Source organism: Eubalaena glacialis, chromosome 16, assembly GCF_028564815.1.
Source record: "Eubalaena glacialis isolate mEubGla1 chromosome 16, mEubGla1.1.hap2.+ XY, whole genome shotgun sequence".
Classification (NCBI taxonomy): Eukaryota; Metazoa; Chordata; class Mammalia; order Artiodactyla; family Balaenidae; genus Eubalaena; species Eubalaena glacialis.
Genome location: NC_083731.1, coordinates 69,652,188 through 69,936,958, shown reverse-complemented (window position 1 = coordinate 69,936,958; position 284,771 = coordinate 69,652,188). Strand labels below are relative to the sequence as shown.

Genomic DNA, 284,771 nt, shown 5'->3' with positions numbered 1-284,771 from the left:
CTCTATTAGGTAAACTATCAAAAGGATAATCAAACATTACCAGATACATTTCTAGAAATTGCTTCTCCTAACAGCACCACAGAAGTGTTTGGTAACTTGCCCTTTAATGACTGCATCATGCCTGCGCTCCTCTGAGCAGTAAGTGGTATTGATGTAACTGTGTCAGGATTGAGGAATAAAGTCAGGTTTTTGGCTACTGACAGCAGTAGAGTCTTAGGACATCTCTGTAAAACGCAGGTGACCCACCTGTTGGCACCCATCAGATAAATCGATGCTTTCAGATCAATCTATATTATTTACTAAAACTGTTCAGCTTTGGATTCACAATCATTGATTGAGTGTACACCATCTGTGAAGAAATTTCCTAGGTACTAAGGATATAAAAATAATGAAAACAAGATCTTTGCCTTTAAAGAAAAGGACCTAATTTGAATGGCACTTATCAAAAATAGTAATTAACAGACATTTGGAGAATCAGTTCAATTTATTTCCTTCTCACCTGGCTCAGAAACAAGTTTATTTCAACTCCAAGGGTAGTTTTCTCAGTAAGTTTCCTGACTGGTTGCCAACGATTACCAACCAAACAAAGGAGGGGGAAAATACCACTTGAGGTCAAAATCTGCAATTAATTTAGGAATATGAGCTTCAACCTGGACCCCAACTATGACTACCATAGTTTTGAGCAAAATTTTATTCCACTTTCCTGAAAACAAACTCATCTATTACTCACTGACGCTGGACATCCCACCCCCCAAAAAGCAGTAATATAATATTTCATAGAAAAGTTTGTTAAGGAGACAGAGATTAACAGCAGTTAATTCACCTTGATATTATTACTCTAGGCTAAATTGCACATTCTTATTGGAACGGATGTTAGATATGTGATTACAATACTGAAGCATTTCTATTGAATGAGAAATAGTTTTTGCTGTACGCCATTAGAAAAAACTATATATTTGAAAACTAAAGAATGTGGGAGATTCTGTTGCGTAATTTGGAAATGCATTAGGTCTGTCTTAATTATGTCCTTTTAGGTACATTGAAAGGGGTTTTTTTCAAAGCTAGAATTTATAATAAGCTGCTAGTATCTAGGCTGCATTTGAACTATTTTCATGATTATACCATACTAACTGATACAAATGTTAAAAAGTCTCTACTCTAATGTATGTTGCCTTAGTTTATAACTCTGCCCATCTCATTATATATTAGAGAAAAGACTACAGATTCTACACCCATATACTCAATCTTGATGAGAATGAACATAAATACTGCCTGATAAGTCTTTTGACTACATATATATTACAAATGTGTTATGTTTTTTCTCTCCGTAATTATCTATTCAAGTGTATATAGACAAACATGTATCTGTATTCTTGTACAGACATGTTCCCATGCACTTTATTCAGTATTTATATATTTATATGGAGGAAAAGCAAGTCATTAATGAAAACACAGTATATACACGTGTGCATGTTTGTATCATGTCAGTTTAAATGTGAATTTCATGTTCTAATGTTTCTATGACCTTCCATTGCTGTCAAAGCAGATTAAAATGTAACAGAAATGTCAGCTCTTTAAATAAACTGGATGTTGACCTAATTTTGTGGGAAGACTTTTAACACAATTCTATGAGGGTGGTGAAAACAGTGCCCCTTTTACATAGTTGATTGATCCTAAATAAAATGGTACCTTTGGGCCCTTTGTTTAGTCTGGGGACGTTCTGATTACTAAGGCTTTTGTTTTTTCTCTTTTTTTTTCTTTTCTTCTTCGGCCACGCCATGCAGATTGCAGGATCTTAGTTCCCCAGTCAGGGATTGAACCCGAGCCCTCGGCCGTGAAAGCACGGAGTCCGAATCACGGGACCACCAGGGAAGTCCCACTAAGGCTTTTTAACACACCGTCACTCCAGTGAAAGAGTCCTTGAATTATTTATGGATCTGTGATCAAAGGACTCACTCCTAGTCAATATTGTCAGAGTGACCAACCTTATTCTACTTTAAGTTGAATGGTAGATTCTTCTAAGTTTAAAGAATAGAATTAAGTGCCATAATTAGGGAAAACTTTCAGTTTCAAGCATACTTAATCTACTTGGGCACAGCGCCATCTCATGGTCATTTTTTAAAATGCTACCATAGGCAAATTGAACTAAGTTTCTGTACTGCTTTTGCACAAGGTGCTTCTTCCATTTGTGCATCAATGAAACATATTAAAGTGTTAAATTATTCTGTGCCATACGTAACAAATACAGCGAAGATTTTTATGTCATGATTTTAGTCAAGGCTATTCTAAAAGATTTCAAGAAAGAATGAATAATTGTAAATAAAGTATACTCAAAAATAAATGCAACTTTTTGAGTCTATAGCTGTGTCCGCTAAAGAAAGTTGCCCGAAAACCTCCCATGTCATCAGGCTGGGAACTCCAGGTACCATCCAGGTGTTTTGAGAGTACAAAGCCTGTGCTTCTGGAGCTTGGTCATAAAGCTAGGACCCACCTGGTTGAGTTAGATTTATATAGTAATGATCCCGTTTCTAGTTATCTGTAGCAGACAAATGTTCCATGTTTGATCACTATGTCTGGTTCCACCTGTGGGTACACGTGTACAGGTGTACCTGAAGACATTCACAGATACATTTATACACACACACACACACACACATACTTTTGCAGGAGCTAGTTTCAAGAATTAAAGTAAACCAAGGAGACGCTATATCATTGAATAAACAGGAAAGTTGCTCTGATTCATCATTTCACCTCTAAATGTAGGGAAAGGGAAATAGGGACAGTATGTATCTTTTCCAGGTGTTTACAGCTCTATGTATTGAGTACCTATCATGTGCCAGGCATTAAGTTGGTTGCTTTGCTTACTTTACCTGATGGAATCCTCACAAGTCTACAAGGTAGGTATTATTTTTCACTCTTTTTCACAGATGGAGAGACTGAGATTCAGAGCAGTTAGTAACATGCCTGAGGTCACACAGCTGGCAAGAAAAGTGGCAAGTGCAAGCCTGACTCTGAAGCATAAACTCTTTCCCCTGCTCAGTTCGGTACAGGAGAAAGAGCACTGGGCTCAGGACCAACAGATGCAAGTTCCCATCTTAGCTTCCCTGTACACTGGTTCCATGAACTTGGACAAGTCATTGAATAACCCTGTGCCTCAATTTCACTGTCTCTAAAATGGAACTACTAGTACCGGTACTGGCTAACTAACAATGTTGCTTACGTGAGATCATGGCTATGGCTGTGCTTGATAACCTGTAAAACACTGTATAAATGTTGTAAATGTGTTGTTATTAAAAAGAAAAAAAAAGCCTCTATACATTATTAGCCATCAGAGCAAATTCTAAACAAAACTGTGGGATAAGCAACATTATTATTCAACAGCTTCTATCCTTTCTCTGAATGCTTCTCATTTTTTACAACTATATGCTTCTGCTTTGTTCTCACCATAATGTAGAGTTCCCTTAAGTTCCCTTGAATAAGTAATTCAAGCTGGTAATCCATTGTCTCTCACTGAGATCCCTTTAGCTGTTCACCACGAAGATAAACCAAAAGGCAGGAACAAAAGGCAAAAATTTTAGGCACCAGAGACACAAGTGAGAAAGAAATTGGGGGGCAAGAAACATCCTGCTGGTATTGCTCAAATGACTTGCAAAAAAACAGGTGCCTTCAGACACTTCATAATTTATATAAAGTTTTGTAACTTAACATTGAATTTTAATCCACAATAATAACGATGATTTTGAAAGAAATATTTGTGACTTTAAAGATTTCATTCTAAACTGAGGACGATAATAATATTACTAAGCTTTCTTTCAATGGATATTTGCCCCAGTAAATATGCAGTAAGACAAAACTTCTTTGTTAATTTTTGATGATCTTTGCAGGCAGTTTGCAAAAACAAATAGCTTCCTTATTTTCCCTTAATAGTATTCATGTCAATCTTAGCTCTGTTCTTCCTTTTTGATGTTTAACACCAGTATGTACACCTGAGCCAACACATTATGGGAAGTTTTCACGTCCAGTTGGAGCCTCAGGATTTGATGCGATCCCGTTGGAGCAGAAGCCTGAGGCAGGAAACCTAGGTCTGCTGTTGCTGTCTGACACTGGACAAGTCAAAACCTGTTTTCCCTCAAGAGTATTATGAAGGACTTAGAGTCAATGATCGTTTCAGGGTCTAAGTCTACGCTTCTTTGAGTGCTAGGGAGTCCAGTCAAGACAGCTTTGATGAACCTTGCACATGAAGACAGCTTCATGTGCAAGGAATATTCTGGAACCCACAATTCTCACATTTTCTTAAATTCTTTAGACGAATTGCAAATAAACGACAGCTTTAATTTTATATGGGAATCTTATGAGAAAAATCAAGTTATTAGTGATTTAAGGAGTTTCTAAGATATGAGACCAAGAGTCAGATATCAACAGGTGGGATTCCTGCTGTGGCGTTTTTCTCAAGGTCAGCCTTCCTTTTGTAGTTTCTAGCTGCTCCAAGATATCGGGTTACTCTTTTTAACAGCCTCTAGGCTTGTTGTAGAACAAATGTTCCCACTATCTGAGTCCTTGAGCAGTTAAACTTTAAAAGCCCAAATAGATTTAGAATGCACACTGCAGAGAAAATCTCTTTTTCAAAAGCTAAATTTTTGTTGAAAGTGAGCCAAGGTTATTTAAGTTTTTATTTATAATTAAGATTATGAGTTCTTACAGGGGTGTTTATTCTGGCTTCTAGAGAACAGTACAATTTGTACTTCCTATCCTACATTTATTTCAAATGTTGAAAGGTAATAATATGTTATTATTCAGATGATCTTGTTTTAGTCGGGCTGACCCCAAGTGCAGAGCTGAGACAAGAACTTGAGCGCAGATTATTTTATGTTGGAAGTGATCCCAGGAAGCAGACAGAAGTAAAGAAGATGTAAAATTCTAATTAAGGGTGTGGTATCAAGGGTACTGCAGACAGTTAGGACCCAATTCCACCAGCAGTAGGAGATGACTTGGAACTCTGCACCATGGGTACAACTAAAATCAAAGGTGAGCCAACAGCACCTGGTCAAGATCTTGCATGAATGTTTTATCCAGTTGGTAATTAATCATGGTCTCAAAAATCATTATGTTTCCTTAATAGAAAGTGGTATTATTATGGTTAGTAACAACTTTTAAATAAACATATGTTTGTATCACACAATCACATCTAAACTTACTCACATTAAACACTTAAACACAATCACATCTAAACTTATTTCTCTGACCAGCATACATGTTTCATACAGAATCAAACTCAGAAGCATGCTGCAGATAATTCTTTTCAGCTCTGCTGAGATGGTTATGGTCAGCCAATATCATTCCTACCAGAGCTGTAGAAGACCTAAAAAAAGCACTGTATAGCCTGAATATGTAAATGATAAATTCTTTGTATGAGTTCTATTTATTTAGCCCCATTTTTTGTATGAGTTCTATTGATTTATCCTAAGTGATCGATCTAAACTATTGAAACGGAATGAATAAAAAGAAACGTAGTCAGTATATTTAAGAGCTAGAGGAGCTTAAACACCATTTAGTCCAGGCTCTTCATTAGTGGAAGTGGTGATGAAGAGCCAGGAAATTTAAAGAAATTATCCAAGGTCACCTGGCCTAGTAGCATCCAAGTCAGCTATGGGATTCAGACCTCCCTCATGGTACCCAATCTCTACTTTTCTCCTTTTACATGAAAAATGGGTCTAAGAAGGGCCCATTGGTTTATGGACCATATGGCTTATTTGGTCATATCACCAAATATATATTTAAATCAGGTTGAGAGACCAGGATTGCAAATTCACTTATTCTCTCAACAGGTTTATTAGCAAGGGTCTACTATATGCATGTTATACCTAAGACATTATTAAGTGTGGGAAGTCTGGGGATGTGGGAAGTCTTTTTTTAAAGAATAGAAATAAGATGTTTCATGAGGAATTATCGTGTCTTCTTTATAAAATTCATGTTGATTTTGCTGAACTCACTACATTTGTCAAAAATTAGCCTAATTAATATGTTGGTAACTTGACACACCTACCCAACGATGCCTCTTGAGAAACTGCATCTGATAGAGGTCCCCTGAGGCAATGCCACCACCTTTGGCAAAAGTGTTAAGAACATAGCATTTGGAAATTAGTTTTAAAGGGAAAAAAAATTAAAATTGGATAAAATGTCCACTATCACCGTCTCCAGGCTCCACTACTAAAGTTCTGCATTCTAAGACCCAGGGTTCACAATGGGGTATATAAAAAAGAATATCCAAAAGACGGGAATTAAGTCAACATAGAAAAGTAAATCAAGAAGAATTTTTTAAATAGAAGAAAAAAAGAAATTAAAAAACAATGATAAAAAAATCAAAACTAATTTGCTCAGCATGTACACATTTAATAATATGCCTCTCTGACCTCCGAAAATGGGATATATCTACACGTATTTAATTTCTAAAAATGATGTGGTTTTTTTCTGAATTAGCAGGAAAATAGGAAGTAGTTATTCATGAGTGATTTTGAGTATGACAAATTTAGGAAAACTAAACATTTTTAAGACTGAAGAGAAAGAAGAGTGATTTGCATGAAAATGTCACGTGACAGTCAGCCTTTTAATATAATCACCAGAGAACTCGACTATGATTAATTCATCCCTGCACTTGTCTGCAGTAGAAAGTGGAAGCTATGACCACATTTGTTCCTCTACCCGTTCACCAGATGGATCGGACCAAGTCCAGTAACCCATTAGGACCACTCAAAAGGAGTAAGTCTTGTCAACCTTAGAATTCTAATCACAACCATGATGCAAATATCAAGTTATCTCAATTTATATTAAGCATAATAAATAAATATTGAAGCTATGGGTGCATTTATCTAATGTTCTTTAAGAAATTTGTTTTAATGACTTTGAAAGACAAATTATTTTCCCCTTGGAGAAGAATATTTTTAATTTAAATTTAGTAACAGCTTATGGTGCTCATGGCTTTGAGCAATCCTACTTGGTTCTAAGAATTCAGATGAAGTACAACTACCCACTTATAGGTAAATGATAATGTGTACATAAAGCATAAATTAGCAATGTTTTGACCTTTTTTTTGGAAACAATTAAATTAAACCCAGAACCATCAGCCTACCTTCATGACTATAGGAGAGAAACGTAGAAGGAATGTAAAAAGAAGATACGGATGTAAATATTTATATACATTCCAACAACCATATGTAATCACAGTAACATCTATTTATGTCTCATTGTAACCAATGAGGAAACTGAGTCTCAGAGGGAAACTTGCCCAATTTCACCAAACTAAGGGGTAGAATCAGAACTCAAGAGCAGATCTGTATGACTGTTAAGTTTTTACTGTTTCTTGTTTCTACTACGCCAAAGATCAGGAAACATTTTCAGTAAAGAGCCAAACAGTATATATTTCAGGTTTTGTGGGCCATATGATCTATCACAACCATTCAACTCTGCTGTTGTAGGGTGAAAGCAGTCACAGACAATAAGCAAATGAGAGGATGCAACTGTCTTCCAGTAAGACAGTATTTACAGAAACAGGCCAGACAAATCCCACGGGCCATAGTTAGCCAATCTCTGGACTACGCTAACAATTACAACTAATACAACACTATAACACATACAACTACTACCTTCACAGCTATGTATTTGAGCCCTTACTGGATGCCAAGTATTGTGTTAGGTCCTTTTATATATCATTTTATTTAATTCTCACAAAGCAATACTACATGCTTAATACTACTATCATCTCCATTTTGTATATAAGGACAGTAGAGATTAAGTGATGTGCCCAAGCTCACACGTAGTAAGTTTTAGAGCCGGGTTTTGAATCAACATTCATATTCTCTGTTCCTTGCCCTATTTCTTGCCTAATTCAGAAATGCAAGAGCACACCACCACCAGGCCTGCGTTATGTCTGAGTCTGCTTTGCCTCAGTTAAACTGAAGAATGAAGTTCAACAGAACTCTAACCTTGTGAAGGTACAGTTTCTCCCAAAGTCCCTAACTTACAACACAGGTTAAATTAGACTTTGCTGAATAAGCATAATTTCAACCCATATATATAGTTCACCGTCAACATGATTAATTCTCTCTATAAAGGATCGTTCCTGATCTTATAAGATACAGTCATGATAGATTGATTGCTGTCTTCTCTCTTGATTTACCTTCTTGCCTGGAGAATATAACTAACATTAAGTTCCTCTTAAATGAAGGGAAAAATGAGTAAACTCTATGCCCTTCAACCAGTAGAATTATGTTCAAAAGTAAATTTCTGATATATCCTTTCTATTTCTTGCACTAACAAATAAAAGAATAAATGTGGGCTGAGGGTACAAAGTACCATTTAAAATGAGTGTTAGACCTGCTGATTTGTTGAAAAATCTCCATCAAGTTCCTCCATCAATAAATGGAGTTTATTGTCAGGATATACACAGGAATGAGCAAGCAGGAATTACTGATGTCAAAGAGGCCCCACAGAAGCCCAGAAAGAAAAACACAATCAGCTCTGTACCAAACCTAAGGCTGCCTGAGGTTACACAGGCCCAAGTTCCCCACTTCTCCATGGGATTCAGCTACTCTCTCCCAGCCCGTTCCTCTCGGTGCCCCTCTCTCCTCCTGCTCCTACCCATTGGCTTCCTTCATTTTCTCCTTACTTTTCACATCCTCACTCATGGTCCACCATGACCTCATTCATCTTCTACACCTGCCACTCATTACTTGATCTTTTCTATACTCCCCTGTTCAGATTTCTAAGAGAGGGTAATCAGGTTGGTCCAGGTTCTCTCGGTTTGGGCAGAGATTTTGTTCTGAGCCCCTCTTATAGTCTTCTCACCAGATTATGGCCAGTTGCTGCAATCCAACCAGCTGTGGTGAGCGGGGCAGAATGTTCCCCCTGCTGGATCCCTGGACAGAAAGAGTTTTCACACAAGGGGCTAAGAAGGGTCAGCACTGTGTCTAGTCAACACCTTCTCAAAAAAAGAGAGAATCTATTGACTCACTCTTCTGGTAAGTGTTGCTGTCTCTTTCAAATAGCACTCCCATTTCTTACTTTACATTATTTTCCTTCCAGTACAACTATTTCCAGTTTCCTATCTGTTACCTAATCTATAAAACAGAAGATTCACACTTTAAAGAATGTCACCAAAAAGTGAGCCAGCCAGTTTTCTTTTACGGCGCAATCTGCAAAAGAGTCATTGCTTTAAAATACAGAAGGTTAAATATGAAATCTGGGAAATACAATGGACAGGAAATAAACCAAACTCAGGTGACGCTTTTCCAACACTTGCCCTGGGAATCGTGATTTGATGACCTCAACAAGCAATCACAGTGTACTGTGATTAAAATAGCCAAGTTACAATCTAAAGAAAATTAGACAAATCAGGAGGAAAAATCTGCCAAGCCTGAGAGAGAAGAAAATCATTTAGTATTTGAATTAGAAACATTTATGTCATGGGGCCGACACAGGCCTCCAACCACTTGATCCCCCAATGTTATGAAGATATACCTAGAAGAAGAAAGGCACAGAATGATACATGTACCTGCAGCTCTCAGGAAGATGCTCAATTTACACCTGTAAGTAGAAAAGAGCACGGATTTAATTATCTACAAACCAAAACTCTAAGAAGAAATGAGAGAATTAACTATAGGACATAAGTAAAAATAATCTAATAAAATACTTCCCCCTGCAGTGCAGCAAGAATTGTTTGAGTTGTTCCATACTCCTTAGGTTCACAAAAACAAGAAGTTACATAACAGAGCTTGCGAACTTTATCTTAGTGAATTTTGCAATGAGTTAAAGTTCATGGTAAGGCCATTAAGGGAAGGTTGTATTTTAAATCTCATACTAAAAGATTTAGGAACATGCTTGAAATTTCATGGGCTTTCAAGAGTTACATAGACATTACTTCAAATTCTGCCTCTGCAGGACATTCCTGGTGGTCCAGTGGTTAAGAATCTGCTTTCCAATGCAGGGGACGCAGGTTCGATCCCTAGTCAGGGAACTAAGATCCCACGTGCTGCGGGGCAACTAAGCCTGAACACCACAACTACTGAACCCGTGTGCCACAATTACAGAGCCCACAGGCTCTGGAGTGCCACAGCTAGAGAGAAGCCCATGTGCTACAACAAAGAGCCCACACGCAGCAACAAAAGATCCCGTATGCCACAACTAAGACCCAACACAGCCAAAAATAAATAAATAAATATTTTTAAAAAAAGAACAAATTCTGCCTCTGCTATTTACTAGAAATATTAAAATGAAAAAATTACTTAAACTTTTTGAGCCTCATCTGTTAAACAGAGACAATAATATCTTCTGGAGCTGTGAGAATTAGAGGTAGATCCTTGAACAGGATTTGGCCAATTATAGAACACGTGACAACTATTAACATTATTAGCTAAACAGCAAAGAGGTAACTGCTTGTTAGGAGGACCTGCGTGACTATATCCCACAGAAAGGGGGACAAAAATGTAGGCAAAGGAACGTCCAGAGTTAAAAACCATAGGCAGGACTTCCCTGGTGGCGCAGTGGTTAAGAATCTGCCCGCCCATGCAGGGGACACAGGTTCGAGCCCTGGTCCGGGAAGATCCCACATGCCGCAGAGCAACTAAGCCCGCGCACCACAGCTGCTGAGCCTGCGCTCTAGAGCCTGCGAGCCACAACTACTGAGGCCGCGTGCCACAACTACTGAAGCCCGTGCACCTAGAGCCTGTGCTCCACAACAAGAGAAGCCACTGCAATGAGAAGCCCACGCACCGCAACGAAGAGCAGCCCCCGCTCGCTGCAACTAGAGAAAGCCCGCGCACAGCAACGAAGACCCAACGCAGCCAAAAATAAATAAATTAAATAAATTAAAAAAAAAAAAAAACATAGGCAAAATTTACATGTGAGGTCTGGCAGCCTGTCAAACTAATCTATCCCCATCTTGGTTTTCCCTTGGTGTTCATATAATAGGAAAAAAACAACAATCTACTATTGTTTGGGACTCTTTTACCAATATGGACTTAAAAAGGAGGCATCTCCTTTCCTTACCTGCACCTTTCTCTAAAGGTCTGAGGTTTCTTCCCAGAGGGGGCTGGTCCACAGGCCTGTTTCAGGCACACTGAGGGTGTGTCACATCATATGCAGAGAGGCTGGGAACGAACGCTTAAAACTGCATTTGGGAGTAATGGCTTATGCCAAGGTTTTCCTGAAACTCAGAAAGTAAAGGGGTGAGTACTTCTACAAGTGCGAAAGATCTGCCAGTTAGTAAGGCCTCTGTTAGGCGCCTTGCCAAGAGCACTCCAAGCCTGATGCTGGCATAGAGGGAGTGAGCTTCCCAGCCTCCCTCCACTGCACAGCCGTAGACACGAGCGTCGCAAAGTTTCTGGACTAGGACCTGGATTCTTCTAAAGTAGGGGGATTGTTGCTTCCTGGCATCAGTGACAAAACTGGACTTTCACCAACTTCTGACAGGGGAAATCAGGCCCAGATTTATTTTTCTTTAGAAAAATAGGTGATATTTTTCTCTCAAATGTTATTGTATAGAGACGTAATAAGAAGGAAGAATGAGGGAAAGTTACATTTCCTTTTCAGATCTGCCTTTTGATGATAGACTATCAGTCCTGCCTGCCCATGCAGAAGGCGGCCTCATTCTGTTCTAAGTAAGCCGTCCCTGGGCAGAACAATCCTGTTCTAACGGGAAATTCTTACACCATGGCTGACACTTTCTTAGCATCGGCTGTCCAGCAATCTCATCATTCTAGAACAGGGCTATGAATAGAAATGACTAAAAAGAACTAAAAAGAACTTCTGAGTAGCCATAGACCAACTCTGCCCTTTATTCCATAGAAAATGCCCTCAAACCCTGAAGCAGAGTCACTCGATCGAGATAATGAGCAAAATTCTCTCACCCAGAACTTTTATAAACTTGAAGTCCCAGGCACCTCGAGATTGTTGTGAGGAGCAGGGGATAATCAAAGTCCACTGGCCCCTTGTTACAAAATAGGTAAGAAATAAGAGATGGGGAGATAGAGAGGAAGTCGGATCTAAAGAACAGTTGATGAATTGGGAGATTGGGATTGACATGTATACACTAATATGTATAAAATGGATAACTAATAAGAACCTGCTGTATAAAAAAATAAATAACATAAAATTCAAAAATTCAAAGAAAAATAAAAAATAATAATAATAATAAAGAACAGTTGAGGTATGGGACTGCCACTGAAAAAAGTAGGCAGAAAAACTACAAATTGGTGCCAGTGGAAAGCCCTCTGTGGAAGGTGGAGTTGATGATGGTTACAACCGAACAGCCCAGTTTTATCGAAAACAATGGTAGCAGAGGTGAAGAAGCACAAAATGTGGAAATTGTTTGCTAATATAAGGGATGAATCGGAGATGGGAGAACTGTAGCATCAAGCCCTCCGGAAACCATTACACAACAGGCTCACAACCTTTTAACCTCAATTCCAAAATCCTTTATCCTCAATTCCAAAGCCCAAAAGTTCTGGACACTAAAAAATAATTCTTAATAACTGATTTGGTAACAATACCTGACCTGATCTAAAGTCTTTTGTGGCAAAATCTGCCCTGAGCTATGAAACTATGCATAATTTTTAGTTACCCACTTGGTGTAACAGTTATTCATATGTTTCACTGCAGAAATATTAAAGTATATGATTCCTGGGAGCTGTTCTAGACACTGTTGGAGACATGTTTTCTGGAATTATAGGGTTTAGATTACCTTTCTAAAACCAAAACAATCTGAGTTTACAAATACATAGCATCAGAGAGAAGAGGAGATCAACAAGACTTTGCCGTGAACATGATGGAGAGGAAGAAATTTTGTTTCTGGTTTGGGTTTAAGACAATAAAGATTATCACTATCCAGAATGAGGAAGAAGGAGCCCCCCAAATTAAGGAACCTTCCCCTGGAGTTTAGGAATTTTCCAATTCAAATTATTCATTTTTTAAAAACAGTGTTTAAATGCATCATTTTACATATCTAGAAAACCATGTGTCTGGAATATCTCAAACCTCTTCAAAAGCAGATAAGTGAGAAGGAAAACAATGCCTTATATCACTGTAGTGCTTTAGAACTTACGGAGCACTTTCCTATAATTATTGCACTGAGTCCTCTGAACCGCAAGGCATTTTTGTATGCATGTGCTCACATTTAGCTAAATCTTAATTTCAAAAAAAGCATTCAGTTTATTTTTATATATGTTATGTTTCAAAAATTATATTCAATACCAGAAAAGCCTCTCTGTTCAGAGAAAGGCTTGATATTCTGGAAAAAGAATCTACAGAGCCACACTCATTCTAATTAGTTGTCCTCTCACATCAATATGAAAAATGTGGAAATCTATACTGAATTTATCAAATAATACTGCACTATGGGACTGCTGTAAAAAAAGGGGGGGCAGCCTGTACCTCTCTCCCTTCAAGCATTCTAACATTATGGTTTGACCACTATTTTCTTTTCAATCAGTAAACTTTTCTCCCTTCTAAACAAATGCACCACGATCTATAATCATGTATCTGTTAACCTCAATTGTATTTACATCTCAATCTCCTGAGTCAATAACAAATATAATTGTTCCATTCTTGATTGAATTTTTCTTTCTAATGCTATATTTATCAGATGGTTCGATGGCACTTTGCAGTGCCCTTGCTAACTGTAGATGCAAACTATTTCTCTTGATTAACCTGCATATCTGTAAAGCTCATGTTAAAATGGCATACATGTTGTGTAAATGAAGAGAAATGTGTCCTTGGTAAAAGTTGTCAGTCTTACCCATAACTTTTAAAAACCCTATGCGAGTAACATAAAGCTATACTGCTGTTGTAAAAGATTCAAATATACAGCTGCACACAGCAAAATGGGAAGGTTCCTTTTACAGCTGTTGAGGCTCTCCTACTTCACGCCATTGACAATAGTTTTGTGTAAGTCTCCACGCCCTCCACACCTGTTCCTATGCTCCAGGAGTAGTTCAAAGGGAGAATTCAATTGTTTTTCCTTTTATATTTACATTTAGAGAGAGAGAGAGAGAGAAGAATACATTTAATATCTTCTCCATCAGGAAATACCATTAGCTCAATCTGCAAAATATATCCATCACCCCACACTGCTACCACCTTTGTCCAAACCATCATCTGTCACCTGGATGACTGCAATAATCTGCTTCCTGGTCTCCTGGCTTCTGTTCTTACCCCACCCTAAACATCTGTTCACACACAACAGTGAGAGGGATCCCTCTGGAAACAGTCTTCTGCTCTCAAGCGTCCAATGGCTCCCCACCTCATGCAGAGTAAAAGGCCCAGTCCTTTGGGGCCTAGAAATTCCTGTACAACCTGCCCCAGCCCTGTCTCTCTGAGCTCATGTCCTGTAACTCTCCTGGCTCTGTCCAGCCACACTGGCTTCCCTGCTGGCCTGGGTCCGAATCCACTTAGGGTCTGAATCCACTTAGGGTCTCCATAATAACGCATCTCCGCCAACACCTTGATGTTAGCCCTGGGGGACTCATTGCAGATGTCTGACTGCCAGAACAGGAAAATAATAAATTTGTGTTGTTTAAGCCACTAAATTTATGGTAATTTGTTACATAAGTAATAAGAAACTAATACATAATCTGCCCTTCATTTCATAGTAGTCACAAAAAGCACTCCTTCTACACACAAGTGGTAAAAGTGCTTCCAGGTGCAAGGCTGAGATGAGGAGGAGAGTCTCTACACACAAACCAGCATTCTTCTCAACAGTCCATTGTTAACTTATGCATAAGAAAAGACATGTTTCTCGGTACTTATTTACTCTCTTGCTAACCTAACATGCAGAAGAACAATTTATTCAAAAAGGTTAAAGAGTCAAGGGAATAAAAGACCTGGCAATTGACAAAAATTCATAGCCCAAAGTAAATCTATTTCCTTCTTCAGTAATTGGTAGCATTCATTCCCTGAATCAATCATTTATTTTCTTTGGAGAGAATAAAAAGCTGGGATACAAAGATTGGTTATTTAAAAGCAAAGATGAAAGAGAGGGGATGTATGTTCATTTTCTTCTAAAATAGAAAAGCAAGTGGAAAGCTAAGTGGCAGATAATTTTAGCAGCACAAGGCCATCTTTAGTCATAGCCCTTGATTCAACTATGAATGAACAGAACTTTTAAATAAATGATATATTTGTTTTACAGCTAAGTACAGAATATAAATGTTTTCATTTTGCTTTAAAATTCATTTTATAGTTAATAGATTCATGTGTTTCAAAATCAAATGAATATAATTAGGAATCTCACTGCTTCCTGTTCCCTCATATCCACTCCCTATAATTTATTTATAGTTAGCACACTTTAGTAGATTTGTGTATTCTCCCAGTATTTCTTTACACAAATACAAATACGTATTTGTATTTTTTCACTTTTATATACAAAAGTTAGCATACTACATACACTGATCTATGCTTGCTTTTTCTTTGAACTAGAGCTCATTCTACATTTGTACAAAAAGAACTTTCTCATTCTTATATAAGGCTGCATAGTATCCCATTTTGTGATGTACCATGGTTTATTTAACCAGTCCTTTACTGATAGAGATTTAGGTTGTTTCCCTTGTTTTGATATTATAAACAATACTGTAATTAATAACTTTGGATGTATAGTATTTCATACATTTGCAGTCATATCATGGGGTTTATAATGTATGTAGATATAATATCAATGATAACAAGAGCTAAAAGGATGAAGAGTGGGGAAATGGAACTATACTGTTACAAAATTCTTATATTTTTTCATAAAGTGGCATAATATTAAATCAAGATAGGCCATGATAAATTAAGAATGCATATTGTGATTCCTAGAAAAGCCACTTGAAAAATATAAAGAGGTAAAACTAAAGGGCCAGTAGAGGAATACTGACCAAATACTGAAAATGGAATACTGAAAAATAGTTAACAAACCTGAAAGAAATCTAGAAAGAAGAATTAGAGAAATTAAAAAAACAGGACAAATAGAAAATAGATAGCTAAAGACCAAAATCTAATCACATCAATACTTACATTAAATAGAAATAGACTAAACCTTCCAATTAAAGGACAAAGACACTTCATAATGACAAAGAAGGTATAATAATAACATCAGGAAGGTATAATAATAAGAAATGCTTACATGCTTAATACCAGAGTTTCAAAATACATGAAGCAAAAACTGACAGAACTAAAGGAAAAAATAGATAAATCCACAATCACGGTTGTACATTTAAACATTCTTTTCTGAATAATTAATAGGACACTTTTAAGACTAGACAAAAATTAGAAAAGATATGTAATATCTGAACAACATTATCAACTAACTTGGCTGCATGAATATGTATAAACCGTACAATCAACAACCCCATGATACATATTATTTTCAAGGGCAGATGGAATATTCATGAAGATAGACATTATGCTGGGTCACAAAAATGTCTCAGTAAATTTCAAAAGATTGCAGTCTTTCACAGTATGTTCTCTGACTGCAAGGGAATTAAACTGAAAATCAATGACAATAGATAGAGAAGATGAGAAGGAGAATTACAAGTACGGAAAGGGGGGAAGACTAGACCTATGATGTCGGATAGGTATTGGGGATCTCAGTATGAACCCATTAATTTTAATATGTATAGAGAAAAATATAGAAATAAGTATAGGAATATATACATACAGGAAAGTGTGTGTGAGTGTGTGTGTGTGTGTCCATCCTAGTCTGGTCTCCTGAAAGGACCCAGAAGCTATTACATACTGGAAGCAACAAGCACATTTAGCTCCCAGATCTTAATTTATAGATACAGGCCTCCTTGGAGAAAAGTCTAATTCTAGCTCTGGGACAGGGATAAGCCTACAACATCTTGTTACTCCAGAAAGTAAGGAATTGCTTAAAGAATGATGGGAACATATCAAAAAGACATGGGAGCTGCTTGCAAAATCTGGCACAATTCAAGCATTAAAATAAATAATCTTAGTTGTGGATTACATAATCCACTGAAAAATAAAAATTAATGAGTACAATATGATAAAAAATAGTGAATGAATGAATAGACAAACAAATAAGGGAGAAGGGAAAGCTTTTCTTTACAGTAGAATGCCAGCTAATAAATAGAGAAGAAATAACAGAGTTAGAAAAGCATCAGCGAGTACTAAAACTAGTGACTAAAAGCTTAATAAGAGGAAAGTTACTCTGGTGGATGCTGTGATGTGCCTCTTAGATCCTACTTCAGGTGTGAAGGACTTTTTACCCCAGCTGCTGGAGGTCTGTGAGCAGGCCCGACTCTAGCTGTCAATAAGCGCTTTTTGGAAACTGCTCCAACCAAAGAGACCCATCTCACCCAAGGTCATACCTTTTATTTTGGGCACCTGACAATCAATATCTAATCAATGCAATTGTATAAAAGCCCAGCCCTCTCATCAACTCAGGACAGCACTTAACAGTCATCCCATCTTCAGAATATCCTGTAGGATCCACTGAGGCCCATTTGAGACTGCACTGCAGTTTGACTTCTCTCTGCCCAGTCCTGTATCCTTCCCTTCCTTTCCACAAGTATTATCCCAAGAGCATTCTCTGTTAAAACTTTTGCAGGCTAGTGTCCATCTCAGAATCTGCTCCCTGGGGAACTCAATCTTTGCCATTTACATAGTCACAAGGCATACATTATTTCTTAATTACAAAGGTAAAATGATTAACTTTATAATCGAGAAACTTGGAGAACACCAACTTAATGACATGATCAACATTAATCACCGATATTGGAATAAACAAATACTATGTGCCTCTGTGCCTTCTGGTATGATGCTCTCAGGATACAACATTATTTCAGAGAGAGTTCTGCTGAAAATAAGAAGAAAAAAAGCCTGAGTATAATCATGAGATATCATCAAAAAATCCAAATTACAGGATATTCTAAGACTAAAGTAACTGGCCTGTATTCTTCAAAAATATCAGGATCAGAAAACACAAACCTGAGGAACAGCTCTAGATTAAAGGATACTAAAGAGATGTGGCAGCTAAATGCATGATACTGGACTGAGAGGGGTAGATACACACTCACACACACACACTCACATACGTACATGCATACACACTTTGAATAATCAAAGGGAAAATTGACAAAATTTAGATGTGAACTGTGGATCAGATCATAGAGCTATTATCAGTGTTAATTTCTTGATTTCAATAATGGTACTAGGTTATTTCAGAATTTAAGTACCAAGTGTCCTTGATAAAGCAAAAGGAGTAAATGATACACAGGAGTTTCTTATATTAATTTTGCAATTTTTCTGTAACTTTTAAATTATATCATAAAAAAATATTACCCAAAAATGAATATCCCAAGTTGCTAAAATTCTTTTAAAATCTCTTCTGCCGCTTTTGCAATGCACCTCCTTGAGACTGGTTTCCCCGCCATGGTGCCATTAAAACAAAACGTAAAAATAGTTTAGACATCCACTATCCCCTGTGTGTAACATGGTTATCAATTCATCCTAGATTAATAAGGTAACACACAAGAAGCAAACTCACTTGCCACATTGAAACTTTTAGTATTGATATGCATTATGTTCATTCAAAGTATGCATATAAGCATTTTATATATGGAAATCACTATTTGATTCAACTTTTAATTTACTTACGATTGTGGAATAAAAAAAAGTTATTAGTGATTCTCTCTATTATCCACCTATAGCAACATATTCAAGTAAGAACATTTTTCATGATTATTTTCTTTTGGGCTCTTTGTTGTTCTGATTATATTTACTGAAATGTAATTTACATCGTTGAATATAATAATTAAAAATTGGACCATGCATTTTGGCCTTTGTGGGTTTTTTGGTCTCATTTTACTAGAAAGTCATTTTTATTATATTGGTCCATGACACTGGAAGTTATATATGCATAGTTAACCACAGACAGTTTCAGAGGTACTGGTTGGTTAAAGGGCTGATTAATGCATAAACAGCCTCTCGGGGGTATTTCCTTTCTGAAAGGACCTGATCTCATTCACTAAAAGGACAAAGTATCCAATGAATTGGTCAGGATTTTTATTTGTTTATTTGCTTGATTTGAACAAGTATCCCCACTATAACTGAATTATGCTGTCAGTAGTGTCCATTTTAAAGAGCGGTGCTAAAAGAGCCCAAATGTGTGGGTTTCATATTTTCTTTTTTTAATTAATTAATTAATTTTATTTATTTATTTTTGGCTGTGTTGGGTCTTCGTTGCTGCACGTGGGCTTTCTCTAGTTGTAGCGAGTGGGAGCTACTCTTCCTTGCAGTGTGCAGGTTTCTCATTGCGGTGGCATCTCTTTGTTGCGGAGCACAGGCTTAGGCGCATGGGCTTCAGTAGTTGTGTCACATGGGCTCGGTAGTTGTGGCACACGGGCTTAGTTGCTCCACAGCATGTGGGATCTTCCTGGACCAGGGTTCAAACCCATGTCCCCTTGCATTGGCAGGCGGGTTCTTAACGACTGTGCCACCAGGGAAGTCCCGGGTTTCATCTTTGAAAGGATCAGCTACCCTTGCTCACAGAGATATCGTTCAAGACCACAAAATGTATGCACACCTCTAAGCCATATGCAGTTATTATCAGGGGACTGTATACTTAGCTCAGTATTTGGGGGCCTGAGGAATGGGAAGTGGGGTACTGTTCAGAGGTTAAAATCATAGACTATTTAAATCTGCATGGAAATTTATTTTTAATTTTGTTTAACTAGAAAAGGTTTTTTCTTGCAAGTTCTCATTAAAAGCCTTAAAACTCTTAAATCTAGTGGTACTGTGCTAGGCCTTTGCCCTAGCAAGCTAAACCCAGTGGAGACTGGGTATTGTCTAAGGACACTCTGGGTATTATCCTATTTCATGCGGATGTGCATCTGTGATTGATGTTCTCTTGACTAGGCTGTTTTACAACCCTATAGAGGTAGAAGTTAAATTATAAAAAACTTATAGCAATGCAAAGAATTCCAGTTAATAGCAACGCAAATGATTTCTGTTCATAGTAATTAATATGAATTGATTTTATCTAGCAGAAAACATAAATCTCTGTAACTCAAGCTCCTATTTGAACAGTTTTAACATCTTACTGGTCCCTCATTTAATGAGTTGAATAAAATCTCTGATTCATGTGCAGTTTTTATTTGTATAGGAATCATGCACATAACCTTCTTAAAATTACATGGGAAGTGCTATAAGGTAACAAGTGTTTCCTCTAAGGAAACCAAGGATAGCAGCATGGTTGAAAGAAGAGGGAGGGGTGACACCTTTAACAGTAACAAAAAAAAATTTCCATGCAGAGAAGTTAGGCTTATTGAAAAGGCTGAAACAGCCTAAGCATGTGTTGATCAAAGCCCCCAGATGAGGATGTAAGTCCAGAAAAATAAAAAGTGAGAAATATTTGTGAAATTCTGTGAAAAAAAAATGCATCATGACTTGGCAATTGGTGGGGGCGGTATTGATAGAATAAAAAGCAGTCAAATGTAAAATTGCTTGGAGTTCCTTGTTTGAGAAATGTGTGATACTATGGTATTGAAAACTAAGATAGAGATCTCAAATGATTAAGGGAACATAAAGAGTTAAGGACTTTATTAACAGAAAAAGATTATGATTGGGTCTAATTCAATGGGAACATGACCAACCCTAAACTAGATCAATATTTCCTAAACTGTGTTCCAGACGACACAAATCTATCAGAATGCTCTGTGACAAAAACGGTACCATACCTCTCAATGGGAGATTCATAATGCACACTAGCACCTTAAATTTTCAGGGAAGCCTCCCTTGTTTAGCCTACCATTCTCATATTTAATCATAGAAACATGAATCTAAATAAAATCCTATGCAATTAGAGTTTCTTAATGTCACTTTGAGAAATGTGGGACCAGATTTATAAAGAAAGTCTGTTTATTAATCAAGTTTTATCAAGTGATGATAAAATTTAAAGTGAGATATAAATTCTTATGTGAGCTCTGACTTCACCTAAGTGTATTCCTGAAACATCCTAGCCTATAATTTTATATAACTAGTTTGTGAAAATACCAGAAATCCATCAGTTTTGCAGGAATAGTCTTGTATACCAGGCAATCCAAATGTAATAATAATATTATCACTGTTTTCCTTACCATTTATAATAAGTTCAAAATGGTCCTGGCATTTTTCTAGTTCTTTCATTTTGAATCAGGTTTCAATCTATAAAAATCTCTCTTATTCACACATCTTATTCTCTTATTACTCTTATTCTCCACTCACTTATTTTACTCACAGTTTTAAAAACTCCTCTCTTCTTCCTTTGTTGATCCCAATAAAAACATTTTTAGAACTGGCTCATTCCCCCGTTTCCTACTCACAACATAATGTTTCTAGAGTGTTTTATAACATTGCTGACTTCCATATTCTATGGTTTAATTTAGTTGGAGGTAGGCTGGAAAAAATCAGAATTTAAAAGAATCAGGAGATACTGGCTATGTCTTCTCAAATTCAGCTGAGCTAGTCTGGGTTGAAAGCAATGGTCATTTACAAACACTTACCAGGTTTCATTCTGTGGGATTGATTTTGCCTTTCTTGTAGATCTTGGTCTGCTCCAAGCTAACACATACTAATAGAAAGATAAAATTCCAAACACAATAATGTTTCAAAAATATATATTTCAGGATGTCAACCTAGGATTGCTAGATCTATCACCGTTATAAATGCAAAATGTTAAAATGTGCAAAACTTTCTTCTACAGATAGTTTTGTGTTATAAAAGAATCCATTAGATGTTTTATTAAATATAGTTTATGAAAACAAAATTAGATTAAACCTAAAATAAAGCTTTTTATTAATCCCAAATTCCTATATTCTTTTGCCAGGCACAGAAAGGTGAATAGCAAAATAACTCACACTCTAACTTTTTAAAATTATATTTTTATTGGAGTATAGTCACTTTACAATGCTGTGTTAGTTTCTACTGTACAGCAAAACGAATCAGCCATACATATATATATATCTCTTCCCTTCTGGACTTCCTTCTCAGTCAGGTCACCACAGTGCATTAAGTAGAGTTCTCTGTGCTCAACAGTATGTTCTCATTTGTTATCTATTTTATACACAGTATCAGTAGTGTATATGTGTCAATCCCAATCTCCCAATTCCTCCCACCCCCCCTTTCCCCCTTGGTACCCATACATTTGCTTTCTACATCTGTGTCTCTATTTCTGCTTTGCAAATAAGATCATCTATACCATTTTTCTAGATTTCACATATATGCGCTAATATACAATAATTGTTTTTCTCTTTCTGACATACTTCACTCTGTATGACAGTCTCTTAAGTCCATCCACGTCTCTACAAATGACCCAATTTCAATGCAATCCCTATCAAATTACCAATGGCATTTTTCACAGAACTAGAACAAAACATTTTACAATTTACATGGAGACACAAAAGAGCCTGAATAGCCAAAGCAATCTTGAGAAAGAAAAACGGAGCTGGAGGAATCAGGCTCCCTGACTTCAGACCATACTACAAAGCTACAGTAATCAAGACAGTATGGTACTGGCACAAAAACAGAAATACAGATCAATGGAACAGGATAGAAAGCCCAGAGATAAATCCACGCACATATGGTCACCTAAATCTATGACAAAGGAGGCAAGAATATACGATGGAGAAAAGACAGCCTCTTCAATAAGTGGTGCTGGGAAAACTGGACAGCTACATGTAAAAGAATGAAATTAGAACACTCCCTAACACCATACACAAAAATAAACTCAAAATGGGTTAAAGACCTGAATGTAAGGCCAGACACTATAAAACTCTTAGAGGAAAACATAGGCAGAACACTCTTTGACATAAATCGCAGCAAGACCTTTTTTGACCCACTTCCTGGAGTAATGAAAATAAAAACAAAAATAAACAAATGGGACCTAATGAAACTTAAAAGCTTTTGCACAGCAAAGGAAACCATAAACAAGATGAAAAGACAACCTGCAGAATGGGAGAAAATATTTGCAAATGAAGCAACTGACAAAGGATTAATCTCCAAAATATACAAGCAGCACATGAAGCTCAATATCAAAAAAACAAATAACCCAATCAAAAATGGGCAGAAGACCTAAATAGGCATTTCACAATCTAATTTTTAAAGTGCTTCAAAGTTGTTCTAATACAAAAACTAATACATATTTAGCCCAACCTCCAAATCATCTGTACTACTAATTAAAGATATAATTTTTACCAATTGATTTATAATTTGAACTTCCCTCTCCATCTTCTAAAAATTATTGAAGGTAGATTAATTGTAGTCAGAGCCAAAGATTCCCAAAAGAGAGAGAGAAATAAGAAATAAAGGAAAAGAAAAGAAAATCTGTATTTATAAAAATCTTGATTAAAGTAAACAGTGCTATAGTAATTGGGTAAAAATTAGTTATGAACATCCTAAAAAACAGGACAAAGAAGGAAATACAATACATAGCTCTTACTGATGGACAGAAGTATAGTAGTTTATTGGGGAAAGCAAATTTTATTAAGACCTCTAGTGCTAAGAGAAATACTTATAGGAGACTTTGTAAGAGGGCATTGAACTGCTTTATAAATATTATATAAAGCCATTTCAAATGTTACATGTTTTCATTTCAGCTATCTGTATAAGAAAATAATGCCAAAGCATCATTCTGAAAATGCAGCTATAGTGGGGGCAGGGAGATAATGACAATGGTGTAGTCTAGGTATTAGGTTTTCTAATTTTTTTAACACATGGTATGCAGCAAAGAGACACTCTATTCATTAAAACATCCCAATCATAAAGAATTACAACTAGACAGTTATTCTATGTGATTTCTGAATTCACACTGGGAATTTGTAGTGAAATGTGCTTTGGGTTATACATTACAAAATGCAAAATATCCCACTGTTGAAGAACATTGCCTAATGGGGGAATTCCTTGGTGGTCCAGTGGTTAGGACTCCGTGCTTCCACTGCCAGGGACAAGGGATCGATCCCACAGCCGAGCAATGTGGCCTAATGAAAGGAGTATAAAGAGAATGGAAGATGTTGATGGGAATGTAAAATGGTATAAACGTTCTGTTATTTTGGCACTACATATCAAGAGGCTTAAAAAGGAGAATAAATTTCGACTTTGAGATTCCACTTCTAGGACTGTGTCCTTAGAAAATAATTAAGAAAGCGAGCAAAGGTTTACTTACAAGGATATACATCATCAATTCTTTTATAGTAATGAAAAATTAGGAACAATCTAAACATGCAAATGAGAGTGGTAAAATACATTATATGGAAAACTGTTTACCCATTAAAAATTCCTTGATAGAAAAATATTTTTACCTTGGAATGTTCAAATACAGGTTGGTGTAATAAAAGGGATAAGGAAACAGTTTCTTTCATATGCTGAAGGGTGCACAAATTTGACAAAGTCTTGTAGGAGTGTTATTAGGTAGATTTATCAAAATTCTAAATGTGCATGCCCTGTTCATGGGAAATATACCCTGTAGGAATCCTTGCAGTGTGCACACAGATATGGTATGTACATGTTCATTGTTCTATTGTTGTAATGAACAAAACCATAAAGAGTCTACATGTTCATAATAGGTGTGGTGGTTTTAAAACACATCCACAAATTCTTTGACACATCAAGAGATGGGGGTCTATGTCCCCTCTCCCGAAATTTAGGAAGGCTTCTGACTACTGTGACCAATAGAATGCAAAAGTGGCCAGAAAAGGGGATGCAGCTTCTGCCTGATTCTCTCAGGACAATCACTTTTAGAGCCTTCAGCCACCATGTAAAAAGTCCAACTTCCCTCTAGTTGTCATACTGTGAGGAAGTCAGACCACATGGAGAGGCAGGAGCTCTGGACAAAAGCCAGCATCAGCCAGCAGGCATGTAAGTAAAAACGTCTACTGGTGATTTCATTCCCCAGTTACTGAGTCACCTTAGCTGTTAGTTCTCCCCAGCTGAGGCCCCAGACATCACGTATCAGAGACAAGACATCCCCACTGTGCTCTGTCTGAACTCACAGAGTGAGTGCAACAAAATGCTATATCACATGACTAAGTTTTAGAGTCATTTTTATGCAGCATTGATAACCAGAGCAATAAGGCATTGGTTGAATAAAATATGGTATATGCACAGAATGAAACACTATACAGCTGTTAAAAAGAAAAGATGGGGCATTTTAGAACAGTACATATAATACGACCCTGGTCTGTTTTTTATTTTTTATTTTTTTCCAACTTTATTGAGGTATAATTGGCAGTTATGACCAATATATGAAAGGGAGAAATAAAGATAAACAAACACTGCACATAAATCTTAGGAACTTTCTAGAAAGCAATTTGGCAGTATATTTCAAGAATAGTAAGAATCTTCAAAATAGTTGACCCAATAATCCCTTTTGTAGGAATACATTTTAAATTTCCATTTAAAAAATTCATACACAAATCTAAGTATTGTTCTTTGGAAAGGCCAACTAAAAAGAATCATCTCTGAATGAAAGAAGCAAGCTAAAAAGAGAAAGAACACAAACACTCAGCACTAACAAGGGGAAAAGTGTGATAACCACAGGTGTGGAGATTTTTATTTTTTTAAACAAAATGCTACAAAAAATATAAAATCTGGATAAAAGAGATTACCTTTTTGGAAAACATAAATTATCAAAATTTACCTTAAAAACTTAAAAAGTCTAAATATTCATGTTAGAAAGTGAAAAAGGTGTCACTACTGCTTCCAAAAATTCGTCAGCCACAAAAGTTTTGCAGGCAACTGTTTTCAAACTTTAAATGATCAGATAGAGACAGGCCGGGATCTGGGACCCACGCTGCAGTGCTGCAGGGCTTCCACCTGGACACACCTCTCTTCAAGCAACAAAATACAAAGAAACTATATGGGACTAAAAATAACTGCATGCAAGCTGCAGCTAGGGCAAATTTTGGACAAAAGATACAAAGAGACCAAAAAACCCAAGTGCCACCTTTGAAGAGTCTGGAACAAAAGCAGGGGGTTGGGAGCAAAAGCAGGGTACTGTGCATGCCCCCTGCACACAACACCACCTAAGCCGTGGGCAAAACACCTAAGCCACCCTTCCAGCCGACCCCTGGACACACCCCTGCCCTCACCCCATATAAGGAACAAGCTCGCCTCCCCAAGCGAGGGAAACCATTGTTTGTTCTCACTCTCCCCTGCTGCAGCAGGGGCCCCAATAATGCCTTGCCTTAATTTCTTATCTGGCCTCTGATCAATTTCTATTGATTAAGAAGGCCCAGAAACCTGGTCCGTAACAAAATGACCTATCAGAAAAATTAAATGAAGTTTTCTCTTAAATAGTAGGATTATTGGTGATTTAATTTTTATTAATTTCTATATTTTAAGTGTTCTTTTCAAATATATATTTGTATTAATATAATCAATACTGTATTTAATAATATAATTAAAATTTATTAGACCTTGGGATGAATCTAACTGAAATCATGAAAGTGGGAATATGTAATTTTTACTTTGTGAAGCTTTGAAATTAGTGAAAGACAGGTAAGGTGGAAGTGGTATCAATTTGGGGATGTTGAGATGTTAAGAAAGAGAGGAGAACAGCCTTTTGGCTCTCATGGTTTTCAAAGCCAGATGTTTGGGAGACTCATTTCTCAGATGCAGGTCTTAAAAGTTGGACTGCCTGAAGCAGGGGATAACCCTTCACTCCTGGGGAGAAGCTCAGGGTCTGTGAGGTCCCTTGGGATTGCGGGCTGCCATGCCAGGGGTTGGGTTTATGGCGAGACTCTGTCTCAGCCTTTCCTACCTGCTTTGATGTGTTTGCTGATGTGAAGGAGTTACTCAGCTAATTTTCACGTCTTTTTCGGAGTGAACTGTACCATAAGTAGCTGTAGACTTGGTGTGTCTCTGGGAGGAGGTGAGTTCAGGCTCTTCCTACGTCATCATGTTGAACTGCTTTTTAGAGCCTACATATAAATGAAATCATTCACTATTTGTCTTTGTCTGATTTATTTCATTTAGCATAATGCCCTCAGGTTCATTCATCTTGTAACAAATGGCAAGATTTTCTTCTTTCTTAAGGCTAAATAATAAATAATATTGTGCACATATACATAAAATCTCACATTTTTTCATCCATTCATCCATCGATGGACACTTAGGATGTTCCTATGTCTTGTCTATTGTAAATAATGTTGCAATGAATATGGGGGGGCGCATACTTATATCTTTTCAAATTATATATTACAAAATTATATATATAATATTAAAGAAGAAACAGAAATTTATTGGAGCTATATATTATAATTGTATTTATGTTGGGTAAAATAAATTTTAAATTTTACTTCTGGTTATCATCACACTGTATCAACACAAGAACGTTTCAGTAGAAGACTTCGTCTCACAGTTCTTAGGCTAGTCTGCACCCCACAGCACTCAATTTATTAAATAAATCCCCTTTAAGTTTCTCCAAATATTTCCTATCAGTTCTAAGTAACTTGCAAACTTGGGTATTCTATTTTAGTTGTGAAACTCAGTTTGAAGAAAATTCCGTTTTCAGTGATTTGTATTAAAAAACAGCGCACCACAAGGAAGAGTAGCCCCGTATCGCCGCAACTAGAGAAAGCCCATAGGCAGCAACAAAGACCCAATGCAGCCAAAAATAAATAAAATAAATTAAATTTTTTTAAATAATTAATTTTAAAAAATAGTATAAAGTAAAATGAATTTTTCATTTCAATGCTTCCTCAGAATAAAAATATTATTTTGATTAAATAAATACTATCTTCAGCCCGAATTCCAGTCGATCCACAGCTCCAAAGATTAGTTCAGTCCATAGGTCACTATGGCCAAATGGGCCTGGGCCACGGGGACAAATGCTGACAGGTAGTCTCCTGAGTGGCATCTATGTTTATAACATCGGTTCCAATAGAGGTCACTTCACCTACCACTCCTTTCAGAAGATCGGCCACGTCATTTGCAGGGCCCAGTGCAAAACGGAAATATGTGGGCCCTTTCAGAATTTATTAACGATGCGGCATAGGAAAGAAACTAGGACCTCAGAGTCCTTCCGAGGTCCTGTTCCACTGGACAGGTTGCATGCCCACAAAACCAGCCTTGTCTTTCAGAAGATGTCATTTACAATATGTCTATCTAGCTGTCGGTTAAAAAACATTTTTTTTTTTGTAATCATGTTTAATTTTCTCAACAGGCAAAGTACACTCACAATTTCGTTAAATCAAGCAACGGAAGCAAAAGGGCAAGCATTTGTTGTAAGTCAGCAACCAACAACTGTATTGCTCAATTCAACTAACATTGAGAGAAGGGAGAAAAGAGGACACTGGGGAAGCTTCTACTATGTTTCCAGCACAGGAGATTTTTAAATGGCTCCTATTTCACTCCAGCTACCAAGTAGGTGAACTGGAAAGACTGGGGAGGCGGGGGGGAGGGGATTTGAAATTATGTCCTGGTTTCTAAATAACTTCAAAAGGCTACGTGGAAACATATTCCACGAGTTAAGCGGGGCCAGAGCTCACGTTCATTCAAGGATGGGCCTTATCCTGCGCCCGCTGGTAAGAGTCTGGGCCAACGCGGCTGGCGACTCCTTGACGTAGGACTCGCGTCAGGAAAAGGAGGAGCCGCCCACAAGGCGCTGCGGGGAAGGGAGAGGAGAGGGAGGGGGCGGGGCCTGTGGGGGCGGGGCCTATGAAGGGCGGGGCTGAGGAGAAGGGTCCCGGGAGTTAGGATCCCGGAGTGGGCGGGTCTCGGGGGGCGGACCCTAGAGGGGAGGGGCCGAGACGGTGGCCCCGGCGGTCATGTTGAGGCCCCGCCTTTCCCTTGCGGCTGCTGCTCCTCTTCCCTACGCGGCCCGAGGTAAGACTAGGTCTGGATAGAGGCCCAGATGTCCTCGGCCCGTCTGGGTCTCGTGCTGCCCCGGTGACACGGCGGGGCCCGGTCGGGGCTCACGCTGAGGCCTGCGGCGAGTCGCATGGGTGCGATCGCGAAGAACGCGGCCCCGGGCCCAGAGCGCGACGAGCGGTGGCAGGAGGCCGAGGGAGGGGCGCTGAGCCGAGGACTTTGTCCCGAGGCTCGGCGCCTCTTCCCGAATCCCTTTTCCTCACTGAGCTTCCAAGAATGTGTAACCCGGGGCGCTCGGGCGTGCGCTCTCTGAGGGCATCTGCCGGTTTATCAAGTACCCCACTACGTTTGCGTAGCTGTTCCTGCGTCAGGTGGATGGGTACCTCGGTCATGGAGGAAACAGACCCCAAAGCGTTCGCAGCCTCCACGGGCGCCTGGGGATCCCGCTTCTCCGCACACGCTTGCAAGCACTTTGGAAGGCTGATCGTATTTGTAAATGCGCTGTCAGTGTGTAGGGGTCTGGAGGTTGTCTGTGACTGGGTCGTCAGGGCGATGGCATTTGCGCGGACCTTGGAGGGGGCATTCGAGGTTGCAGGAATAATAATAGCTAACATTTGTGTGCGTATCATGGCCAGCAGTGTTCGAAGTAGGTGAATTAACTCAGTCCCGGGAACAACCCTATCAAACTGATCCTATTAATATCCTTACTTTACAGATGGGGAAATGAGGCATAGAAAGATGACGTAGTTTGCCCGAAGTCAGTACCACTACCAAAGAACTACCGTGTAATAGTACGTGGTGAAGCCAGAATTTGAACCTGGAGGGTCTGGCTCCACAACCTGCTCTAAAACCATTGTACCATGGCACCCAGTAGAAACATCCGGGCTATGCTAGAATTATACATAATTGAGTTTGACTAAATTAAGATAGCAGAAAACAAGGCCAGACAAATACTGTGGGACCATTGAAGACAATTTTGAGAGCTAATTTAAGGTGCTTGGAGTTCATGGATGCTATGTTTTTCCCCAGGGTGGATTAAAAATTCATCTGTGGGCAAGCCATGTGAATTTTTATGAAGGAAAAGCGATTATGCATAGTACACAGTTAATAATGTGACCAAAGTATATATGGAGTTCTGTTCATCCTTTTTGTCAGTTCATAGTTTCAATTTGGTGAAGTTTTAATGGCATCAAGCTTTTAAAAAAATCACATAATTACTGACACTATCTTCCATTTCAGTGACTTACTGGTTTTCAACTTCTGCCCTGACAGCAGAGTGGGATTAGTTCTGGACACCTGTAGCAACATCCTGGAAGTGGGCAAGCATTTTTCATCTGCTAGTTAATGTGGGCAAGCTAACCATGTTTTAAAATTGACAATGTGCTTAACACTACTGAACTATACACTTAAAAATGGTTAAGACAGTAAAGTTTATGTTATGTGTTTTTTATCACAATATTTAAAATAAAATTAAAAATAAATTTAAATGACTAATAATTCCAAGTAGACCATGTTAGGCCTGAAGATGTGTTGTGTATAGGGATCCATTGAGCAGTAAGTTAAATGGATTAAGCCTTAGGCCTCCATGCAGGATTGATTTTAGTGAGACATACAAGAAGGAAACAAAGTAGGAAGGAAAATTTAATTTCTTGCGTATAATTAGGATGGTGGCAGTGGGAATTCAGAGACGGGGTAACTTTAAGACATTTCAAATGTAGGTTGGGCAAGACAGGCATAGATGAAAAGAGAAGCGAAAAAAGGAATAGAAACACTTGGTTTGAAGGTAGGAGCCAGAAGCTTAACTTTAGATGCATTGAGTTTTACTAGCCTGTGGCACATCCTGTGAGAAGGGTCCAGCAAGAAATTTAAATTCTGGCACCAATGCCTGAGAATGATTGAATCAAGAGAGGCAGATTTACATTGTTTCAATGCAAAAATAGAGCAGAAACTTAGGGAATGGAATCCTGTTTTTTCACTGAGGAGAGGATTTGAACAAAGAAGTGACGGTCAGCAGTTCCATAATCGGGTGATGTTGGGAAGACCTGTGTAGGTCATTGAGAGCCAGTGGGGTGGGACACATTGCAGATGGAGAAATGGATCAAAGTCCATGAGAGAATGAGAACAAAAACCCAGGTAGAGATAGATAGAAAACTTTTGAGGCTCATGGGAAGAAGGAAAGAATGGGTGAAATACAAAGAACACAGATTTCTGGAGATAAATAACACTTCAATAAGTAAAGGGAAGAAAAGTAAGATTTGACAGTTTAGCCTTTTGGGGGAATGGATGCTTTGTGAATAAAGATGACTTTAATACTTTTTACCTCATTGGCTTTCCATGTACCATGCACTGAGAGAAACTTTGTTCTCTGAAGAATATTGATGTACATTTCATTGACTTTCTAGGAAGACTGGCACTGTGAAATTTTTTTTGCCTTTGTTTTTGGTTTTTCTTGGGGGAGGGTGTTTATTATTATTCTATTCTACTCTGTAACTTCATTTCTCCCCCAAAATCTGTTCTAGAACCGAAATGAAACGTGTCAGACAAATGACACATTTGGTGTCATTTGGTGCACACTACTACGTACATTTCTATTTATTTGTTTGTTTATTTCTGTGTATCAGTAACTTCACCATCATTCATAAGCCCAGTCAGTTTTCTCACCAGTTCATCCTTTCTAGCCAGTCAGCCCAGAAGTCCTTAAGCCTTCATCTCTTCCCTTCTTTATCCTCCCTGCATTACAAGTTTGACCTACAACTCTTAGCTGATGAGTCTAGGCTTCTTTTTATCTTTCTCTACTTTTCTAGTCTCCACTCCTGTTTTCTTCACTCAGCAGTTGACTATATCTCGTACTTTCAAATTACAATCTAAAACTTTTTCTATTTATTTAAAAGAAAAAAAAAAACTTCTTATTCCAGGAAAAGTTTTTAACCAAACACAAGGCCTTGTGGCAAAATAGGTGTTAAGGTACTTAGATTATGGGCCGAGGTAAAGCAATGGAGCTGTTCCATCAGCTGGCCTTTTGACACTGCCATACCCAGAGTAGATAGTCATCTACCTCACAAGAGGAAAACGTCTCCGTTGAGAATGTGTAGTGTACTATACATGTCTGTATAACCTTTGTTGTGAAAAGTATGTCCCATTTATACACCATTTGATCTTTGTTTCAGGATCATCTACCCTTTGGTGCAGATAAAAAAGCAAGTAGCAATTGGACAGGTACATTAAAGTTTTATTTTTATGTATTACTTTGGAAGTTGAATGAAAAATCTAATAACTTGGTTTAAAATATGCTGTTTTTCACATAGAAAAATTTTAGTGAAAAATGTAGTCACCTAAGTATATCATTTCATATATCATAGTATATCATATCTAGTTCTTAGCTTATGTCTTATTTTTTATTGAGCCTAACTTTCTTAATTGACAATTGAAGATAGTTTCTAAAATGGGTAGTTAGGGGGGAAAAAAAAAACTTTAAAAGCTTTGATTTTATTTTTATTAATTCATTCTACCTATTTAAAAAACAGTATTTTAACTTTGTTTCTCTGGCCCAATGGAAAGTGTTTGATTTTGAATTTTAATGAAGAACATTCAAAGAGCAGAAGAAATAGACTAGTTACGGATTACCAAAATAGATGAATAACAAAGTATAAAAACAATGGAGGTAAAGAATAAGCTAATTTTAAAAACTTTCACATAATTGGTAGTTAGAAGTTAAAAATTTATTCCTTAATTCAACAAATAATTATTAGGTACCTCTCCCGTACTAGATATATGCTCAGTGTGCCATGTTTGGGGAAAGCAGACATAGTCCCTGCTAGATCTAAAAAAATAGGATTTCCTTTAAGAATAATTCAGGTAAATTTTATTCCTTGGTCTCATGTGTATATATTTGAAAAGTATACATCTGTCTCTGTTAATTCATTATGTAAGATAGTGTCATAAACAAGAATAGCTGAAGTTAATATTCAATAATTAATAACATTTTGTGGGCAGTTTAAAAATTGGTCTTTTAAAGGTTAAAAGCATAAACCTGTGAATAGAAGGTAATTCCACCTCTGTGTATAATTGTAATACCCTAATGCTATAAAATTAGTCAATCTTTTCTGAAAAAAAAATTTTTTATGAGTATTTAAAAACCCTCTCAGGAGGCAGGAAAGCATAGCAGGAGAGTAGGGGCTCTGATGTCAGACTTTCTGGTTCACATCCCAGGTTTCCAATGCAAAGCTCAGTATTTGGATTTATTGAGGAGATTACTTAAACGTAGGATTGAAACTAATCTTATTTAGAATTTTGCAAAGACGTTTCCAAAATAAGCTTTCTAAGATTATTGCTACATATCTTTTTAGAGTAACCTTAACAGCACAACTGATCAGCGTACAGTAGAACATTTCACTGAGAAGACCACCAGAGAGATAATACCTGTTCCTGGTATCTGAGGATTTTTTATTTAGTGTGTATGATTTAGTGATTTGTAATAAGGAGGGGAAGGGAGTCCTTCCTCGAGAGATACAAATCAGAATCAGTCTGGTTTCTCTTTGCTCAACAGGTATTTACCATAAAGATGGTGTTCCAGTTTTTTTGGTATTTATTATTAAAAATTAATAACGTGTGGTATTTTAACATTTAAGTTTAAAATTATTTATGAAAACTTTAAAGATGTGTTGGAGAGAAAAGAATTACCAAACTTCAAAATTTCCCCATGACAAACTGTACTTTTAATTCACTCAGGAGAGGCTTTTGTTTTACTTGCTGGTTTGTTTTAAAAGGAGAAATGTTGATCTGAAAATTGTATATCACTTTCTCTGAAACACTCCTAGGATGAGTAATTTGATCTCGTTCAACATGTAGGAAAGTGCCTGTGACACTGTGTTCAGTAAATGTTACCTGTCATTATTATCAAAATCATTATTGTTACACCATTTTCCTCCCATTTTAATATCAACCATAATGTCATACCATTGCCTCCTTTGTTACAGTTAACAGGTAAACTATTAACAATTTTTAATCTAAGCTAAAGTTAATAACTTATTCATATTCTGCCTCTTTCTGAAAAGAATTTGGAAAAAAGTAAAAAGGAAAGGGACTTCCCTGGCAGTCCAGTGGTTAAGACTCTGCGCATCCATTGCAAGGGGCATGGGTTTGATCCCTCGTCGGGGAACTAAGATCCCACATGCCACGCGGCACAGCCAAAAAAATAAATTAAATAAAAATAAAAAGAATTTGGGGCAGTCCACAGTCATACAGACAAAAAAGCTTGTTAATAAATTAGTACTGACATTCCAAAGTACTAAAGTTTCCTAAAGTGAGTACCAAGTGTAAGTGTATGTATCAAAATTAGTCAGTTTCATATTATTTATGAGAGGAAATTAGCATGTGAAAAAAATTCAGGGTGGCAGACAGTTGCATGTTTAGATAATTTATCCCAAAAACAGTTAGTTTTGTTTCAAATTTTTTAGGAACTGATTCTCTAGAAATTAATGAGATTAATCTTCACTAATAGGAGAAGAATGGCATTGAAACAGATTTCCAGCAACAAGTGCTTTGGGGGAATGCAGAAAGTTTTTGAACATGACAGGTAACTACTAAGAAGATACAATTTTAGATATCTCTAATTCTGCTTCCGTCTATTTGATTCTTTAAGCCCATGAAAGATAACTGTTGCATGAATTACTGTTTACCTGTAAAAAAAAACCTGTGATTTTTATCAGCTTTATCTTATCTAGCTTTGATATTGGTGATGGTAATAAACTCTTAGTGATAAAAAGCAAATTCAGGATGTGATGCATTTCAGTGCCCATGAACAAACATGTAGTTTAAGAGCTTTAGAATTCATTTTTTATAAAAGCTGATTTATTATTTCATATATCTCTTTAGAAACAATTTTTCTTTTAATAATTTTAGTGCTACATTGAGGATGTTACATTTATTCTTTTAATTCAGCCTGCTCAAAATGACGGTGTACCATGCACAGCCTAGGCTCAGTTTGGTTAATATCAATAGATCAGTATGCTAAATTGGCCTCATTCTTTCTTTAAGGGCTGTGGTATATTCCTTAAATGTTGGTGGAATCACTTATTTTGGACATTAAATCACTTATTTTATGTTTCTGTCTTGACTGATGGGGGGGCAACTGATTTTTTTTTTTTTTTTTTTGTGACTGTTAAAATTACAGTGTTGAACTGAAATGCAAAATGAAATTTGCTATCTATTTACCACCAAAGGCAGAAACTGGAAAATGCCCTGCACTATATTGGCTGTCTGGTAAGTGTTATGCATTTGAGTTTTATAAAGGAGTTTCTTTTTCTTTTTAACTAGCTTATCTTATTCTTTAATCTTTACTTATTGGTGTGCTTTCTGAACCATTTATAAAAGACTTTAGGAGCCTGTCACAGTCTACTCTTACTTTATCCTGAGAATAATTTCAGACCTACTGAATTACATTTGTTATACTTCTTTTTCAATTAGACCAAGTAATTCAGCAGAGAATATAAAGTTCTAGACTCAGTGACAAGAGCTTAGAAAAGTTATTTACTTTGTACCTACTCAAGCGTTTTCTTAGAGACTTTACCACTCAAATAGAACAGTATTAGGTAAAACCAGGACACCTGTGATATGCTAATTAGAAACCACAGCCAAGTAACTTCTTACAGTGTTCTCTGAAATATTTTAATTGGACTCACCTTCTCTGGCTACAATCTGGAACATCACAAAAGAATACTAATGCTTCTAAATCAGAGGTGAATGTTAAAGATTCTTGAATGGATTGTGAGAGAGTAATTTTGAACCTCTGTGCTAACTTTTCTTTCACAAGATGTTGGCACTTCATCTTTAGAAGCAAACTTTATAAGAGACTCATAGAAACCAAATTATGTCATAGCGTTCTATTTTTGTTTCTTTAAAATTGCTTCTTATAACTTTGATTTAAATCCTCCCTTATGTATGTTTCCTCAAGGATATGCCCCAAATACCAGTCTTTAAAAATGAGAATATTTCATTTTAAAAGGTAAAAATTAAGTGCCTACCTAGTTTTTTTTTTTAACATCTTTATTGGAGTATAATTGCTTTACAATGGTGTGTTAGTTTCTGCTGTATCACAAAGTGAGTCAGCTATATGTATACATATATCCCCATATCCCCTCCCTCTTGCGTCTCCCTCCCACCCTCCCTATCCCACCCCTCTAGGTGGTCACAAAGCACCGAGCAGATCTCCCTGTGCTATGCGGCTGCTTCCCACTAGCTATCTATTTTACATTTGGTAGTGTATATATGTCAGTGCCACTCTCTCACTTCGTCCCAGCTTACCCTTCCCCCTCCCCGTGTCCTCAAGTCCATTCTCTATGTCTGCGTCTTTATTCCTGTCCTGCCCTGGGTTCTTCAGAACCATTCTTTTTTTTTTTTTTTAGATTCCATATATATGTGTTAGCATACGGTATTTGTTTTTCTCTTTCTGACTTACTTCACTCTGTATGACAGACTCTAGGTCCATCCACCTCACTACAAATAACTCAATTTCGTTTCTTTTTATGACTGAGTAATATTCTGTTGTGTATATGTGCCACATCTTCTTTATCCATTCATCTGTTGATGGACACTTAGGTTGCTTCCATGTCCTGACTATTGTAAATAGTGCTGCAATGAACATTGTGGTACATGACTCTTTATGAATTATGGTTTTCTCTGGGTATATGCCCAGTAGTGGGATTGCTGGGTCGTATGGTAGTTCTAATTTTAGTTTTTTAAGGAACCTCCATACTGTGCTATAGTGGCTGTATCAATTTACATTCCCACTAACAGTGCAAGAGGGTTCCCTTTTCTCCACACCCTCTCCAGCATTTATTGTTTGTAGACTTTCTGATGTGCCTATCTAGTTTTAACTCAACAACTAATTTCTTTGATTGGAAAAAGCAAACCAATTTTGCTAGAAGAGCATGGTATTGCCAAAAGCAACAATAAATTACATGTTTGTTTTAGAAACATAGTATTGTGTAGCTAAAGATGCTCTTAGAAATCATGTAACCTGTAGAATAGGAAACTATTCTATAGTACCAGGGAAATTATATATTACCCAGGATCACATAAAAGAGTGAACAAGTTTTCTGATTCATGGTCCAAAGCTGTATTCATTCTTTTCTCCTGTTCTTTTTACATTTTGTTTCTGGTGAGAGCTACTGCAGTCATATCTCTTGTTAAAAGAATAACACACCATTAGGGTTGTAATAACATTTGTTTTATGCACCATATTGGCATTCTACAGTTTGAGTAATTCTAAATTCCCAAACACACCTGGTCCAAAGAATTTCAGTAATTGAAATTTTAGTGAGTGACTTTCAAAGGACAGCTATGGGAGCATTTAACCTAAGACAGTTCTTGGATTAATACTGTTACATATTTTATGAGAAGGGAAACTTTAGTGTCTTTTTCAGCATTATTTCTTAAAACAAACAAAAAACTTTTTAATAAGTGAGCTTGTTTTCCTGTGTTATAAGAAGATTAAAGCTTATAAACCGTTCACAGGTCACAGCATATCATGAGATAACAATATTTTTGATCTTTAGGTTTAACTTGCACAGAACAAAATTTTATATCAAAATCTGGTTACCATCAAGCTGCCTCGGAACATGGCCTTGTCATCATTGCTCCAGATACCAGCCCTCGTAAGTGTTCTTGTTCCAGAGGTCCTTTGTAAAAATATAAATCTTTAAGATTTAAGTTATAATATATACACAATTCATTTCATATTTTTGCTATTTATTAATCTTTCAAGCAACATCATGACTCTAAAATACCATGCTGTACATTTTCCTCACTGAATTTTACTCATAACGTCACTCTTATGAGAGGGGACAGTTTTGCTATTCCCATTTTACAGATTAAGACACTAAGACACTTTAAAACAGAGACTGAGCAACTCAGTTAATAATGTATCATATTGGCACTAGTGCCAAAATAACCTACAGTGCATAGGAAATAATTATTTTTATTCCTTGGGTAAACTGCCTTGTCACGTGGTAATTATCTTTTCTCATTTCTGTTAGTCATCAAATAGTCATACAGTTAAACAAGTATTAGTTTTAATATAAATGATTATAATGTTTACATTAGAGAAATGAGAATATCAAATATTTGAGAATTCAATCCATCAGATAGTTGAAACTTGTTTTGGGACCCTAGAAGGGTCAGGAAATGGAATTTAAATGATAGCTAAAACTATCTGGAAGTTGAATGGCTGGCCTTGGAAGTAATGCATTTCCTTTCACAATCCATATTATGTAAAAGTAAGACGTGTCACAGGAAATGTAATAAAATGTTTAATTCAGAAGAGCATCAAAAATATAAAATGCCTTGGAATAAACTTTTAAAGTATGAAGATTTATTTTTAAAAAAAAACGTAAAATTTCCTAACTGTTTTAAGTGGAAGAATGCCATGTTCCTGGATGGGTAGACTGACTATTATGAAGAGGTCATTTCCATCAAATTACGTATCACTATAATTTTATTCAAAATCCCAGTGGTTGGCTTTTTAACTGTATGCAAGGATATAAAATAAAACGTAATTAGTTAAAATAGAATATAAGAAAATCCCATTGGGGGATGGGTAAATAGGGGAAACGTGATGGAATGATTCCAAAGTACATAAGGAGACATCTTCAGTTCAAAATAGTGAATTGAGCACAAGCATTTGTTCCCCTTCCCTTCTAAGGTCACAGTGGTACAGAGAAGTAAAGAAGTGTTGGTAATGAGGAGGGTCATCAGAGAAGGAATCTTAACACATTTCTGAAAGATAAAAAGAGAGTATAAGCCCTTTGACAGGTAAAACAGAGTGAGGAAGGATATGTTCAGAATACATAGGAGGGAGCTTCATCAGTGAAGAAAGCCAGTGAATACCCCAGCCTGGAGGGCCATTCCCTCTCTTGCCTCATTGGCTAGAACTAGTCACGTGACCCCACTCAAGGGGGCAAGGAAGTATGTGCCCCAAAACGCAGAGAGCCCACGATACTTGGTGAACAGCTCTAATGCAAGTGAAATTTCAGGTTCATTTTAAAGTGTGTTATTAAACATGGGCCATTACTACAGAGTAGATGAAACCACAAGATTTTTCCTTCATAGGTGGCTGCAATATTAAAGGAGAAGATGAGACCTGGGACTTCGGCACTGGTGCTGGATTTTATGTGGATGCTACTGAAGATCCTTGGAAAACTAACTACAGAATGTACTCGTATGTAACGGAGGAGGTAATTTAATTTACAGTGTAATGATGAATTGATGACTGCCAAAAGTTTGATTTTGGACACAAAGTCCTTCCAATCCCGAGAATTTTAAACTAGGATATGGTATTGTTGAATCTATTTGGCACATATTTATTATCTTAGTAAAAATTCCTAAGTTTACAAGTACTATAGTCCTATTGTCTGCAATTTAAATGAACACTAAGTACAATTTTAAAGAGTTTAATAATTATATTGATACCTGTATACACTACCCAGGTTATACAAAGAAAATAGTATATGAAAAAGCTGTATTTTCTGGCAGCTGGTTGGTTCATCCAGATATATTTCATAGTGATTAAAATCAAAAAGGATAAGTGGTAAAGCATTGCTTCTATTAATAATATTTGTGTGCAGTTTATGCATTTTTCTATGATTTTAATTGTTAATGTGCACATCATAGAAACTCAGAAATGATAATATAAAATTTTAATCACCCATAATTCTGTCACCCCAAACAACAACTATATTTTGGTATATTCCAGACTTTTTCTAATGACTAGTTTTCATATAATAGTAAAACATTTTTATCTTGTTCTTTTTTTAGTTGTATAAAGTAAATATTTTCTAATATTCTGATCTATTTGTAACATAATTTTAATAATTGTATAGTATTCTGTCATATGCTGTGATTTACTTTTTTCTAATGGAGGCTATTTATATATTTACATATATTTTTTTACCATAATACGTATTACTGCATTGATTATCTTTGTTTATAATTTTTTACCCATAAGGACTTTTCCCTTAGAAGAGATTCCAGGAAGTGAAATTACTAGATCAAAAGTTTACAACATTTTAAAGTTTCTTTCTGCATTATCTTCTTAAAGTTGCTTTCTAAGGAAGATGTAACATATATTCTCCAGTGATATATTAATGATCATTGTCTAGCTGACTTTTTTTTTTAATCTTTACTAGTGTAAACCATTGTAAGACTGTGAATATAGAAGTATTGATTATTTTAGATGACTTTGAAAAAGTCTAAACTTATTTCTGTCATATCTCTTGTCCCACTATTAAATTCTCTCTAGCTTCCACAACTCATAAATACCAATTTTCCAGTGGATCCCAAAAGGATGTCTATTTTTGGCCACTCCATGGGAGGCCATGGAGCTCTGATTTGTGCTTTGAAGAATCCTGGAAAATACAAAGTAAGATTACCTAAGCTTCTAGTGACAAGATATTTCTCTTGAATAGTATAATATTAGGAACTTTCAAAGATTGAAGTTAAGATACTGTTGTTTCAGTATTGGGACTAAACTTTTCTAGTGTTGGGAATTTCAAGGGGTTTGTGGGGAAAGAGTATTAAATTTGACCACACAATATATGCTACAGAATCAGAAGTATAGGAATTTTATCCCAGTGGTTTCTCATTGGTCTATGAGAGGTATTATAAAGCAATTTTCATTGCTTCTATTCAAACTATAGTTTTCTAGGCTTTTTTTCCCTAAAAGTTATTATTGATTAATGTTATTGTGACAGTATGTTATCATTTACTTTTACCGGGAATATTCTTGTAAAGTTGACTTTGATTTTCCACTGTTTTAAGTGGAAAAAATGAGTAGAAACGCTGAACATAAACTTTCATTTGTGCCTTATTTAATGAAAATGTAGCTCTTTTAATAGAACACACAAAGGATGTGGTATCTTGGAGAGGCATATAATCTAAGCCCATAATATAGCAAAAGGAAAATTGTTCACAGGGATTTTCATGGCAAGTCAGAGTTTTTAAGCAAGTTGTAAATACCTGTTTATATTCAATTTAGCAAAATATAACTTGTTTTTAATTTGTTTGTTTGCTTGTTTCTGAAGTCTGTGTCAGCATTTGCTCCAATTTGCAACCCAGTGCTCTGTCCTTGGGGCAAAAAAGCCTTTAGTGGATATTTGGGAACAGATCAAAGTAAATGGGAGGTAGGTACTGGATGGCGGTCTTCATACTCATTCTTAAGTTTTCAAATTTGCTAAAAAAGCTACACACTACAGACGTTACATTCTTAACTTACTCAAGTTAAGGATCCAGAGCAAAAAATAATTAACTAAAGTGTATACATATAACAATAACAACAACAACAGAGAACAATTTTTCAATGCATTGAATTATGGCAGATATTCTGCGGCTACATTTTTTTTCTGCTAATGATTAATTTATATGTTTATTTTCTAAATTAACATTACAAAAAATACCCCATATTACTAAATTTAGACTTACCTCATATTAACTGTGTGCTTAGTTGTATGATAAGAACCACGAGGCCTGGCTTTTTATTTTGTGTAGCTGTTTCAAAGTTTAGCATCTCTCAGATTTGGATTTTAAATTCTAGACTTAAAAGCTCTTAAAAATAGATATTGTGTATGTAATATACATTTATGAGAATATTTCCAACAGTAAGATTGCTTTTTCAAGCATAGGAGCAGAGGCTTCTAAATGAAAATAAAAATGGCCCTTTTTTCCTGAGACTGATTTGCTCTTGTGCAGAAATGGGCTATTTGAAAACTCCACCAAGAGTTTGAATATTTTGCAGATGAACTCATCATCATGTGCACGTTAGCAAGTAGAAAATCGAGTGGGAAAAAAAACGTGTTTGTCTTATTGCTGTTTATTCAAAGTCATTTACACATGGACCCCTATTTTATTTAAGATTGGTCATTGAAATTCTGACAAATCGGAAGGTTAATCTTTTAGTCATTAGAGTTTTGTTTTGCTTAGGCTTAGCTTTTTATTATATTGGAAGAATGCTGAAAATTATTACTATTAGTTACTTTGGGGACAATGCATTGACAATGCTTGTGCCTCAGTGTTTTGAGTCCTAACCATGTGCAGAGTTTGTGTGGGGTTTTGAGATCTTATGTCAAGAAGGTGATGACCCTTTCCTGTCCACAGGGGCCTTATGGTCTAATAGAAGTTTTGAGTAAAAGACCAACTGATTGGGAGAAGTAGGGGAGAGGTACCCTATAAAGGAATCTGTATCATTTTTCTCCAAATGGCAGTAGATTTTACTATTTTAATTATGCAGTGTTTAGGCTATCATTTAATTTACTCTTGGAATAAGGAGGCCATGCAGAATTATGAAATCGTGGAACTTTGAACTAGTTGGACTTTATAGGTGTCCTTCCACTTTCTCCTTTTAAGATTAAAGAAAGCAAGTCTTAAAAAGCATGCTACTTTAGAAGGGGAAATCTTTTGGTTTTTGTGTGTCTTGACCAATGCATAAAAGTTCTCATTAGTGAATATACATGAATAATCAATATTTAAAGATGGATGTAAAATAGAAACTTGTAACTAGCGGCAGCTCCTCACATAATAAATTTGAGTTGTTAATATGATTCAGATTGTTAAAATCAAGTCTTCCTGAAAGTTCCTGGAGATAGTAGATATTTGGTGCCATTCAGTAGCTAGCAAAAGAGAGATTTATGTCTGGAATTAGTCAAAAAGAAGGGACAAAAAATAGACTATTTATTTGAAATAGAGAATATTTGGAAATAGAAAAAGATAATGGAGTTAGAAGAAATAGTCAATTTGTAAAAGGACTTACAAAGAAAACAAATTGGTTTTCTTGGAGTTGAGAGGTGATTAAACCTTAAAGGTTTGAAAGAAAAAAGGCTATGTACTATGAAGAATACTTGAGATATAGAATTCTTGCCCTTGGTCTAGGACTGGTTGAAAGTAGGGAAGAAGCTGTAATTGAGGATAGAATTCTGAAGGCCTTGTAAATAAAAACCAGACAAGCCAACTTAAAAGCATATTTTCAATTTAATCAGCCTTAGACCTTAAATGACTTTAAATTTCTATTCAGTTCTACTATAGGGTATTCTGCAGAATATCTTTCTGGGCACTTTCAAATTTATTTTTCATTATTTCTCCTCTTTTTATAGGCTTATGATGCTACCCATCTTGTGAAGTCCTACCCAGATACTCAGCTGGATATACTGATTGATCAAGGAAAAGATGACCAGTTCCTTTCAGATGGACAGCTACTACCTGATAACTTCATAGCTGCCTGTACAGAAAAGAAAATCCCTGTTGTTTTCAGATTACAAGAGGCAAGTACTGGGAAACCTTAGCATGTTCTAAATTAACTATTAAAAAAACAAGATTCCATAGTACTTTCTTAATTTTATTTTAGAATTTGAAAAGCTGCCTCCAGTAAGGTATTTTTTAATTATAATAAGACATTTAAAGTGAAAGCCTTCCTATTAAGGTAATGATATCTAAGACCAAATTCCATAGAAATAGGAAAGCTTTTGACAGTGAAAAGTATTTACAATTTTCTGTCCCACTGTAAAATCAGTAAATAACACGAATTTAACGCTTGAATAGTACTTAATTGTCAACATTATCGGGTATATCTTTCTTGACACATGTGGCTATTGTTGCAGTATAATAAAAGGACAAGCTTCCACCTTCATTACTCTTCACTTTAGGTACACATCTTAGCCTCAGAAGCTGTGTATTATTTGTCTCACACACACACACACACACACACACACGCACTTTATATTGTTTGAGTTAGATGCTAATCTATTTGTTGTGCTACTTGCTAGTTGTTTAAGAATAATTACTGAATTTCAATTGGTTCGCAAATTTTCCTTGACTAAAATACTTTTGACTATTCACTACTCACCTAACTCTATGCTAATACAGCTATAATTAAAGAAATTCTACCTTTATTTTTTTAAAATTATGTATTCATAAGCTTCAGAACATAATAAAAACAAAATTTTTATTTCAGGGTGAAAAGTGAACACTGAAAATTGTACATGGTTGTGATTTTTTAAAACATTTTTATTCATGTTTAAGGGTAATATGTCAGGCACATTGATCTAAAACATATACTTGTGATGATAAGTGTTCACATCTAGATCAATGTGTAATGTGGTATATTTCAGTTTACAAAAATGTTTTCACAGCATTAGCTCATTTTAGCCTTATATGACCAGATGAGAGACCATTCCTAGCCTATCCACCTGTTTGGGTTTTTTTGGGTTTTTTTCAACTTTTTTTGTTGTGGTGGTAAAATACCACAATACCACATAAAATTTACCACCTTAACTATTTTTAAGTGTACACTTCAGTGGTATTAAATACATTCATAATGTCATACAGCTATCACCACCATTCATCTCCACGATTCCTTTCATCTTGTAAAATTGAAACTCTGTTCCCATTAAATACCAACTCCCCATTTCTCCCTGCCCTCAGCCCTTGGCAACCACCATGTTACTTTCTGTCTCTCTTACTACTCTGAGGATCTCATATAAGTGGAATCATACAGTATTTGTCTTTTTGTGACTAGCTTATTTCACTTAGCATAGTCCTCTTAAGGTTCATCCGTGTATCATGTGCCAGAATTTCCTTCCTTTTTAAGGCTCTTCATTGTATGCATATACCAAATTTTGCTTATCCGTTCGTCTGTCAGTGGACCACTTAAGTTGCTTCCAAGTCTTAGCTATTATGAATAATGCTGCTATAAACATGGGTGTAGAAATATCTCTCAGGATTCTGCTTTTAGTTCTTTTGGTTATATACCCGGAAGTGGGATTGCTGGGTCATATGGTAGTTCTATTCTTAGTTGTTTGAGGGACCTCCCTACTGTTCTCCAGAGCGGCTGCACCACTTTGCCGTCCCACCAGCAGTGCACAAGCGTTCCAATTTCTGCACCTCCTCCCCAACACGTCTTTTCTCTTTTTTCTTTCTTTCTTTTCTTTTTTTCTTCCTGGATAGTAGCCATCCCGGTGGCTGTGAGGTGGTAATGTGGTTTTGATTTAAATTTCCCTAATGATTACTGATGTTGAGCATCTTTCCATGCTTACTGGCCATTTGTATATCTTTGGAGAAATATCTATTCCAGTCCTTTGCCCATTTTTCCATTGGGTTGCTTTTTGTATTGAACGCTATTTGTATTGAGTTTTATGAGTTCTTTATGTATTCTGGATGCTAATCCCTTATCAGATAAATGATTTGCAGATATTTTTCTCCCATTCTGTGGGTTACCTTTTTACTCTGTTGGTGTTGTATCTTGATGCACAAAATATTTTAATGTTCACGAAGTCCAATTTGACTATGTTTTATTTTGTTGCATGTCCCTTTGGTGTCGTATCCAAGAAACCACTGCCAAGTCCATTGTCATGAAGTGTTTGTTCTATGTTTTCTTCTAAGAGTTTTATAGTTAGTTTTATAGCTTTAGGACCTACATTTAGTCTTTAATCCAATTTGAGTTAATTTTTGTATATGGTGTTAGGTAAGGATTCAACTTCATTTTTTTGCATGTGGATTCCAGCATCATTTGTTGAAAAAACTATCCTTTCACCATTGAATGGCTTAACACTCTTGTCAAAAATCATTTGACCGTATATTCCAGGGTTTATTTATGGGCTCTCTATTCTATTCCATTGGTCTATATGTCTGTCTTTATACCAGTTACCACACTTTTTGATTACTGTAGCTTTGTAGAAAATGTTGAAATCTGGAAGCATGAGTTCTCAGGTTTTTTTCTTCTTTTTCCAAGATTGTTTTGGCTATTTGGGCTCCCTTGAGATTCCACATGAATTTTAGGATGGTTTTTTCTGTTGCTGCAAAAATTGCCTTTGGAATTTTGATAGGGATTGCATTGAATCTATAGATTGCTTTGGGTAGTCTTGACACCTTAACAGACCATGAGCATGGGATGTGTTTCCATTTATTGTGTCTTCTTTAATTTCTTTCAGCAGTGATTTATTCATTGTACAAGTAGTTCATCTTCTTGGTTAATTCCTAAGTATTGTATTCTTTCTGATGCTGTTGTAAATGAAGTTGTTTTCATAATTTTCTTTTCAGATTGTTCATTTTTAGAATATAGAAATACAACTGATTTTTGTGTTTGACTTTTTATCCTGCTACTTTTGCTGAATTATTAGCTCTAACAGTTCAGGGTTTTCTACATACAAGATCATGTTATTTATGGACAGAGATAATTTTACCTCTTCCTTTCCAATTTGGATGCCTTTATTTCTTTTTCTTGCGAATTGCTGTGGCTAGAACCAGTACTATCTTGAATAGAAGTGATAAAAGTGGGCATCCTGTCTTATTCCTGATCTTAGAGGAAAAGCTTTCAGTATTTTACCATTAAGTATGACATTTGCTATGGGTTTTCATACATGACTCCTGGCCATCTGTTTTACAGATGAGGAGACAAGCTCAGAAAAGTAACCTACTTATCTAAGGTCACACAGCTAGTTTATGGTGGAACAGGCCTGGAAGCAAGGTAGTCTGATTGCAAATACTATCCTCCTGTTATCTGTCTAACCATTCCAAAGCAAGGCAAAGCAGTACTCCTGAGGAGCCAAGGGATGGAATTAGAGCTAACATAAGGGGAAGTTGTGCATAACCTGCTACTTGTCTAACTCATGCAGCAGATCTTAGCAATTTCCCTGATGTCTTTTTAATCTCCGTGATATTTTTAACATGGAAACAATACATATATCATGTGGGAAAATAAGTCCAAAACCAATACATTATGTATACCTTGTTTGTGGGTATCCATCATATAGAAATAGATTTTTTTAGATTAATTTGAACATTTATCATCAGAATTACATGTTTTAGATCAATAATCAACCTTATGAAATTTGATTATAATAGTATGTTTAACTATATTAACTATTGCTATAAGTGATGTAACAAAGCATGTTTTTTCCAAATGACGTTAACTTCTTGGCTCTACTGGTGGTGTTGCCTCTTCTGCTTCCCTCGCGTCTATGCCAGGAAATTTCATTGTTACCACCAACAACCAAGTTTCAGCCTGCCAACAAAGACTGAAAAAACTCTAGAGTTTGTTGTAAAAACAACAGAGTTAGAACACTGATGAAATTCTTGGGGGGAGAAAATAAATCAACTTATTTCTAAAATGACTATATCCCAAGCAACTGAAAAACGTAGTTGTCTGTACTTAATGAAGAGTCAGTACAAAGCATTCAATTCTTTAAAAAAAAAAAGTGAGAAAGTATTGAAATCATCAGTCACAATTTTTAGCTCAGGCACAATTTTCAGTTCACTTTCCTTCCAGCATGGACAGGTTAAAAGTGAACTACACAGTCTGAAGCAGATTATGTTTAGGTTTGTTGTAATTGAATGAGCAACTGAATGGACATACCTGGGCACTGGCTCCAGGGAAGCAACTTTTCAGATTTTCAAGCCAACTTCTGTTGACTTCAGATGACCTCAGGTCTGAGGGCACTTGATTATAAGTACAGTTTATCTGTATTTCTTTATGAAATGGGAGCTGTGAAGGATTAAATAAGCTGAAAATAGTAGTGGGTAATATAAATAAGTGATCTAGGGAGGGAAAAAAAATTATTGCAATCATGTACATGGTTTACCCAACTTCATTCATTTTCCTCTTTTTAATGGTGTTAAATGCTCACAATCTACATTTCTATCAACTGTCAAAAAAAATTGAGGGGGAAGTGTAGTCCATAGGGATATTTATTTGGTTTTTATTATACTTCATAATTTTTCTTTTTCTATTTTCACTTCAGTGAATCTAAATTGAAAATGCACAAGGTAGCAGAATTCTGATAGCTAATATACACAGATCAAGTCTTAGTCTGAAGAGGAAAGGCCTAGTATGTCTTATTATCAGTTATTGAAGTAATATAGTGAAGAAACATTTTCAGTTTCAGACCTAATGGAAACTTCCAGAAACCAACATTGAAGCAAGGCTATAGTACCTTCTCAAGTCTCAGGCCCTTTTTGAAGATTCAGAGGTTGTTTTGGCCTCTGTGCCTGCCTGTTAGAGAAGAGTACGAACATGGCACAGAATTCTAGAAGTGCAGGGCTCTCTCACTCATCTGTATCCCCGTGCTTAGCACAATTACCTGGCACATAAACTCTCAGGAAGTGCTTATTGAATAAACAAATGAGCAGCTTTCAGCCATCTTCTTCTTTGTACTCTGAAGAGACTTCATAACTCGGGAATTCATATCTGAGCTTTGCTAATTGGGTCTGGAAAATATGTAGGAAAATACTGCCTGTTAGAATAAATGTTCATCATAGCTGCTGAAGCACTGCTTCTTTTTTTGAGAATTGAGCAAAGAATAAAAGAATGAGTTTGTTTATTTTTATACTCTAAGAGAGTTTTGCTACCAAGGATTTTTCCATTTCAAGTGTGAGGTAGAAGAGGAAAGGAAGGCCCTTTCAAGTGTCACTAAATGAACGTAGTCACACAAGCTGCTTAACATACAAACCAATTCAAAGAATTTGATGAAAGGAGCTACCCCCATTTAATAATATTGACCAGCAGAAGTTGAAACTAATCAAGAATGACAGGGTCAGCTCTAATTATATAAATGTCTTATATCTACCAGAATGGCAGTAATTCAAATGTATTCTCTTGCCTTTATGTTGACATTTTAAAAAATCTTTCTTGGTCCCTCATGATAGGCATTTTCTATTTTCTCATGAAGGTAGACCTTCAGTTAAATATCATTATGGAAGGACATTTGCTTTGTATTTTAGATGAAATACACTGTTATCTTGCAGTACACCCTGAGAGCTCAAAATTGTCACTTTGGTTTACTCTGGGACTTCTCTGATAAAATAATAATAATAATAAATAATAACAATAATAATGGTGGCTACCCACTATGTGCCTGAAATTGCAACACACTGAACATATGTGTGACTAAACATGAAAATACAGCATACTCAGTCGCGTTAGGATTTTTGTTAACAAGTGTTTCGAGGCATCGATTTCCTTTTGCATCTACACCCGTTTTCAATCAGATCTGTCTTCTCATCTGTGAAAAATGGCAGGTACTGGGTACTATATTTCACAGGTTTTGTGGCCTGAAAATCATGGGCATATGTAACCTCTTAACAACTCAAGAATTACATGGTGGAAAATGCTTTCCTTTAACTTTCTTTATGTAAGAAACTGTCCTTCAGCTCTAAATTTAACTAATTTAACTGGGACTGGTCTGATCGTTGAGAGATGTGAAACCAAATAATTCCAAGGCTCAGCCTTAATTTTGACAACATTCCTATCAGATTCACTTCCACAGTTGGGCCACTGAAAATAGAAGACAGATTGCTTTTAAGTTACTTTGATGATTTTAAACTAGAACTCTTAATTAACTGCTGTTCCCAAGATATGCACTGCATACCCCTGCCAAGTAAGAGGTAGAGAACATTTACTGATTCATCAAAACCTTAGGCACTTTACCTTGTTCCCTGAAACCCAGGTGATATTTTTATTAGGTTTTTTTGTTTCTTAAGTGCTTAGAAAAATTCCTTTTTCCTCCCATCAGAGACCATTCGCTCGATCTTAGACTTTCATCTTTCTCAGATTATTCTATTTTGTATTTTAATTGTGTTTTGGCAGGGTAAGGGCTGTCCCCAAAATTATCTGATTTTTAACACTCTGATTCTTCCCACCCTATTTTTCTTTTCTTTTTCCTTTGAGAGCTATTTATTTTGTGCTCAGAGGACACCCCGAGAAAGGATCGCCTCTCCATTTACCATTGATTACCTATCAATGATTTTATTTGACCAGATAGAAATCTGTTTCAACTCATCTACTTTGGCACATTTTCTCTCTGCTTCACGGTAGTTTTCAAAAGTTTACTGACTTTTTACCCAGTTTGATTTATTGCTGAGGGATGTCAGAGTGTAATGAATTATTCCTTTTTCCTCAGGTAAAGATACGATATGCTTTTACCGTGCAGGAGGTCGAATTCTTAACGTGATTTATGATGGCTGTGTTTAACTTCCCAGTGATAGGGCATTTGGGCATTCTTCATGTTCTTTCTCTGTATTGTTTATGTGTGCTTATTTTGTATCTTAACATTCCCTTATTGATGGTGGTGCATTGCTTTTGTGAGTTGAAACTTTTTTCAACTACTCTTTTTTCAGTGAAAATGTTGAAGTACAAGTGTAATAAGCTTTACTTTGATTATAAACCTTCCACATGTTGTGATAGTTTGATTATTTACAAGCAAATTAAGTGACATGCAAGATATATTTAATGTCCCTAATATCGATTTTTCTGAATAGTAGATAAATGTCTTATCTCTATTTTGTCTTCTAGGGTTATGATCATAGCTACTACTTCATTGCAACCTTTATTACCGATCACATCAGACATCATGCAAAATACCTGAATGCTTGAAAAACTTCGGATAAGAGAATCTCTTCGGGATGATAAAATTGTAATAAACAGACTGGCAAGGAAAAAAGATTTTAAAACATTGGATTTTGTAGTGCTAAAAATGCTTCATTCTGTAGTTGAATCACCCTCTGAATAAATATATCAAACCTTCTGATTTAAAAAGTTACTTTACCATTGTTCACATGGGAAATATTTAATACTTCACAGTTTTTTCGAGGTAATTTGGAAATCATTATTGTGTTGACCTCAGGACACAGAATATGAATATAATCCCATTGAAATCATGAAATGCTAACTCTGGAACAGAGAGTTTAAAGGTAGTTTAGCCTAAACTCCTCACCTTTCCAGACTTTAAGCCTCTGAAGGCGTGGACTGTCTTCTTCCTGTTCATTGTTACACACCTAGTGTCTAGCAACTACTTGGCTTCTAGTAGTCATTGAATTGAATAACTATTTGTTAGTTGTTGAATAAGCAAGTAGGGTCAGAAAGGTTAAATGAATTCCCCATCATTACACAGTTATTTGTGGGAGAACTAAGATTAGAAGTCATATTTCCGGAGCCCAATCAATGATATTTCTTTTCTTATCTGTTGAGTCAAATAGATTTGTGGACATTGGTTTATGGAGCTCTCTCAAGAGACAGGAATTAAATACTAGATTCAATCTGAAATTAGATAAGGAAACTTGGTTCATATGTTACTGTAGAAGCTATTTTCCTTTAGTTACATGCAGAAATTTAGCTTGATGAGCTCGCCAAGAACTTGTAAATACCAAAGTGTGTTCCTTTAAGAACTTAAATGGACACTCCCGATGACCAGGGATTGAACCTGGGACCTCAGCAGTGAAAGCACCGTGTCCTAATCACTGGACCGCCAGGGAAGTCCCCTGGTTGTTTTAAAAGAAATATATTTTTCTGTTAAAGAGCACAAAAGTTACACATTTTAAACATTCAATAAGAATGTGTATTACATGGTAATTGAGGAAGACATCAGGTTCTTAAAGTTATAAGTACTATGTAAATGTGAATTAGACAATACTAAAATTTTTTAATTAGTACTATTTAAATTATCAGTAGTCAAGGGACTTCCCTGGTGGTCCAGTGGTTAAGACTCCATGCTCCCAATACAGGGGAGCCGGGTTCCATCCCTGGTCAGGGAACTAGAGCCCACGTGCCACAACTAAAAGATCCCACACGCGGCAATGAAGATCCCGCGTGCTGCAACTAAGACCAAATAAATAATAAATATTAAACAATAAAAATAAATATCAGTAGTCAAGATTGAGCCCTACAGTGAGCTACACACAAAATGGTTCTAAGTCTAAACAGACTTGTGTTCTCTAACAAGAAACATTTTTTAATTCACAAATTTTTTGCACGTTCTTGGTAATTCCTTTGTAAAGAAAAACAGTTGTGTGATCCTATGATCTTTGTATTAGTTGAGGATTTAACCAAAGAAACAGAACTAGTAGTAGATATGTACGTTAAGAGATTTTTTACAGGGACTTGGCTTATGTGATTGTGAGGGCTGGCTAAGCCAGTCCAAAATCCACAAGACAGGCCATCAGGAAGGGAAGTTCAAAAGCAGGATGAGACTCCATGGGCAGGGCCGAAGCTGTTGTCCACAGGTGGAACTTCTTCTCTCTCAGCCTCATTCAGTCTTGCTTTAAGGCCTTCTAACAGTAAGGCCCACCAGATTATCCAGGATAATCTTCCTTATTTAAATTCAGTTGATTAGGGACTTTGATCATATCTGCAAAATCCCTTCAGAGTAACACCTAGATTAGTGTTTAATTGAATAACTGGGAACTATTACCTTGCCAAGTTGGCACATCATTATAAGAAAAGAGTTGCTTTGCCTTTTTGCAGGGTAAATGCAAAAACATTTAAATACTCAGTAAATAATTGCTAACATATAGTAAATGATAATTAATAAAGACAAAAGCCTTCAGTTACAATACAGAATTGACCATTGAGGATATATAGGGAGCCAATAAATTTTAACTTGCTTTTATGTGGCACAAATACTGACCTGGGGAGGTATGAATTCTCATATATACCTGTAAGATGTTTCCCCCACCAGAAAAAATTCTCAAAGTCTCTCACATAATAAGGAACCATCTCAATGACTTTATAATAAACAACAAATAACCTACAAATGAACTCCTAATACTAGTTTTGTTTGCTTCCAAAAGTCACCTGACAGAATCAGATATAAAAGGAGGCAAAGGAACTGACAGATTTCCTGGATCACTATAAATGTAAAACCCTCATTAAGATCCCTTTAAGAAACAATACGATACAGTAAAGCCACCATTACTAGTAGCGGCAAGCCATGAAGTGGGTGGAGGTGCTTACAATATAGGTATCTGAAAGAACTTGTATCTAGAATATATAAAGAACTCCATAAATTCATTTTTAAAAAGATAAACCAATAGAAAAATGGGCAAAAGATTCAATTAGGTACTTAACAAAATAGGACATAAGTATGATTAATAAATACATGAAAATGTGCTTAACTTCATAAGATCAGGGAAATGCAAACAAAAAATGCCACTACAAACCTACCTGAATGGCTAAAGTTAAGACAACAGAAATCCCAAGTGTTGGCCTGGCTGTATGATGACCTGCTAATGGAAGTGTAACAGGCAGGGTTTGTTGAGATCGAACATATGGCCCTTCCTAATGATTCCACCCGAGGTTTACCCAACAGAAACGTGTATGTAAAACCTACATGAGAATGTTCAGAGCAACACTGCTCCTAATAGCCCAAATCTGGAAACAACCCAAATGCCCATCTACAAAAGAATGGGTAAAATCAGAGTATTCATACAGTGGAATAGTCCACATTAATGAACACACTAAAACTAGATGCAGCAACACGGAGGACGTCTCAAACACAATCTTGAGTGGAAGAATCACATACAAAATATAAACTGTATAAATCATTTTGAACCATTTCATATAAGGATCCAAGCCAGGCAAAACTCATCCATGATGTTAGAAGTCAGGATGGGGTTACCGATAGCAGGCGGAGGGGCGGGGCCCTAGGCAGAGGTGATTAGAGAGTCGCATGCAAGGTCCTTTAGAGCACTAGTGACGTTCTCTTCACCTAGGTACTTGTTGCATGGATGTGTTCACTTTGAAAATTCATCAAGCCATATACTTAAGATTTATACACTTTTTCATAGGTGTTATACTTTAGAGAAGTTTATGTTAAAAATCTATTAAGTAGTCATGATGTGGAGATCGTAGATATACTACTGCGTGAAGAAGAAAAAAATCCTTATGTTATACCAGGATGCTTATTTAAGAGGATACAACTTCCAGTGGCCACATCATTTATAGATTCAAGTAATGTTGTATCTCACTTAGAAACCACTTAGATGTGAAGGTGATGCATGATGGCTTGTGAGTTCTGTAATTCTGAAGATGCAAGTGAAGAGTCTGGATAAAATTATTTCTTGAAAACTTACAGTGGAAAAATTCCAAGCTGATATTTTAAAAAATATTTTTAATATGTATCATAATAAGCTGTGACAAATAGACACGAATTTTGTATTGAAGTGTTCATAAACATATTTCAAATTAGCCAAACAACTTTTTTTGCATATTCTCATCAGAAAAATGCAGACTTCCTCCTGTTCAAGGTTGTCTTGTATTTGGCCACATTGGACATACACGTTGGATGATAGTCAAAGGGGGTTTACTTTTGATGGATGAGATCATTTTCACAAACAAGTTATTTGTGTATATTTTGAGTTGTAAAACATGAATTTTAAACATTAATGTTTAATAAATGTTGAAAGCCAAGAAGATGAAACAGTGCTTACACCAATCTGTGTCAATATCTTCGTGCTTCTTACTTTCTTTACAGTCTTGAGAATTTAAGTTCTGATTCAAAAACACTTTTAAAAAAAAGAATTATTATAATGATACTTTCAGAAGAAGAAAACCTGATATGTGTCTCGCTTCCGTAGGTACCTTGGGCAGCTCATTTCATCCTTATCAGGCTGATTCCTCGTCTGAAAATGGCGTAGACAAGAGCCCCTTCACCCTCTAACTCACAGGACCGTGGAGCATAGCAAGACAAGATGCCCGTATGAAATCACTCTCTTCCTACCCAGATGTCAGTGACCAGTGCTTTAGTGCCAGTGGACTTCAAAGCGAGGAGTGCTCTCTAAGGAGAGTACACAAGACCGTCCACGGGAGTGTAATTGAGCTTCTGCCTGTGTTAATTTTTATTTCATTCCCTCCTGCTAAGATGTGTATTTTTCTGCATGCTTTATAATATACATAACACTGTGGTATGTTAATACATACAATTATACAGAAATAGTTCATATGCTGGGGATACATGTGGCAAGTGTGAGACCCTCAAAGGTCCCTACCACAGCTCTGCGTGTAAAAGAAAAGAACCTGTGAGGACCAACACAGAATATCTGCTGTGCTATTAATTTGTACTTTGCCGGTTCCCAGGCTGCTTGGCTGTAGAAATGAAATATTTTCCTCCAGGAAAACACAGTTCATAAACTTCTTCACATCTTTTAGTAGCCCTGGCCAATCCAGAGAAAATGTCCTTTTGGTCTTCAAAGATAAGAAAAGGAATCTAGATCCTTGTAGTATTTGGCCTGAGTCCGGGACTCCAATCCAAGAGCACTGAATTTCCCATTTCCTTCTCGTCTCTTTGGCACCAGGTGTCAGTCTTCCGTCACTGGTGATGCTTAATGAGTGATAGTAGGGGTGAAGAAGAGAATCCTAGCACTTCCTCTTTGGGATGATAGCAGTATGTATTCAACCAGTCAAATAAATTAACATTTTCATCTTATTGGGTTTGTTGGACAAATTCAAATATGAATGGAAAATGAGGCTTGGAGGTGGGAACTGAGTGAGACAGGAGACTTTTTTTTTCTTTTTTTAATTTATCAAGATGGTATTTCAGAAAACTTTCTGAAATCTAGCTAGGGGTGTGTGTGTGTGTGTGTGTGTGTATGTAATAGGATTGTTATTCTCAGAAGACTAAAACCTAGTCCTTTTGGTTTTCTTCTAAAATCATTTCAGTAAAAACACTGCCACCCAGTGTTTTGATTAGGAGAAGCACAACAGACCACACACTAAAAAAAAGTTTTCCAGAATAAATAGCAAATAGCTCTCTTTTTTTTTTTTTTTTTTTGGTTATATATAAAGAAAACCTGACGGACCATAGAAATTTGCTGTCTTCAATGTAGAATAATGCAGCCCATGTCTTGCTGCATAGTGCAGAGAAGCTGTACACAGCTGCTGGAATGATCCTTTTGATTTTTAAATATAAATTCTAAAATAATCCTCCTAATAGTCCAGCCTTATTCAGTTGTTCTGATCTGGCTCATTGTACGAAGTCCAGGCTGAGGGATTATTGTAGGTGCTCCCTCACAGGGTAGCTGTGAGACTTACAGTACAAACCTTGAACAGGGCCAGTCAGGTCAGAACTACTCAATAAGCATTAGCTGTTGTATTTAGTTTTCTTCATCACTTGGATCTGTGACTACTCTGATTATTAAGTTTTCTATAAGAGAACAGATAGATTATTGTGGGTCTTATTATGCCCTTTTCCCAACTGAAATTATTATTTGTCTAATATGAACTTGATAAAAGAGATTTATTAGGAAACAAACATTCAACTACAGCAGAATGGATTCTTTTTTCAGGAGTGCCAAGGAGAAAGAAATCATGTGGAGGGGGAGGGGAAAGCTAACCAAAATGAAAAGCATTGGGCCTACGTCTTCAAGCCTGGGTAGCACTTTGCAAAGTCAAGAAGAGGTGAGAAGACATTCTAAGCAGCAAGCATAGCCCAGGAAACAAAGACATCAGAGACCCTGGCAGGGTTAGGGGGAGCGGAGACTGGCAGAGCTGCACCAGACGATGTTAGCCGCAAATTGTTAATAGGTTGGAAAGGCATCCATGGCACTGAAACCTGTTGAACAAGTAATAGTGAGGTACTGAAGGTGTTTCCAGTAGGGAAGAGGCATGCTAAGACTTGTGCCGTATTCACATTATTGTGGTCGAAGGGGAAGGTAGTAAAGATGAGGGAGACAGGGAGACCAGATGGACCTCATCTCAGGGAGAGCGGATGAGGGCTGGCACTAAGGCGGTAGGGATGAAGAGAGGGTGCTGGGGCTGAGAGACGTTTCTGGATCTACATGGTTTAGTGACCAACTGAAAGGGACACACCAGTGTCTAGCCTGGGAGGCTGGGGAGGTGGTGAAAACATTGAATCAGGAAATACATGAGAAAAAGAAGAGGTTTGGGGAGGTAGAGAGGGAGTTCAATTTCAAATACGTTAAGTTTGAAGAACCTCCAAGTGGATGACCTTCACAAGGACATCCAAGTGAAGACACCCAGAGCTACATCATTCTGGATCTCAGAGAGGAAGCAGGATCTAGAATTGTAAAGATATGTAGATTTATACGTCATTGCCGCTGTTGATCACCACCAGATATCTCTGGCATGGATGGAAGAGTGCCAAGCATTCCTCCTTAAAGAAAAAAAAAAAGAACAGAAAGTGGAGACTATGAAGAAAATGGGGGAAAAAAAAAAACCACTCTGAGAGAGAAAAATAGCACCAGGAGAGAACTCTTGGGTTTCAAGCAGCAAGGGCTCACCATCCCAAATTCTACAGGACGGTCAACTAGAACAAGGACTGAAAAGAGGCCACTGGATCTGGCAGTTGGGATGGGACCCATGACCTTATTATGAGTGTTTTCAATGGAGTGGTGAGGATAGAAGGGAAAATGAATGGAAAGTGAAGGCATTTGTTCATTTATTCCACAAATATTTATCAAGCACCTATTATATATCAGGCACTGTCCAGGCCTCAAGGATAGGGCAGTAAACAAAACACAGACTCCTGTACTCATGGAGGATGCACGCCAGTATTGTTCACAGACTACTCTTCAAAGAACATTCCCTAAGAGTCTGGGAAGACAAGAGACTAGACAGTTTTTTGAGCAGAAAGATGAAGTCAAGGGAAGTGTTTCTTACAGGCTGGTAAGGCTTGAGCTTGTGGCTGAATCACGATAGATGGAGAGGAGAGGTTGGAGAAGACGGGAGGGAGGAGGTAAGAGAGACAGAGACAGAGAGAGACAATCACACAAAATCCCCTGCAGTTGCGGAGTGGGTGTTTAACCTTGGAAGGGTGAGGGGTCATTTTTTTCCTCCAAGACAGGAAATGATTTGACAGTTCACATCTGATGGCCTCCATTTTCCCTGTAAATGAAGAGACAAGCTGAGAGCAGATTGAAGGAGATGGTAGACAGCAATTTGAAGAACTGAATCAGGAAGTAGGAAAAGAGCCAAAGGACACAAAGTCAACCTTAACTTCCAAGCCGAGCTGTATCCAGTTAAGCACTAAGAATATGTAGCGGTGTGTTCGCTTAACACACACCTACACATTCATGCTCAATAGAGGCTGCGCGGAGCCTTCCTCAGGCAGCAAAGGCGTCTTCTCCTCTGTCCCCAGCCCCCAGCTCTTGTGACTATAGCAGACATTTATGTGGGGATCAAATTCCAAGAGATCAAATACTTTCTTTTACTTCTCAAAGAAAAGCAATAGTTGTTAGGGAGCGTTTATTGGCCAAGTACTCAATTCTATTTACTTTGGCAGGTCTAATCACAGGGGAAAGCAGGCAGCCTACCCTTACCCACTTTTCCTCCCCAATCCTACCGCACCCTACCCCATTTGATCCTGCAGAAATACCAATGACTGCCACACTCTCTAAATCCTCAGCCACTTTTTTTCATGAGTGTTGCTGTACCAATTGACCTTCAAATCCAGCGTTTGAAAAGCACAGAGAAGAGTAGTAAGATGGACTTTCTCCAGGTAACTGCCTCCCATTCCTTTGGTCTCATCACCTGAGTCAGAAAAGGCCTCTTCGCCCTCTTCCTGAGGACGTTTGTCCCGCCTTCTCAGTGACCCTGTGCTCAATGCAATGATTCTCAGCTCCAGACCCGCCTGACAGGACAGTGTCCTCTGCCCATTAATATGTGTACTTCTTGGGCTTCCCTGGTGGCGCAGTGGTTGAGAATCTGCCTGCCAATGCAGGGGACACGGGTTCGAGCCCTGGTCTGGGAAGATCCCACATGCCGCGGAGCAACTAGGCCCGTGAGCCACAACTACTGAGCCTGCGCGTCTGGAGCCTGTGCTCCGCCACAAGAGAGGCCGCGATAGTGAGAGGCCCGCGCACCGCGATGAAGAGTGGCCCCCACTTGCCACAACTAGAGAAAGCCCTCGCACAGAAACGAAGACCCAACACAGCCAAAAATAAATATATAAAAAAATAAATAAATAAATAAAAGATTACTATTAAAAAAATATATATATGTGTACTTCTTAACACCAAGATCTTTTGGTTGAACACAGCTGTCTTAGCCCTGGGTGTATATTGACACAGATTTCCAGTACCACTGCGGGAAGGTTCTGCTTACCTATTTAGATGATTCTCCTCAAGTGCCTTTACCAAGTGGACTGATCACCCATTAGAAGGCAGCATTGAGAAGCCTGGGCTCTTGACGACAAGGGAAACCATCTCAGCCCTGGCAGCTCACCTCTGGTCTAGGACTTCTTTTACATGTAAGAAAAATAAATTTCTATCTTGGTTAGGCCACTTGAGTGTTCTGTTCTTTGCAGCCAAATTTAATCCTTTTATAAAAGGATAAGTCATTTATAAAATGACTGATCGTTTTTGTCTGACGTTAATATAGCTTTATTGGCTTTCTTTTTATTTATGTTTGGAACACAAATACAAATCAATGTGTGGTCCTTTTACTTTCAACTATTACCCTTACATTTCAATGTGTCTGTAAACATCGTACAGTTGGATTTTTAACCTGTCTTTTAGCTACCTAGTACATTAATATTTACTGTGACTGCTGATATATTTGGGCTTATTTCTACTCTTATCTAGGGCCACTCTGCTGCTTCTTCTTCCCAGTCCACTTCCTTACTGTGACTTTTGGAAGGGATTTTTTAACTTCATATTTTCTTCTTTACCGATATAAAAGCAATAAACTCTCTTTTCTTACATTAAAATGTCCACATTTGCATTTAACACAGTTGAGAATAAATATCTCTACCTTCCTCCAAAGCGGTACCAGGAACTAGAATGTTTGAACCCCCATACTGCTTTCTTGTCTTGTGTAATAACCAGCTGGTACTTTCTTTCCACTGTGCTTTACTTAGCAACCTCCTATTCCAAATTAGACACTAATATATCATTGTCCTATAGCCAGTGTGTATTTGGATATGCTTACATAGTTATATATTTATTTGTCAGCCATCCTTTTTTGAATTTTAGACCTTCTTCTCCCTGAAATACATAATTCAATGAAGGTGAGTTGATGGTAAATTCAGTTTTTTCTCTCAAAATATGAGTAGTTTTCTCTCAAAACTTTATAAGGAGTAATCTCCACTGTCTATTGGCTTCTGATTGTACTATTAAGAAGTCTGCTGTCAATCTAATTGGATTTTTCTTCTTTTTGTAGGTAATCTGTCTTCACTTTTAGGATTGCCTTTGTCTTTATCTGTAGTTTCACTGCATATATAGATTGGTTTTTACTTATCCTGCTTGAAATGCGTTGTCTTCCTCAATCTGAGCATTCAAATGCTTTATCAATTCTGGAAAGTTCTCAATCACTCTCTCTTTATATACTGCCTCTCCTATATTATATCTGTTCTCCTCTGAATACTAAGAGGATAAACTAAGAGGATAAAAAAAATGTTCAAATAGCTTCCGGCCAGTTCAGATCACTTGCCACCAAATAAGTTGCCAAAAAAGCTTCCAAGCTTCACATTTCAAAGCTTATTTTGTAACACTGGATGGTAAACCCATGCATGGTTGGGTATAATAATCCTGAGGAATTTGTGGGGTCTGGGTGGTGGATACCTTCCTTCAGTAAGGAACTCTTTTTCATCTCCCTGGTGTCCTGGAGTGTGACGAACCTGAGAAACTTTAAGTGAATATTCTCATCTTGGGGTTTCCAGACTGTATTTGTGGTAAAATTCAAATCTTAAATCTATGGTAGATGAGAGCTGTTGTGACAAAGTCACAGGAGATAATATTTCCCCATCTACTCTCAGCCAACAATGATGAGTTTTCTTGTCATCTCCCTTTGCAGACAGGCTGATTTTTCCCTATTCTTTCAATGAACATACAGCTTTTTACAGATCCTAGCTTTGTGCAGACATGCTTCTAGGTGCTTCTAGAAGAAGCCTCTAAAATATCCTGTTAATGCCTGTTAGTGCCCACAATTTCTTTCAGCAAACAGTACTGTCCTGGAAAAATGCATATGCTCTACCATTAACAAGGGGGAGAAACCACTCAATACATACTGGCCATTAAGGTGGCCCATTAGCATGTGAGTGTAGGGAGTAAAGAGAGTTTAGAGTGAAATCCTGCATACACATACCCACCCTCAACGGGACCTGATGTCTGCTAGCTGACTTCCAATGGAAGACGGAAGATTAGATAACCAGTCCCACTGGGGTCATTGCTGCCCTGTCTCTCAGGTTCACTCAGGAAGAACCAGGAAGTCCCCAGATGCAGCTGTTGGCTAGAATCCAGTCTCTGGGACAGTCCCCAGCTGTGGCCTATGCCATATGGCTGAGCTGCATGGGCGACCCTAATGCAAACATGCCCCTGCCCGGCTCCCCCAGTACTCCCGCTGCCATCCCTTCCCTTGTCCTTCACACATTCCCAGTTGCTCCAGCCAACTTACAATGCAAAGTGTCTGTGAAGCACTGGACTTCTGTAATGTGCAGGAGACCAAGAGGGCTAAGTTTTTGGAGGTGGGCACAGTTGCAGCACTTCTAGTCAGAACATCACAGGCAAGGCATAGCTCTTCCTGACTCCGTAGATATGGGTCTTAAACGTAGAGGCCATGACACTGGTCCCTGCTGTCCCTGCTCAGGCTGTGAGTCTCGAGTCTTGTGTGCTCTGTGTGGGTTGGGACGAGAAGGCAGAAACGACATGTCACTGTTTTCCCTTGAATTCCTCAAAGCAGCTGCTCTTCTACCAGAGGTGGGCGGGACGTGCGGGGAAAATGGTAACACCGACCCGGATTCATGGGAGGTATAATCAGGAAGCCACTTTACTCCCTGAGGGTCAGATTCCACAGGACACAGTTGAGAGGGAGGACCAGACCCTGGGGTTTCACAACATGTACCACAGAACCTTCAGGTTTCCTTGAAAACACTTCTGGAGCCACCACCCGAGGAACAGGTGGTGACACCTGATGTACACCTGGACTCCACTCCGCCCCCTCCATCACAGCAGCTCTGCTTTTGAGTGCTGCTTGTTCGTGGGTCCAGGGAAGATTTTAGTTTGAATAAAAATTGTCTTATCCTATATTTACATATTATGTGTATATTTCATACACACACACACACACACACACACACACACACGACTGCTACAATCTGTTTCATCAGTGACACTCTATGTATGATTTCTTTTCTGCATCTGATGGGTAAGTCAATCAGAAGATGGTTTGTACAAATTCAAAGTTTTAATGGCTGTCAAATCATAAAAGGAAGGGTATTTGCACTGTGCACATTGTGTTCACTTAGGGCGCTGTCAGCCGGCCATGCGCATCTTATTGCACGTATGAACAATGGATGAAGATCTTGAAGACGTCTTAGCCATACAGGGACTGCATTTCGAAGAAAAAAAAAGCCATTTTACAAAATATTGAAGCCATTCACATTACACAGCCAACCGCAAGAAAATACTGAAAATGAATATCAAAAGAAATATTTTAATTTTGAAAAGAAGTCTCTCAAAACAAGGATTACAGAGCTTCATGTTGCCATATATACATGTAAAAAAAAAATATTTCAGGACCCTGCATTCTCAATGCCCATAAAGGTGCAGTCATCTAAATTCCTATTTCTATAATCAACCTTTGACTGTCGCTTACACTGAATACGCTCTTTGTTCAAAGTGTTTTCTTTTTTACATCATGCTATTGGACAAAACAGGTATTTGTGCAGTACAGAAAAATATTAAAATATATTTTAAACTCGGTTAAAGTGCACAGTACATTTGATACGAAGTAACTGCTAGCTGCCAATCCAAACGACTATTTTCAGTAACCCCTCCCTCCTTGCCTAGACCGGAGGGCAGCCTTGGCGTTGGCTGATGTAAGTCTATGTTCAATTTCAATGCATACTGTCCTCCTGGTGTCTTTTCTTTTGTGTTCGCCTTTATATTTGGCTTATAACTTGTGGCTGCTGCTCTAAAAACTTACAATGGCTTTTCACAGAGGTGACGATGCAGTCAGCATTCGCAAGATTTTGAAAGACGAATTACTGGGCTGTCCGTAACTGCAGGGCGAGTGCACATGCACGTAACTGCCTAAAATAGGTTGTGTGTCTGTAAAGTCTTATGTGACTCTCTCAGACCAACACGGACGCCTTTCCTTAGCTGGGTTTTCCCTAGTCATTGCTTTCTTTGAACTTGCTCCCTCCTGGGCCACTCAGCCTCACAAACGCTACTTACTTCACCTTCTCCTGAGCCCGCCTTGTTCTTGCATGCATCTACTCCACCAATTTACTGACTCACTTCTGCGGTTTCACACCAGAGGCTGTGAATCTTGCCGTGTTTGACGGACTACTTTGAAAGCCACCAACTAAGCTGCCATAAAATAAGCACGTCTACATCTCAAAATAGTTTCCTCTTTTAAAACAGGCAGCCGCAGAAAGTGCTGGTTTCCTGATCCAGGTCCTATACGCCTTCAGTTAATTCTTGATCACTCTCCGCCGAAGCTGCCCTTAAAAAACTTTTTGGTTAAACGATAACCTTTTTCTCATCTCCACTTTCCTATACCACTTCCTTATTATCTACCTTTGGTGCTAGACTTTTAATTACCCAAGTTACAGTGCAAAATTACACTACAAGACACACGATGCCAACACTTGTTACTTCTTCGTGTTAAAACGTGAATGTTTTGTGCATAGCAAAATAAGTATGAACCCAAAAAAAAAATTGTTCACATTTTATCTTCAAGTTTAATGTCTTTTTTTTTTTTCCATCACAGCTATTTACAAACAACTTTGGGGCGCTCTCTTGATTTCTGTCAGCTCATTATATCAGGGGACAACAGGGCTGCTGGAATGTAGGAAGCTGGATGGAATGCAGAAATATAAATAAGACCAATGTTCCAGAAACCAAAGTATAAATAATGCCTCCCCAGAAAATAGTTCTTGTCACAGAAGCACCTGCTTTTTGCTTAAAATTTTTTTTTTTTGAGTCATATACACCAGAAAACATGACTATGGAGACCTAGAACTACTTGCACACCAAAGAGGATAGAAAATAACTCAATATTTATAATATTAAAATAAAATGTTTAACCACAAAAAAGCAGTAATAAAATAGTTTCCTAATTTACAATTTGCATCCAAAGGATGAATAACAACTCACTAATAAATAATATTTATATAAATATTTTGTATGTCGAAAATAGTTTTTTTAAAAGGCAATGGTCTCAAGAAACTTCTTGAAAAATTTGGTGGCAAAAAACCTGACTGCATGTTCCCCTCCCCACCCCCCCCCAAAATACACATCGCGTTTGGTTTTAATAAAACAAATGCATCTTGCTGCGAAACGGTTGTGCTTGGTGTTTTGGTAATGGCAGTGGGTGAGCATGGAAGGGACGAAGGAGGTTGTAGAAGGCATTGATGAGCTTCTTGGTCCTTCACAACCAGCTCCCTCACGGGGTTTTAGGCAAATACCTGTCAGGTCTTAATGTCAGAGTCAGTTATGAAAGGTAGAAAATCTTCTTTTGTGTCCTCCCGTCAATTCAACTAGAGTCGGGGAACTGACAAGCAGTGAGTGGGAGGTTGGAGGGGGCAGGTGCTGAGAGGAGAGTTTAGGATCTCTGACCGGAAAAGCGTCTGAGCCACGACCCAAAGGACAGGAGTTGGTCTCATGTGAATAGAGCCTTTGTTACAGTTACATCTAGCAATGCTTGAACGGTGATGCCCACTTTGACCAGGCCTTTCTCTTCAAGGATGTGATGGGGCAGACACAGTTTTTCCTAAAAGGAAGAAGAACAAAGCATTGATTTTTAGATGACTGGAATCTAATTATAAAATCTTGAGACACCACTGACAGGAGTTAAGTCGAGCTCTGAAGTATGCCTATCTAATCACTTCAGACTGTGCTCTCTCCCTAGCTTTCAACTCATTTTGCAAAGACCTTTTCTGTGTTTGCAAAGAAAACAATGATTTTCCACAAGTGAGGGTTGTTCTAGAAAGACTTCCAATCATCCTGAAATGTGCAAAAGAGCTAAACATTTTTTAAAAACCTTGACACTAAATAAGTGAGCTACATACCGTCAGTTGGAAACCACCCACCAAGAACATATTAGCTTATATTCTTATAAAGCAAAATTTCACATAGCCTCTCACACATTTTAAAGGAAATTGAATACTCATTTATACAGACCACACACCATTCTACTGACCATAAATCTTGATTTAGTTCATTTTATTTCCTGTGATCTCTGGAATGGAGGCATGCTTTCTTCACAGTTTATGAACAGTCTTGTAAATAAGTAATTTTAACCACAGCATTTAAGAGCCTCCCTTTTAAGACTCTTTTATAAAACTATCAAAGACACAAATATCCTGCTACTTTCTCATATTGTATTTTTGCTCTTGGGAAATGTCCAGCACATACTACTCAAGGAAGATAATCAAGGCGACTCACTCCCTGTGTATGGCACCCTGCACACTCAACCACCAGTTTACAAAAGAGCAAAAACAAAATAATTTTACACTTTTGTCATTTGACCCTGGTCTGATACCATACAAGGGAATCTCCTTCCAGAGTGTGTCTCCTTGGCTGGGAAACAACTCCACAGCGAACACCCCCTCTCATCTACCCAAAGATGGTGTGTTTTCCACAGTCCAATAACCATTGGTCTTAAGGACAGTTGAAATTGGGAGCTGCGTCAAGCCCCAGGCGGTGGACACAGTGTTTAACATGAAGCCAATCAGGTCTCTCTGGTCAGCACCGCTTCCTTGCAGTTCTCTTGCTGGAGCAATCAGATATTCCTGCTGCGTCAAGGCAGGACTCTCCACTAAGTACCCCAGATGCAGGCACTGTGCTCTTAAAAAGGTCATCCAAAGACACATCATGACATCTCCAAGAACCTGTCCCACAACCTCGAAATGTTGGTGGGCTCTACACTCGCAGTCTTACCATCCCCCATCCCTCCCACTTCCCTAACTTATGGTAAATTCAGAGTATCTCAAACTCTGACTCCAGGCCTTGAGAAATGGCCACTTGTCAATATAAAACAGCCGATCCTTTAAAATACTATTTTAACAATTATTTCAAGTGGCTGCTGTGTATCAAATAGGATTATCTTGTCATCAGTGGTGTGTTGAGGGGAGGCAAGTTTATGCTGCTTGCCAACTTAGCAGCCAACTGTCAGCCTGAGAAAGAATAGGAGGTTCTGCCTGAGTTGTGAACTGGGCACTAGGCCAGGATGGACGGTGCTTTCTCCCTCTGCCGCAGCCAGAGGTCAGTGTGTACCCTTTCCTGACACCTCCTGCTTACCATGGGCTTGTGAAATCACCTGAATCTCATTTCATTGGTAAGGCTGGTCCCACGGGGGCAGGGATATATTTTCCTCATTCTTATGGCTTCCACAGCACCCCAGTAGGACGTTATAAATTGGCTGCTAATTATGGTTAAGTACCTGGTACAAGGTATTATTTGGGGAAAAAAATAAGTCTTCACTTTATACCATATGCTAAAATCCATTTGAGATGAGTTGAAGAGTTAAGTGTTAAAGTCCACAACATTCCTCCCAATAAAATATAGATACGTATTTAATATTTTCTCTGGTAAATGGATGGGGATGAAAAAGTGATATAAAAATCACAAAGGAAAAGATAAAAACAATTGATCACCTGAAAGTATACAGCTTCTGTGTGTCAAAAAAAAAAAAAATTAAAGGATAAACAACAAACTGTAACAAAAATTATTTGCATCAAATTACAAAGGGTTTTATATTGACACATAAAAGCTCAACAAATCGTTGAGAAAAACACTGAGATCAACAATGAAGCACTGGGCAAGGAACGAGAATAGAAATTTTAAAGCAATAGATTTGCCCAAGGCATTCTGAACAACATATTTTGCTTCTTGACCTCAGTGTTCACCTATGTTTAGTCACAACCGTTCCTGAATTCCAGAATATTTGCACAAAGCCTAATCTCTGTGCAACATGGCTTTGAGGGGGCTATCCTGAGTCCTGCTTGAGCTGTGACATGTCTCCACTGATGAGTGGTGGCGCCAGTGGTCTGCAGAGTTGAGTTTCCATGCTCGAGGTCATGCTTGGGAAGGGCTGGGGCTCCAGAGAAACAAGGATGGGAAGATACTGAGGCCTTAGCCTCCTGCTAACAGGATGCTGGAGGTGTCACACACCGAGTTAGCTTAAGGTCATCCCCTCTCCCAGGCATTTCTCACCTTCCTGGTCTCCTCATTCCTAAACCAGGTGCAGAGTTCAAAATTCTCCCTTCCACCCTTACAGCTGGTGACAAGGAGTAAATAAAAGACATAAAAAGGTATCCCTTGCATCCTTTCTGGTTTTCTCTTTTCATTCAGACTTCCTAAGAAGCCCTGAGGTGCCCTCAGATTACATTATAGGGTTGGAGGTAGTTACAAAGACTAGCGTCAGATCATAGAAACCTTATGAAAACACGGCAGTTGTGGTTGTTCTATCACAGGACTGGGAGGGAGACTGATGGGAATCGTGACTTCAGATGCTGGTTGACAAGACAAGCAAGGGGAGCCTGCCAGAAATACGGAGGGGTTTTGAGGATGGCCAGAAGGCCATTTCCATCTCACTAGTCCTGTCACTGCCTATTCCATGGGGGAGGGGATCCCTGAAGTGAGCTACAAGTCGTGATGGGGAAGGAACTGCTGTGGATTTATAGCTTGATGGGAAATGACAGAGAAGGGTCACCTCACCTTGTATAAAATGAACCTAAAGGAGAGAGGTGAATATTTACATTGAGTTTAAATGCATTAAAATTTCATTGTTAGAGGAGATGAGTGGCTTTCATTGAGAATGTAGCAGCAGACTGCTCTAGGATACCCATGAGCTCCTTTTGTTGTGTTTCTTTTTAAAGCACAGAACAGAATCATAAAGTAGTATCCTGCATAAAAATATTCTGACCCCCCCTCTGAAGGACTCGTCCTGTCCTTTGCATTGTTTCTCCAATGGCGGAAACAAATATTCACTCTTATCCCCTCACCCACCCCTCTTCTGAGCCACAACAAGCAGGGCTGGAAAAGGCAGGTAAGCCATAAAGACTAAATTCCAACTTTGCAAGACGTCTGGGGCACCTCCTACAGGCCTGGCACCAATGCTATGGATTTGCATTGGGTTTTTTCTTTATGACAACTCTGTGAGGTAGATACAATATCTCTACTTTGCAGAGGAGAAAACTGAGATGCAGAGAGTTTAACTTTGCTTAAGTCACACAGCAGGTAAGTACTGCAACCAGGATTTGAACTTGTGTCTCATCTTACAGCTGGGGCCCCTTCCACGACATCATGCTGCTTCCCATAAGGTCCTTGACCAACCAGCGAGCAGGTCCCATCTGTGCCCAGGAGATAGGAAGAGGCCCCTGGCCCCTCGGAGTCCTCTCCAGGCCAGTCCCACCAAATTCAACGTCAGGTGGGCATCAGAGAACCCTCAACTCGGGGAAGGGCGTTAGCTCTGCCACTTAGCTCATTTGGTTTCTCTTCGTAGTGAGGGCCAGACGTCTTGTTCTGGCGGCAAATGCCTCATGGGAGCAGGCAGATCGCCATCACCACCTGGCTCTCCTTTTTCTATAGTTTCTTACACTCCCCAGCAGTCACAGGCCTCCTGCGGGGCCACCCGCTAGACAAAATGAAGTCACCCATGCAGCACTCTTCACGTTGTTCAGTCTGCTTCTAAAATGTAAAGTCCTGGCACTAACTGATTGAACCTTAAAACAAAACTGTCTGCATCATTTTAATGTAAGAGAACTTCAGTTCCTGCTTTGCCGTGTGAGGGCTCCGAGGGGCAGCTTCTTCCGATGTGAAATGCAGACCATGTCAACCTCTTCGACAGAGAGGATTTCTTATTGCTCTTCATTTGATTCTCTGCTTTCCAGCCGTGGAAGGACTTTCTAGTCCTTCTTTCTAGAACATTTATTCTCTACACACAACTACCCCTTCTCTCACCTCCCTAATCCATACACCCTTCACCTGGCTATTCCTACACATCTTTAAGGCCTCAGTGCAAACATCACGGTTCTAGGAAGGCTTCAAAGACCACCCACTCCCATCAGGGTTGGGCCCCCTGTCCACGTGTTTCATATACAGAATCTTGTACCTGACCTACCACAGGACCTTATCACATTGAATTCCTCTTTATTTGTCTACTAGATCCACTACACAGGGCCCAAAAACCTGCAGGCCAATCCAGCCCATAGCCTGTTTTTGTAAATAAAGTTTTATTGAGACACATTTACGAGTGTCTGTGGCTACTTTCACGCTATAGCAGCTGAGCTGGGTAGTCCTAACAGAGATGGTATGGCCCACAGAGCCTAAAATGTTTACTGGCACTTTACAGAAGAGGTTTGCTGACTCCTGATTTTTGAAGGTACAGGGTCACGTGTCATGGTCACCTTTTTAGCCCCAAGATGGGGTCTTGTACAAACGGTGCTCATTCAGTATTTGAGGAATGAATGAATGAACACAATCATAAACAAAATCCAGTGAAAAAGCAAGGAACTGGACCCTCATAGTCTTAAGGAGAAAAGCGTACATTCTATTATATATACCTGATAGTTTATTGAGAACTAACTTCAAAATCTGAAGCCTAATTTGAAAAACCTAATCTCCTGAAAGAAAATCACATTAAAATATTTTTCACCTCATCCCGAACCACTTTCAAGCTCCTGAAATTTTAATCTACTGTCCATGACTTTTACCCTGTAGGTGAAACACCCTTTTTCCTTATGACAGAGACCAGCATGGATTTTAGAGAGAGAACCCTAGCCACTATGCACTAAATTTAATTTCTTACTCACAAGTAACTAGTGTCAGGATATCAAGTGCCTTTACTTATCTACTCATTGATGAAACTCCTACTCAGCTGTCTTGCTTTTGAGTTCTGTAGGGCCCTTCCCACCAGCACCGTTTTATATGTCTCTCCCCAAGTACAATGAGCTACATACGAACCACAAATCCATAACGAGAAGGAACTAATAGAACTTACTTAGTGGTCACATATTTTGGAAATCCTGACACGGAGTGGCAATTTGCTACCAATTGGAAGAACTGGAGAAAGAGAACTTTCTATTTCAAATAGATCTTTCTATTTCAAAAAGAATATGTAAATAAATACTTGGTCATTTTTATCAGGCATTGTAAGTACTGAAAAAAATGGTCTTTCTTGTGAGAGGAAGATTTAGTATACACATATAAATCACCCAACTACGTCTCAGATGACAAGTGGGTTGGCCAAGTATCCCTAGTCACGTGGCAATGGCAGGCATCATGCTAGCCTATGAGTCGGTGTGTGAGTACCTTGGGGAAGAACCATAGGGAGGCTTAATAATATTCTGAACAGAAATGAGCAGTAATGGGCAAGTCAGTTCATTCCAAGCTTTGCCTAAAGGGCTAAATTAATTGTGTTCTGCTTGTTACCAGACTACTTGATGAAAAAATACTACCTAACAACAGATCCCCAGAGGAGCAACACATTAGGGTACAGATACACTAATGACATGAGAAGTGAAAGTGCATCCAAAAAATACTTTGGATGCCAGAACTGAAATATGAACACAGCCAAAGAACTATGTCAAGTCAGCACTGAAAATTAAATCTGATCTCCCAGGATTGCGCTACTCAGTTTTCATTGACAGAATTTTCTTTCAGGTGGTCACCCAGTAAGTCATCTCTCTTCTTCCCCTGTGCCCCCCACCCGCTTCAAGAAGAAAAATCCAAACAGCAGTGATCTTTGAAGGGAAACCTCAATGCGCTGCAGAGCTGGACAGAAGCGCTGAGCGCGACTCTGGATGCACACAAATTAACGTATCGATGGGCCCATAAAAACTTGGATCTATCACCCAAAATGTGTTTATTAAGCAACTTATGGCTCAGGGTGCTCGTTAGACATCATACAAAGGGATTTTATTGTGTTACAGATTGAAGAGTACAAGATAGCACCAAAGGCAATTCAGTACATCTGCGGGTTACTTATTACACAACTGACGTTAGATAACTTCCAAATACCCTGTATTTCACCAATCAACCCAAAATCAGGAGGGAAAAGCTCAGTTAACTCAAGATATTATCATGTAAAGAATGTCTCCTGTTAGAAAATCTGATCTGATTTACCAACAAAGGATCTTTATATAAATATATTCTTCTAACTATGTGAGCTTTCCACAACCTGAAGTCCCCTGGATTCATGGAAATGTTCAGAAAAATAAAATTATCTTCTTAGTAGCCATCTATAAAGACTGTTTCCATGTGAGTAAACTAGAAATTTATCTTGAGGAAGTGAACTCAATCATCCCCCCCACCAATTTAAGAAACACTATTTGGCAACCAGATGTAAATTGAAGCATAGGAGAGTCTGTCTTCACCTTGGAGCAGGGCCATCTCATATTATAAAACGACATCCCAGAACCAGGAATATCTTGTCCTAGATACGATTCTAATGTCTTTTTTCTTTAATTGCAAACTGATCACATGGCTCCGAAAGCAGATATAGTTATTAACATATAATCCTTTAAGCTTACTTAAACATAAAAGCAGGTTGCTAATGTCACTGGAAATCAAAGGTTAAATGGAAATTTCAAGTCACTGAAGAAACTACATTCTTCTAAAATAAGAGCAATCTTATTGGCTCCTGTCATAGTAACCCCAGCCCTAGGCCCAAGAATGTTCCATGACTCATGGCTTTATTTGAAAACAAATACTGTCAAATCCATCACATTCTAGACCTGAAGTTATGATGTGATGTAGCAAAAAAAAAAAAAAAGCGAAATGACCCATTACATTATTTAAAAATAGAAACCCTTTTTGGAAAATGCTTTCTAAGAGCCTCGGTCAGAGTAGACCAAACAAGGAATAAGTAGAACTACGCAGAAAGAGTGGTGTGCCGTGGATCCTTCAGGGGGCGCACTCTGACTGCGCCGGACCCTTCCTCCCCAGCGCCCTTCTGCGCAGCTCTGTCTCAGGCAGCAGGGCAGAGGGGCTCACTCAGGGTGGAAGTGGGGGGGTCACCCTCCCTGGTGCCCTTCACAGCTCCCGCTGTGGGAAGCAGGGAGGAAGCCAACTGGATGGCCAGCAAAGCAGTCATTCTCCAGATGGTATTTTTCAACTTGGTCAACGGTGGCATTATTAAAGATTGTTACAGACCAAATTGGACCCCAAATGCTGGCTTTCTGTCTTCCCTCTACAGTTAAATTGCCCAATCCTGAATTAGGAGCCGACTTAAATACTGACCCAATGGAAAGAATTTCATACGCTAAATCCCCTCTGCTCCTGTTCTGGAACCTTCTTCGGCTCTACCCAGGGCAGCAAAGCTCACTGGGAGAGAGAAGAGGCACTGCAGAGCACCGCTGCTGGCACTATGGGGTGAGGAAGCAAGAGGTGTGGATACCCTCTGTCCTCACTGTTTCTCAGCAAGTGAGAGAAACTATCTAATGGGAGCTGCTTTCTATAAAGTTTGTGCTTCTGGAAAAACTGATGTGGAAACGTTCGGCTTTGAAACTCCAGCGATTACTGAAGAGAGGACAGGGATGGAAGTTTGCAAGGCAAAGGCCCAGAGGGAGGAAGGACCCTGTCATGGAGCAGGGCGACAGAGCAGTGTGTAGGGATGCACATGCGGGCATTATGCAGACAGAACATTCCAGCGGTAAGTGATATAGATCAGCACTACAAAGAGAATATGGACAAGACAGAAGCTTATAAGGTCCCTGGAGCGGAGGGCAGAAGTTGGTTGTGGGGCTTTCTCCCCGAGTGCCAGCAGAGTGTCAACAGTCTTTCGAATGTGACGAAAATCCAACTGCAGGATGTCATACGGAGAGCAGAGGTCAGCCTATTCCGAGGGCAGCCATCAGAACAGAAAGAGACAGTGCATACAATTAAAAATACACAGAACAACGGCTGAAAAGAAGCACACATTTTTAGTTACTAGCAAATGGCAAGAGTAACCCCTTATTTCAAGCAGGTAAAACCCGTTCCACCACAGATTTTCAAATTAATTACAAAAAGCAGCATACCCAACGCAGTCTATGCAAATAGGACAAAGAAATTCCTCACCCAGAATCTCACTATCGAGGAACAGAAGGTTCTGTAATTTATACATCCTTCTGGTATTCAAACAGTTTTAATATTTAAGTGGTATCATGAGTCAGCAATGGCATAAAAATAAGAGCTTTGCACCTGGGACATTTAGGTCTTCACTTTACTAAAGGGAAAAATACAAACTTAAAAATTTAATCCCCACCTTTCCTCACCATTCATTCTCTTAGTGCATTTTTTACCCTGGTCTATGAAGACTGAATATAAAGTATTTCTCTCCGAAAGGTAATACATGCGCCTAATTTGTTTTCCTTTTAGGATTATTGATAAACTCTGGGGAATGCTAGTTTTAATCATGTCCCTACCTGTGCCCAAAAACTACACTAAATTTCACATTTTTACAACTGGACATAAACCAAAAGTTTAAAAGAGGCTTCTTAGATCTGCGGTTAGAATAAAAGTACATTCCTGTATAGAGGAATTATGTAAATTTCTTCACCACTAAACAGGTATGTGCAGGGGGAGGGGCGGGGAGAACAGGCCTCCGTGTTTTGTCTACTTGACAGTCACCATGTAAGGAGGCAGAATTCCTACTTTATCAACTAAACGCACAAATAAGATAGTCTTATGACTTGACCTCTGGATGCCTACTGCTATCAGGAAACAAATGGTTTTCTGATACCCTGAATTCCTGAACCAGAAATGACCGCAGCTTCAAATTAAAAATGATTATAATTGCTATGTCAGTATGTACCAAAGTTCTGGCTTTGTTTCCAAATTAAACAAGGATTGAAAATATCTGTGATATATTTCATAAATGCAGCTTTATGTCCAAATTAGGCAAAGCATTTAAAAAATATATATATATTATATATTTTATAATATACTTTGCAACAATATTGCCCTTTGTTTTAGCATCACTGCTAAGCAGATACAAATCACAGAGCAACTGAAAGATGATTCTATGATAGAGATTCTGTCTTGCCCGTATCTTCTGCAGTTAGCTTGATGCCCCTCTGGTAAAGAGGGATAATCAATGTAAGTGCGTTGAATAAGATTATAAACCTCCTAATCTTAATTTATGAAGGTAGAGATCCTCTTAAAAAAAGATTTTTTTAAGGATATTAATAAATCACGTTATATCTATTCAGACTGTGCATCTTTTCTCAGCGCATTTAGAGGAACCAAGCTACCATGGTTATCTTCTCAAGAATTAAAACAGCTACACATAGAATGGATTTCACTGTGACACAGATGCTGATCAGGAATTAACAGATGGGGAAACATCTAAGAGAAGTAGTTTTCTATTGCATTAAGAATTTTCTTTTGCAATGGTGTGCTTAATCAGTGAATTCTGAGCAAAACAGACATAAGACAGAAGGCATATGCACACTAAAATGTGATTGTCACCAAAGTGGTATTTCCATGTTAAAAGCAAATCATTTTATCTCCAGGATATATTTCAATACATTTCCCAGAACCCTATGGAAAATGTCTGGTCTGCTCCCCAGCAACTCCATCAAAGAACTAAGAATTAGATTGTCTGCAGTTTCCAGTGTATTTATTCAGCAGTACACTTCTCGCATGGGTAGGCAACACAGACCATTCTTCTCATTCTGGAAATAATTTCATGATGCCACAGATTCTGGGCTTTATTCAGATTAAAGTGGGTAAAGCCCAGACCCACAGTCCACAGCGGGTGGTTTAAATTAAATCACGATCTCTGAAGAAAAAACTATGGGTCTACGATTGGCTGGGAGGCAAAAATCTGAAGCATCATAATGTGTGGAGTGTGGGCTACTCTCTGATTCTACCCCCCGTCACACAGCCCATGGCCGTCAGATCAGTCCCTCAAGGATGCTATGATGGGAACCAGGGCTGAAGTTGCCAGGGGAACCTGGGAGTTTTCTGACCCTTGTGCTTTCCAAATTTCAGTCTTAATAAGAGGGACTTACAGATTATGCTTTATTTTTTTCTTATAATTAAAACAGGAAAACACTAAAAAGGAAGGAAATTTAAAGAGGCCAAATTTCACCATGTATTTACAGAGCATTAGTAATTATTGCAAGGCATTTAAAAAACACAGTTAATACACTCAGCGTCCCGAGAGGCAAGTGCAGATGCTAATTTCCGTTACAGTGAACAGAAATCACAATCTCCAGAAGTTAACCGATTCTCATACAAGTCAACACAAGAGTGTGTGACTAAGATTACTATTACAGATTAACTCAGGTTCCCCAAATACTACAGATAGAAACAAAAATGTACACAGATCTATCAAAAGGTCTAATTTACAGGCATTCTGAGTATAATACAGACTAAATTCTAAGAAATTTAGAATATATTGTTTATTTAAATTTGATTTTGAAAGGCAGTATGCTTACAAATATTGTTTATTTAAATTTAATTTTGAAAGGCAGTATGCTTACAAAGTATTTTTAATCTAAAATGTCATAGCACAAGAATGTTGATGGTCATTCTGAAAATGTAAAGCCCTAACTGACAAGGTGTAACTTGGCCGAGAGTGGAGTGAGGTAGGAAAAGGTTTCCAGAGTTTTCTCCCGATATATAAGAACTAATCACCAATTTTATGCACTTAGTAACTCTAATATCGGTAAGCTAATTCATCTAGAAATGCAATTTCAAGCTCTTTGAAGATGCTGCTTCGAGAAAGTATTTGTTCTCAACCATGTACCAATGTCAGACCATTGACCGGAAGTGGCTCTACCACCAGGAGACACACAGGGGGAAAGGATTCTTACATGAATGGTGATACACACCTACTAACCACTGGAGATGACTGGTTTTACAAGCTAGAGACTGGCTCTTCTTAATGCATTAGGGATTTAAAAATTTACATTAATAAAATAATAACTTGGTGTCAATCTGCACCTCTGATCATCCAACCTCGGAAGTAACCAATGTAAATGGAAACTTAAAATAAATCTTGTAATAAGAATCTCACCGTCCCCCAAAAGTGTTTATTAGTTATGACTTAAATTGATACTAAAGTCATTGATTTGGGGGAAAAAAGAGACATAAGGTTCAAAGAGGCGAAGGAATTCATATCTCCTATTCTCAAGATTAAAACAAACAAACAAAAAAGGTAGCTTCAATTTACAGAACGTCTTTCAATATAAAAAATTCAGATCATTTACATAAACTGTCCTAAACCCTTACAACAGGTATAAAGTAGGAAAAGTTTTGCAATTACTTTCAAAAATAATATCTCCTTATAAAGGTCAACAAAATACAAATATGAAAGGCACTGAAAAGAAGACTCAGCCATAATCCCACTTGTATCAATGCAATCATCGTTAGCATCTCAGTGTACTTTAGGATTTTATTTTTAACTCCATCTGGCTGATGCAGAGGCTGGACACCAAGGTACCTGTCCTTGTAGATATGGAAGGAAAACCTTCCACCTCCCACAGTCTAGTGAGGACCCCTGGCCTCTGTGCTATCCGGCAGGCAAGAGCCCTGTACAGCTGATGGAGTTGCTGCCCTAACCCTCCTGCCCAATTCCTCTCTGGAGACAGTAACGAACAGGAGGGGCTGGGCAGCTAGAAAACAAGGTGCATTTCTATTCCATGTCCCTTCCTCCTCTAAACAGGGCAAGTCTGTTAAATTAAGGACCTCGCTCCTTACAGAGGTTGAAGGCCAAGGCTACTTACTTAACATCGAGTAGACAGACAGAGACCAGGGGGTCTATTCTCAGACAGAGACCAGCGGTTCTCCCCTCAGAAAGGGACCAGGGCATCTTCCCTCAGACAAAGACCAAGAAGGGACCAGGGCACCTCCCCTCAGACAGGGACCAGGGCAATTCCTCTCAGAAAAAGACCAGGGTGTCTCCTCTGAGAGAGCGAGACCAGGGGATCTCCCTTTAGAAAAAGACCAGAGTGTCTTCCCCTCCAAAAAAATAAAAAAATAAAATCAAGGTGAAATACTTCCCCAGTGAGTAAAAATGTATATATATTTTCTAATACTTTTGATGCTTCACAAATGAGAGCTTTCTCTCCACCTGAGACAATACTAATAAAACCCCTAAAATAGCCCTAAATTTGGATCAAACTGGAGACCCCCAGTAGCCAATCGTGAATCCTCCACATCAAGGTCAGAGGCCAGGAATGACCAAGCTGACTCAGAAAAGGCAAAGGAAGCCTCAGTATGTCCACAAATAGCCTCATGACCCCAAGGCTTAATTGAAGTCAGATTCCTGGGTGATACAAAGAGTATATGGTGAAGAATTTGGAAGCCCGCCAAGGGTAAGCCTGTGTTCAAGATCAAGTTGACACTTGCACCAGAGGTCAGAGACAGCTGCACAGTCTGATCACCGGCATCAACACTACAAGGGGCTATGGGATGGTGCCAGCAATATCACCTGACCCCCAGATTTTCCAGGGTGCCTTGAAGCATGTGGGGTAATTTTCCTGCCTCAGAGGGGCTGATGGGGGAAAGCAATCATGGCGCTGCGGGATGGAGCTGAGCGTCCACGGACTATCAGCTCAAAGAAACCTTAAGGGTCTAGTGATTTTCAAACTATAATTAGCAACAGGACACTTTTCCCCCAAAGGAACTCTTAACTGGATAGCCGATACATGCCACAGGCAAAGGAGAAACTGCCGTGGCCGAATCAAGGGGGGTGGGAGTGATCTGCAGCCCCGGCTTGGCTTCCGAAAGAATCAAGGGCTCTGGAGAATGTGGTTTAATCCACTGCTTAAGTCCAACACCTGCAGTTTTGCAGAGCAGGGGACTGGGACACAGAGAGCCCCTGTGTGTGCCGGAAAGAAGGCAGGCGCTGGACGCGGACGGACCGGGGTTCCAACGCCAGCTCTGCCGCCTCCCAGCTGCGGGCGTGAGCTTAGGAAATTGTGTAACGTCTCTGGGCCTCATTTTCCTCAGAGCATGGTAATAAAATATTGGCTTCCGAGCCTCAACCCTGAGCATCTGAGAAGATGATGCAGCTGCAAGAAGGTCCCGGTGAGTGGTTCACGGCTCCAGGCTTTAATGGGCTTGCCTCAGGGCACATAACCAGTTAACAGCACAGGTGCGGCTAACTGACCCCAAACCCCGTGTCCCTCGCTCTGCTCACAGAGCCTCCGCACTCGCCCTCACGCCTCTCCTTCCAGGTGGCAGTCACTCAATCTGTCCCTTTAGTAGAAGAACTGGCCCCAAACAGAAAACCAAAATCAAAAACAAAAAACACCAAGGCACTGGAAATGGGCAGCAGGAAGTGACCCAGGCTGAAATAACTACCTGAAGAGATATTAACTCTGCCACCAGAAAAGGAACTTGCCGGGGCTGGGGGTGGGGGCGGCATTTCTGATTTGTTTTTCAGGATCTGCCCTTGGTATTCTCATCAGCAAACCTCTACCTCTTCCCAGAATCCCTCACAGATGATGGCAAATACGCCTACTGTCACCCTAACAGAATTTCTCCAGAAACCCAACACCGACTTCTTTCTGTGATGTCAACTCCTTTCTATAGGTGGCGTTGACTGCCAAGTCCTGTCTGTGCCCCTGGACTAAGAAAGGTATAGATCTAGCCTCATCCAAACGTCAGGAATAACAGAGGTCTAGAGTCGCCGTATCCATCTACTCTTGACGCATACTCTAACCTTCTGCAAATAAACTAGGCCACTTACACTGTGTGCAGTTCTGAATGCAGCCAATTCGAAGAAGCCACATTTATAGGGAAGCCACTCCACTGGGCACACAATAAAATGCTTCATGAACCTTGACCAACCCTGCGGCAGGTACCTGGGATTGGGTTCCTGCGGACTTCTAGAGAAAATATAATGAAAACTGTAACAACTGGCACAATTTTAAAATTGCTTCCTTCCCATCGTATTAATTTATATGTAAACATTTGACTGCTCAGCTCAGTGACCACGTTCCACCCAGATAAACCTGATAAAACTGAGTAAGCTGCCGACCCTGACTTTGGGTTGTAGTTTCAAACTGTGATTCTATTACAAAGGGCAACAAACGCGGGCTGAGAGCGCAGCTGTGACTTCTCAGTCTCTACGGGATGATTTATCATTGTCAATTAGCTATTTAGCTTAAAATAATACAGAATTCCAGATCTCCGTGACTTATCGGTATGTGTATGTAGATAAGTTATGGATGGAGAAGAAAGCAGGGCAAGCTTGCAAATTAGGAGGAATTCACTAAGCTGCCGGGAAATCAGTGAGTATTTTGTTACCCAAATATTAAGTTTGAAGCAAAAAAAGAAAATGTAACGTTAAAGGTCCTCCGCTTTTAAGTACCAGGCTTTTAAAATGTCTGACTGCAAGGGGAGAACTCCTGCAACTAGAATTGCAGTGTGCCACATATACACTCAAATCATCAACCTTCTCAAGTAGTGGAAGAAGGGGTTATTTCCACCCCTCCCCCAACTTAGTATCGCATTCCTAGATGAAAACATTTCCTCATTTCCAATAATTTATGACTCATTTATTCCAAGAGATGAAAGCACATTCCTTTGAGTATATATAGCAAGATTTGCCAGCTGCACTCCAATTGCAATTTCTGGTTTTCCACTAGAATATTCCTCTCTTCCTTTAACATATCTCATTAAAGAAGTTCAACTGCTAACCAACCAACAGACTTTTTCTAGTAGCAATGAACTTAATTTAACTCTAGTCACCAGTAAGATGCTATTGGATTATCCATCAGGATGGATATAGATGTACACACAATCACACACACACATACACAATGCAAACTTGAAAATCACCTCAAATCTTAAAAACCGTTTCAAAAATAGCCTTAGTGATATATTTCTTACTAAGCATAGTTAAGTTGGGACACTGGCAAAAAAGATGATTTACTTCTTGTAATTCAATTGTCTCTGGAATTATCAGTTGCCTATTAGTGCTAGGGGCATAATTCAGATATTATGATAAAATTTTCTCTGCATTTTGATGCTAATTTAATTTCCTTTTCCTCACTTTAAAAGGAAATCATAATTACCAATCTTTACTCACAAGAAATGGTTAAGGGCATTTCCACTTCATTTTGTGTCATCATAAGCCAAGAAAAATGATGAGTTTTAAAATATCACAGGGGATTGGTCATAACTCATCAGCGCTTTTGAGTACAGACACAAATAATTTACAATCTGAAACTTGGTGTGATAATTTTGATTCACACATGGGGAATCTTATTAACCCATGACAGAATCAAATCATTAAAAATGGTAGGCGTATGAGAATTTCACGAACATTTGAAGCCAAGAATGTATGGGCAATAGTAAAATGCACATATACAATACAGACACACAGATTAACATTGCTGAAAGACATCTGGATTGATCATAAAGACATTTAGTACCTTATATAAAGATTACACTCTATTTAAAAACAAATTTGAAAGCTTCTTTTAATCGGTACAGTTTTGACTTAAAGATACTTTAATAATTCTCTCCTTTTCCTCAAATAAGATTAGAAGCCTACCACTTAACTCTCACCTTCAAATGTCACCAAGCTGAAAAATAGGAAGGAAGGAAAGGAGGGAAGGAGGGAGGGAGGGAGGGAGGGAGAAAAAGCCTTACTCAATTCCAATAACTAACTCCTATCAATGAGTAGGACTACATGAAAATGTAATTCCTTCACATACGCAAAAACAGTATCTCATGATAGAGTTTGTAGTTACTTTATTCCTGGAACATTAGAAAAGACAGAAGAAAATTTTAAGAAATGTAGTTTCTGTCTATTTCCCTTTATCACAATGATGAAAAGCTTGTCAACTTATCCCCAAATTCTGAGTGAACTATCTTTTATCTCCCTAAGAAATCCTTTTATGTTACTGATAGTAAAGTCATTAGAAGACCCAAATCAGCTATCTGGCTGAGGCTAAGGCTGGGGCTTAGCTTGGGAGAAAGAAAAAGTAGCAAATCATTGCTGGGCTGGCTACAGGGAATTGCCAATTGGGTCTACAGTGGACTAAAGGGGAAAATGTAAACGCAAACAGTTAACAAACTATAAAGCAATATACAAACATTGTTATTATGAATGGTTGTGATTAATGATAATAATAACAATAATTATAATATTTTCAATGTTTATTATTTTGAACTACATACCCCAAACCTACAAGGAGTACAAATCAACGAATCAGTGGTCAACTACAGGCCTGCTCTGCTTAAGAGCTTTGGATAGGGAAACAACATTACCTCCAAAATTCTACCCTATGTAACCCACAGAAGGCTCACTGAAGCTTCAGCAATTTCTGTTCTTTGAGAAGAGAATCAAGCTGATTAAATTTTTTTTTAAGTTTGGAATTTCGTATTTCAAAACCTTAAAAAAATTATATTCCCCTTTTCTTCAGAATTGACCATACCATTTTAAGCCATTTTTATTTCACTGCAATAGAGTAATTTAAACTAAAATTTTATATAACTTATTCAAAATTATTCCTCAAGAAAGATTGAGATGAAAAAGGATGGACAAAGGTGTATATCTATTCAATAGGTTCAAACACATATATTAAGTAAAATCTTTACTCAAACATGGTTACTGGAACTAAGTTTGATGTTACCTCTGGTACTCCTAATTTTCGGCATGCTTCCAAAAAGTTTTCCACGTTTCTTCTGCATTTGGCCATGCTAAGTTTAGGCTATGAATGCAAATATTCAGAAATAAAGAATTATTAAGAGAAATACTTGTAATAACAGGCTAAATTTTAAACTTTCTAAATGGCAGAAGTACTACACGTTTATTGGAGAAAAATAATACATAAGCAAACAGAAGACAATAAAAAATTATCCAGAAACATTCACCTAAATAAAGAGCTGTTAATATTTTGGATTATATTCTTCTAGACACTGTGTGTATACACGAAGATATGCATATATATATATATACACACACATAGATATGTGTTTATATGTAGAATTCCTGCATACATGTATATATGTATATACATGTGTGCAAGATTTTCTGCACATGTGTGTGAATGTATATGTGTGGATACACACACATACACACACACACAGTTTTTATGAGATCATACTGTTGTGTAACCTGCTTTAGTTTACTTAAAAGTACACCATAAACACCACCTTTTCCCATCAGCAGATATATTTCTATATGAAGGGTTAAATTCACCAGGCCAATGACTCTCTTTCTCGCCGAAGCAATCGGTTTTATTAGAAAGCTGGTGATGCTGCAAGGCGAGGAGATTCAGAGGCCGGGTGGGGAGCAGCCTTCCAGGTTAGAGTGAGCAACTTGTGCAAACACGGGAGTGGACAGACTGGAGATATAAGTGGGTTCTACCGCTACGCCGTGGCTGGGCCTGGTCAATGGGAGCTCAAGATGCTCAGTGAAGAATTTCTGAGAAGTGGACATTTAGACACATTTCTAGAAAGGAAAACTACAATATAATAACATAAGCTAAAATATTTCACAGTTGTTAAAATGGATATTTATGAAGAGTTTTAATGACTTGGGGAAATACTTAGGTTTTCATAAATTTTAAAAACTACTGAATAGTATATATGAGAAGCTCACAATTCAAAAACAACTTATATGTAGGAGGAATGTTAGCAGCATAAAAGCCAAAAAGTAAACAGGGGTTGTCTTTGGGTGGTGGGATAGAACATGATATATTTTCCTCCTGCATCTCTCCATTTTCTCCAATCAAGCATTATTCCCATTATATTTTCAATTAAATTTTTTTATTTGAAAAAGATAAAAGGTGACAACCAAAGAATGTAGCATTTTTTTCGTGAAGAATTGATCAAATATACAAATGTGTATAGATACATGATTCATAGTGTCCTCATACCTTATAACACAATAACTGTATATTTAAATTGGAGGCTGAGGAATTGTACTTTCTTTCTTGTAAGTTGGGGAAAAATACTGAATGAGAATCTGGTACACAGCTGAAACAACTTAATAGTAGTTTGGACTTCAAAACTTTTTCATATTCGATTATAGGACAGAATTTACTGCCCAAACTAAGGCAGATAAAGCAGATTTGAATCAGAAGACAAATTGTTTTGTTTTGGTTTTTTTTCCTGTGTTTTCTGAGGCAAAAAAGTGGTCAGTCTTTGGAAGGGAAAGATATATTCAACTGTATAGAAAGAAACCTGACAGTTGAAATGCGATCATCAGCTAATTTTTCCTGCTGCCAAGAGAAAAGAAACTAAGAAAAATAATGCTACTACGATGCTTTCCTGGGCGGGGAGTGGGGCTTCACATGAGGCTTTCACTCCACACATTCTTCATATGGTATTTTATGAACACTGTGCCTTGAGGTTGGGGGCTCTGGCTTTTGAAAAATCTGTTCATAAACACTAATGATCACAATGGCTCGCATTCACATTTATATCACATGTAGGTCCTCATTTCATCCTCATGGGAGCAGTTCCATGACAGAGAAGAGCCAATCAAGTTAAAGAAAGGTTAAATAACTTTCCCAAAGTCGTACGGATTATATAGATGTGGAATTGGAATCCAACCCCTACATTCTTAGCCCCTTAACTCTTTTGCTTCACCTAATAGTAAATAGTATGGATAGAGGTTTTTCTCTACTTGTCTGAACCCTACGTAGGCTTCAAAGACCAGCTTATCTTTGATTCCCCCTCCCTCATCTGAATGACCATAAAAGATAACTCCATAGCTCTCTTCTGGATGGTAATATGGTCCATGATGTATATATAGGAAGAGGATGCCAGTGCCTGCTTTATCTCCCCCACATGGAGACGAGGATTTTTAGGGACTAATGGCATCTCACTCGGTCTCTTTCATCTTTCCCCAGTGTCCTTGGTATCTCCAACCTACCCCTGAGCACAGCTAGTGATCAAGGAATTGTTGAATTAATGACCAGCTGACCAACCTCTGGCCTGACAGGTTACTAACGATATTTTATACAGAATCCACATCTTTTCAGAGCTATCCTAAAATCCTCAATAATTAATAGAGGAAAGAGTTTCCATTTAGAAGAGAACTCACCAAGCAAAAGAAGTTTTCCAAAAAGACTTCTCACTGTTTAAATAATTCCTTGTGAGGAATGAATCTTTGTGTCTCTACAGTCTTAAAGTTAGCACCCCAAGCATTTCTTTAACGTGTTTTGCTTTATATTTGAAGTAAGTTCCTTTTCTGTCATTTACATACTTACTTTAAATATTTTCCCTTTTTACAGTGAAAATGTTGCTTCATTCAGAAATGCTATTCCTTTTCTGCTCTTCTAGTTGTTTGGGGCCCAACACAGAGGATTTGAGCAGGGTCCTGGAGATCCCATTGGTATCTTTAACCAGCAACACTGTCCCAAAGGAGTTTGTTTGATATAAGAGTTAGTTTCCCTTTATATGGTGTTACTTACGACTGCTGGTGAGGGGACATGGATGCTTGCGACGGATCGCGGGCGAATGTGGTTGACTAGATGGCAGAGGACGACGCCATCCATGAGGGCAGCCCCCAGGTCTTCGTGCAGGCTGACCTTGAGTCTCATCTCGATGCTCTGGGAAGGAATCAGAAGGAAGCCAATTGCTCTCAGGCAACTGAGGGTAAAATACAGTTATGGGTATTTATGAATTGAGACGAAAGTTTCATTATAGAGAAGGATAAGAACACGTGGAAAACACTGACATGATTTCAACCTTTTCGAAAGATATTAAAATAAAAATCCCTCTGTAGCAAAACAAATTCAGTTGTGTCTAAAATTTTTAATTAGTTGAATTTTTAAAAGAATGGGCTTCTTGGGACTTCCCTGGTGGTCCAGTGGGAAAGAATCCGCCTTCCAATGCAGGGGAACGCAGGTTCGATCCCTGGTCAGGGAACTAAGATCCCACATGCCGCGGGGCAACTAAGCCCACGCGCCACAACTACTGAGCTCGCGCACCTCAACTAGAGAGCCCGAGTGCCGCAAACTACAGAGCCCATGTGCTCTGGACCCCACGCCACAACTAGAGAAGAGAAAACCCACACGCCACAACTAGAGAGAAGCCCATGTGATGCAATGAAAGATCCCACATGCCACAGTGAAGATCCCATGTGCCACAACAAAGACCTGAGACAGCCAAAAAAAAAAAATGGACTTCTTAAGTTCAACATTGCCTCAGTCTTAGCAATGAAAATAGAAAAACAGAATGAGTTGAACAATAAAAGCCAAATCCATAGTGATCGTTTTGTCATGTGTAAAAATATCACATCACTATGTCGTACACCTGAAACTAAAATCATATTTTAAGTCAATTATACGTCAATAAAAAATAAATAAAATAAAATAAAATAAATAAAAATAAATAAATTAAAAAACCCAAATCCAACTGGTTCAGACAGACTGCAAGGGGCAGAAAAGGGATTAAGAGATGCTTTTCTCTGAGACCATGTTTTAGTTCAAAAATCAATTTTTCTCTCTTTTTAAAAAATTAAACACTTTGAGATAATTATAAATTCATATGGAGTTATAAGAAGTAATACAGAGAGATCTCATGTACCCTTTACCCAGTTTCCCTCTAAGGTAACAACCTTCAAAAATATATACTACAACTTCACAATCGGGACATTGGCATTGACAGAACACGTCCATCACCACAAGGGTCTCTCACAATGATGTTTTACAGCCACACCCACTTCCCTCCCACCCCCAAGTACCTCTTTGGCCCTACTCCCCTTCTCCTCTCCTTCCAGGACTCCCATGACATGAATGTGTATCACCTGTTACACTCCCACAGGTCCCTGGGGCTCTGTGCGCATTTATTTTCAGTCTGTCTTCTCTCTGCTACTCAGGTTAGGTAATCCCTATTGTTCTTTCTTCCAGTTCACTGATTCTTTCCTCTGTTACCTCCATTCTGCTGTTGAGCCCACCCCCTGGGCTTCTTCTTTTGGATAATGTATTCTGCAGTTCTAAATTTCCATTGGTCCTTCTTTATGTCTTCTATTTCTCTGCTAAGATTTTTTATTCCTTTGCAGAGGCATTCTATTTTTTTCTTCGTTTCACCTGTGTTCGTAATTGCTTGTGGAAGCATTTCTATCACGAACAGTATAAAATCTTTGTCAGATGATAACATCTCTGCCACAATAGTGTTGTCATCTGTTGATTATCTTTTCACATTCATTCTGGTTCTTGGTAGAATGAGTGATTTTTTTGGTTGAAACCTGGACATTTCTGGTATTATGAGACTCTGGATCCTATTTAAACTTTCTGTTTTAGCTGGCTTTTTTGGACACTGCTCTGGCAGGGAAAGGGAGGTTACCACCTTGTTACTGCTGTGTAAATGCAGATTCCCACTTGCTGTCAGTGACTGGGGTGGGTGTGGAAATCCAGGCTCCCCATGTGGGCTCCACTGACACCACGGGAGGGGACGGGATCATTCTTAGCTCATGGGAATGAAATTCCTGGCTCCCAACTTGGCCTTCTCTGATACCATCCCAGCAGAGGTTAAAGTCTAGCTGCCTACGCCATTTTTGCAGGCATGGGTAGGGGTGGGACCACGGGTTTTCTGTAGTGTTTAGCTGGAGTAGAGCCTTTAATGTCTAAAAATTTTCTATCTCACTAGGCTGCCCCTTTTCTGGTCCTTTGACTAAAGTAAGCAAGCTTTCATTGGGACTTTTTTTTCTTAATTTGTGCCCATTAGCATTTCCGGTTTCCAACTACTTCACCTTCAAGTCTGAGAAAGATAAGGCAAAAAAGAAATCCCACTGGACTCACCACCACTGTCATTCCTAGTCCCAAGGAGCCCAGCTAGTCTGAATTATTCTCTCCACTTTTCAGAGTGTTCCTATGCTTATTTTATATATAATCACCAGGGGTTTGAGTTGTACTTAGTGGGATGAATGGGGAAAAGTACATCAGCTCCATCTCCTCAGAAGCAGAAGTAGATAGATTAGTTTTTAAAACTTCAAATACAAATTTCTGCTTTACAGCAGAAGCTCCTTGTAAATGGATAACAGCGTAAGAAAGGATGACTTTACTGGGAGATCTGCAATAAGTGAAGCACTTGAAAATCAGTGCATGTAACAGTGTTGCATAATTCTCTTTCAGAACTGTCTTGTATAGACACCTCATTTTTTTCCAAGCATGCTTTCAGTCTCTAATTTTACATCACTAAATTAAAACATAAGCTATCAATATGACCCAGGCTTTAAGATAAAATTATATCACTCTTTGAGAGGCATAGCTCAACTTCTGATCTTATTTTTACATATCTCTGAAAGTTCACCTCCCAAGCTTACGGCACATCCAAATATCCTAGGCAAATGACAGAGGTCTGACTTGCCCTATGTGACTGTTGAGTCAACCACAGTGGCTTAAAGTGGTGGTAAGAGGGCTTCCTTGGTGGCGCAGTGGTTGAGAGTCTGCCTGCCAATGCAGGGGACACGGGTTCGAGACCTGGTCTGGGAAGATCCCACATGCCATGGAGCAACTAGGCCCGTGAGCCACAACTACTGAGCCTGCGCGTCTGGAGCCTGTGCTCCACAACAAGCGAGGCCGCGATAGTGAGAGGCCTGCGAACCGTGATGAAGAGTGGCCCCCGCTCGCCGCAACTAGAGAAAGCCCTCGCACAGAAACGAAGACCCAACACAGCCAAAAATAAATAAATAAATAAATAAATAAAAACTTAAAAAAAAAAAAAAAGTGGTGGTAAGAGGTTTCTGGGTTTTTTTTCTTTCCTCCTGACTACGTGCTAAACCGTATATAAAGTATCATCTGCAACAACAAAGATTCTGACCTACCTTAATTCAGCTTCAATTTTAATTATAGGATTCACTGCTCATTTGCAGAGCTCATTGTTATCTGAAATTGTGTATTTATTTGTTTCCTTCTTACTTACTCTGTCTTCTCAATAGACTACAGGCTTCATGAGAGCAGGGACCTTTTTGTTCTTTTCTCTATCTATCACCTAGACTATACAGCCTGCCACAGAGAGCAGTCAATCATCATTTGCTAGTGAAGGGAGAAGATGTAGTATAAAATCCACCCCCTCAAGAAGCTTCTTATATTCGTCTAGTTCATGGCTATGGTACTTCTCTTTAAATATAAAGAACTTATGTAGTAATTCATGATGTACTGCCTTTAATAACTAATACCAGTGTGTTCTTTGGTGACTGACCCTTGTCCTGTTGTTTGATCTTCCACATATTTACGTACGATCCTCCTAACTAGACACAAAGACCATGAGGGTAGAAAAATACATACACAGTTCCCACTAGGAGCTGTGCTGGGGATAGAAACACAACAAGGAATAAGACAGCCATGGTCCCTGCCGTCACCAAGCTTGAAATCTTCCCTGGCACCCAGCACAAGACTTCACTCTTGGTAGGAACTCAAACGGTTTGCCTATTATGACATTCGAAAATTCTGGCCGGTTTGGGGTACGTAGTAAGGATAACTATAAATATCTTTAAATTCATGGGATATCAGTAAGTAAATTAATAACAGTGCATTTTTTAAAGCGTACCAGAACTGAAATAATACTAGCTTTTATACATAGGTATTAAGTATTTCTACTTACATTATCTCATATATTTCTCATAAAATCCCATGAAGGTAGATGGGAACTATTGTTTTTAATACATGAAAAGACTCAAACTCAGGGATGTTAAGTGACTTGTCCAATATCAAACAGTGAGCTGGCTAGATTTGAAACTAGATATTCAGTCTGCAGTGCTTCAAAGTCTACTTTTTTTTTTTTAAAGATTTTGTTGATGTGGACCATTTTTAAAGTCTTTATTAAATTTGTTACAATATTCCTTCTGTTTTATGTTTTGGTTTTTTGGCCACGAGGCATGTGGGATCTTAGTTCCCCACCAGGGATCGAACCCACACCCTTGTATTGGAAGGTGAAGTCTTAACCACTGGACCACCAGGGAAGTCCCCAATGTCTACTTTTTAAAAATACAGAATGCTACTTCAATTCTGGAAATAATTATTCAGTTATACAATGTTTCCTGGTACCTCTCTGAGCTGTTCCACCAGTTCTTTTTCTTCTCTCAACTGTTCCATTTTCCGCCGAATTGTAAACTGTGGGTCTATAGATTCCAAATTTCTCTGTGGTCTAAGAAACACTGTAACAGAAAGGGAAAAAAGCCTTTATGGAGTGCCTAGTACAGGTTGCCGTATAGGGCTGCTCATATTTAAATCAAATAGTTTATTTATCCCAAATAATTCATTCACCACTCACAAAACAATAAATTCTGACTTCACATGAAGAGCTTGATTCGAATAGTCTAGAGAAGATTATGTATTCAATTATTCTGGGTTGTGTGGACGAACCGTCAGCTGAATCCAGGAAAGGGCTTGGTCATCCTTGGCACCATTCCAGACCCCTTCTCTCTCATTTTTCCACTGCTTTTATTCCAAGTTTTCATCTACACTCCAGGTTTCACAATCCTTTCATTAAATTTGGAGACTTCTTTTCAACTAATAAGACAGAATTGCTTTACAGGTTAAGGATTCTGTTGGCTGAGGTTTTTCACCAGCCTGGGTTAGGAACTAAGTGACGATACACACTATCCACTCAGATAGGTATCTGAGTGTGGAGGGAAAAATTCTGCCTTCTATCATGTCACTGACAGCATATCCCCAAAAGTCAGCTCTTCAGAGATGACCACAGACTCCTTTTAGAAAAGCTGGCAAGATGGGAGACAGTTTTAAGAGATCATCTCTGGAGGTTGTAACCTCCAGAAACAGCGACTCACAGTGGCAACTCTGGAAGGAGTTAAGGCTCTGGCTGCAGAGAAAATGAATGCTCTCAACCTTTGAAGGATGACATCTTTTAAAGACTAACAGAGAAGGTACAAAATATGCTATGTACGGGCAGAGTGATTATGGCAATTTTTATTAGGATACAAAGCCCAGGGCGAATTTAAACTTGAATCTTCTTCTTCCTTGAGATTCTTATCTTATGAAGACTGTCAACTTTCCATGTACACCAGAGGGGGCAAAGAACGGTTAAGAGCTGTAGTTGGTTCCCCGTGTCCCATAGATTTTCAGATTGGGGGCGGGGGGGGGTACAAATGAGGGGGGCGCTTCAGAAAATTTGGGGCAGAGAACTCCAATTTTAAAAATCAATACCACGTAGAAGGCTGCACTGACATACTGCAATTCTAGGAGTTTCAATCACCGTATCTTCAATAATGTAGAATAAGAAGATTATGTAACGTTTATTCTATTCTGCCAAACATTTGCTATGAACCACTTTAAAAGCATTTCAATTTATTTGTTTTTTAATTAAATATGGTTTACAAATATACTTTGAATGAAAACAACTGGAGTCCACCATATAATCAATTATCCCATATTCACCCAACTACGTCGTTTTAACCTCAATTTGTATCTTTGAACCAAAACACTTTAATAAGTGTCTTGCACTATACTTCTCACATCTCAGTATTTTCTTTCTAAATCAGTTCTCTGATATCTGAATCAGCACTCTGGTGCTCTATAGAGGACCAGAAAGTTGACACATCTTAAGAAATCCGTGACTTACAGAAGTTAATGGAGTGAGGGAATGATCTACTGTATATGTTAACACCTTCTGGAACCTCAGAGAGAAGTCAGCCTGGGGCCTGGGCTTCTCTGCCTCAAGCCACCTAAGGAAGTCACAAGCAGAAAGAGCCAAAGTCTTGTCACCGAGACCTACAAAAACCAAACCCCACAGGAAGCGAGACCAATTGTTTCAAAAATAAAGGCAAGGCAGGCAAAGGAAGTAGGGTAGACCAACCAGCAGGGAGAGATGAGAAGTTCACAGAGCAAAGGGAAATGAGGAAGAATTTGACAAAATAAGAAGCACGGAAGAAACTGGAAATGCATTAAATTTGCCTTTGCACCATATTGAGACCAACCAAAAAATCTACCAATTTAAACATAGTGACCAGAAGAGATATATATTAAAATGTAAAGTCTAGAAATAATCCACACCCCCAAAGAAAAAGTCAACCAAATTTACCAAAAAAGTCAAGGAATGTGGACTTAGCTGAGTAATACACACACTGGCCAGCAAGGGGAGCCCCAGAACCGTTTAAACAAATCTAATGTTTTCTTTGGAGGTTTTATTTTCCTTTGCCTTTTTTTCTGGGGGAAATCTTATCTAATACTACATGTTTAATATTTTCAGTATGTTTTTACTGGCAGATTTCATTCTGAATACGAAGCTATCAGGAAGTTAAATTAACCGTGAGCTTTTGGCTAACAGCACACTCCTCAAGTATCTATACCCTGTTAGAGCCCTGTGTAAGACACCAAGATAATTCAATGGTATCTGGGTTTTAATTTCCTGGCATTGCTTTTCATCTTAAATTCCCATACGTCTCAAAAAATACAAAATGCATGCTTGGGTATTTGCTTTATGAATGTATGCAGTCAAAAAGTGTTAAAACATATGTGAACCATTATTTTTAAAATGAATACTTCAAATGTACATAAAATTACTGGAAACCTGACTATAATACTACTAGTTTTCTAAATAGATTAATTATTGTAGAATATATTAGAATTTAAAATGAACTATTTAATCTAATAATAAATCTACAGAGCACATAAGTTTGTTATGACAGAATAATTTTAATAGGACCATTATGGTAGCTCTGATTATTTTATCCACAGTTTTTTTTTTTTTTCTTTCAAGTCATATTTAAATAATAAATGCAGTGACCAGCCTGGTCAAAACTTCAGGAAACTGATCTATGGAGGAATTATTCTGGTCTTCCTTAATTTCCTATCACTACATTTCAAGAATTCCCCTACTTAGTTCGGGGGGAATAAAAGTTTAGCTTGTGGCTGCAAGACAATATTAAGAGCCACCCTGTTAGCAACTGTCTTTCATATCAAATGTCACACTGATTGTGTAAATAAGAAGAAAAAAAAAGGGGCAAGGGAGCAGAGTGAGGGTGTGTGTCAGTGTGTGTATGTGTACACACACATATGCATGCACAAGGGGTAGGAAGAGACAAGGAAATAGGTGATTTAAGATGCAGGAAAAACTGAGTCCTGCTTAGCTGTTTAATTACTGTATATCAAATATTGATAACATTCAAAGAATGAAAAGGACGATTTGTTCATATTTGCAATTTCTTTAGCTGAAGAGACAAATTTCTAAGCAAAGACTCTGCAGGGAATGGTGAATATGCTTATGCAGAATATCAAATGCATCCTTGCAGGTACACGTCCAAGTCCACTGATTTTTCCGTTATCTCTACCTCCTCCTTCACCATCCTCCTCATCTTCATCCCTGACCTGGGAGTGGTCTGTCAGCTGTGAATGTACAACATGCTTTATCTGTGTCTCTCATGACACTCTTCACTTTCTGTCTTACAGGAGAGATCTGCTTTTCTCCATTAGGACTCTGTAAGAGTTTATGTTTGTTTCCAATTTAAACCTCTACCCCTGCCCCACAAAGCAGTTTGTTAGATGAATAAACAAACAAGTGTTTCAAAAACTCTCCCATTCAAAGATCACTTTATATGGAGAACACCTTGTCAGAGATTACCCTACCGTGATAATCAGTCATCTCAATTTTTTTTAACATGAAAAATCTCCTAGAACTTAGTCTCCAGGTCTGAATGCATTAGACTCTGAAATAAAAGTTCCACGAAGGCAGAGATCTAGTCTGTCTTTTTCAGATCTGTATCCACAGTAACGAGCATCATGCCTAACACATAGGAGGCACTCAGTAAATATTTAAGGATGTGCACAAGAAACTTTTTCTAAATGTTGTAAAAGTATCTTTCAGTTAAGCAAAGAAAGCTCGCTCCTCTAAAAATTGCCTGAAATGCTACTTATTTAATTATTAAGTGAAAGGAACTTTGCATAGAAATTATCAGTCTATATTATTAACCTTTGTTATCTAAATTTAACTCTAGATTTCTTCTCTGTGGACACATGAGGTTTTGGAATTTGGCTCTCAACTTCTCCTTGGAAATTAAAAACCTGGACTGGGTGTGATGCTGAAGACATACAAATTCAAGGGCAGCAATATGGTGGCTTTGAAAAAGTACCATGAGCTGTAGATCCAGGTTAATGTGAATCAGAAATCTGATTAGTGCATTCATTTATTCCCTCTGGTGCCCAAAAATGAATTATGTAAATCCTCTGCCCTCAAAATGCTCAAATTTGCTTTCTGTGGTCTTGGGCAGTTTACTCAACCCAGTGGTTTTCACCTACTTTAACATAACATAAAATCAGTAAAATAATAATAATAATAATAATCAGTGCGAAGACTCCACGCTACTCCAAATAAATCAGCACAGGCAGTGTGGGGCATAGGCAGCTATTGTCTATAAAATGGCCAGGTGATTCTAATATGAAGACAGGTTGAGAACCACTGAAACACCTCGCATCTCACAGCTTCAGTTTCATCATTTTTGTAATGGGGAAAATAATACCTAGAAGTGCAAGATTATGGTAAAACAATTCCAGAAAATGTCTGTAAACTGGCCCAAGATAGATATGTCCATTCATTCACTTTCCAGTGAGAGTTTAAAGATCAATTTTAAGTATAAATTAGCACCCACCAATTCACTGCAAATGAAAAAGGGAAAATAATTCAAAGGAAGACAGGAACGATTTTAATTTCAAAATGAAGGGGGAAAGGAAAGAAAGATGCAGAGTAGTAAGAGGGCACAAGAAAAGGAGCAGAAGAGAAGTTTTCAAGTTAAGAACAACTTGAAGTGAAGCTGCCCCATCCAGCTCCAGGGGTGGAAAGACATACAGACACATATCCACATCCTTCCCCATCCATTTTAGGAGGCAGAACTTTGGGGACTGTGGGAATTCAAACTCCCAAGGACCTTCTAGCCAGTTTGCCTTTTTTTATTTCTTTGAAGAATGAGTTTTAGGGAAAATAGGGAATTTGAAATGAGATATATTTGAAACAAAATATTAGGAAGCTATGTTTATTATTTTAAATGTATTTCTTTAAATAAAATTTAAATTTTACTTAAATATTGAAATTTAAATAAAAGGGTAATTTTAACATAAAGCAAGACAGTGAACAAGGTATAAAAATGCCAACTTTACCAAAAATAATTAATAAAAATATAAATGAAAGGCAAGCTACATTATGCTGGGTTGAGTTGGTAATATGATGCCATTTATTTACACAGGGTGAGATAGCTGCAGATATTGGATAATGGAGAAAATATGAGGAAACAAAACTGCTGGGGTAATCAGCTTTGAAATGCCATGAGAGGCCACTGAATAGGATCTACTGTTTCAGAGGAACCAGTAAGAACAACATAAAAGTAGGCTGTATTCCTCTTCCAACCTTAGCGCATATACTTGGGGATACATATAGTGCTTCTTCATTAATTTAAAAAATGTATTGGAAAATGTATTCAAATCAGAAGGCAATATTTAGCACAAAGAGAATGAAGATTCTCTTTGAAAGGTCAGATCTGGGAACCTACACAAATATTTGCAAAGATTTCTGTTGCCAGAAAATTAATAGATAATTAATAGAAAATCATCTCTTGCCCAGGGCATATTGTAGACAAATTACAAATAGGGGAAAATAACAACTATCCAATATCTGACATGATTAACCCAGGTAGATGAATACTGAAAACAATCCTTTTATTATTTGTGTGTGTGTGTGGTACAGCATAATAGCTACACATGAATCCCTGCAATTTTCACTCAAACAAAAACTACCAGAGAAGTACTGCCAGGTTATTTTATTTTCAGAAAGATTTTCACAACGATTATTTTTCTATGGAAATCTTAGGACTTTCAATAAAAAGAAGGCCGTCTGGCTTAGTAGCTTGCACAAAGAACCCTCAATAAACAGCTATAGATGAAGGTAGATATGGTGGAGAGGAGATGATCAGAGAGTTGGGAGCCCTGGGTGTGACCCCACCTCTCCCTCTACCTAACAGCGTGACCCAGCGTGACCCACCTTTCTCGTTTTATTTGGTTCATCTATAAAGATAGAAATCTTACTGCTACGTAAGATGTCTAGATCTTACCCAGCTTAAAAAAAAAAGTCTTTGGTTTCAGATAGCACTCCTAAGGAAATACCAAATCACACATAAATCTTTCATTCTAGGCTCATTTCCTTTAAACAACATCAGATCTATAAATAGCCATGCTTTCTGAAAAACAAAAATGCCTCTCTCCCCTTTTTATTTTTAAGTAAAGGAACAGGTTTATCAAGAAAGTTTCCATTTAGCCTTCCTCAACTTCCAGAATTTAAAATGGGATGATATAAGAAGGGACTTTGGTCTCCCTGTTGTTGTTGTTTAATCACACTTGTTTTCAGTTAAAAATTTTAGAAATCTATGAAATAATGAAATTCCTTTTGTAACTAACCTGCCAAGATATACATTATCCTTCTACATGAGGAAGTCTGGAAAAGCAATTTTTGGTTGAATTTTGACCAGAAATCACAGCAAATGTTTTAAATATATGGTTTCTATTTATTACATATAACATATTGATACTTAGATTAAAAAGAATAAGTATTATCAGAAAATACATCTTCTTATTGTGCTTGCATTGTGGTTTTACCCCACATATCACTTCTCTTCCCTATAAATCATACTCTCTATTTCATTTCACGTTACTTTTATCTTTTGGTATCTTGGAGTAATATGTTTAAAATCTGAAGTAACAGACCAGTATGGAGATTCAGATATCTGTGGTAAGTATATCTAAATAACTATATTTATTTTATTTTCATCTTTTAGGCTACTTCAGATATTTAGTGGCATGAAATCAAACGATATCCACATTAATCCTAGCTAGGTGTCCTCAATTTTTTATTTGCACATTTGGTTCTCAAGCCAAGTTACCATTCTTGAATATCATGTAGATGAAATTACACTCAAAAGGGCTGAAGGTATCAAAAGTCAAAATGTGCAAATAATTTGCAAAAAAAAAAAAGCAAGTGATTTCTCTTCATTTTTAGGAATTTCTCACTTCTAACTATTTTCGGTGCAGTCCTCTTGGATCAGCCACAGTATGCCTTGATTACTTTAAAAATTTCATATGGTAAGCATAGATGATAAAAGATGAAACTCCGAAAGCATTTAGTTCAGAAGCAGGAGCAGCAGAGATTATCCAAATGTACAAACTCCCATTTTTTATAAACAAGCAAACACACACAAAAAAAAAAAAAACAAAAAACCCCGAAGCAGAAAGGATAGAGAAGAAATTATTGTACAGTCCTTCCAAAATTCGGAATATTCAAGATAATTAAATGTAGTTTGACAAACTGCCAGAGAACAATGCACATGCACTTTTCTGGACTTTCCAGGTTTACTATTCTCTCTTATATCAGGCATGCAGGAGAATATACACTCTATCTTCAGCTGCACAGAAATGAATGTTCAGTATATTCATTCACTGGCTTATTAATGAGCACATCGAAGAATAGGTACAAAGCCACCTACCATTGTCACTGTCTCCTTCAGATGGAACACTGTAGCTAGAGTTGTCCCATGTTTGTGCCTGTGTAAGTTTGTTGAAGGAGATAGGAGGAAGAGTGAGGGCTGGGTCTGCAGGAGAGCGAGAGAGCCAGTCCGCGTACAGTTGCACAAGGACCAGGAAAAACCAAAGGGGCAGCAGCATTTCACAAATGGCATAAGGATTGTATGGAAATGAAGCGAATTTCATATTATGGAATTTAATTTCAAATGTACAATACAGGAGAATGAAAGATGGCGCATGGAATAAAAAGAATGATAAAAAACTGAGTGTTAGTACTTATCAATCATATACTTGGCATGCAGTTAATACCGTTAATCGTTAACAGTTTGTAAGCCCACGGACTTAGAGTACTAATGAATCATGTCAGCGGAAAGGAGTACCCATAGATTATGCAGATAAAAAGCAAAAGACCTACCAGATACCTTTTCCAAAGACCTAAATAACTAACAATCTTAGCAAATATGATTCACACAAAAAATTTGTTTACATAGAAAAAGCTTAATATGTATAAATATGTCTATTATTTAGAAATAAATCTATTATAGAATCAGTGTTTACCACTGGTGGATTTTTTTCCCAAGGTAATGTAAAATTTCTCTTTAAAGACATCTGTAAGTCTGCTGGCATGCTTTATTGATAACTGAATCTAGCCAACTCTGCTCAACCCTTGACACACAGGTATACCTCTCAATACTGTCTTAGATGTTGATCAGTATAGAACCTATTTCGGACACTGGTAGAGTCTCTTTAACAACAAACCTAATTAGCCAATAGATGTCAGTCAATTCAAAGCACTTCTAAATTGGTCATTTATGAAATAACATCTCTTTTTTTTTTTGTACTAACTATCCATATAGTAATTTTTGATGTTTAGGAAATAGCTATACAATTTTGATTCAATCATAAGGCAGGGCCAGTAAAATACAGGGACATGATTCTAGTAATGCATATTTGGATATATGCAGTTGTCTTTCTTGGGAGGAAAACACAGAAAAAAAAATTTCTTTTGAAGAAAACTATTAGCCTACTTTAAGAATCTAAGTTTCTATTCCCACTTGCTAATTTGAGCAATCTGTTTTTATTTTTAACACAGAAATCACATGAATTCATATACTTAACTTTAAAATAAAAATTAAATCACTTTCTAAAGTTCCAAAGCTACCCAATCAAAAATAATTTCTCTTTTTTAGTCATGTGATCTTCAATTAAGATTAGTATGTATATTATTTTCTAGAAAATGTGAAAAATACATACTGTAATATTTTAAAGTCACTAAATAAAAATTTTTAAATTCCCAATACATGATGCTAATTTCATAACGTTCCAACATGCCACTTGATGTTCCTGAAGAAAAATCAGCATTACTTACGACAACCAAACTCCACAAAGCTTTCAACAACTGGCACAATTTCCACACTGGTTAGTCAGCATTATAGAAAGGTTGGAAGCTAGGAAAGGAAATTATCTTTGTTTCCTGCTATTCAAAATAAACACTTCATTTATTTTTCACCACCACAAAGAGTCTGAAATGGTTCAACAGTGTGGGTATGAGGTTGATAAGTTGAGCTTGGACCCCATAAAAAGAACTGAGAAAGTCACGGAGACAATTTTGCAACTAAATTGCAAAGACGCACATTCAAAAGAATACTATTCTTTGGAGATTCATTCAACTTTTGATTTGCTCAATTATAAGATATTTTTAAATTGTGTAAAAGTGCCTGTAAGGGATAGGAGAAAGTCTGTAGCCCAATATGAAGTCCTCGGTGTATAGAGAACATTCCTGGCAGATCACCACTCAAGGCATGGAAGCCTCCATTCCTCCCAGCACAATCTGAGACCTTGGAAATGGAAGCCCAACCCAGATCTGGCTGCATACGCTCAGCTCCATGAATGGTGAGGTCAGCCATTTGCGTCCTATTTCATGCACAATTTGGTTCTCCATAAAACACCTCCTAACCCTTGCCACACGCAAGCATCTTCTCAAACGGCTTTGTCTTACAGCCCATTCAAAATGCCAGGAAGCCATTACACCTGGCCACATGTTACCCATCAATCAACTTTCTCCAAAAACGAAAAAACATTCCTTTATAAAAGAACCATCTTCGTTTTTTTTCTATGGGTACCCTTTTTCAAAATATACACATGTATAACTTCAACTGTTGCCAAATGCTTTATTAAAAAACCCAAGAACATCTGAGTTCTTTACTACCTTTTGCTTAAAGCGTCTGAGTCCTTTCTTAGCACTTACTGAAAAGCATTAGCAGTGAGTGTATGCAAAAGACTTAAGAATCAAAAATATTAAAACAAAGAAGCACCTAAAAGAAGGTAGACAGAGCTAGAACTTTAAGTACGTGGAGAAATCAGAAGAACCAAATTTTTCTATACATAGTCCTTCTTTTTAAAATCAGTAGTTGTTTTGCACATTGCTATAATTTACATTTGTGAATATACTAAGTTAAAATAAAGTAGGTAATATAAGCAGAAATGCTCTTTAAAATGTCTCCTGACCACTCATGTGAGTCTTGGAATGACCACCCTGTCACATGAGTAAATACACAGTCCTTACCAAGGCCCAGAGAGCAAATGAGGGGTGTCTCAGAAAAGAGTCACCAGCCTTAATTCAGCAAGGTACCAGGAACCACCGGGGCAAAGGGGTAGCTATTTTATCAACAGAATATTTCTTTCCCACTTACATGTCCCAACATCTTTTTCTCTTTGCTCTGATTCAAAAGAAGGTAAGATAATCTATTACTGATAACATGGCGTTAATAGGTGATTCACGACCACAAGGCTCGAAAATATGGCCTCCCCATGCTGTAGTGGGGTTCTGATGCCAGGACTCAAACTCACCGGAGTTGACAAGGCTGCTCACACTATAATGTATGCATTTAAAAGGCTAAAGAGAAACTCCTGAGCTGTTCACACGTGCAAGAACACTAAGGTTTCAATTTACCTGATCGAGGCTTCAGGCCAAACAGAGCTGTGCTGGCGTTGGTAGGAGAGATGGCAGGGGAGTTCTCTCTCATCTGTGGTGTTAGAAGGAAAGGACATTTTTTAAAGAACTGGAGCAGAACTAGGCATGCTTCTCTATGATCAAGGATTATAATAAAACCACGACCTCCTCGCATTTGCTGCTGTGAGGAAGTCCTGACTAAAAAATGATAATTGATGCATCTTCACATTGCTAATGCTTTAAGTGGCAGAATCGACAGAATGTTTTGGGGGAGATCCGTCCAATCGTTTATGGGCTCATTATAAAACCAGTTCATAGTTGTGTGATACTGGCAATCCCTTTCTGCTCCCGAATACATGCGTGCATTCATGTGCAGGCACGCACACACAAGCACGCACTCACATGCGCCTCACAGAGGGCACATCTGATGAAGAATTTCTAACACAATGAGATGAGAAAACAGGTAACACTGAACAGATGTCTCAGCTATAGGGAAACCACACACTGAATCATTTATGGATAACGAGACATTCTAAATGTTGCCTACATGAGCTATTTTCACTTCGTTTTCTATCAAAATGTTCCCACATTTGGTCTTCAAAATATGTCTTACAAAATGAGTCTTTAATTATGGATAGGGCCGGATCAGGCTATGAGAGCTAATAAGAGATTCCCTCAGAGATTCTGCAATACAATTAACTCATGAATCATCATGGTCTCAGATTATAGATTTCTGTACAAGATATTCCAATTCAGGCTTCACAAAATACCTCAGCTTTCAGTAATCTTCAGGAAACTTACCTCATTGGGAGAATACTCGCTCCCATTACTCTGTAATGTTAGATCATTTTGAACCTTAAGGAAGAAAAAAAATGCATGGTACGTTCCATCAGACTATAAAATTAGTGAGGCAAGAACTGAGTTTTTCTAACTTCCATCATATCCCTGGCACATAGGGTCACAATGAATAATACGCTGAATTAATTAATTAGTAGTGAAGTAGGCCATACTTACATTTTCTAAAAACATGCAACTATATTCACAGAAAAATACAACTAAAATATCACACAAACTAAGAAAAGGGATTTCCCAGAGCAAAGAGCTCAGCCCAAAGTACCTGTGAACATCAGCTTTCCTTGCTAGGTTACCAAGCAACCTGCAGGCTCCCATCTGCTAGGAGCATAAGGGTTTTTATAAATGGTCCAAGGCAGTAGTTCCCAAATACACAGAATCTCATTGGGAGCTTTTTAGTAAATATACATACCCAGACCTAGGAAAACCCTGCGCTGTCAATTCAACATCAGTTTGCTTTGTCAACCAATGGGGAAACTCGATAGTTTATTTTACCCAGATCTGCCTTCTTTATAAGGTAATCAAGAACCCCATTGAGGGAATTCCCTGGCGGTCCAGTGGTTAGGACTCCACGATTTCACTGCTGAAGGCCTGGGTTTGAACCCTGGTCGCGGAACTAAGATCCCATAAGCCGGGCGGCACAGCCCCCCCAAAAAAAAGCATTGATCCACCCTAATAAAAAATTTGGTGATAGCTAATATAAACATCTTCATATATATCACCAAACTAGTATAAATTTAAGATGTCTGTTCCTATTCCTATTGTTGAGGAGTACTATTAAAAAATATTCCCAACTGTGACAAATCCAAGGGAATAACATATTTTTAGAATAAACAGTCATTACTTTCCCTACTCAATTAAATGTCTGAACTGCTAACAAGTAACTTGCAGGTTTGATTCTCTCTGTAGGAAACTCATTCCTCTAATTTTCCCTGTTGTCCCCCCAGCATCCTTCCCTATTGGATATTATTTACGTATGAGAGTATAATTTGCAATTCTTCCTGAATGGTTGCCAGCGCTGCCCAAACTTGATGTGGACAGTCATCTAATAAGTGTGTTAAAAGTCAGATAATGTGATGTGCTGACAATTACAAACCATTTCATAATCTTGGCCTCACCTATCTAACTGGGCACCAGCCTATCCCTCAGTGTTTCTTTCTGGTTCATGCTCTGTGCTGATTCGACCATGGCCAAGCTGCCTTGCTCGGCACAGCCTCCTGGGACCGATCCAAATCCTAGCTGCCCCCCAAATCTAGGTTTATTTCCCTTTCCTTAACCTCTTATCCTTTCCCCAGTCTCCCAGAGCACCTAAAACACTCAGGATTATGGACTATCTCATATTCTTCTCTAAGTTTTCTCAATATCTAAGGCTTCTTTCCTCCACAATTTTTAAAATGCCTTAAAAGTGAGGGCAACTTCATCTTCTTCCTATCCCAGTCTTCGACACCCCAAACAAGGCTGAGTCCAGCACAAGGACTCAACAAATACTGGCTAACTGATTCAAGACTATGCTATAGATACTGCTTTCTTCCTGAATGAGATGGAAGAGAGAATATAAAAATAACCAAACCATAAAGGAGGGTCCCACTTAAGTTCCACATAATCATCAGCACTGGCCTTGCTAATCTACCACTTTCTTTTCCTCCTCCGTGTGACTTTTTTCCACCAGAGCCAGCAATTCCCCTCCCTTTTTAAAATCATGTAGACGTATGTCATGGACAGAGAATTGCCCAAAGAAGGAAGACAATGTGTAAGAATTCCTTACACTGAACGTGACTCCTCATTCAACCAAAAAGGGAAAAAAAAAATATTAACATTGTAAATCAGACATGGAATGGAGATCTTTTTTCCTAGAGGCTTGGTGTCTGCCTGATACTCCTGAAATCATGCACAAAGGAGGGCATCTATTTTACTGGAATCAAAAGTGGGTCTGCAGCAGGATTCTAACATGGTCTCAAAGTACCTCTTCGCTGACTGATTGTTAATTGCAAGGGGAAAATAGAATACTTAGACAGTGGAGAAATCAGATTCTACCTCGATTGGGTAATCAAATTAATGTCACCAATGAAGCACAGATGTACACAATGTGCCTCCAAATGTGGTACCTGAGAAGGACACCGCATCACCTGTGCAGCATCCCAAACAAGAATGCAGGGACTCAATCTAATCATGAAGAAATATGAGGGATTTTTGTCCCACAAAATAAGGGGCAGTTCATTTTACAAAAAGAGGAGCAGTATATTCTTCAAAATTTTACGGTCATAAAAAAATCAAAGAAAGGTTATGGAAATGTTCCAGAATAAAGCAAACTATAGCTACCTGACAATTATTGCCTCTAGACTGGATCCTACACTGAAGGGGAAAAAGTGCTATGAAAGACATCATTAGATCAACCTAAATGTTTGGAATATGGATAGCAGATTAGATGAAAATATTTTATCAATGTCAATTTAGGAAGTTGATAACTGAAATGGGGTTATATAGGATAAAAGCCCTATTCTTAGGAAAGGTACACCGAAATGTTTAGAGAAAAGGACTATGATGTATAAAACTTTTCCTCCAATTTTCAGAAAAAGAACTATGTGTGGGGAGGAAGAGAGAGATACTACAAATGTGTGAAAATGTTAATCACAGGTAAATTTGGGTGCTAGGTTATAATTTTTTATAACCTTTCGTAGAATCTTGTAATTTTTTAAACCTTTTATAAATTTTAAATTATTTCCAAATAAAAAGCTAAAACTAAAAGTGAGTCTGTACAGAATCAAAAGCAGCATGTCTCTAAAGAAGAGCCTGAGGAAATGGGCCCAGGGCAGCCTTCACATAAGAGGCTTCCTGATGTCCCACTACTGGGTCATTCAGTGATGCCTCCATCTGGGAGAGGGAGTGCAATGATCCTAAGGACCACACTGATGACAATCACAGAGCAGAGTAACAGTAACAGCTAAGTTAGGTGTCCTGGGTTACAAGATGGATCCCAATTTATAGGAAATAAAGGTGAAGTTAGAGAGGTAGCCCACAGGAGCTCATAGTTATAGCAAGTCTTCGAGATAGGGCCGAAACTTAACGTAATTCCAAGTCACTACACTCAACGATGAAACCACACTCTCTGGGAACATGGGTTTTTCGATTACAGTTCTTCTCCTCATTTAACACAGAGACTTAGCTAGTGAAGAGTGTGAAACTGCTTTACTATGGTTCGTGTCCAGACACCTCAGGGGACATAAATTGGTTGTACTGAAATTAGCCATCCTAAGCCTATTCAGTAAGAAGGGATAAAACGGGTCATATGTAAACAATGTTTTACTCCCATGTCGCTGACTCAAGTCTATCTCTCTATGCCTGCTTCTTCGGGACCTTCCAGGCCCATCTCTAGTTAATTATGTCAAATCTGCTTTCTTTACAGACACCCAAATTTCACCCTCTGTACCTACCTGACCTACCTTTACTCTGTCCCCAAACCCTCCCCAACCAGTTTCTCTTTGCTAGAGTCACTTAATCCTCCTAGGCATATCCCAAATCACTCATTCTTATCTCTCAAGTCTTTCCTAGTTTATGTTCATCTGTGGCTGTAACACTTGCATCAGATGGTCTTACCTCCAGTTTTTGACAGAGGAGGTTTCCATGTGGGTCTTAGTTGCCAGGGCCTGACTTAAGACCGACCGTCTGACATAAAAAATTTAGAGAACTTAATGGAAACAGCCAACTCTCATCTTTAATGGGAGGTGACTATATAATAGATAAGCAGGAAAACTAAAGAAGCCAGAAGTATAAAAAAAATTGAAAACTAGACCTTGAACAAATTTGAATATTGATCTCACTAATGAATGTTCCACCCCACGATAAATCTTGATAAAATATGGTGGCCACTCTTCTGTGGCAGAGTATTGCACCAGAGCTCTGGTGAATCCAAGAGCAGCCTTACCTCACATTCTGGAGATGTCTCCAACTGTATTTGACCACTGTAGGAATTAGAGAAAAAAAATGACACAAAGTGGAATTTAAAGCAAAAATATTTCAACGTAAAAAGGTAAAATATATTGTTATAAAAAGGTCAACATACTTTAGTGCAGAGTCTTGTAATTCTAAGTCTTCTGCTGAGTCCACAGGGTAAAAGTTTACAACACTTCTCTCTGTAATATCTGTGCTTAATCTAAAGAATAAGGGAAAAAAAGTGTTACCAAATTTATTAAACTTCTAATAAATTCTACTGCTTTTAGTCATATATTTAAAAGTTATGTCTATTGTTAAGATTTAATAATGAAAGGTTTATGGTAGAAATTTCAAACTACATGGTATTTTCCCACCATGTGCCAAATACAATATAATGTAGTTTTAATATAATTTTCCACCTGCTTTGGTATCAAAATCCAACTTATCTGAAATATACTAGTAATTTCTGATAAGGTCATAATATTCATAGGTAGCACACACTAAATTTTATTCTAGAACTTTATTAGTTTACAGAAGCAAGTAAAGTTGTTCTATACTATACATGTACTATATTATGGTATATGTACCAAGGGCATTTGTTTTAACAGGAAGATCTCTTTGATAGACCCTAATACTCTCGATTTAAAAAATAAGAATTCATAAGCAATTTGATATGCATTTTACTTCTGAAATTGTCTTACAGTTTCTGAATTTCTGTGATTTTAAGAGCTGAACTTTTTTTTTTAAGATCTATAAAATAAGGAATTTCTATAAGTCATATACAAGTTATAAAGCTATTTTAAAAAGTAGGGATAAGTTCATATTATACATGCCCATTGAAAATGGTATCAAACCAACAGTCAGAAATCCTTAAGAGACGAAACCAACACAAAAGCAAAACAGGATAGCAATATTCGACTCAATTTTTTGATGGTAAGGTTGTGTGAAAGATAAAGCTCTAAAATTTAATCCTGTAATCAGCGGCTTGACTAAAACAAAGAGATCTGGATCTAGGAAATACGAGATAAAGGAAAACCTTAATGTGTACATAAACTTTTTATTACTATTATTCAAAAGCAGCTAGAAATAAGTGACCTCTTGAAGTGCCCTCTCTTTATTAGGACAAAGACAGGACTCTTTCTTTATCCCTATTACACTGGCACAAAGACACGTTATTATCAAGTTAGGATTGTCGTATTATAATATCTATTTCAGGATGTACAACAAAGATCTGCAGCAGCCAAATTAGTGGATTATTTTAGGGAGAAAAGCAAATCCCTATAAAGTTTTACAATGTAAATAATTTTAAAATAGCAATCCATAAAGACGCAAATCAACTATCCCTTGGAAGGTTACTCAAGGCTGTTTTCTTCCACGCCCACCATGCTGACTTGCTAGACATCCTTGGCGACTCTTTGCCTCAGACCTTTCCAAGCTGGAGAGGCATCTCCAGATCCTCAGTTCATCCCACTTCTCAGGAAAGATGATGCAACTGAGGTCGAGAGCGGGGAGCCACACCTTCCGGGTCACCCCGATCTTACACTTGGTCCCAGTCCCACATTCCTGGCCGCTGCTATTTCCATCAAACAAGGCTGTTCTTTTTCACTTTGGGGCTCACATAGTAATCTCGAATTTGTAAGAAAAGTTTATTGGAAAAGTAATACAAAAATGTAGAAATATTAAAACAATATAAAGTCTGAGCCCAAGTGGGGCCTTCTCTCTGTCACATCATGTCTTCTAGGCTCTGTCCTGGACTCACATTCCCTTCCCATTGATATGCTTGCCCTTGGGAACCTCATCCCCTTATACTACTTCTGTTATGGCAGCACCTTATGAAAGTAACTTCTAAACCTAAGTCTAGAAGCCCCAGACCTAAACATCTAGCCACTGAATGGACGTTGTCACATTGTCACCTTGGATTCCGCTCAGCAGGTCCTAAACTGACCCCAACATCCTCCTCCTAAAAACCTGCTGTTCCTCTTGGTTCCCCGCCTCAGATGGAGACATGAGGGGTCAGGTCTAAAACACCTTGGACCGTTCCCTCCCATCCTCACCATCCACTTCAAACAATCACCAGAGAACTACCACAGTACCTACCACTGTGTATCTACAATATTTAAAAGTATAAAGAAAAGTAGTAATTTAGAAATACCCACAGAAAAAAAATCCATCTTAATATGTTTCTTTCTAGTTTTAATTTTTCCTAAGCTTCTTATACAATTGGGACCTAATTCTATTTATATCGTTGGGATCAAACTTTATGCATTTTTTATTCTATTTATATCATTGGGATCAAACTTTATGCATTTTTTATACTTTTTAAAGTTAACATTATATAATGAGCAATCTAAAATATAGTGGAAAGTTTAAAAAACATTTTATTGGTCACATATTCCATCTTATTAATGACCAAAATTTAAGTATCTCCAAATTGTTAGATCATTTCCTTTTTTCCAAATATTTGCTATTAAAAACACCCCTCCCCTCACAATTGCTGTTCATATCTCTTTGTCCCTTAGGATATTTTTTAGAATTAATTCAAAAGTTTTATATCTATTTTTAGACTATGGCTACAAACTACAAGGATGCCTTCTGGAGTGGTTCTGCCTGTTTACCTTTCCACCAGCAGTTCACTTATTATTTCAAATCTTCACAACACTAAAAGATAAGTACTTATAGCCCATCTTATAGATGAGAAAACTGGGGTACAGAGAAGTTATATAACTTACCCAGATTAACTGGTATTAGAGCTGGGTTTGCAACCAGTATCTGGTTGATTAAGGTATGTTCTTCTCCAGCCATGCTATTTCCCCATTCCTTATAATTTCTCTCTCTCTCTCTCTCTCTTAGGATGTGAAACTCAGCTCTTTAAGGAACATACCTTGGTTAGGTGCTTACTAATAAGCCAGGCCCTGAGCCAAACATTAGGGAGAATTAACAACATGAATAATCATATTTTAAAACCATCATTACCTCCCCCTACATATAAAATAAAGTCTCAGCTCCTCCACACAGCATTTGAAGTCACGCCTGCATCCCTCCAAAAGGTCTCCCTGGTGAGTCTCAGTCCTGGCTGCACATCAGAAGTACCGGCAGAACTTTTAAAGAATAAAAACGGCCAGACCCCCAGCGCCACAGGTAGTGTCGGGCAGAGTGTCTGTGTTCTGAAACTTCTACAAATGATACTGAAGCACAGCCGGCATGGAGATCACCTTTGCTGCCTGAGTTTTTCCAAGCTGGCTCCATTCTTTTTGACCTCTGTACCTTTGCATAAGCTTTTAATTCAATCCAGAATTTGCCTTCTCCTTGAAAGTGCCAGCTATTAAAGGCCCAGGTAAAATACTCCAACCTTCAGGAAGGTCAGCCAAGCCATCTTCCCTTCTCCATCTGGGGTCAGGCATTCACTCTAGTTATTACTCTTCCCCTTCATTTCAAGCACTTAAATCAATTACACTTATAAATCACTACTCAAAGCAAAGTCTATTACTATAGTTTAAGTTCCTAGAAGGAAGAGATGTGTCTTGTTCATCTTTATATCCCCCAAGGTGCACACTGTAGATCTTTCCATGCTCTAAGCACTCAACTAATGTCTGCAGAATTGAAATGCTTTTCAAATCAATTGCTAAAGATTTCCAGCCATACTCAACCCGAGCTAAAACTATTCTTTTAGAGCCAGACAACAGTGGTGGTGTACTCTCACTGGCACTCTGGGACTCACTCATCACCCAGTTCATAAATTCCCAGAATGTGGTGTGATTTCCACGCTCACCATATTATCAATACAAGACCACGTTATCTTCACATTTAAATTCCCAGGATCCCTGAATAGTTTACCAGGGATAAGCTTCGGATCTATTTCTCTATCAATACGGTAGTTATTACCTGACACCAGGTATATTGCTTTACTGAAAAATATTTTGTCTGTGGGAATTCCATTATCCTCAGCTAAAACACCAAAAAATATACCTATATATAAAGTGCTTATTATTGATAATGACTAATTCAATTAAAAAACTATCTTGGGGCTTCCCTGGTGGCGCAGTCGTTGAGAGTCTGCCTGCCAATGCAGGGGACATGGGTTTGAGCCCTGGTCTGGGAAGATCCCACATGCCGCGGAGCAACTAGGCCCGTGAGCCACAACTGCTGAGCCTGCGCGTCTGGAGCCTGTGCTCCGCAACAAGAGAGGCCACGATAGTGAGAGGCCCGCACAACGCGATGAAGAGTGGCCCCCACTTGCCGCAACTAGAGAAAGCCGTCGCACAGAAACGAAGACCCAACACAGCCATAAATAAATAAATAAATAAATAAATAAATAAATAAAATTTAAAAAAAAATTATCTTGTCACCCAAATCTTTAGAAATATATGATTTAGTTAACATATATTTGGCACCACCAGAAATAAATATGGTAGTACTTGATAAACCAAGTCTTTGCTTTTTGGAAACTCTCTTATATTTCTCTATTCCAGGGGTTTAAACTTCAAGCTATATAAAATACGCACTTTTACCGTATTTCTGTTGTCTAAGAATTATACAAAAATTGCCCATTGAATTCCACAAAGGGTGAATGAATTTCATGAAGGGATGGAAAGCAGGGAATTGATCTCAGTCCCTCCAGAAGTTTGACTCTTTTACTTATGGATCTCGGGAAAACAGGCAGTTAAAATGACTTTTCTTTGTTAGTGGTTAGTGGTTAAGCCCATATTGTGTGTATAAATATCTTAAAAACTGAGATAATGCACTCAATAAATTAGTGTACATTACTGACACCTGAAACCTGGGCCAAGGAAAGACACACCTACCTGTTGGGATCTTGCAGCAAATCCACTGCTTCTCTCAGCTGTTCAATCATTGCTATATTCATGTCCTGGTCTTTGGATGAACTTATTCTGCAACACGAAACCAAGCTTCAGACTGAAAATGATCACTAGAACAGGAATAGCACCTAGGTTCTTAAGAACAAACTTATACAAATCCATCTGACACTGTAAAAATGATTTTTGACAAACTCAACATTTTAGTGAAGATGTGTCAGTACCCTGTGGGGTGGGCTGCCAGAGTGTAGCAGAAAGAGTTGGTGGGTGCGGGGAGCCAGCTAGGCTGTAAAGCAGCTCACACAAAGTCTCAATGCCCGTGGGCATCGCTCATCTGTAAAATCAGGGCAATGGACCGGCTAGGTGGTTCTCACACTGTACTTTCCTGAGCCTTACGGGGATCCACAGGGGTGCTCAGCTACGGCGGGTCTGCACTACTTCCAATTCCAGTTCAACCAGCCTGGCTCAGTTTTATTGCTTTCATACAATATGGGACTTCAGTGTGGGATTCTGGTTCCCAGTCCTGGCTCTTTCAGCAGCAAAATCACCTATGGTGCTTAAAAAAATATGCCAGCTCTGATACTCCTAAGTAGATCTGTCTGGGGCTTGGACATTTTCTTAAGCTCTACAGATGATACTGATTTACAGGCAGGGTTGGGAACAATAGATATAAGCTTGAGAATGGGGTTTCCAAAGCTTTACACAGTTTAAAAACTCTTTCCCTATAAAAGCCTTTTCCCTATAATTCTATGATCAAGCTAGTCCTCCTCGGCATCACAGAAATATATCCAACAAATAGCTGGTTATACTGGACAGTGGTTTGAAAGGAACTCTGCAATATTTTTAAAGGGCAGGGGAGATTTGATCACGGTTACTGCTTTCCACTACAGAATATAAGCCAATGTCTTTCTGTAAGTGGAGAAACTTTTTAACAATGGAGTAAATTCTCACTAAGGGGAAAACCCTCATGATGTTTGATGGACGGTCCAGGCCTACATGCCAGATCATGGAAAACAAAATCCTGGGAACCAAAAACCTACCCTCTGCCATATGGTCCAAACTCAATCCCCCTGAGTGGTAAACCAGTAAAGTGGTTTACTGTCTGTTAGACGGATCACTCATGCCCTCCTGTGGAAATCTTTATATGCAATAGAATAGAAGCGATGTCCATCTGGTACGAGATCCCAGCCCTCTGTAACCCTGGGGCAAGATAATCAATCTCCCTGTGCCTCAGTTTTGTCATCGGTGAAGTGAGGGATAACAATAGGACTTGTAGGATTGTTGTAAAGAGGAAATGAGTTACTACCTGTGAAGTATTTAGGACAGTGCCTGGCATGTGGTATTTAATAATTGTTAGCTATTACAACTATTAGACTTAAGACCAAGACATTGAGGTCTATGGTTTTCTCAGATCTTGAACTTGAAGACTCTGGGGAAAGAAGTGGGAACAGGACCACGTATCACTTTAGGTCCAGTTGTTGGTTTGTTCAGAGAAAGGAAAGTAAGCTAGAATCTCTAGTCTAGAAATTCTATCTAATTTCCTGAATCACATTCTACCCACAGCCTCAAATCAGATAAAACTCAAGGCCAAGGAACAGGTATGACCTGGCACAGTATGGCCCCAATACTATGACAGTAAGCATGAGACAGAGGAAAACTTGCAACTTCTGATCAATATCGTTGAGTAAGGTATCAGCTTGCTCAAAGAAAAGTGGACCAAAATTCTATCAGGACAAGGCTGCCACTCTGCTTGAAACATGAACTTCACAGGATGGTGGCTCATCACCAGCCTTCGGTACTCACATCCCCTCGGATGGCCAGTGCGTGTCCTCTTCTATCCGTAACAGTTCTTCACAGGCCTCAGTCCTTTCCTGTGGACAGAATACATGGGTCTTCTGAGAGCCACTGGCTGTAACAGTCAACAGTCTAAACCTGCCCTCATCCATATTCACAACAGCCAAAAGGTGGAAACAACCCAAGTGTCCATGAATGGATGAATGAAGAAAATGTAGTCTTTACATACAATGGAATATCATTCAGCTTTAAAAAGGACCGAAATTCTAACACATGTTACAACATAGATGAACCCTGAGGACATTATGCTAAATGAAATAAGTGAGTCACAAGAAGAAAAATACTGTATGATTCCACTTACATGAGGTTCCTAGAATAGTCAAATTCATAAAGACAGAAAGAAGAATGGTAGTTGCCAGAGGAGAGGGGGGAGGGGATTGGGAAGCTATGGTTTAATGGGGAAAGAGTGTCAGTTTTACAAGATGAAAGAGTTTTGGAGATGGATAGTGGTGATGGTTACACAACAATGTGAATGTACTTACCATTGAAGTGTATACCTAAAAAATGGCTAAGATGGTAAGTTTTATGTTGTATGTATTTTGCCACAATTAAAAATAAAATAAAATTTTTAAAAAGAAGAAAAGAAAACCTGGCCGAGGACTACAATACCTGTTAACTTAGAAAAGAGTCAGAAATGCAAAGCTTAACTCCATTCATTATTGCCCTCTTAGCACCTCCTGATGTTGACAGGTTCCTCAGTCGGGCTTGTCAGTCATATGAGAATGTGCATTCTGATGTTGGTGAGAGGAGCAGTGTGTGTGTGTGTGTGTGTGTGTGTGTGTGTGTGTGTGTGTGTGTGTGTGTGTGCGCGCGCACCCGTGCACACGCACACTGTTAACAAAAAAGTCTCTTAACGACAGAAAAATGCCTCAAATTGCATCTAATAGTTTTCACATGTACAACGTGCAGATTTCACTGAAATGCACCCCCCTCTTAATATCCCAAAGAAGCACTGTGGTGGGAGTATTTAGAAAGGCATGTCCCACTGTTGGAACTTCCATGCGAGTCTTTCCATTTTGATCTCTGACACAGAGAAGTGCTGCTTTAACTCAGCTGACAGCTAAAACGGAAGCCATCCCTGAATGGGCAAACATTCCCCTAGCAAGGAAGGAACAACAGACAAAAGGACTGTTTTCTGTGTCAAAGTTCTGACACTTCATTAACTAACTCAGGCCCAGCCAATTCTCCAGATGTGTCACAGAAAATAAGTCTTTTTCTGAGGAGGTATCTAGCTGCATGATGTCAACCTCTGGCTTGAAAAACACTCAGACTTTTTCTATATAGATTATACTTTTAGTGCATAATAAAATCAATATATAAATTACTGTGCCTCTACCCAAATGCTAGTGAAATTCATGGGTGAAAATATACTACAAGAAACAACCAAGAAAACATGTTCTTATCTCTTCCTGTTGGGTTTCAACTATAGGAGCCATGGGTATTTCCTTCTAATTTTCAGTTTCATAATAAAAAGTAGCCAATAGTAGAAAATATACTTTTTTTCAATATGCAAAATAGAGGTATACCGGGTTTCTTTTGCTAAGTTAGATGGTGACACAGTTGATACACATTATTCATGGATTCCGTATTTATGAATTTGCCTCCTTACTAAAATCTATTTGTCACCCCAAAACCAATACTCGTGGTGCTTTTGCAGACACACGCAGAGCTTGGCGAAAAATTGGAGTTCCCAACCCCAAAATGCAATTTCCAGTTGAAGCTGAACAAGGGAGCGAGCGACCTGCTTTCTTGTTTCAGCTCTCAGACTGTAAAAAAGTGTCCTTTTCAGAGCCTATTTAGTATCCCATTTTCACACTTCTGTGCCTTTGGTTGGTGATTTTGCTGTTTAAAATGCCCCCTAGCATAGTACTGAAGTGCTGTCTTATCCTAAGCACAAGAAGGCTATGATATGTACTGTACCTTACAGAGAAAACACCTGCGTTAGGTAAGCTTCCTTCCCGCATGAGTTAACGGGGCTGCTGGCCGCAAGTTCAGTGTTAATGCACTAACAGTACATATTAAATAGGGTGTCTTGAGACAGAAATACACATAAAACCAGGTTATGTATTGACCAGTTGACAAAAATGTGTGACCAGAGGCTCGTAGGAACCTAACCCTGTATTTCCCGTGGGGGCAACAGTTCAGGATTGGATATTTCAGTGTTTGAGGAAACTCTATCGAATAGAACTGCTGTGAATAAGGATCAACCGTAGTTACAAAACCACAAGATGCTTACTCAGTGGAGAGAAAACAGGATTATATAAAACACAGAACTCTTGATCGTCGAGGACTGAGTAGTTCAGCACACTGGTTGGCAGTCAAACACATTCTCACAGACTTTAAAAGTGATGCAAGTCAAGGGTAAAATGGGCCTGAATTGCAGCGTACAACTTTTAATTGTAGATTTATGTTTTATTTTATGATTAGCGTTCTTCTCCACTCGCCAACGGAAGCCTCTTGTAGGAACTCAGGAAACATTTGCTGTAGATTTCTACACCCCATTTGCTCCCCTAGATTCTACCCACAGGACCCTTGCTGTACAGCAGCCATTCCCATGGAGCCCTGTGCATCCTGAAATCTCTAAATCTAGAAGAATTTGCTTTTTTGAAACAAGATGTTTTATTTTACTAATCACTTTAATTGCTTTCCTTCAACGCTTCCATCTTTACTTTAGACCCTCAGCTTAAGATAAATTCTTTATAAAAGAAAGACAAAAGCCCAGTTTTCCATGTTTTGCTGACGGACTTGTCTCAGAGCTGATAGACAGGCATCAAATCTGGGAGAGCCTTGTGAGAACCACTGCCTGGAGAGTCACAGGATGAAGTTTTTACTTTAGGAAAATGTCTGGCAGCGGCAGAGGCGGGATGCTGGATGCTCAGCTGGGGTAGGAGGGACTCCTGCTGTCATAAGAATAAGCAATGATAAGGCTCCACTGAAGTCATGTCAGTGGAGGTGGAGGACAGAAAGGAGGCAGTGGGTGTGAGATATTTTGAAACAAGAACTGATGGATTTATGATGGATTAAATATACAGAATAAAGAATTAGGTTTTCTACAAATGTATGTCGTATGAGAGGTTCATTATTTTTGTCTTGAGTACACCAGAGTCTCCTACAGTGTACGATTCCGCTGTTTTCCTCCCAGTTCCCTTGAAGGTGATGCCCAGAGACGTTAGTTGAGACAGAGCCCAGCCATCCTAACACCATCCTCAGGAAATAAGAACCAGCACCTAGAGACCCCGGGCCCGACTTCAACACAGTAACTCAGAGACCATCGTCTCTCACAAGCCACAAGGAACCTGAATTTTACCGAAAGGATTATCTTCGTGATCCTTGGGTGCCACGACCTGAACCAAAAGGACCGGCAGAAACATACCAAGGCACCTAATTGTGTCACAAAGTGGAACCTTAACTACCAGGTTTATAAAGGGCTAGTTTTTGTCTCGTTTTTGCCGCTCCTATGATGAAGGTTTGCCTGATAATTTAGTGACTTCATCTAACATTTCAACACCTCAGCGCCACTATACCTGTTTATGAATGTGTCCTCAGAGTGACCCTTCTAAAAAGGGAAGATGTTCATTTCCAGATTTTAAAAGTCTCCATTTTTCTTCTTTTACTATGAATATACTCCCAAGAAAAACTTATATACCTAGAATATGTTGAAAAGCATGTGAAACTTTGTTTTAGCTTTTACTGGATAGTCATGGTAATTCTGATAACTTATACAATGCACTGACTACCAGAGAGCTGAGTAATTTCTGAATACAAAAGAAAATCATCCATATACACACACAAATAGAGAGGTACGGATGAAAGGGACAAGCTCCTAATATCGGCAAATAAACATGTTGGACTTTTGAGAAGATGTTATAAAGGCCCAAGGAAGGTGGTAGCAAGCTGACATTTAAGGTGATGGATTGGTAACCTTGAACATAAATTCTAAGGCGCCAAACAGAAGTAAATAAGTTAAAAAATTATTATCCTTCACTTGCCTTAATATAGTTTATAAATTCCGAATGGAGAACGTCTGTTCCATGGGAAAATTGGTCTCTTTCTTCTCCTGAGTTCTCATTGTCACTCACAAGGGAAGGCGCTGGTTGAAATTCCTGATGAAATTCCCCTATTAGGAAAACATAAAGAAAGATAGAAAGCATGATTTCATAAACAGATGAGCAAAACATAGATGACTCTAAAATACATCACCTAGTTTTTCAATCTTCTCCCTGACCTCTTCTGGAGGTATATGAATGACCCAAGTTTTCTCTTTCCAAAAGGATGTGAGGAAAAGGTGAAAAAAGGAGGAAGAAGAGGAAGAAAAGTAAAAGAAATGGAAAACCCCAAATCAAATGAACTTAAAAGTCAAGGCCCCTATATGGCTTAGTTCCTTATGAAAGAAATGAAATTTCCTCTAATTTCTTTTAAGGAACAGAGAATAGAAAGTATAAAAGAGGGCTTTCTGTGCTCTCAGCAACACGTGACAAGTAAGTATTTCAAACTCAAAATTCAGTAGTTACCGAACAACTACTAAATGGCAGGTATAATACTAAACATTTTGGGGATTTAGAAAATTAGTGAATGGGACTTCCCTGGTGGTGCAGTGGTTAAGAATCCGCCTGCTAATGCAGGGGACATGGGTTCGAGCCCGGGTCCGGGAAGATCTCACATGCCGCGGAGCAACTAAGCCCGTGTGCCACAACTACTGAGCCCGCGTGCCACAACTACTGAAGCCTGTGTGCCTAGAGCCGTGCTCCACAACAAGAGAAGCCACCGCAATGAGAAGCCTGTGCACCGCAACGAAGAGTAGCCCCCGCTCGCCTCAACCAGAGAAAGCCCGCGCGCAGCAACGAAGACCCAATGCAGCCAAAAATAAATAAATAAATTTATTTAAAAAAAAATAAAAATTAGTGAACAACTGCAAGAAAGGGCGTGGGAAAGGACTAAAATAAGGACCCCAAAGCATAACAACAAAAGAAGTGACTATGATGAGGACCACATGGAGGGGAAAGCACAGTCAGAGCTCATCCAACACGTCTGTGTTCTAGATGGTGCAGGAGAGGTGAAAGGAGGAAAAGCAGATCTCTTCTCTCTGATCTGGACACTAGGAAAGAAACAAGTAGGGCCACATCACCTTCAAGGACTCCTAGCCAGCAAAAAATACCCACTTCTAGAACAGAGGGGAGAAAAAGTGGTGACAAATGATATAATTCGTTTATTTTTAAAAATTTGCCTAAAACACTACCTCTTACACTGCATATACTGTTACAAAGCTTATCTAAATTAATAAAGTGGCAGTCATATTTTTGCATAACGTATACAGTTATATTTGGGGACAATGTATGGTTCCAATCATCATCTCAGATAAACAAATGCTAACCTTAAAAACCTGAGCATAGGGCTTCCCTGGTGGCGCAGTGGTTGAGAATCTGCCTGCTAATGCAGGGGACACGGGTTTGAGCCCTGGTCTGGGAGGATCCCACATGCCGCGGAGCAACTGGGCCCGTGAGCCACAGCTACTGAGCCTGCGCGTCTGGAGCCTGTGCTCCGCAACAAGAGAGGCCGCGATAGTGAGAGGCCCGCGCACCACGATGAAGAGTTGCCCCCGCTTGCCACAACTAGAGAAAGCCCTTGCACAGAAACGAAGACCCAACACAGCCATAAATAAATAAATTAATTAAAAACAAAACCAAAAACCTGAGCATAGTAAGTGAAAGCAAACACTAGAGTGTGAGTTGGTTTAAACAGTTTTCCCATCACTAGGGAGAGCAAGTCAAACTATTAGGGAGATAAACTGCATATTAATCTAGTTCTATACTATCCACACGTCATCAAACAGCCTCTGCCACAAATGTAAACATTACATTTTACAATTTACTTAAAAGTCACTGAATAAACAGAAGCAGTCAAATTACTGTCATAATGTAATCGAATGAGGGCTACTCACCAAGATATGAAGTGTATTACTAGGATTTTAAAGTAGGCAAGACGTAGAGTGTTTAGTGGTCATCTGGTGATTATCAAAGAATCACAGACTTTTAGAGCTACACAAAACATTACAAATCACCTCATCTAATCATCTTATTTACAGGTGAGAGAATTAAGGTCAACTGACTTGTTCAAAGTCAAGTAGATTCCTGGGCACACATCCCATCTACATTTCCCACCCTTGCATGTAGTTAGATGTGACCCCTAGGCCTGTGAAAGGCCCAGCCCACGCTTTCTGCGTGGCTGGTAAAGTTCTGTTTCTCTAACTGGGAGCTGGACCCTTTGTTCCCATTCCTAGAGCGAACCTCCATGCTCTTTCCCCTTTAGCTTGAAACAGATGGACTTGGAAATATAAATTAATATAAATTAAAGATGGTAGAGTCACCAGATAAAAGGAACTTGGGTTCTTGAAGCACTGAGTGGAGGAGAGTTGCCTGGGAATCACTAACTCCCCTTTGGACTGACTTTGGATTGTGTTAAGTCAATGAAATTTGGGGATTTTATGTGTTACAATAGCTAGAGTTGTCCTAAATAGTATATCTACATATCAATATTTTTTTCCAATAATGGATGTAAAGAGTCTTAAATAAATCTTCAGAATGAGAAGAGCTCTACTATTACTAGCTATGTGACCACTGGCATGTTACTTAAACTGAGGCTCACCTATAGAATGGAGATGATTAGCGTTATCCATCTCAGAGTTTTGCATTTTAAATGAGATGACCTTCATAGATTAGCACAGTGCCTGGGGCATGTGAAATGCTCAATAAACATTAACTATTACTGTTGCCATGTTTCTGCATATTTTAAACACAGCATTTGAAACTTAAAAACAAGCTCTTTCTCCCCATCCTTCATTCTCAGACCTTTAACTGGACTAAGGCGATGGCAGGAGTCCTCCTTGACCTGTTCTTCTTCCATGATATTTGACATTGGCACATTGAGGCTAACGGTGTCTTCATCAGAAGGCTGAAAAGAAACAGGACACTGACTCATTCAAGGGAGAAGTGTTATCAATATAGATTAAGAGAATGCTATGTGATTTAAAAAAAAAAACATACTGTGATTCTCACAAACATACTACTGAGTGAAAGACACCAAAGGACAATGCCACTTGTATAAGTTCAAAAATGGGCAAAACTAATCCACGGTGTTTCAAGTCAGGATAGCGGCTGCTCTTAGGTTAGGGGGGTGGGCGCATGATGGGGGCTTTCTGGGTGGCTGGTAAAGTTCTGTTTCTCTAACTGGGAGCTGGTTATGAGTGTGTTCACATTGTCAAAATTCATCAAGCTAACACTCACGGACTTCTCTGTACATATGTTTTGAGCTGAAATTTTTTCAGGTACCTGATGATATTTTCGAACCTAAGAGCCATAGTCAAGGCACTGAGAAGGACTGGGTAACACCTGAGAGAACAAAGAAATAACTGGAAATACACTACCAAACCAGCCCTAAGTCTAATCAATCGCTTCAATAGTAATGGTGCTCTGAGATCTGACAACACAAATTTACCAAAACTATATTAAGGTTTCATGTGGCCAGTCACAGGGAGCAGGCAGTCAGCCTCTGGGACAACATCTCATTTATTTACAGTGCATCTTACACGCAACATCAAGCTTCAGTTTATTTCCCTGTCTAGGCTGAGGAAGCTGCTTTAAATATGTAAGAAGCTGCTTTAAATATATAATATATAGTACTTAAAAGGAACAGGGGTTCTGTGCAGTTTTCAGAATAATGCTTCGATTTAGTAATCAGAGTTAGTTCTCCCTGGGGGTCTTGTTTCCCACACTAACTGATGAAGTTTATTCAGATAATCTATGATTCTGTCACAAATGAAATATGAAGCCTCATTTATTTTCCTATGTCTCCGTTTTAGCGTCGCTATTTCATGAAAAGCTTTTCGAATCACAGGGATCAGGAACCTCCATAGAGCACGTTTCTGTGGCTTGCTTCTGAACTCCTGAGGCTATAATTTTTCACAGTACAGTGTTCGTTTACTTTTGGACACGTGCACAGATTGTTCAGAAACTGGCAGAAAACAAATGTGCATTTCATTCATTACACAGCTATTCACTGAGCCTCCCATTTTTTTGCTTGTTTATCTGAGTGACAAATGCTAAATCAATCAGAGTGACAAACGCTAAATCAACCAATGGCAACAGCCAAAGAAAGGAATGAGGTGTGATTTCTGAACCCCACAATGAGATGTAAGTAGGAAGCAAGACTGACTGACCACAGATCATAAAATATTTGCCAAATAAAGTGAAAATAGAAAGCTACATAGAATAATCCAGAACCCTTATCCTTGTAAAAAAAAAAAAAACATTTCTAGGAGGTGTTCTCAAGTAAGGAGGCCACAATGCAAGACAAAAAAAAAAAGCCAAAGGGAAAATGTATACACTTCATTCTGTTGAACATAATCCTTTCTGTCGTCCTTCCTTCCACCCTCCCCCCATCTTAAAAACTTATTAGCAAAATTCCAAGATATGCATCTAGTTAAAAGGAAGAAAATAAACCCTTGGCCTCCTTTTAGAATATTAGCATCCTACTTATACTAAGTGAGAACAAAAGGATAATGAAGTTCTTTGTGTAATGTTTTATTAATGAACTTAATTATCCTTAGAAGACAGATAAAGGATAAAGCAGAGTCTGTTTTAATTTAACAGAAAATAAGCTCGGGTGAGTAATTTCTGAAACAAAGGGCTATTTCAGGGGACTTATGAGTTTTAATAAAGTTAAGGGAGTAGAATTAAATACAACTTATAAAGCAATGTGTTGAGTATTTTCTCCCCCAGGGAATCATAGTAAACTATTCATGCAGGTTCATGAGGGTAATTTTATTTTATTGATACTGGCCTTCTTTTTCTGCCTACTACTCTTCTTCCTTTTGAAATATTCTGTATTAGAAAGATTTTAAGGTATCCTAGTGCTTTATGAAGTATTTTGTGGAAAATAAATTCGAATATCTTAGCTACATATTAAACCTCAAAGGCCTTAAGAGAACGGGGAAAAGGCAAATTTCCTGGACTTACATACAGTAAAAATGTGGATTTCTTAAGACAGGGTAATTGACCTACTAAGTACATCTTCAAAGAGTATTACAATGTTTCAAAACTCAATAACCACAAAAACTCAATAAGTTCCCTCAAAAAAGGAAGGCCTGATAATATATACATACCCTACTCCAGCTATCCCTCCTAGCTCTGCTGGTCAAGAAACCCCATTTAATGGTTTATTAGTGAAAGATTTGGGGGAACCTAATAGACTATAAATAAGATAACAAATGTTCTAACTGAGCTATATATAACCACTTTACAAAGCTCCAGTGTGGGAGGCCTCTTAGCTCACAAATAACCAAACTGTTATCCAATTATCTGAAAACAACACAATCTAAGAATTTCAGGAAAACAAATATTGATATAAAAATTATGGCTACTCAAAAATGCATTTCCTGTGGGTAAAATGCAACGTACAGTTACAGTGGGAAGCAGCCGCATAGCACAGGGAGATCAGCTCGGTGCTTTGCGACCACCTAGAGGGGTGGGATAGGGAGGGTGGGAGGGAGCTGCAAGAGGGAGGGGATATGGGGATATATGTATATGTATAGCTGATTCACTTTGTGATACAGCAGAAACTAACACACCATTGTAAAGCAATTATAGTCCAATAAAGATGTTAAAAAAAAATGCAATGTACATTTGATTCCTTAACATTTATGCAGGCATATAACAACTTTTTCCTAAGTTACTCTGTCATTTAAAAACAAACATATTTATAAAAATGCCTTCCGGGTACTTGCACACCACTTAGTCATTTCATAATATTTATTAAGCATGCAAGAATATTCCAGATAATGTGAGGGGTGTGGTAGGAGGGGAAGGAGATAGGGACTCTATTCTTGAGACATTTACAAAATATTAAAGATTCAGAAAAAGCTAACAACAGTTAATATTTACATAACAGAGGATTTCAAATAACTTTCACAAACATTATCACATGTTCTCATGCAACTGCCTTTTATCCGAAAGGAGTACAGTGAATGCAGGTACATATATCTAGAAGCACAAAAGGAAAAAAATCTGATCACGAATTTACCTCTGTGGCAGATAATCGCTTGTCTCCATTATCACTCCCAACGCCCGAGTCAGAATCCTTCTTGCTGGGTTAGATGCCATCGATATTGAATTCATTTAGAAAAAATTAAAATCACAACGTTCACAACAAGAGACATCAACTTATATTCAAATAATGACTTTACTAAACAAATTTTTATTATTACCAAAAGACAACAAATCCGCCCAGTATTGAAGGTTGTTAAGACAAGGGCCTAATGAAAATCAGATACTTGTACCGTCTAAATATGGTACAAGATAAATTCTTTGTGTTCAGAGTTTCATGGATTTATACTCTACCTGAGTGGCCCGTTCTTTGAAACAGTTAATAATTTTCTTATTTTATTGACTCTAGCGTATGAAAAAGCAAAAACTACCAATTGCTTTTACCTCTTATGTTATGAAATTTCGTAACTCTCAATAATTCTGTAAACTTTTATTCAGTGACTAAATAAATTTGATCGTATGTTTAAAACAATAAAATAATGAATACATATTTTAAGCATTATATAAAGGTACCATTAGGGTAGGCTGAGATTTTAAGTCACTACAGTATGTTTACGTTTTTTAGTAAAAAGTTCGAGAAAGATTTCTGCAATGAAGACATTTCAAAAACAACCTGCATTTCTACAAGAGTGTTTAGTGTGAGAATTTTGTTCTCTGAAAATTCAAGGCCCAGTTTACACCACAAAATGGCCAAGGACACGTTAAACGATTCTAAAACTTCCATTCTGAAAAGGAAATGGCAAAAACTATGAACAGTGCATTTTTAAAAGACAATTAAAAAAATAAAGTCTGCATTTTTTCTTAACAATGTTCTGGAAGCACATTAAAAATTAACTTAAAAAACCATGTCTCTAACACAACATTGTAAATCAACTATAACCCCAAAAAATTTTTTTAAAAAACAACAAAAAACCATGTCTCAGTTTGATGTGGTTATTTTAACTGATAGGTAAAAAATACATATATTTATATTAGAGATCTTATTTATAATATGTGCACACACACATATGTTGCACTCAGGAAGGACTGATTCTTGATTAGGAGAGGGTAGATGAAACCTGAAAGATGCCAAAATGTTATCAACAGCATCCATTTTCCCTTTTTTGTTCCAAAAGTGTTCGAGACTCTGATGTATAAATCTGCATTAGCTGAGTGAAACAAAAGGATTTTTGGAGTTAGTTACCTGGAGCGCCTTGGCCTAAGCAAACTCTAAATGGGGGCTTCTAGCCGAGGGGGTCACACTCACCTGTCTTCCACGTGCTGGTGTAAATGTGGCCTCTCCATGGTGTGGAGATAAAGGGAGTCGGTTGTCTTAATCTGGCATGCTTGGATGCTCAGATACTTAAATATGTGCACTTTGCCCTTGGTGCAAATCTATGGAGAAATTAATAATAAACATATTTTTAACGGCAAAACAAAATGTAAACACCAGACATCTCACTCTGTATATTTTAGTTTTTGCATTTTCACTTTAAGTAACACGTCAACAATGACCACCGAATTTGACCTCTCCAAAACAGGTAAGATTTTACGCAATCATTTCCTCCAAATTCTACTTCAATAGAAAACCATGTTCAAGAAATTTCTAGTTTCTCTTGCACTTATCCGCAAAATTCTAACAGAAATACATTTAAGTATAAATAGTGTAAAACGTATATAGGTCAGATAACTAACCTGGTAACGTTCCAATTCTGGAAGCATATATACTTCATTCTGTTCTCACATAGTTTAATATTTGAGCTTGAATCTTGTCTCTAAATGACTGACAATCATATTTTAAAATGGTTAAACTCTATTTTCCAGCTGACTTCAATGTAAGGAATCTATTACTCCTTTTGTAATCCATACACTCCATGAAAAAATTTCAAATGCACGTACAAAATGATAAACATAATAACTGAATAAGTGAAATAATCAAACATCATAATTCTGGGATTGCGGTGACCAGAACAGTGAGGCAAATGGTGGTAAACAGGTTTGATGTCACAGAAGACAACATACTGTAGTCAGATTCACCCGAGGTTTCATTTTTTAAGAGATTGTGACTGTTTATGATCGTATCCATATATTAATTCTGCAAAATATCAACAAACCAGTTCTGCTGAGAGTTGCTTAGGTGCTATTGATAGCCTATCCCCCCGGCAACAGCTTTGCTGTGAGACCCCTCACCTGTGCTGGAGGAGACTGCAAAGGGTTATTCTCAAGCAGTAATACTTGCAGCTGCTTCATCTCTCTAAAACAAATGGGAATCACGAGCACTTTATTGCAGGAAAAGTCAAACTTTACCAAGGGAAGATCTACTAGTTCTAAAAGAACAGAAAAAAAAAAAAAAAAGAAAGAAAGAAAAAAAAAAAACTCAGAAAGCAACAAGATTAAATGCTAAACACATTCAAAAATTTTCTGCTTATCTGGAAATACATCATTTAGCATAATTAAAACCAAGTTGTGTATTAGGAATGTAAGTTATATATATATAATACTTTACTAAAGAGGAGAAGAAAGCGTTCATTGGGGGCCCAACAATTTTTAATTTGTTGTTATTTCTGATACAAGCTGGAAACACTTGACATATACAACACCTATTGTTTAAAAAGGCTTTTTCCAGTGAAACAATCACATAAGCCACACCACACAAGATATGCTTATGTTTTAACTTCAAACTGTTTTCAAACAGCTTGCTAGCTTATGAATAATATGTTAATTACAACATATTCTTATGCATTCCATGTATGTGGGCTGGCAGAATCTCAGAACGAGTTACTAGAAATATGTTCATGATTGTTTAACTCCACTTTAAAAAAGAAATGCTATCAAATTTGGAGCTTTGCAACAGACCCTGTAATCCTGATTTGATTAGGCTTTATTGTACTGCTTTAAAAAAGTCTTCTGTAGCTCCACAAACAAGACAGAACATTATATTTAGCTTAAAATCCCCACCCAGTGGCATAGCAAACACTCAGTAATTTCAAGCATTCCAACCGACGTTGGCAGCTGCAAGAAACGAAGTCAAATATATTCCATAGAGCAAAGACACTGAGCAATGCCAGAGTAGGGTGACACGGAGCAAACCACCAAGATCTCCATGTGAGAGGCTACGGAGGGTTCATTTCAGAACGGGCCTCACCACGTTTGTTATGAAACCTGGTAAGGGAGGATACACGGTGCTTTCAAATACTCAAGGAATTCCCAAGCAGATGAAGGGCAGGGACTCTAGGAAGAAGAGGAACGGAAGGCAGTGACCTGGAGAAAGAATTCATACCATCCCTCCGCTCCCCCTGTACTGCTGGAGGGTTTTCACGTTACTCAGCTACTTACTCAGACTACTTCATGTTCCCCCAACAACGGTTCACTTAGCAACCAGTCTCTGCAAATTCAACTCGCTCTGGGTGTGGAAGGGACTTTCCTTCTTTCATACCTTAGTGAACTACTTTGTATTAAAGAAAAGAGGCATGAGATTGAAATGCAAGGACAGAGACACAGGAGCATCCGCTCAGCAGCTCCCAAACTCAGGTCCATGATAGGCAGGCGGCTGTGTAAGAGAAACTCAGGATGTGTATTTTTTTATTTTTTTTATTGAAGTATAGTTGATTTACAATGTTGTGTTAGTTTCAGGTGTACAGCAAAGTGATTCAGTTATACATATATATGTGTATATATATTCTTTTTCAGATTCTTTTCCATTATAGTTTATTATAAGATATTGAATACAGTTCCCTGCTAGGTCTTTGTTGTTTATCTATTTTATAAATAATAGTGTGTATCTGCTAGTCCCAAACTCCTAATTAATCCCTCCCCCGCTTTCCCCTTCGGTAAGCATAAATTTGTTTTCTATATCTGTGAGTCTGTTTCTGTTTTGTAAATAAGTTCATTTGTATCATTTTTTAAGATTCCACATATAAGTGATATCATATATTATTGGTCATTCTCTGTCTGACTGACTTCACTTGGCATGATAATCTCTAGGTTGCTAGATAATCATGGATAATCAACATGGATAATCATCCATGTTGCTGCAAATGGCATTATTTCATTCTTGTTTATGGCTGAGTAGTATTCCACTGTGTGTGTGTGTGTGTGTGTGTGTGTGTGTGTGTATACACATTACATCTTCTTTATCCATTCATCTATTGATGGACATTTAGGTTGCTTCCATGTCTTGGCTACTGTAAACAGTGCTGCTATGAACATTGGGGTGCATGTATCTTTTTGAATTGGAATTTTCAAATTAGAATTTTTGAATTCTTATTCAAATCGGATGTGTATTTTTTAAATCACCCCAAGTAATTCTCTGCTCAAACTCAGCTCTTCCACCAATAGTGGGATAAGTGATTTGCCTCAGGTCTCACTCGTCCTGGTTGCCTGGAAGAAGCACATGGAGAGCAGTGAGAGCTGGAAGAGAGGAGGTGAAGCCAGAGGATGGCACGGAATCAAGAAAGTCAAAGGGAAAGGGAAAGTAAGATATTTCCAGTTAACAGTTTGTTTTGAAAACAGGGCTGAGAATTAGGGGAACTGTATGTAAAAAGAGTATCTCCTTGCTATAACTTGCAGAAATATGAATCCATCTCTCCGATGGCTAACGTGACTCCCTCAGGTTAAGCTGGCAAATCAGGGGTGAAGTTTAACTGCACTCTGGCTCTTCAGCAATTTGCCACTTAAAATGAAGACTTTTAAGCAAGACTAGAGAGCTAAGTGCTTGGAAGACATAGCAGGAGGGGAAGGAAGGCGACTTACAGTTAAATAAAGTAAGAAATGGTTTTTATAATGACAATTCCTTTTAGTGCCTGTTGGGGACACAATTACCATCTTAGTTTAGGAAAGCTAGAATCTGACATTTTCACAACAAGGAAACGAAGGAGAAAATGATAACTCCAGCTCAGAAAAAGCCAAAAGAGACAGAGCAGGAAAAAAGGGGTAAGAGAAAAACTAAAAAGAACAATGAATCCCACTCCTCCTTCTCCATTGCAAAGAGGGGCAATGAATGACTACTTATCTTCTGTCCATTCTGGTGCCACAAAGAACAAAATAGAGTCTCCCCGTTGCATTAGTTGTAGTAAAACCATCACAAGATTGATGTGGGCAATTAGGCTGCAAACTTTTCCCCCCTCCTCAAATTGAAAGCATATGAGGAGGGGTACTAAAGAGGAAAAACAAGTGAGTAAATATGAAAAGTCTTTAAATTCACTGCCTGAGAGCATTATCAATGCTCTTTTGTTAACAGAGTTCTCCAGAGTAAAGCAAAAAGAAACTTGATATTCAGGAAATTATTTTTTTTTTAAAAAGATTTTCCAGTAAACTGAAGTTTTAGCTCCGAGTGTATATTAAAATACTAAGCCTGAGAAAACATAATTATGAAAAGCATAGAAATTTGTAAGTGATCTTTTTAGGAGAAGGAATGCTTTTAAGTTAAGAGAGCAAGGAGTGATGACAGAAACAAATATCTTGATTTTACAGATGCACCTTCTTCCCACATGTTTCTAAACCATTACAGGAAACTGTTAAATGATTAAATTAAATTTTTCTTTTGAAAACGAGAGTTCAATAATTTGTGATGACTTCTCAATAATTAACCTAAGAGCTTAAATTTAGATGAAAGTTTTCTTTAATGCTATGAAAGGCTATATGATTATAAATTTGCTGTTAGTAAGAGTTTTCTCTTTGTACTTGCTCAAACCAAGAAAAACAATTTCATCCATTCAGAACTGGAACCGCACAATGACAAAATGAAAAATCAATGTTTTTATACCAAGTCATCTCAAGTAATAAAGTAATAAATCTTTAGGCCAAGATAGTTTCTAATTCTTCTTTAAATACTAGCCGGCATGAGACAGGTGAAGATGGCAGATGACACTTAAAACTCCCATCTATAAAGCACATTACATTTTATAAAGTTCTTTCCCTTTCCAGAGCTCCATTTTCTTGCCTTGAATAACGACGCACTTCAAGCCAAAGATCATGAAGCAGGAACAGAATAATAAAAATCAGGCAGCTCTCAAATAGCTGCATTAGAGTCAGATTAACCAAATGCTGACTGTTCCCAAATATACGCTTTAGCTTATCAGGCATCCTAATGTGCTTAAATGAAAATGATAGAAACCAATGTGATCTTTGAGAACCAGAGTATGTTTTGGAGAAAGCATTCAGTGTCCTGCTGTTCATCAACTCATTCCTGATTAGGTCCAAATGAGGATCCCAAAATGTGAAATTCAGATCCAGCATGATCTACAAGGCTACTTATCAACGTTCTTAATGGTATAACATTTCTGAATAAATATATCTTTTGTATTTTTAATTTATTTTTGTTTTACTGAAGTACAGTTGACTGACCATTTTTTTTTTTTTTTGGCTGCGCTGCATGCGTGATCTTAGTTCCCCAACCGGGGATCGAACCCATGCCTCTTGCAGTGGAAACACGGAGTCTTAACCACTGGACTGCCAGGGAAGTCCCTGACAATTTTTTTATTGAATATCTTTTTACTTTAACTTCAATGCAACATATCAGAGGGACACACTATGGAAGCCCAGAGCTGCAGGGAAGGGTTTGCCCACGTTTGGCTCCTGGGTGGGGCTGTGTGAGGGGCTCAGTGTTCGTGCTGTTTCAGGGAACACGAGTCTCAATGCTGAGGCTCTGGAGCCATCCTTGCTCCAGGCTTCAAGAAATTCATCAAAACAACCAGTGATATCAGTTCAAGTTTCACTTCAGCAAAGTCATGCCCTCGCCTGAAGCATGGATTCGAGACACTCAGGGTTCCCAGTCAGGGCTCCCAGATCCCCAAAGCCGCAAACCCTGACTTCTGGATCTGCAGGACCAAGTGCGGCAACTAACTATTGGCTGGATGTTCCAGGACATCACACGTCCATCCATACCAAAAGCAATTCATGTTGCCTCCTGTTAGGAGCTGAATTGTGTGCCCCCCAAATTCATATGTTGGAGCCCTGACCCACAGTACCTCAGAATGTGACTGTATTTGGAGATAGGGTCTTTAAAGGGTAAATGAGTTAAAATGGGGTCATTCGTGTGGGCCCTAATCCAGTATGATGGGTGTCCTTCCAAGAAGAAGAGATTAGGACACAGACACAGAGGGAAGATGCAGGGAGAAGACGGCCATCTACAAGCCAAGGAGAGAGGGCTCAGGAGAAACCAAACTGACCAACACTTTGATCTCAGACTTCCAGCCTCCAGACTGCGGGAAAATACATTTCTGTTGTTTAAACCACTCAGTCTGTGGTACTTCGTTATGCGAGCTGAACAAACTTAATACACACACATACACACACACACAGCTTTATACAGAGGAATGATTTTGTTACTGAACCCCTGACTAAAATTACAACTTGAATATAACTTTTCTGTTATCAGCACATGAGATTCAAATTATAATTAATATTAATAGGCACACACAAACATGACTAGAGCTACCTTCTTCACAAAGGTAAACAAAAAATAATAAAAGCCTCCTGTTTGATTCATTTTTCCCTCTTTCTTTTTTTACCTTGTGGTAAAACTTTAAGGTAATTTCTTCTGACATTCAGTTCTCGTAGGGATTTCAATTGCCCTATCTGCTGAGGCAAGGCTGTGATCTCGTTGCAGCTGACGTCCTGCATTGAAAACAAAGACAGAAATAGTAAACGCCTTTTGCCGGGAGATCAAGCATTTCATGTGAAATCTCCTTACGGAATTTAAATATTAGGAAAACTACACAGGCACATTTTTATATTGGTCTTCGGGTCTGAGGTCAAGTGAGGCTTAGCACAGAGAAGAAAAAAGAAAGTGCAACATTTAAAACATCCTCTGAGAGAAAAGGGAGAAAAGAAGCATGTTAGTAGCCTTCGGTAGCTACTCTGCCAGCCTCGAGGGCTGCTCTTCTCACATGCTTCAGTCTTATTTCTCACAACAAACCAATGAGGTAAGATTACTGGCCTAATATTCACAGATCAGAAAACTGAGTCTCAGGAAAGTTCAGTCAATTGTCCAAGGCTTGCAAGTACCAGGGTTAACACTTGGAACAAATTTCCAGCCCACTGTTCCGCCACTACCTTACCTTACCAAATGCTCATATTTTACAGTGTATACCTATATATATTACTGCATTGTTTGGATGCATTATTTATTTAAAATGGAGCTCTTATCAGAAGGCTGGAAACTTTGTACCTGAACAACTTTACAAACACTTTACAAGCAAGACTGTGGGGTATGTGGACTGTGTCTTCTTTGCTTTGGAAAAGTAATACTCTATTAGTAATCATTGATCGGAACCACCTCTTGACACGTGCAAAATGGTGGCCATGACATTTTTAATCTTCTATATCATTATTACCTCCCCTAACCCCACCCTTCCTCTTGTCCCTAGTAGCTCTGCCCTGCTCTCCACCTCCCTTACCCCAGCTACTCCTTTAGTCCAGACCAGCAGTATCTCTCAGCTAGACACTACAATGATCTTCTGGTTGTTTCCAGGCATCAATCTCCTCCTCGGTTCCATCTTTCACAGAGTGAAGATTTACAGAGTGTGAATTTCACTCTATCATTCATCAGCTCAAACACCTGCAATGGCTCCTCAGGATAAAGTCCCAAACTCAAATCTGCTCAAATGTTTGCCTTCTCCTGTGAGCCTGTGAGCTCCTAGATGGAAGAGACTGTGTCTTAGTCACTCTGCCTCCTGTGCGGAGCAGAATGCCAGGTATAAGGTAAGGGATCAGGGGCTTCCCTGGTGGCGCAGTGGTTAAGAATCCGCCTGCCAATGCAGGGGACACGGGTTTGAGCCCTGGTCCGGGAAGATCCCACGTGCCGCGGAGCAACTAAGCCCGTGTGCCACAACTACTGAGCTTGCGCTCTAGAGCCCGCGTGCCACAACTACTGAACCCGCGTGCCACAACTACTGAAGCCCACATGCCTAGAGCCTGTGCGCCACAACAAGAGAAGCCACCGCAATGAGAAGCCCGCTCACCGCAACCAAGAGTAGCCCCCGCTCGCCGCAACCAGAGAAAGCCCGCGGACAGCAACAAAGACCCAATGCAGCCAAAAATAAATAAATTAAATAAAATAAATTTTAAAAAATAAATAAATAAAGTAAGGGGTCAATAAATATTGGATAAGACTTTTGAAGTCCGTTTATGTTAACGCTCCATAATGGTACAGTTTATTCTGTCTCTGGCTGGGAGCCCAAGAGGCTCCAACATACACACCAAATTTCTTGCAGGTCCTGCTTGGTGTCACAGCACCACAAATATATTTGGGCCACAAATGATCCCAATGAGATCAAGTCCTTAAACATCCCACATCACTGCTGAACCTGCAAAAACTCCCCTTCACTCATCCTTTTAGAAAGCAGCAAAGCTTTGTTTCAGAAATTGGTTTCATATTCGCTCAGATGAGAACTCACCATTGACCAATTCCTTGAAACCTCTGTGCTCCATGTAAGAGCAGGGCTGTACAGAACACAGTGGATCACTGCCCTCTAACCTCATCTCATTTACATATCCTCAGGTGACCTGCCAATCTGTCAAGGTCATGAAGGCGCTAAATGAATATCGCTTGATGAAGAGGAATAACATCGCTCCTATTAAAGGAAATGAAGCTGTGATCTGTAAAGCCTGGGTGTACGCATTGGAATCAGCCTGCCATACTGTTCCATACTCAGCTGTCTGACTTGGGGTTGGGGCAGGGGGCTGGCGTGTGACAGGTTAAGGACATTAGGTGTTCAATGGCATCACCCGCAAGCTGGCTATTGCTGCATTGCTTCTGGCCTAGAAAAGTCACACCAAATTTTATGAAAGACATCCCTAATGTTAAAAAAAAAAAACCGACAAGCGCATCTGCAGAGACATAAATGTCTAAGGAAGTAATTACATAATTAGGAGGTCCAGAGATTTGTTCAGTCACTCTTAGCCCCTCACTGAATCAGTAAATTACTCTGCCTTTCTGAATATACTTCCATATATGAGAAGTGAAAAGTAAAATGCCACCTTTTCCCAGTTACTATGGCATTTCATCAGCCGCAAAAGTCAACAACCAAACCCTTTCAATGAAAGTTTTATCTTTCTTTGCTTCCACCAAGTTACCAATAAGCAAGAGGTACCATTTTAAAATCTAAGAGTCCTCACACAAATGGTACACAGGTAAGCCCTAGAAATATATGAAATTAAATCATTTTATTGGACTCAGGACCAGGCACAGTCATGTTGGTGATGGCTGAGAGGAGGGGAGGTCATGGGAGAAGAATTAGTGAGAATTATTTTCCACCTCTAAGGAGAATTTATGTTGACACCTAAAATGTTTTATAAGTCTGTGAGTGATAGCATGAGAAAGACCCTTTTGCAGATTACGGGAATCACGTATTTTTCAATGTGAAACTGATGATTTTCAGAAGTTTTAAGGACATAATTTTTCAAAAAAACATTTCTCTTAAAAAAAGAGAGGTGGGAGAGGAAAGCTAAAAGAGAACAGATATATTTAGGCAGCATAGTCTCACCATGAAATCTCCTGAGATGAAATGCATCTTTATTCTATTTTTTTCCTGTGTACTACATTCACCTTGCACGTTGTTGATTAACCCCGGCTAGCCATGAAATTAGGGTATACTGTTTCCATAAATATAACATAGTTTTTCCAACATATATTTCTAAATGGCCTTATCAAAGAAAATAGACTCCCCTCAGCTATATTTAAACACTTATTTACCTGCAGGGAAAATGCTTTCCTAATTTATTTTTTTTTAAAGAACTTCACATAATGATAAAACAAGTTTTTCCTTCTAACTTACAAGACAGGACATCTGTAGACAATTAGAAACATAAAGTCCAATTGTCCATTCACATTTTGAAGGGTATATGGTGAAGGTCAAATTATTTTAATAGTACTCTGCACTGCTGTCAGTTACTTCCTGTCCTGCCAAAATAATGAGGGAAAAAGCAAGATAAAGACTTTTCACTCTTGTATGATCAATATAGCAGAAAACTGTGCAAACTCAATGCTCTCCCAGCTATTGAACCTTGCCAAGTTTTAAAGAGGTTATGAATTTCATCACAAAAATAAAACCCCATAGGTAATTATGTCTTAATTAGTTGGGAATGAGGAGGAGTACAGAGAGGAAAATAGTCTAGATGTTTTCAGATAACGTATTTCAGGTTAAAAAGTGTAAAAGCAACATTCCTAGAATAGCCTGGTTCTCTAGAACATGTCTGTCCACATTTAGTCTAAAAGAAATAATGGCTTTTTTTTTTGCGGGGGGGAGTTCATTTTAAAAAGATATGATTTAGGAAAATAAATTTTAAAAATAAACAACATTAATGCCCCATATTTCTGCAATAGTGAGAATTTATCAAGCTATGAGTTCCAGATCCAGTAGTTTCTTAGAACAGTCAAATGAATCCCTTCTGAACTGTCTATTAGCCCTAAGCTATGTCTTGGAAAATAATTATTCCAAACTACGGTGAAATCAAATTACCATATATTCAGCATTATAAAGTTATAAATATACAGGTAGGCCCAATTCTATCGTTTGATACAGAAATGAATCTAATCATTATGCATTATATAATCTAATTCTATTCTTTGATACAGAAATGAATCTAATCATTATGCATTATATAATCTAATTCTATTCTTTGATACAGAAATGAATCTAATCATTATGCATTATATAATCACATAAATACTCAAATTTAAGTTTTATGAACCAGCCAGTCTAATTTTGTCATTTAGATAAAAAAAACAAAATAGAGAATTTTAGCTATGACTTAAAATACACTTATTTTCCACTGGTTTAATCAAGATGCTTTTAAGCAACCAGAAGAAAAACTTTAGAAGTTAAGATTCTCATTTCATCACAACTCTTCTGGGCAATTAAGAAAGTCTCTAGAAGGGTTAAATGCATGTTGGAGATTAATACATTTTAGCTAACTGCATGCTAATTGCTACCTTACCTTCAGAATGCAAAAATGACAACGATTTAAAACATCAGCGTAGGTTCAAGGATTATTAAACTAGGAAATGTTCACTTTCAGAATATATTTTTTAAAAGACTAGACATGCTTTCTTAAGTCGTGACTTCTAATGAAAGCCAACATAACTACTGCGTCAAGATGATCTTGGATAGAGAAGGTTTCCAGCGAGACCAGGCTAAGCGGCAGAATTGCACATGGTATTCTCATGAGCTACCTTCCCCTGACTCCTAGGTTTTCAGAAACTTAGCACGGTTATACTACAGCTTAAGTCGTATTTTAAAATCTACCTCTTGGTCTTCCCTGGTGGCACAGTGGTTAAGAATCTGCCTGCCAATGCAAGGAACACGGGTTCGAGCCCTGGTCCGGGAAGATCCCACATGCTGTGGAGCAACTAAGCCCGTGTGCCACAACTCCTGAGCCTGTGCTCTAGAGCCCACGAGCCACAACTACTGAACCCGCGTGCCACAACTACTGAAGCCCGGGCGCCTAGAGACCATGTTCCACAACAAGAGAAGCCACCGCGATGAGAAGCCTGCGCACCACAACGAAGAGTAGCCCCCGCTCGCCACAGCTAGAGAAAGCCCGCGTGCAGCAACGAAGACCCAATGCAGCCAAAAAATAAATAAATAAATTTATTTTTAAAACTCTACCTCTTTATTTAATTGAAGAAAATGCAAACGTTCTAACAGGAAATACAAGCTATTAATACTGGCCTCCCATCATGTGACCATGTCCATTTTTGGAAATGTCTTTTGTATGACTCACTGTGTAACTTTAGGTAAATATCTTAACCTCTCTGTTCCTAGGTAAAAAGAAGAGGTGAGATTATAAATAATTCCAATTTCCTTCCAACATCAGGAAAATCCATCTACCATATCAAAAATAATGAAGAGATTTTGTTTGAAAGATAGATACTTAACTGACTTAGGAGTAATGTCAACTTTGATTTTTCAGCAATCAAAAACCTAAATGCCTGTAGTGAGAACTTTAAGACAAATCAGTATGTTCATTTAAACTCAAAACTTTTTCAAGCAACCTCTGCTATGGTAAATTATTACCTCTCAACACTTACTGAGAGTCTCCTTCTAGTATAAAACTCTACCTCACACCCTTCCACATAACCAGCAAGCACAAACCTTGCTCTTCATAAGAAACGCGGAGATAGAAGCAACAGAAAGGACCCTGCACAGGCCATGAGTTTCCAATTCCCTCACAGAAACCAGCGAGGTTAGGCGGCATCTCCAGAGACTAGGAATGGACCTACGATTACAGCAGACATGAATTCATGTCTCCATTAAGCCTACCTCAGAGACTGGGATGCGACACATAAAAAAAAAACGAAGAAGAGATTTTCCTCAGAAGTTCCTCAATACATCCCGTGTCTATAATCAATCCCTGAATTCCAACTCTCCACACAACCAAACATTTCACAAAAAAGAGGAAAAAAAAAAGTAGCATGTCTAGTCAGGGCCAGGAAATGCGCCTTCAAGTCAGTTATTACCTGAGTCAGGCCCAGTGAGTTTGGGGTTGTAAAAGCAGGTTTCTGAAACAGTGATATTATATTCTCTTATATGAAGTTAAGAGCCGGAAGACACAACTTTCACACACGGCATGAGTTGGGAGAGGGCAGAATTGAGAAAAACCAAACAAGAGATGGACCCCAGTGTGTCAGCATGTACAGAGAACTGGTGAGAAAACTTCTAGACCTTTGGCAAATGCCCCATAAAAGGTTCTCAAATTTATTGTGTTCTTAGTGTGCCTGTCTTCTTCAGAGCCGTCTGTTAATTATAACATGGCATTCATACAGTATTTCTTACCAAATATTTAACACACCTTATCCTTCAGGTATGATTTGACAAGTAAAAAAAACAAAAAACAAAAAACATGTTTCCAGGATGTTGACACCGTCTTTATGAGTAAAATGAGGTTTAGTCAACCCAAGAGAAGTCCGCTGACCCTCGTGCCTGGCTTGAGGTTCTTCAGTGAGGGAACTCTCAGACAGACACCGCCCATTTGTACCACACCCTACTTTTGTAACATTCTCCCTACTGTTCACGGCCTGCCCCAACTTGAATGGGAAAACCACTGCAAGTTGAAACAGGGCAACTGCACAGAAAGAAATCATGGCTCCTCTCCACGAGAGGCTTACGATCTAGATGAGGACCCAGTGAGCACAGCTGCATTGTACTCCGGAAAGGCCTTGGGCTTTCAACAGACAAACCTGGTTTTCACTCCACTCCACCACATCATAGCCCCACGCCCTTTGAGTGAGTAATTCTGAAACCCAAACTTGTCTGTGCAAGGTAGACAGGATATCCACCTTGCTGGGTTACTGTCAAGATCGAATGATAGAACACATGTCAAGTACCCAGCAGAGTGCCTGGCATACAGTAGGTGGTCAGTAAATGCCAGCGCTTTATCTCTTTCCTGGATAGAAAGAACATGCAAATACAAAGACTTACAAAGCAACACAGACACACAGCTACAGCTCTAAGGAGACAAGCGGTACAGAAGTAATTCAAAGGAGCTGAGGAGGTCAGAAAGATCTAGATCATTCTCATCAGAAACGACCCTGAGGGGCAGCTCCCTAGAGCTTAGGTTCCCCTAAGTTCTCCGGCACCCGAAACAATGTGGAAATATATCCTCGCCTCTCCTGTGGACTCAAGAAAAGGCGTCTCAGAAGTGTTTCTTAATGAAAGTCTTCATGGAAGGAGGAAAAACTGTTTGTCCATATTCTTTGCGCAATCACAATCACTAAATGGCAATGCTTTACGTTTTAAGATTCTTAGATAATTGTGATATATTCAAGAAAGTAAGATACTGTTTTCCAAATCCAACTCCTCTCAAAAATCAGAGAGGGCACCCTTCTTGCAGATGGCCACGGTGCTTTGGTTTTTGTTTTTTAAGCGAACGATGACTCTGGAACATTCACTCATACTTGGAAGAGAAGAGAGTTTACAACTCAGTTTAGGATACTCTTTGAGTCTAATGTGAAAATTTCTCAAATATTTCTACCAAAATAGTTCAACAGGGCTCAGAGCCTAATAATAAGCTGAGAGATATTATCAGCCCTACGTGACTGAAGGTACTCTGAATGCTTCTGGAGCAACCAAATGTTTTCAACAAGTCGGTTACTATGTAACTACAAAACATGAGCCTCCCACGCAATTCTAGAATTATTTCAGGCGCTCCAGGGAATTTTTTTTTCCAATTGATAGCTAAAAATCATCTGACATGGTTACCTGTAGTATCACTACTTTTTTAAGCAAAAAGATATGAAAAATAAATAAGAATGGATGGAAACTAATCTTTTTTAGTCTGTGACCTTAAGCAAGGCCAGTCACCCCTTGCGGTTAAACAATGGCAAGTTATTAAATATTCACCAACTTCACAAATAATTGCTTTTTGTGAAGATCACACTTGCCCATAGAGCAGAAAGAACACAAGCTATAGAGCTGCCCTGTCTGGTAGGGTGGCCACCAGCCACATGTGGCTATTGAGCAGGAGAAATGTGGCTAGTCCAATCTGGGCTGTGTCAGTGGAAAACCTCAAAAACTTAGTAGGAAAGAAAGACTATAAAATATCTCATTAATTTCATATTGTAGAGATGTTGAAATAATATTTTAGCTATCTAGGGTAAACTAAAATATATTACTAAAATGAATTTCACTTGCTTCTGTTTTTTTTTTAATGTGGCTACTAGTACACGTAAAATGACATTTGCAGAAGGACAAATATCATATGATATCACTTATATGTGGAATCTAAAAAAAATGGTACAAATAAATTTATTTAAAAAACAGAAACAGAGTCACAGATGTAGAAAACAAACTTATGGCTACCAGGGGGGAAAGAGGGGGAGGGATAAATTGGGAGATTGGGATTGACATATACACACTACTATATATAAAATAGATAACTAATAAGGACTTACTATATAGCACAGGGACCTCTATTCAATACTCTGTAATGACCTATTTGGGAAAAGGATCTAAAAAAGAGTGGAGATATATATATATATATGTACATTGTGAATCAACTATACTCCAAGAGGGAGGAGATTTGGGGATGTATGTACATGTATAGCTGATTCACTTTGTCCTACAGCAGAAACTAACACACCATTGTAAAGCAATTATACTCCAATAAAGATGGTAAAAAAAAAAATACATCAAAAAAAATTTCTTTTTAAAAGGTAAAAACAAAAAACAGAAACAAAAAAATAAAATGACATTTGCTGTCTGCATCATGTGCTGGGTGAGGGACAGTGCTGGGTGAGGGTGTTTCTGCTTGGGTTGTAAGTCAGCTACGCCAGGGTGACCGACCCTCTGGGCATCGCTCACCGTCTCTCTGCCTTGGGTCTCTTCTTTTGTAAGATGTTGAGAGCTTGGACTAGATGTCTTTTTTTTTTTTTTTTAAAGATTGCTTTTTTTTTTGATGCAGACCATTTTTTCTTTTGTCTTTACTGAATTTGTTACAATAGTGCTTCTGTTTCATGTTTTGGTTTTTTGGCCCCAAGGCATGTGGGATCTTAGCTCCCCGACCAGGGATCGAACCCGCACCCCCTGCATTGGAAGGCGAAGTCTTAACCACTGGACCGCCAGGGAAGTCCCGGACTAGACGTCTTTTAAAACCACTATGGCTTCAACATTCTAGGATTGAAGCGTGCAAGAGTTATTGCTGGTGGAGAAAAGACACAGGACAGGCTGATGGCAGTGCTGGAACCAGGAGGCAAAGCAGCTTCCCTAGAGCTGAGCTCCGGACGGGGGCCTAAGAAAAGCCCAGGGCATCCCTTACAGCCACCCAGCAGCTCATGTGCCCCAAGCCTAGAGACAGTGCTCTTCTACCTCTGCCGCCTGCCACCAGCAGCTGACAGGAGAATCTGAGGGAAGCCCTGCCCCGTGTGGGGCTGGCTGCAGGGCTCAGCACGTGCACCACCTATTAGCAGATGAGCTAGTCTGTAGCAGCACAGCTGATGGCCGGCACGCTGTCAGCTTAAGCCCGGGGTGCAGTGGGACAGAAACACATTACGGCTGCCAAAGGCTGACCTCACCGATGTGCCACACATCCACTCTGCAGGAGCCCGACAAGTGGAAAAAACACCAACGCTGTACTCATACGGTGTTTGCTAGACCTAACCTAAATTCTAGCAAACCCGGATTTGGGGGTTTATCACACTCCTGAAAGAAGCATTTTTTTAAAAAGCAAATGACTATCAGTTTCATCCGAAGTGTTATTTGCTATATCTTTTGTTTTCCAGAATCAGTTAAAATGGAACCTTCTGAATTAACTTGGATTGAAAGACAGAGTCGCCCCCTCACTGGCACAGCACGTGGGAGTCCTCGCAATCGGTCCCAAGCCACCTTCTTGGTCCACTGTCCACGATTTGACAGCAGCCTTCAGCAAACATTTTTTTGGGCATCTATCTTGTGCCAAGCACTCGCATAAAACAGCAAGTAACAGGCAGTTCCGGTCCTGAAGCAGCTTTCAAGGTGTAGCGGGTGTTGGCCTGGAGAACGCCAAGTGAGAAGACAAATGTGGTTCCATGAAAATTCAGTGATAACGTAGAGGGTGCTGGCCTTCGGGGCACCCAACCCTGGCTTGGAGGATCTGGGAAGTCTTTTGGAGGAAGTGAAATCTACCTTGGCTAAGAACTGACCAAGAGAAGAAGAGAAGGAATAAACAGTCCTTGTGGAAAGAGTGATGTGCTCAAAAGTCTAGAAAGTGAAAATGAACAAGGCTGGAATTCAGAGGGTGAAGGGGCCAGGGACAAGAGATGAACCTAGAGAGGCATGCAGGGGCCAGACTCAGCAGGGCCTTGAACACTCTGGGAAGGAGGTGACGATGGCCTAAATCTAAGCCGTGGCCTCAAGGATGCAGCGCCCAGCCTCACTCCACCTAGGCGCTATGGGATTATACTGCTTCACAGTCCCCAGGCATGCCGTGCACTCCCAGGCTGTCGGGCCTTTGCACAAGCTGTCCCTTCTCTCTTGAGTGCCTCCTCTGTCCCTTACATGGACTTATGTAAGGCGCCTCTCAAAGGTCTCTTCCTGTACAAACCCTTCCCAACCCCAAGACTGAATCAATCAATCAGTTCCTACACCATGCACTTACTTCTTGTAATAGAGACTTCGTGGAGAGGAGGATGTCTGCCCAAATTAATATCTGTCTTCTTTCAGAATCACCCCTCTCGGTGGCAGCCAAGCAGCCATGTCCGGGCAATGTGACCATGTGCCTTGGGCATCGCTGACCAAGTCAGGAGAGGACGCTGGAACCAGGTCTCGCCTCTCTCACTCAGAAACCAAGGCTGAGACATGCTAGTAGGTCCTGCTATGTGCTTTATCTGGGGGGACATTTAAACTTGGGATCTATGGGCTAGGCGACCTCTCCATTGTATGGAGAAGTACAGAAAGCTGAGCAAGAAAACCAGTGGCTTCCATGGTTCTTGACAACTTTCCAGTATCTTGTTCTAGTCACTCACGATCCCTGACCAGATGTCACGGTGCTAGTGATGTGAAGACCCCTGTATCCTTATGACTCATCCCAACTCTTGGTGTGAGCTAGCTGGAATAGGTTTCAGATACTGCTGTCCTGGAAAAGGCACTCTTTTTAGGGCTCTATTGCCTTTATACAGAAATTACTCACTTCTGTCCTAAAATCAAAGTGGATACATATGTGTCATGGGGGCTATCACTTTCAGAGCCAATTCCAGATGAACACATGACCATGGAGTCATAGCACTCTTTATCTGGGCCTCACAAGCCATCACCCCAGCGTTCCAGGTGGCCCTGAAAAAATTAACTGGAACTGGCACACAAGAGAAAAGTTATTGGCCATCAATGTTCTAGATTGGAGTCTACTTGAAGGAAGGTATTATGTCCTTTTCATGGTTGTAATCACAACATCCAGCTTTGTGCCTGACACAAGGGCAGTATGGAAGAATGCTTGTTGGAGGATAAATTATGACTATTATGGTTTAGACCAGTTGCTCATTCTGGCCTCTCATTCACCCAAGATATCTTAGCTCAACAGAAGTACAGAAAGAACTCATTCTTTCCCATTTTAGAAACAAGGTCAGTAATTCAATTAGCAGTGAAGGAGCTGACATCTCGGCCTCAGGTACACACAAGCCATCTCTGCCTATCTATAACTTGTTCTTCTTTCTTCTCCCTGGGGATATGGACACATTTTAAAGTTACATCAATTTGGAGCAACGTTTCCTAAAATCCTTCGAGAATCAGAGCATTCTCTTCTTTCCAAGTTAATTATATACATTCATAAAGTTTGGCCTACTAACTTATTTGCAGATTATTTTGCCAGTGTATCCATAATTTATCACAAATTTATTTATGCAGTCTGAAAAAAAAGTGATCTGAATACCATAGGATAATCTGTAAACTTCAGGAACTGTAAATCCTGCAAACTTCAGGAAGTGTAAACTACAGGAAACCTGTAAATTTCAGGAACTCTGTCACAGCAAAGCCATGATTATTCCTTTCCCCACTTAATGTCTCTATCATATACAGACCTCCCACGACATGATCCCCTCCTTGACCCACTGGAGCAAAAAGTCTTTCTGACTACCTTGATAGGCTACAATTAGTAAACAAACAAAAAGGGCATCTTAAAAATCAGTAACATACCAACTCCATTAACTGTTTGAGCTGACCTATCTCTTCAGGCAGCGATCCAAGTTTGTTGTTACTTGCAATTAAGACTTTGAGAGGCAGACCACACAGGCAGGCCGGCAGGGCGGACAGCTGATTCCGACTGTGAAGAAATACAAGAACTCTGGTAAACAGGCAGGCTACTTCATACTGTTTGTGAACATGCTTTTTTAACAAACAAGGAGAAAAGGGTGACCGAAGAAAACATTTTGCAAATATAAAAAGTCTGATAAACTTTGATAAAAACGCAAATCCCAAGTGTATAAGAAAATAAAAAATAGTTTTTAAAAAAAGAGAGGCATAGGCACTTTTGAGGGAAACAACTTTCTCCAGCACAAGGGACCCTATCAAGCCCCCTGCAGATGCTGTTGGCCAGCCCGAGAGCATATGGGCAACACAGGCTGTACCACCAATAGCAACGGGAAGCTGGTGCCAACTGTTTCCTTTCTGACAGTGTGAGCGGGAGATTCAGCGAGGACGAAAGCAACCAGCCCGGCACGGGGAAGCATCATCGCATCCATCTTAGTAGTGACGAGGAAGATCATTTTGCTGTAACTCACAAAACCACCGGGCCCATTTCCAACATTTTGATTCAGCTTCCTTTTGTTAAAGCAAGAGCTCTGTGGTTAAATTCTGCTTGGGTTATCTGTGAGAGAGCTAATTAAAAAAGAACAAGGAAAGTCGGCCTTCTGGCAAAAGTGAAGCTGGAGCCAAGAGGGGCTCAGTTTCACAGAGGAGCCGGAAAAGTGTAAGTCCAGGCCTCACCTCTGCTCTTCATCAAAAGGTCTCCACTCTACTTAATGGTCCGCATTAAGAAGTCTTTAAATTTCCCATCATCAATGCTAGTTGACTGAGAGCCGGGAAAATACGGGATAAGTGAAATCTATGTATCACCCATAAGTATATGTCGGCCATTTATTTACCTTCCCCTCCACAAGGAGCCCCTTTCCTGCTATCAAGTAAGGAGACAGATGGTTTTCAGTTTCCCTTTCTTTCTCAGCCATTCTGCTGAGGGAGCCAACCACCAGGCAGTGAAATATCTACAAATCTGTATTTGGAACTTCTGTGTGTATTCGCACACACGTGTGAGACTTCAGAAGCTGTGGTACCATGTGTGTATTTGTGGGTGTGCATATGTCTTTGTGTATGAGAGACGGGAACAGACAGATAGACTGGAAACACACCAAAATGTTATCAGTGGCCATTTTTGGGGAGTAGGTACAGTGGGTGGATTTTATTTTCTTTATTATACTTCGCTGTATTTTCCAAAATTCCTCCAAAGTGCTTTCATAATTTGGGAAGAAATATCATTATAAAAAGAAACTTCACTTGGATACTGGTTACATGGGTGCTTCTAGGTGTGAAAATTCATGAAGATGTACACTTACAATCTGTGCACTTTTCCACACGTATGTGATAGTTCAGTGGAACCTTTTACGCCCTCACCCTACCATGTGAGGGGGTGGGTATCTGATTAGGAAAGGGTGTCTCTAACCAACGGGCTGAGAAAAAGCAGGTGCTGTGCTGTCAAAATAGCCTTTCCAACCAGGGTGCCCCCCTGTGACCACCGTGACCAGGTGCCTGATGCCAGGTAACCATACGTTAGCAAGAAAATGTAGAGCCATGTCTTCTCTCCCCTGCCCAGATGTGAAAAGAAAGCTCTTTGCAAAAAGGCACAGAAGGAAAAGAGCTTTCTCTAAGGGGGTCCACCAGAGGGGGAAGGAGAGTGAGAGCCCTGAGGGTGGAGGTTGTATCCTGGTGCTGGAAGGACCAGCTGGCTCTCAGCTTCCCCCTGGCTAGGATAACAGGCTAGAATAGGGGCAATGGGCTCGCCCTGACACTCTCTCCTGATGTCTGGGGGCAGCGGAAGGGGGGACCAGGGCTACCAGGCCGTCTTTCTGTGCTCTCACACCCCTCACACTGCCCCCTCTCAGCTGCAAGAGCCCACTGGGGCTCCTCGGTCTTGAGGAAGGGGCCTTCCCAGTGCCCTGCTGGGACAGCTTTCTTCAAGCTCCAAAAAAGTTTCCTGAGACACTCCCTCTGGAAAGGAGAACTCAGTTTATTAAAAGGCGGCAAGTAAATAATTTGGAATTTGTGGTTTAAAATATTTCTTAATATACAATTTCACCTAGTGAGGACGGGTAAATTGAAACGTTAATACGGTAATTCTCTTATTCTGGAGCCATATTTGAACTTCCTTTGGAAGAGAGGATAACGAGAACAAGGATAAGTATTTTTAGAAATTTCTACGCTCCTATTTTCCACAGAATCAACAATTACAGTTGGAGATCTTTCCTGTGTTTCTCTGCTCGGAAAGTCAGATTTAAAGTATTCCCAGTCTCACTACCTCAACGCAGGCATCTAATCAGATTAGCAGGTATTGCATTGGGAGAGCATCTACATACCATTTAAGCAATGCAATGAAGTTTCTGCGCCTTCAGACACGTGAGCATTTGAAATTACATGGGATTATTCCCACTGCAGTTCTTCCAGGATGGGTAAATAATTTAAAGTAAAATTTAGGCTTGTGAAAGCATTTGCGGTTTCTTTGATGAGGATGAATGCTTTTTATGCTTAAAGCAGCTGATGGAATTGCCTATTTATTTATGCCCTACACATTCCTCTATCTATACTGTAGTTAATCACCTGTAGGCAAATCGAGATGCCAGGACTAGTCATAATACAGCATGCCACAGGCCTGGGGCACATTTCTTCTATTTCATCCATCCGTTCCCTCAGCCTGTACTTTGTATATTTTATCACAGGATGTTCCTGTATTACTGGTAATTTCCCCCATAGAAAAAGGAAATACACACACACACAAAAACCCATTAGCTCTCCAGCAAATATTTATAAAGAAGAGGAGAAACTGCACGCCCTTTAATCCTCTCCCCACTAAAGACCACATCAGCAGCCTGAGCTTTTTGAAACTACTCATCTGGCAGCAATTTTTCTCAAGCAAGTAAGTGCCTCAGGCCACAATCCACCACTCTGGCCCCCACTTGTCTCCTGCAGCCCTCTGCACTATGAACAGGCCCTTGAAGGAAGGAATGGTTAAAAATAAGACCATACAGCATCTGATCAGGTAATGGCCAACATTTATTTTCAAATCCAGCCTGGGAGTCACATCTGAAAGCAATATTTAAAAAAATAAAAAGATTTTTTAAACTCACTCATTACAAAAGAGTAAATTAACGGGGGAAAAAGGTCACTTATTCAGAAGTAGAAATTACAGATTCGGTCGTGGTGGCCTGAGCCTTCCTGCCACCACAGAGCAGGGCCTCCCCGGTGTCTCTCGTCACTCTCCCTGCTCAGGCTGGTGGAGGATGGCGTGAGGAGGAAGGAGGGGTAGGAAGGCAGTGGGCTCTTCCCAGTCTGTGATTACTGCTAACGCTTTGTCTTCCTTCTTTCTCGGCGGAATGACTTCCTACTAGCCTTACTGGTCTGTTTCCTCATTTCAGGGTGAAACAAGGCAGCTCATCATAACCTGAACAGTTCTGACGGCCTAAGTTTACAGGCTAAACTCCTCTTCAAGTATCACTACCCTCGCTTAACGAAAGTCCTAAATTAAGGAATTCACAAACCAAGTCACTTCTGCATGGTTTCACTTTTATTTATTTTTTAAGTAAATTTATTTATTTTATTTATTTATTTTTGGCTGCGTTGGGTCTCTGTTGCTGCGCGTGGGCTTTCTCTAGTTGCGGCGAGCGGGGGCTACTCTTCGTTGCAGTGCGCGGGCTTCTCATTGCGGTGGTTTCTCTTGTTGCGGAGCACGGACTCTAGGTGAGCGGGCTTCAGGAGTTGTGGCTCACGGGCTCAGCAGTTATGGCTCGCGGGCTCTAGAGCGCAGGCTCAGTAGTTGTGGTGCACAGGCTTCGTTGCTCCGCAGCACGTGGGATGTCTTCCCGGACCAGGGCTCGAACCCCTGTCCCCTGCATTGGCAGGCGGATTCTTAACCACTGCGCCACCAGGGAAGCCCTGGTTTCACTTTTAGAAAGTCTTATTTTAATGTATTTTGACTATGGCCTTCCTTATTAATATCCATGCTTTCAGACTTAATTTTGGTATTTAACATTATTTATTACTGGTTTATCAGAAAGTTATATTTTCCTTAATGTATGTGATGATAAAAACATGCTATAGTCTTACATGTGATTTTATTATCAGACACCGTATGTGTTTTTTATTCTACTGGAATAGATCCTTTTTGTAAGTGAATGGGTTCACTTAATAATGAAACATGGAACTCACTTAAAATAATTTATAGAAAGATTTCTATAACAGATTCACCTACTCAGTTGGTACAGAGATCACCAACTGTGGAATTAGAAAACCTGGGTTCAAATCTCATCTCTGCCATAATTGTCCATAGAACTTTAGGTAAGTCACTTAACCTCTCTGACTTTGTCATCCATAAAACATAGACAATAATACCTACCTAACATGATACATGAGACTATGGATGTATAAGTGCTTAGCCCAACACTAAATCCATATATTAAGGTTAAACCATTCCCAACACCACTAACGTGGCAAAGCAATGGGAGGTGACCAAAAAGAGCTTAACTAGGTTTTAGTTATTGATTTTATTTCCTAACTGCTAACATTTCAACCACTCTTAAACTATGGTTGCATGTTCAATTTGTCGAAAATATATGCCAATTAAAGATGATGATTCGGAGGCATGTTGGGGAAAACCAGGCTGGTTTCAGGCCAAAAGAAACCAAGTAACTCTTTCCAATCTGGAGAACCAGGACTAGAACAAAAAAAATCACACGAATGACCTTTTCTCTCCCATCTTCTCTAATTCCAAGATCCTACCATTACTCTGGGAAAACATGAATACCCAGGGATCATCATCTCTATTTACTACTTAGTTTCCAAAAACTAAGAGAAATAATAATGTGAAATCACAAACCTATTAAGAAAATGTCACAGTGTGCCTCTAAAGGGCACAGAGAAAGCAGGGCAGGTTTCATGGTATCGCACCCCAGGCTCACCCTGTGTAGGTCTCAGCCGAGCAAGGGAATAAACAAGCACACAGGAGTTATTGTATGTTGCTTGTTTGAATCACATTGTCTGTGCTTTTTTCACATGAACTACAGTGAAGAGCAGTTATTTTACTTGAGCCAAATAAGTTTCCTCTTGCACAGGGTACCTCACCTAATTTTGTTGTATGTTCCTTTTGCATAAGCTGTTCGCCTTTCATTAAATGCAGAGTGATTTTTTTCTGGTGTGTGTTTGCCACTTGACTGTTACTTGTCTTCATGCCCACACAACAGTGAACAATATCCATAGAGAACTATTTCCTTTTTCCTGCTTGCTTCATTCTGAAAACCCACCATGGCAAAATTTCTCACCCTCATTTCCTCAAATGACTAAATACTTCCCCTGCATGGCCAGCCCTCCCCCTTCATTCCCACCATCCTCGTATGCCTGAGACAAGGACCAACAACAACCAGAGCCTGGCTTTAAGTTGCCTGGAGATATCTTGGCCAACTTTAATTTTGTAAATATAAATTCTATAAATATAGCTTTAATAATGTGTCACATGACTTTTCTAGATAGAAATTCTATTGAAATTATGTATACGCATAAAATCTGGGAGTCCACATCTACATCTAACTTCGAAAGCAGTTCTGCTACCTACAACTTGAGGATGACAATCGTTTGAAAACTTAAATGTTGCAAAACTAGAAACACAGAGTCATCATTTCAAGTGAATCTTAAACCAGTTTTGCACACTATACCAATCCATTTCACACACTACACAATAGGGCCATTCTTTGAGAAAGTAAAAGGCAACTTTAGAAAACTAAAAGAAAAGGAAGAAGCGAGCATCTAAAGCAGCTCAGAATTCAGGCAAATTGCTGCACCAGCCATTTTGCTGTGCATACCTGCACCATATTTGGCTTCTGCAACTGAACTGGTTTCCCACAATAACAGTCCATCAGTCTTCTCTTGAGTATAAATAAACCCTTGCTTAAAATATTCTGGTTTTCTACACCCCTAGCAGTCAGCAACCACCACTACCAATGTCTATAATTAGATTTCAAAGTGCAGTTATTGATAACTTGTCCCTTTCTCAGCTATTTCCTCTCCTTTCTTCTATGAGCTCTTCAATTCTATAAGGACAAGTCTCTAAAAACTATTCCTTAAAGTCTCCTCTATAATATTTATCATTTCCTTCCTGCATTGTAAAATGGAGCTAAGTGTTCAAAATCAAGGAAGCTTTGGATTTCAAAGAGAACTCAACACCTGATACTAGCAAGAATAATAACTGGCCGAACACGTCCAGAGGCAACAATGTAGATCTGAGGTTTTAAGTGTTGAGACTGTAGAGGCCTGAGCCTTATGCAAAACATTGTTGCTGCCAAGTGGGAAAAGTACCACTAAATGTCTGGGAAAGATCTACTGGCACTGAAGAGAATCCTCCCACTTTCAGGAGCCATGTCCCAGGCAGAATGCACACCACCTTTCTGTTCCTGGGAAGGTACGCCTACCTTACCTGCTTTCTCCGCCATGCCACTCCACACCAAAGCCAGGGAAATAGATATTTTTTACTTTAACGTTTTTCCCTGCCAAAAAAGAAAGGGCTATTGATACTGACTGAAATGAGAAGAGGCTGCTCAGATCAACTTCTACCCAGGGGGACTGAGTTAACAAAAATCATTCATAATAAAATTTAAGGTGCCTGAGCATTTTTGTTTATCATTTGAAGACATGTGTCTCTCCATCCATGTCCAGGAATTTCTGAAGTGTAATGCAGGTAGGCATGCATGAGTATATTACCCTATATACATCCTCTTCTTCCCACGTATCCTTCCAAGTAAGTGAGCCTTCAGAAAGCTTCTCTCATGTAACTTGACAGCCAATAATAACTCAGTTCCACTTAACTGCTCTAAAACGTAAACAAATCAGCAGCATATCCTCTTTACTAAAAATGCTATAAAATCCATTTACTTTACTCAAATACTAGACCTCTTGCCACTATTCTTCTTAACCCATTTTGGAATCCATAAGATATAGTATGCCACAAACTTCATTCAACAATTCAACAAACATTTCTTGGGTGGTTATTATGTATAAGGCACTGCGCTAGCACTTAGACAACTATTATTTTATTTATATTCACAATAATCCTGTAACATTAAACCCCCTACTTTTCAGACACAAAAACTGATGTTATTCAGTGAATTTAAATCACTTGCTCCAAGTTGCCTAGCTAATGCTAAGATATGAAACCACGTGGGTTGGGCTTTAGATCAAAGTCTGTGGTCTTCCCTCGATACAATACAGCCTCTTCTCATTTTACTTTGGAATAAAAAGTACAGGTAAACCAGGAAAACAGTAGGAGGAGGGCTCCAAATTCCAAACGGAGGCAACTGAGACACTAGACTGACAATTCAATGACTGATTTATATAAAAAGGGATGGAGGAAAGGGTCGAAGATCATCTCTGAGATTCCAAGCTGGAGGATAGGGTGCTGGAGAAAAGCAGTAGGAGCATGGCTAGGAACAAGGTTCCAAATATGCTAATTTGGGAAAGAAAAAATGGGCTTAGTTTAGCCCATGTTGAACTTTGAGGTGTTCCATCTAAGAGGAATTGAATTTTAGTCAATTGGGAAAATAAGGACTAGTGTTAAAATGAGTCAAAGTGACAGAGAATGCACTGGATACACACACATAAGGCATGAGGTCTGAGAGTGAAGATTTAAGGACCAAAGACGGGGCTTTGGGGAATACTAGCATTAAGGTGCAGGAAGAGAAAGAACATCCAGATACAGGAATAGAGAAGAGACAGAAAGAAGTAGAAAAGTGAGCAGGAAAGCATGTGACCAAATCAAAAGAGGAAGATGCTACGGTGTCAAATGCTGAAAGGAAGCCAATTATTTCCTACACTTACTGAGTGCCACTCTGCCCAAGAACCTGTTCTAAGCGCCGAGAAAATGTGAAATGTACATGAATCCTAAAGCTTAACTCCTACCAAGATAGGCAACATCCCTCGGAGCTGCTATCCCCTACCTCCTACTTGAACGTGGATCTTATATTTTAAAAGTGCTGGAGCAGCAAATATTTCCTACTGGGTTTCTCAAATTTAAGATAAAAAATGAGTGACTCTTCAGGAATAAAGAAAGTGAGACTTCCTTTATGGGTCTTATCCTGTAAGGTGGAATGAAGGACTCCAGGCTCGTCCTAAACAACTCTTTAAACAAGTGTCTGCAGATTTGGACACCACTGTCAGATGCTCAAAGGTTGCCTCTGGCGAAGTCCCCAGGTGTTCTCTCCTGGTACTGAGGTCACAGTGGTCTCTTGCAGGGACTAATGCACCAGACGGGCCACCACTCATATCAGTTTACTTAAATTCCCTGAAGATCATCCATTTAAATGGCCAAACAAAAGTGAAAGCAGGGCACTGCCTTCAAAGCACTCTCACTATATCCTCAGTCCTCCCTGCCCACCTACGTGCAAACAGCCTCTCACAGTCTTTAGCACACAGGATCTGAAAGGAAGAGTTTCACAATCCCCACTGAACACCTCTTTATTTTTTTCTTCTACCTACAGTCCTGTTCAAATAGTTCACAGAGCTATACAGTTCTTGCACGTGGTGATATAAATTAAATTATCTGGTGTATCAGGAAAAACTGTGACTTTGAATTGGACAAAAGCCATTACTGGGGGTCTTGTCTAGCACACCCTTCCAGATTATCTCCGCTATTCATTGTCCTTGAGTTACTGTACAACTCTGTGTTTGTAGAAATGGATTGTAATGCAAATCATTTTTGTCCACAGAAATACAGATGAATCATGAAGAGTGTAGAGGAATTATAACGGACTACTGCCCTCTGGATACTGACCAGCTTTGCAACTATTTGTAAATTTACTTCAGCAAGCCCACTAATGTGTGTGTGTGTGTGTGTGTGTGTGTGTGTGTGTGTTGAATTCTCCTTTAAACAGGATATAACATTCTACTGGTTCCTTCATTAATTAATGGGTTAAATACAATCTTCGACAGATGTACATTTTATATTTGTATGAGAGTCATGATTTTACCTTTTTTAAAAAGAATTACCCTTTAACAGGTGATTAGTTTTAGCCATAGCGACTCTGGTGTTTCAACAATGACGACAATTTAATTTAAAGACCCAGCTGCTTTAGACTTTTGGTCAATGTCATTCTTTTCCTCATTATATAATACAGAGCTCTCAGAAACTAAAAAAAATCCCCTCACGCCCTCCAGAAAAAGTTCAATCTTATTAAGGAGCTGGGGAGAAGAAAAAACCTTAAACTTGAGTACTAGTGAGTGATTGATATATTTTTTGCACTTTTCAGTACTTATTTTTTCTCAAAATTAATTGCATATTTTAATTGATCATTAATAATAAACAAAATTCAGATTTATACATATTTAAAAGGTGCTAAATAAAGAATAAATCAGCCTGGATGGCAGCTGTGTGAACACACTCTATGCTGTAGTACTTCCTGGGCCTTTCTCTTTTCTACTCACATTTCATCGTGTCTTTCAACACATCCAGTCCATACAGATATCTTGGCCTCTGAACAGGGCATCACGAAGGCACATACTTTTTAACCTCATCCTTTTTTAGACATGAGGTCAGTTCCTAAATCTTTAGGTGATAAACACTCTTCTAAATCAGTGTTTACAAAATGGTGTTCTGAAAAGCTCATTCTAGGAGATGCTAATAGGTAGACCTCACAAAAAAAGGGAGGAGAGTTCTGATAGCACAATACGTGGACTTTTTTTTAAAGCAAGCATACCTATTAACATCCAACATAACACTTCTCCATAGACTATACTTTTAGGAAATGGTGTTCTACTTACACCCTAATGTATCTAATGGCATCAGTGTGGTTAGAAATATGTAACTTCTTTTCTCCTAGGGAATTTGGCAGGCAGGTTTTCTCCAGTTCTATTGCTCTCTATTCATGAAGAGAAGGACTAATCATTCAGTAGAAGGGATCAATTTTCTCATATTATTTTCCCATCCCTTTCTGTGATGGTTTGCCAGTGGCCACATGGGAGTTTCAGAAACACATTGCCTGATGTCATGAGGATAAGGTAGATAAGCTGGGATTAATAGATAATATAGTTCCACACGATCCAACTCTCAAAATGACCCAAATCTTCCGGTTATTTGGATCTCACCATTCAGAGAGATCATCTCATTCCATCTGTTCTGACAGTCCGTCTGGTCCAGAGGGGATAAAGGTATTCCAAGAGATGACAGGAGATGGAAAAAATGCCTTACAGAATGACCTGCTCACCTCACAACCACTCCCTTTGTACCCTAAGCACCCAATCCCTTGACTCTTTCTAGATAAAGCACTACAGACCATGCATTTATTCTTGACTTTATTTCTCGTCCCTGAAAAAAAAATGTTATTTGGAACTATTACACATGCTGAAACTCCTGGCTACACTATTTTACCGAGATTTCCCCTCCCTGAGTTCTCAGAGCACAAGCATTCCTTTCAGAAGTAGGATAATATTTTTAACATAATATTCTGCCATTTTCTAGCCACTACAGTGTATGTTTTATTACTTTTGAAAATGAAGTGATGCACTTAGATCTGGATTGGGAAACTCAGAAAACCAATATTGCGTCTCTTTTTCTCAAAAGCAACTCTTATAAAAAACTTTATTTGTCCAGTTACTGTAATTGTTACTAACAAGCAACAAAGAACACTAAGAGAACAAAGGGAAGCCCTGGGTTGGCCATTATACCTCCAGACTTCAGTCAAATCCTACTTCCTTAAAGCCCTAATTCCAGGGAAGAAGGTATGCAGGATGCTGACAAGATAGAAAAGGCAGAGTTCAACAAAGAAAGGATTGAAGATTAAGAAGTCAAATTCTCACAAACTTCAATTTAAGGTCGAAGGCAACAAGACTGGTTCTCATCAAGTTTTATAATAAAATAAACAACTCAAAGGAATTCAGGATTAAGCTGTTTTTAGGCAACCAACAAAATATACTACTGTAAGAGTAAGAGAGTGCATAAGATTTCACTAATGAGTCAAAATGTATAGTTCCTGTGCTACACATCTCAATCACTAAGAGTCTTTTCCATTAAGGAATCCCATGGTGCTACAATTTTTCCTGCTTTCAAAGTATTATTGTACTTTCACTCTCAATATGTTAAAGGTATATTCATGCTTGAAAAATACCCCAAATATAAAGAAATAGGAACTAATAAAGAGACTAAAAAATGTGAAAGAATGTGAGGTCTAACATATAACTAATAGGGAGTATACAAAGAAGACAGAAATGATAGAGAAATAGAGGAAGGCACAATATTAAAAAAATAAATTTTTCTAGAATTGATGAAAGACATGAATCTTCAGACTCAGGAAGCAAAATAAAGTGTATAGTCAGGTAAATCAAAATAATATATGCCTATACATATCATAGCATAAAGTACAGAAACACCAAAGACAAAGATATGGGAAGAAATCAAATGGAAAAATATAGAAGATTTTCTACAAACTTAAAATATGTAGACAAGCAAGGATTTTTCTATAGCAAAACAGAGGCCAGAAGGCATAATGTCTTTGATATACAATAGAAAAGAACTGTCAACTTAAAACTTTATACTAATACAAATGAAAATTTTGTACATATAATTGAATCTTCTAAGAATGAGGAAAGACATTTCTGAAAGAAGACTGTATTTATGTACCCTCACTGAATGAACTACTTAAGGATGCACATTATAAAGGAAGGAGAGTAAACCCTAAAATAAGTGAGATGCAAAAGCAACAGTAAGTTATACTTAGTGGATTTACTAGAACCCAGTACACAACACTTAGCATACATTCTTTTCAAGCTCATGTGTAATATTTATAAATTTAACTATGCATAGACTATAAAGCAAATATCAACCAATCTAAAGAATCAATATCAAACAAAATATTCTCCAAACACAATGCAATTAAATTAAAAATCAATTTTAAAAGATAACTATAAAAATATATTCTATCTCCAAAATATACAAACAGCTCATGCAACTCAATATCAAAAAAACAAACAACCCAGTCAAAAAATGGGCGGAAGACCTAAATAGACATTTGTCCAAAGAAGACATACAGATGGTCAACAAACACATGAAAGATGCTCAACATCACTAATTATTAGAGAAAGGCAAATCAGAACTACAATGAGATATCACCTCACACCAGTCAGAACGGCCACCATCACAAAATCTACAAACAATAAATGCTGGAGAAGGTGTGGAGAAAAGGGAACCCTCTTGCACTGTTGGTGGGAATGTAAATTGATACGGCCACTATGGAGAACAGTATGGAGGTTCCTTAAAAAACTAAAAGTAGAACTACCAGGTGACCCAGCAATCCCACTACTGGGCATATACCCAGAGAAAACCATAATTCAAAAAGACACATGCACCCCAATGTTTGTTGCAGCACTATTTACAACAGTCAGGACATGGAAACAATCTAAATGCCCATCAACAGAGGAATGGATAAAGAAGATGTGGTACATATATACAATGGAATATTACTCAGCCATAGAAAGTAATGAAATTGGGTCATTTGTAGAGACAGGGGTGGAACTAGATACTGTCATAGAGAGTGAAGTGAGTCAGAAAGAGAAAAACAAATATCGTATATTAACGCATATATGTGGAATCTGAAAAAATTGGTACAGACGATCTTATTTACAGAAATAGAGACACAGACGTAGAGAACAAACGTATGGATATCAAGGAGGAAAGGGGTGGGGTGGGATAAATTGGGAGATTGGGATTGACATATATACACTATTAATACTATGTATAAAATAGATAACTAATGAGAATCTACTGTATAGCACAGGGAACTCTACTCAGTGCTCTGTGGTGACCTAAATGGGAAGGAAATCCAAAAAAGAGGGGATATACGTATTTGCATAGCTGATTCACTTTGCTGTACAGTAGAAACTAACACAACATTGTAAAGCAACTGTACTCCAATAAAAATTTTGAAATGTATATATATTCTATAGGAAACTCATGGGTCAAAAATGAAATACTGGAAATCAGAAAAGATTTAGGAGTGATTTTTAAAAATACCGTACATCAAAACTTTTAGGCATCAGCTAAAGCACTAAGTACAGGGAAATCCATGGCCTTAAATGCTCTTATGAGAAAAGAAAAATAACTAGAAATTCCAGAAATTAGAAAAAGAATAAAGCTATAAGAAAATAGACCAAAGGAAATATGATAGATAATATCAGAAATTAATGAAAAGGAAAATATCAACAGTTAGTTGTTAAACTTAAAAGCTGATTTTTTTAAAAGAACACAATAAAAACAAACTTCTGAAAAAATGAACAAAGGAAAAAACAAAGGCACAAATGTATAGGTGTTAGAAATTTAAAAAGGGAATCGAGTATGAATATAGTAGTATGAATATTTTTAATTTCCTTATTTAAATATTTAGGTTGGCCTCCTGGAAAATTCTGTAACAACTATGTTTATGATTCTGAAACGATTCAAAGGAGCATGGAATGCATCAGAGCACAGCGTTAGGCAAGATGACAAAGGTGAAAGTGCTGAGCAAATAATAAATGCCATAGAAATAAGTTCCACTAATTCCTATTATTCTTATTTATGAAATAGTGTATCCTAGGGATAAATCACTTTCCTATTTCCTACCTAAAGGGCTGTTGGGACTTCACTGGTGGTCCAGTGGGTAAGACTCCGCGTTCCCAACGCAGGGAGCCAGGGTTCAATCCGTGGTCAGGGAACTAGATCCCACATGCATTCTGCATGCCGCAGCTAAAGATCCCGCATGCCACAGTGAAGATCCCGTGTGCCGCAACTAAGGCTCGGCGCAGACAAAATAAATAAATAAACATTTTTAAAATAAATAAATAAATAAAGTAAAGGGCTGTTGAAGGGCTCAAATATGATGGTGTAACAACGAAATCCTACTTAGCTATTAAGAAGTGATGATGATGATGATGATCGTGATGACGACAATGGTGAAAGTTATTTCAAACTTCCACACCTCCTTTCACATGTTTATGCTCTGTTTTTCTTCCTTTCCCTCTTCTCATCTACATTACTTGTTATAAGACTTGGTAAACTGTAATGCTCTTGGAGTAAATATAAGTTGATGATTGATGAAATGGCAATGTTTCAAAGGACTTTGGTCTGTCTAGTGAGAAAAATAAACGTAATTTGCAGCTTGCTCATTTGGAGCTTGCAGAAAAAATTTTGAGAATTTCCATAAACAAAAAATCTATACAACGAATTAGGAGTGAGTGTTCACCCCTATTTTCAGAAAGCAAATCTGCAGCACAGAGATCTTAAAAACTATATTAAGATCAGAAGCAGAACTGAAAACAAAACCAACACATTCTGACAGCAGTCTGGCTATCAAAGCTATAATGCCCCTTTTGTGTCTCTCTGTTCTTTTTTTCAATACAAACACTGATCTAAAGCAACGTCTGTGATCAGGTGATGTGTAGAATGGAAAAATCCCTTTTGGAAGTCTTGCCAAGCACGGGTTATACTAAAAGGAATGGAATCTGATAAGAAATACCTATTATGAACTCATTCGCATTTAATAAAGCCCTTCAACTACCAACGCCAATAACTTCACAGGCACAGTAATTTATAAGTATACTAAAATTTTTAGGGACTGTTTACTCAAGGTTCCACCTTAAAAACAAATGCCCAGTGAGCACATTAGAAAAGGCAAGGCTTAAACCACAAGTTGCTGCTCCTGCAATGGGTGACTCTGGTGACCACTTCCAACTCCAGCATTCTACGAAAAATACCTTCAAATTTTAAGATGATACTTCCACATTCCAACATGGTTCATTGTGTTTTGGTGCCTTCCTGCTGACTGTCAATTCACAAAGCACAACCTAGTCACCAGAAGCCAGTTCCAAGATATATACACTAAAATATTCTCCCTTCCCCTTGGAATGAGATAAGATCTTCACAAAAGAAAGAGGGATACAAGTTTGAACTGAGCAAAATTCCTCCCCTTTTCCAGTTTAAGAAGACATCATCCATTTTCTCCGTTTCTAGAAAGAAAAAAACACTGTCCTACAACTGAGACTTTCTTCAGAAAGGTCAGTCACAAGGAGAAGGTATATTTCCTAGGGATAAAAATCAAAATTCTTAGGAACAATGAAGATTAATTTTTTGCTCATAACAAAAAATATAAAATCTGTGTTTTCTAAGGCAATCCCAGCATGTAGGATGCTTCTCCCAAGTCCTGCAAATACAGAGCTACAGTCTGAGGATTAAAGAGTAATTCTCCAAATGAGCCCCCAAAGGAATGTGGGGATACAGGTTATACAGCCATCAGGAAGTTGGCCCCTTGTACACATTGTTTAGCAGCCAAAAGGATGCCAGGCTTCAGAAAAAGCAGCCAAAAAGGATTCCTTGTATGGCGTGATAACATTTTGCTCAAGAGACGGCCCCCTTCTCTACAGACAAGGCCTCACCATCCACTCCTAGGAGGCTGGGAGAGAAAGGGGCTTCTAATGAATAAACCAGCTCCTGGCTCTGTGCGTTCCACCCCAGGGAAGTAAAACCACTCACCGAGAGTTCTGGAAGCACTTCGATCAAATGCTGTAAAGAACTTGCATTTCCTGGCTGCTTCTGTTCCAGAACCTCTCTGAGATGAAACTTTTAAGCTAAGCTTCCCTAGTCTTAGTTGCATTCACAACACCATTACACCTGCCAAAAGCCTCTCTGCTCTGGATTCTTCTATTTTTCTAAGGTACATTTTCTTCATGAGTCTCATCAACAACAATCTCTCCAACAATTTAAAACAGATTTTACATTTTGTGAGGTTTTCCTGTGTAACCCAGGTTCAAAGCGTTTGTTCCGATATAGGAACAAGTCTTGCTTAATCACTTTTATTGTTCTTGGCCACATTTCTTGGATTAAGACACTTTCTAACAGGAAGAGACACAGTAGCACATACATTAAATCAACATAACCTTTTGTTGTGAACACCAAGATGCAAAGATTAAAAGCCCAGTTCCTCAGACGCAGGCTACATAAACACCGATAAATTAATGTTTTCCACAAACAGGACATTTCTATCACGAGAGGAAAAACTAGAAAACACTTCAGTGTTTTTAACTGTGTTTCACAGTGAAGGTTTTCTTTCCATGTGCTAAATAAACCCGTCTCTAGTCTAAGATGGGAATTGGGTTGCTGGCACCAAGCAGCCATCTGACATTTAAAGATAATGTTGCTGAGAGATCCCGTCAGCCAAGAAGCTGGTGAGGCAGTGACTCACCATCACCACCACCATCACCTCCATTGTCATCATTATCACCAACACCATCAAGTATTTATGACTGTTTACTCGGCTGGAACATGCAATGTATCCCAGAGGGTGTAATCAATTTTGACTGGTTCCCATGCATTCAAAGTCACTTCACAGGATATCTCTCTTATTTTGGAACATACAAAATCAGCAATTTCTACCTGTGATTTATTTAAAAAGAGAAAAATGTTAAAAACACAGTGAGATCATGTTTAATTTTAAGTACAGAAACATGAAATCTGTGGAACTTGAAAAGCAGCTTCTCTGCACTATTTTATCAGGCAACTCTTTTTCTCTGGCTAATAGAAATAAGAGGAAAAATCCTAAGCACTATAGAAAAGAAGGTGTTCGGGGTATTTATTGATAAAGCCTACTGAACTTGCCTATTTGTTAAAGCTGTTTCACACCATGCTATATCTGAGCCAATCTACACTGTGTGCTCAAAAGTAATTTACAGTATTTCTTTAATTTTCTGAAATTTATACAGACTTCCCCAACACATCTAAATTAGTGACAATTGATTAAATGTTTGATTTGATTAAATGCTTCTGTCTAGAAAATGTCTTTTCAAAATCTGTATGATATTGTTTATATGCGGAATCTAAAAAATAAAACAAACTAGTGAATATAATAAAAAAGAAACAGACTCACAGATATAGAAAACAAACTAGAGGTTACCAGTAGGAAAAGGGAAGTGGGGGGCAATATAGGGGTAGGAAATAAAGAGGTACAAACTATTATGGATAAAATAAATAAGCTACGAGGACATATTGTACAACACAGGGAAAATAGCCAATATTTTATAACTATAAATGGAGCACAGCCTTTAAAAATTGTGAATCACTATGTCGTACACCTGTAACTTATATAATACTGTACATCAACTATACTTCAATTAAAAAATAATCAATCACTCAATCAAATGGACTACTAAAAAAGAGAATATGAGTTTTTTTTCACTGCCATAATATCTCATTTGTAACTATCACAGAAAAAAAATTCGATTGAAGGGGACTCAGCAGCTCTCCTACAAAGCAGTCCTTTTGCAGCATCCTGAGTGCCTTGTCTCTTTTGCAATTAAATGGATTGGCAGTTTCTCCTCCAAAGGCCAAGAGTCAACAGAATTCCACCATGCCTCTTCACCATACCCAAGAAGAAATACCTTTTATTTTGTTGACTTAGTTTTCATGAGCGGTAGAAAAGACATGAAAAGGCCACAGTGCTCAACCCTGGTTGTTATGAAGGGGACGTCTGTCATGATCACACACAAGCACAACATTCTAAATTCCTCCTGGTTACCAGCTTGAGGGGGAGATGGGGTGTGGGAGTGGAGGTGGGAGTTTGAAGACAGGAAAGCTCACATAGACAACACGACTATCATGTGATGTTATTACTCAGCATATCTTAGAAGACTTACAATTTAATTAGATGGCACTGGTATTTTCTAGATATTATTATACATTTGGCGATAAACAGATATGATAAGTCACCTACCATTTCACAAGCTACAAATAAATCTTTTACGCAAATATAACATTCCACCTTAAATTATTCCCAAACTGAAAAATAACTCAATTCCAAGGGTCCAATTCCTGGAGGACATGTTTCAACTAAACCCAATAATCAAACAGGAATTAAAGCCTTATAACTGAATAAACAAGATGACCATCTCCTGGTCACTTTACAGATTGCCCTATGTTACTATTTTATATTACATGTTTACATTCATGAAGTAAATTTGATAGAAGGCATCAAAAATAATTATATATGTATAGGGACTTTCACTGGTGGCGCAGTGGATAGGACTCCACGCTCCCAATGCAGGGGGCCTGGGTTTGATCCCTGGTCAGGGAACTAGATCCCACATGCATGCTGCAACTAAGAGTTCACATGCCACAACTAAGGAGCCCATGTGCCACAACTAAGGAGCCCATGTGCTGCAACTAAGGAGCCAGTGAGCCGCAACTAAGACCTGGCGCAACCAAATAAACAAACAAGTAAATATTTTTTTAAAAACCTAGTGAATTTATTAAAAAAATAATAATAATAGTTATATACGTATATATAGTACCTGGCTTTCACAGAGATTAGAGGACATATACGTACATTTTTCATATACCCTGATACAGTACCTCTGAAAAGTAAGAGATATTTTTTCTTAATCTTCTCCATTTAGTTATCAATTCCTTTAAAGAGTTCAACACTAGAGAATATGTCTTAAAACATGGTAATATTAAAGTAGGAGATGTGAGCAAAGAAAACCAAAACAAAATAAAAATGATCTATATAAATAGGACCAAGGATAAAGAGGTATTAAACCGAATGAGAAAGCAAACCATTACAAGCAGAAAACAAACTTTAAAAAGTTGGGTGCTTAACAATCCCTTTATTTCTTTCCTTTCCTTTACTTAGAAATTCATCACAAAACTTTGTTTACAATACTCCAAACACTTCCTCTTCAACCATTGTCAGTTTCAACAAATTCTCTCTGTTCTTGAATTAAAGACTCCTGAGATTCATATTCCAATATAGTCTTTCTACCATCTGAAGACAGCAACATTATTCTACCCTCAACTAGGCTCAACATAAAAATCATCCTACCAAAACAAATTTTATAAATGCTTTTAAAGCAAAATACAAAGTTAAGAATAGATTCTCTAGTATTTGTAGAATTTTATAGTTTACATCATGCCAGAAGAAATATGTCATCTATATCCAAAAGTTTCTCAGTGTATATATATTTAAAACAACAATGCAAAGTTAAATTTATTTACTTGCTGCATGCAGGGCTGCTGGAGGTGAAAGTGTCAGGAGTAGGTAAGTGAAGTAAACACACCAACTACATAGCTCTTGGGTTATTTTCCCCTATATGGGTTGGGATTAGAAGGCAGATGTTTTAGGGAGATAATGAGCCAATATCTATAGACACCACTCTACTGGTTCCATCAGGCAACAAGGTAATCAACCTTCTGTTGCCTAAGAAACAGAATGAATGGTTCTTACACAAGAAAACTCAAATGAACTAGAAACCTGGAAAAATGAAAGTTACATATGTTGAGCCTCTAGATTATCCTAATAGTAACCTACATCTTATTTACCAAAAATAAGTAAGAGCCACTTAAAAACATGACCAAGATTTATTTTTCACTCCCAAGGAAAAAGATATGCAGTCCTAACGAAATGCAATGGAAACCCATTTTTGACTGCAAAGAAAGCTGCAGAAGACTCCTAACTCTCAGTGGTCAACCAAAACAAACAAACAACAAAAACCCTAAAAAAATAAACGACATTATTATCTATCATAAATTAATGCTATACCTGGTTTATTGGGAATCCGGCATGTTAAAGTTTGGCATATTGTTACACAGCACAAGCCTTGCTAGTCAGGTCCACTCTTTGCACATTAAGATAATGCAACTGACAAGAGTGAAGGCTGCACAAAGGCTTGAACTTTGCAACTTTGTTTTAATAGTAGAGATAGATTTGATAAAACAGCTCCCCTTCTCTCCTGACATCCCAGATGTGAGTCAAGAATTTAGGAAACAAGGAGTCAAAATCTGGCCAGAGAAGTTGACAGTCACAGCAGCAAAGTCTAAAAGTTAGACCTTAAAAGAGTTCGTTTTCTTAACTTCAGGGCTACTTAGTGCATTAATAGGTTATACTGTGTTGTGCTTAATCAGAGTCAATACAGACCACTGACCCACCCTCAGCAAACACTGACCTAATTTAATGGGCTAAAGACAGCAAACTTTATATCTTGCTGGAGTTGCTCAGTGCTCCTCCTTAACTTTCTCCAGCGGCCTAAAGTAAACAGGCTCAGTCAGCGCTGGGTAGCAAATCTAATGGCACCAATAACCCCCCAAACCTGCAAGGCCCTAATTTGTCCCAACCCCCAAACCTTTTCCACTTCCTTCATCCTTCCTCCTACAAAATCTACATCAATACCCGAAGAAAATATACCAACAAGTTTCCAAGTACCAAATAGTCACAACGTATAAATGATGCTGTATAAATTTTAAGAAACCAAAACATCTTGTCCTATTGACATTCAGAGAAGTCTAGTGCCAAAAACGAAATTAACGGCACCACAAATGTATTAGAAAAGATATTTCTTCAATAATCTTCATGTGATTTACTTCAAAGGGTGATCAGAAAAGATCAAAGAGAAAAAAAGAAAAAAAAAACTGATGGAAATGCAAGCAATTATTTTTTTTCATCGAATTTGATTATAACCTTTATAGTCAACCTACCTTAAATTTAAGTAAGTCAGCATCTGCAGATTAATGATGGCCTCTGGAATGACTCTGATACAATTATGATACAGATTAAGAATTTCCAGTGATACAAAATGGCACAATTCCATTGGAACTTCAACCAGTCTGTTTTTAGATAAATCTATGAGAAAAGGAAAAAATATCTTGTTAATAACTCTTCAACATAATCCAATACAATCTTATCAACTATCAATACTTCTTCCTTAACACATTTTAAAATAAACATTATCATCTACATTTAGATCATTTTTTGCACCATTGTTACTATGGCGTTGTGATTCCTGTTACCTAGCGTTGTAAAGCCCAATTCATATAGAAAAGCAAAAATACTGCTGAAACAGTTTTAGCCCTATTTTTTTTTAAAATAAATTTATTTATTTATTTATTTGTTGCTGCGCGTGGGTTTTCTCTAGTTGTGGCGAGCGGGGGCTACACCTCGTTGCAGTGCACAGGCTTCTCATTGTGGTGGCTTCTCTTGTTGCAGAGCACGGGCTCCAGGCGCGCGGGCTTCAGTAGTTGTGGCACGTGGGCTCAGTAGTTGTGGCTCGCCGGCTCTAGAGCGCAGGCTCAGTAGTTGTGGTGCACGGGTTTAGTTGCTCCGCGGCATGTGGGATCTTCCCGGACCAAGGCTCGAACCTGTGTCCCCTGCATTGGCAGGCGGATTCTTAACCACTGCGCCACCAGGGAAGTCCTAGCTCTTTATACTAATTTGTAAATTCAGGCCAGGTATAAGGGCAACCGAATCAACATTTACTTTTCACTCCATCTGAAAATTATGTTTCCCCTGGACAAACATGTAAAATTGAATCCTTTAATATATCTGAATACACAGTTGCCTTAATATTTCATTTATTTAATTCAATTTTGCATTCATAACATATTATCTCTCAGAACATGTCTTTTATACCTTTCCCAAACAAACACATAGTAGATACTAACATATTTCATTCACTAGAATTACTGAGCACGTACAATGTACAAGAAAGAGATAAATCAGTTGTGTCTGTGAAGGATGGATACTATGTCTGCCGCATGACCTTCAGTAAAACTGGCTCCCTTGCCAAGTGTACCAAAGACAGTAATAATGGTCTACAGAGTAATGTAAACGTATAGTACAGTTTACAGTATCACCATCTCAACAATAAAAATATGGAATTGTCCTTAACGTCCAAATCTGGGAATGGTAAACATGATTGTGAAATGCCATGAAACACTGAATATAAAAAAGAGCCACCAACTCTTGAAAACAGTAACTCAACAACAACAGAGCACCTCACCCTTATTTAGCAGGGGCTTAATCAGTATGATTTGAAGATGTTCAGTAAATAATATTTCAGATACACTTAAGGAATCACACTATGTGGGTGAGGGACTTAAATAGGTCAATATTATAATGAAATGTAAGTCAAAAAGCTACCTCGCTGACTGACCTTCCAATAGATAAACACATAAATCAACAAAAACAGGTCTAGATTGCTTCAGAGGGGGAATTCCAGGAAACTTTTAAGGGATAATTCTGATAATATTTAAACCATTTCAAACCATATGAAAGGAAGGGAAGTTTCCAAATTCTTATTTAAACAGCAAGGTATAATATTGATATCATCACCCAACAAAGAAAGTACACAAAAGGGAAACTACATATGAATCTCCTTTCTAAATACTGGTGTGAATCCTAAATTAAAAATGAGCAAACAGAATTAAGCACTTACATACAAAGATTAACATACTATGATTAAGTGGGATTTATTCTAGGAATATAAGGATTTTTAAATATTATTTCAACAATTCATCATACAAAAAGAGTGAAATATGAAAGAGTGTATGATCATCTCTCCACTTTCATCCTTGTTTTCCCTTCCCCTTCTTCTATGATTCACACTGCAGTAAACTTCTTTTAAGGTCTCTGAGAATTTCAATAGGAAAATCACATGCAAAACTATCAGCTGTCCAGGGTCTGGCCACCAGTATCGCCCTAATCCTTTAATTGAGCTATTTTGTATTTTTCCAGGAATTCTTTTTTTTGAGAGTATTATATTATCCACTATAAATAAAGTTATAAGGTGTTAATGGTGGGCACCTGTCATGCCCGAACCTACAATGCTAGCCAAATGAACAGACCTCCGTGTCCACTGAGTTAGTGAGAATTTACCTATGCAACGCGCCCCTATCATCCTGGGTTTGTGTACCAGTTTCTAAATTAAAAGGGAAGAAATTACAAAACCTACATGTAGCTTAGATTCTTTCAATGCCTATATATCAATAGAAATAGTTGCCTAGATTAAATTAAAACAAAGCTGAAAAACAGAAAGAAACAAAAGTTTTCCTTTCCTGTTTACTACCCAGATTATTGACATTTTCATCAACATTTACTAAGTACATGATTTCTGCAGAAATGAAAAACACAGAGGGCTACTTTTAAAAAGTTTATCATTTGAAAGATGAAAGGCGCAAACCCTGAATTGAGCCGTAAGGTAAGAGGTTCTAATTGTGCTTAAAAAAAAAGTACAAATAAAGAGCTAAAATCCAGATGGGTAAATGTTATCATCCCTTGAGCACTTCCATCAAGCCAGGCATTATGCCTGCAGCTTTGCATCTAGTACCTCATTTAAACCAACGCAAGGAGCACTGTCACCACCAACCTAAAGATGAGGAAACTAGGCTCAGGAAGCTTATGTGACTTGTCCAAAGTCACAGAAATAAGTAATCATACTCACACCTAAGTATGTCTAACTGCAAGGCCTGACTGAGTTCCCCACGTGAGACCACTCTGCAAGATCATGATGTGTCCCACAGCTAGATTATTAGGAAGATACGGTGATTAAATCTTCACTGCATTTTTATGTGCCCAAAATGCAATAAAAACAGAGTCAACATGTTCTGTGTAAAGATTCAGAGGATAAGAAAGTTATAAACATTAAGTTCAAAAGAGAAAGTAATGAAAACAGTATGTCACCTGATGGGCTAAATTCTGGAAGTGGCTATAGGAAACTTGGTAAGTAGAAACTCTGGCTTCAACTGCCAATTATCCTAATGTTACATAAGCACTCTGTTTCACTAAAGAGTTTAGAATGAGTTTTCAAATACGTGACTTACTTTTCCTGCTTGGGTCTGAATATCATTTAATTCTCAACTAACTTTCTTACTGGAAGAGAAAAAGAGGGTGCGAAGAAACGAGCAGGTTTGCTTTCCTATAATTTACTTAGGCTCACGCAGAAATCATCTTGGATCCTTGGGCATCCACTAACCCGCAATGGGAAAGATGCCCAGAAAGGCTGGGGAAGTCAGTCTGGATTAAGATGTTTTGACTTTGATAATCCAGAGTGGATAATCCGATTATAAACAATGGAACAAATGACATACCAGTTTGTTCAAAATTCTTCCTATCAGCTGAAAGCAAAGAACTAAAATGGGGTGTGGTCCTTCTTTTAAAACACACACACGTACACACACACACAAAGGAGGAGGAGGAAGAGATCCAGGACTTAGTTGTAATTAAAGACGTGAGCAGACCGTCAGTTCATGGTGCCCACACAGATGTGAGTGTCCCTAACTGGGACTTTGAAAGGGCAGATCCATGCCAGAGGCAGAGAGAGCTCAAGCAGGAGCCTGGCTGCCCCACTCATGACTACAGACAGACCAAGATGGGAGCAATGAAGGTTCTCCAACTCAGGAAAGACAGAAAGAATAAGAGTTCAAAGAAAACAGGCAAGTGTTAAGGAGGCAATTTGTATCTTTATTTTGAAATACAACCCAAACCAGCTTGGGCAAACGGGTCAGGAGCTGTGAAAAGCCCAGTACTTTCCGAGTGATAGATAGATAAGTAAGCTTTTAAACTAGAGATAAACAGCCATGAGGAATTTGTGTTTATTTTTGTTGTTTATTGCTCTAATTTTGTTATAAATACATGGAGGTATAAATGAACCCACTTATGAGCTATTTCCCTAAATAAAGTATTTGCCTAGCATTTCTCAATCTCGTTGGTATACTGGAATCACTTTTAAAAATCCTGAAGCCTGGGGTCCATGGTCAGAAGTACTAGGGTGTGACTTGGGCACCCCTGTATATCCAGTTGATCCCCACTAGCCCAGGGGAAACACCGGTGATCCACCCTCTCAGCTTCCTACCTAAAGCAAGACCCACCAATAGGCGGCGCTCTCCTAGGAACAGGCGATCAGGCCCAGGAAGGGTCCGGTTTAGACAACAGGCTTGGGAAAGAAAGCCTGTGCCAATCCAGAGTTAACCACTGCTCAATTAGATTCTTACTCTAAATTCCAACTCAACTGTTTTTTGGATACAATCAGAGCAACAAAAATCCGATCTGCAATAGAGTTTTCATATCATCGGTTGGCTACGATCAGAGAAAATTTGGTTTTTTCCTCACTGAATCTTCACCATAACCTAGGGAGGCAGGTGCTGTTATAACTCCCTGGTATGTGTGGACACCAAGGCCCAGAGAGGTTAGGTCACTTGCCTGAGGTCACAGAGCTAGTAAGTGGCAGAGGCAAGAACTAAACCAGTAGGTAGTTCTGAACCTCTGCTAGGTCAGCCTTGTCGGACTGCGATTACGGAAGGTCAGTTGTTCTTGTGCGTATCTCTAATTTAAAAAATAATAATCATAAGAGATCTGTTTCTGATGCCTGATCAGGAGGCATTAAATGATCCCAAAGCTCTGGACTAAAAGTAAGTGATCTTGGACCAGGTCCTCATATTTTCTCCGGGAAGAAGAGCATGTGTCATGGTGCCCGGTTGCCTACCCCCGAGCTGGACTCCGTCCTTCCTTGCTGGAAACCTGCCCGGCGGTCTAGCCTGGCCCTGGGGAGCGGGGTCCACCGCAGCTCTGGGCAAACAGCGGGGCAGCAAACCGGAACTCCAGAACCACGTCCTGCTCGTGTCTGCTTCTTAATTGAAACGTTCACATGAGAGCAGAGCAGCCAGAAATAAAACAATAAGTTTCGACCCGGCCAAAACAAGCTTTGCAAAGCCCTAAAATAAAGTAGCCAAACGAATAAAAATGAGCAGAGGAGGGTAGAAAAACAGTCAGTGGAATCTGGTATGCAGTCAGCACCCTCAGAGGCACGATGTTTTTGTATAAAAAAGGAAAGTGGTGCCTCAGGAGGGACTGGACGGGGCCTCCCACTCTCCACCGACGACATCCTGAGCTATAAGCCGCCACAGCCACCGGCAGAAGCCTAATGGACCAGCACAGCTGGCAACCTCATTTGCAACGTCTTGCCTTCTGGTCAGAAGAAAAGGCCTGATCACTGGCGGTCGAATCATGCCCAGTTCCGAAAGGACCAAATGAGACATGTTTTGAGTTGAAGGATAAACATGTTATCATGGAAGTTTAATTTTAGCCTATTAGCACCTATCATGATGTCTCAATAATTGGGTGAAATATGTGTCCTTCACATATAAAACTAAACCCCTGACCCACAGACAAGCATATGGGACCCACTGTCTTCCTAGTACTGAAGGGACACTCTGTGCCAGGCCATCTGCACTCTCTTGCTTGGTCCCTCCTGGGTCCACTGTTCAGAGATAATCCTTGGGTGGAAGGATGGTCTGGGGCCACTTGCCCTGTCTGGACAATCCATATCCCTTTTCTTCTAGGTAGGCAGGGGTCTCTCCAGAAGAATCTCAGCTACATCCTTCTACAGGGGAGCGCTCCACAATGTCCTGGGTGTCGGACTGCCCCTCCTCTTTCAGCACAGACACCCCACCCAGCCCCGTGATTCAGCCCCCATGGGCCACTCCCGGGACAACTGCACATTTGGAAATGCTCTGGAGTAAGGGAGCCTACTCCAGGCAGTGAAGCAGAGCCCATGGGCTGACTCATACTTGCCTCTGGAGATAAAACCACCAGACACTTCCAGTTTTAAACAGGCAGAACTAATCAGAGGATTCATAAAAATTTTGAGTGAGTCAACCAAGATTTCATGCCACATCTCTAAGAGATCAATAAAAGAAATCTTGTCAAACGCTAGAGATTTGTTAAACAATTCCTCCGTACGAACCATGAAGTCTTCCCTGATTACCTACTTAAAATGTCAGCACGTCCATCTTAACCCCCCTCCCTCTGTTCTACATTTTCTTTGTTGTCTTAGCCCTTGGATAACCTTCTAAAATAGCATACAATTTACTCATGTATTTTGGTTGTTAATTTTCTCTCTTCCTCTACTAGAATGAAAGTTCCATGAAGGCCGGGATCTTTACATTGTTCACCGGTAGACAGTAAAGGCTTAATAAATATTCATTGAATGAATGCGGTAGGAAAGCAGATTCTTAGGTCAGACAGCTAGAGTTCAAATCCTGATCCCACCACTTAGTGTGTAGACTTGGAAATAATTACTTAATTTCTCTATGCCGCAGTTTCTTTGCCTGTAATATGAGAATAATAATAGTACTGGCTCCGCTGAATTATTGGAAGGATTAAATGGGATGATACATATAAAGTCCTTACAGCAGTACCTGGCACAGAGGGAAGGACTCTAAGAATAGTCTCTATCATTATGTTAGCTAATGCTGGGTTCCAAATGCAGTATTTCTAGCAAGAAAAAAGGCCTGGGCTGCGAAGGAGTTTAAAATCTAGCTGACAAGCACATGAAGCACACCATATGTACAAATGCCTCATGATAATAATAAATCAGAGATGAAAGAATAGAAAAAAACAATTGTGTATTATGAGTCAAAAACCTGTAAGTTGGTTTGAAGGCTCCCTTTCCCAAGCTGAAGGAGGAAATAAGATATAGAAATTAGTCTTGGGAAATGCCAAAAAGGATATAATGACAGACTCTTGGCCTGGTGATTTTATTAGCAGCTGATACCTATTTAGCCCACAAAGTACTAAAGAGGTAATTACCTATAGGTGGCCTTTTCCTGAACAACTGCATTACTGAAATGTTGATAGCAAAAATTGATTTCTTTATTGTACTTCTCCTATCCAAAGTGTTGCCAAAAAAATGAGGAAATAATATTTTAAAAGACTACCGCAGATGGAATTGGCGGGTGGGGGGGAAGTCCTGTTCCAAAGTATTATCATTTTACTTAAAGAATCTCTGAAAGGCTCACTCAGAGGCTTTTACTCTTAAACACAATTCTAACAAACGCTATTATTGACTGTTTCAGTCCCACTGCCTTTCAGAAGCAACAAATAGATTTTTTAAAGGGAGGCAGCCATAAGAAAGTGTGCTTCTAAATAGTAACAAAGAGTGAAATATACAGACATATTAAAATCTAAGTATTTTAAATGTAATGGTCAGAGCCCTTCTAATATTATAGCGCAATGTACTAGTAGCACCAAAATAATACTCACAATGCTGAATAATCTACCAATAGTTAACATATTTGGGAACTAAACTGTCTTTATTTTTTATTTATTTATTTATTTTTGGCTGCGCTGGGTCTTTGTTGCTGCTCACAGGCTCTCTCTAGTTGCGGTGAGCTGGGGCTACTCTTCGTTGTGGTGCATGGGCTTCTCATTGCGGTGGCTTCTCTTGCTGTGGAGCATGGGCTCCAGGCACGCAGGCTCAGTTGCTCTGAGGCATGTGGGATCTTCCAGGACCAGGGCTCGAACCTGTGTCCCCTGCATTGGCAGGCAGATTCTTAACCACTGCACCACCAGGGAAGCCCTAAACTGTCTTTAAAATGTTCTGTTCAAGAGAGCAGGGCAGTGTCTATTTTTAATGTTTTTGTGTAAAATTACTCAAAACAAAAACATTTTAGGTGGTTACAGTTTCTCTGAAATGACCCATTCCCTAGTGATTCTGTTTAGATAATGAATCATTTCCCATTTGCTTAAACAAAACTTTTGCTCTGAGGCATAATAAAAACAGCCCATCAACAGTAATAATCTTTAAAATGAGAAATACTAATTTGAAAGGAAAATACTAATTTTCTCATGGAACATGGTTGCTTTAAGTAGCATTATTTGCAATAGTCAAAAGGTAGAAATAACCCAAATCTCCATCGAAGGATGAATGGATAAGCAAAATGTGGTCTATACATACAATGGAATATTATTCAGCTTTAAAAAGGGAGGAAAGTTTGCCATATGCTACCACATGTCCTTGAAGACATTATGCTAAGCGAAATAAGCCAGTCACAAAAAGACAAATACTGTATGATTCCACTTATACGAGGTTCCTAAAGTAGTCAAACTCATAGAGACAGAAAGTAGAATGATGGTTGCCAGAAGCTGGGGGAAGGCAGGATGTTAAGTTATTATTTAGTAGGTACAGAGTTTCAGTTTCGCAAGGTGAAAAGAGTTCTGTGGATGGATGACAGTGATAGAACACAACAACATGAATGCACTTAATGCCACTGAACTGGGCACTTAAACATGGTTAAGATGGTAAATTTTATGCTACATGTTATTTTATCACAATTGAAAAAAAAGAATGCTTTTTAAAATGGCCACAAAATACAAACATTATCCTGGAACTTACAATTTCCCAGAATAACAGAAATTACTAACCATGCCAGGCTGGAAGCCTGAGTGAAGGGGACAACTTTGGGGAATTACACAGGGACAGATGGCACATCTACACCATCCATGTTATTAGGCAGCTCTATGACCAAGTACCACTAAATCAGCACTTACCTTACCTAACAGTGTTCTCTAGCTCCATCCACTCATCTATATACACATATACACTCATCACACTGCCAACCATTGTTAGGTGCTTGATACAACTGCACCTCATAAATGTTGGGAAGAAGAGTGAATAGCAGTCCCTGGAACTCAACAAATGACAGTTGAGAAAAGAAATAAATTAGGGCATGGCTTCGGCTTTAACAATCTCACAGAGCAGAAAAGGAAGAGAGACACAGAGCCCAATGGTAAAATTCTAGAGAGACATGTGAGAAGAGGCACAGTCACAGACAACCGCAGGAACGGGGGTCCCCGAGGGTGCAGAGGAGCCCAAAGGAGACACAGCATGGGGCTCTGCTGAGACCCGAGGCGGGGAACAGGGAGTGTGCGGGCCAGCCCCCTGGCAGGTCAGACTAAGGGCAACTGCTCAGGTGCTGTGAGCAGGGCAGGAGCCCTTGGGTTCTCTGGGGTGCAAGAGGGAGAACAGTCTCTGGAGCTTTCCCTGTGAGGTTCTAGAGCTCAAAGAGCACTTCAGTAAAGCACAGGATAAAGTATTTAAAATGAAACAAATACCTTGTTGCTGGACTGAAGTTGAGCAGCTGATGACAATCACTCACCAGCCAGTTCAAGGATAGTCTCTGTCACATTGTAACTAGAGGAAAACTAGTTACTAGTGATCAAGGGATTTGCCAAGTGCTGCACAATGAGTAACTGGGGAACACAAAGAAAGTGAGTCCCAAGCGCTCTAAGGGCTCACACTCACATGAGTGTGTTGGAGTTAAAGGAAGAGAGTGGACTTTCTGTGAACAGAGCAGGGAGCAGGGAGGAAGACAGAGTGGCCAACCTTGAACCCCATGGCCTCAGTCTGGCTGGAGTTTACTATCATTCCAGGTTTACTACCCAGAATGAAACAAGGCACAGTTGTGAGTTGATTACATAAATATTAAAACTCTCAACCAGGGGCTTCCCTGGTGGCGCAGTGGTTAAGAATCCGCCTGCCAATGCAGGGAACACGGGTTCAAGCGCTGGTCTGGGAAGATCCCACATGCCGCGGAGCAACTAAGCCCGTGCGCCACAACTACTGAAGCCCGCGCACCTAGAGGCCATGCTCCGCAGCAAGAGAAGCCACCGTAATGAGAAGCCCGCGCACCGCAACGAAGAGTAGCCCCCGCTCGCCGCAACTAGAGAAAGCCCACGCACAGCAACAAAGACCCAACACAGCAAAAATAAATAAATAAATAAATAAATTTATTTTTTAAAAAAAGAAAAAAACGCTCAACCATAAAAGAAATGTTATTTGCTGGAAAGAAAGCCCTTTATAATAAAAATGACCTTACCATAATTTTTTCCAGGATTTTTACCTTTGTTAGCTTTTGAAATCAAATATACTGTGAAAGAGTCTACAGAACGTCAGAAAACCATAAGCATCAATTAATTAGATTCTTTTATTATATATTTTAAAAATAGCAAATAAAAACATTAGGAAAGTTAATATTACCCCCCCCAAGGTAAAGAGGATGGAATGATTTTATAGTTTTTATTATTGATTTGGTCTCTCATTAAATGGAGGCTTTTAGAGGCAAATCAAATATTATCGTTTTTTGCAATGTTGTAAATAATCTCAAGCATGAGACCATGTAAGATCTTTAATTATCAAAGATAAAATTATTGACCCTCCAAGAGACTTCCTAACTGGCATGGAAACACATTAGTACATTTTTAAAGAGTTCTAAGATAAAGAAATGAATCTTTCCTTTTATTAACTCTGAACTAAGTCACAGTTCTACTAGCCAGATAATCTATTATTCAAGTTCCCCAAATACTTGTGTTAAACATCAAGGAGAATGAGGGTAATAGCCATCACTTTGAAATAGAAATCATACAGAATTCAAAATTTATGTCATATGGTGTCAATTATATCAGTGGTTGATTAATCTCAAATGAGACAAAATTTTAAAAGCTACCCACAAGTTCTGAGCCAGTTTCAACATATTGCTGATAATGTCAAAGGAGGAATCATTGCCACAAACTTAATTTTTTTTAAAAAAACCCTTAAAGATATTTCTAGTGATATTTTTAAGTAGATATGATTCAAGAAATCTAAAGTTACTGTAATATTTAAATGTAATATTCCATAAGAAAGCCAGTCTTATACATCAGCCTGTTTGAAAATCCATAGTAATCTTCTGATACATAATAAAAATACTATTTTTACCACTAGTGACATTTTATGTGTATAAAAATGCTCAGAGCAGCCTTAAATTATTGTTTCATTTGTCTTTCCTTCTTTGAAAATAGACACATTATTTGGGGGAATTTTAAATTCAACTTTGTTATCTTTTGGATAAAACTGAAACTTGAAATTTCAAATGAAGCCTGCAGTTTTAAGAGAGGGAAAAGGACAATTTATTATGCTTTTCTGTTTGGGGAAGCTTCTTCGCAACAGAGTCACTCAACAAATACTTTTTGTGCACCCATTGGGTACCAGGAATAGTTCTGAGCAGTGGGCAAACAGCAGTGAACACTGGCAAAATCCCTGCCCTCCAGAGCTTACATTCTAGTGGGGTGTGACCTAAACAAAACTAATAGAGAAAAATAAAGTAGAATAAAGAAATAGGAAGTCTGGAGCAGGGGACTGCAAATTTGAACAGGATGACCAGGGAGAATTCACCAATAAAGTGAAAGTGAGTGAAGAGTTGAAGGAAGGAAGAAAAGAAGTCATGGGAACATCTGGGGAGATGAGCCTCTCCCCAGGATGAACAGCAAATGGAAGAGCCCTAAGGTGGGAGGAGGGGCCATACGGCAGGGACACCGGGGAACCTCGTGGGGCTCCAGCAGAGGGAACCAGTGTGATGATCTTAAGAAGGTGGAGGTGGCAGCCTTCCATAGGGACGTGGACAATTCCTCTCCAGCAACGGAGGTAAGGCAGCGAGCGGATTTGGGCACAGATGCAGATAACTGAGGGGATAGGGTGGTGGGCACACAGCGAAGTTCCCTTCTGATTGCCTGCAAGCCCAAATAGCTGAGAGGGAGGGAGGGAGGAGAAGATGTTAACGGTTTTAGGAGAGACAAAGTATGAAGTCGTCAGTAAGAGAGCAGGAAAGTGACAGCACTAGAGAAACACAGAGTGCCGGGTGACTTGAAGATTGTGGTCATGAACTGAAAGTGAGATGGCTGGGATGGCCACAGTGCATACAAATGCCCGAGAGAAGGTGCATATTTCACTGTGTTCATTTGGTCATGTCCAACCTCAGTACCTTTGCCTATCAAAAAGTTCAACATAGAGATGAAAAAAGAAGTATTGGCTTACAGTTTACAGCTCTGGTGCCAGAGTACGTATCTAACTGGAGAGAGCCAAGCAAAGTCACCACAGGTGAGCCTACTCAGCAGTAAGTCACAGATGCTGGCAAGGTGGGGGGGACTCCCAAGGCTGTGTGGCATCTTCCCTATCCCTTCCCACCACAAGTAAAACCATCTACACTCACTCAGTCATTTACTGGATGTCTTCTACAAGCTGGGCACAACATGCTAGATGTTGTATAGAGCAACATGAATTGAACACTCAATTCATAACCTCAGGTAACTCAGGGTCCAACAGGGGAGGAAGAGAAATCAAAGAAAATGTACAATGAATTAGATCTATATTTATCAGCATGGTTAAATATCATTTCTGTCTGAAAGGTTGAGAAGGGCTTCAAGGAGGCATTGACCTGTAAGCTGAGTCTCTGGACAAGTGTCTGGGAGACCACCAGAGGCAGAGCGGATAATTCACTCCAGACCAACAGGCGCAGCCCACTTGAAGAATGGAGGGACGGGGTAGCTCGCTGAGGAACTGTCACTGGCATTATGGCTGGGGTACATGGGGTTGATGTTCAGCAGGGATGCATGGTTAAAAAGAGTGGCGACAAAAATCCAGGTGAGCAATGAGAAGGGCCGAAAGTAAGGCAAAGACATTTGATAAGGAAGAATGGTCATCATCATTGTCGTCACCATCACCATCACCACCATCGTCATCAGGAGGGAATGGATAAGGGAGACATTTATGAGGCAGAATTGGCAGTGCTTAGTGCTCTGTTAAATACAGAAAGTGAAGAGAAAGAAAGAGCTGAGGGCATCTTGGGGTTTCTGGCTTGGGTAAATGCCGGGAAGCATGCTACTTGCTCAAAAAAAGAACTAGGTTTGTGGGTAATGGTGGGAGAGGAGAGTCGTGCTGAGTTTAGTTTTTGATACATTAATTTAATGTATCTGTGGAGCAACAGCGTGGTCTGTTGGCCATTGGAGTTTGGGTCTGGAGCCCATAAGAAAGGTCTTGGCTAAAATGTAGGTTTGGAAGACATCAGCATATAAATAAGGAGTGGTCATATATGACATGACCCTGGAAAAAAGTGAAAACTGACGAAAGAAAATGAGCTATCAAAGGATCTCCAGCAGCTGCTACCATAGAGCCAATGTCCTTCTCTTTCCAATCACAACTTCTTGAAACCCAAAGGCTTGGTTCCACGGCCTGAGAGCCATGATGAGTTCTGGAATTCAGACTTTCTGAACCAAAATCCAGTGTTATTTCCACTATAGCATTCTGCCCCATGTGTTATTGTACAGTTCAATGATAATGATAGTTTTATACTGACACCCTGACCAAGTGTGTGTAATATGATGACAGCATTTAATTGCTACATTATCACTCACCTGTTAGGAACCAATCATGATCCATGCTTTAGAAATGAGTATCCTTTCAGTTATACTTAGGTTCACGATCAATTCCTAAAACAACAAAAATACTGTAGGCTAAACTACCAAGGCAATTGAGAAATTTGACTGCTTCCAGAAACACTTACTTGGGCAATTTTTTTTCTTCGCACAAAAATAGGAAACAAAGTGTGGACTGTCTACAAAGTGCCTGATTTCCAATTTTTAAAGTTCACACTTAGCTAGGGCAGCACTGATAAGAAAGGCATTTTTGTGATGGTGACTGAATATAGTATATTCCATTGTAGGAACATGAATTTTAAGTCTAGAAATAGTTTCAGATGATTTCTGTATCCTTTTTACAGATCTAGCTGGAAGCTTCTTGCTGAACCAAAAAGTAATAAGATTGTTGATAATAAAACAGAAGCTGCTTCACATTATCACTTATTAGAAACTATAATAGAAATGCAGTTTATCTAAATTATTTAAGAAAATATATTTAACTGGTATATTATTTTCAAATATATGGTTTCTGGAAGATTTAAATGTAAACAAAATGCTCATTTTCTTGAGACTTCTCTTTTTCCTCTCATTTTGGTCAATTTACTTCATCTACGATTCATGCATAACAAATAATTGTTGCTCACATTTTTGTAAAGCAAGAGCTTTTTATCAAAGGTTCTGAAAAGAGCTAGTGTGCATGGAATATATTCAGGAGTCTACCCACTTACAGCCTCTTGAATTATGCTTTAAACTTGAAATCAACATAGGTTTTTATCTTTTCATTATTAATTGCTTCGCAAACAATTTGAAATCCAAATCTTAGAAAATCTTTTTTTCCTCCTGAAGTTCAAACTGCATATTAGTCCCATGCTAAAGTGGACACAAAAATGATGGATGCAAAATTATCCAGTGTCTGCAATGAGTATTCTCTGGTCTTCACACTGAGTCAGTGGGCAATAATTGCCCCACCTAAGCGTTCATACATATATATGCACCACACATACGGCACTAGTTCATCGACGGTTCCTACCAGCAAATGCGGGCCCTGCCAGTACTATTAAGTCGCCATGGCCACTAATCATTATTGAGCACTTACTGTCTCCCAGGCACATCGACTGTTTTCTATGAGCTTATCAGCTCATAAAAACTTAGTGGGGATGTTATCCCCACTGGATAACAGTTTCTCAGATGAAGAAACTGAGACAAAGAGGGGTAAAATAATTTGATCCATAACACACAGCTAAAAAGTTGTAAATGTACTTAATGCCACTGAATTGTACACCTAACAGTGGTTAAAATGGTAAACTTTGTTATGTAATATTTCATCCCCAGAATAATTTAAAATATTATTTAAAAAAGAATAAACAGCCAGAGCCAAACTTGACTCCTTCTACCAAAATAAATTCCAGGTAGATTAAAAATTTAACAGTAAAAAGAAACAATAAAAGTACTAGAAAAAAAAGTTGCAAAGCTGAGATTCAAACCCAAATAATCTAGCTTCAGAGTCCAGGCTACATGCTAATGGTCTTCCACAAATTGCTATTTTATGGGAAAAACTACCCAAAGTGCTATTTTATAGACCACCCTCATCATCATCAAATTAAGTTTCATAATAACTCAATAGCACCGCATGGCTTACTGGAAAATATGGAATGCACTGGGCAGGTCTATCTTCTGAACACATGAGGGGCAAACCCCAACACAAGGTTGGAAGCCACCTAGAAAGCCTCAACACTGTAACGAGTTGTTCATTCCAAGGGAGACTGCCAAATGCACTGGAGAACCCACTTTTGGAACCTGTAGTTTAGGGGGAAATGTTTGCTATGGAAAGGATGCAGAAAATAATCACACGCATGTTTGAAGAAACCACATGCATACAGCGGAGAACAAACAAAATTACAGTTTTCCAAAATACCTCAGAGTTGAAAGCTTGCAAAAAGCCTCAAAACTTTACTGCAGATCTAAAATAGAGTTCAGAGGGAGGAAGAAGAGGACAGATCCCAAGCTGAGGTCTCCTGGTGGCCTTCAGACAGAAAGAGTCCCAGACCTAGGGAGCAGAACTGGAAGGGAGCTAGAGAAAACCAGAGAAAAGCAGAGCTCCCCAAAGCCTGCAGTTTCATAAATGTCTTCTGTAAATGACTGCCCACCTCATTTATTTTACCATCTATCACATATTAAGTTAATTAGAACTTTCTCATGATTGTTCTAAATATCAGGTTAACTGCACTTGAAAAAGGAAGAAAAGTCAAAACGCCCCTCTCCCCATGCATTCAAAGCTTCGATGCGGAGTATAATTTCCATTTGACAAACAATGTGGTCCTTTCCCAGTCCCAATTTCTTAACGCACACAAAAGCCTGGCAGAGAACAACTGATCGAGAAACAGAAGGGACTGCTGGGTGGACCTCTCATCAAATTGTGGGACTGCTGAGATGCAGTTAAGTGAACCTTGGATTCTTGGACAATGGGTCATCTTATGATGACTGGCAAACAGGATGACACAAAATACATTTCCATAGGATTAGTCAAAATAAAAACAAGTGAGATGTGAAAAGTAAAAGACAGACATGGGCTACAGACCCAGAGAAGACAGTTTTCATCAGTACTGTCTTATTAATTGGGGAAAGATGTCTTTTTTTTTTCCTACAAAGGATCCTATCCTGGTCTCACTAGTTTGCTGTTCTGCTCACTGATTTTGCCCAGGTTTGAAACCCTCGAAAAGCTCTGCAACATGGTCCTTGGCCTTTTTTCGTTTCCTTAGCTTACCAGGAACGTGGCATTAAAGTTCTTAGGAAAGGCCTCTGCGATATCTTTACTTTCTGGTATTGGTGGATATTTAGCCCAGGCCACTGTCACATTCACAGTGAATAAGACATTCAAAATACTTTGTAAAAATTACTCTATGCGTAATCCAATGGGTATGTTCAGTGATGTTTAGTGGCGTCAGCAGCACTAGATATTGTCTGTCGCTACCCGGCATTTTCTGTCATGTGAATTAGATGGGCAAGAGGGAACTGGCTGAGCACAAAGCGGGAGTCACGCTCGTTCATACGTGTTTGCCCCACATCACTGCTTTGTACGTGCAAGTGACAGCAGCTGGACACGACGTGTAAAATGAAGCAGACACTCCGTGTAGCACCAGAGCCCACTGTGCCCGATGCCCACCGTGGTCTGAGCCTGTTGGGCCTCGCGTCTTAGGCGTGCCCTCTGTGCCATGCACTCTGCGTGAATTTCACAGAGCTTTGGGCTTTTCTCTTGCTCCCAATACTCACCAGTCTCACCTCCTTCCCTACGTCCCCTTCCATCAAGCAGCCTCACATCTTTTAATAAGTTAGTCATATTTACCAAAGTGTGTCTGTATACAGTAGGAATTTAATATGTCTTCTGAATTGTGCTTTTTATTCAGGTTTTTACTGTTTTTTGTTAGTGCTCTAGTTGCAAATTAGCATAGATTTAGAGTGGTCAGCCCGACCCTCTATTTTCTGTAAGCCGTATTCTTTCGAATGCCTGATTTTGTGGAACTTGAGGTTTTCAGGAATGTGCGTATCAAGCTTTCGCTGAGATACCTGTCATGGTAATTCGGTCCACAGAAACTGAGAAAAAGAGAAAATAATGCAGGCGCTTCAAAGATATCACATGGGTCCCAAAACTACAGATGAAAAGGAAAACCTGGAAAGAAAGAATTATATTTAGCTCTTCAAAATAAGCTATTGTTGTAAGTGACCAACAACCATGGGCCATGTCTAGCCAGGAATGGTATTGGCAGCTCCCGTGGAAAAGGAGCCTGGACGCTGCATCCTTCTTGATCTCTGCCATTTGTGTGTGTGTCTGTGTGTGTGCATGCACGCGCCGTAGTGGAAGGTGGACCAGGTTGAGAATGAGGGAGAAGGGGAGGGAAAGACCGCGGGAAAACAGTAGAACAGGCAGTGACCTAGCAATGCAATAAACACTGGACAAAGTCCCCAACTCCGCCTCTCACGTGTTACAGGGACTTGCATGGTTCATTTAATCCTCTGGGCCTCAGTTTCCCCATCTGTCAAATAAAAATCCTGTCTTATCTAAAACTCTATGATACTAAACAAAAGGAAAGAGTTAGAACTGAGCCATCCCTTCTCACTACCTTAGTTTCCAGGGAGATGGACCTGTCATCACATTTACATTTACAAACACCAGAATACACAGAAGCACGCAGATGCTGAAGACTAAAACGTTACTATCAAATTTCAAATACACACATATACTTTCAGACACGGGTCAGCTGGATTGAACTGAATCTTTCCAACTGGCCAAGAGAAACTATTATTATTTCTACTTTTCCCCTTTTTCCAAGTAGTATGCTTACAAGTAAATGACAGAAACAAAACCCAAACCTAAGCCCATCTGACTCCAAATCCAGCGTTTATTCCATTTTACCATCTGTCTATATAAAAGATGTATGGGTTATATGAAAACTCCCAACCATTCCTCAAACATTAATTTGAGAAAAACACATTAAAAAATTAAAGGAAATACTACCTGGTGTTTATCTAATTTACAATAAAACAGGAAGTCAGGATTTTAAAATCACTTTCACTTTTGTTTTTGTTCTGGGGAGTTTTCTTTCTTTTTCTTCTTCTGCGTAAACCCACTGCTAGGGGCAAATAATGAAAGAAAACAAAGAAAAGCAAGAGTGGCTATTTATTTGCTATATTAACATATGTCCTCTTTCCACCCATCTCAGCACATGAAAAGGGCTAAAACTGATCTAACAAAAATTGAGTCTAACATCATGTGGTTTACACATAATATGTCATTATCAAGGTTGCCAGGCTTAAAATGTAATTAAGTAGAAACTAACCAACAAACAAAGGAAGTCATTCTACTTCGCAACTCCTTGAATGACCCAAGGAGCCACTGTTTTAGGGTGATCTGTTCCACAGAGGTGGAAAGCTGGAACACAGAGGTCCACAGAGGATGTGAGGGGAGTTTGGAAGCAGGCAGTCCTAATGGGGACTGAGGAGACAGGGAAGAGGAGACACTTAAGCTTAAACCCCACATGCCAATAGGACATCACTGAGTATGTGGGCGGGGAGAGGGCTGGGCATCCACACAGGCAAAGCAGGCAGGTATGGTCAGAACAGGGGCAATGCTGAATATGAGGCTGACCAGATTGTTAAGCCTCTCTGTGCACATGACCCAGAGGCTGCCTGAGCTACTGAAGGTTTTTTGTTTTCGTTTTTTTAAATTTTTGGCTGCCTTGGGTCTTCGTTGCTGCACACGTGTTTTCTCTAGTTGCGGCGAGCGGGGGGCTACTCTTCATTGCGGTGTGCAGGCTTCTCATTGCGGCGGCTTCTCTTGTTGCGGAGCACGGGTTCTAGGTGCGCAGGCTTCAGTAGTTGTGGCACGCAGGCTCAGTAGTTGTGGCGCACGGGCTTAGTTGCTCTGTGGCATGTGGGATCTTCCAGGACCGGGGATCAAACCCGTGTCCCCTGCATTGTCAGGCGGATGCTCAACCACTGCGCCACCAAGGAAGTCTGCTACTGAAGGTTTTTAAGAAAGTAACAGAATGAGTTCCAGTGGGAGGAAGATCACTGATCATAACGAATCTGCCTCATACAACATTCCACTCCACAAGTAAATGCTGTTGTCACAAGGGTTAAAGTGTATCTTGAAAAAGTAATTCACACATTTGGAGTGGCTGGATTAAGTTCACAATATTGAGATTTTTCCCATCAATAATATCACTAGGTCATGCCAAAGGTCTTAGTAGTGTTTTACATTTTTTTCTTCATCTTGGCTAAAACAGATTGTGTCCCCAAGATAAGCAGCTGAATTCTAACTTTGCAAGGAATTCCCCCTACCCGCCCAGTCGTGCACCTGTTCTGGGACTTCTCAAAACAGAATCCCTTCAGGCTCCACTGATTCCCTGCAAGACTTCTCAACTCTGTGGATCTCCTGATATTCAAACCATTTTAAGAGGCATTTGTGTCCTCTTACCAAGGAAAAATGAAAATTTTCATTTCCACTGAAAATGGAGCTTTAGGGACTTCCCTGGTGGTGCAGTGGTTAAGAATCCGCCTGCCAATGCAGGAGACACAGGTTCGAGCCCTGGTTTGGGAAGATCCCACGTGCCGCAGAGCAACTAAGCCTGTGCTCCACAACTACTGAGCCTGCACTCTAGAGCCCGCGAGCCACAACTACTGAGCCCATGTGCCGCAACTACTGAAGCCCTCGCGCCTAGATCTCGTGCTCCGCAACATGAGAAGCCACTGCAATGAGAAGCCCGCGCACCGCAACAAAGAGTAGCCCCCGCTCGCCGCAACTAGAGAAAACCCGTGCGCAGCAAGGAAGACGCAACGCAGCCAAAAATAAATTAATTTTTAAAAAGCCTCTATACAATTCCTTAATGACAAGAAACAATGTCAAGCATATTAAAAAAAAAAGAAAGAAAAAAAGAAAATGGAGCTTTATCAGCTGTAACAGCCCGTGACTTGGTGAGCAGGTATGGGTTAGCAATGGGGAGAGACTGACGGACTGACTGCCAAAGGGAGGTCATTCTGAAACTCAGTTTAGTGGGTCCTGGCGGCCTCTCAAAGTGCTTTCCTTAATGAGGTATACAGCACACCCGTTCTCAAGCTTCACACCAGCCAAATCGAACACCAGAGAACAAAACCCAATGAAAGAAGCGATTACAACGGAGTGTTCTATTTTATCCACATAAACTCAGTCTGCAGAAAATGTACTGCAAGTTAAAAACAGAGTCAGGGTTGCATAAATTACTCTTTAAGTCAAGGAAAGGGGGTGGGGCAGCAGAAGGGAAAAGAATGATCAAATTGGCACAATCACTAATGGAAGATGATTAATTAAACATATCCCTGGAGGAAAAGGCTGACTTTGAACAACAAAAAAAAGTCACCCTCCAAGGATAAAGCAGATTTTTATAAAGGAAGCTAGAGATTGGACACCTTCTCTTCCTGGTACTTAAAAGCTATCACTTTATAAACATTTTTTAAGGCTCTTAATCATGTATTTGTGACTTTCCTTATCCAAAATATTTGCCTTCCCCTCATCACTATCCTTTTACTAAATACTTGCCTTCTCCCACCACTAGCACCTTTACGCCAAAGCCCCTACTCAGTCTGCACATTCTAATAAGCACAAGCATTATCTTTCACCAAGAATATGCTTATTATCATTATTAGGTCCCAGAAATTGCTCCCAAGATGAGGCAGGATTGCATTAAACACACCAGATGATAGGTCTCCAACTCACATGGAATCTGCAGCCCTTCACCAGCTGCTCTCAGCGGAAGTAGAATATAAAGCTCAGTCTGAAATCTCTCGCTCAGTTTCAATGGATGCAAATGACAGGTCGGCATCTTTTAACTACACTAAAAGCTTCCAGCCCCGCTTTCTCTGGGACACGTACCAGTGGGATCAGCTGTTATACCCTGGGTCTCTCTGCAAATGCTGTTTTCCCAAAAGTCTTCAGCTCGATGAGCAGTATGACACAACAACAAAGCTGCTTCACTGAAATTACTAATTGCAAACTTTTTACAAAAATGAAAGGGAGTGTTAAAGGATCTCGGCGGAAATGCCGGCTTTACCACAGTGTTCTTGAACATTGCTGGAAGTTTCTGCAGGACGTCTGGTTGTTCAAATTAGAAAGTAATTTTCTTAGCTTAATTCATACCACAAATTAATTTCAATAAATAAACAATCTGAGAATTTCAATTCCCCTCTCATTTTACAGGTTCTTTGGTTCTTTGACAGTTCCCCTAGGGCTTATTAAAAGATCAGCATTTCTTGAATGGTGCTACTCATGTCTTACAGGACTAAACTTTCAAGGCGGCATGAAAACAAGTGAGGAGGCTTCACTGATACTGGAAACACAATCCACTTACAAGGGTTCTGCAAGTTAATGCCTGCTGCTAGAGATGCTGTCAGGATTTGCACTGATTTTTAATGAGCTTCTGCATGCGGAACACTTGCAGATGCTTGTCTGTTGGGAAAGATGCAAATCACACCCACCCAAGCTGAAAAGGATTAAAATCTATTTCATAGCTGAGAGTGTACAACGCTAGATGATTTACGTCCTTTGGAGGGGTTCCGGTGTCATTGAGTTGACAATTAACAACTGGTTAATGCTATACTCTATTAACTAAGCAGGAAGTTGGCCAACTAGAATTCAGTCAACACAGAAGAGAATAGAACATAGAAAGGAGAGTGTGCTTATTTGGATTTCAGTTTTTTTAAAGTTCTTTATTTCACACAAGTTTCATCACAGGGCTGCTTTAAATAGCAACTTCTGTTAGCACATTCCATTTAATTCAATTTACTCAGGACTGATTTACACACAACCTTGCATAAACATTTCTGTTACCTAAGGAAGAATAATGCAATACTTGTTTCACGTTTGGAGTCTACTGTCCGGAACACAAGCATAATAACCATGTATCTTATCCATCTTTTAAATCCTTCTAGCTTCTAAGAGCACAGAGAAGGGACTAGATGAAGGTCTGCGGGATCAAGAGGTGAACGCAAACTTCTTAAATCAACACTCCCACCCACTTGAGGAGTTTTCTATTTTACTATCATAAGACAATGTAAAAAATATCAATTGTTTTAAAAAATACTATCCTTTCTGATTATAAGGTGGTTACTAACTCCCTATATTCCTTATTTTACTAGCCTGTCTATAACTTTATAATATGAAGGGTATTTACAATGTCAAATTTATTATATACTTCTGATATAAAATTTACCTTTTTCTGAGCAATTTAGCTAGAGCAATGGGAAATAAGTACTGCAGAGCTCCATCACTGCTCACTTAGACTTTGTCAAAAGCCTTACCCCAACCTCTCCCCTCACCTAATGCCACGAGAATTAACTTATGAGGATGCACATGGAAGCCTGTCACTCTCCTCATCAATAACCTTCTATTGTTTCCTACTTTGGTTTCCAGACCAAGTCTAAACTTGCTGTCTAAACTTGTCTGTATGGCATTCAAACGCCTACGCTCAGAACTGAACTCTGGAGGGTCAGCTTGGTCTCCATTCATTCAACATGCGCGGCGTTCCCACCGCATGCTAGATGCTGGGGGTAAACACAGCCCTGACCCTGAAGCCACTCAGGGCTAAGTGGGAAAGATGGATGTAAGGACAGACGCAGAGAACACACCGTGGTACCTGCAGTGCATCTCCCACAGGCTGGCAAATGCCATTCTGCAGGTGGAGAAATATCTGATTGACTGCATTTACATGATACTGGAAGATCCGTCTGGGCTGGGGAAGGGGTGTGAAAAGGCTGCTAGGTACAAGAAAACGTGCTCACACATAGCTCTACTTTAATGACCCCAAAATGTCTTGGGAGCTGAGGTGCAGAGCATGAAGAGGAGGGTCTAGGGGAAAAGGAGCGTGTGTGGGCGTGGCAGACCAAGACCCAGAGCCTGTTCTCAGAGCCCATCATGCCTACCTAAACCAGTTTGCCTTAAATGCAGTCAGAGCTCAATGAATGACACATTTCTTACAGAAGCCAAGAAAGGTAATAAGTTCCTCACAACATTACAGCATGCGATATAAAGTAATTATCATCAGCTAATGATTTACTCAACATCCCTGTAAAATGGAAAAAGAAGTAAACGCGAATTGAGTATAGTCATAACTAAAAGTTAAATTAAATGGGAGGCATGAAAATGTCCAAATCCAAAGGCAAAATTATCCCTAAATAATGAGGTAAAAAGCAGGTTCCTGTAGACTTCAGCCACACAACTCCTCAGTGCTCTAGAAAAATATGGCAGATCATACACAGATCACTTCACCACTGCACAGCTCCACACCTGATAAATTACCTAAGCAAGGTTTCTGTGATGATTACAGCACTGTCCTTTGAGGCCCACACCTGTTTCTAGTGGAGAATACTATAGACTTTCAATTTATATTTTCATTTTTTCCCTCAGGAATTTACCAAACATAAACGCATACACCACAGAACAGTGAACACAGCACATCATCATTAGTGTAAAAAGAGGAAGAAAATAATATTCTTTTGTATCTGTTGGTACGTATAAGGACCTACAAGAATCTGGTAACACTGGTTGCCTGGAAGAAGTTGAACTGGGCGGCTGGGGATAGATCTGGTAAGGACTTTGCACTCTGGACCTCTTCGTGTCTGTCAAATCTGAAAACATGGAAATGAATTACTGAGTCCAAATATTTTAACAGCCCAACACAGACACCAGAATTACATGATCTCCATTCGTAATTTAAATTGTTATTGAACCAAAAGGAAATTAACTGTACTCTTTCTCTTGAAAATAGACTTCATCCGATATTAAAAGAAGTCAAATGCAATTCTGGCGTTCTGGAAAATGTGTTGCCAGCAGTAATACCAGGACTGAGTATGTGGGTGTAGAATTTAGGAAATGTTTCAACATAAGGACCTATTTTAGCTAAAATTCTCAACACATGAAATCCACAAGGCTCACAATTTGCTACATCTTCCAAAGGAAAAACAGTAGTAAAATTCATGCCAATCCAACAGCTTCTTCATCCAAATGTTCACTTTCCTTTCTTCTGACTTCAAACACTGAGCTTTGTGTGTGATCTCTTTTTAAGAATAAAATTACCCCAAAGATGGTTTCCATACCGGAATATCTTCTCTTTCTAGAATATTACCATCTCCTTGCCTCTGTCCTTCAAACCGGGGCCCTCATTTTGAGCCTGTTTTGCTGAATAATTCATTCTTCAACGGATTCTCTGGAAATACTTGGTCACTGCTTCAAACCCAACTTCTTAAACCAAAAGAAGTCAGAAGAAAATGTTTTAAATGGATACTTAAGACATGAAGCTAAAGATCCCAAGAATCTGGGAGGATTTTTCTAAACATCTTTGTCAACTGTGAAGCACCATCCATATAACAATTATTATCTCACCTAATAACAATACATTAATAAAACCCACACAGGGAAAACATGCCATAGGGTGAGCCATAGAGGCAGTAAAGTTCTATGTGGCTACTAACAGAACTCAACTCTGTACCTCCTCATGGCCAAAACTAAAATTAAAAAAAAAAACAAAAAAACATAACTGATGAAGTAGAAAATGAACAGTTACAAGGGGGAAAACCCTACAAATTACTCAGGGTACACTAAGTTTTGTTGTTGTCTTGTTTTGTATTAAACTTAGGCTTTGAAGAAATGCCCACTGAGGCCTTCCTGAGGGGCCGCTGTAACCTAATGTCTCATGTTCTCAACATCGTCTTCGCGGGAAATGCGGAGATGCCTCTATACTTAGGATTTGGGTAAGCAACTTTTCTTTCTTCTTGTAAATTAAGGGGAAAATATCAAAGCAAAATTCAGTGCAGCCAACACAAAAGAATAATTTTCCTACACACCAGGTTCTGCTAAAATTTGAAGTAGCTATCATTTCAGTAGAGGAGCACCCATATACACAGCCTATGTAACACGCTGAGGGTGTCACTAGCAGGGTATAAAACTTCTAGAAGAGAGGGACTGTGTCTGATTTATCTCTGTGCCAACTATCTAGTCATACCTGGTACTCAGCGGACTCTCAAGAGTATTCATTGAATGAATATCATGTGATATCACTTCTATGTGGAATCTAAAAACTATGATACAAATGAACTTATTTACAAAACAGAAATAGACTCAGACATAGACAACAAACTTATGGTTACCAAAGAGGAAAGCAGGGAGCAAGAGAAGAGGGATAAATGAGGATTTGGGGATTAACATATACAAACTACCATATATAAAATAGATAAACAACAAGGACCTATTGTATAGCACAGGGAACAATATTCAATATCTTATAATAACCTATAATGAAAAAGAATCTGAAAAAGCATAGATATATGTATAACTGAATCACTTTGCTGTACACTTGAAACTAACGTAACATTGTAAATCAACTATACTTCAATTTAAAAAAATTGTTTTTTAATCTAAAAAAAATAATGAATGGATAAGTGAACGAACAAATACGAAATGAGGAAATGACATCCTATCAGGATGAAAAGGCGGCGCTGGGGCCCATCTTGGAGGAGAGCTTTTATTTTTTCTTCAGGAACTTTCTTAAAATGATCATTTTCTAAGGAGAATCTGAGTAAATAATTCTAAGACAGTAAGACCACTTAACTGCAACAGAGAGAGGGCTTGATGTCTGTCTTCTAAAGAGAAGGGTTAGGCAAGGACCAATGACATCCAAGATTATGAGACCTTCAGGGGACTTGAAGTCAAGACTGGTCCTGCAAGGACCCTGCCCTGGGCCACATAGTGGCCTCTCTCAGCCTCCCCAGCAGCACAAAGGAATGCATAGCTCAGATGACCCTCTGTGAGCTCCTGCTTCAAATGTGTGGGCTCCAACTCACAGAAACACGGTGTTGGAAGAGACCACACAGATTAGCCGACATCCTGATTTCACAAAAGAAAACAGGGACGCTCAGACAAATGAAGTGACTTGCCCCTCTGCTAGTAAGTCACTGGCCCCCAGATAAGAACCAAACTCTCCTGGCCCTGCGTCAAAAGTTGTGTCTAAATTCACCACAATCCTCTGCCTGAAAGGATGACTCCCGGACTACTCCCGTCCAAAGCATCCAAGTACAAACAACCCAAAACACATCTGCCATCAGCCAGAAGCCCGCCTGGAAAGCTCTTCACCTGACACGGACGGTCTGACCGTTTTGAACACTGGGTTATGCCACCTCTGAAAAACAAGTAGAAAAGAGATTTATTCTGGGGTATTTTTTAAAAAACCAAATGGTAGTTCACTTCTGTTTTTCAATACAGTACCACTTAAAGTTCTCTGGGAAAAATCTGGAAGTAAGTGACTCAAGAAATTACACTTACTTTCATTTTTAGAAACTCACTAAATAATAGATAAACATCAGCTGCCCACTCCCCACCAACAGGCACTTGCACCCCACCCACCCTGTTATTTTTTTACAGGTCAGGCTTACAACCAAGGATGAGGGTGAAGGATGCTGTCCCCTTAAGGGCATTGGAAAAGCTGTCTCTCAGACAGTGGTTCTGTTCTGACCTTATTTTGATAGCAAATAAATTATTTTTATGGAGCTGTAGTATAAAAAACTTAGTTTATAGGGCTCTGTTTCTGTTTTGTGCCATTTACTTTCAAGTTTTATTTGCAAGTTGGTCTTGTGACCAGGTAGACTCATCTAGGAAGAGAAAGTACTGACATCAGGGCACCATATCTTGTATTGTTCCAATTGGCTAAATAAAGCCAGTTTCCTTATCTACAAAACTGAAACTCACTCCAGGATATTTTTCTTTTTCCAATACACAATTCCTCTGCCAAGTGCATTACCGCAACTTAATTCTAAGTCTCATGTTTACATTTCCAAGAAACAATGTTTAATTACTCCAGGAGGGAAATATGAAGGAGCTACTCAAATTATTCACAAACTGTAAGGACCAGGGTCGCCTTACACGGGGTGCAAACAGAGAGGAAAGGCGGGAAAGGACCCAGGATCTGCTGTACTTCATCTGGTGGGTTCTCCTCACCAGCACTCAAAGCATAAGGCCTCCTGGGAAATTTTTCCATCAAACCCTTTATAATGATACTTCATTTCTAAGACAATCCACACAGACTACCATAGTTGGGCATGTCTGTATATGTCAGAAATACTCGAAGAAAATACAATTGAAAAATATCCAATCTTGGGGACAAAAACATTCCTGAAACTCTTGTGCTTAAAGTCCCTTTTGCTCTTGGGAAACAATAAGACAAAAGCAGGTCCCAATACATGTCCACAATGAAGGTCTGGATGAAGGAACAGAAAGACATTGAAAGCTGGATTTTAAAACAGTAAAAATTGCTAGAGTTGCATCTGATGCTACTTAGCCACGGAAGAAATGTTTTTAAGAATAAAAAGAAAAAGAACCAAATCATCAGTAGCAATAACTCAGGTTCAATGTTACGCAATGAATTCATCAATGTGGACAAGAAACCAGTTGTAGCCCTAAAAAGAACAGCACCCTCACAATTAAATGTATAAGGAGGTAGGGCCACGGAATGAGGTCAGAGTCCCAGGTGCCCAAATGTCAGACCGTGATTCTGAAATGGTTTCTTACATTATAATTCAACTCCAACAGGATTTTCTGAGTCACTGTCATCTCTTCCTGGGACAAAATGTTTTGATATTGCACTGATATCCAATAGAGGAAGTCCTTCTTACGTCATTATCTCGAATGTCATAATACCCTTCATCTGAGTTTGGCAGACAGAGTTAACACAACAATATATAGGAGACTTGAAACAAGGAGAATCCACTGATTATTCATTTTCAAAAGGAAAAACGAACAAAACTGTCAACCAGAAAACATGATTCAGGGTAAAATTATAGATGTGATCGGGAAGTAGCATCTACCACTAGAAATCAGATTTTATTAAGACTTCCTTTTTAAAATGTTTTCTTCATTGTGCATGCTTTTCCCTCTAAGAATATTTTGGTTATTTAGCCTTTAATGAATTCAACATTTCTTTTTTATTTTTTCCTTATGTGGATTTGTTTGGCAGATGTTTATGACTTTAGTTTTATGATTTTGTTCACAGATCATCTTTAAGCTCTTTTCATATTCTTTCCTCTAGTCTTTCTCTATCAGTTTCATCTCTGGAACCAGACAAAGCTTCCCAGAATTCAGTGATCAACAACCATCGCAGTATGTTACCTCAAAAGGCATAATTAATGAAGCCAGGGTCAAGAGATTAAAATACATACAACCTGATGCACCTAAAACAAAACAACCCACTAATGTTTTTGATGCTGGAAAAAAGAAATGTGTGTTTGGACCAAGCCACTTCAAAAGCCTAAGAGTGGGAGCTAGGAATTCAGAGGACATTGAGGAACATATCAGAGTTGAATGATAAATTCTGTGGTCACCTTACTTATCTTGTGTCTATTCGAATGCTTTCAGCTACAAGTTACAAAGAACCCATTTCAAAATGGCTTAAGCCAGGTCCTGCACCAGACCAATAAACCAGAATCTCGGTGGGTAGAGCCCAAGCATCTGTATTTAAAGCTCCCAGAGCGATTCTAATGAACAGCCAGAATTGAGCAATCACAGCTCTGGCCAGTCATGTTTCAGCCCTCAGGTCTTACACCACTTACCTAAAGAGCATAGAAGGTAGAGGCCTGAGCAAAGTTGGGGTTTTATTATTAAGGAAGAAATGATGGGGATGGGGGGAAGTGATGGCTGAGGGGGAAGGAGCAGAGAGTGGTAAGTAAAAATTTAGAGGTTCGTGGGGTCTTTTTTTCCAAGGACACAGAAAATCTGATAACATTTATTATGCTGATCTGAAATAATAATGTACAAATTACAGGTTCCTGCAGCTTTTCTTTGGCTTTCAATAAATTACATTATCCATCAACGTACATACATGCCTACAGACTTAACCAGAAAGCACAATTACTTAAGCTTTACATTGTATGATTTCAATAGGTCAAAATGAAAGTGGTTTCCTTATACTGTGGTTCTTCACAATTAACCAAGTGCATAAAGAGCAAACTGTATTGCCTTGGAGATGAGCAGGAAATACTGGCTTTCAATAACTTACGTGATCCACCAATGTACATATATTCTTAACCAGGAACCCTCACAGTTACTTAATCATTTCCTTCTATGATTGCAATAGGTAAAAATGAACAGAATCTTCCTTAAATTGCTGTTCTTAACTGACCAAATAAATAAACAAAATACATAGCCTCAAAGATGAGTAAGGAAATAGCTTTATTCTTCAAAACAATATTGCAGTGTTTTCTTAGAAATCATCTGCTAATCTAAGAAGCCATGCATAAGGAGTACAGAATTTTCCTTCTTTCTCTGATTTTGCTTTGAAAACACAAAACTAAACCTACTTAAAACAAGCAACTCCAGCATGCTAGCCTATACATTTTCCCCAGGAAACCCAAAGGTAAAAATAGAGTGGTTCTTGGAGTGATTTGCCCAGTCTCAGGCCAAGAATGGAGGCTTCAAAATCATCACATACAGACCAGGCCCATCTCTCCTATGAGGTGAGGGTTTCAACAAAACTGTGGGCTCTTTTTATGAATTTACACATGGAGCCCATAATGTAACAGGCCCAATACCAAAGCATTATGGCGCGTCAAGTTATTTTTTGCCTATACACATTTAAAACTATGGAATAGATAAGTAATACTATTGTATGTTGATTATATCACGATAAAAAATAAGTGAAAAACTTTTTAAAAGAAAAGCAAATTGTAAAACGATGAAGCTGTGTTTTATCAAATAAAAGACTCTTGGAATTTGTGCTGAAAAAGTAAAAAATAAAATATTTTAAAAAGTGAAAGAAAACTCTACAAGATAGAAAGAACTATTAATCATTATTCTACTCATTAATATGTTCATACCTTTATAAACATGTATATAAAATACACACATTTTTATTGAAGGTCTTCACTTTAAAAAGCAGCAAACATAAAAGTTATTTCTTAAAAGACCTATTTTATTTCATTCTCCAAAAGGCCTGGTACATACCCCGCCACCCAAGTCCACAGGAGCCCGAGGAAGGGAGGAGCTATGGCAGCTCGGCCCTAAATAGGGTTCACCAGTGTGGGTGCGTTGAGAAAGGCTGGCCCTCATTAGTCTAAATGCGTGCTGTCCAGTAAGGCCCTTGGAGGACCTACATGGGGGTTCAGAGGGTGGAGATACATCTCATTAGGTGACAGCTGCAAAGTTGGCCCTCAGAAGCAAAGCCAACAGAGGACACTGGGACCAGAATCTTATCCTAAAGCTTCCTAAAGCACGGGTGGTTAACTGCCACCAAAACGCTAAGGCTCCTGGACCCAGCACCTCTAGAGCAGGTTCTAACTTTGGTTGTAAAACACCTCCCAAGTAACATTTTAAAATTAAGAGTCATCTCTTCAATACCAATGTTAACAGGATCAGCGATTACCGGGTAAATTAGATTCCATGCCGTTTACCTAAGCCATTACCAGTCGATTTTGTGAACGTTGCAAACTTAAATACCCTGCATCGTGGTGGATGGCAGAAAGCATGCAGATAAATCCATATCTGAAAAAATACTGTGTTATTTCTGGGGAGGAAGATTTGGGTGAGTAGATTAATAAAATGTTACACGATCTTAAAGAAAAAATATAAATATAGTGACCATATTTTTTCCCAAATTAAAAAAAAAGAAAAACAGGATGATATGGTCTGAAAGAGGCAGAATAAATCAGTTACTACCCTAGGAAATTTGCCTTTGAACATAAATGAATAGGCAAAAAAATACAACAAAGTGTTAAAAACAAGTTAAATGATTAACTTCTACAGATGTCCCAAGGGAGAGATCATTTTGGACTGTCATTTCAAACTCTCTCCCAAATAAATCCGCACCAGGATTTAAAGTAAACCCTAAGAAGTGAGCATTCCACTTCCTCCTCTTTTGTTTTTGTCTGATGTTGATGGTGGAGCTAGTGAACAGTACAAAGGTCTAGCTGGCAGCCATGAAAAAAAGGAGAAAAGAGAAATGGAGATCTTGTCCAGCTGGCTCTCAGACATCCTTACAACCACAACTCATAAAATACTGCCTTTTCGGGGCTTCCCTGGTGGCGCAGTGGTTAAGAATCCACCTGCCGAGGCAGGGGACATGGGTTCAATCCCTGGTCCGGGAAGACCCCACATGCCACAGAGCAACTAACCCATGCGCCACAACTACTGAGCTTGCGCTCTAGAACCTACAAGCCACAACTACTGAGCCCGTGTGCCACAACTACTGAAGCCCGCGCGCCTAGAACCCGTGCTCCACAACAAGAGAAGCCACCGCAATGAGAAGCCCACGCACCATAACGAAGAGTAGCCCCCGCTCGCCGCAACTAGAGAAAGCCTGCGCGCAGCAACGAAGACCCAATGCAGCCAAAAATAAATAAATAAATTTATTTTAAAAAAAAAATACCGCCTTTTCTCCTTTCCTCACTTGACTTCCTTCTATAAGGACACTGGTTTAAGACTTCAAGAAGGTCCCTCTCCCAGACTGCCAAACCCTTGGGTAGATCCCCTTCCCTCCTCCCTCCTCCCTCTTCCGATTAATTCCTCCTCATCCTCGTAATCTGTTCAAACATCCACCGCCCCCTTCCCCCCGACTAGATCTGGTCCCCTCCCCTCACATGCTCTCAGAGCTCCCTAACCTCTCCTACGGTGGACTTGCCATAGTTTGTTTAAGTTTATGATGAGAGATTTTTTTTCCCAATTACTTGAACATTGTCCCTCACCCCCTAAAGATGAGCTCCGGGGGACAGGGACCACTGCTGTTGTGTTCACCGTGTAATAAGCAGAGCGCTCAGAACAGAAGCCTCCACCCAGTAGGTGTTCCCTAAGTCTTTCTGGTTGAATGAATTAATTGGCTGTTTGGTGAGTTCATCTAAGACCCCTTTTCATTCTGAAATTCTAAAACTCTCTATGAGATCTTCCTTAAATAATGCTTTCACCTTCGAATAAAGAGAAAAGATCAGCAGCCGAGTGTTTATAAAAATATACGATTTTATTCCCTCGTTACTCTTGTTGCCGGCTTTCTCAAAATGCAGTTTTTAATCTTAAAGATTATAAATGAATAGCAAGGAGGCACAAGTGGTATGAAAACTTAGGGAAAAGTGATGTCCAGGTCTTGTCGCAAAACCGTCCCCCTCTGAGGATGAAGAATGTAGATGTTCTGTTTAAGGCAACGGCCCTGGACTTCCAGCCCAGAAACAAAACGGGGAAAGGCACACAGGTCTCATGCCTTATGCTCATGCCCAAATGTGGAGCATGTGACAAAGTGGCTGGCCTCGGCAGACAAGGTAGTGCCCAATGCCCTCTCTGTGCAGAAATTAGTGACCCCTTTTAAATTATGGTGACGAGTTAAAGGTCACAGACAACTAACCTGAAGTCAGGGAGGCTCTATGGACACTAAGAAACCATAGGGAAGAGGCTGCTTCTCCCTGGTTCACTCAAGATGGTTATACAGCTTGGCTCACACAATTACATGCTATGCAGGATGAACAACTGAGGGAAAACCAAGTTCCAAAAAGAGAATGATATTGCATTCTGTCCATTTTGCTTAAAAGAGGGATGTATACAGTGTACAGTAATTTCTAGAAGAATTTAAATCACTAGAACGTAACTTAGGAAGTGAATTGTCAATTACGTGGAAAACTAACCTATCTTTAATAATCCATTATGTGGGGACTTCCCTCGTGGTGCAGTGGTTGGGAATCCGCCTGCCAATGGGTTCGATCCCTGGTCCGGGAAGATCCCACATGCCGCGGAGCAACTAAGCCCGTGCGCCACAACTACTGAGCCTGCGCTCTACAGACCGTGAGCCACAACTACTGAGCCCACGTGCCACAACTACTGAGTGTGAGCTCTAGAGCCCGCGAGCCACAACTACTGAAGCCCGCGTGCCTAGAGACCACGCTCCGCAACAAGAGAAGCCACCGCAATGAGAAACCCATGCACCGCAACGAAGAGTAGCCCCAGCTCGCCACAACTAGAGAAAGCCTGTGCGCAGCAACGAAGACCCAATGCAGCCAAAAAAACAAACAAACAAACAAAAATCCATTATGTAATTATATACAATGCTTAAGTCTTTTAACAACAGACTGACAAATGTCACTAAATTTTAATGTTACCCACTTGGAATTCAATTTTGCCCTCTTAATTGTATAGAAAGAAAAGAAGAAAAGTGGGAGGAGGGAGGAGGTATAGGGTACACTAAAAACCCTCTAATCTGTAGACTCAGGAAGAGCACTCGATTTGCTTTCCCGGAGAAGTACAGTTCATAAAAGCATGTTCATCAAATACTTATTATGAAAAGACTCCACTAAGCATATACGTCTTTTCTTCCAGAAATTACTCAACTGTGTTTTATGGTCTTTTCCTCACACTGAGTGGAAATAAAAATCAAAGTTACCCGCAATGACACAAGGCACTGTCCGTGGAAAATATGATCAGCAATGGACACAAAGGCCTAAGCTTCTTTCATTCCAAAGCAAATCACCTCTACTGATGAGAGTCCCTCCCTGTGTTTGTACTACATCTGGAAAAGACACAGGAACATGCCTATACTTTTCTTCTGCCCTGCAGTGAACTAGTGTTAATGCAAAGGATCAGGAAACAAACTTGAACTCGGACTAAGAACTAAATGTCCACTGGGCCCAACATTCTGGCATTGTTGGAAAAGCATCCGTGACCTACGACTCCCCTCCTCACAGATTCCTCACTTCTCTGATTGCCCACACGGTCAGAGTACATCTGCCGGCAACTCCCAGAAAGTAACGCATCACCTTCAATTCTGACTATAAAACTGGTACCTCGTGGGGAGGGAAGTCTCCTGACTGCCCCACAAGCAGAGAAGATGCCCTGCCTTCAGCTCTGCTTCAGAACTCATCGGTAATTATTAAGTTTCTTAGAAATGAACAGCTGCACTCGGTGCCACAGATCCTTCTCCCAGAGCCTAAGTGTCTCATTACAAAGGGAACCCCGCTTCTCCAGCAGGCCTCTGAGCCCTTCCCCACCCAACCTCTCCCCTGCACGAAGCTGCTCACCTGGTTAGCAGACGAGGAATGACAATCATTTTCCTAAAGCATCTGAGGACATTTCACAACATGCTTTAAATGGTACCAATAAAAGCGTTTAACATGCCAAGCATCATTTAAATGTTTGCATGGAGAGCAGAAATTTTAAAAAGGGAAGAGTTGGTTATTTCTGACAGAAAATGTCTAATGCTGACAACGTATTGATAAATGAAAGGTTTTGGTCTCAACTGTGCGAAGGCAAAGGCTGTGTCTTCCTTTACCCGAGCATCTCTCAGAATCCGGACAACATCTGCACACTGGGGGCATCCAGCCAGTTAGAACCAACCGAAACACACATTCTTTCTCTCATCTATTTCCTCTAAAGTAAGTGCAGGCGTGTGTGTGCGTGTGTGTGTGTGTGTGTGTTGCTGCAGAATGTGGGGTGTAGTTTGTGTGTGAGGGGGTCTTGTTTTGATCATTTGAGGACATGTAGAAATCAAAGGCTTTTTAGCCGAGCACCACGTGTGAACCCTTTCTTTTCATTCAGTCCAAGTATCTGCAGCACTCATAACCCAACAGGGATTAGGAAATTATAAATTTCTGACGCAGACTGCATTAGTTTCTTGCTGTCACTGTAACAAATTACCACAAACTTAGCATCTTAAAACAACATAAATGTATTAACTCACAGTTCTGGAAGTCAGAAGTCAGAAATGGATCTTACAGGCCCAAAATGAAGGAGCTGGCAGAGCTAGGTTCCTTCAGGAGGCTCATTCCTTGCCTTTTCCAGCTTCTAGAAGCTGCTCGTGGCCCTGCATTACCCCAACCTCTGCCTCTGTCCTGTCATCACATCTCCTCTGACTGACCCTCCTACCTCCCTTTATAAAAGACCCTTGTAATTATGGTGGGCTCACTGGGAAAATCCAAGATAACCTCTCTGCCTCGACATCCTTAACTTAATCACATCTGCAAAGTTCTTTTTGCCATGTAAGGTAATATATTCACAGGTTCTGTGATCAGGACCTGGACATCTATGGGGGGCGGGGGGGAGGGGCAGGGGGCAGGAGAACATCATTATTTGACCTACCACAATAATAAATTCCATTTCAGTGTTATTCATAAAGGTTTTGGCACTGGGGATTTTCATTCAAATAAAAATATAATTTCTGCCTACTAATGAATAAAACTAGGTTGAAGTATTTTTGATTCAATATTTTTCATTATTTGGCCTCGGTCACCCCAAACTCCCTTTCTCTGCCTCAGTTAGCCCACCCCTAAAATGCAGGATGACCCCCATTAGACCCAGAAATGCTGAGTAAGGCCTGTCTAATGCCTTATAACATTTTATATATGTAGGCCGATGAACAGGTATTACATAAAGTAGTTTCTTACATTCCAGGAGTCACTCAGCAGACAGCCTCAACTATCAAAACAAATCTGACATCCAGCAGGTAAGTAACAACAGCAAACAACAAGCCACTATACATGTCAGTCAACAAATATTTATTTATGGGCACCTACTGAGCACACAGCTCAGCACCAGACACTAAGGGGAAGACATAAGATAATAGAGGACCATGCCTAGTAGAGGAAAGAAAATGTACATGGCAAAAAACCAAGAAGTAGTAAATATCATATTAGAAGTACAAAAACAGTCAGTCTGAGCTGACAGAGGCGGTCAGAGGTGGCTCTTCAGACAATGACATCACTGTTAAGATGGCACTTGGGCTTAGTTTAAAACATTAGGTAGAATTTCACTACAGAACCTCTCCAAGGAGAAGAAAGAAAATGAATCATGGGTCCCAGGACAAGAAAATCCTCACTTAGAATCTATTCATCACTTATGCATACTGTGTTTCCAAATAAAATAACCTTGTTTCTAATTATAAAAATATCTAGTCTTTGTTTTTAAAAAATCCAAATTTACAGAAAAGCACAAAAATAAAGTAAAACTCCATCCCAAACCCCACCACTCGCAAAAAAGTACCCACCGTTCCAGACACCTCTCTATGAAAATATACACAAAATATACACACCTCCAAGAGGTTTGGGATTTCTTGGTTCACCACAGAAATAAATGTAGCTAAGTGAGACTGGGAAGTGAGACTTAGAAAGTGCTATCATAAGGTGGCAAAAAGTGAGAAGTGACAAGGAGGAAGAATACCAAAAAGTTTTAAGTTCAGATCTATGCATTAATGAGCCTGACATGCTGGAGTTTTAGCATACCTAAGGGCCAAGAGTTTTTATATACAGTAGATGCTCCCCATCCATGGAGGATGCATTCAAGACCCCCAGTGGATGCCTGAAACCACAGATAGTACCAAACCCTAAATATACTGTTTTTTCCTATACACACATACCTATGATAAGGCTTAATTTATAAATAAGGCACAGTAAGAGAATAACAACAATACTAATAAAATAAAACAATTATAACAATATACTCTAATAAAAGTTATGTAAATGTGGTCTCTCTTTCTCAAAATATCTTATTGTACTGTATGTACCCAACCTTCTTGTGATGACTAGAGATGGTAAAATGCCTACGTGATGAGATGAAGTGAGGTGAATGACGTAGGCATTGTGATGCAGAGTTAGGCTACTATTGACCTGATCTGTCGTCAGAAGCAGAGGATCACCTGCTTCAGGTGATCCTGGATCATGGAGCCATGACAACGTAGATGGTTGGGGAGCCTTGGCAGGACAAGCAGGATGGTGGGAGATTTCTTCACGCTACTCAAAATGGCATGCAATTTAAAATTTATGAATTGTTTACATCTGGAATTTTCCATTTAATATTTTTGGACCTCAGTTGACTTTAGGTAACTGAAACAAATGAAAGCAAAACCTCAGATAAGGGGGACTACTGTATTCACAGTAGCAAAGGGTATCTATGTGTTAAACCACAAACAATAACTGATGCTCACAAGACAGTGTTGATAATGATGAGGCTTAGAAAAGGTTAAAGTGCATGCTACATAGTCAATTTTGACTTCAGAAGATAAAGTATTTCAGAAAGACTTCTACCAAAAACTGTCAAAATTAGAGTTTGGACATTTAAAGGAGTATTTCAATTTTAATACTGAACTTTTTCTTCAACAGCTGGGAGAAAGCTCTGCTCTGGAGTTGGGCAACCCAGGTACCTACTCTCAAACTTTACCACTAACTTTGCTGTGTGACTCTGGGGAAGTCACTTCATGTCTCTGAGTCTCCATTTCCTATAATGAGGGAAAGTGTTGGACTAGATCAAATCTAAGATTTCTCCTAGTTCTGACATCTTATATTTATAAGTGAATTGTCACTATTAAACTTAAAATGTGAATTCCAATCACCTGCTTCAGCCATTATCACCAATGATAGCTTTGTTTTTGCCTCATAACCAGAGATGTAAGGTTTTTATAGAGTAAGGAAACTGAAAGAAAAAAGAAAACTCATAGGTCAAAACCCTTCAAATCCTTCCTTAAGGAATGTATCATATGAAGAAATACCCAACTTCCCCTATCAGGATGTTTAGAAATCACAGTCAAAAATTCCCAACAAAAATATTTACAGGCACATGATGAGGAAAAATATCCTTGTGATTATTAAAAAAAAAAAAAAAGAAAAGAAAAAAGGCTGCCCAAGGAGGGAGGAGGGGGAGAGAAAGAGGGGGCGAAGGAGGGGGAGAGGAAGAGAGGGAATGTGGAGGGAGGGGGAAGGAGGGGGGAGTTCTCTCTTCCTCGGCACATGGAGCCTCTAAACATAAAATACTCCACAATTTTTATACCTCTGCTCCTGCAGGACCCAAGTATGTTTTCCAAATGGATATGAATGGATAAAAGGCACAGGAATGCCATAAAATAAATACGTAAAGTAGCATGGAAAGAACCCATTATTGTTCAAGAGTCAGGAAGCTTTGGAGCCCAGCCCAGGAAAACACTCTGTAACCTAAGGTGTGCCCTTCTAAGTCTTGGCCTATTTATTTATAAAGGACTCAGAGAGATAATTCCAGACACGTGTGTTATTATGTCAATCCAACTTTTCTTAACGAAAAAGTGCGTTAAACTCAGAATAGTTAAGATTTGCAAAGAGTAGGTGGGGATTACTATTTCCATACACTTCTCGGTGCTGCTCTCTGCTAAGAAAGCAGAGGCCTGCAGGACTGCCTTTCCTAACTGAGGAATGAATGGGTCGATTTCTTGAGGAAATAGCACCATGATGTAATTGCCTGTTAACCTGCCATTCTTCTCATCCATGTGAGTTTTTACTCATTACCCCTCAACCAATAGCCAAAATGGCCTAGAACATTTTCTTATGCACCTTTTCCTCTCATCAAAGCATTAGGACTAAAAGAGCTTGCCTGCTGCTAATTCGATAATGGTCACGACAATGTCTGGTTCCTGAGAATAAGGGTTGAAAACTCCGTGGATAGTCTGTGATGAAATAAATGACATGAAAGTCCTTAGGCCCTAAGCTCATCTAGCTCAAAGCATTTCACAAATCCCCATCAGATCTTTCTCGTATAGCTCAGTCTTCGGGTCTTGAAAAAAAAGAGAGGAGAAGATAAATCTTGTAGGAAGTCTCAGGCTGAGGGCAGAACAGGACCAACACGACCCAAGTTCTACCTGCTCCGCTCCAGTTATAACTCATGCTTATTCAGTATCACGGGGAAGAAAAGGCAGACAACTGATAATTCAAAGAACACTATCATGAAGTAACCTTAATGTGTTCCTTCAGAATGAAGCTATCCTATCACCTCGAGCCATCCCCTACATCCTATTCTGACTACAGGAGAGGACCCAGGACCGCAGACTCAGCGAGTAAAGCTACCACACCGCAGCCATCTCTGGCAGCCACAAGAACCTGCTGCGTTTCAGAGCCCTCTCTCTCCTCCAGTCACACTCAGGGCCCTCCCCACCGCTCCCTACCCCAGTTAGGGCTGTCAGATAAAATAAGGGACTCCCAGTTAGATTTGAATTTCAGATAAACGACCAACAAATTTTTCAGTATAAGTATGTCCCAAATGTTGCATGGGACATACTTATACTAAAAACATGCTTCCTTGTTTATCTGAAATTCGAATTTAACTCTTGCATGGGACATACTTACACTAGAAACATTCATTGTTTATATGAAATTCGAATGCAATTGTTGTCCTAAACTTTTATTTGCTAAATCTGGCAACCCCTCCCCCAATTCTTTCACTACTCCTCTATGGTAATCTACAATATGAGAAGAAAAATTAGTTCCTGCCAGCGAAACAAATGGGGAGGGGGGTGGAATCAATGAGCTGGTTATAAAAAATTCAACAGTAGCAAGGTCAAATGATTTTAGACATGATCACTGTACCCGCCCCCTCCAAAATCTGAATCTCATTGAAATTAAAGGGTTTACTACCATTATTTGAAACAAACAAGGCACTGGGGTCTGCAGAACATAACCTCTTTTCAGAGTACTTTGAATATTAAATCATCTGATTAAAAAGCTGACGGTAGATTAGACAGTGTTTTTAAACGCTGAAAATTCACCAATACTTAAAAAGTTTTCTAAGACAATTGACTAAGTTGCCTATGGTAGATATAATTTTCAAATCGGTTGATGGCATTCAGTGTTAGCATTCAGCACTTCCCACTTAAATTACTCGCTTTGGTGACACATACGAACCACCTCCCCGCCCCCACAAATTCTCGTTAAACACAGAACACCTCTGCGGACCCCAGCCTTGGAAACAACCCATTTGGGTTATGTAAGGAGGGCAGCTGATAGAAAGAGAATGGGGCTGACAGAAGATTTAAGGGAGACCTGAGTCAGGGTCAGGAGGAGGAAACTGGATGGTTTCCCAGCACCTCAGATCTCTGCGGTGCGGCTTTATTCCTCCCTGAGTGGTCAGACACACCCATGTTCAAAATACAAAGCCAGGACAAAAAGAAGTCATCTGGAGATCGTCCATATCTCTGTTTGATGCATATAATAAAAAAGAAGGCGCCTCCTCCCTCCTGGATCATGGAAAGTGCAAGAGGTACAAAATTATTTAAAAGATGGAGCCAAAGATGTCTGCATAGAATGCAGACATTCTGTTATAAAAATAAAGCCATTTATTCAGCAAGATATGAGTGTATTTAAATGTATTTAAATTTACTTATTATTTTTTTAAAGTACTGAGCAATGACTATCAATAAGCAAGTGACCGTCAATAATCAACCTTCTGACCATGCAGAATTTCAGCCTGGTGTCCAAAGAAGCATGTTGGGGGATCAATAGCAATGCCCTTTGATTAAGAAATAATAATGATGCTGAGTGCTTTCTGGGTACAGCCATAGTGCTAACAGTTCTGCATAAATTTATCTCATTCAATCTTCATCACACTCCTATGAGTTAAAAAAAAAAAGTATTCTTATTCCTATTTAATCTCACAGGAAGACTAAGTTCAAGAAGTTAAGTAGCTTGTCTAAGGCTACAGACACAGTAAACTGCAGGTGAGTAATTCAGATCCTCGGGAGACCAATCCAAAACCCATGCTCTTAACCTTGAGTGGACACCCTGTCCCAGATTAAATGACACGTGTTCTGGGTGGTAATCATGACACTACCACTGACACAGTAAACAGAGGAAACACACTTCAATTTCACTGACTCTCAGTTACACACTGAAGCTAGATCATCTCCAAAGACCTCCCACGTCCAAAATACAGGCTCTATTCAATTTGAACCCAAAATTCCTCAGGGTCAGCTATACCTAGTCACATTACATCTTCCTGACACCTTTAAGGTATGGAGAGGTTAAGTGACTTCCTCAAGGCTACACAGCTAGAACAGAAAGAAACCACACACAAATTCTCATCTTTTGAATCCACATCCAGGGCGGTCACCATTAAACCACAGGTGGATCCATGAGCTCTAATTTATATGACAGTGGTGCAAACTGGTAGACACAAGACATCCAGCCTACAAACCCAACTACGACACACCAGCTATTAATTCTCAGGTTTATCAAACAGACTCTTTCCTCCCAGTAAAAAAGAAAGTACCAAAAAAAAAAAAAAAAGAAAGTACCGTAGATGAAAACTCGGACTCATAGCTGGATTCCAAGAGTTAGGAGCAGTGCTGACACCATGATGCGAGCCTAGCTTATGTCCCTAATGTCCCAGGCACTGGTGACCTTGCCGGGAGACATGCCACTCCATGGCCCAGCCACAAAAAGCACATTGGTCCTACTGGGTCTTCACAGGGTGAAAACGAACTCAACAGGGCTGGGCTTGACAGGTGCTGGGTAGTGGGCCAACTGAACATGGCTATAGAAATCCAATTAGCCTTATTAACCTAAGACTTAATTCATTAAGGGTTTTGTGATACTTCATATAGATCCAAGCCCCATCTGGATTTAAAAGGATCGGATAAGAAAATTCAGATTGCAAGAGGACACTGAATGAACCTTAGGGGACAAGTCACTTAACATTTTTTAAAGCTTCTGTTTACCTATGACCAATGAGATAGATAATTAATAATTATTCTTCTGTATTCACTATGGCATTTAAAATTTTTTATACTCTTACTTTTCCTTAATTTAAAGAGTCTTTTGCCCCAATTTGCCTCAAACATAAAACTTTCACATACAAGCAGTCTCCATCTCCCAAGCAAGTCACCCCCCCAGGTCATTCCACACTGTCTCTTGCTATATATAATTCTGTTTTCTGCAGGGAGGAAGAAAAAGCACTGGAGAAAAGAAGATGGAGAATGAAAACACTCTACCAGACCCGAGGCTGATGTATCTTCTCCACGAGGCGTCGTGCTAAGGATTATTAATAGAGAAACCAGACACAGCAACTCTGCTCAAAGCACCCATGAGGTAAACGATCGCAGGTGATCACAGCTGATCACAGGTGACTCATGCTATTCCAAGTGGCCATGAACTACGCTTTTGAGGTCCAGAGTGGGCTGACATGTGATTTCCTTCCTGCTGAGTCTTCCTCTGTGAACACTGCCCCCGCCCCCAAGTATAAAGCTCTTTCTATGGCACGTTCAATCTGCTCTGAGATTCCCACCTCCTGTGGAGCAGCTCCTGCACAGGTAAAACTGAATGTACAGCCAGAGCTGGCATGACATCTACAATCAAATTGCTTTAAAGGGCTGACAGCATCCCATGGCAACAGGCAATCAGTCACCAGCAGAAAGACTGGCTGTTGTTGTAGAATATGAATAACAAAGGTCTACGATGCCAGTGCTTGGTGTTTGTCAAACTGTACTACAAAATAAATCAATTCAGTGATTGGCATTTTGTGCAAAGATATGGAAACACATATCCTTAGAAAGACCTGTATGCACTGCAACAAATACTTTAGGTTCAGTTGTGTGTGAAACGGGTCAGGATGTAAAATGATTTTAAAAGCTTGCTGTCTTAGGCTCAGTGGAAAACTCAATTCTGAGTAATAGTAGCAAAAGGGACCCAAGAAAAGGCAAACAAAAATGAATAAAAATAAATACTTCCTTGGAAGGGCTGACCATGCAGTTCACTGTCTGGACCCTCTACTTTATTACTCTTGGCTCAATGGAATTCAACTGTCTGAGAAAACTATGCAAAACACCTGAAAGATTTCAAATGCAGGTGTTTAGAAGGCACAAAAAAAAAAAAATCACATCAAGTTTTAAAAGAAAGGAAACCACATTCCCAAACCATAAAGATATTACTAGAATAAAAATGTTTATGTTTCTACATATAAAAGCCTGGCTGAGTAGACAATGCATACTAAAAAAGCATGAAGGTGGCCCCTGGGAACACCAGAGAGATAAATGACACATGGGCAATGGCCTAGTGTGGGAAAACAGAATGGGATCATTTTTTTTTAAACCACTAACACATTTAATATTTAATATAACTAACACATTTAACATAACTAACACATTTAATGTTGGGATACATTTACCCAAATTCTCTTTTAAATATATTAAATGTTTACCTTTGAATATTTAAAGTGAATATTTTTATGTTTTTGAAATAGCTAAGGAGTTAATAAAAATTTACCCTAAATCTTTTCTAACCTCAATATGTATCTCCATGACAAATAACAGCTCAACTGACATCACGGTCACTGATTCAATCGTTTAACAGAAGTTCAGACGCAGACGTGGAGAATGGACTTGAGGACATGGGGAGTGGGAAGGGTAAGCTGGGACGAAGTGAGAGAGTGGCATGGACATATATACACTACCAAATGTAAAACAGATAGCTAGTGGGAAGCAGCCGCATAGCACAGGGAGATCAGCTCAGCTCGGTGCTTTGTGACCCCCTAGAGGGGTGGGATAGGGAGGGTGAGAGGGAGACGCAAGAGGGAGGAGATATGGGGATATATGTATATGTATAGCGGATTCACTTTGTTATAAAGCAGAAACACACCATTGTAAAGCAATTATACTCCAATAAAGATGTTAAAAAAAAAAGTTCATTGAGCATCTACTAGGCATCAGACACAATTCTAAGGTAATACAAGGTAAACTGGTTCTATCAGGTTTATTTGTAACCTACATAGGGGAAAATCTTCATGACATTGGATTTGGCAATAATTTCTTGAATATGACACCAAAAGCACAGGAAATGAAAAAAAACAGATAGATTGTACTTCACCAAAACCAAAAACTTTTCTACATCAAAGGATACTAGCAACAGAATGAAAAGGCAACCCAGGGAATGAGAGAAGATATTTTTAAATTATATATCCGATAAGGGGTTAATATCCAGAATATATATTTTAAAAAAAAAACTACAACTCAACAATAAAAACAACAAACCATCTGATTAAGAAATGGGCAAAGAACTTAGACATTTCTCCAAAGAAAATATACAAGTGGCCAAACAAACACATGAAAAGATGCTCAACATCACTGATTAGTAGGGAAGTGCCTACGAAAAAAAGAAATAACAAGTGTTGACAAGGATATGGAGAAACTGGAACCCTTGAGCACTATTGGTAGGAGTGTAAAATGGCGCAGCCACTATGGAAAACAGTATGGCAGTTCCTCAAAAAAATAGAATTATTATTCTATTATAATTATTACAGAATTATTATATGATCCAGCAATTCTATTTCTGGGTATATATCCAAGTATATACCCAGAGATAGAATTATTATATGATCCAGCAATTCTATTTCTGGGTATATATCCGAGTATATACCCAGAGATAGAATTATTATATGATCCAGAAATTCTATTTCTGGGTATATATCCAAGTATATACCCAGAGATAGAATTATTATATGATCCAGCAATTCTATTTCTGGGTGTATATCCAAAGAATTGAAAGCAGGGACTCAAACGGATATTTGTACACTCATATTCATAGCAGCCTTATTCACAAGAGCCAAAAGTGGAAGCAACCCAAGCATCCATCAACAGATGAACAGATAAACAAAATATAGTGTACATAGCTAAGGGAATATTATTCAGTCTTAAAAAGGAAGGAAATTCTGACACATGCTACAACTTGGATGAACCCTGAAGACATTGTGTTACATGAAATAAGCCAGTCACAAAGGGACAAATACTATATGATTCCACTTATGTGAGATATGTAGAGTAGTTAAATTCATAGAGACAGAAAGTCGATGGTGATTTCTAAGGTCTGAGGGGTGGTGAGAATGGAAAGTTAGTATTTCATGGCTAGAGAGTTTCAGTTTTGCAAGATGAAAAGAAAAATTCTGGAGATTGGTTGCACGACAACATGAATAAACTTAACACTGCTGAACTGTATACTTAAAAATGGTTAAGCTGGTAAATTTTTATGTATTTTACCACAATTAAAAAAATATATAGCTAATATATATAGCCAATATATACATATATATATACATATATACATGCATATTAGCTCTGGGGATTTGGGCACCACAGTGTTACCCGTGATTCTGGATGTAAAGAACAACTTTTCAAGTGTCCTGTGGAAGCTGAACCCCGGTTTTGCAGCCACACACATTTCCCTTCCAAAAAGCCCATCCAGGAAGTTCTGAATCTTTAATTCATTGTCTAACCAAATAGCCTCACAAAAGCATTTCCTCAAAACACAGAACAGGGCTGTTTTGTTCGTGTCCTTTCTTTTTTTTCTTTCAGGGGTGGGGATGGAGTGTGAAACTGCAAAAAAAAAAAAAAGTCATAGGGACTCTAAAAAGGCAGACAACTTTTTCCCTTGAATTTTCTGAAATTGGGTTTTTTTTATCCTGTAAAATTTCATCCTGAAATTGGATTTTTTAGAGCCTGTAGCATATCATCTATTCAGATGCAAAAGCTTCTAAAAGTCTGCAACCTTCTCTTTCCCCCAGACAGGCAAGTTCCTGTCTTGCCTATTTTTACTCTGATTGTACACTGGACTGGAGCACCCTGGCTGCAAGAAGGCCAGAGGAAACCACCCCAGAGACGCTCAAAAGAGGTCATTTTACATATAAAGAAATAGCAGTGTTTCTGGAACCTGTGGAGGAGAGAGTGTACTATGTATGCACTGACTTACTTTGAAACTGCCTCAAAAACTGTGAATTTTGAATTCTTTTGTCATTTTACCATATCTGTGGTTCTGGACCAGCACACTAACATAGAGCCACACTTGCAGTGATGGACCAACTATAAAATGGTATCAAGAACCTTCCAGATGTTCCCAGAACTTTGGGTGCTGTTGGTGAGGTCACGTGGCGTATGATCTAACTACTCTCGTAAAAAGTCTAGAGGAAACAGGTGGGGGAGAAGGAAAGAAACTCCTACGTATAGCTGATCCTCGTTATGTGTGGTCGTTCTGTTCTAGAAAGTCACCTCGAACACTGAATTAGCAAATACTGAACCATTGCTGCTGGAGGAAATAACAGGGTTAGGTTCCCTGAGTACGTCTGGTCCCCACATTCTAGTCAACTGACCTTGTTTTACGTGTGTTTCTGTTTAACAGCATCTTAGTTGATATATGATGCTCACTCCTTACCACTGCACTCACGGCCAACAGCAGTATAACTCATGCCTGAACAAAGCTTGCCTAACTTACATATTTTCTCCAAAAGGCACATCACAGCCTTCTTGCACTTGGAAACACAGACTGCACTTCAGTACTACGCTTGGGGGCACTTAAACAGTGACAGCACCACTGGAAAGCACAGAAATGCAAAAAGTGTGGTACAACAGCAAAAAGGATGCTTGTTTAGAGTGAGAGCTGAAACAAGAAGGCAGAGCATTGCCTCCAGCGACTCCAATGTTTTGCCCATCTACACATCTGCAAATGAGCACAAGAGTGCCAGGAGTACTAATGTGGAGGCAATAAATAAATCTCAGCAAGCAGGAGCATTCAAAAGTATAGAATTCTTGAATAATGAGGACCCACTTATTAGCCAACTAGGGAACTTTCCTAGACTTAACCTTCGAGTAATAAATACGAAGTCTATTCAACCTATTAGTGGTGGCCCTTTTAAAAACCATTTGAAAATTCAGGTGTTCTGAGCTGCATATACCGCACACAAGTGACTGCCTGCCGGAGATGGCTGAAATGCTCCCCTCCCTCCCCCAAATTCAGCAGGCCAGCAGGCACTGGGCAAAGCGCCAATCACTATGGACCTAGCAGTCTGACTACCGGCATCTACCACCACCACGTCTGAGGGACTTGGATCCAACCACCAGCCGCCTGTCTCTACCCACAACGGGATTTCCCATCATCTCCAGAAGGCACTTCCTCAAAATCATTCCCTTTGTCTATTCATGCCTTTAAAGTCTCATCTGAATGTAACTTCAAGTTAGAATTTGCTGGCATTCTTTCACACTCTAACAAAGATATCTCTGTTCTTCGGAATATTTCATTTCCATACATATGCTTAAGATAAAGCTCAAGATTAAAAGATGCCCAGTTTTGTCCTATTTACTATCCATGGCCTCACCAAGTGTCTCCCAACACAAAAATGGAAACACGCGACAAGACATAATGCAACTAATACGGGGTCCTTGCAAAATAACAAATGATTTTTTATCTCTCTGAGAAGGAAAGACTCTGATTTATCATCACTGTAGCAGACTGCACCAAATCATGCTGCCTCTCTGAGGCATAAAATGTTTAGGGGCATAAGACAGGTCCCAGGTGCCCTGGGAGTTCATTAGGGTTACAGTATTTCTTCAGAGCTGCAGGGAAAGTTCAAAATTCACCAACCCAACACTCTGCTGGAATGAGAGTAATAAGCACTCAAGATGTTCTTTGGAAAGGAAACCTTTAATCGTGTCTCAGCTCCCTCCCCCATCACCACCGTCCAGTTCTCAGCTCGCCCTCTTTCCAGTCATACTAAAATAGGAAGCACTGCTCTCCAAAACTTCTGCTTTTTAAAAGTCTCGAAACCGGTTACTTTTTTAAAGCCTTGTTTTCAAACAAAATTCACCACTATCCATTCTATTCCTGTGGAATCTAATAAATCACTGGGCAGGAGAAGATGAAGTCTCATATAAAGTCCAGAAGGAGAAATTGACATCATGTTTCTAACAGCCCACAATTTGACAAACACCATGGAGAAGTTATGTTGGTTTTTAGAGTCTTTTCTAAAGTTGTTTAAAGCCTTTTTGACATCACAACTAAAAAAGCTTTTGAGCATTAAAGTTATGATTTGCTACATTTAAAGATATGTTTGTTGTTCTTAATTACTTTCCCACCTTTAACATCCCCTTTCTTACACAAAATATTCAAAGAAAAAATGTTGAGCCATGGTTTAGTTTTCACATGGCCGATTTTGCCAGTCACCAGCAAAATTCCGTGTCTGGGCCAACCAGTATGCGCCTAGGGCCTTTCCTGTTCTTTCTGTTTCCTTGAGTCAATTCCTGTCAGGTGCAAACACTCCAGAAATGTAGAATTAGGACATAGGAACCCACCCTGAGTCATAGCTGGAACCCGTCTTTCTCTCCTGAGTTCACCATTAAAAACAAACGAAATCTAAAAATACATTTAAAGCAAAAAGGTAGGTGGAAGTTTAAAGTGCAGATGTGGCTTCAGCGCCAGCTGGAGATGGTTCAGGCAGAACAGACGTCAGTAATAAACCTCAGAGAGCAACAAAGGTTATTCCACATCCATCACGCATCCTAAGTGAAAACGCTGACACGAATCTAAAAGCGGATCACAGTTGCTTCCTACACGTTCTGAGTGTGCCGTGTGGAGGCAGACACACAACCTGGAACAGAATCCAGAAATGGGATGGAGACACACAGCAGGTCTGTCGCGACGGAGTGAGCGTATTACATGATTAGGGGCCGTTTTACAGGTGGCACAATTGGGAAAACTATGGCTTCTCCTAACAGCTGCACCAGGCCTAGTCATCCTCTTAGCTCCCCAGAGAAGAAAACGTGTAACCCACTGTTACGTTCATTCCCCCCGTGTGCCATGAGGGAATATCGTTCTCATGGAGTCTGCGGGGAATGAGAGAACCAACTAGGAAAGCCCAGGAAGGGTATAAAATTAAACCTACAGTGACCTAGGAGGAAAAGCAAACCTAAAAATGATCATCATGAAGATGGTAATTAAATAAAGACTGTAAACTGAGAATAAGGTAGGGAGAAAACCCAAAGCCTGAAAAATTAGAGGAAGTTAATGCAGCAATACTGAAAACAGCGTGAATGGGAGTCAGATAAAATCTGTTATGAGACTTTCCTGATAGCCTGGAAGCAATCAGGTTTTCTGAAATGACACTCTCGTTATTTGATCTTATTAGAGCCTTACACGTTTCAGACTGAGATGTTTTATTTCTAGAAGGAAGGCACAGACTTGAAAGTAGGGGTGAGTGTCTCTTCAGAATTTGCAGCCACATAATTTGGTGGTTTTATTATGCATCAAAGCTAAGTGAAGCAGTCACTTATGAAGTCATATGTGCTAATTTAGTCAACTTGAGAAACTTCAAATATTAAATTCTCCTGTAAAACTCAGCTGGAAGCCAGCTCTCCTTCCACCAAAGTGCCAGAGTAGCTGGGACCTGTCCCATGGCCCTAAGCATCTCTACACCTCAAGGAGAGAGCACGATAGTGGCTTTAAACCAAAGGGTCTTTACTTTTCCAGGGGGATTAAAAAAAAAAAATCACTTGTTATTCTGTAAGGATCCCCTCATTAAATTTTTCTCTGGGTGAGTAGCACTCGTCAGATAACAAGGGTCCCACATCTGTCCTATGGTGACTTTCTTAAAAACCGCATCCACAAATATACTTTTTTTTTAAATATCTTTATTGGAGTATAATTGCTTTACAACAAATATACTTTTTCAACAATCCCCTATCAGCTTGGAAATTTACTGCAGTCTATGCTTAGTTTGCTTAATTGTTAAATATGGATTTTCCACTTTTTTTTCCCTGAAATGAAGGTGGAGTCCAGTGCCAAACAGTAAGACTATAGGTAAGAAAGTAAAGACAATGAATGTTTTGACTTGTCTCCTGGAGTCACACTGCCTGGGTTTAAATCACAACCCTGCCACTTACTGGCTGTGTGATGTTGGCCAAGTTACTTAAACTCTCTGTGCTTCAGTGAGGATACTAATAGCCACAACCTCATAGGATTATTATGAGAATTAAACGGGTAAACCAAATATGTAAAGCACTTAAAACTGTTCCTGTCACGTAGTAAATGCTATATGTGTGTTATTCCCTTGATGACTGATGATGATGATGATGATGACGATGACTTCAGCGTTCCAAATTCTGCACCATTTGAAGTTATAATACTTCATTCATAACGATATCTCTACATTTTACCATATCAAATTAAAATTAGCCTTATACAGGCATACCTTGAGGAGATATTGAGGGTTCAATTCCAGACCACCGCAAAAAAGCAAATATCACAATAAAGCGAGTCACACAATTTTTTGTTTTCCCAGTGCATACAAAAGTTATATTTATACTATTCTGTAGTCTATTAAGCGTGCAATAGCTTTATGTCTAAGAAATGTACCTACCTTAAAAATAATTTATTGCTAAAAAATGATAACTGTCACCTGAGCCTTCAGCAAGTCATAATCTTTTTCCAATAGTGATACCAAAGATCACTGATCACTGATCACCATAACAAATATAATAAGAATGAAAAAGTTTGGAATTACCAAAATGTGACACAAAGACACGAAGTGAGCAAATACTGTTGGAAAAACAGCACCGATAGATTGTTTGATGCAGGGTTGCCACAAACCTTCCATTTGTAAAAAAAAAAAAAAAAAAAAAAAAAAGCAATATCTGCAAAATGCAATAAATCAAAAGCAATAAAACGAGGTATGCCTGTATGGGCGATGACAGATGATAAAAATACCTAACAAAAAATGCAGTGGTTTTTCTCTATCATTATTGTGAGCCAACTGAACCAAAACTACCACAATAAACAAGTATAAAATCAGAGCAAGGTGAGTTTAAATTTCAGAAGGGCAGGAGAAGAAGCTGATAGGGATGGGGAGTGAAATATGGGTCCACAGGGCAATCCCATGCTCCCTAGACTTGATCTAGTGGGAGCACCAGCCTCGCCTCAGGGCCTCACCGGCTACAGGATGGTCCCCACATGGGTCATGTCCCTGGCAGGGCAGCGGGATTAAGGGCGCACTGCAAATGCACAGGTGTGACCACTGATTCACAGGCAGTGAGGCAGCACTAGGGAAACTAGCCATTCGTATCAACCCACAGAACAAAGTTATTCAGAACATCACCTCACTTATCTGAGATTGTGCTCGATTCAGATCACAGTGACGATTCACGAAAGTCACTTTGGTTTCTCCTGGCTCTAAGATTCAGTGACTCTCTGGGTAGATTTTTCATTCTGCCTTTGTATTTTGCAGCATGACCTAATCAGCTACCAAGTACTGGGATTCCCAGAAATGTCTGAAGAATGGCATGTTCCAATTAACTACATTTGTCTAATCAAATTCAGGTCTTAGAAAGACAAAAAAAATAAGTAAATGAAATAAAATAAACTCCTAAGGAAAAACAAACATTGGTTTCAATTCTCACTGAAAATGTTTGCAAATACATTGATAAACTTTCATATTACGTAAATGGAAGTCCTGAACATTGTTTAATATTTTTAATGACTTGAATTATAAACAAACTTTCTTAGGGTTTTAAGAGAGCTACAAATATAGAGTTAGCAATTCAGAGGAGGATGACATTATTTCCAATTTGGAAGGAAACAAGAAAGACTCTTCGGGGGTGCAAGTCTCAGAAGGTACAAGGGGATTTGAGCAGGTAGAGACTGGAGGGGGCAGGGCAGGCGGCTGAGGGCGCGAGAACTCAGGTGATGAGGGAGCTTTAGGCAGAGGAGAGACACAAACTTACAGAAGCCAGCAATCCAGCAGTGTGTTTGCATGACAGCAGGTCCAATGCAAGCAGGAAGGGAAGTCTGAGTCTAGAAAGGTAGGACAGGGCCAGATCACAGGGGGCCTCACAGGGCACACCAAGGAGTTTGGATTTTAGCCCAAACGCAGTAGGGAATCACCAAATGTTCTTCAGCGCTAAGACCAGGGATTGGGAAGAGGAATGATGTGATCAAATGAGTGGTTTTGAATAATAAAACTGGCAGAAATGTAAGTGGACCGTCATGCTAAGTACCAGTTGTAACATACTTGCTAAGTGCTTGATATACTCTAGCAATTTAATCTCATTTTATAGATAAGAAAGTGAGACATCGAGGATTAAATAAATTATTCAGATCACTGTGACCTCAAAGTCCTGTAATGACTGTCATAGGGAATCTTCACATCCACAAGGCATCACAGCACCTTGTGAGCAAGTAATAAAGTTCTTCCTTCCCTTGCCCTGCCTATTCTGAATTGGAAAAGGCAAATACAGAAGCAAAAGGGATGGAATGACACAGTGCCATGTATCACTGGGACACATCGCAGGCATTACATTTTCAAGGTCCATAAGCGATTAACTGGGGATGCAATCTCCCAAAAACTGCTGCCTCTGAGCCGTGGCTCACTCTGAAACAGAATTAGCAATCCAAAACCAGGAGACCCTCATTCTCTATTTATGTGAGGCTTTGATGAGATGATACACTTTAAAAGTCTATCCAGCGGTTCACACCAGTCACAGAAAACTTTGAGGGGCCTCAGCACTGCACTGCTACATTCAAAATAAAGACTGAGCCACAGACAGCACTGCTGGGTGGGAATTTTGCCGATTCTGACAGTTTTAAAACAAGATTCTATTTTTGATTCAAATACTTCGTGACGCTGGGGAGGCCCTGAAAACCAGGGACGTTTTTCACCCAGTTCCATTCCAAAGTTCAAGAAGGACTCTACGACAAAGTCTTAAGTTGCAAACAGATGATTGAACTCCTCTAATTTCTCAAATTGTAAATATTATTTTCCTTGATATTAACCAAATGAATTGAATGGAAAATAAAACTATTATTAGGGAAGGAAAAGTGCAATAAAAGAAGATAACACAGGCTCCAGTTCGCTGTGCTCCTTCATTTTTTCAAAGCACATTTGCATTCAAATTCTTACCTGGGAACAGGGATTAATATCTTACTGGCCTAAAGGCAAGGGTCTTGACCTACTGGTTTTCTCCGGCCCCTTCCAGATCTAAGAACTCAAATTTAATTAGGTTTGGGAAACTGAGAGCTCTCCAAAATCCTGACTCTCCGCTTAATTGCCTTCAGGAACCTGGTGGCTAGCCTGGAGCTCTAGCTGAGAAAACGATACTTAGAAGTGAATGCTGACAGCCGCCTTTCCTACTTATCAAGTGTACATTCAGAGTAATATTTCTCTTTCTTCGAATTTGATTAAAGTATCCATTTCATTATGCCTTTCCAGGAGGGAGTCACAACGAAGTCATAATAATCCTACTGGAATCATTTCCATTCCAACAAATTAGATATTAATGAAGGCTTATTCTTACAGCTGAAAAAAAAAAAAGGAACTAATTCATTATGAAAATGAATAGTACACATACATGCTTATCAACGGCCCATAAAATAAATATTTTCATATGAAAACTGTGTTTTTAGATCCTAAAATTATTTCCAGCATTTGGCATGGAGCCACAGCAACTCAGTAACTTTGCCATTTATAGCAAAGTTTAGTCTAAGTTGCAGGGCACACAAAAAGAAGTAGACTTACTTGACATTTTAAGGCCATAGAGCCAATCATAATGTCCGTGCAGGAAGGAACTTTGTCTAACCTGGGCAAGCGAAAGACAGGCCACGTGTTTCCACGGCTACAGCTGGCAGAGCCCTAACAGAAAATAAAATGCCACAGGCAGCGGAAAATTGACACACATCAACTCCTGAAAGCTAGGGCATCCACTGATAAACACATTTACTTATCACTTCACTTGGGTGTAGCTGAAGACTAGAAACGCACATGTATCACCTTCCAATGAAGCCGTTCTTCTTCTCCACCTTACTCAGTAGCACAGAGGCCTGGGTGTTAAGGAAACTTGCCCTGAAAAGACAACATTCGCTTTTTCTTAATCTTCCTCCCCCACCCCCAAAAAAGAGTAAAAGAAGTAATAACCTCCAACCTTTGTGCCTAACTTCCAATTGGTAGGAAATACAGGAACGAGAGCAAACTGAATGGCCCCAGGGGAAACAATCCATCAGACACATCCTCAAGGTGGAACATTCTCCAAGGCGAGCAGCCTGGTCTCTTTAAAAAGTCAGTGTCATAGAAAAAAATGTGAGAGAGCTTTTCTAGATTACTAGAATAAACGAGCCCTTAGGGCCATACCATTGCAATGCATGAACACTGACTGGATCTTAGTTCAGGGAAAATATAAACAATCATAGAAGACATTCTGGAAACAACTGGGGGGATGTGACTATGGACTGGCTATCAGGAATCATGAGACAATTATGGCTAATTTTCGTATTTTGAAATATTGCCGTGGTTATGTAGGAGAATGTCCTTATTTTTAGGAGATAGATATTTAAGAACGTAGGGGGTGAGTATCATGATGTCTGCCTACCCCTGCCTGCCTCAAATTGTTTAGCAAAAAATATACATGTATTGGGCTTCCCTGGTGGCGCAGTGGTTAAGAATCCGCCTGCCAATACAGGGGACATGGGTTCGAGCTCTGGTCCGGGAAGATCCCACATGCCGCGGAGCAACTAAGCCCGTGCGCCACAGCTACTGAGCCTGCGCTCTAGAGCCCGCGAGCCACAACTACTGAGCCCGCGTGCCACAACTACTGAAGCGTGTGCGCCTAGAGCCCGTGCTCTGCAACAAGAGAGGCCACTGCAATGAGAAGCCCGCGCGCCACAACAAAGAGTGGCCTCCGCTCGACGCAACTACAGAAAGCCCAGGCGCAGCAACGAAGACCCAACGCAGCCAAAAATAAATAATAAATAAATTTATATATAAAAATATATATATATACATGTATATATGCACCCACTCCCCCACACACACAGATAAAGCAAATGCTGGACAATGTTAACAACTAAGGAATCCAGGCAGTAGATACACACATGGATGTTCAATGTACTATTCTTTCAATTTCTCTAAGTTTGAAATTTTTATAATAAAAAGCTGGGAGGGGCAGGGGTGAGGGAAATGCTGCTAAGACCTTAAACATGTGAAAAGAAAGTTAATCTATCCCTAAGGCAACTTAGAAGAATGAACAAGTTATGTATTATTTATCATGTAACTAGCAGAGACATTTAATCAGACTAATAAGTAACTTATTGATCTCTGAAAGTTGCTACCACCTTCAGTATCTGAGATTTGTAGGAGTTGCCTACAGTAATCTATCCCAGATTTACTATGTACATAAAAAACATGTCATGACTTCAGATGGTAACGAAACTGTATGGTCCTGGTTTTCACGCTTTCCTGCACAGCATGTTGTAAATGTTAATTACTCCAAGGTAAGTCAGTCCGGAAAAAGCAAATAACTCTGCATTTACAATTCTATCAGAGATATACGACTGGATTTACCCATAAGGGAGAAATACAGCCTCAAGTTTGCACATTCCTTTAATTTCCTCATGTCAAATTATATTTAAATATCCCCATAGTGCTAAGAATCATAGCCCCACCATTTCTTAACTACTCGGTGGTACTAAAAATGAAATGGAAATGCTAAGATTAATTTCAGCAATTGAGATGGGGAAGGAGAGAAATCATTAATTTCATACAGTGCATAATAATGGAAGTGATATGTGTATTTTTACTGTTTCTCACAGCTCTCTGACCTATGCTAAGATTATAGTTTCCAGTCTATATTATCAAAGATGTTAACACTAAGGTAGAGTTGTTTCAACTTTTCACCAACAAAACCAGTGGCATTTAGTGAAATTTACCTCCAAAAGTCTGCTATAAAACAATAACAACAATGCACTCCTCTAAAATTTGTCTCTAATTCCTAACTAATCAGAACTGCCAAAGAAAGCATTTATTAAGAGGCCCATTCACAAATCAGGGACAACCTAAAATTTAGCTTGAGTCAAACATTTCCTCTCAGGCACCCCTAATATGTTCCAACACCCTCATTTTCTTCTGATCCTTCTTCAAAAATGTCTTTCACATACTGCAAGGTTATCAAAAGTGTCCTGAAAGGCTGTCTAATCCGCCTTAATTCATCAACGCCAAAAATCAGTTGTCAAGCCTCAACATTTTTCACTTAATCAGCATTACAATCTGCACATTCCACGTGCAATGCAACCTACCAGGCCCTTGTGAAGGCATAGGGTCTATTTGAGGATAGAGTTTCCTTTCAAGGAATTGCCACTGACTAAAGAAAGTGTGACACATAAACAGAGCCAAGGACCAAGATGGCGCTGAAGACCATGCTTCCACTCTTCTCTAGAATCAGGGCAAATGGAGATACGAAGCTTTACCTTCAGCAAGCAGCACGTTCAGGGTGCTGCTGTTAGAACATTTACAACTCAAGCAACTTGGACGGGTAAAGAAAAGTCTAGACTTCTAAGCCTCTTCCAGTATCTGTCATGAGCTGTTTGATCCTCAAAAAGCCGCACGACCTCTCAAGGGTCTGAGCTGGAAGCCACTGCTGAGGTCATTTAATGGTCAACTCCTCATTTTCCTGATAAGGAAATCGAGAGCCAGTGAGAGCCACAGTCCCCCTGCTGAAGCTGAGACAAACCACATCTATATAAAACATCCAACAACCCTTTCTGCTTGGGGAGATCAAAGGTTAGGAAAAGCTGCTCATGACAACAAAATATGGCAAGACCCATCCTGACCCCCCCAACACTTACTGTTACAGCTGTAGTATTATTCCTTAGTCCAGGGAGGGATTCAATAAACGTTGGCCAAACGAAAAAACAAATGAACGAAGTTCTCCTCAGCCTTTGCTGGAGCTGTTCTTGGCTGCCAAACACATGTGACGGGTGGCCTTGGACCCCATGTGTGGCCCTTCCTCAGACCTTCCTGGGTAACAATTACAATGCTGACTTTAGCAAAATGTGCCATCTCTGTGGTCATACCCACTGATCTCTCTCCCTGTCTGTCATTCTTTCTTGCTCTCTCTTTATTTTTACAACCATTGACTTTGCATCTCCTCTAAGTCAAGCTATTTCTAGATGCTAGACTGGCAATAAACACGTTATCCTGGTGAGGAAGATGCAGGATGTTTTTAAGGTTTAAAAACTCGAAATGAAAAGTCAAAATAAATTTGAAAGGGCAATTTTTTCCCCAGGACTGGACTGGAGATCACAAAGTCAAGGAAACTGTAAAGTGGACACCTGTGCAGCACAACCAAGTCTGAATGTATGGTTTCGATTTAAAAGGCGGAAAAATACATTTACAAAGACTTAAACCACAGTCTTCGTGGTTTGTTCCTTCAGCTGGAAAGGATTTCTTAGTATTGCAATTACATTTATCATTCCTAGGGGAGAAAAAACGACAATGTTCATTCTTATTCCCGGTAAATTCAGTTACAACCAAAAAGAGAGAGAGATGTAACCCAAAGAATGAAAATTACTTAAGTGAACAATACCTATGTAGGTAAAGCACATTCAGGAACACTAATTTCAGATCACACTGATTTCTACAAAACTGCTGCAAGTTACAGAAATGCTGAAAAAAAAAAAAAAGAAATGCTGAATGTATTCTTATCAGTAGCAGAAATACAAGTGCTAACGCCTTTTAAAACATCATACTTAACAAGTAGATCCAAAATGTTTTGAAATATATGTCAGGAACTCTATCAAGTTGTTCCTACTTATTTCCAAAACCTTACTAATCATGACAGAAAAAGACATCTGTTCATTTTAAAAGCTGGAAATGTTTCCAGTTACCTATGAAAAATGCAGTTCTCTTAAAGAACTACTTCTTCTCAATGTCACTATTACCCCATAAATTTCTTTTTACTTTTCAGTAGTGAAGCAAATTGTGAATTCTCTGTGCTTTCATTGCTTAGTTGTATGGAAGCAGTTCCAGGAAGGAACTTTTATAACAGACCAAAATATACTTCTCTATCAGTTCCCAAATGAGGCACGAATTCCAACCCTATTTTACATATAGCCTCATCTCAGGAAGATCTGCTTTTTTTCATAACAAATGGAGGTTTATAAAACATTATTAAATAGGTACCATGTGGGTTTTGACTATAAAATTATCACCAGACTGAAACGCCATGTTAAAATTAATAAATAAAAAGCTTAAGTTCAAGAGGACTTAAGAAAAAATCAAAGGGACAAAATCTTAAAGGACAAAAGCACACAGGGGCATAGCTAAAAAGCCTAGCAAGAGAAACACAGGATACAGGGACCCTCAGAGGCCCCATGGTGGCAGTGGGGTTTCTGCGGCACTGTGGTAAAGAAAGGATGGGCATCTCTGCTATATCAGCAACGCAAGCTACGAAACCCAGACTAGTCTGCTTGCCATGTGACTCTGAAACACAGTTAACTTTGGTGTCTTGAGTGGTGCTTTGCAAATTTTAATACGCACTTGAATCATCGGGGATCTTGTTAAAAATACAGACTCTGATTCAGGAGGTCTGGGGTGGGGCCTGAGAGTCTGCATTTCTCTGGGAGCTCCCAGGGGATGCCAATGCCACTGGTCCAGGGAACACACCCTGGGTAGCAAGATCTTAAATCAAATGTAAAAAAATGGGATTCACATAGCAGGATGCTATAGGAAGGGATGAGGCTATGTACTTTAAGTTCCCTGGAAGAAAGCCACTCTGTAACTAAAACGAGAATTCCACCAGTGATGAATTGAGCAGACTATAATTTAAGTGTCTTAATTATCCTTATGTTTTTGAGTACAAGTCCTGTTGCCTAGAATTTCAGAATCAAGCATACTTCGGATAAAGTTATAGAGAGATTAATTTTTATTAACAAATGTAATGTGTTTCCAACCTTATGTGGACTTTCTGATAGTTAAAATAAACTTATAATAGAAGGCATGTGTTCCCCTGAGATACTGGAAAACAGTTACCATAGTTTCTGTATTTCTTTTTTCTTTTCTAGGCTAAACATCTGGTTTCTTCAACCATTCTTTGAATAATAAGGTTTTGATTTATTTCACTATTTTAGTTGCTCTATTCAGAAAATCACTGTAGTGGTCTACATGTGTCACTCTCCTGTTTGCTATTAAAAAGCTATAAAATAATATGAATAGAAATAGTAATATTAGTTCCCATTTATGGAATGTTGACTGTCAGGCACCTTAGGTGGATTATCTCACTTAAATCTCCCAGAATCCCTTTGCAGAACAGAAAAACAGGGCCCAGAGATATTAAGGCACTTGCCAAAGGCCACACAGCTAGCAAGTGGCCAGGCCAGGATTTGTGTAAAATAAGGAGTCTTCAGAGGTCACATCCTTAGCCTCTACTCACATCATCTCTAAAAAATACCTAGAAAATAGTCTTCCACATGAAGGGAAAACACATTATGCGAAAAATACGTTTCCCAAGCTCATGGCGTTTAAAATCTAGGTGACTAAAAAAACAAACAAACAAACAAAAAACACCTTAGTTGAAACATTAACAAAAATACAAATCAATAATTAAGGTCAAAAGTTTGTAGTAATATGGTCAGATCAAATTACATCACTAACATTTATTCTATTAAATAGAAAAGAAACCTAGGGAATGTAGTTACTCTCAATTGCCTAGAACCTAAAAGCTAGATATCCTGCCCAGAGTGAGTAATGATATGTGCAAAGGCAGCTAGGAATCTGAAAGCATCTTTTGGAGCCAAAAGCTCATGCAGTGGCTTCCGAGTCCAAGAGCAGAAGACTAGAAGGAAGACAGAACTACCCCGCCATACTCCCAACCAGGACCTCCAGTGCATGAGAGAGGCCATGGACTTAATTTACCAAGGAAAATTGTCTTGGTCCAGTGAACCTCATCCTTTTTAATTTGGCCAGTATTCTCACTGGCTATATTTCTATAGCACCCAAAAAAGAACAAAATAGTCAGGCTTTCAACATGGTTGATTGAAGATGGGCAGCAGGTGACAGCAAATTTCACCAAGATCTTGAAGGGAAGCTAGAACTGATTTGTCTTCATAGCTATCAAATTAAGCATTTAATGTGAGAATTGGTAACTTTTAAAAGATAAAAAGGTTTTCAGTTTTATGACATTAAGATCGGTCCTTGGAGACTCTGTGGCAGAACAGTCCTTGAGATGGCAGTATTACAGACACTGGATGGTTTCTGGCTTGGATTAAAGTGCAGTTCTTGGGAATACATTTTTGAGAAATGTGTTGCGCTTCTGGTTCCACCCTTGGCTGAATAGAACTGCCATTTGTTTTCTTTCTGAGAGCGCAAGTCTTTGTGATGTGAGGTATTGTAAGAGTTGGAGGCTTTATTCTGAGCCCAGAAACCTCTGGAAGTGCTTCGTAGCACTTACGGCTTAATTCCATCAAACAGCAAAAGGCTCATCCCCGTTAAGACAGGCAAAGGAACGCAAAACAACCACGGGGCGTCACGTATTGGTCTCAGCTACTGGAAGGATGAAATGGCAAAAAAGATGAGAGCAACAGTTGTTTTCCCAGTGGTCGAAAAACCTGGTAGTAAGGGTCTTTTGTATCTTAAAACACACTCCGATTTTTAAAACTGCCAGCGTCCCATGGAATGAACAGCTTTTAACTACACCCTTCACTTTCTTCAAATAATTTTTAAAATTCTTTTGGATTATATAAAGGAAGGGCAACCAATAATGGAGAGAAGGGGAAAACAAAAAGAAGAACACAAGTATGTGGGCTTGAAAGGATGGAATACTAACGCGGGGGCAGGGCTGGGTGGGTGGAATAATCTGAAAAATCACCACCTTTCGCTGTGATTTTCGGCCCACACTTTGTTCAGTCCGTATAATGCTTAAGGGTATAAACAAGAGTTTAATCCCTGAAAGGGCTACTTCGCAACTGAAAAATGACTTCCTTTTCACGCTGCAGATTCGTCACATCTAATACAAGGATGAGAGAATTCCCTGGCGGTCCGGTAGTTAAGACTTGGCACTCTCACTGCCCAGGGCCCAGGATCAATCCCTGGTCGGGGAACTAAGATCCCACAAGCCCCTTGACGGGGCCAAAAAATAAATAATAATAATACGAGGATGATAATGATAGCCTTTTAGGGTTCTTGTGAGACTGAGATGAAATGATACATCTCCTGCGCTGGGAACCATGCCTGGCACGTGGTACAAGTTCAGTGGATGCTGGCGAGTCTTACCTACCACTCTCTCAATCCCCACCTCCAAATCCTCTGTGCCGCATATCCTTTACTCCAGCTCCCACTTCCCTTTTGCTGCTGTGGTTATTGTTGCTTTGCCTTCTTTTCTGTCCGTGGCCTTCCCAGCCTTTCCCTCAGATGCTTCAGAAGCACAGTCAACACTGGATTCCATTCAGCCCACAGAGGTTTGGGAGACGGGGGGCAGAAACAGGAGGCAAAAGCCTCCAGCTGCAGTGGGGTTCACCGAGGCAATGAAAGAATGAGGAGACCGAAGAAGCAAACACAACCCCACCTGTGAGGTTCCAAATGTCAGCAGGGAGTTGACACATGAACCCACTTTCTGGTACAACAGTGCCACAGGGGCTGTGTTTTCCTTTATTTCATTAAGCAAAGGCAATGCTTAGATGCTCACCGGTGATGCATCTATGAACACCGGGATGAGTTCCAGCTACACACGTCAATTCCGAAGTGTCATGAAAATATTACTGCTGCTGCTACTACTACTAATAATAGGAGAGGCCTAGAGTCAGCCCTTGTACATAAATTCCCTTTCCTAGAGTTTCATTAGAGCCAACCCAGCACTGAAAACTATAGAATTTTTACCAATTCCCTTTGTGCTCCGCTCCTTTTTGGTAAAAAGAACTTTGTCCCAAAAGCCCTGTCACTTCTGATGTCACTGCAATGTATTTAAGCTTTTCCATCTCAGCCTTCTGCATATCAGGAAGGTCTGACAGATGACAATAGGTTTTGTCACTATGTCAGCACTAATTAACCCACATTATAGGATCGATAATAGCAAAAAGGGAAGGGGCTTTCCTTCTGGTTTCACAAACAAGTTCATCTAACAAGCCCTGATTCAAAATGTGAAGTAACCGGTGATTTACCAACCTTAAAGATTTGTGCCAGATCAGAAAGTCCCCAATTCCAATGTTAGTGCCCCTGAAACAGAAAGCAGGGTGCACTAACCCTAAACACTGGCATTACAAGAAGACATGGGTTACTTTTTTCTTAGCAGTTTTGCTATTGTTGTTTCAACTGTCAGGTAGGATGCAAGTTGCAAATTACACTTTGGATAATTTCATATCCTCATTCTAAAAACACACGATTCCGGGAAAGAAGTAAGAAGAGAAGGGCCCTGTAAGAAAGAGTAAAATAACTGAAGCATTTTAAATTATTTTAGAACTTTAGATACAGTCTATAGTCAGCCTATAATTGGATGACAAATGACAGAATTAGTTTTAAAATTCCTTCTTCATTGAAAATAGTTCTATAAAGCTTTTCCAGAGCTAGTTCACAATCAAACAAGAATGTCAGTTACATGGGACTTAATTTTTTTTTCATTGGAGGCAGTTGGAGGGGGGCCTGGGAGAGGAACAAATGCTATAAAAGGGTCTTGAGCTAGAAACTCAAAACAAATGCTCCAGGGGCTTCCCTGGCCCAACCCACTTGCCTGAGAGGTTTCACTCTTTGGTGAAGCCACTTTCTAGACCTGCCTTGCCCAGGTACAGACTGTGAGTCTTCCCAAATTACCCTGAAGCTCCACAAGATTAACAATGTTACAACACTGAGCATCTTAAGATCAAGCACCTCATGCTTTTGCATTTTAAGTTGCCAGGTGATGAACAACTGGACAGGTGTTTCTGCAACCAGATTTTTTTAACTGATGGTTATTTTGATGTTCACATTGCTTACGTATGGAAGGGACAAAGAAGCAGGCACCTGCCTTCAGATGAGTCCACAGAAAAATTAACTCTGAAACGTATAAAGGTGGTGAAAAGGTAATTTAGGGAAGAAAATACAGATTATTTACTTTGTTCGATTATGGAGGTGTTATTACCTCTTTATTGATCACATCATCAGATCCATAGTGACAAACCCAAGAAAAGGAGCTGACCCTACCCTCTATTCAACTTGGCTGAAAAAGGGATTAATACAAGGAAAAATCATCTCTTTCCCACCAGCTAAAAGTTGTCATATATGGAAAAACTGTCACCAAGAACGAAAAAATAACCATCGGCAAAAAGACACAGGACCTATCAATCCATCTGAGATTGACCTCTTGTTCCATGGAGTTCTAGGAAGCTACATGCATAGTCAGGCCACTTTTCATAGGGATAAATATTTCTCTGATGAGCTAAAGAAATCAACACTGATGAGGGCTGGCAGTCAGAGCTAGAGTTAAGTTGTGTTCTGCAGGTTCACATCAGGTGGCCATCCAGGCTGCAAACTCTGCCCATAATTAGATGCTGCAGGCGAGCATATGACGACACTCCAGCTCGGCTGAGTCAGCCAGACCAGGGCTTCAAAAGAACAGTCCTTTGGCATATTTTGTTTTTATTCCAAGGTCTACATACAAACTCTTGAAAATGCAGACTTGCACAGGGCAAGTCCCCCACCTTCACACCAGGGAAAATGTCTCAACGTTCTCATGAATGAGGCCACTTTCACTGGCATTAGGGTTTTTTCTCTGCAGAGTTGGGAGGCTGCAGTGTGGCTCCCTCAGTTAAAAACATTAATAAAAGTAAGAGAGTGCCAACCTCTCCTCCCCAGGGAGATCCCCCAGAGTGTGCTTCCCTGTCCTTTCTGGCAGGAGGGCCAAGCCCTATGCTTCCAGCTCCCAAGCAGTTAGCCTCTGACTGCATAATCCAGATGTTCCCAAAGCCAACCTAGCAACTGCCAATGCTGCACTGGCTTGCAGGGACCAGCCACCAAGCTACTTCAGTTCTCAAGGAAGTCCAAAGGACCGGCGTATTAATTTTGGAGGGAAAAAGAGAATTGAAAAACAGGGGTAGGCTATCGTAAAGAAGAATAACATGGTCCTTCCGGCTGAAATGCTGGGTCTTACCATCCAGAAAAGCACTGAGAATGTATCCGACTGTTAATCAGATGAGACAAAGACTCTTTTACTGTTTGTACGTTACCAGGCTCCAGCCTTGATATTTTCCTCCGAATTCTAATGACATTCTCCAGCTGCTATTAATGTGTCATCCTTTAGCTTCTGCAGGCACTGAAAGCAGCCGTGTTTACACACAGTGGCACCCACGCCTGGGAACTGTCAGGGAAGCAGGGCCATTGTCTGCACGGGAAGCTTCTAAGGCTGGGCAGAGTGGTATTATGTCATGGAGACTCTTCTACCATGTGGGCATCGTAAAGCACACATCCTTTCTGCCCTTCCAAATTAAACACAGACGGCCACGGTTCAATTTGATTTTTTATAGCCAACCGCAGCCAGGAGATTTGAAATTAAGGCTTCCTTTCCACACCTTAATGCATCTCACTGCCAGAGGATTCCAAGGGGATACGGCATGTGCATATGGTTATCAGGGATCGAAGAAACACACCAGGTTTTCATTTCAGCCAAAGGCAGAGAGGCCGGATCTCTGGAAACTAAAAGCAAACTTGAAGGGGGTTCCCTTTACTGGGTGCCTCCACCCTTCTGTGTCCACAGTGGCTGTGCCTGGGAGCAGAAGTGAGGAAAGACTCACAGCCCTTGGTCTCTGACCAACTATAAAAGTCAGCAACCCGGCAGGTGGGTAGAGCTCCTGGAACTGCCACCTGAAATCAGCCCAAGACATGATTTCCTTCTTCTTCTCATCTTCCTTCCTTCCTTTCTTGCTGTTTCCTCTCTTCTGCTTATGCCTTTATAGTTGCAGGAAATAACTCACACTAGTGATAAAGAAACTGCTTGCAATTGCATTTTGCAATAAGGAATTCAGCACCTTCTCACTCATTCTACCATAAGCTGCTTGCTTTGTTTGCCACCCACCAGAACTCATTCGTTTATTCTTTCAACACTATTGAGCATTCTGGTAGGTAGAACTTTAAGATGGTCCCCAAGATAGCTGCATCCCCCCAGGATATATATACCCTGTATAAGCTTCTCCCCTTGAATGTGGGTGGGACCCACGAATATGATAGATATCACTCCCAGGATTATGTTAACTTATGGAACAAAGGGATTTTGCAAATAATTAAGGATCCCAACAGTCGACTTTGAGTTCATCAACCGGGAGGTGATCCGGAGTGGCCTGACCTAATCAGGTGACGCCTCTAAAAGAGGGACTTGGATCCTTTATTAAAAAAAATTAAAAGCCACCATGAGTTCTATGAGCTCTACAACCACAAGGAACTGAATTCTGCCAATAACCTCATGAACTTGGAAGAGGAGTCCAAGCCTCGGATGAGAGCAGCCCCAGTCAATACCTTGATTACAGTCTTGTTAGACCCTGAGCAGAGGACCCAGCAAAATGTGCCCTAACTCCTGACCCAGGGAAACTGTGAGATAATAAATATATGTTGTTTTAGCCACTATGTTTTTTGTGGCAACTTCTTATGAAGCAATAGAAAACTAACACAAATGCCAATGTGGGCCTGGGACTGTGCTGGAATGTTGGGACAAAGAAAGAGAGAAGGGGGACACTGGGAGGTGTATATATATGACAAAGGGTAAGTACAGAATTCAATGGGACCAGCAAGGGAGCCTCTAATTCTGGTTGGCGGAAGAAGAGAACATCTAAAGGCAAGCAGCCTGCTCCCCAACTTTTCGAAGGTTGATAACCTTTTAAAACTCAGAGCTCTAATCGACAGCAGCCTTGTGACCATGTAGTGAAAGCCCTCTTGGGTCCTGAAATACAGAGAATCAGCATAAAGGATGCAATTATTTCTGTTGAGTTTAGCACCAACCGACAACTTCAGGTCATCAGAAGGGCATTTAAGGTATTTAACTTGGGAATTCTAACAAGTTTTACACTGACAACCTGAACCTTACAGAAGAAAAAAAAAAAAAAGTGTTCTCATTTAGGGCCGGCATAAAGGAAGCACTATTATTAAAACACGCTGCCATGCATGAGAACCTCGCTGAAAGTGCCTTTCAGTTTCTCGTTTCTCCGACTTAGGGAGAAGTTACGTGAACACAAGGTCCATGGCAAATGTCTAACCCAGATGGCTTTCCCCTGGTCGCCGGCATGCCTCGGGGCTGCCACTTTCTTTGGCCGTAATCAGCACGTGCTTCAGGAGTACCAACTAATTCCAGTGTCTGTGCAGGCAGAACATGGGAGGTAAATCCACTGCCAAAAATAAAAATGCGTTCCCAAGTCAAATATTCGTTACTCCCGGATGATGTACTGTTCTGTATCATCCCTGCCAGGGCTTTCCTCCAACTTCTACTGATCATGTTCATGCCCTCTGAACTCCCCAGCACACCTTCGAACTACTCCAACCAGACACGTGAGCTCAAGGGCTCAGGAGCCGACGTCGCTCTCTCATTTCAGCCAAAAGGAGGTTCCTGCCGGCATTTCAAGAAAAATTTAAATAGAGTGAAAGAAAATATAAATACCTAAATATAAATTTACTTAAATACAGATTGGGCAATGGTTTCTGTATCTTTCAATTTCAATGGAATCAATCTTTCAATTCAGTTTACATGGGTCCCTGATCACACACTGATCTTCAACTGTTTTCAAGGCACTGGGCAGGGTTCAAGAAACTTTGCTAATATTTAGTCAACACAAGAAGCTGAAAATCACCAGCCCTATGCAAAGCTTTGGAAATCCCTACCTGATGATTTTTACAAGCGGGACAGAGGCCACTCTGTATCCCTCTCCCAGACACACACAGGCACAGCTTTCTGTTTTGCAGATCTGTGCTACAGAGCAATGTCTCCTTCAACTTGGAGAGAAAACCTTTTGTGTGTAGAGCAGATGAATGAAAAGCCCTCCCCAGCACAGTTCTTTCTTAAGATAACCACACACACATCTCCTGGCTGTGTGAAGCTAAGCTGTACAATAGGCAATCTTCACCAAAGTTTGGGGTGCAGAGCTGAAGCTAACCTCCCCATCTATAAAATTACTGACTGCAGCAGGGAATATAATCATTTGTGCTGGTGATGATGGAGAAGCAGCAGCAAAGAGCCAGCCCTTCTAGCAATTCTCTGCTGCCCATGGTCAGGGTCATTCCCAAGGTAGGACAGGAATGAAGGAAGAGTCCACCTTAACGAGGACTCCCATCTAATAAGACATTATTATAATGGACATTGTCCATAAGACATTTTTGGTTTGATTTTTTCAGTTATCTCACTATCCATTGGCCAAAAGAACCTGTAATGCTAACATTCAAGAATGTACGTGTAAATATTTAATGTAAACCTCATCCTAAGACTAAGACAGAATCTTTATCATTACTGCATCCAGAAAGAATTTTACTGGCTGAATTTATCCAAACAGACAAGGCAAAGATGAAGGAAAACCAATAAATATCCCACATACCAAAATAGAAAACAAAAATACTAATTCCAAGCAACCAAAAGCAAACAAGTGAGTGTTTCATAATCAGTTTTAAGTTCCATGGGTTGACTTTTTAAAATCTTCTAAATCATTAAAGTTTGTCTGCCTTCCTTTTAAAAACTTTAGAACATGCAGATAATAGTTTATATGTTTGAAGGGAGGGAATAATTGAGTGGAAATGCTTTAAAAAGCAGGGGGAGGAACCCACAAATAATTATTTTAAGTCTTCGAATGGATGAAGGGAAAAAGATATCTTGTTTATCAGTCAACATGCAACATAGTCTGAAGATGCTACTTCCTCCCGGACCACGCTATCCAAAACAGTCCCACCTGGTTCTCAGCCTGCATGTCTCCTGTCGCCATTTGTCATTATACATCTCCAGTTTCCCCTCCCCTAGACTAACCCCCAGCTCCATGAAGGCAGGCACTGCATTTGGTTCACAAGTGTAGATGAAGCATCCAGCCTGGAGCCTTGTGTTCATTCATCCATTCATCCATTCACTCATTCATTTCTTGAGCTTGAATACTTACTAAGTTCCCACCATGGGCCAGACTAGGGATCCTGGGAACTAAGGATACTAGTTACAAGACAAAAAGAAAGACAGGGTCGCTCTCTACATCTGATGATATGGAGGGAGAGAATGACCAGAAAGAAGGGAACAAATAAATAAGAAACAAATAATAGCTAACAATGACTGTTTCTCATATGCCAGGCACTGCTATACGCTATACACGACTCCATCTGAAATAGGTGCTATTATCATTTCTATTTACAGGCGAGGAAACTGGGCCACCGAGGGATTATGTAACTTGCCTGAGGTCACTAGGCCAGGAGGTGGAGGAGCAGTGAAGATCGGGCCACGTGCACCTTGCTGTTCTTATCACAAAGGGAGATAAGCAGAGGGAAGGGACCAGCTCATCAACAGTCTACATATGCTGGATAATAAATACTTGCTGGATGAATGACTGAAGAAAAACACACAGCGTTGCTTACTTTATAAAGCGTGAGCTGTGAATGCAGAACTTAAAAAGCCTTTTAAAGTCCTTGTGAGGTTTCACTACCTCAGTTCGCCCGTGTCCCAGCACACTGCCTTCTCACGCTGCGTCCTACATTGCGCCCACAGGTTGGTTAAGATTTTATTGAGCTCTTTTTTCTCTAGTCAGTGTCACGAAAATAATGCTCATAAATATTTTTTCCAAACTATATCCCTGTCCATCAAGCATCATCACCCTAAGCGTTCATACCGCTAAGCAGAATGGGCCTTTACATCACCCTGCTCTCCGGCTGGCACCACTCTCTCTCTCGCTCGCTCTCTTTCTCTTTCCCTCCCATTTCATCTTTACCAAGAGCTAAGACGCCATGCCATATCATAGTTGGGCCCCAAATTAAAGTCACAGGGCTCAGGGGACTTCCCTAGTGACGCAAGTGGTTAAGACTCCGAGCTCCCAATGCAGCGGGCCCGGGTTCGATCCCTGGTCTGGGAACTAGATCCCACATCTATGTCACAACTAAGAGTTCACATGCCGCAACTAGGGAGCCCGTGTGCCGCAACTAAGGAGCCAGTGAGCCACAACGAAGGACCCTCGAGCCACAACGAAGGAGCCCGCCTGCTGCAACTAAGACCCGAGGCAACCAAACAAATAAATAAAAATAGAGAAAGAAAGAAAGAAAGTCATGGAGCTTCAAGGAGTATTGCATTGAGTTCCCAGATGGCTCAAATAAGATGGTCAACGTAACTGGTCAGGGGACCACAGCCTCATTGGAGCTGCAGCTGACCAGGCAGCCAGGGGAAGACAGTCAAAGTCCTCCCATTAACAAGCAGCAAGCTCCAGTCTGGCTGAGTATCACTGACACCCTATGTACAGCAGGGAGTCCTCAGGCCCTGCCTGGGTTGGGGGAGTACAAAGAGGAGGCAGAGGGCTGGCAGAAGGGAACAGGGAGACAGTTGTATCAGCCACGAGACATGTTCCCATACTAGTGACAGAGACAGATGCAGGTCCCCAGCTCGGAGGGGTACTGGAAGCAGTGAGCAGATCAGTCGTTTAAAAATAGCTCTCCCTTTGGGGCCACCGTAGTTCAAAGAACAGCTACTACTAATGTCTCACACATACACACGCACACACGTGCCAAGTGCCATGTATTTAGAATTTGTTATTTTAATCATCACAGCAACCCCAGGAGATAAGTTTTATTACCTTCATTTTACAGATGAAAAATCAGAGCTCAGAATTGCTCCAAGTCACCCAACTAGTAACTGACGGTGCAGGGATTTGACCTTGATCTGTTGGACTCCAAGCCCATTACCTAAACAGCCATAATCATTTTAAACCTCAGCAAGCAAGAGATGGAAGCCGGTGACAAAGACACGGTGATGTGAGCCCTTGGTGTTTCTTTCTGGGAGAGCTCGCCCATCATGTACTGACACAATTCTAAGAAGCTCACAGCCAGCGCTGGGAGATGCCATCCCTAGCACACTTTGAGAAAACCCAGCACACACAGCCAGCATTTCTCCAGTTACTGAGAGCACAAAGGGCCACGTGTGGAAGGCAGAGCTGGTGCCCGTCACTCAAGAGTCTACACTGCAGTCCCCTCTGGCTCCGTGCTAACACACATCTCTGCGAATACCACCGACAACTGCTCCCTTGGCACGTAGCACACTTGGCAGAAACGCTCTGCTGACAAAAACGAAAGTGGAGCACACACTCCAAGACCCAGGAACTACACCTCATGCAGACCTGTCCTCTCTGCACACTAGGTTCCTTGTACTAAGAACGATTAGATGTACAAGATGTACTGAGTAGTCAGAGTGTGTGTGTTTTGAACAACAAAATTGTAACATATTTTTAGAACGCAGAGGAGTTCCTTTTTGGTTTAGTTTTGTTGTTTTTTTTTAAATTGTTAATTACTTTGAAGGGTGAGCTCTAGGGTGAATTTCAATGGTCTCCAAATCCACCAATGAAAGGGCCCAGGGTAACCGGCCATTAGCTTTTATTTCTGGACCTGAGAAGGGCAGCTGGAAGTAGGGAAGTCAGCTGACCGGAGAAAGCTAACAACACAGCATCTTCAAAATTGGAACCAGAATACTAAGTCATCCTCTCTTGTCTTTTAATTTTAGACATTCTTGCTCCACCAGAGCAAAATTCAGGAAGGGATAAAGTCATTCTCTCAAGATAAACAAAATTCTATGGCTCCTCCATGCATTCGAGAATCTATTCCACCTCATCTTTGTTTTTATACTGTCCCTTCCCTAAAGCTAACATTCTTTGTGGGCTCTACGCTTCCCCACTGGACTATTTCTCACATGCTCATGCTTCTAACAGGATAAAAAGAACCTTTGATTTTTTTCAATCAACGTGTAACTAATTGAAAAGTTTCACTAACATCCAGCACTGTGCTAGGCCTCACAGAATTTAAAAAGGAATATATAGTAGGAGTTCCTCATGCACAGAGCGGGCATCTCTAGGGGAGGAAAGGCCTGCTTTGATTTTGATGGCTCACTTATCAGTTCTTTGACCTTGAGGAAATTATTTACACTGAGCCTCAATTTTTGAGACACCACGATGTCTAATTCTTAGCATTAGAATTAGGATCCTGTGAGATAATACAGTAAGCCACCTCTAAGCCATGCTGTAGTAAAGGCACAATAAATGTCAGTTTCCTTTCTTTTCCATGCTTTTCAAGGGATTTTCAAGGGGTCAGTACAGAGTAAGATGGGATCACTCAAGTCAAACTGGATTTGAATCCCAGTTTCAACTGAGGTTTGAATCCTAGTTTAGTAGCTATGCGATCTTAGGCTGTTTGCTCTGAGCTTCGATTTTCTAATCTGTTAAACAGGGAAAAAACATGTACTGACATCCTAAGATTATTTGGCAGAATTAACTGAGAGAAATACATAACACAATACCTGTCTCAAGAAATACAGCTATTATCATTCTTCTTGTTGTTATTATCAATTAGAGAGAAAAGAAATGAAGTTAAAGAACAATTAAGGATCAACTCAATCAATTAAACTGCCAGTTATAGATCAAAAGCCTAAAGTTCAGAAAAGATGGGGGTGAAGCGGGAGAGGGAGGCCAGGGTTTGGGACATCACAGCAGAGGCAGGTGTTGAGATTCTGGGGTGACTGACAGGGACTAGAGATCTGGAGTTTTATTTTTTGATTGTTTTGTTTTCTGTTTTATTTTCTTTGGCACATGCAGAGAGGAAAGGGAAGGCATGATCAAAGGCAAAGTAGAGGCACTTAACCTGGAACATATGGAGGCTAAAGACAAAGGCAGCTGCAGCCACGAAGGCTGGTGAGGAGGGTGAGGGGAAACCCAGTGGGTAAGCAGGGTGGCGTTGATCCCAGAGGCCTATTAGATCAGGCAGCTGACCTGGGCGGGCAGGAGGGAGCCACGGAGGAAGCGGGGCAGGGAGTGTGCCTGGTCAGGGCTGTCACACAGGAAGGTTGCGGGTGATACGTCACACCATCCCAGGCTCCAGGGGACAAGCAGGGAGCTAGACAAAAGGCCCTGCTTTCCCCAGCAGAAGGCAGTTCTTTCTAATGACTGCTCTTGGTGGGAAAGGCAAACGCTTTAGAGTCAGGCTGCTGGGGGTTACACCCGCGGCTCCTCCACTTTCCACGTGGGGATCCTGGGCAAGCTGCTGAGCATCTATGAGCCTCAGCATCTGCACTCCACGAAATCTAAGGTACACGACACCTCTCATGTAGGCTGAGGGGAAGAATGAGATCAGGCCTGCAAAGTGTCTGGCGCCCAGCAGGTGCACAGCAAATGCTCTTAGGCCCTGGATTTCATTAGCCAGCACCATCCCAGTGATGCCAGGAAGCCTGGCTCAGTTTCAGTTTTTTCTATCAATAAACTAAACTGCCGCTCATAAAGAGAATTAGAATATTTGATTAGTATGACTACGTAGACAGTTAACAAGCTGTTGTGAAATAAAGAAAATGAAGATCAAAGAATCTGTCCACTAATACAGAAATATCAGTCTTGTAGTAGGCACTGATTCAGCCATAAAGCCCCAATTATTCTGTGCTTTTAAATGGGTTGTTAATCAGGGATAATGCATTGGTATGGGAAATGTTCCACTTCTCAAGTTGAATAATGGGTACATAGGGGCATTTTTAGTCTACTTTAATAAGGTACAATTTATATACAACAAAATGCAACCATTTTATACGCAGAGTTTGATGCGTTCTGACAAACGCATACTTACCTGTGCGTTCACCGCTAACTCAAGACAGAGACTGTTTCTATCATCCCTTGTACTGCCCCAGGCAATCACCTCCCCACCCCAGTCCCAGCTCCCTGTCTGCTCTAGGTCTCTATGCCTATTTTACTATCATCATTTAAACCATGTTTACGTTTTATATAGACTCCTTTCTTCGCATGCTATATTTCACAGTTTTAAAATGAGTGCTGTATTTTGTCCACTAAAATTAGAGACAAATGCCAAAGACCTTCCTGTGAGGGTTTCTTGGTGTGAAAGTTAAAATGAGAAACCAGCCAAGCACTGTCATTCCCTCAAAGGGCAGCAGTATGGGCAGTTGACAGAGATGACCAGGATAAACTGTTCAGATCCTAGACCTGATCTGACACTTAAGTGGCCAGAGGGCCTGGGCAAGTCATTTACCTTGTCTCCACTTCAGTTTATCTTAAAACATGGTGTCTATGTCCCATGAGTAGAGTGATCATATAATTTATCATCCAAATCGGGATGTGTTAAAAAGAGGTGCTATTATTCAGTAGGCCAGGGCAAAAGGTATAAACCAGACCGTCCCCAGCAAACCTGGACTTAGGTTGACACTATTTAGGAGCATCCTATAAGAGCACTTCTTGTGATGTCCACAGTGACCTAATGTTCTCTTGAAAAATGAAAGAGCGTTGCATAGAATTATACAAAGCAATGTGTTTGAAAGCTGAAGTCTTTCATCCAAAGGTGATGGAGCTCCCAAGGTTCACGGCAGCATTAATTTACAACTGCCAAGGTATGGAAGCAACCTAAGTGTCCATCAACAGATGAATGGATAAAGAAGATATGGTGGGCTTCCCTGGTGGCACAGTGGTTGAGAATCTGCCTGCCAATGCAGGGGACACGGGTTCGAGCCCTGGTCTGGGAGGATCCCACATGCCGCGGAGCAACTAGGCCCGTGAGCCACAACTGCTGAGCCTGCGCATCTGGAGCCTGTGCTCCACAACAAGTGAGGCCGCAATAGTGAGAGGCCCGCGCACCGCGATGAAGAGTGGCCCCTGCTCGCCGCAACTGGAGAAAGCCCTCGCACAGAAACGAAGACCCACACAGCCAAAAATAAATTAATTAATTAATTAATTTTTTAAAAAAAAGAAGATATCGTATATATATATACTATAGAATATTACTCAGCCATAAAAAAGAATGAAATTTTGCCATTTGCAGGAACATGGATGGACTTGGAGGGCATTATGCTAAGTGAAATAAGTCAGAGAAAGACACATACTATATGATTTCACTTATATGTGGAATCTAAAAAATACAACAAACTAGTGAATAAAACAAAAAAGAAGCAGACTCGCAGATGTAAAGAACAAACTAGTGGTTACTAGTTGGGGGGAGGGAATATAAAGATAAGGGGGGAAAGGGTTATTATGGGAGTATATGAAATCATGTGTGTGAAACTTTTGAAAATTGTTAAGCACTAAAGAATTTAAAGAATCTTTCATTCAATTTAAAAAAAAAAAGTGGACTTCCCTGGCGGTCCAGTGGTTAACACTCCTCGCTTCCACTGCACAGGGCACCGGTTGGATCCCTGGTAGGGGAACTAAGATCCCACATGTGGCGTGGTGAGGCCAAAAAGTGATGGGGCTCATCCAACCCAATCTACTATGTGGTATTAAGAGATCACAAACAACAAGGCCTGCCTGACAGAAGAGAGATTTCTAAGACACTGAGACACAGAGAGTGCACACACTGAAGACATAAACCAACTTTAGAAAGACCCAGGCAGCCTGACTGTGAAAGCACTTAGCTGGCCTATCCTGTCTTTGTCATTCACTCCCTAAGAGGCAGACATTAAGGGCTCTGTCAGGGCACATTACCTCGGAACTCCCACTGTGCAAATTTCATATTGAGATACCAAGTCTTCATTAACATACTGATTCCAAGGACTTTTGGGGGCGGGGGGTAGGGAAGCAACAGCAAGTCTTCACAGCTGCCAAATGAATTTCATAAAACAGATCAGACTTTGGCTCATTAACACTCGTAAAGTTATGGCATGGCACCCTTTAAAGTACTGCACGGACACAAGAAAGCATTAAATGCAAATATCTGAACAAACCACGGTTAAGAGTTTATTACAAGACTATAGCCACTGGAAGGGCTGGTACAACTAAAATTAACTTTGATTTATCCAGGCTTCCTAAAGACAGAAAAATACACATAATTGCCTTAAATTGCATGCAGAGATTATCATCCTCACCTCCAACGGAACTGCACAAAGAGAGGTCTATTTGCCTTCAATTGCACAATCAGATTCCTTTGAATTAGATCAATTTGCATAAACACAAAAAATTTTGGTTATTTAGCCATAAACTGTGCTGCCATTTTAGCCAAAATGGGCTGCTGTGCTATTTCATTTATAAGATTTTAAAAGCAATTAATGAATGCATTGAAGGATCTTCATGACAATATAAAATGCATTAGAAATTGACTCAATGATTATTACTCAAAAAAACAACTTTGAGAATGTAAGCACTTGTGTTACAGAGGGAATGGTCTAGAAAGTAAACTACCTGGTCACTCACCCAATGGCTATTCATTCATTTCTCAATGGAGGGAATAAAATAAAGTAAATTTTAAATAGGCTGTTCAAATAAGTTACGTATTATAAAGTCTAACAAAATTTTACACCAAAACTAAAAACCTGAAAGTGTTATTTAAATTTTTAAATAATAGACATGTTGGAGGATTTTTAAAACCAATACTGTTGCTTGCTGGAAAGCACAGTTCTTAGAAATGGAGCTGATAACTGGCCACTAGCAATACGTAAGGAATAGGGCTAGAACTCCCCAGGCATGCACCTTGGTCCCCTGCATCCACTTTCAGATTAATGAGAGAAATAACATTAGGCTGGAATCTGACTCCTCAGTCTATAACTCACCCCGAGGACTGCCTATCAAAATGCTCTGGGCTTGATTCTCATTGCAAAATCTCCCCCTCCGATCTGTCCTTCCAGCTCTAAATATGCCCTAACGCTACAATAGAGCACGGCATAGAGGAAGAAAACGTAATTCCTTCTTTCCTTTTAGGTTCTTCGGCTGGCCTAATAATCAAATTGATATGAAACAACAGGAAAAAAACAAATTCCCTATGTACAGGAGCTCAAAAATATATGATACTGAAAGAAGTGACCAAAGCAGGCAGCTGTTGTATCTTTTAGACAAAATAAATAAACAAATAAATCTGTGAAAAATTGACAAGACAAAGGGGTTTGAGCTTGGGGTGGTAAATGAGTGAAGATGTAAATTTGTTTATACAGCCTTCTCGGCCCTAGATTCCCTATCTCTGGTGATAAGAATGCCTTCTACCCCTCTTTGGTACAGGAAGAGTACCTTTCACACAGGAGATTTATTTCCTGCTTTCAGGGAGACAAAGGAGGCCACAGTGTCCCTGCACTGACTGTTTCTTAAGTAACTTTCGGTTCAAAATAATCAATGTGCCAATGTGGCATATTTTGGGGTGGCATATTCTGCTCCCCTTAAATGGCAAGAGACTCCAGCACTTCTTCAACCAGAATTCTGAACCCAACTTTAGCTCTGGCCTTACTGGCTCTACAAACGTACTCAGATTGCCTAACCGATGTTTCCTTCTCCGCTCCAAGGACACTACCTACCTTGCAAGGGTAGGGGTTAACCCTTATGAGGGTTGAAGGAGGAAATACCCTGAAGGGCCCAGACCATATCCCCCTTTCAGTTCCCTTGTCAGTAACTTCAGGGTGATACTGAACCTATCACCAGGCTTTTGATGAAATGACTTCTGATTAAAGTCTAAAACAAATGCTGGATGCCAGAAAAACAGTGAGAAAAGAAATGATACGTTTAAATCCAAGTATTTATTCTTTAACCTCTGCTTCCTCATAGACATGTTCTCACTCCTTAGAGAAGTATCTGCTACACACCTTCAGAGCAGTTGCCGGGAACATAAAAAGACTCACAAATTGTCTTTTGCCAAGAGCATCAAAGGTGATCAATTTGTTTATTCTGATCTGGAAGAGTTCTTAAATCCATGGCAGGACTCTTGCAGAGGGCAGAGAGCTGTGCTACAAGCCGTCCTCTGAGGCCCCACCCCCTCCTTCCTACCCCTCCATCCCAAGGCCCAAAACAAGCCTTGGTCCCAGCACCCTTTGCAGGAGTACACAGTGTAGCCCCAGAATACGCTCCCCATTCTCCACTGGGGAGCGCTCTTCTCTACCAGCCTTGTCCCCTCAGGATTTCTTTGTCCTGATGAAACCAAATCAAACCTACGAAAGCTATTATATTGAGGAATGAATGGAAATCACATAAAAACTCAGAAGATACAGTCCTGGCTCAACCACTTCCTAGTAACATAACGCAAGGAAAATGATTTCACCATCTAGTTTGGGTTTCCTTACACGTAAGCCCTGAATGTTTAGAGCTGGAAGAATAAATAGCACCTACTCCATCACCTTCCAAAGACTGTCAAAAGAATATAATGCTTACACATACTTAAAGCATGTATATTGAAGCTTTCTGGATATTAAGATTATTTTATTACTGTCACAATATTTCTAGGAATTTAGTCTTTTTGTGCCTTAGAAGATTGACTCTCTTTTCTAAAGATAATGGATTATAATAATAAATAATGGCGGGGTTTCCCTGGCGGTCCAGTGGTTAGGACTCCAAGCTTCCACTGCAGGGGGCGCAGGTTCAATCCCTGGTCGGGGAAGTAAGATCCCGCACGCAGCTTGGCCACGATAATAATAATAATGGCAAACGTCAACACCCGGCATTGACCTGAGCACTTTACACATATATTCATTCATGTCCTCCTCACAATAATCCTATGATCATTATCCTTCATTGTATGACCAGGCTCAGGGAGCTTAGATACTAGCCATATCCCGGTAGAACCAGGACTGAGACCCAACCACGTGTGCTCTTAGCCACTATGCCAATGACAGGCTAACCATGTCCAGTTACTTATTTTACTGAAGTTATATTATTTTACTATGACACATAACCCCATAGGAATCTAGGAAGGCAAGTGACATCTATGGACCACTCGCTCTGAGCCAGACCTGAACTCTGCTTACCTCCTCACAACAGCCGAGTGGGGAAGAGTATTTTCACTGTTAACAAATTACAAACCTGAAGTTCAGGGAGACTCTGTAATTTGCTTCAAAGTCTAAAATAAATAAGTTGGGGAGATAATACGTAAAAAAAAATACAACCATTAGGCAGAGAGGTGTTTAAATCCCTGCCCGTCTCCCTCAGGGGGCATCTCCTGGGCCAGCTCCTCTTAGGCCTGAGGCCTCACTGAGTCCCAGAGCTGACCCCCAACTTCTGCCAACCCTTGCTCCCCACATCAGGGGGAAGGGACACCCAGCCTGCTGGGCCCACTGACCAAGGGGCCTAGAAGGGAGGGGAACTTTCTGACATCGGGTAGGAATGGCCGCAGGGGAGAGGGTTATCCCCAGGAGGCAGGAGTTTCACATCCTGACGCCACAATCTCCAGATTCAGAATTCCTTGTCAGAACAGAGCTTACATGTTTCCGAAGAAACACCATCAACACAAAGGCCCACCTCTGCTAGGGTTAAATAGAGGGCTGGCGGCGGAACCAAACCACCACTTACTACTGTATTTCCACAGGAAAATGTATTCCAAGTGCTAAGAAAACCCTTTGCTATGATAGGCGGCTGTGGACCTCCAGGTGGTGCGTCTGGGTGGGACTTCCCAACACGCCTTTTAGTACTTGGGAGCCAATTTACACGGAGCCCATGCATGTCCTCCAAACCACATGCAGTAAAATCCTGAACTAACACATTTAATCTGTAACCACTCTTAGTTTTCTATCTTATTCTCCCCAGCTTTGGACCACATGTTATTAAAGGTTTCACAGTATTTTTTCTTTTAGGGACCTTCCTCGTGGCTGGTCTGGGTGGGGCTGACCTGAGAAGTCTATGGAGGGAGGGAGGTCTTCCGTCCATCCGATGTAGCCTCCTGGCTCCACAGAAACAGCCCTCTGCTGGGAGTTGCCCACTGCCCTGCTGTGTGACCTTGCGCAAGGGGCTTAAGCTCTCTGAGCCTCTGTGTCCTCAGCTATTAAATGAGGGAGAGATGTGAATGGGTGGCTTCTAGATATCTAAACTCCCTCTTCAGGCTACAATGGTCAAGAAAGGGATTTCAGAGGCAGATGAATTTCAACCAGATACAGGTGGTTGAGTGGAACCTAGCTAACAGCTGGAAGAGTTAGGAATTACTGAGCTCCTACTACAGTTAAAACAGAACACTCAGCAAGAATTAAATGAGATAATGTATATATTACATATATTTAATATATATATTAACATATAAAGCACTTGGAGGAATGCCTGGCACAGAGACAGCACTTGACAAATGTTATCTATTGTTCTTATAATCATTGTTCTCACAACTCAGCTAAGTACGTATTGTTCCCATTTTATAGCTGACATCAGTTTACAGAAAACTGATACTCGGGGTTTAAGTTATCTGGTCAGAGTAACACAGTTTACAATCGACAAAGCCAAGATTTGGACCCAGGTCTTTGAGGCTCAAGAAAGCTGACGTTTAACCTCTAATCTACACAAGATGGAAGACAGACTGAAAGGCTTTATCTGGAAAAGACACTTGTTAATGAGAATACTATACATGTATAGTACTTTCAAATATGTTATTTCTTTAATCCTTATGCAATTCTGCAAAGTATGTACTGTAGAACTATGTCTCTAATTTTTTTAATCATCCACAGCTCCTATACATGATAGGTACTCAAAAACTGTTTACTTTCACTTTACTTGTTAATTTCAAGCAATATTTGATACAATAAAATTCCACCCATCCCCTTCAGAAGTCAGGATAACTCTACCTCCGGATGTAACCTGGCTTATCAAACACTTGCAAATGTTGAAGAAAGCAATCTTATCTTTCTTTTTAGTACTGTTGAGAAAGAATAACTCTGGGGACCCACCAACCACCAAAAAGAAGGTTCTAAATTTGTAAGAGATGGTGGGGAGAAGGGGGGCCCAGACTAGCCAGAGTCACCCATTTTTAAGTCTGAATGTGGCCCCTTCCCCTTTCACAGCACATAATGTGCTCAGTAACATTTACTGAGGGTCTACCTCGCACCCAGGCGGGATGAGCATGGCGTCGTGCTGGGTCCTGGGGATGGAGTGGTGAATAAGACAGGCCTGCCTCGGGCCTCATGGGAGGGCAGACTTGCACAGCACAAAGTCACTGTATCCAGGCTGGGGGAGGAACAGTAGCTAGCTACCAGCAACACCAGAGGGAGTGCGTGCTGGGCTGAATCGTGTCCCCCTAAATTCATGCCTAGAAGCCCTATCCCTCAGTCCCTCAGAATGTGACTTATTTGGAGATTAGGCCTTTCAAGTGGTACTTCAGGTTAAATGAGTAGGTTACGGGTGGGCCCTAATTCGGTGTGACTGGTGTCTGTATAAGAAGAGGAAATCTGGACTCACAAAGAGACACCAGGGATTCTCAGGCACAGAGGAAGGGCCATGGGAACACACAGGGAGGCTGGCCATTGACAAGCGAAGGAGAGACGCCTCGGGAGAAACCAGCCCCGCTGACACCCTGACTTTGGACTCAGCCTCCAGAACTGGGAGGAAATAAATTTCTGGTGTTTAAGCCCCCAAGTCTGTGGTATTTTGTTATGCAACCCGAGCCAACTAATACAGTGGGTGATGCTGAGAAGCAAAAAGGTGTCATGTGAAAAAAAATAAGGTCAGCACTGAAAAAAAAAAGGCAACAGATCAGCAAACTGTGCATAGTGGCAGATCCAAGATGATGTTGAGAGTGTAGGGACTAAGAGAGGGCTGTGAGTAGGAAAGAGGAGACAGAACAGCGCACTGGGGTTTCCCTGGTGGCGCAGTGGTTGAGAATCTGCCTGCCAATGCAGGGGACACGGGTTCGAGCCCTGGTCTGGGAAGATCCCACATGCCGCGGAGCAACTAGGCCCGTGAGCCACAACTACTGACCCTGCGCGTCTGGAGCCTGTGCTCCGCAACAAGAGAGGCCGCGATAGTGAGAGGCCCGCGCACCGCGATGAAGAGTGGCCCCCACTTGCCGCAGCTAGAGAAAGCCCTCACACAGAAATGAAGACCCAACACAGCCAAAAATAAATAAATAAATAAAGCCAGAAAACATCTTTTAAAAAAAACAAAAAGAACAGTGCACTGATGTTAATCTAGCATTTTCTGTGACAGGCATGAAGGGCACATACGAAAATAAGGAAAAACCCCTGCCTAGCCAGACCTCACAGGCCAGCGAAGGAGGAAAAAGCTGAAACCTGGGGAAAGCACCAAAGAAGAAGGCAATAATTAACAAAAAATGCCATAAGGAAATAATGCAAAAGTGCCTTAAAGCTATGCCTGATTCAGTGCTCAGATCTGCAAGGAAGGGACGGCAGGGAGGCCCGTGTCTGGAGTAGGCTGGGGACTGGATAAAATAGGAGCATGGTTAAGGAGACTCTTCCAGGGCAGGGAGGAGGGCAAAGTGAGGGAAATGACCTGGAAAAGCAAAACGAAGGCAATCTAAAGGAAGGCCAAGTCAGGCAGTCTGCCGGTGATGCTATCTTTGAAATTGTCACTGTTGCCCGCAGAGCTAAAGTGCGTCAAATCAGAAACAAGCTGATGGAACCAGGTCAGATGCGTTGATGCTACTCGTAACACTGTACGGCACCAACATCAAAAAATAGGAAAGAACGTTAGGGAAATACACTGAGTAGCAAAACTCCATGGCCTGCGCTGCAGGGGTCAGCTGTCAAAAGCAAGGCCACAGGAGAAGCCAGAAGATTAAGAAAACTAAAATGGGGCCTCTCTCTGCCCATCTGGGGAGAACAGTGAAGGGGAAATTCAAGGCTCACTGAGCCAGAGGGATCCCGGCTCTGCTTCAAGTCACACGGTCTTAGGGCCCCTCCAGCAAAGAGACTGAGAAAATACAGCAAAAGGAAGAAAGTGAGTATCAAGGCAGATTCCAAAATTATAAAGCCTGACCTTGGTGACTTAAAATATCTTGGAGGGACTTCCCTGGTGGCACAGTGGTTAAGAATCGCCTGCCAATGCAGGAGACACGGGTTCGAGCCCTGGTCCGGGAAGATCCCACATGCCACGGAGCAACTAAGCCCGTGCACCACAACTACTGAGCCCGCACTCTAGAGCCCGTGAGCCACAACTACTGAGCCCGCGTACCATAACTACTGAAGCCCGTGCGCCACAACTACTGAGCCTGCACTCTAGAGCCCGCGAGCCACAACTACTGAGCCCGCGTACCATAACTACTGAAGCCCGCGCGCCTAGAGCCCATGCTCCGCAATAAGAGAAGCCACTGCAATGAGAAGCCCATGCACCGCAACAAAGAGCAGCCCCCGCTCGCCACAACTAGAGAAAGCCCGAACGCAGCAACGAAGACCCAATGCAACCAAAAATAAATAAATAAAATAAATTTATATAAAATAATCATTTCTATATATAACAACAAAAAATGAAGACGAATGCCAAAAATTTAAAAAAAAAAAAAAAAATTCCTGGAAAAGTTCCAGGTACCATAAGTCAAGCTGGCTCAGTTATCAACATCATATTAACACAAGAGCAATAATGTCTCATCAAGCAAAAAAATAAAATGTTTCTGTGATGCAAGTCAAACACTGTTGTTCTCTGATTTTTTTTGTCCCCCCTATACTCCTCCTCTACGGTCAGTGAAGGAGGATAGGGATGGGAAAAAGTGCGAGCGCACAGAAATCCAACTATAAAGGCATTTCCCTCCTACTGCCTTGCTGGAGTAGAAGCAAGAGAAGCCACATTCTCACAGCTCCTCAATTTTCTGTTCATGTAAACAGTCTCACTCGATTTTTGAATTACTCTGTGGGAACAGATGGTTTCCAAATGTATGACTTCTTACTACAGTTTATGGAAGCAATACGACTGAACTCTGAAATTAAGATGAAGAAAACACAGACATGCTTCAAGCTTGCGTCTTTATTGGCAGGCCTAGTTTTCCTGAACTAAGGCTTACATGGAATCCTGACTTTTCTTATTTTTTCTTTTCTTTCTTGCTTTTTTTTTCTTTTTTCGTTAAACAATTCACAAGACACACACAAAAACTCGTCTGAAATATAACAGCAGCTGAAAATTCTGCGGCAAAAAGACTTCCACACCACAAAAAAACAGCAGCGGTAGCAGAGGCCTCTAGACTTCCTATAAATTATACATAAATAAAGGCATCAGATATGTAAATATAGCTGGGTTTTGGGTCTTACATCCTTAAGCCTTTTATGATAGATGATAATTTTATATTTGAAATAAACACTGCAATTAACACCAAATTACCTTAATTCCAACAAGTGACACAGTCACTGAAAGAGTTCACAAATGGTAATCTTGACGGCAGTACCAGATCAAAGCCCAGGCCAGTTTTCCCCGATGTCTTTCTAAGGCAGAAGTCTAATTTTCCAAAAAGCTAAACCAAATCTGGAAAGCAGCATCACAGACAGGTTTTTGTGAGGCACAGACAAAAGTTCAAGTCATGTGGTCTGACTGATGAACCCATAAGCACCTTAAATAGAGTTCATAGCATTTCTGCCATTTAAATTGCCAAGTCTCTGGAAAAGCATACTCAATACAGCACCTGGGGGGAGATGACTCTGGGAAGAGATGAAGAGAAAGTAAATGCTGCCCAGCCTAAAGATAAAACATCTTTATAACTATATCTCTATCTATAGAAATTTATAGAGCAAATGAAAATTTTGGTGCAAAAAAAACACTTTCATGCAACAAAAGAACTGCAGCAATAAGAGATGCCTCTAGACTTCCTATAAATTATACATAAATAAAGGCATCAGATATGCAAATATAATTGGGCTTTCTTTTTTGGTTAAGCAAGTCACACACCTACATAAATTTATATAGATATAGATATATACCTATAAATACAAGTATATAAATATACCTATAGACATAAGTAAATAGATACACCTATAGATATAGACAGATATAGGTAGGTAGGTAGATAGACAGATAGATATGAAAAAGGGGAAAAATAGAAAAGTACACACAAAAGAAGGAAACAACTTATGCTTAAATAAGTAATGATGAAGTTGAGTAACAGGACAGAAAAAGCCTTTGTTCACACCAGTAGGACAGCAAGAGCAAAAGGAAATTAACCTCTGCACTGATCAACACCAACATGGATTTCAAAAGGTATCTACCCTTTAAATGCTTACACCAAAGAACTGCTAAACCACAGCATGAAAAATTTAAGTTTGCGACAAAACTCAAAAAAAAAAAACAACTTAGTCAACAATCGAAGTTAAAAATTTTAAACAGTGGGGTGTGCCAAATTTTTGCCTAATAACATACGCTCACCAAAAATCAAATACGATGTCGCAGTGACTGACAAACAATCCGGTAGAATCCTTTCAATGATGAAGGTCAAACCATAGGCTGACCTTATAAACTGGCACAGATCAAAAATCCCCAGAGGTTTTGTTGCCTATGGTTGTACGCTGTTATTCTAGAAACACGATTAGTGTGCCCCTGCCTTTTCAATAAAGAGCAGCCCGTAATGCAAGCAATGAGAATAGAGGTATGTTTGTGGAGACTGTTTCCGCCACAAACAGAAACGTGGAAGAGCACATCTGCATATGGTTCAGAGACACCATATATATGGAGTCTTAGTAGTTCTAACAGCTTTTACTATTAGAAGTCCTCTGCACTGAAACTGATCAACAGGAAAAAAATAATAATAGGAAGGAAAAGGATGTGACTCATTGCTTATGAAGTATTCAGAATATATGTCATTAACATAGCCATTTAAATAATGACTACCACAATAAACAATCATTACAGCAATGACTAATGAATTTAAGTCAATAGCAGAAACATAATTTGAAACAAGATATAACTATAAAAGAACACACGTTCTACGAAAACACATGGGATTTCAAGTTTCATCACATTTGTAATGAAAAATCTTTATGACCGAAATGGAATGGTTTTTGAGACCAAACAGATATCACCAAGTCCTGGGTGCATCCCAATGACTAAAGGGTGCTACTATCCCAAGGATTCGGTTGCTACAGGATGGGAGTGGGGTGGGGGAAAGTCAGGCTTCAGCAGATAAGCCTGCCCACAAATCTCAGAGAAGATTTTTTGCTTCTGTAGACACTGGAGAGAGGTATCTCAGACAGACTAGGGCATTAGTCCCACAGGCTGACATAGCCCAGGCCTCAGCCATTCCCAGCATCCTCAAAGGGTCCTAAGAGCCCTGTGCTGTTACCTCATTACATGGTGACAGTGGGGTGGGAGAATGTGACCAGAGGCACAGGCCTGAATGCCCTCTCTTACTGTTTTATTCTCAGCAAGTCTTAGGCTGTCAGGTTCTCACTCCACACGTTCAAACCATCTTTCCCACCACAGAATATGCATGTGCACTTCCATCCGAAACCTAGCCATCCTACAAAACCTGACCCAAATCCCACCTCTGCCATGAGTCTTTCCTAACCCATTTAACTGAAATGGCCTTTTAGTTCCTGAATTTTGCAACGTCTATCTACGCTATTGGCATCTCACCTTGACCTGCCTTGAGAGTCCCGTGGCTTCCTGGACCTGTCGTGGCGCTCCTGTCGTGTCTTACACTTTGCACCTCCTCCAGCACCTGCACTGGCACATACAGGACCTCGATGAGTATTTGTCCCCCGCGCTGGGGAAGCCCTTCATTTCCCATATAGACTTTTCTGCTTCAAGCCACCCCAAAACGATATTGGCAATGACACACCCCTCCCTCTCCTTAATGAGACCAACTTTCAACAACTGTTCTGCACATCAAATCCAAGAGCTTCCTTTTCATTTTCCAGGACCTCCTGCAATCAGCCTGAGACAGACGCTTTCTTTTCTTACTCCTCTTTTCAATCTGCTTTATTTGTCATACAAACACCCTTTGGAACTTCCTTATCCCAAAATGACACTATTTAAAATATCAGCACTAGGGACTTCCCTGGTGGCGCAGTGGTTAAGAATCCATCTGCCAAAGCAGGGGACATGGGTTCGAGCCCTGGTCCTGGAAGATCCCACATGCCACAGAGCAACTAAGCCTGTGCGCCACAACTACTGAGCCTGTGCTCTAGAGCCCGAGAGCCACAACTACTGAGCCCACGTGGCACAACTACTGAAGCCCATGCACCTAGAGCCCGTGCTCCACAACAAGAGAATGAGAAGCCCGCGCACCGCAACGAAGAGTAGCCCCCGCTCGCCACAATTAGAGAAAGCCCACGCGCAGCAACGAAGACCAAATGCAGCCCAAAAAAAAAAAAAAAAAAATCAGCACTAGAAAAAAAAAGTTTGCTTTCCTGATGCACATATCTGTGTACTTCTTTTTATCGGGCAGATTTTCTGCTTCAGTTGATATTTATTACTAGTCATCGTTTGTGCCGTTGTTGTTACAAGCTGCTATAAGTCATCTTTAATACAAAGCAGCATGTATACTTCTAAACAAAGATATTAGAAGTATAACTCTTCCTACTCAACCTGCAAAATCTACTTCTTCATTTATCTCCTCACCCACCTCCAACTAGAATGAAAACTCCATCAGAAGGGATACAGGGATTCTCTGTTGGTCCCTGCTGTAACCCTAGTGCTTAGAACAGTGCCTGGCACTTAGCGGTGCTTGGTGGGTACTTGCAGAATGAATGTTGGTTGAATGAATCTCCAGATACCCTCCCAGATTCTGCTCCTCTCCACCCCTTCCCTGATTAACAAGAATATGGTCAAGAACATATACACTAGGGACTTCCCTGGTGGTGCAGTGGTTAAGAATCCGCCTGCCAATGCAGGGAACACGGGTTCGAGCCCTGGTCCGGGAAGATCCCACATGCCGCGGAGCAACTAAGCCCGTGAGCCACAACTACTGAGCCTGCGCTCTAGAGCTCGCGAGCCACAACTACTGAGCCCACGTGCTGCAACTACTGAAGCCCGCGCGCCTAGAGCCCGTGCTCCGCAACAAAAGAAGCCACCGCAATGAGAAGCCCGCGCACCGCAACGAAGAGTAGCCCCTGCTCGCCGCAACTAGAGAAAGCCCGCACACAGCAACGAAGACCCAACGCAGAAAAAAAAAGAACATATACACTAGACTGAAACCATCAGGGTTCAATCCCTGATTCACCATTTAAGTAGGGCTATTAAGTAGGGCTATGATCTTCAGTATCTATTACTCAACTCTCTCCAGCTGTACATGAGGATCTGAATAGCTTCTAGCGAGGACCGGGCAGGATAATGCAGGGCACACACCCAGTGCTTATCGTGGCTCTTTTGTTCAGGTTTCTCCCATTCAGCCAGTATCACCTGTGCCACCACACCTGCGTGGATCAGCCTTTCTTTCCCCTTCTCACCTGCAAAAAGACTAGACCCTGACACAACCAAACTATTTTCACTCAAATATGAGTAAATCGATAGGCTCAAAGGGAGGGGGAGAGCCTGAGAGCTTTTTTCCTATGAAAAGTATGTATGCACTTGATTGACAGAGCTTAAACATCTACTGAGCAGCCCAGGGCCTCTATATTTTTGTGTTTGCATCTGGGTTTTCACAACTCCTGTCCAGATAAGCTACATTGCCCAAGAGTGCAGTTCTGCTTAGGTGGCTTCCAGAAGAGTTACTTTTACAAGGCATAAACCAAATGGTCTGTATTATACAACTGAACAGTGAGAGAAAGCTTTCTATGTCACTCGCTGTCTTCCAAAATTTATGAAAAAGTCCACTTTACATCTTAGGTCTTTAAGGATCTTCATATGTCCTTCTGATCTTAAGAGATACTCTGTAAACTAAATTTTAACCCCAGAGAAACCACTGTCTTTATTGTATATGTTACTGTTCATACACTCCACTCTACTAGAACTCTTTATATGCAGGAAATGTCAACACTGTGCAAATGGAGGTAATTTTAACTCTTGCTTTATTTTGACTTTTGCTCTTCCAAATAAGGAACAGTGCTCGGTAAATAGAACAAAGGGCAGAATACATTTGGTTTACACCCAGTTTTGACCTGAGGCGAAAATGTTTTTGCAAAAGCAACTCTTTAACACATTCAGGTACTGCAATTTCATGTAAAATAGCTGTCTACATTGAATTCTCTTTATCTTTATAGGGTTTTCCTAACTTTCTACAAACTTCGGTGACACTCCCCCTCCCATAATTAACACTGCCTTCTTTTTTTTTTTTTAAATTAAACTGTTTATTTTGAGATAATTGTGGATTGACATACACTTGTAAGAAATGATAGAGAGATCCCATGTACCCTTTACCCAGTTTCCCCCATGGGAACATTTTGCAAAATTATAGTACAATATCAAAACCAGTATATTATTGACGATACAACTGAGATACAGAACACTGCCTTTTTTGACGGCGAGTTAAGTCTCCAAGTTTTAACTAGTTAGAATTTTCTGAGCATCAAACACGCGCAAGTGAGGTTCATAATTGTAAAACCTGCGGAACTCACAACCACAGCTCGCCACAAGCAAGCAAGAGAGAACAGAATATTTTTAAGCATTGCCATGCCTCACATGGTAAGGCCTTCACTGAAAGAGATGGTCTCTGCTTTTAAAAGCACAGGTCTTGGGCTTCTCTGGTGGCGCAGTGGTTGTGAATCCGCCTGCCAATGCAGGGCACACTGGTTCGAGCCCTGGTCAGGGAAGATCCCACATATCCTGGAGCAACTAAGCCCCTGAGTCACAACTACTGAAGCCCGCGGGCCCTAGAGCCCGTGCTCTGTAACAAGAGAAGCCACCACAATGAGAAGCCCGTGCACCACAACGAAGAGTAGCCCCCGCTCGCTTCAACTAGAGAAAGCCCAGGCAGCAACGAAGACCCAACGCAGCCCAAAAAAATTAATTATTTTTAAAAAGCGCGGGTCTTCTCAAAGAAATACCAACAGAGCAGTTCACCCATCTTGAAATAAACGTCAGCCTAACTGAATTAGAAGAACAACTTTCAATGCCTCCATCCTGAACGACAGACACATATTATTATTGGTCATGCCAGCTCCATTTTCTGCAGTCATATCCAATCCTTCCACAGCTCACTGTACACTCTATAGCAAAAGGGAAGTCGAACTTAACAACGGATTTTTTTTTTAAGTTAATGATTCAGGCAATTCTTGGAATAACTTCCACTTGAGAAAATTCAACTAAGAAGTCCTATCAAGAGACTCCCCAGCTGTTGACAGCTCGACTCTGGAAACTCCCTCCTTTATGCCCATTCCTGACTATCCCTGAATCCAAATTACAAAGTTTAATGACCCTTAAGAGCCCTTTTTGCCTCCAGTGAACTCAGAACTCTGTCAAAATATTCGTTAGGACTCAATAAAAGTTTATTGAACTAAAGGAGGGGAGCACTAGAAACCAAGCTCCAAAAGGCAACCGTCTGCCCCCTCCCCCGAACCCCTCTTCCCGCAGGAGAGGAAACTGGGAGATCTGCAGCTGACAGTCAAGCCGTCCAGGATCCTAGGGGTCTGACACTCGGCCCTTGATGTGATGACAGCCACGAGGTCTGGGCGGTGGTTCCAATACGGGGCACCCACTGCTCTGGGAAATGCTGGGCGCTTGCCAAGATACAAACCCTCCCCCAAGGAGCTGAAACCGGACGGTCGGGAACCGAGTCAGTTCTGTAGGGATCCCAAGGCCTGAATCGCATTCCATCAGCCTCCTTCCTGTTTATAGATCCCACTCCAGTAACTCCAACTACCAAAGAGAAAGCAGACCTCTCAGAAATATGTCAACACATGACATAACTTGAAAACGCTGTATGCTCACTGGCGCGAGTTGCAACTTGTCCGGCTCACGAAGGAAAACCGGCTCACTTTAATTACTTTTTTTTTTTTTTTTTAATATGCCATGCCGTCTCTTCCGGGGCCCCCGCAAAGATCGGGTTACTGAGAGCTAGGTAGCCTCGGTGGCAGGAACCAAACCGCGTAGGCGGTTAGCTAGAGGCAAAGAACCGGGGAGCCGACCACCCAGCAAAGTGGCGGCGATTTGGGTTCGCTGCGATTCGGCGGCCGCTCCTTCCTCGCACAGGCGCAGGAAGGAGAAGCCTCGGCACCTCCTCGCAGTCGGCACCAAGTTGCTGGAGCGCTCAGTGATGTCGCCGCGGGGGCCTCGCGGCACCGCGCCGATGCCCTGGGGTCGGCGGAGGGCGCGCCACCTTTGTCTGGGTTTCCCCACCAGGACGGGCGACGCCTCGACGAAAAGCGGAGGCGCAGACACCGCGGCCGGGTTCCCAGTCCCTACGCGGGGCCCAGAAAGCGGCCGCGGCCGCCTGAAACCTCCCACTTCCACTGCGCGCACCGGGCGCGCCCGCAAGCCCCAGCCCGGCGGCCACTTCCCCCACACGGCCGCCGCGGGTGGAGAGCCGGAGACCCACGCGCTCCCACACGCTAGCGGGCCGAGCGGCCCGGAGCAGCCCGGCTCTCCCGGCGCCGCAGCGCCCACGCGGGTCCCTTCCTCGGGAGAGCACGGGCCGCTGGTCCCTCAGCAAGGCCAAATCTCAGACTGGCCACCGCGTCGGGGAAGGGACGACAGCCAGCCAGACAGCCACCCACGCCCACTGCCCGCCCTCGGCCCTCTCTCACCTGCCTGCACCGTGTCCGAGAGGTCGTGCGCGGGGGCCGCCGTCCTGGGAAATTCCTTCAGTTTCCTAGCACTGAGGTTCAACCCCCCGGAGTTGGCCGCTTCCTCCAGCGCGCGCTCCAGCCCCCGGTTCAAGGGCAGGTTGAAGCCCCCGCCGCCGCCGCCGCCGCCTCCTCCGGCCCCGCCGCTGGCTCCGGCTCCTCCGTGGTGCTGATGGTGGTGGTGGGGGGGATGATGATGGGGGTGCAGAGTAGCCACTGACAGGGCAGGGACGAAAGGTTGGGGTTCGCTTCCCGGCGTCGCCATCTTCTCCCGGGCCCCCCACCCCGCCCCGCCGCTCCTGCGGGGGGGTCACAGCTTTCCCCCGGGTCGGGGAGACGGCAGCCCGGGCCGAGTTCCTGCAGTGCTCCACCGAGAGATGCTGGAAGAAGGGGAAGAGGGTGTGGGAGGCGCGCAGAATGGGGGTGGGGAGGCAGAAGCGGAGGCGGCGGTGGCAGCTCGGTCTCGAAGCTTTCCTGTCCCTGGCAAGCTCAGGACGGTGGCGGCGGCGGCGGCGGCAGGCAGCGCGCATGTGTCTCCTCCCGCCTCTGCTCCCTCCTCTAGGCGGCTCTCCCCTCCTCCGCCGCTTGCTCTCCCCTCCTCCGCCGCCTGCTCTCTCCTCCTCCTACCGAGAGCCGTCTGTCCAACCCCGCGTCTTCCTCCGCCGCCCGCACGCGCTGGCCCTGCTGCTTCCCCGCGCTCGGCCCGGCTATCCGGGGACGTGGGGGGCTGGACGCCGTGAGATCACGGGGAGGTGAGAGGTTATCTCAATTTTGCAAATTATTCTGGTTCTTTGACCCAGAGTTCCCCGAAAGGCAGTTTTTCACTGTGGGGTCAGGGCCAACAGACGACCCCTGGCATTTGGGCACCTACGACGAGCCAGTCGCTGGTCCAGGTGGTCTGCATGCGTGATCTCATTAATCCAGAGACCCCGTGAGCGGAAAAATTGTTTCCCCCAGGCCACAGAGGAAGTTAAGAAACTCGTCTGAGTTCACCCATGCAGTCAGAGGCGGAGCTGGGTTTGAAAGTAGAGCCTTCAGACTCTAGGGTTGCCCTCCTTCCTGTAAACGCCCTCCTGGGCCGCACCTCGCCGCAAACAAATAGGAGTAAAGCAGAGGGTTTTCTGAGCGACGGCAGAAAACTACAGACACAGAAAGGAAAGACTTTTCAAAATGCAGGTCGTTTTTATGGTGGACAGAACCCATTGTCCTATGAGGAAGAGGGGCTGGCTGTGGCTGTCTGAGCCCAGAATTGGGTGGGGCTGGAAAGGTCAGAAAGTCAGTGACCCCAACTAGCCAATAACTCAGTCACAGTTGGAGCCTGCGCACAGGTGCCGTCAGGGTGTCCTCGTGCGCTTCATTTAGCCCCTGTGGGGCATGGGAGCTGATGTGTCCGCCTGCAAGCGAATTCATGTTCTGCCCAGACCAACGCTGGCACACCAGGGGCGACAGAACATCTGACACCATAAGAGCAGACCAGCTGGAAGATTAATGAAGTCCCACTCCTTTCCGAAGTTTTGGCTCCAACTCTCTAGGGCCTTTATTTTTGCTCTATACCCGAGGCTTGAGCAGCGTCCGTGTGAGCAACTTAGCTAGGGGAAGTAAGGATGCGGGTCAGTACGAAAATAATTCAACCCTTGAAGTAGAGGAGGCGGTTTTTTAAGTGGTGATGCAGAAAGGTGGTGGCCTGAGCACCAGGCTGGATCTTAAGTACCGCGTGATCTATGTCATTTGCATTGACTGCGTGCGTAGTACGCAGCCCTTGAGTCCCACAGGATTCTAGGGTGAGTCCAGCATTGTAACCTCGGAGGAGGAGACAAGCGCCACCTGCTGGTAGCCTCCCCGGAAACCTCTTCTGTCATCAACTTTTTCTCCTCTGCCTCCCAGACTTTTAAAAGCCAGGCTTGAAAATAATAATAATGATGATGAAAGTGAAAGTGTACTTATAAAAAATAACCTACCATTCCCTTTCCTCACTGGTCTTTTCCCAAAAAGCCAGTGAGAAACAGAGACACAGAAAAAAATTTCATTTGAAAGTCTTCAGCTAAAACCAGGTAGCAGTCTGTGTGATCAGTATGCAGGGTGTGGTTGAGGACATCTTCTGGCGACTGCAAATGTAGTTCAGACCGTGAATTGTGGTGTTGCATCATACAGAGCATAATTTTTTTAGGACCACAAACTCTTTTTTAGAGGAAAAGATGGGATATAAGTTCAGGATTTGCTTTGTAGTAATCTGTTCTTATGTTAGGTTGACCTCGTTATTAGAGCTTGCTTTATCTTCTCCAGATTACTAAAATGTAAACTCCTTGACGGAGGGACTTATTCATCTTTGCAACTTCTTCCCCATATCCCAGAATCCAAAAGAGTACTTTGCATATAATGAGTGCACAATGAAGATTAGTAATTAAGCATTGCACAATAGACCAGGTGTTTTACAGGCTGCCATTTGTTGATACATCTTACAAACGATGTCCTTGAATGAAGGAATTTTTCCTTCAAATGGGGGAGAGTACTTTACCCTTGAAACTGATCTTGGTTATTCATAAATATTCAAGAAACTTGACAAGCCATTTTCTCTTGCTGTCTTGTTTCTTCACTATTTTTTTAAGAAGGTGGACATTTCTGCTTTGTTCAATACCCTTTTTATTTCTTCTGAAAACAGAACCCTCTTCCTGTTTCACTCTCCCCACACCCTACATATAGTCCTCTGATAACAGCTGTGTTATTACATCGACCCAGCTAACCATCTTGGTTATTCCAGAAGTGGCCTTCTGACCAAATGACGGAACACCCAGAGGATCAGAGGATCCAGATTGTGTTCAAACCCTAGATTCTGACTGTTCCTAATTCACATCTTTAGTTTCTATGAGATAGCTAGTAGTGTATTGATAATACATTCTGCTGTTTGCCTAAGTCAATTTTATTTGGTTTTCTGTCAATGCAGCAAAGGGTTCTGATTAATATATTTAATTTACCATATTTTAGTCTTTATTCCCCCTTGTTTTCCTATATAGCCTCATTTTTGGATGGTCCACAAATAATCTTTTACAAATTATTTGGATGATGGCAGCAGATTCTTTCCATGCTTTGTCTTTAGTACCTTCCAATCATTCAAAGTTAACAGAATTCAAATGATTGCGAAAATGGGGGAAATGGAAATATTTCCTGCTTAAAATATTGGCTATTGGGAGAAAATTGATCAGTTTCATCAATAAATCAAAAAATTTTAGAACCTATCTTTTTTTAATTCTTGTGCTCAGAAAACATATCAGGTCATTTAGAGCCTTCCACATTTAAGACCCAGCTCTTTTATTCTCACCTGAAAATGGAGTTGTGGACAAGCTTATAAGAATCAAACTTATTAAGAATAGCATATAGATTTGAGCAGGGCTATTCAGCCCGTATCACCTTCTCAGAAAATCACTGGGAATTATCTTTTGTAGAGTGATCAAAACATTTGCTCAAGAAGTGGGCATGGCCAGCCAGGTGTGTCTTTTTTTTTTTTAATTGAAGTATAGTTAGATTTACAATGTTGTGCTAGTTTCAGATGTACAGCAAAGTGATTCAGTTTTATATATATATATATGTGTATATATATACATATATATATTCTTTTTCAGATTCTTTTCCATTGTAGGTTATTACAAGATATTGAATATAGTTCCCTGTGCTATACAGTAGGTCCTTGTAGATAGTAGTGTGTATATGTTAATCCCAAACTCCTAATTTATCCCTCCCCCCGACCCCCCACTTTCCCCTTTGGTAACCATAAGTTTGTTTTTTATGTCTGTGAGTCTATTTCTACTTTGCACATAAGTTCATTTGTATCATTTTTTTAGATTCCACCTATAAGTGATATCATGTGATATTTGTCTTCCTCTGTCTGACTTACTTCACTTAATATGGTAATCTCTAGGTCCATCCATGTTGCTGCAAATGGCATTATTTCATTCCTTTTTATGGCTGAGTAATATTCCATTGTATATATATACCACGTCATCTTTATCCATTCATCTGTCGATGAACACTTAGGTTGCTTGCATGTCTTGGCTATTGTGAATAGTGCTGCTATGAACTTTGGGGTGTGTGTATCTTTTCGAATTGGAGTTTTCTCTGGATATATGCTGAGGCAGGTGTGTCTTTCATGGTCCTGACTGCCCCCTCCAGCCACAGGGTAGATAAGTGCAGTCTACCAACTCTCCTGAAAATTTAAGCAAAAGCACTCCAAAACCATAGGCAATTAACAACACGCTTTTGACCCCAAAGGCAGGAAGAATCAGGGCTTATTTACATCTTTTACCTTGATATATTCCAACCTCTCAGCTTTTGTTTCCTCTTTTCTGAAAAAGGAGCAAGAATATTCCCCAATTAACACCGCCCTTTTTACTCTCTCCACACTATCTCAGTACTAAAGTTTTCTCTTTGTACTGTATCTGTAAATATTTATCAGTAAATATGTATCTGTAAATGATCAGGGTACGTAGTTTGTATTCATTATCTTTTAAGTACATCAGATGCAGAGCGCAGTCCTTTTTTTCCTGGAAGAGTCAATAAATAACGTTGTCTGAGTTATTTGTATATTGTAAGGCAACTAATAACACCAATGTGAATTTCTCTGAAGATAGTCAATAATACTATCTTGGGCATGTTTAGATTTTTTTCTAGCATTCCAAAACACTAATCTGACAAAGAAAACCTGGCAAAATGGAAAGATTAGAACAATATCCCAAGTTTTTCATTAAAGCTGAACGCATTCAATTTTAGAATTAGAATATTTAAGGGAACCAATTGTGCGTTTACAAATAAATGGCTTAACTTGCATGGAGAGACTGAAGCAGTACTATCCAGTATGTGTCCCTCTGAACCTTAGTTTTCAGGCTGTTAATAGACGTTGTGCATAAAGGGTTTCATTGCCAAATAAGTTTGGGTTAATAAAAACGTTTAGAAGTTATTTTACTCAGGAACCTCTCAGAGCCTTTGATATGCTAACGTGCACTGTGGATATGCAAGAGAGAGGGAGGGTGCACATCAAGCTTTTCTCTTATATATTTTACCAATAAATCTCTTCTTGCAAGACTGTTATCCTTGGACCACATACTGAGAAACATTATATACATATAGATAGATAGATAACATTAACATATATAACATATACTTATGGTATATATGTTAACATATGTGTAACATACATAATATATAACACACATATATATCATAACTATAGTATGTAACAGATCAGAATTTACCTCCAAATCAATATTTTAAATAGGCCAAGTGTCACTAAGGCAGTACCTCCTCAGTAAATACCATTCCAGGTCTGTTGTGCGTTAGATGGATTTCAAAAGAACAAAAAAGTCTTCCTATTTATTCTTAAGTTACTTTGCATCTAACTAAAACAGTAATTTATGTTCTCTCAAGACAGCTTTAATACTCTTGATGTCATTACAGGGGTATTTTCCAAACCCAAGGCTGTCATTACTGCCTCATCAGATGCAGAACTAGAGGGTGGCTCCCAGAGTGGCTCTTCTCCCCGGATTTAGTAGGAAATGCACTCTGGCGATAAGGACATCCAGCTTTCTACACCCAGATGCTATCACAGGGTGCCCAGTAGACATGTACAACCTTGAGTTGTATCTCAGATCATCCCGGTGCATCATTTGAAGAGGGCTCGGCCCTGGCCCATCATGTGATAAGGCCACATGATGAAGCGATAACGCAGAAACAAAGGGACGCTGTCCTCACAGGCTCCTCTCCTGGCAACCAGGTCAAGAGGGAGCACAACCCACCGCGTTTCAGAAGCAAAGCGGTTAGAACTTCCTTCAATTTCTGGTTGGTGCAGAAAGAGCAAAGTCAGGATTAGTGGGATTCAGACCGGACCACTGCCCAGAAAGGAGCTTCACTCCAAGGAGGGTGAACAGTGCTGGAAACCCTCACGGTAGCCACAGGGGACATGTTGTCTGCGGGTCCCTCCCAGCCACCGGAAGTCCCCAACCATCTAGTGAGAGCAAGGATTAGTCTCAGGCTGTGCAGCCTGAAGCAACCCTCAGGCTATGATTTGGAATAGGTATGGTAGAGCCCAGCTCTGGGAGAAATGGCCAGGAGGCAAACAGGCCCCCAGCCCGAATGGCTGGATTCAAGACGGGGCCCCAGGCACGGTGGTGAACTATGGACCAATCAGGAAGAACTGCATGCACAAAATGTCTCTGCAAGGATGGGCAAGGATGTATAAGAAACTGCTAACGGGTGATTGCTCCTGGGAGAAAAAACAGGGAGAAGGGGAGGAAAGAGGGATTTTCTCTTTCTCTGGTACCTTTTTGTTCAGTTTAAATGTTTCACTTGTGCATCTATAACTCTTTTTTAAGCAGTTAATTAATTACATGTTTAAAATACCCATTGAAGAGGTGGAGCTTGGATCAATAGTCCCTGGGGAACTGTCGGTGAGTCCTGAGGAAGATTTAAGTGATACAGTGCTCTACGGGATGAATTAGAAGTGAAGAAGCGAGCCAGAATATTGCCACAGTGATAGGAGGTGAGACAAGGAGGGCTGGTATTGCAAGGAGACACAGGATGGACGGATGAGAAATACCTGGAAGGAAGAGGCAACAGAGAGCTTCAGTGTTCAGCGAAGGTTTGCTGGGCTGCTGCTGAGTCATGGTCAATGCTGGGCCCTGGAAGGTGATGGAGGGACGTGCTGTCTCTACCCTGCATTTATATCAAAAACCAGGGGCAAAGGGAAGGAGAGCATGGAAAGCCCTGCTTGGAGAGAACAGTTCCAGGGCAGCTTATGAACATCCAGACTGCAGAGGCAAGAAGACGGCAAAGGAAATAGAAATAGTAGGTATAAGCTATTTACTCCGAGGATTTGTGGGTTGGGAGAAGGAAATGGATTTAAAAGTGACTAAAAAGACAAATAGAGCAGAGAAACTGGTTTAATGTTTAAGATAAGGAAGATCTGAGAAGATCCGGGAGGAGAAGGAAAAGGCTGCAAGGAAGGCAAGATTGAAACACCCAGAGGAGGAAGCGGGATGAGGGTGGAGCGGACAGTTGGAGGTGTGACATCCAGGAACGGGGCCAGGGATGAGAAGGATGGAATCCAGGAGAGGTTAGAGGACTCAGAGGCCTCCTTTGAGCCTGGAGTGAAAAAGTCAGGAGACCTGAGTATGACTAATATGCCAAAGTATCAATTTAGACACCTTAAGGATTGTACACTGAAGAGTCTAGAATGGAAATATATATGATCCGCTACGAACAGAACTAGAGGTTGGAGGTGGGAAGGGAGATTTACGAACAGTATTTCCAAATCAGAAACCACAGAGCAGGCACCCCATCATAATCAGAAATATTCAGTCTTTGGCTTTCGGCCCTAACCAGCCCATAACCCATCACCGACATCGTGATGCTTCACACAAGTGATGTTTTGTCTCTTGGATGTACGTATTTGTTTATAATCCTTCTACAGACTGCAAAATCCAACATGTCTTAAAACATATAGCTTGGTGTTTAAGATAGAAGAATAAACCAGCTCCTAATAAGAGACCAGTTCCTCTCCCAATACCTCTCTGCAGACAGGGCCACGCCACGAAGTTTGTCCACAGCCTGTCATGTCCTCGGCTAGGGAGGCCTCAGGAATCTAGTCCAACTTCCCCATTCTACAGAATGGGAAACTGAAATAAATACATGAGGGTGAAATGCCCAATGCTGTGCACTGGCCAGTGCAGAATGGTGACAAGTACTCAGCTCTCCATTTCCTGGCCATTGTGTTCTCCTTGCCCCTCATAACCCTGGAAGTTGCTGACTATGCCACAACCTGCCCTGTTGGGACATCTGCACCTGTCCTTCCATCATTATGGTTCATTTGCCTTCTGCCTGAGTGTGACCTTATTAAAGGGATATCATCGAGGGTGCTAGCTCACAGGGCTGATGCTGGGCACGGACTGTGTTGGGATATGGTTGGAGGGACCTGAGATGGTCTAGCTACTTGTCTCTGGAACAGAGCAGGCAGTGCGCCCTGGGCCAGCTGAAGGGTGATGGAGGGGTACCCAGGGACCAGGCAAAACACAGGCCGTGAGTTACCTCATAACCACTTCATGGAGTGACCCTTCAGGATTCTTTCTGCCATGATCAGAAAGGCTGGGCTCCTCTGAACTCTATAGCAGTGGCTACAAGATATTTTGGAGTCACAGATCTTTTGAGATTCTTTGACGAGATATATATACCCTCTTCCCAGAAAAATGAATATTAAATCCTGTAATACTGTTTCATATTATACAAAATACAATTTCAAAGGTATTAGAGGCTCTCTGAATCCTCTAGGGCAGGTCAAGCATCATCTAGTCAACTCTGACTCTGAACAAACCTTCTTTATTGAAAAAAATCTCGGGGCTTCCCTGGTGGCGCAGTGGTTAAGAATCCGCCTGCCAATGCAGGGGACAAGGGGTTCAAGCCCTGGTCCGGAAAGATCCCACATGCTGCGGAGCAACTAAGCTCGTGCACCACAACTACTGAGCCTGCGCTCTAGAGCCAGCGAGCCACAACTACTGAGCCCCCTTTTCCCAACTACTGAAGCCCGCGCGCCTAGAGCCCATGCTCCACAACAGAAGAAGCCACCGCAATGAAAGGCCCACGCACCGAAGAGTAGCCCCCACTCGCCGCAACTAGAGAAAGCCTGCGCGCAGCAAGGAAGACCCAACGCAGCCAAAAATTAATTAATTAATTAATTAATTTTAAAAAAAAGAAAAAGTCTCAAGAGAAGTAATGTGTTCCATGACACAATCTCAAAAAAGATTCTACTTTTTATGTGCAGCAAGTTTTTCTGGTCCTGAACCCCTGACATTTCCTTTGGGCACAGAGAGAATTGTGCGACATTGGAACTGTCTTCCAACACGGAAGGAGAGGAGGGGAGAGTTGGGGTGACACTCATGCTGAAGATTCTCCCCTGCTGACCAAGGGCCCCCGTCGTTAACACTTTCAACTCCTGTTCGGGTTTCCCCAGCCACACACTGGTTTGATCCCCACGCAGCCAATCCTAATTGCAGGCCCTTTCCAGAGTAGCTGCCATCTGGCTAATGATGGGGCACCGTATGCCAGCAGCAGGATATGGGCACCCGCCTATGGGTTGGGGCACAGACCTGCCCTCATGAACAGCATGGCTTCCCAGTGTGTGGCTCACTCCCCGTTGACACAAGACATCTCTGTGGCATGAGTCTGCAACTAGGACGCACATGACTGAGGTTCCTCCCACGCTGGGCTGAGTTGGTGGTAAATGGCATAAATGTGTTTGAGTTCCCTTTAAGTCATCCATCACCTTCCATTTACCTAGAGCTGTTTCCCACGTAGGCACAGAGATTATCTCACTAAACAAGCCATTACCCCTGCAAGGTTAAAAATCAGGAGGCAAGGGCTTTATTATTGAGTTCAGTGGATACTACAGTAAACACCCAACACCGTCCCCAAGGGGTTCCAGATTACTCAGATCACACAGTGAATTATGACTGAGAGGAAACACACTTTCCAACCCTGATGTTAAAAAAACATACTAGGTATCTGCAACGGAAGCAGGTACTTAGTCTTCATACTTCATCAGATGGGAAACTGGTAAGCGTGTTGGTTTCCTTGTGTGGTTGGCACTTCTATGTGTAAACTGGGGAGTGGGAATGGGGGGACTGAAGGTGAAGGTCTCCCAGATAGTGGATGGTAGCCTCGTGATCGGATAAGGGAGAAGCACACATCTTTCAGGTCCTTGGTACCGATTAGGTTATGCTGTCCTCCACTGGCTGTTTCTAATTATATGTGCCTCTTCCTGTAAACAGGACCATTGGGGTCCAGATGGCTGCATTAAGCAATACCTGTTTCTCTTTATCATTCTTGAAAGTCCAAGGGATCCTCTAGGCTTAAGGTTTTCTAAAAATAAAGCCAGGCTTTTATTCACTTTCCCCCCTCAAACTTCCTTGTCAACTAAAAAAATAATTGGAATGCAAATGAGAGGTATTTAATGCAGGGCTCTTAATAATGGACTGCCTTCTTGAACTGTTGAATTCAGTAGGCAAACAAATATGTGGTCAGCAGCCGTTGGCCAACCTTGCCTAACTTCAGCAAGCCCAGGAAAAATCCAGAGGGCCTGCATACATGGAGGGAGGTGCAATGTGTGACAGTCACACGATCTAGTCCAGTTAGTGAGAACAACAGCGAAAATCTGGTATTAACTTAAAATTTAGTTTTGCAAGTTGTCACTTAAATGCAAATTTGCTCCCATTGACCTTGCCCTTGATTTTTCCTTCAAGTATGTAAGACAATAAGCTTTTATAAACTGCATGATTTCATAAAATCATAGAAGTTCAGGAAAATAATGCCTGCTATAATTATTAGCTACCGAGCTAACCTGAGTTCTTGAAGGCCAAGGTCATTGAAATGCTGTACGTCATGGAAAGAGAACTGAACTAGAAATGAGGGTGCAGCCCTCTTCCTAGCAAGGCCCACAGTCAGCTGTGTCACTGTGGCCAAGTCATTTAATTTCTGTAGAATTCAGTTTCCACATCTGTCAAATGAAGGGATTGGGTAGTTTATGCCTAAGATCTTTTTTTCTCTAAAATCTCATTATTCTCAAAACTATAATCAATAATTTCAAGTTTCCCTTCTACCAAAAGTGTTTTGACAGTACTTCTTATCCAGAAAAAGACATATTTCTAAAGTGTCCCCTGCCTACTCAGAATAGGATAAAACTATGAATGGCTAATGAGGAGCCTAAGGCTGGCAGAAGGGGAAACTAGTATCCCGAATAAGCCACAGGACACATAATAATCTGTCATACAATGAGGTGTGTGAAGTATTGCAGGCAAATTTAATTCTAAGATTCTTCTTGATTAACTACTATTGGATAGTCCCCTTCCAATACTCCCTTGTTTCTATAGAAACAGTAAGCAGAAAATCTTAATTGTGCAGAAAGAGAGAAAAACAGTTTCAGAAGGAAATAAGAGATGATGCAGTGGTAGCATTGGAGAAGGAACTGAGGGAAGGACCATCTCAACATCAATCTCAAAAGGTAGCCAGTCAGTCAAGTGGGTTTAGGGAAAGTCCAGAATTTTCACATGTCTCGATATGCTAATGCTGTGGGCACCTAAGTTATGAAAAAGGAACCATAAAAATGAAATAAAACTGACATTGTTTCTGATTATATTGATGCACACACACAAAATACATTCTGTTAAAAGAATTTTTTAAGGGTAAAATCATGAGTGTCATACCTATATAAAATAAACACATGTCAAGGAATTTAACTCATTAATTAATCACTGAACCAGTAAGATATTTCAGATGGTTTAAAGGAGAATTCAAATTAATACACATGTATAGAGGCAGATAAGGAATGCTGAAGTGAATTTACAAATAGATACAAAAAGCAGTCTATCCACAGGGCAATTGATTGTCAATTTCACTCCACCAGGGCTTCCCTGGTGGCGCAGTGGTTGGAGGTCCGCCTGCCTTTACAGGAGACACAGGTTCGAGCCCTGGTCCGTGAGGATCCCACATGCCCCAGAGCAACTGGGCCAGTGCACCACGGCTGCTGAGCCTGCGCTCTAGAGCCCGAGAGCCGCAGCTGCTGAGCCTGTGTGCCACAGCGGCTGAGGCCCTGGCACCTGGAGCCCGTGCTCCGCAATGGGAGAGGCCACCATGGTGAGGGGCCCACGTGCAGCGGCGGGGAGTGGCCCCCGCTCGACGAGGCTGGGGGGAGCCCGTGTGCAGCGTCAAAGACCCAACACAGCCAAAAAAAAATTGCACTCCACCAGACACAGCTGATTTGCAATTCTGTGGACAAGAATCTTTTTCATTACTACTAATTTTCTACAATTTACAGAGTTGTAAAATAGCTCTGAGACAAGGAAAGGGGAAGATACCTCAGAAAGATGCACTGAACAGGACATTCAGTAATCCTTTTTCTTTTTTTCTCCCTTCCAAGTCTTTCACAATTTTTCCTGCCAATTTACACTGAAGGGGTGTAATGCTGTAGAGTGTAAGGAACCCAGGATATGGCGACAGGCAGCCCTGGGTTTGAATTCCTTTGTCATCTTGAGCGATATACTTGACTCCTCTGAGTCTCAGTTTCCTTTTCAGTAAATGGCAATCCCTACCTTTCAGGATTTGTTATGAAGGTTAAATAAGACATGAAGGGATGAATGTCGTTCACCAAATAGGTTCTGAGTAAGTAGTAGCCTTTATTTGGCAGTAATAATTACACAGAAAAGTCCATAGCATACCAAAGAGATAATATGGCTTTATTTTTGAAGAAATATGTCTTTCTGTGATCCAGGTTCAGTTCATAGAGTTAAAAGTGCTTTGTAAATGTATAAAACCATATATGAAAAATTAGTTCTTTCTCATTACTTGCTGATGGGGGTATAAAATGGTACAGCCACTTTGTAAGACAGTTTGGCAGGTTTGCAAAACTAAACACACTCTTACCATACGATACAGCAGTCGTGCTCCTTAGTACTTAGGCAAATGAATTGAGAAGTTATGTCCACACAAAAACCTGCACAGGAATGTATGTGGCAGCTTTGTTCATAATTGCCAAAACTTGGAAACTACTAAGATGTCCTTCAACAGACAAATAAATGGTGGTACATCCAGACAAAGAATATTATTCAGTGATGAGAAGAAATGAGCTATCAAACCACAGAAAGACATAGAGGAAACTTAAATGCATATTGTAAAGCAAAAGGAGCCAATCTGAAAAGGTTACATACAGTATAATTGAGCTATATGACATTCTGGGAAAGGCAAACATATGGAGACAGTAAAAAGATCAGTGGTTGCCAGGGGCTGGGGGAAGGAGGGAGGGCTGAATAGGAGAACAGAGGATTTTTAGGGCAGTGAAACTACGCTGTGCGCTATTTTAATGTTGGGTACACATCATTATACGTTTGTCAAAACTCATAGAATGTACAACACAAAGAGTGAACTCTAATGCAAACTATGGACTTTAGTTAATAATAATGTATCAATATCAGCTTATCAAATATGACAAATGTACTGCACTAATGCAAGATGTTGATAATGGGAGAAACTGAAGGTGGGCTGGTGAGGGGGTACATGGGAACTCTCTACCCTTCACGCAATTTTTCTATCAACCTAAAACTGCTCCCCCCAAAAAAATCTATTAATTTTTTTAAAAATTAGTTATTTCCAAATTAGTTTCTTCCTTGTACTGACTGTGTGCTCTTGGGCAAGATCTTTAAACTCTGTAGTTTTCATTTCCTTATCTGTAAAAGGGTTATAAGTGCCGGATCTTCCCTCACAGGCTTGTGGTGGGAATAGGGGCTATAGCACAGGGCCTGGCAGTTCTGATATTCAGCCGGTGTACCTGGTACATCTGTACACATTATTCAGATGTGGACCACTTCCTTACCAGTTAGTAAATAGCTTCCCCGAGCACGTGTCCCCAGACACAGACACCTTCCCCCTAGATTCCTCACACTTTTTTTATGGACCAGGGTTCTTGGCCTCCTTAATCAATAGAAATTGATCAGAGGCCAGACAAGAATTTCAGGCAAGGCTTTATTGGGGCCCCTGCTGCAGCAGGGGGGAGCGAGAACAAATAACAAGTTCCCTTGCTTGCTCGCTCCCCCGAGGGGGGGGGGCGAGCTTGTTCCTTATATGGGGTGAGGGTAGGGGTGTGTCCAGGGGTCGGCCGGAGGGGTGACTTAGGTGGTGTTGTGTGCAGGGGGCATGCGCAGTACCCTGCTTTTGCTTCAGGATCTTCAAAAGTGGCAGCTGGGTTTTTTTGGTCTCTTTGAATCTTTTGTCCAGAATTTGCCCCAACTGCGCTTGCATGCAGTTATTTTTAGTCCCATATAGTTTCTTTGAATTGTGTTGCTTGAAGAGAGGTGTGTCCGGGTACAAGCACTGCAGCACTGCAGCAAAGGGTCCCAGGTCCCAGCCTGTCTCACCTCCTCAGGACCCAGCAACTACAAGGTCAGTGCCCCGCATGGCAACAGACCTCAGCTATCCTATTGCAGGATTAAGACCCATGTCAGTTCTGATTGGTCAGTGCTCTGCCACACTGTTTGTTGACTGCTTTTATATCATTCCTGGTACCTACTGAGTTGTAAGCCCTCAGGACTGTTAGCCGTTGTTATTAGCATAACTATTTCTATTATTTAGATGTTATGCTTTAAGCACAGTCTTGTTTTTATTAAAAACGTCAATAGCCTATGGCTATTAAAGAAATGTGTGTGCCTTAAAGGAATTTTTTTCAACTGTGGAAAAACACTATACACAAGAGTGGAAGCTTTTTACGCCAGCTTGTAGTCTGGGCTCACAATGCACGCTGCAAAGATTTAACTGCAGAATGATGAAAGCAAGGCACTCAGCTGATGGAATCATGTTACATAATTTGCTTAATCCTTCCTGTAGCATTCCAGACCTATTGGGCAATCACTGGAGATGAGACTCGTATCTCCACTGACATAAGTGAACAGCGCCCTCTTTAATTTGGATGCCTGTTCTTAGATGTTGCCATCACCAAGAAAGAATAAAGAATAAAGTCAGAGCTGTGACTTCCAAGAAACAAAATGAAAAGGGAGAGGTGACCATTTCCGGGGCAATTTGATTATCTGAACTAGATTATCTAAGAGTATAATGGTCTGGACCACGCTTTTCCCCTAAGGACAGCTGGTTTAGCGCATGTGTTTGAGTCTGTCTGACTGCCTGAACTGTCCCTTTCACACTGCCTGTGCTGACTTCAGGAAGGAGGAAGGGAAGGTAACAAAGGACAAAACTGTCAGCGGAACAATGGGAGACCTTTACGCGACCACCCACGCCAGCATGGTGGTAGTCGAAGTGCCCTCTTCATTCCTAAACATCAGTGAGGGGAGACTCTTTTTGGTTAGACTAGCAGAAAATAACCCACCATGTAAGTCAGGACAATTGAATCAACTCTTGGTCCAAGGAGAGCAGCTCTAGAATGAGGAGGACCCCAGGGTGACTTACCCAGACAGCTCTGTTTAAGGCTGGAGTGGTTTGATAAATGGAATATTGCCTGCCATATCAGTAAACAAAAGATGTCACAGTCATCAGCGATTGCAGCCACAGCCTATGTTAAGCTGGTGAGCCCTGAGGGAACCCAGGAAGGAAAGAATACCTGCCATCTAGCAGCCATCAGACTGCCACCACTCCCCACGGTGAGCCCTGAGGAAACTCAGGATGTGAAAATACAGGATACTGGCCCCAGATAGCTGAGGTGCATATCTAAGGAATGATTTCAATGAGCCCAGACTCTTGCATCTTCCCATATGTAGAAAAGTGCTACATTCCTTGAGATTTCTAGTTTTCTTTAATTAACAGTAATCTTTTGTTCCTACTACCTGCCCTTTGTTGCAAAACTCCTATGTATCCTAGCTCCCCCCTTCGCCTCCTGGGAGCAGTTCTCTAAGGGTTACTTGAGATGCTGCCTCCCTGGCTTGAAGTCCTAAAAATTCCCACCAAATAAAACATAACTCTCAACTTTTAGGTTGTGAGTAATTTTTCAGTTGACAGTTATTTGGCATATTCTTATGTTTCCCAGACAGCCAGTGCAAGGTCAGTGGTATCTTCGCATCATACACGCCATCATTTGTGTGGCTCCTTCAGACAAACAGGTTACCCTCCATCGGTCCCTGCTCTCCAACCTGCTCACAGAGACCCGTCAAGGGACATGGCAGAACAAAGGTCTTTGCAGGAACACCATCTCTTTTTGAAGAGCCCAGCACCGTTTCGGGGGTGGGGTGGGAGGAATATAGGTAGTAATTATTTTTTTCTGTTAGGTATAGAGAAAAACAGAGAGACACACAGAGGGGCAGAGTCAGGAGATACAGGATGTCACCACACAACCGCGTTCTCCCGAGGTCCCCCCACCTTTGTCTCAGGCCCTGTGTGCTCTTCTGGTCCAGATCTCATCCCCGCCCCCGGTTTCCCTAGGGCTGCGCTGTATTCTCTCCTTCACTCTCTCTCACGACCCTCCCTCAGGCCATCATCTGGGTACTTTTTTCCCTAGCTTCAAGGCTGGAGCTGACACACAATCCTGAATCGGAAGACTGCCTTCCAGGATAGGAGGGGAAACCCTCCTACATCCTGACTTACTGTTTGTCCGCCTGATTTTTTGTTTTGCTTCCTTTTTCTCATCTGCAAACATCATCTATCCTTTTCTAATACTGTATGTCTGTTGAATCGGTTTCTGTCGAAAAGGACTTTGTCCTAACATAATCCTAAACCTTGGGATAGAGTTGATAAATGCACTGTCTGAGATATAGTCATAGCTTTCTTTGGAGATAGCCATGCCAGTTGTGTGTGTGTGTGTGTGTGCGTGTGTGTGTGTGTGTGTACGCGCGATCATGTGACTTCCCAAAGGTGACCAAGAAGACCTAAAGCCCAGAGCTCCTGTGGCATGTTATCCAGTTACCTGACTGTTAAAGGTAAGTGCCAGCCCATTGGTGGATGTCCTCTCACCAAAGCCACGTGACAGAGGCTATATGCAGGCTACTAATCCCGTTAGGGGGCTAATCTTTGCTCTACTCTCACACTATTAAAAATACATTTTAATATCTGATTGGAATAGTCACTCAATTATTCTTCTTCTAAATTTTATTTGATATCTTTATCCACTAGTTCTTCCAAATATACTTGAAAATAATGTCCCCCCCTCTTCCCAGAGTATTCGCTGATTTTGATTTTAAAGGGAAAACCCCCGAACCTTTACAATGGAGGGTCCTGGTGGTCACCGTCTAATCCATCTAACGAACTGTAGGGCTACCCGAACTATATGCCTCCACGTGTGATGCCATATGGAACATATAATGTGTCCTAGGTAGCGCTCTTGTTAAAAATCTTGACTCTGAACCGAATCAAGCCTTTATAGGAGATAGAAGAGCAAGGTAAAGTACACCATGAAGGGATAATCAGGCCCATCCAGGCCAAAAGGATCGGCCTGATGTTTTCAAAAGATCAAAATCATTTTTTAAATTCCCTCAAAATTATTTTCAAAAAAACCAAAGACATGAAAAATAAAGTGGAGGGACTGCTTCCTACAATAAAAGAGCCTCAAGAGACAGAATAACAAAATGTGACCCCTGATTAGATTATGATTTGAAGGAAAAGAAGCAGTAATGACAATCTCAGGACAATCACAAAGTTTAAATATGGATGGGTATGAAGACATAATTGTCACTCTTCTTGACACGATCAAGTTATTGTGATTATATAGGAAATTTTATTTTGAGGAGATGCATATCCAAGTATTTAGGGTGAACTTGGTTTCATATGATTTAACAACACAAAAACACAGTATAAATAATTATTTATATATAGTATGTGTATATAAATATATTTATAGTGTATATATACATATATAATATATACATACAAACATAAATGTATACTTGAATAGGCAAGTATTAATAATTATTCAATCTAAGTGGTGGGTATATTAGTGTTCTTAATACTATTTTTTCCAATTTTTTATGGTTATTTTTAAAGTTTGCATAATAAAAAAGTGAGGGGAAAAAATAAAATCATTTTGTGAAATTTCCAAACTATTTCTGACATTTTGATTTGAACTGCATTAAAACAGTAAGTTAATTGGAGAACAATTAGCATGCTTATAAAAATTTAGTGTTCCTCTCCAGGAACATGCTGTTTCTCATTTACTCAAGTCTTCTTTTATCTCTCAATACATTGTTTTTAGTTTTTTTAATAGAGATCATCAGATTCATAAGTTTGATAGTCATTTACTTTGCAAACATGAACTGCAGTTTTTGTTTAATCATTTAGGTTGCACTTCAAAAGCTGGAGCTAAAGGGGAACTCAAAGGTCTAGCTTGTGACTAAATACTGCCCTTTATACTGTGTATAATATCTCACAACTGCCTTATATGTTTGATGGGATGTGGAAAAGAATGGAAGAGAAAAAGGGGTCCCCACTTTTCTGAGTGCCTTTAGTCTTCTGAGAATGTTTTCTTAGGAACTTGGTAGGTTCCAGCATTGTTTTGTTTGTTTGTTTTGTCGATGGTTGTTCAGCAGTTAGTTGTGATTTTGGTGTTTCTGTAATAAGAGGTGAGCTCACGTCCTTCTACTCTGCCATCTTATCTCCTCTCCGCCTTAGGAACTTGGTATCAAGTTATTACAGTAACCTACTTAGCTCTGCCAGTTCTCCCAGGTCCTTGGTGTATGTTTGGGGTTTGAAAGGAACTGATCATACCTGTTACCTAGTCTCTCCTCCAGATTCTGAACCGATTCAAAAAAGAAACAAGAAGCCAAACTTCGTTGTAATACATGAGCTCTATTTCAGGTACAGCTGGTGCCTAGAGACCGTGGCTTGTCCCAAGCCTAAACTAGAGCTTCCTATTCTCCCTGACCAATGTTGACAGACACAGGCTGAATGGTGGGGAGCAGGGTGGGAAACCTCTCTGTTGAGCTGACTGAGGGAGAGGAGGAGGTGGGGAGGAGACCTTGTCTGTTTGCTGGCAGGTAAGAGCCAGCATGGTGAGTCCTGTTCTCACCATTCCTGCGGTCTCTCTGCCATGGTCAGGAGCCAGCAAGAGGGAACGTTTCCTCTCAGCTCCTCTCCAAGAGGACTGAAGGGCTGGGCAAGTTCCTCAGCATCTCTTGGAGCATCCAGGAGTTTGCACTATATAGCCAAGGTAGAGGGAATGCGCTGGACCAGAATGAAATCCCACTCTATTGTGAATTAGGTTTCATTCATTCATTTCTTTCCTTCTGGGCTGATTGGTCCCATGGCAGATGAACTGTGGGCTCCATGAGAAGAAGCTTCTAATGGGGAAAAACCCTTGGATGAACCATGAATGAAAACTTTGTGTGGAACGGAAATGAAATCAAGCCAATTTTTAATGTACCTGACATCATCAGAAGACTAATTATCTACATCGTAGCCCCTGTATTATAAAAGGCAGCCTCTAAAGTTAACACAGAGATATAATATAAGGCTGCAGAAAAGCCTGGAAGTGAGGCTCAGTCTTTCCTCAATGTCACTGAAATGTTATATGGCTGTTTCAGCTAAAATGTAATTAAATGATAATCATTGTGATGAAAGCCAGGCATGTAAAATGAATATCAAATGGACAGGATTGTGAACTTAAAATAGCATAAGAAAATCCAAACAGTTTTTTTATCTTGAAAAATTCTCTCTCCCCCCTCTTTTTTTGGTCCTATTTCTATTTCAGGAAAAGGAGAGATGCGTATAGGGGAATAGCTCTTATAACAGAGGGAGAGGTTTGACCCAGCAGATTTAATTTAGTCTCGGGAACAACACAACTGTGAAAATAGAGTTCTAGGTTCTTAAAACCCCTGCAAAACCTTGGATGAAATGAATCAACAAATGATTCATTAAACAGCTCCATTTTTTCAAGAGTCTGGAAGAATAAAAATTGTGAAGTTGAATCACTTAGGGACTTTTTATAAGTTCACCAAAGGAAGACTTAGGCACATTCATAACATTTGATAAATGCAATTTAATAAAGTGTTGTGATGGTTAATTTTACATGTCAACTTGATGGAGCTAAAGGGTGCCTGGACATTTGGTCAAACATTATTCTGGGTGCGTCTCTGAGGGTGTTTCTGGTGAGATTAATATCTGAATTGGTGGACTGAGTAAAACAGATTGCCCTCCCTGAAGTGTGTGGGCTCCATCCAATCAGTTGAAGGCCTGAAGAGGACCAAAAGCCCTACCTTCCTGTGAGTAAGAGAGAATTCTTCCTGCCGGACAACTTTGAACTGGGACATTGATTTTTTCCCTGCTTTCAGACTCAAAGTGAAACATTGGCTCTTTCTGGGTCTTAAGCTTCCTGGCCTTCAGACTAGAACTACCCCATCAGTGCTGCTGTGTCTCCAGCTTACCAACTGCAGATCTTGGGACTTGTCAGCCTCCATAATCACATGAGTCAATTCCTTATAATAAGTCTCTCTTCTCTATCATTTTCTCTTTCTCTCTTCTCTATCATTCTATCACTCTCTCTTTCTCTCTCTCCCTCTAGATTTATCTATCATCTATCTATCTACTGAGAGAGAGCTAGATCTCTCTCTCTATTCTATTGGTTCTGTTTCTCTGGAGAACCCTGACTAATACAGGTTTACATTGATATTTGTGTCTGTTAGGACTCTGTTGATGGCAAGTGGCAGAAAACTGTACCTAAATTGCCTTCCATAAATGGAAACTCTGGAGGTAGACAGCTTGGTTTTAAGCCTGGCTTTATACTGTGGATCAAATGACGACACCAGAATCAATTTTCCTGATCTCTCCATTTCTCAATTCTGCTTTCTTTGAGTGGACTCCATTCTCATACAGACTTTACTGGTCACAAGACGGCTCTTCTAGATTCTCCTCTGAGGTAGAGGTGGGGCGGGAAGTAAGATGCCTGTCCTCTGAAGCAAAAGATTCAAAGGTTTCATTTCATCTCAGTAGTTCTGGTTGGATCACATGCACATCCCTGTATATGGCCAAGAAAATATGATACTGTCAGGAGAATCATGGCCCTGAGCATCTTGCACATACCTGCTTGGTGTGCATGGCCTGTCCTTCTCCCAAGCAGCTCTGTACCTGGTCACATAGGCAACCAAGTAGGTGAAGGTGCTAGAGTTTGACCACAGCTTTCAGGGTGGGAGCTGGGGAGGGAGACTGACTCGTTGCTGGTCACAGTATTCTCTGCTTGCTCACAGTCTACAGGTCCCTCCGCTCTGAATTCCTCTGCTGTAACGCCACCCACTACGTATGCAGGTGTCATCTGGCCCTTATTGTCACGCTGGGGATTGGAGCTTGGGGAACAGTGCAAATTGCTGACACTCTGGCTGCTGCTTTTGCTGTAATACCGTGTGTGTGTGTCTGTGTGTGTGTGAGTTTGTCAAGGAGTCTTATGTTCTCTCCCAGCATCCATAAAATGGTAGCAGACTAACTTGCTTTCTTGCAAGTAGGGTAAGATCTCAGGGACTTCACGTGTCTTGACAGATATACTGATTGACTTCAACCTTCAATCTGCTCTGGTGCATCTGCCCCTGGAACATGTTGACATAGGAGGGGGGGAGTCCTACCAGAGGAAGACTGAGTGCAGATACCAGAAGAAGGACAAATGGATTGTGGGTAGGGAAAAAAATTGGGAATTGTGCCAACTTGCCCACGTGTGCCCTACCTCCATGCTCCCACCTCTGCTTAAGATGCTGTATTTCTTTTAAAATAAATTTATTTATTTATTTATTTATTTATTTGTCTGTGTTGGGTCTTCATTGCAGTGTGCGGGCTTTCTCTAGTTGCAGCAAACAGGGGCTACTCTTTGTTGCGGTGCGCAGGCTTCTCACTGTGGTGGCTTCTCTAGTTGTGGAGCACGGGCTGTAGACGCGTGGGCTTCAGTAGTTGTGGCACACAGGCTCAGTAGTTGTGGCTCGCAGACTCTAGAGTGAGGGCTCAATAGTTGTGGCTCGCGGGCTCTAGAGCGCAGGCTCAGTAGTTGTGGCGCACGGGCTTAGTTGCTCTGTGGCATGTGGGATCTTCCCGGACCAGGGCTCGAACCCATGTCCCCTGCATTGGCAGGCGGATTCTTAACCACTGCGCCACCAGGGATGCCTCCAAATAGTTTTTATTTGAACTCCCTTTCTAGTTCTTTTTCATATGTATTCATGTTGTTTATAAAATTATAGTAGAAAAACATAACATTAATCATCTTCATGGTACATTTAACCTGTACCACCGTCATTTCCCCATAGTTTTTTGTTGTTTCCATTTTAATTATTGAGAAAAATTTAATGTCAAAATATGAGTAGTTACACAACCTTATTTACCATTCCCTTCTAAATGAGTACTTCCATTATTTTCTGTTTCTCCCTAAAATAACACAAGTAAATAACATTTGTATATCTAGGCTTTCTACACTTTGTTTCACTTGATCCTCCTGGAACTCAGTGAAGATGGCTTTGTTATCTGTTTCATTTTCACAGCTGAGGAAAGAGAAACTCTGAGAGATGAAGTAATCCATTCTCGAATACAGAACCTGTTTCACTGGGTGATGACTTGGACCCAGTGCTTCCAGGCTTCTAGATACCATTTGCTTTGCAGATGTTGGTGCTGGCAGATTTTTACTTTTAGAACTTACCTGCCCAGTAACTTCTACCAGTGACACAAGTATCCATGTCAATAAGCAGAGGTCTCTGGCTTTATGAAAGGACCTCACAACTCCCTACATTTGAAGACTCTGAGAAACCTTTTATGCCCCTAAATATCCCATCCATCAGGCCTGTAATGCCTCTGTTACAAAAGCATTTCTCTGAGTTTGGGTGACCTTTTGGTCTTTAAGAGGCCCTTATTAAAATCTCCAAAACAGTGAGAGGGATGATTTCCTAAACAAGGTTTTGCTAACCCTGTAAGAGATTGTTTTTCAGCCCTGATGTCAGCGGACTATCGCAGACATCTGTTGTTTTCTTTGCTCAGCATCCCACCCCCATTCTCACTTAATGGAATTGCCTCTTCCTCCCAACGACATGGTTATTATGGGAACAGTCGTGTTAGGATAATGTGGTTATTGGTGGTGATCGTTCTAGTGTCAGAATTGAGTTAATCGAATCTTCCTTGAGACTTTGGGATTGAGATGCAGAGAAAAAGAGCGCTCTCTCTCTCTCTCTCCGCTTCCTCTCTCTCTCTCTCCCCTTCCTCTCTCTCTCCCCTTCCTCTCTCTCTCTCTCTGTCTCCCTCTCTCTCTCCTTCCCTCCCTCTCTCTCTGTGTCTATTTCTCTCTCTCTCTCATTAAAAGTTAATTTCACAGTCGTACAGAAAGCAAAAGCAGAAACTCTCTGCCTGGAGGATTGTGAAGACAAAAATTGAGTCCTGTCCTAATGAAATCTATAGAAACACAAATTTTGAGCAGTTTGAATTCCATGGAGGTGTTAAATAAATGTTAGTAATCACTCACACATCATCACCACCTGTGCATATTTAGTTCATCTTTTATTCAATAAACACCAATTGAGAACCTATTGTGCCAGGCCCTGGAGACACAGAGATGAGATCAGCCCCTTCCTCAAGAAGCTCCCGGGCTGATGAGAGAGCTGGACAGGCAAACGAATTATTTCAAAACACGTGACCGGCACACTAAGGACGATAAAGGTGTTAGGTACTGTAACCAAGGAAGGTATGATGGGAGAAGAGGGGTCCAGCATGGGGTCAGGTGGACTTTGGGGAGGCGTTAACCTTTGAGTGATCCTTGCTGGACGAGTGGGGATTTTCCCATGGAAGATGTTGGGCACGGAGACACTGAGTTTGGGCATGTGCGATGCTCCATGTGGAGTGTGCGAATGAAGGGAGGAGAAAAAGGTATGGTGTTTGGGGAACGACTTGCGGTCTGTGGGGTTGAACCTTAGGATGCGGGAGGAACAGGAGTCCTCAGGGGAACAGGAGAACAGGAGGCCTAAAGTCAGGGAAGGACCATCCTGTGCTGGGCTTCGCTCTGGGCAGGTGGATTCCATTCCGTGTTTGAGGACTATCACCTTGAAAGCAGAGGGGTAAGGGATTAAGCACGTGGGCTCTGGAGGCAACTAGGCTGGGGTTCAGAGTCCCAGCTCCGAGGCCCAGTAGCTGTGTGACCTTGAACAAATTGATGATCCTCTCTAAGCTGCAGTTTCCTCATTTGCAAACTGGTGCTCTTCATGGCATATACCAAAAAGGCTTCTTGAGAGAATTAAATGAGTCCTGTCTTGAAAGCACTTAGCACAGAGTCTGACACCTGTAGTGATAGCTTAATACAAAGTAGATACTATGAGTAATTTGAGCAGCAGCAGGTTAATGGGTCCAAAAGGGAGTAAAGACATTTAAGCTGTATCTAAGGATCTCAAGGAGGAGAAAGCTATCACTGCTTCTGGAGAGAAAGCTTAGAAATCTTGTTCACTGGACCACTTCCGGTCCTCATTGCAAATTTCCTGGAAAATGTGTTTCCAGGTAGCCATGCAAGAGAACAACAATTAGGAAAAACAGTGAAATAATTTTCACTAAATAGTTTATGTAAAGTACAGGATATAAAACCAAAGATGTTTGAAAGTTGCTAAGAGAGCAAATCTTTTTTTTTTTTAACATGTTTATTGGGAGAGCAAATCTTAAAAGTTCTCATCACAAGAAAAAAAAATCTTGTAACTCTGTGTGGGGACAGATGGTCACTAGACCTATTGTGGTGATCATTTTATAATATGTATAAATATCAAATCATCACATTGTACACCTGAAACTAATATCATGTAATATGTCAATTATACCTAAATAAAAAAATAAATTAAATGAACTCAAAGACAGTAAGGAATGTTTAATGTGTCTTGCTTACATGGGTTTGGGCTTCATCACACTAGGGAAAACCAAGATTTGCTTTTATCTCAACAGAAGAACACACTGGCCTTTGATGCAGATGCATTTAGCTGATTAAATAGTTTGTAAAATGTGTGGGACTTTTCTCTCTTTGTCAGATTGGCGAGCAACAAGAAAGGAAGACTTATGCATTGGAAAATAGTGGGGGGGGCTTTTGTTGAGAGATACTTTCTGGAATCTGAAATATTAAAATCTAGTCACTTCTAAGCAAACATAAGTCTGTGAGATGACAAAACATTCACGCATATGTTGATTAATTAGATGACAATGGAATATTTGGCCAATGAATCAAAGTTTTGTTCTACATGATGCCAAACATCTGGATATTTAGAAGCAGCTGTTTGGCATCCTGTGGACCAAATAGAAGCATCATTGTACTGCCGTGGCTCTAGATTGCTTTCTGTCTGATCTGCCCCACTGTCCCTAAGATACAGTCCCACAAACACGGTTGATGAAGCAGGGCAGATACTAGTTTGGGTCGAGGTCAGGTAGTAAAGTTGATGGAGACAGAATTTTTCATTGGGATTCAGATCTAAGGAGATGTGAGGCAGATTTATTAGAAAGACTGAACCTCCTAAATGCAACAGTTCAGAAAGCCATGGTGCACCAGTACAAGACAGGAAGTAATATGGAATCCAGGACAAAAGTGATACCTCGTTTCACCTTTTGCTGTCAATAGCATGGAGTAGTGAAAAGAGCATAGGACCAAAATCTAAAGGAACTGGGCTCTGCTCCTGGCTCTACCACCCTCTTACACATATGACCATGTGCCCACTCTCTGAAACTCAACTTTCTTTTTTTTTTTTAAGTCTATATTGAATTTGTTACTATATTGCTTCTGTTTTACGTTTTGGTTTTTTGGCTGCGACACATGTGGGATCTTAGCTCCCTGACCAGGGATCGAACCCACACCCCCTGCATTGGAAGGTGAAATCTTAACCAGTGGACCACCAGGAGAGTCCCCTCTTTTTTTTTTTAATTGGAGTATAGTTGATTTACAATGTTGTGTTAGTTTCAGATGTACAGCAAAGTGAATCAGTTATACGTATACATATATCTACTCTTTTCTTGGATTCTTTTCCCATATAGGTCATTACAGAGTATTGAGAACAGTTCCCTGTGTTATATAGTAGGTCCTTATTAGCTATCTATTTTATGTACAGTAGTGTGTATATGTCAATCCCAATCTTCCAGTTTATCCCTCCCCCCACTGCCCTGGTAACCATAAGTTTGTGTTCTACATCTGTGACTCTATATCTGTTTTGTAAATAAGTTCGTTTGTACCAATTTGTTTAGATTCCACATAAAAGCGATATCATATTTGTCTTTTTGTGTCTGACTTACTTCACTCAGTATGACAATCTCTAGGTCCATCCATGTTGCTGCGAATGACATTATTTCATTCCTTTTTATGGCTGTGAAACTCAACTTTCTAACAGGTAAACTAGAGATAGTGATAACTATCTCAAAGAACTGTTGAAAGGCTCAAGTGAAACTACTGACATGCTCCGTAAACAGTAAAGTGGTACAAAATGTAAATTATCAGGAACAGTTTTTTTTCATTCCCACTTTCTGATATCATGTAAAACTTACAGTGATTAGCTAAAATGATGGGCGCTACAGGTAAGAATATTTCAGAGAGTTCCTGGTGGGGACGGAGTGTCCAAAAAGGTACTTGGAGACCCTAATGGAGATGAGCTTGGGGTTTGGAGAAAAACAGACCTGGGTTTGAGCTCCTGCTTCAGTGTGGTTTAGCTGTGTGTCCTTGGGCAAGTTACTTCTCTGCTCTGGTTTCCTGACTTGGGAAGTGGGGCTTATGATAGTAGCTGCCTCAGGGGGCTGTGGGGACTAAAGGAGATAACGCCGCCAGAGCTCCCTACCTGGCTCAAAGCACACGCACAGGAGCTGCTTGCACCAGGAAGTGTCCCATCACTGAATGGGCTCAGGGAGAGGCTGAACCCCAGTCTCTCCAAGGCATCGATGGTGTGTGAAGAGGTTGGGCAAAACGACTTCTAAATTTCCTTCAAATTCAAAACTTCCCTGAGTTTCTGACATCAAAATACTGAATTGGAGGAAAGCAATAAGAAATGAATTTGATCCTTGGAAAAGATGATTTCACTTACGTGCAGAATGAGAAACTATATATGAATAAACATCGAGCACTGCTCTCCAAAGCTCTTTACTGGCACTGAACCCAGCCCATTACTTAGCAAAGCCCAACACAACTCACCAGCTTGTTCACACTGTCCTGTGCTTTGAAGTGTCAGAATTTCAACTTCTCCCGCTCTTGTTGGGTTGGCCCCAGTACAAGATAAGGGACCAGAGGATCTTGTTGGCAAGTGAAAGAGTGAAAACAGTAACAGCAGTTATCAGGGTAACTGTGCCATTCAACCCAACTTAGGTTGTAATTACTGGCTGCACAGATAAAGTTCTTCGGGGCGGAGCTATCGATGTTTCTTGCTTTGCAAACAAAACATTATTCTTCCCGTTAAACTCATCTTTGGGGAGAGAGAAAGGACAGCCCAGCTTTGGACACTGAGCCCTTGTTGAAAAATCTGTGTTGTGGAGAGAAAAATTCTCCTTAGCAAATGTATATTTCTCTTTGTCAGAAGTAGAGTGAACTGTAAGGACCTCAATAAACATAAGTTACATTTAAATATTTTTTTCATAATTTCTTAACTTCTTTCACTCATTTTTTTTCAGTGCCCACTATGTACTCAGAACATTGCTAAGCCTTCTGCATGTTGTGGTGGGGATTCTCCACCTGCTGGTCCAGATCCACTTTTCCACCCTGCTCTGGGCCCCCCCAGGAAGCTGAACTTGCGTGGATGCATCCCCCAGGCTCCACTGACTTCTGGTGTGTAGTTGAGTTTGATCACTGGGAGGCAACAGCCAGAGTCAGAAACATGAGAGGAGAGAGAGATCAGGTTATCTATTTCCAGACTCCCATCTCACATCTGCTCCCTGAGCTTCAGCTACTGAAAATCCAGGACCTGCACTGAGTTGTTGGCAGTCTTGGGAGGTCTCACCATCCCTTCTGATTTCTTTTAACCCTGCTTACACCTTTGTAAATAATCCATTAAATAAGTGGCCCTTTAGAGCGTGCCATCTGTTTTTGTTTGTTTCTTTTTTGCTCAGATTCTGACTGATATACATGCTTATTTCCAAAGAACTGTAACCAGGAAAGACATAGCTACTTTGAGGCCAAGGGTGTAAAGAGCCAGTGTGGGTCCTACATTCATCAGGAAGCAAAGACCTCCAAGATGTCAGAGATGCTATTTGGAAGCAGCCCAGATCCTTGATCACCCTTGGAGGAAAGCCACCTGCCCCCCTCAGATTGTGACATGAGCAAGAAGTAAAATTTTATCAGGTGAAGCCATTGAAATATTGGGGTTCATTTGTTACTGCAGCAGAACCTATTGTATCCTGACTAATCCTCTTATTCAATTTAACCCTTATGACCACCCTGTGAAGTAGATACTAATATTAATCCTCATCTTATAGCAAAGTGCTTAAGGAACTTGCAACGACACCAGAGGCAGCAGAACTGGTGTTCCAGCCAGATCTTTCTGACCCCAAAGCCTAGTACAGTTTTTCCCTAAACCGTACTCTTTTATGTGGGATAGGGAGACTATCTTTTCTCCATGTGTAGGAAGATATACTCTCTACCAGTGAATCTTGCAAATGGCATGAGCCCAGAACAGGCCTGCTGGCCACACAGACAGTTCATCCAGCAAATATTGAGGGACCTCTCCTGAAGCTGAGAGGTGAGTAGAGATCTCCTTAATACACTAGCTCACCTTCCCTGGAAAAGAAGGATATAGGATTTTTTTTTCCCCTTGCTCTAGACCTTTAAATTATTCTTATGGAAGTATCACAGTTTTCCATCCTTCTCTGGAATGAAAACTGTAGCTCTTTCTTTGTTGCCCTTATTGAGTATATTTCTTCAGAGAGACTAGGGACCCATTTATAGCTATTTATTTTAAAAATATGATTCTTAAAGTGCATAATGCCACTGAATTGTACACTTAAAAATGGTTAAAATGGTAAATTTTATGTTACATACGTTTTACCACAATAGAAAAAATTGTTTTAAAATACGATCCTTCAAATTTTGATTGAAAAAGGTACAGGACTGCATCCTTGCCATGGATGATTTGCTTTTGAAAATGCATGTTCAGTGCCTTTCCAGGGTTTCATTATCAGCTGGAGGAAACAGGCTTTGTCACTTGCAGGAAGAAATCATTGACTCTAGGTCAGATCAGTTCCTTGCATTCAACAATAATGACTGTTTTTTCTGTTACCGAAGGAAATTCAGCCACACAGTGACTTCTGAAATTTTGTGCATAGGAAGGAAAAGCCAAAGGAGGGCTTGGTGGCCCAAGCCGGAAATGTGACCTATTGAGCTTTTCTGAGGCAATGAGGTCAGAGAATCCTTTTTCCCTTTAAGCTGGATGTGCGAAGCCTCAGCAGTTTGCATTCTATGGCTTTGTAGAGGATGAACTCGAAGGCTAACATTCTGATCCAAATGTCCTATGTTTCCCATGATCAGTTTGCCCTGGCTTCTTTCGCTGAGTTTTCAATGCATCTGGAGTAGGTCTTAGTGTGTGGAAACCATTCTCTCCTACTTATGTTTTCTTAGACATGAGGATGCTCCTCGGAAAAGAAAGCAGGAATTTACTTGGAAAAGCCAGCCCTTTTATTTAGAATAGTGTCTGAACCAATACATACTTGCCCAGGGTCCTTAAAAAGACTTGACTTGTCGGGTGAAGAGGGAGTTTGCGGTCCGATTCTCTGTGTGGTGTCCAAAGCCAAAATAGGTAGAGAAGGGGACTAGCCTGAGGTGGCCACCACCTGTTGTTTGCTTCCTGTTAGACCTGACCTCGACTCTTGGTCAGAGCGTCCAACAGACCATGTCAAGAGTGGCCTTATCCCCACGATGTCCTTAGGGATGACATGTTTTTGAATGGTCACGCATTTCTACAAAGAGGATGAGAACTCTCAATCCAGTCTGAAGCTTTTATTTTAAGGGCTGATGAGCTGCAGAAATTTTCCACTAACCAGCCCATATCCATTTCCTGCCCTCTTCTGTCCTGCTCTGGTCCTCACGTGCTCTGAAACTACTTAACCTGGAGGCTTGCAGAGCCTTGAGTCACTTTTAATGCTTCAATAGTGACAGGGTTATGGTTTGTGGCAATGACATTTTACTCTGAAAGAGATTATCTAAGCTTTTGTCACCCAGCGGCCTCAGCATCACCGGGAACTTTTTAGGAAGCTCAGGCTTCACCCAGACCTCCTCGATTAGAGTCTGCATTTCAACAAGATTCCAGGCAATTGGGGTTTTCGAAAAGCACTCTTGTAACCCATAGATGACTGAGATCACTGGATACTATTCCATGCGCAGAGCCTAGCTGCAAAAGGACTTAGTTAGGACAGAGGGGCTCTCGAGCCCGCGGCTCTCCCCTTTCCGACACACCCTGGCCACGTGCGCAGCTCGGCGCTCCGTGTCCCCTCCTCTGCGCGCCCGCTGGCCGGTGGGGAACCCGTGAGCCTGGGCTCCCTGCGGGCCAAGGCGCTGCTCACTGAGAACGTGGCGTCGCTCGGAGGCAAGACGGTCCGGGACCACACCCAAATGAATGAGCTGCAGCGGCGGCACCTCCGGTGGGCCCCGGGCCTGGTCGCGCTCGGCTTCCCGAGCAAGCAGTTTAGGCAACAGGTGCGCAGGGCGGAGCGGGAGTGGGAGCGCGACCCGGGTCAGGAGCGCCGGCGGGCGCCGCGGCCGCGCGCGCCCTGGGCGTGGAGAGGCGGGCCTCCGGCTCGCTTCCCGCCGGCGCTCGTCCCGGCTGGCGTTCAAGTCCACCCAGGGGTTCTGCAAGAAAGGCAACAGTCCAGGGACTCATGGGCAAACTCCGTGTTTGCGGTCAGAAGGCTTCCCCTCCCGTCACGGTCCCGGGTCCCAGCTGCTCTTCTCTCCCGCAGGAAAATGCCAAGAACGAGGAGATCCTGAAGGGCCTCAGGTACGTCCGACCAGACGGCGGGTTCGAGCCCGGGCTCAGGCTCCGGGCCAAGGGCGAGGGGAACGGCGCGCAGGCGCACCCGCTCTTCGCCGCCGCGAGGCGCTGCGCACGCCCAGTGTCGACGCCCCTGCCCTCGTGACCGACCCCGAGGTCCTCGCCTGGTTTGCGGCGTGTCGCAGCGACGTCCCCTGGAACTTCCAGAAGCTCCTGGTGGGCCCGAAAGGCGTGCCGTGCACACGTACAGCCGCCGCTTTCTGACCCTCGACCTCGAGCCTGCCATCGAGGCCCTGCTGCCCCAGGAGCCCCGCTGTGCCCCGGGCGCCCCTCCTACCCCTGCTGCTTGGCAGTCACAGCGCTGCTCTCTGGGGATTTGATCCGTGAAGGTGTTTCCTCTAAACCTGCGTGGAGGAACGCCTGATGTCCGGGAAAATCCCCCGAGATGGGTGCTGGTCCATCCCAGCCTCCCCTTTTCCAGACTACAGCCCCTCACTAATAAAGTGCTGAGTGTCAGGGGAAAAAAAAAAAAAAGACAGGACAGAGGGTCAACTATGAAGTATTTCAGTGATAGGCTGGTGAAAGCAGAGGAAAATTGGGTTATCTCCCCTTTGATCACTACTTCCTCTCAGGCATCTCATGAAATCCTGTTCTATTTTCCCTCTTCAGCCCAACTCTAGAGAATCTGGTAGTCATTCACCCTATAATAAATGGATGGGAGGATACTTTTTCATTCCATCAAAGCCAAACATTCATTAAGTGTCTCCTACGCACCAAAAAGTGCTTTTCAAGAAGAAATGGTGAACTAGAGTGGAAAAAGAGAAGGCTGGTGGGAGAAACTGAGAAATAATTGGGAGATAAATTAGCCAGAATTTAGTAACTGGTGTTGTGGTTCTGGGGTGGGAGGGTGGGTTTGAAGGAGAGCGTGGAAATGAGGTGATTTCTCAATTATTAGCCCGTGTGGCTGGGATCGAGGTGGTGCCAATACCCTGAGACAGAAGAGACAGCCGGAGAAGGAGCACGTTTAGGGAAGAAGAGGATGAGTTTCGCGTTGCCCAGACTGAGCGAGACATCTCATGGGCATTTGGATATATGTGTCTGGAGGAAATTGAATTTCAAAAAAGAAGAACTAACCAGGAAACATATGATAGACCTGGAACTACAGAGTGGGGATAAGTGGCTTATTCCTCTAAATTTGAGAATAAAATAAAGGACAGCGCCCTCCTGACAACCTGTAAGCTTGAGTGGTGGCAGGTCCACTCTGCACTGTTTTTCCTCCTGGAAGCAGGGCCGGGCACTCGACTTCTGCTCATCTCGCTAGAGCACATCCTCCCTCCACACCCGCTCTCGAGGCTCCTCACCCCACGCCAGGATGAGGAGGAGGATGTGGCAGCCCCAGTCCCCATTCTTTGTAGTTCCTGGACGTGGCACGTAAGCCTTCGGTTTGGGGTTTTTCACACCATTCCCTATAGGAAACAAGAGGAGGAGAAAGATGGGGGCAAGAACAGAAGTGGTCTCCTGTGTAGTATTTCTACTAGGAGTAAATAGATTTTCGGAACCATTCAGCTTGGTACTTTTCCTGGACATCAAAGGTGCCCCTTGGGAATTAAATGGGAAAGGAAACTTACGTTGACTGACTTGACTGAGGGTAAAAACAAAGGGAGTTCTAATAATGAAAATGATGAAATGCATTTTCTTCCCGGATTAATAGGTTGCTCTCTGGGTTTTTTTGTTTCTTTTTTTCTCTTTCTTTTAGCTCTGTTTTGTTTTCTTCTGTATTCTTTTTTTATTATTATTAATTTATTTATTAATTAATTTATTTTTGGCTGCATTGGGTCTTCGTTGCTGCACATGGGCTTTCTCTAGTTGTGGCGAGCGGGGGACACTCTTCGTTGCGGTGAGCAGGCTTCTCATTGTAGTGGCTTCTCTTGTCGCGGAGCACGGGCTCTACGTGCACGGGCTTCAGCAGTTGTGGCACACAGGCTCAGTAATTGTGGCTCACGGGCTCTAGAGCGCTGGCTCAGTAGTTGTGGCGCATGGGCTTAGCTGCTCCGTGGCATGTGGGATCTTCCCGGACCAGGGCTCGAACCCATGTCTCCTGCATTGGCAGGTGGATTCTTAACTACTGCGCTAACAGGGAAGTCCCTTTTTTTATTCTTATTTGCCCTTCTCTTGGGACCAAATCTTGACTCTTGTACAAAATCCCATGCATGCAGATCGCTGTCTGTGAGGTCCTCGTTGCTCCAGAGAATGAAATCAGAGCCTCCAACTATAGGTATTAACACAAGGCTACGGAACTCAGATAAATGAATTTCAAATGCTGCCCTGTGCGTGATGAATAACAATTCCTTGCTCTAAACAGGATATAGGATTTATGTGACATTTCGTGCTGAGAAATAGTGTCACTAACCAGGCAAATGGCTTGTGGTTTCTGCACTTTTCTCTCAAATGACAACAATATTCATTTTCTCCTCTTTTTGACAAGGAAAGAAAAAAAAACTGGACCATCAGCCCTTTAGCCTTCCTTCGAAGATTTTGTGCAGCATGAAGTAATGCTGGCATTTTTAAAGTGAAATTAAGTAATAAAAAGACTAATCTGAATAGTTCCTCTCACTTGGCCATCCTTCACCCGCAGTTACTCGAAGTAGCTCAGGTGAAAGTCATTTCTCCTGATTTACCAGAATAGTTGTTGTAAGGTGATCATAGTTTCTTGGAAAGGCTTCTGGGAAAATCCTTTGGATTTTTCAAATCGGAGATAAACATCACCCGTTATATTTGATCGCTAGAGATAACTGGTGGACTTTTGCCTAACAGCAAAAATAATCAGTGCAATTTCTTTACACACATTCACTCAATAACATTCCTTGACGTCTATGGTGAACACAGATTATGCTTGGTGTGAAGAGATTCCTGCTCTGGGGAAATACATGTTCTTGGCAGGAGACAGATATGTAGTGATGAAAACAATGTGAGAGTGATGTGATAGAATGATGTAGAAAGGGCCAAGGGAGCGTGGAATAGAGACGTTCTAATTTTGTGGGAAGGAGAGAGGATGAATCGGGAAGCGTCATAGTAGAGGTAACATTAAAGCAGGGTCTTGAAGAACAGCAAGAGAAGGGCAGGTAGCATGGGCAAAGGGAGCAGAGTGAAAAGGCCATGGGTTTAAGGTATATGTGTGTTTAGGATATGAGGTGTATGGGAGGGAAGGAAAAGGAGGGCAAGGACCTGATTGTGACTGTCAGGTGGGCTAGGTCAGGAAGTTTAGATGTTATCCTACAGGTAGTGATGCACTGCTGTGAGGGTTTTAATCAGGTAATTGCTGCTTTCTTTTATTTTCGGAAAAACACCCAGATGCTCTATTTTCACACTCTGGCACTCTGGCGCTACAGAAATAGAGTAGGATTACACAATTTATAAAATGTTGCTTACTCTTGGGATGTGAAGGTCTGGTCCTATCTAGTTCCAGGTCTCCCTTTTTGCTTACGTATGCAAAGCACACCCACATGCTTGCATGTGGATGTACCTTCTGGAGGCTTGATTGTTAATTTCTTTCTAAATTTCAATTTTAGTATATTTATTTCATCACAAACATTAAAATGAAAAAAATAAATTACAAAGTAAATCCTCCCCCTGAGGCAGGAGATAGATGGGCCCCAGGCTGAACAGTTTCTCCCCTGAGGACAAATACTCCAAAATGGCAGGAGAGAGGAGCTGAGCCCTGCCCAGATAAGAGATAAAAGACCACACATTCCTCCTTCTCAAAGTCAAGGAGACTACACATGCGCAGAAAGGCTCCTCGGAGGTCAAAAGGGAGGGGGCGTCACTTCATAGTAAGTTATGTCAACCTACCCATAGGCCTCTTTGCTAGAATCCATCTTGGCTAAGAGGTACACGCCCACACATGGGAGGACCCTGAGAGACACCAAATACAGATTCAGAACCAGGCAAAGCAAGATGATTGGCCAAAGGAAAACCGGAAGAAATGCCCTGTAAAAGTGATTCAAACTACCACGAGGGCGTGACTCTCTCTGAGCCCACCCATGTGTCTATCCACACGTACTCTTTTCCCTCCTAATAAACACTTTACTTGCTTCACTACTTTCTGTCTCTATGTGGAAATTCATTTCTACAGAGCTGATGGACCAGGGCCTTGT

General features: G+C 40.3%; 2 protein-coding genes and 1 pseudogene across 4 annotated transcripts; 2 read left to right on the top strand and 1 right to left on the bottom strand.

The window, feature by feature from the left end:
• Positions 1 to 28,753: 28,753 nt before the first annotated feature.
• ESD (esterase D) lies at positions 28,754 to 50,401 on the top strand. 2 transcript variants are annotated; one of them, XM_061170858.1, is made up of 10 exons: positions 28,754 to 28,845; positions 31,998 to 32,046; positions 34,331 to 34,405; positions 35,003 to 35,091; positions 37,386 to 37,484; positions 38,938 to 39,062; positions 40,127 to 40,246; positions 40,908 to 41,006; positions 42,969 to 43,136; positions 50,159 to 50,401. In XM_061170858.1, exons 3-10 carry the CDS (start codon positions 34,338 to 34,340, stop codon positions 50,237 to 50,239), a joined length of 849 nt encoding a protein of 282 aa, XP_061026841.1. In that variant the 5' UTR covers positions 28,754 to 28,845; positions 31,998 to 32,046; positions 34,331 to 34,337; the 3' UTR covers positions 50,240 to 50,401. The 2 variants fall into 2 exon arrangements, with proteins under 2 accessions (XP_061026841.1, XP_061026842.1); XM_061170859.1 differs by lacking the exon at positions 28,754 to 28,845 and adding an exon at positions 30,103 to 30,145.
• Positions 50,402 to 61,970: 11,569 nt separating this feature from the next.
• Positions 61,971 to 251,274, bottom strand: LRCH1 (leucine rich repeats and calponin homology domain containing 1). Of its 2 annotated transcripts, none has more exons than XM_061170596.1 (19): positions 250,196 to 251,266; positions 160,634 to 160,778; positions 140,044 to 140,170; positions 127,951 to 128,056; positions 122,630 to 122,766; positions 121,707 to 121,834; positions 120,438 to 120,501; positions 117,209 to 117,311; positions 114,353 to 114,480; positions 110,313 to 110,380; positions 108,498 to 108,584; positions 103,826 to 103,915; positions 103,688 to 103,724; positions 99,715 to 99,768; positions 98,914 to 98,986; positions 88,491 to 88,600; positions 83,913 to 84,050; positions 81,123 to 81,200; positions 61,971 to 64,309 (listed from the first exon to the last, which is right to left on the bottom strand). In XM_061170596.1, the coding sequence occupies exons 1-19, from the start codon at positions 250,497 to 250,499 to the stop codon at positions 64,199 to 64,201; spliced, it is 2,088 nt and encodes a 695-aa protein (XP_061026579.1). In that variant the 5' UTR covers positions 250,500 to 251,266; the 3' UTR covers positions 61,971 to 64,198. The 2 variants fall into 2 exon arrangements, with proteins under 2 accessions (XP_061026579.1, XP_061026580.1); XM_061170597.1 differs by lacking the exon at positions 61,971 to 64,309 and adding an exon at positions 72,081 to 72,376 and having other exon boundaries at positions 250,196 to 251,274.
• Positions 251,275 to 280,222: 28,948 nt separating this feature from the next.
• LOC133076413 (glutathione peroxidase 1-like) lies at positions 280,223 to 281,104 on the top strand (annotated as a pseudogene).
• The last annotated feature ends 3,667 nt before the right edge of the window (positions 281,105 to 284,771 follow it).

Bases quoted from the DNA above. Each gene is read 5' to 3' on its own strand.
- ESD (XM_061170858.1), top strand. From the start codon at position 34,338: ATGGCATTGAAACAGATTTCCAGCAACAAGTGCTTTGGGGGAATGCAG. The intron at 34,406-35,002 runs GTAACTACTAAG...TTAAAATTACAG, and splicing joins AAAGTTTTTGAACATGACAG to TGTTGAACTGAAATGCAAAA. The intron at 40,247-40,907 runs GTAAGATTACCT...TTGTTTCTGAAG, and splicing joins AGAATCCTGGAAAATACAAA to TCTGTGTCAGCATTTGCTCC.
- LRCH1 (XM_061170597.1), bottom strand. From the start codon at position 250,499: ATGGCGACGCCGGGAAGCGAACCCCAACCTTTCGTCCCTGCCCTGTCA. The intron at 114,481-117,208 runs GTCTGAGAATGA...TTTTCCTAATAG, and splicing joins TCGCCTTAGTCCAGTTAAAG to GGGAATTTCATCAGGAATTT. The intron at 110,381-114,352 runs GCAAGTGAAGGA...TTCTGTCCACAG, and splicing joins AATTTATAAACTATATTAAG to GAAAGGACTGAGGCCTGTGA.